The sequence below is a fragment of the Rhamphochromis longiceps genome, linkage group LG16 (genome assembly GCF_057381845.1).
Source record: "Rhamphochromis longiceps isolate RC_006_pf linkage group LG16, R_longiceps_female_GT1.1, whole genome shotgun sequence".
In the NCBI taxonomy this organism is placed as follows: domain Eukaryota; kingdom Metazoa; phylum Chordata; class Actinopteri; order Cichliformes; family Cichlidae; genus Rhamphochromis; species Rhamphochromis longiceps.
The window spans coordinates 18,077,840-18,366,197 of NC_140572.1; the positions used below are offsets into that span (position 1 = coordinate 18,077,840).

The window sequence follows — 288,358 nt, forward strand, 5'->3', positions numbered from 1 at the left end:
TTGCCCCTCAGAGCCCATCCCCTCTCTCCACACCACTTTCTCTGCCCTCAGATCACACCACTACTACTTTAAAGACTACCTCGCCTCCTTCTTTTGTGTGTGTGTGTGTGTTTCTGGCTTCCTGGCAGTCTGTCTCTCTTATTCTCCTTGCTCTGCCTTCTGCGAGCACTTGTGCTAGCACGGCAGTTTGGACGATGGTATAGCGGGTGTGTGTCAAACAGCACCTTCCCTCTGAGAAAAGAAGCAAAGGGAGGGCTGCAGGGAGGTGGTGTGTGTGTGTGTGTGTGGGGGGGGGTGTAGTGAAGGGGGCTGCACACACACTCATACACATAGCACAAACACACACACATACACTGCATGGTGATGTCATCTAAAATGACATCATCCCATGGAAGGGAGCCAAGGGACCTGATGGGTTAGCATCCTCCAGTGAGTTACAGGGAGAGAGCTAGAAAGAAACACACACGCACAAACACACACACACACAGACTTGTAAATAAAGAAAAAGAAAAACAGTAATGGGCGCTGCAATACACATTGTCACAGTGAGGTGAATTTCCATTCTTTGTCTGCAACAAGACTGCTTCTTGTTATTGTTCAGTCTTCATAGAGCCACGCGTCTCTCTTTTAGGAATATTTTCTTCATTTCCATTTGCAGGTGTTATCGTCCTGAGGGAAGTATGCATGAGCGCTGCTAAAGTGCAGCTTGAGTGCAAGTGAATCAATACCAGAGCGCTAACACAAACACACGTAAATACATAACACACACACAAGCCCGTGCATTGCAGAAGTGCATTTACAGTAAATCAACACGTGTTACATGCATGACAGTATGCTCACATGTGTACACACATACTCAGGCTCACAAATAAACACAGTCTTTTCACACATTGTGTTTCTTGGTAGGGACACCTGTGTCTCTGCGTGTTCCCATTGTCGTCCACTTGGCTGTGCTGTGCTCCACACTGTGCTCCCAGCATGTCCGCCATCTGAAACCAGACACCTATGGACCAGCATCCTGCTGGAGTGATACAACTCTCCATCTCTGGAGCCACCACCGATGCCAGGGATGTTCCACTGGGCACACACTGATGCTTTTCTAATCTATGACTTGCTGTTTGTTAGCAAAGTTGTCATTATCAGAACTTTGTTTCTGGTCAGTTCTTTTGGAGGTTTTAATGAACCATGCTGTGTTTACTTTTTAGGGAGTATCAAAAGATGAAAGCTTGAGTTTCTAAGACATGATGATTCAGTCTTCCTTATCACTCAGTCCTGTCAGAGGGAAACTGACTCAACAGTATAAATAGAGAGGCACGTAATGTGGAACAGAGAAGAGCAGGGATGAGAGATAGGAGGGAGGGCTCATCGTGATGTGAGGGTGTGAGTCCACACAATGGCAGAGAAAATTTGGTCAGGGATTATCAAACAAAATAACTGGCAAAGATGAAATTGTAAAATTCTCTTTTCCCCATGAAGAGCATCTATTCTTGGCAAGGTTATTACTCACAGCCATGTATCAATAAAGACCAGCAAATGCATTCAAGGGCAATGGGCTACACAGAATGGATGGTCTTGTGCTCTTTTTTTTCAACTTCAGCTTTAACTAACTTATTAAGATACACTTGGAACAGAGAAGAGGAAGCCGGCAAATTTAGTGATTACTTCCCCTTTAAGTTGTTGTGTGGTCTGTGGAATGACTGCTTGCATGCTAGGTATTATACTGTACTTAATGTATGAACAGCACTTAAATATAATTCTACTTTTGGGTGTCAATGACTTTATGAAAACGTAAATGTTTACTTCAATAGGCATGTTTTCCACTGCCATCCCACTCCACACACACAGCCTATTTTTGATCCTGTTCGGCGTGCCCTTACCCGGTCCAATCGCCATCCACTCTTTCCTACCTTCTTTCTTTTCTCCGCAGTATTGGTATGGCAACATTGGCAAAGACACACTCCTACTCTTTTCCGATCTTAGTCATAGGCCTCACTCATGAGGCACCAGCTGAAGTCCTCCAACAGTTGATATGTTTGGTCACTTCCGTATAGTTTCCCTCTGTGCCTTTATCAATCTTGCGCACACAAGCACTACTGTACAAATGCAAATGGCGCCTGAGTCCTGCTCCCGAGTGAGAATAAAGAGGAAACACGATTCGGTCTAGGGCAATTTGAGCCAGCTCAGAGGGTAAGTTACTTTTGCATGCATCTGTGTAATATTGGGTTCGCATACAATCCTGCAGTAACACATTTTTATGTTTCTCTGGGGTCTAAGTTATCTGTTGATTCAGAATGTTTTGACGGACTGAAGAGAGAATAGGACATGGAACTCAACACCCCACACCAACCCTCACTAACCCCGTACTCTGAATATGGGACACATTGAGGGTCTACATGTGTTCCACTTCCTGTCAGCTTGTGTCACATTATGCGTTTTTCTATTACATAACCCCCTTTGAAATATAAAACACATACGTAATAAGGAAATGCTGGAAATTTTGCAATGTACGCGTGATAGTTGCACTCACACTCGCACAGCTATAAAGTGGGTAATCCCATGCACCAATACCATACACAGCATATTGAAGTCTTTGTTTTCGGTACACATGTGTACACATAAATGATGACACATGGTCCTTTATATTGTATATCACACACATGTTTATTTGGCATTTGTTTCTGTAGCTCATACATTAACTTTTAACTTTCCTTTCTTAAATTCATCTTCTTTTGCATGAAGTTCTTGCTCCTGTGATGGAGTGTGTACCTGTGTGGGAGAGCCCCGCACAGCTGCGCTTCTGAATTAAACAGCACTACTAAATACAGGAAGTGCTGACTGGGTCATACCAAGTTTTGTTTGTCTCGTTTAATCCAAAAGTTGTTGTGGATTCGATTGCAGTTACGTTAAAGTAACATTGAAACTAAGCTTTGTTTGTTTGTAATTAGATGATCTGCTACTGTGTGTTATCTGTGTGTCTGGTTTGTAGGTGTGGCCAGCCAGTATTTAAGTTCCCCTTAGTCAGTCAGTTGATGAGTTGGTGAGCAGTTAGTCATGTTACTCTGATACCTTATGCTGGTGTCACATTGTAACACCAGTATAAGGTTAGTTTGTCCTCTTTTAAAGGCCCAGAACTGTGATTTGACTCTCAGCATTTTTGGGTCAAATAAAACCAGTTTGTTTTAACTACTACGCTGTGCTCCTTGTGCCAGCTCAACCCTTCGCAGTATGTAACAGTATTGAATTACACTTCATCTGTCCTTGAATTCAATTTCCTTCTCACAGCTATGATGAAGTTGTTTCAGTTAAAGCGTGAGCTACAAATAAACTCAGCTTCATGACCTTTTGTTTTAGCAATTCTTCAGGGACTGCATATAAGTTCTGATATTAAGATTTTATTGGTGGCTTTTAAAGTGCATTGACTTCAGTTGGAGGAGGGGGAGTTGGTTACAGGGCCAGATGTGCATGTAACTATTGTAAGATGGGTTTGTAAAAACTCCTCTTAAAGCAGCTGGAAACAGTGCAATCACTGTAACTTGCCTCTATATTATGCAAGACTTCTGCAAAAGGATACATTTTTACAGAACAATCTTTTAAAATTAGTTAGTAATCTTTTAAAATCACAGTTTATTATACTACATAGCACTTTGTTTTATCGAATCCTTGGATTTCATTTCATTGTGAGTTTATTCTATTTACTACATCAATTTATTTCATATAATGCTCATTTAGTTATGGATACAGCTGTAGAAAAACCTAAATCCAGTCGAATCATTAATGAGCGGGATGCTTAAATATTCAGATTCCGACCAACTGACAGTTACTGCATACAGGACATCTCTGGATGTAAGTTTCATTGGAGACAAAAAGATGGAGAAACCTTCAAACTTCCGCAATTTGCCAATATTTAAAAAAAAAAAAAAAAAAAACATAATTGGAGGGGTCCAGTGGAGGGCATGCTCTCGACTAAATGGCCAACGGTTTATTTAAGGGGACAAATAGGTCAAACACTCTCTAATTATCCCTCAATGGAAGGCAAGGATTTTCTCCTTTTTTCCCTCCTTTTCTTTCCTGTGTGTGAGAGCACAGCATCGTTCCAACTCACCAACCAGCGGTCTCTGTTGACCTAGTTCTGCTCTGGACACAGGGTGCTGTAGAAGGGCCAGGCCTCACCCTCTGTCTCCACTGTGGGCCGTAGACACACACACACAGCCTGGTACATAAACATAGTGAGAGATAGATGCTATATGCACTCCCATCCATAACCTCTCTGACATTTTATCCATCAGGTTAATTGAGTGAACATCATTGATGGATGTGTCCCCAGCTGACAAGGATACCATTGACAGAGTGACAGTAGTGTTTGCATGCTGGCAGTGCATTTTCAGTTTATATGAAATGAGTGGAGGGCATTTAAAGTGTTGACAGGTTCTTTGGTGTTTATTTATATTTTTTAAGAAAACCCCAGTTATTCTGAAGCCATCATACCAGCACTGTGACTAAACTGATGTCTAAATTTGAGTTGAGGCTAATATTGATCTCCTGGTTTGTTTACATGTGTAAACAGAGTGTTTAAGAGAGCTTTGAAATGTCCACTGGCTGCATAAGCAACTATCTAAAGACGTCTTCACAGTCTGAAAAGCTGCAGAAGCGCTGAGACGCTGATCTCGCTCCCAGACGCACACCACACAAACAAACACCCAAACACAGAAAAAGGCTCGTGTGTTTTTTCGTTTTGAGTCATATAGATTCCTCCCACACAATATGACCTTTCTGTTGCAGCTCATATTCTAAATATCTAAACTGAGTCAAACAAAAGGTGTGCTTTAACTGCCATGCTCTTGCGCAATTGAGCGCGCTCCTCTAATGCGCTTGGTCATGTTTTCCTGTTAAAAAAAATGCTTCAGATAAATAATAGATTGCAAAGTGAAAACGGGGACATTTTGAAAACAAGTGTTACAAAGTGCAAAACGAGGGAAAACTTGGACGCAGTGGGTTTAGCTTTGTTTGCTTTTCCACTTCTTTTTATAACCATTTTCCGGTTTTCAGTGAGTTAAGTAGCGTTTATGCTCCCTTTGTTTCTATTTTTAAAATCCAGAATTTAAATCTTAAAAGCAGGTATGTTACACCTCTCTTTGCCAGGCACTGAGGAGGGAGTTGTGAGTCCTAACGGGTTTTGATCGGCTTGGAGTTGATCACAACGCATCAAACGCGCCTTTTACGCGCACCTTTCTAAGCTTTATTTTCAGTGGGTCCGCGATCGAGTGTTAAAGAGGAAAGAAAAAAGAAAGAGAGATCACAAACCCACACAAACTGTCTCGAGCAACACGTGCGTTTGTTCAGAAGAACCAGTTGTTCGTTGATTCAAAAGTAAAAAGTGTGTAAATAAATAAATCTCTCCACAAATATCACAAATATTTTGGCGCTCTCTTTGCAGCCTTTTACTTCATCGATGACCTTTAAGAGGAACCGCAGCCTGTCAGATAATTGTGCATGATTACGGTTTCTTCTTTGCATTCTGACTCTGCATCAGCCCACACATCGGGCAAATATTCAAATACTGCTGTATAACTGTGAGCGTGACACTCCCAAACACACACGGACGCAGAGAAAGCGTTTTAACAATTCTTCACTATCAGCTAATCACTTCAATTTGCGCACAGAAAGCCGGAATCTAAAGTTCTACACTGTCAGTCTGTGTAAATTATAATGGAAGCAAGTATCAATTGTTTCATTTTTTGTGTACTGAGCACTCATCATTCTGTTTTTTTGTCTGCAAGGCAGTTCGCCTTTTAAAAGAATATACTGGCACCGTCAAGATCAGTAAATAGAGTCTGTATAGCATCTTTATGAGATTCTCCTGACTTCTTATTCATCTGAATATTTGCAATTTATCGAAACGTGGTAATGTAATTGATGAATGTTCAATTTAATTTTCCTTTTGCTAGAAGAAAAACGAGTCATCGCCTGTTTTAAGTATTCACAACCATACGAAACTATTCGGGTATTTCATTTGGTTAAACTCACTACATAAATGTTCATAGTTATCCCAGCACAGTAAATACTGTACAAGAGCTGCGCAAATGCTCATTAAGTCCAAAGGCAGAAAGAGAGAAACAACATGTTGTGGGTGTAAAGCAAGCAAATAAACCTTAATCTACACATTTTTTTCCTTTTGCTGTAGGTTTTTAATATTGTTTTCTAATAACACTATGAACTTACAGCCCATTTCTTAGGCAGTACAAGATGCCTTGCGGGGCGTGCGAGACGTCCACCTGTCAGACAGACAATAGGGATGACGCATTAAACAAGCAAAATCAAACGTTCTTCTTGCATTGCATTGCATTGTTTTAAACGTGTTAAGCTCACCTTTTCATTCTGGATGCTTGGCCCAGTGTTAATTGAATTGAATTAGTTCCTCTGCTATGCAACTGGACAACTTTTCGAATGCATACTTCTTATTTACTCTTGCTTCTGCTGCTCTAACAAAGTGGATGTTGGCTTTCCAACACATCTCTTTCCACGCAATGAAAGTAACATCTTATCCCACAAATAGGATTTCTTTCAAACTTCAGTTCTCGTATCATCATCATGAGCATTTTACCCACATCAAATCTTTCCAGTCGTGTTGTTTGTCTTTTGGACTAGTGCTTCTGATCCAAGTTAACCCACTCATGCAGTCTTCACAGTCTGTGAGGTCATGCGTTTATTGTTGTGTTGCTTTGGCAAATCATCTGTCACGGGCCTGCATTTTGATGCTATACTTGTTTACCAGCGAAAATTCAGTTTCAAGGGAGTTTTGTGAAACCATAAGAGCAGGCCTCACACTACAGGCCTGTTTTGCACTAGGAATATCTTTACCTGTTTAATAATGTTGTTTTGTTGTGAGAACTTTGTCGCACTCATCAGAGATGCGTTTTGTGATTCAGGGTTGTTGTTCTTTTTTTAAGAAAAAGAGAGAAGAAGAAGAAGAAGAAGAAGAAGAAGAAGAAGAAGAAGAAGAAGAAGAAGAAGAAGAAAAGAAAAAGAAAAAAAGAAATCATCCGCAACCTTTGAAATTTACTTCCTCTTCGCCGAACTCTGCAGCGTTTTACTTATATCGTGTTATCCACTTTATCAGAGCCTCTCACGTTGTCAGGTTAACGTATTTTCAAGGACATTGAGGATTTGAAGGCAGAAGTTGATTTGGGGTTTGACGCAAAAATGAACCAAGCGGACTGTCTCAAGCATATGCTGGTATGGTCGTCAAGCTGGAGGAAGAGAAGGGCGTCTTGATGGTGACTTCACTGACACCAACAACTTCCTGACGCAACGCTACTGTAACAGCAGCGGGGAAAACAGCTCACCTTTTCATCCGATGAACCAACATGATCCTATTTCTGCATAGTAAGCCGTCTCAGCTGCTTTTCTCCTCTCCGTTCCAGGAACAGCGGCGGGCTCGTTGCACCAAAGAATATGTTTATATTTTTCACATCATAGAAAGTGCCATCCGTTACGCCGTACTTGTTGCACAGCTTTGCGATCCCCTTTGTTGTTGGACAACGGGAAATCGGATTACCTGGGTTTCAAGTGTGCCCCAAAATTATTCTTCAATCTTTTCTGTTGGCGCGGAGAAAGTGAACTTTTCTACAAATCTATGACAGAAAATAACACATCGAGGGAGAGCAAATGGTGGATGGGATTATTGCTCAAATGCAGTCCAGCTTTTACGCTGAAGGAAAGCTGAATTCGTTTGACAGCACAGGGTTGTTGTTTTTTTCTTTCTTTCTTTGAGTGGTAGAAAACTGGAGGACTCCTACTCCTTGCTGTGGGGGGTAACGCGTTACTGAGCAACGCGTTACCGCCCTGCACTGTCCGGAAACTAGTTTGAAGTTGAAAAGGCGTGTAGGCTGCACGCGTTCTGCTTTTGAAGACCGTGGCTCGGCGAAGTAACAAAGAGAAAGCCCGTCTCTGCTGTGCGGCTCTGTGCAGGAACTCAATTTACCGAGACGCACTGTATGCAAATGCACCCGTTCCTCTACACGCGCACGGGCGCACAGACCTGTAGTAGCCTGATCTTGGACAGCCTATCGGACCCGGGCACCGTGTGCCTTGTAGCCTTGTCTGCTTCACTTTGAAGAGATGCTGGTCGTCCCGGACACGTGAGCTGAGCTGTTGAGAAGACTTTGTGGCGGATTTGGATGAGGGGTTTTTTTTTCTCTGTGCGTTAATGGCCAGGCGTGCGAACTAGGCTATAGTGCGCTCAGATGTGTGCGTATGTATGTGTGTGTGTGTGTGTGTGTGTGTGTGTTTTTTTTCTTTCTCTCCCTCGGTCGCTCTGTGTATCCACCGCTCCGCCTCCTCCCCCCTTTTCGCAACATTGACGCAACCAAAAATACTGGAACAAAAGAAACAACTTCCTTGAAGCTTTGCTGAAACTGCACTTAGTCGGTGAATAGAAGGTTGTTGTCAACTTGCCTGGATGAAAATGTCGATGTGAGGGTGTCACCAGTGGCCGGCTGGCAACGAGAGAGATGCAGTCGATTCCTCTGAAACGCGCCCAGGCTTATCCAGTAAGTGCTATTAAACATTCAGTAGAGTAATTTCAACTTTTGCTGTGTGACCTCTCGACTAGTTGAGTTTGCTGTACGCTGTCAGTCAACGCAAAAATAAAGAGTCGTTTTGGTCGATTCTCCGCGACGCCGGACACAAAGTAAAGTCTCTCTGAGGTAATGTTGGCGACCTGACGAGGTAGAGTATAAGTTATATATTGTGGCAGACGTCGTTGTGCACGAATGACAAGTTTATAGCCTTCTCCTTTTCAACAATCCGGCTCTTAGGAGCCAGTGACAACAAGGCTTTAACTACACTGCTGTCAATAAATAAATAAATAAATAAATAAATAAAAAAGATCCGTCAAATGTGAACGAGACATCAGTTTGTTTGAGGCAAATGTGACGGGGGCACTATTAGAAATAGGTTGTGCACTAGCAAGTCTTGAACACGGGCTACCAGTTTATTATTGTTATTCATGCAGCAGCCTTGAGCTGTCGCCGGTTGCACGAAGATCCCGGTGATCTTCAAACATGTCCACAACGGAGCAGCAATGCGAGTGTTTTTATTGATTCGATTTGCTGTCACCGTTTCAGATGATGTGTCTAACTTTGCTTTTAAAGCTTCGGTCCGCAGTTTGGGGCGGACGATCACTCCGCTTTGTCGCGTCGCTGTTTTTTACTGCATGAACAAAGGACTGGATGGAGTAGTCGGCTCGGCACAGAGCGTCGGTGGAGAGCAGGCGGGCTGTTTACAATAATAACACGATAGCGGTGACGTCACGCAGACTGACAGCAGCCTCGGCCAGTGCGGAGTTCGCGTAGCCATCAGCAACACGCTATATTTGGAAAGCGGTTACATCATCGGGATACAACAGTGGCCCGTGGGGGGAGGGACTTCCGCAGGAATTCTCGATTTGTAGTCCAGAAGCAAGACAATGAATAGGCCTACATCAGTTGTGTCTTTGCAGGGTGAAATCAAATTATTTCAGACCTTCTTTGGATTTCCATAATCTGCTCACACTCTCATATTTCTAAGATGGTGTGAGAAGTGCCTTAGACACTCTTTATGACTGTGGTACTACAATACCAGTAGGTTCAGGTAACATATAATTGAATCATAACATCTCAATGGAAAATGTAAGGAGACTATCTCCGATCGGCATTCTTCCAGTGTATCTGCTAAAATTGGGGGTTTGGGGAAGGCTTGCGAGGCCGAAGTTGACTTTGCATTGGTGAATAATATTTTCCAGCCTACTTAGTAATGTTTACTCCCCCAACATAGTAAGTAACGGTTCCCTAGTAGTAGTAGTAGTAGTAGTAGTAGTAGTAGTAGTAGTAGTATTGCTATGATACCTGCACCTCTTTTTAAGTCAACTTGAATATAAGGATTGCTCCTCTCACACAGCAGCAAAGTGACCACCAGACGTCAATAAGCAGATTAACTGCTGCCTGTCCTCAGTCTCCTCATCCATAGCTAAAGTGCCTGAGGTGAAATGAAAGAAATTTGTTCAAATTTTGTCAGATTTTATATACAGATCAGCATCGGTAAGCCTACTACATGCTACACAGTACTCAGAAAGCTGTGGACTCCAAATCGGCTGCATAGAGCAACTTTGTTGCAATAACACACAATCTGCTTTGTGGCAAGCAGCATCACTGGTTTCCACTTGCTATACTGTTGTACACAGTGGTAACCTTTGAGTATTTAATGTATTCAAATGTAATGTTAGATGAGTATTTTCTTTATTTCAGGCATCATTAGTACCAGTGATACGTTCTCTGATATCATTCAGTCAACCTGAAACCAACATTTAATTGAGTTACTCAAATCTAGACACTTTGTTTTTATAATAGCACAAAGTCATTTATTAGTAACTTGAATTAGATGTGATTGTATGTCCCTTTAATGTAAACAATGGCATCATGTTTAATGAATATTGCCCTTTCATCAGCTTACAGCAGTTAAGAAAACAAAAAAAAAATTATTAAAATCTGCACTAATCTAACTAAACTGACTTATTTTCAGAGCTAGAAAGCATTATGCTACCTAAGGACTGCCGTGACTTCAGTGTGTTTCCCATAAACCTACAGGCCTGTGTTTTGGCATCAAAGTATAGTACAGTATGTGAGTAGTGTAAATTCTCATTTTCTCGGGTATGGAAAGCAAGAACAGTATTTGGTAATGTTCCGAGCACATTGGGTACTTGAAGATTAAGTAATAAATAAATAAAGCACATTAAAAAACAGAATGTTCCACCACTGTGTGTATATCATTTTCAATATATTACTGTCATTCCAGTATTTACTTGTTTCACAAATATACATCATGTAAAATAACAGCTTTTTTCAAATGTGGTCTTGCATGCATCAAAAGTTAAAAATTTTCGTATAAATAGGCTTAATTGAAATCTTTCTGGACACAGGTAAAAAAGTGAGACAGACATAAAAGCAACATAATCTCAACGCCGTGACTTATACAGTGTGAGCGTAGGAATATTGCTCAGTGCCAGTAAATACAGTTTATGAAATCTGTCAGAGGCAGTAGTGGTTTTTAGATACATGCCATTACCTAAACACAGTTAAATGTCATAGATAGCATCTAGCAGAGAGCTCGCAATAGACTGTCAATAAAAGAAGGACTGGCCAGAGGGATGTTTTTATTATGTGAGTCTCCTTTAGTCTTTTGAATGCCACTAGAGTTCATAAATGATATTAGACACTCTATAGTCATTTTAAAACCGTCTGCTTGGCTTTGTGAAGCTTTCGCAGAGACTTTTTGGTGTATTTCTTGTTCTAGTGACTCTAACTGTTACAGGATTTTAATTTTAATGTGCTAATTTGATTAAGGGGCATGCAAATATGCATATAAAAATGATTTGTTTACATTGTTTTTGTATAGTTTGGGTCTTAGAAGACCTGTGTTGATCCTGCTGTTCAAACAGTACTTGGCTTTATCTTTTTTGTCATCCTCAAATTTAATGATAAAGAACATAAGCCCAAATATATCGGCAGTCATCAGCTTGAGGCAATGACCCAAAAAAAAAGAAGAAAACACACCTAGACAAAGTGCTCGTAACACCCAAGGTAACTCTACTGCCCTAAGATTAACTCTTGCTTCTGTTTAGACTTCTCTGTTATCCCTCTCACAAATCTGCCTTGAAAATAAATAAATAAATAAAAATAGGTGGTGTGGGGTGTGGACAGTTTAGTTGAGATTTTTTTAAAAACAAACTACAAGTTCAGGAAGCAGCATGAATAATGTTTTGTTGTCAGATTTATATTTAAACCTACCTTGAATGGAAAACGGCTCTCATTATGTTACACACCAACGAGGCCACTTTGACTCAGGATGCAATAACACATGTCAATGCGGTTATGCTCTATTTTTTTTATTTTTCATCCATCAGGCATGGGATCATTTGGCCTTTTGGCACATGACTTCACATTTAGTCTGGAAAACACAGTGTACTCATCATCAACTGGTATCAACAGAAAAAGTGTCCAAGAACACAATTTTAGGATGAAAATTAGGCGACTTGTGCTGGCTTTGTGACTGATGCTCGTTGTTTGCAGACTGCATGGAAGTCTTTGCTTATCCTTTGGCTAATATAGAGAATTTCTCTGCTTTAGCCTAGCCTTCTGTGAAATCCCTTTTTCTACTCTATCTGCATTACCACCAGGACAAGTATAGTTTGTCCCCATAATTGTCCTCTGTTAGTGATGTCGCTTTAGCCTGTCCAATGAATTGTGCCCACTTAATTTGATTGCTGTGAGAATGTGTGTAAGCTTATGGAGTGAACAAGTGAAAAGGGCTTCTTGTGCTGTAACATCTGAACTTGCTGGCCAAGCATGTGATAGTGTTTAGAAGAATTCTGGCTGTTAGAGTTCATCTTTTTCTCTTTTTTTAAAGTGAATTTTGCGTTCACCTGAGCAAGTTATCTGTCAAGTAACTTTATTGAGCGAAAGTTTGTCATAAAGCAAAATAAGAAACATTATTTACATGCAAACGAGTCGCATGCATGTGTGGAGTGCACGTGTGTGTGTGCCAAATTTTAAAGCACCCAAGGGCTAATGTGACCACCTTTCAGCCTTTGTGCTAAAAAAAAAAAAGGTCAGAGGTCTCTGTTGTGTTTTCAGGATGACCTGCTAGTGACTATTAGCCATTGACAAATGTGATGTCCCACAAGTGTGCGGGCCGGACCCCTCCAAAGGGGGAGGTGTCGTAACACGCCCCACGCTAACCTCCGAGCCAACCCCACCTCAACTAGTGCATACACACACGCTCTGCCCTGCTGACAGGAGCACAAGGGGGCAGCTGCTACAGATGTCTAGAGGGGGAGGGGAACCAAGGAGACATCAATGGAGAGTCTCTAGTATGGAGTTTTCTGTGGGGCTCATTGTGTTCTCTAAAGACCAAGACGAGGGCCATGTTAATATAGTATGCCTATGGTATCTTCAGCTTCGTTTCAGGCTGCGTTGGTCATAGGGCTGCCTCGTGCATATGCTGCTTTCAAAAGGCACTCTACGTTGATCCATGCTGCCAAATGTTCCTAAATGTTACACAGCTTGATATTTACCAAGAAGAGTGGCAGAATAAGCGGTTTCTCTCCTTAAAAGTACTGTTTAGTCTCGAGTCTAGGATGAGGTGATATTTCTTTGATTTTACAGTGTGAATGGATCAGACTGTAATTAAAAATTACGATTATCCAAATTACACCGATACAGTGGGAGAAGGGAAAAAAAGAAGAATTAATTTCACAACCTGCTCTGTTGTGTTGGTTGATTTAATCCAGCAGGCAGCAATGTGCCACAGAGAGCTGACAATGTGCGTACACTCTCCGATCTGCAAACACCTAATGCTCCTGAGCGACGTTAAATCGCCTGCAGTTGCCCAAAGTTGACAGAAATGCTGCAAACTTTGTGTTTTCTGTGCTACATAGGTGTTTATTCCTGATTTAATACCACCCTTGACCCTCACTCACCCCTTTTGGGTGCTATTAATGTGCTTTTTTTGTCTTTTGGGTTTATTTTTTTTTTAAATAAAGAACGATATATTCAGTCTGTTACTACTGCCTATTTCCCCACCTTTTCATATCACGCAGCCCCAAGTCTGGTGGTGGTGGTTTTGGGGGTGGGCCTGTTTTTGAAGCACATGAATCAAGTGAAAGAACCAAAATAATGTGTAAAAACCCCTCACTGAGTGGGTAGCGGTTGAGTGTAAAAGCCAACCATGCACACGAGTCATCTAAACTGAAATCAAATTATGCTGAACTAAAATTACCCCAGCGTAGCAACTTTGCAGCCAGGTTTGCCTGCAGTAGTCAAACACCATGATACGTGACACTGTGGCTCTTGTTCGGCGCGTCTACCAGAGGACAAGGGAGAGCTCCACTCTGTCTCAACCCTCAAATGAAGAGATGCATTATGATGTGGATTTCATTTAGGCCTGCAAAAAAAAGGGGGAAAGAAAAAAAAGAAAAAAAAGCTGCCGTAGATAACGGAGCAGTCTGAGTAGCATGGCTCATTTGTGTAGTGACATGTGACTTGTGTTTTCGTGAGTCATAAGGATCTCCTGCCTAATGGAAGGCAGTGTGTGCTCATGTGACGGTGACACAATGCAGGATGAACTGTATAGTGTTCACCAGAGCTCAGCTTGGCTACTGTTTTGGCACTGCTAATAGAGACCCATGAGGGTCTTGTTAATTTTTATCCTAGTGAAACCAAACAAACCACAGTGTCGGTCACTTTAGGGTTTGGGCGATGATGATTACGCTTTTTTGTTTGTTTGTACACTAAGGATCAAAGCTGGAAGCACTGCAGAAATGCATGCATGCACTCGTGTGTATGTTTGTGTGTGTGTGTTTGTAATGTCTATGAGTACTGCATCCTATTCTTCCCATGGTCATAGTGGTGTTTTTGCTGGCTCATCCCTGCCTCTCCACATGCCTGTTTAACAACACAGAGCTCCTCCTTACTGGCTTCCTGTCCAAACCAGTTTATCTGTAAACAAGTGTGTTTTTTTCCTCTCCACCCTATTGTCCACACTACACCAGAATGCATACACAATGGGCGCCCTCTCTCTCCTGGTCTGCTTTTGTACTCAAAAAGTAAAAGGCATTATGTTTTTACTACAATATACTGCAATGTAAAGAAATTATGTGCTTCCTGAAATGCTCTAAAGACATATTAAGTATTTAAAGGTCATTAGCACGAGTCAAAATGACTTAAGGCACAGTTAAAAACTAATAGCCGTTGCCGCTAATTCTTTTTTCCAGTGGAACCAACTGCTCACATAGCAGGTGAATGCTATGTGTTGTTATTATGTGTGCATTGGGATGAAATGGCTGTCTCTGTTTATCTTGCCTGAGGTACACTATGCTACAGTAGATGTGATAACAGTGGGGTTATTGTAGTAGAGCCCAACCCGTACGTGCTTTGGCTACCGCATGTATACTACAATGGTACGTGAAGTTATAGAGTGTTGCCAATCTAATCCTAAATTGAGAGAAAACGGTAATCCCATTACTTACTTATAGAAGGTGTTATTTTAACAGAAATGTCCAAGCCCACTTTAAAAGGCGTAGAAATAAATCAGTGAAAAGTTCAAAAGAAAAAAGTGTAGCCTCGCTAAAAAGGAAAGTTAATTAAAATTAGGCACAGCAATATGATGTCACAGCAATTTAAGATAAGAAAGCAATGTTTGAACTGTGGAAAATAAAACAAAGCCAACCTCAGAGTGTGATTGAAAAGAGTTAGGAAGGAGGACTTTAACTGCTGTCTGAGCCTGTGTTACCTTACTCAGTCAGTGCTTTTCTTTTTTGCTCATTGTTACATTAACATTATTTGGTTTGCATCTCCATAGCCTCGGGACTGTTACTTGTTGACCTATAACACAGATGTTAGACTTCTGTCTACAGTATGCTTAATTTGGCTATTCTTGTCTTTGATAGGTCTGTCACTCCAAGGCAAGCATTTTAGTGCTAACGGCAGATAACCACACCATCCTATAAATGACTAACCGAATTTGAATAGACATTCATAGTGCTTATATGAAAGATGGTAAGAGAAGCATGGGAGAAGAGAAGTAGAGAAGTATTTCAAATTCTTATGCATCCGTAGGAAGATGCTTTTACATGCTTTGCATGGGATCGATCCTCCTATATACAATATTCTATGGCAAGTATAATTAGAAAGATTGCTTATACACTGGCAAAAGCCTTAAGAAGAAATAATCAGTGAGTTGGAAAAGAGCAAACTATTGTAACTCCAAGCATAAGTGCAACATCCTTGCTATTTTGTTGTGGGTCACTATGGACTGAATTTGCTCAGTGTAGCCAGTACAAATGGATATAGTTGCAGGTGTAAATAACTGTAGCTCTCAGTAAATGTTTATTCCTGTACAATCGTGCCTGGTAGGACACATTATGCGTGTATTTCTAACGATATAGATTTTATTCTATGAATATAGGCCAGCTTGTATTCTGTTGATTTTTTTTTACACACAGTCTTTTATTCCCACTTTTACTATGTATTTAGACAGACTGCAATGTTTTGTAAATAGTGCGCAGTCTCTACTAAGAGTATTCGTGTCATATCAGAAATCCTCGTATGAACTAGTTTGAACGAAAAGGGTTTCCCGTTAGTTGATGCCGTAAAAGACACTGCGAGGCCTTGAAGAGTTAATTTGTTGATCGCTGCGGTGGGCTGCGAGATCATTCGAGAGTGCATTTTCAGCAGCCAATCAGCAGGCAGACTCGACACCGTATTTAGCCAATAGGGCGAATGGAAGGCTCTATCGAATTTGAATGAGACAAGTCTTTCGGCGCCATTTTCGAGTGAACAGCGATTGCCTCGACAGCTGCGGGTAGAGGATGCTGCGAATGTAGAAAGCTGTTCCGAGACGGGGGGGGAGAGAAACCAAGCGCTCAAAAACTGCGCTTTTAGAGAAGGAGTCGTGTTATTTCAACGGAAACACAGGTAATTGTAGCCTCAAAATATTTAAATTGATTTAACTGGAGTGCACGAACGGACTTAAGGCGAGGAGTACGTGGAAAAAAGACCGCGGAGGGGAGACGTTAGCCATTTGGCCAGCTTTGTCAGCTTGTACTTCTTTAGCAGCTAGCCTACTAGCTTAGCGTGCTAGCACGTAGAGAGGGATATCTGACTTTGCTGCACTGTAACGGTGAAAAAAAAACGAGAGCGGGTCGTTTTAGTCAGGAGATGAGGAGGAATTATTTGGGTGAAAAAAGACTTGATGGGAAATTATACCACACTGAAGACGCGCTTCAATCGATTGTTATTAATCAAAGTGAAACTATAATGGACTATTTATTTTGCACTGGAGCTCAGTTTTGAGCGGGAGGTGTAAAAGCTGCCAAGCTGGAACAGAGGCGAACTGCATTCGGCAGTGTCAACAAATGCACACGGCACCTACGCTGGCTTAGGAGGGAAAAAAACCCCGAAAGGAGACCGGAACAGACACAGTGCTTTTTGTAGGAACTTAATTTGACCAAGCTTTTTAAGTTAAGACAGGCGTTTTTTCCGAGCTGCTAAACTGCATGTGTGATGTTGGAAGTGTTTTGTGGATCGTTAGACAAAAAACACCTGGTAAGTTTATTATTATATCCCTGTATGACCTATATCCCTGTAATGCCCGCAATAATAATGACGGAGTTTTGTTTTATTTCCCTATCTCTGTCATGAAGTGGCTACTAGAGTTTTTTTTCTGTTTGTTTGTTTCTGGCCGTTACTAGTGACAGGTTGTGTTATAATGCAACTCCGATGACTAAAAATATGACTTTATCTTATCTAGAGTTGAGTACTTGCTTTAAATTTGTGCCTGTCAATATATTCTAATGCCTTAGATTAATGTAAGATGATCCGTGTGGCTCTTAGCCAAGGGACAACAATCATAACTCGCGACATGATGTTTCTACTTTAATAGCTGTGTTAAAGGTTTGACGAATGGCTGTCACAGCCACTAACGAAGCAATAAAGTTGAGGTAAGGTTAGATTTACAAAATAAAAACGAGGAATTGGTAGTTGTGGTGATTCCCGTGGCATGCTGTAATGTTAGGGTATTCGGTTCATTGTAGTTTGATGTAAAAGACTTGGAGCCACTGCTCGCTGCCTCCCTTTGCCCCTTCCTTTCTGCTCTTACTAGCGTCGCAGCAGTTTCTGTGTGCCATGGACCCTGATTTAATTCAAATAGAGTGAACCGGGGAGGGGAAACTGCGTGGTCTAACCTCTAACGAGTGACCGAAAAAATGGGCCCAATCATGACGGGTAGGGGCTATTTTGTGACCTTTTTTCAGTATTATATTTATTTAGTTTTTAAAAACGAACAGGACTACTCGAGAAATAAAGCATATTGAAGGAAAAGAGAGGCTCCATATAATTGCGCGTCTGAACCCGCCCTTCTGCTTCCTTCCAAGTCGAGATCGGTTTAATATGTTACATAATGTGAGGCCTTCGTATCTTTTGCAGTGTAGCCTTTATTCATACAACTACGTATTCACATTAGTAAACAGGTGATCTTGCTTAAGTTTATTTGGAAAAAAAAACTCTTTCAGATGAGGGATCTACAGAGTGTAGGCACCCCTTTCCATTTTTCTTGAAATGCATATTTTTTTCTAGGGCCATGTCTTACTAATAGCATTTTCCCTGGATTTTTATTTTGTCACACATATTCTGCAGCAGTAAGTAAAGAATTGTTTTAGGTTTGCATGACTTTGAATGAAAATGTAACTAAATGGTTGGAAACAACAAAGTTGTCTTCTGTGGAATTGCATATTACACCCATAGTATGATAATTATTGTAGAAGTGGGGCAGCATTTTTAAATGATTATTAATTTATTTATTTTTATAGTGAAACTTCTAAACCAAGATTTTGTATATTTTTAAGGGTAATTGGGTTGTGGAAATGAGGGAAAGCCCTTTCAAAGAGACATCAGAGCAAAGAAGTGAAGGAGGAGAAAATTACTGTACAGCATCATCTGGTGTGTCAGGCTTACAAGAATAGTAGAATTTGTGGGATTATGAAACTCTTTGAATAGTACGACTTAAAATGTGACAGGCATGTGATCACCCGTGTTGGGAATAATGCAGTACCACGTAGTGTACGAAAAACTGGAACTCTATATTTAAACCAAGTTCCCATTTCATTCTACTGTAACTGCCAGTTTGAAATTACAGGTTTTAAAAATGTTTCATTGATAATTAAACCATATGTTACTCCTACAGTGTCAAAAAGGCTAATTGGGTCACTACACTTGAGCAGAATTAAAGAATGGGTGTAAAGTAGAGCTTGGACAATGTAGGCATTTAGACACCTAATTGTAAATATTTAATGGGATTCTTAACATTTGTCTATCTGCTTATTTCGTACTAAAAGTTAAAACTGTCAGCCTGTCGTGGTGTCAGTTTAGCCAGAGAGGCAGTAAGTTTTTAAGCTATTTAGTCAAATGTTTGTAATACTTTAGGTGGATGAGGGTATTGCTGAGTACTTGGTTGTTAAAGTGTAATTATAAAACAAAGTCACACTGAAAATGTTTTGTTTCAAAAATCGAAAAGTGATAGTGATTATAAATGACACTTTGTTTCAGTGTAGCTTATTATGAAGTGTTTACAATATCTAATTTTGTCTAGTTTAGTTGAAGTGGGCTTTAATGTTACTATATTAGCTGCAGCATGAGTAGTTATTTGTGATATTAGTATTGAAGGGGGAAAGTGAGAAATTGCACCTCTAATGTCTAGAAGAGAGCAGGCAGCACCTTGTCAAAGTGAAATTTTATGATCAAAATATAGTATCAAAGTAATATTTGGACTCTTGCTTGCTGGTAACTAGGTTTTAAAATGTTTCTAATGTGCTCATATAGGTAAAGTGGGTGTAAATATTTACCTCATTCTTTTTCATTTTAGAGTTACAATGCAGCATTATTCTACCACCCCTCACAATCCCTTAAAAAAATATTAATGCAGTGCCTTCAGTTGATCTCTATTAAAAGCTACAGGTTTATGTTTCCTCCGTTCTGTGGTATTTGCCTTTTCACACTCTTTGCAGAGCACCGATGTGCTGTTTCAGACATTCTGTGACTCATCATTCTTCAGACCCCTCTGGCAAAATAGGCTCCCACCCCCCATTTCCTGATAAACTGTGACTCTCTACTTGTACTTGCTCACATGTGCTGTAGCCAGACTGCAGAGAACCCCCACCCTTCTCTCTCTCTTTTTTTTTTTTTTTTTTTTTTTTTTTTTTCTTTCTTGCAGTGCAAAGTTGATAGTATTCAAATTTGCTGTGATAGGGACAGCTTTCGATCTTTCTTTTTTTCTTTCTTTCTCTCTTTTTTTTTTTTTTTTTTTTTTTTTTTTTTTTTTTTTTTTTAAACACTTACTCGAGGAGTTGGCCTTGGCTTCAGCTCTGCACCATTAAATAGAAGCTGTCAAATGGTCAGTCACTTTTCTGGAACAGTTTTAAGCACTGGTCATTCTAGTTAAGCCTCAAGCTTAGATGTGATCTTTTGAGAATGTGTGCTGATTTGCATGATGATTTTTCTCTTTCTCTCTCGCTCTCTCTCTCTCTCTCTCTTCCATCCTCCAAAGCATATAGTTTAAGGCTGATGGTACTAGTTACAGCTGCTAATTGCCTTGCCACATCTTTAAATACTGCCCTTCTATTGGCTTTATTATTATTTTCTAAAAATGTATTTTTGCGTACACTAAGTGCTATAGTGCATATAGCCTTACATTTCTTTAACTAAAAAGTTGTAAGGTTAAGCAGTGTAAGGATTAATTAATCTGACTTTTTTTTAAAAATTGTCAGTTTTATGTATAATTGTTATCGTTTCATCACATTTTTTTTGTAAATCTGTTCAGTGGGGAAGTGCACTTTTGAGGTCATCCTAAAGTACGGTCATGTGTCTCGAACACTGAAGTGATTAGGCTGGTCTGTGTTCAGAATATTAGTCATTTTAAATGGTCCGGTACAGCTCTCTAAAACATGTATCTTTAAAATATATATATATATATATATACATTTATTTATTTTAAGTGAAGTTGTGCCTCAGACAGCACGTTTAGAAAGGTATCAGCTGTTACAATGCTAGGGAATAATCTACTTGATGATTACATTTTAGATTTTAGGTAAGTAATATGATAACCTGCTGCAGCACCACCAGTAAGATTAAACATGGCAAGAGTCTACCTCCTGGTTAGACACATGGTGTTTTCATTGGTGTTTTTCTGTGGCACAAACTTTTTTTTTTCTGTTTTTTTTTTTTTCTGTTTTTTTTTTTTCCCCACACAAGGGTTATAGAGTATCTCACGGTATTAACTAGTATGCCGTCAGATTGAAAAGATTTAATTATCCAAAAATATTCAAGGCATTTTTATGTTATTATTTTTATTTTATTGCTCTAACACAAATTACACCTCACCCACTACCCCCAGTAAGGGGATGTGTTTGTGTTCACATAGACCAGATATTTTCATACAGTGTGACAAACAGTGTCTTATTTAGTTAATGTTAAGTTTTAAAACTATTTTGGTTTATTTCCAACAGTAATATAAACCCATGTAATTTTGGGTTTACTGCTTTATCTTGTGTCGATTCACTGGTGTGTAACTGTCACTCTAGCTGTAAGCAGATAAGTCGAGCCTAATAAGGAACCTGGTGAAAACGACAATCATTCTTGTAATGTTTTGGGGTTTTTTGTTTTTTTAACAGACTTAAAACACACAATAATCATAATACACTGTTTGTGTATTTATTTTTTTTATTTGTGTTGTTTAAAGTCAGCCAACTGTAGCAAAACTTTACATTTTTTAAAAGCCTTATTTTTGGCAGATAAGACTTTTGCTTGTGTTGTGTGCTTAACTTTTTATTTTTTTTAAACACTGAACTAGGACAAGTTACTAAATTTCACCTAGACATTTGTGCTTTAATAAGTAAAACAACAAAAACAAGTATAGTCTGTTTGTGTAATTGCTGCATGAGTGTATGGGTGTGTGATTCAACTCTCTCTCACTTTGCCTTTCCTTCCTCTTTTTGCCCCTCTTGCATATGTAAGCATGCACATTCAACATACATGCTTACTTAGATCCTAATTTCAGTCTTACTCATCGATCTGTAAGTACTGCTTGAGTGTAATGAAAAAACTTCAAGCAGCCATTTTAAAGGTTGTGGTAGTTGGGATTTTTCTTTCATTTTTTTAGTATTATTTTTTTTCAGGGTAGTTGGAGCCCAAGGTTTTCTTAACTAACCTCATGCTGTTGGTCAACTATAAATCGGGTTCTCAGGTCGAACTTTTGATATTGCATCACAGTTTACAGCATTGTCTGCATCCTGTTTATGGCTGCTCTGTCTTTTGCGACAGGAGGAGCAAACTTGAGAGAGTTCAAGTATAGGAGTAAAAAACTGGAGAGACCAGAAATGTATTTGGGTAGTACTTAGTGGTACTCAGTTGAATTACTGTTTATATTGTAGTTCAGGTACAGCAGTTGTTTGGATTAAATATTTCACCACACATTGTGGACGTACTTGTATATTTAGATGACAGACACTGCTGTTTGGCATGGGGGAGTCTTACAGTGTGGTCCGTACTTTCTCTGGAAGTGGTTAAAAATGGCTTTAACTATAAAAAAAACACTTAAAAAAATAAATGAATGGAACAATGAGTCAAATTAAGCTTTGCATATTAGTTGATTGTTGTTTGCACCAAATTAGTTTGTTTGAAAAAATATTGCTGGAGCTTCTAGGGAATCCCAGTCACTGCTTTACATGTGTGAGTGGCCATGCAAATGTAACTGGCTTTTCTTGAATTAACACATACTGTCATTACAGTGCTTTTTTTTTTTTTTTTTTTTTTTTTTTTTTTTTTTTTTTTTTTTGTTTGTTTGTTTGTTTGTTTGTTTTTCTAGAAAGGAACAAAGCAGTTCTTTATTGGTCGCATCCTTGGACTACTGTGAACAGTAAAACTATTCATCACCTTCTGAGTTGCTCTTAAACAGCTCTTAAAGGTAATCTGCCTCTTTTTTTTTTTTTTTTTTAAATTATTTTTTAAATTATTTTTTTTTTCTTCCCCCCATGACAGTTGATACCTTTGTTATTTTGTGGACTGATCTATTTTGTGTGGAGATGATGAAAAGATCTCATGCTGTGTAAATATTGCCCAGTAGTTGGTGAAACATTTCATCATTAATTGTAAAGCTGTGGCACAGTGAACACAGTATATTTTTACCCTGTGCAGTTGTCTTGCCATATGCAGAACAACAATGATTTGGCTAGGCTAATCCCTGATGTTTATCTGGCTTACATGCTACATGAAACGGATTTGTAATTGGGTAAGGATATAGCTTGCTTGTAAAATGGAGAAGAAAATGTCTTAGTGTGGTTCCATGCACTGTAACTCTGGGATGGCCAAATAGTTTTAATCAGTGATATTTTTGCAAAGATGGATGGATGTGATTGCTGTTCCCTGTTTTTTCGCAGTTGATGATTTCAATGCGGATCTCCCTTTACTTTGTGCTTATACTTGCAGAATACTCTGTAAAACAGACCAGAAGAGGCTAACCCAGACCACTTGATCTGGGGAGGTGATGGGTTGTCATGTCCATGTCCCTTTTGCCCTACTGGGTGTAGGAGGTTACTTGACCTTTCAACCTTGGGGTCAGGTGACTCTTTAAGGTCATTGTATGGGTAGCAAGTGTCTGTAGGAATGGGTTAAAAAGGCTGAGCAGAGAAGATGACATGTCCGGGCATGCTTCCTTTAAAGGAGAGAGAGAAAAATAGGGAGAGGTTGGAGTCAGTGATGTGAACAGTTCCACCTGGACTTGGAAAGAAATGATCAGCTTATAAGGAAATTGCACAACTTACCTGGTTTGTTTCTTTGTGTGCTTTTTGTTAAGTATTTTAGGTTTGTTTGATTGCAACTTCAGTGTAGATCAGGCTGTTCTGCAAAAAAAAATGGTGTGTACAAACTAAATATGAGATGAGAAAATTATACATGATTATTCTGCAGGAAAGTAGATCCACTGTAACAATAGTGGGCTGTCATTGTTTTTATAACTAGCAAAACCTTTTTGTAAATCAGTGAATTTATTTTTCTCACAAATTTATTTATTTTTTATGATTTTAAAAACAATGTCTGATGTCATTTCTCACCTGCAGCTTTGCAGAGCACACTCATGTCTTCTGTCAATTTTTTTTATTTTATTTTATTTGAATGGCTATTGCAAGTTATTCCGTTTACAAAGCTTAAAAACGGCAAATCCCTGTGATCGGGAAGTAAGTGTGTGTAGCATTTCTGTTTGAAGACTAGTGTCTAATTTTTGTTGCACTCCTAACAGGCAGTGTGGACTTTATTAGCCTAGGACTAAAACAAGAATTTGCCCCACAAATCTGGCAATTGCACAGTCCTGGTTTGTAGTTTTAAATTAACAGCAGCTTCAAATGTCTTAAAACTCTGTTTTCTTGGTAACAATCTTATTTTTATTTATTTTTTATTTTTTTTTTGTCATTTAGGTGCAAATTTTTTTTTAGGTATGCATGATATCAACTGTAAAATTAGAATTGAGGAAGTGTTTAATTTCATACTGACTTGGCTTGTACTATGTTTTTTTTTTTTGTTTGTTTGTTTGTTTGTTTTTTTTCCCATGTGTTTTTTTTAATGTTAGGCAATAAGGGACATTATCTGTGAATTACAGGCTAGACTTCTACTTATAAACTGGGTAAGTAGAAGAGGAAAGTGGAAAGGGGGCAAAAAAAAATACACCACACTAAGTGGTCTTCACTGTTTTTCCACCCACCTGCCACTCTCAGGTAGGTCTGGCTGAGTTGTGCTGTTGCACCTGTGTTGACTACATTGGGTTATGCAATTGGGCTGTAATCATGAATGCCTCTCATTAATAAAGGTGTTTAATTTGCCTGAAGTCAGAATCACGCGATATCCTTTAGATATCAGAAACTTTGCGGTAATGGCACAGGAGGTAAAATCAACATTTCTTTGCAGGCTGGTATAACAAGTTTTAGTTTGCCAGTCATCATAGTTCAAGTTGCATCTGTTTAACACTTTATTGAGAAATACAACATGTTTGGGGATTTTTAAAGTCAAATTCAAATTAAAGACTTTTGTCTGTTACAGTATAACAGATGAAAGCAGTGCCTTTGTGCCACTATTGTTGTTATCCCTACTCACACCTTCATTATCACATGAAGAAAAATGTTTGTGGCTTTTCTTTTCTTTTTAGTCTTTCATGTGAACTAGACTGGAGTTTGTGTGAGAAAGAAAACAACTGCCGAACTTATCAGTGTCTTTTTGGAGAGGAAGTATGCAAGAGACTATCACATTCAGGCTATCATGTCCATTTCAGACTAAGGTCATAATTACAGGTCCATTGAGACCTCTAGTGGTAACAATTGTTGGCCTAAATCTCCCATGGGATTATTATCGGGATAATGTTTGTTTTAACACCTTCTACATGTTTTAAGATTTAAATGTTTTGTTGACATTTACTACAGCAGCCTAAAACTTTTTACATCAAGGGTGGCACATTCTTCAGTTGAAATAACTGGAAGATATTTTATTTGCTGAGCTGTTGTGGGCAAATTGCTTTTTTTTTTTTTTTTGCATTTTCATTTGCATTTGCTTTCATCTACATTTCAGATGACCTATTGTGTGCTGGCTCCTGAAAAGGCAAAATATCTGTTAGTATTCATGTGAATTTTATATTTGTGGTCTCTCCATATGACCCCTTTTCTTTGTTTGAATTTTAATTTTTTAAAGTAAGCTATTATTCTTATTCTTTTGATTTTTCCCAATTTTAAGATGAATTTTAAACCTAAGTTATTTTCAGTAGTTTCTATGGAGCATGAACAGTGAACTGCACTATATGCTAGCTTTACACTTGGATGTTTGAACATCTGCCAGTAGCACTAATGGGAGTGGAATGAAAATGCAACAATAGTTTTGCAAGTTTACATTAGGGAGAAATGATTTCTGACTTTTAGAAAAGTGCCTTGTCAAATAGTTTTACACTGCTGACATAAATCAGTCCACGCCTTATTTGCAAGGGTGTAAATAAATAATCATTTAATTTTGACTCCTACTTGTGTTTTTTAATAAAAGTAGATTAAAGATTTTGCAAACTTCAGATGTAACACTATAAGTACATTACGAAGTCTGTGGACATTGGTGCTCCTATAAGCTGCTTGGCTCAAAGTTGAGGGGAATCCTAATTGTAGAGCATACAATAATATTTCTGTATTTTAAATGTGGCAACAGTTTGGGGAATACGTCTTCTAGTTTCAACAGTGCTTCATGCATTGAGCAATATCTATAAAGAAATATATTTCCAAGTTTTGTGTGGAAGAACTCCACTGGCCTACACACAGCTCTGACCTCAATCCCTTTGAACAGCTTGTGGATGAACTGGAGGCCGACAGCTAGCCAAGGGTCCAGGCCTTATCATCCAGCATCATTGTCCGACCTTACATTGTGGTTAACTGGTGCAAATCTTGGCAGCCAGGCTTTGAAATTGTGATAAGTGATTTCCTGGAAGAGTGCAGCAGCTTAGTAATGCCCATACATTTTTGAGATGAGGCTTTCAACAAACGCAAGAGTGTGAAGCTCTCCTGTCCACATACTTTTCAGCACAAAGAACACTTTAATACTTAATGTTAATATTTTGAGAATGACTTCTGTATTATATTAAACCTTTTCTCTCTCTTTTTCTTTTTGTTTTGTGTGTTTCAGATGCCGAGTCTCCATGGCCACTTTAGGAGAAGACTGGAAACTTCAATCTGATTCTGGTGATCACCTGAATGTCTTTAGGTGGTTTAAATAATAGGTAATGGCTCTGTATCCATCCGTAAACATGTGCTAAGGATTAGAAGGCCAGAAGATGAAGACAGCGCAAATAACACAGAAGCAGAGACTGTTTTGAATGGAAGGACCGCAGCAGCAGTTCTGGTGATGTTGTAGCAGCACGGAATGGTTTGTGGGTTATACTGAGATGCAGGCCATACTGTGCTGCCGCACTAAAGCCTGAATATACTACATAGCTATTATCTCACAGTCTCTCCACCAAACATACTGTTGCAGTGAAAGCTTGAGGTAACAGGTAACGTACTGTCACTTTTGCATAAAACAGTAGTCTTTACTGACTTGAATTAATTTCTCATAGCCTTTCTTCTCCCTCCCCCCAGCTGTGATGAGAAAGTTGTTTGGGCTTCCCCATTCTCATTTTCTGGTCGCCTTACTGTAGCAGCACGTAAATATTGGAGTTAACACTCTAGCTGAAGTCTCCAGTATTGATCGTACTGCTGAAGCAAAGCGGGCCACTCACAATCACAGCAACTAACCACCACTGAGTGTACTCAGACCACTCAGGTGGTGGCAAACAGAGGCTGGCCTTTAGAAATGTTTACAGGTACAGGTTGACTCACTGATTCTTACTTAATGTCTATTCCATATTGTATTGACATGTAAAATATGTATACTACATTTTATTACACTTCACTATTATGTGTAAACCTTTTGAGAATAAAAACGTTTTAATTCTGTTTTGTCTCTGCAGTGTGTTTTCAAGTTGTTATGCTAAACTTTTGTCGGTGTGGTGTGTTTAGTAGTCTTTAGTTTAAGGGACAGGAAAGGCGTTTGTGTTCCTGATAGCGGAAACTATTAACGAGGCTTTAAGAAGCGCCGCCGTCCTTGGAGAAGAAATGCTCACAATGGCCTGCGTGGCCTTTCTGCAGCGCTGCTGGGATATTTGGGCCTATTCAGCAAAGCGCAGTGACAGATTTGCTTCGGATTCAAATCGTTACAATCATGCTTGGATTGTCGCCCAAACACCAGGAGTGCTTCTGAAAAATCAAGATGAATTCACTGTCTGTAGTGTGTTTAAAAAATTAAATAAACAAAAAGAAAAAGAAAATACGGTTTTAATACAATTTGGGCTCAGTTTATTCGATAGTTTTTTTTTTTTTTTTTTTAATAACTTGCTTATAGCGGTCAGAATTTACCTTATATTCTTTTGCATTATAACTGCCTTTATATTTTTAATCTATAGCGATATATTTTGTGCGCTAAATCTGCAGTTGTGCTCGGGCGGCGGGCTAAGCCCTCCATTTTAAGTCCTGCCAGGATGATGCTGACGATGATCCAGATTCAGACTCTCATAAATAAAAAGCGTTTAACTTCGATTTACAGGCCTTTGGTATAGGATCGTTTAAGCTGGTTAATATCTGTATTCTTTCAAAACATCACGTAGGCTTTATGTGAATGTATAAATTAGAAAAGATTAATAGAGAAGTTGAGTGCGTTGTTACACTCCTCTGTAAAGTTATACATACCGGACCTTTCCGTTTTTTTTAAAGTTTGTATGAAACACAAACTAAGTGCTTGCATTTTCTTTCTTTTTTCCTTGGGAACAGTGAATTCTGTCTAGTCCAATATTTCCCCTTTTACTGACGAAACGCAGCTGCAGCAGTTTCCTTCCATTTGGCCTTATGCGCCTTTTGTTGTTATTATTATTATTATTATTAAAAGTTCAGAAAATCACGTATTTATGAAACTAAGAGAAAAATTGAATTGGTGCATTTAACAAGGGTGATATTTATGAATTTTTAATAAAAGTTTCAGGGGTTTTATTATCCCTGATTTATTTCTTTGCAAGAACTTTTGAGTTTTACGAAATTATACAAACAATATAACCCTCCTACTTGTATATACACATTAAGCATATTTTATACCATTCATACGGATTTACTAAATTATCTATAATATCTTAATCTTTAATATTGCCAAGACTATACGGTGGACATAAAACAGCTGTGTGTGTGTGTGTGTGTGTGTGTGTGTGTGTGTGTGTGTATTGACAGGGTAGGTGGGAAAGGGGAAAAATGTTACTTATAATTTTGGAAATATTTATATCTTGTCTTTCTAAATGCTATGATTTAAATGCTCAGTGTTGCATTTAAATTCCATTATTTTGCGCATTGGAAAAGCAACAGACTCCGCACACATCAAAATGTGGAAGCAGCGATAATCGATGTGCAGTCTGAAATTCCCTATAGTGACTTAGAATTGTTTATATATGCATTTTTATCACTTCTGTTATTTTTAAAAAATGCATATTTACCTGCTTATACCTTTCGACGCATTTTATTACCTTTGCCTACATTAATATACGGCTGTACATTAGTTCCCATATCCACCCCCACACCAAGAGAAATTGGTTCCTGGGTAAAATTTGTACCCGCTAATGAGAAAAATAATGGGAAAACTCATTATTCAATAAACAGCAATTTAAAAAAATTACAATGGGGTTTAAAAACGTCCCAGAGTGCTGGAAATGCTCCAGAAATGTGATATTTGCTACACTGAAAAGATTATTCACAAATTATTTGAGTATTTAGTGACCGCCGATTGTCCAGATGAGAGCTTGGAGTTTTTTATTCTCACTTTTGGTATAAAGCGGCTGACCGTGCGCTGTCTTTATGGCCGTGTTAAAAAGTCAGTTATACAGCCGCCCAGTAGTTTTGTTTCATTTTTATCTAGTTAACATTTAACAGGCTGTGTTTATATTTGCGTGAGATTAAAATTAAATATTAATAGAGACTCCTACTTTTATACCCATGCTTTATTTGCCTGGCAACAGAAAGCTATATATATGTACATGCGTGCCATGACGTAGATCCTGAATTATGGTCAGTGCTGACATCACTGATTCGCTTTGTGGCGTGATCTTATGGAGTCTCCCTCTCCAAAATGCATATAGGGAATACATAAACAACAGGATAACTGATCTTTAGTCACAATCCACTGTCCTTTTACTCTGATCCATTAAAAAAAAAGAAAAAAAGCCAAGTATCTGATTTGAGTTAACCCAGATTAATTCAATTTAACCACGTGTTTTGAGTTTTAGGCCTCAAAGTTACTTTCATTTCTATTCAGACGCACAGCAGAAAACCAGAGAATATACACACTTCTATTAATTACCCACTCTGCAGGATTGACTTCACTGTCTGGACACAGTCATGCAATGAATGAGTCGCATAACAACAACAAAAAATAGTATGCACGACTGCCTGCAGATCTATGCTCTGACAGAGACCTATAAGGATGTAAGGTTTCATCCACACACGTCAACGAGCGCTGTGATCACCGGGAGCTGCGGTGTCTGCAGCCTGCTGAATTTTTCACACGGGCCCTGTTATGTAACGCTTATAACCTTGAAGAGGCTGCAGCATCACTATGGCGCAGAAGCCTCTGTGGGAGAGAGGCCGTGGATCACACTGCATTCTTTCATTACGCACTTGCTTACTTCATCGAATTGCATTTACATGTATACATTTGGAAAAAGCAGCCCGTTCTGAGCTGTCGCATTAAATAAAAACAGAGTTGACTCAAAATTCTCAGATTTATTTGTGAAAATCACGTTGAACAAATATGAAATGATTTTTTTTCTTTTTTAGGAAAAAAAAAAGGAATCGATTGCACATGGGAAAAAAAGTGAATTGGTGTTTACTTGATGAAAAGACTATAACCTCAGAGGATTAAGGGTTGATTCGTTTGATTCTATGGCTTCATCGAGGTTGCAGCTTGTTCAATAAGGCAAAAAACAAACAAACAAAAACAACTAATGTAAACAATTAGATGTTTTAAAGTACTCGCTAGAGTTTTACATCTCACTTGTCATGTGTAAATTATCTGACAGCTGTGAGTTAACGCTATCTAGTTAGTGGGTAATTTATAACTGTCAATAAAGCGGGCAGTAGAGTCGATTAACTGCATGATATATTTCTGACCTGCATCAACCACATCTATGTAAATGTCCTTGATTTCCTGGAGGCACGCACCGGTATGTGCAAAGAGAGAGAAAAGTGCAGCGAGAAGTGATTCAGCCTCCCTGGTCACATACGCTGTGAAGGTGTGCGGCAGCAGCAGAGACAGCACCACCGAGCTGATAAGTGTGAGGATAAGAATGCTGATCCATCTGGGCACTGCCATGCGTTTGTTCCCTATTCGGTAGGAGCCACTCTCGTGGGGGACCGACATCCTGTCCACTTCCCTGAGCCTCAATGAATCCCAGTTTTTAACGTCGAAATTACGCACAAGGGGACCGACGTCCATGTCTTTCCGAGACGGCAGTGGAGTATTGTTAAGCAGCTTTAACTTGTCCCGGAACTCTTGCATCTGCTGCAGAAAGCACAGGGTGTCGGAAACGCTCCCGAAAGACCCAGCGATGCTGAGCGCGCGTTTCTGCTCCTCCAGCGCTGCGCTCAGCTTGCTGATCTCCGGGTCGTATGCTTGCATCACCACCAGCTTTAGTGTTTCGAAGTCGGATAGGATCTCATTCTTTTTGCATTCAAGGGCACTGATGAGTTTCTCGAAATAGTTTTTTACCTTCTCTGCGTCCTTACTGACCGACAGAAGCGCCCTTTTCTTACTGGCTTGTAGTGTATCCAGGCAGGACAGGTAATCTGCGCTACGCCAGTTCTTCACCCCGCAAAGCAGCTCATCAAACGCCTTCTTTTCCCGTTCATACGCATCCTCCAAGGAGCAGAACTTGTGCCCTTCGTGGTCATTCGTCGCTGCGCAAAATCCACATATTAATTTCAAGTCGGTGGCGCAAAATATGTTAAGAGGCTGACCGAAGTGTTGTTTACATGCAGACATTTTGGGTATAACCTTTATTTTGCTGAACTTCTCAACTATCCCGCGCAGAGAGTAGTTGATCTGCAGGCTGTTTGCGCCGTTGTGGGGGGTCTCTTTGCGGCAGGTGGGGCATTTGAAAGGTGTCCTAAAAGCTGGACCTCGATTCCCCTCCAAGAGTCCCTCCAAGCATTTCTTGCAAAAGCTGTGTGAGCACAGCAAGACCCGCGGGTCCTCGAACAGACCGCAGCAGATTGGGCATGTAAGTTCCTCTTCTAGCTGCTCCATTGCACCCTGCAAACACATCATCCAGGCGTCAAATCGATACTCAATTTAGAAAACAAATGAAAAAACAAACCAACAACAAAACAAAAACCCAACAGCAAAAAAAGGACACGATAAAACGCACTACACAATACGCACCCACTAAGGGATGCCTCCCCATAAGGCAAAAGATGCAATATTTGAACACGAAAAACAATGATGCAGCATCGCAAAGGATACAGATTTGGCTGTCACGTTCCAAATGTGTGTGGAATATCCCCATCCCGAAAGTGAAACCGACTCGGATCCCTGTACGCGCGTAAAAGCTTGGATTGAGCTCTGCCAAAAGCTCCGTTTGAGCAATTTGGGTCATGCAACATCCTGATTTTTGATGTATCTCAGTTGCCAGTTGGCGTTGTAAGAAACTTTTAAAGAGAGAGAGAGAGATCTCTGCAGGTTGGATGCGAATCAGAATAATCAGTAACTTTATAGTTAACAGTAAATCATTATCTCCTAGCTGTGTATTGCAAAATAGGACGGTGGTTAGCTGAGCTGAGCTGAGCCCCTAAAATCCCCGTCGTCTAACCAATCCAGTGCGACAAATTATCGACAAACAGCGCTTGCGTTAGAGTCGATCCTGTTGGCAAGGTACTGAAGGAGGGCTGTGACAGATTTTGCAAGCGCATAGTAACATGCAACTACTGGACCAAAAGATTCACTCACCAGCTGCTGACTGCTGAGACGCACAGTGCAACGCAATCATGGCGCTTGTTGCTGTGCAGACTTCGCCCTTTTCCGGGTTTGGAGTTAACCATTTCAGTGGCGTGCCAAATATTTTCTGCAGCATAAAAACTCCTCTATAACAGCGCACTTATAATTCAAACTGCACATAAATCCATACCGAAATGAAAACTATTGGCGTTTTAAAGCGATTTGACAGGTTTCTCCTTGAAGATCGGGATGTTTACGTTTTTAGCCCTGCGGGTAATTTGCAGAGGATCCCTGCTTGTCTGTTGGGGGAGGGGCTGTTGCTATGCAAAACATTCCAGCGTGAAAAACTGTCAACTAGGTTTTAGTAGCAGCTTTGCCGTTGCACGTTTTTTTTCCTGCAGTGGACTACTTCTGTCCCTCGTGTTGGCACTTGTCAATATATACCTGCAAACGATTTACACGCTAAGAGGCGCACGTGTGGACCCCATCTGTATTAGCTTATATATATATATGTGTGTGTGTGTGTGTGTGTGTGTGTGTATATATATATATTACAAACTACATTTAAATGCTTTGTTATTATGGAGCCTCAAGTTTGAACCTAAACTGAAAAAATATTAACTTAAAGTACATCAGGTGCACTGTGCTGGGCGAAATCAGCACATTAGTAGGCTATGTATCCACCATTAAACCTTTGATGTTTTCCCTCCAAAATTCACTCTCTCTTCGTTTCGGGTTATGTAACATCGATATCCAATAGTTACTTAGTCACGTGTAGAAATGTTGACCTTGATTTTCTTCCCTTGTTTCCATGCCATCAGGAGCAACTGCCTATCTTAGGCGCTGTGATTGGATACAGCAGGGGTAGCAGGGGCTTATGCTGCACCGCCCTCTGCCGCTGGGTGTCGCCGTTGCGCAGCGGGACCTCTTGACGCTTTGACGTCCAGCGCTCTTTGGTTTCTGGTCTAAGTTTGTTTCCGGATGTTCGGCTGGTGTCGTGGAAAAAATAATAATGGCTGCGATGTTTACGTGTTGTCTAGGCTGCTGCGGAGATGGCGGATCGGGGCATATTCCCCTCAAAGAAATGCCCACAGTTCAGTTAGATACTCATCACATGGGTAAGTGAAGTTTGCGTGTAATTCTTGCTGCTCATATAGGAGCAGTTTATGTCTACACACGCCCAGCTGCCTCTCTCCGTGTATGTGTGTGGCAAGGTGGTTTGCTACTTCCGCTGCTACTTCTAGCTCGCTAGCCGATAGCTGCTAGTAAATTTTTCTGCGCTGCTAGGCTAAGTGTTTCTGTGTGTTGCAGTGAGCTGCCCTAAAACGTTCATTTGGTAAACTTTCAACAGGGCTTTCAGTTGTTGCTAACCGCAGCTTGACATGACACAAGACAAAGACAGCAACAACTGACCGGACAGAAAATTGAACCTGAGCTCTTTTACAACTGTTCATGGATGGAAGCTGTCAGAATCCCCCTCTTTGCGCCCCAAAGAGAATTTAAGACACACTAAATTACTGTGATTTTAAGCAGAAAGCTGTATTTACTTTGTATCTTTGGACAGAACGGATTAATCGGCTCGTTTCAATGTTCACTGATAAATGGAGAAATATACACATTTGTCCATTTTTATCTTGGCCACAACATGTTTCCCACAACATTGTAAAGTATGACTTACTGCTTCCTGAAGATCTACTTAAGTAGACTTCACAACCGGCTGTGACAGTAGAAATCACGATACGTGTGCTTTTGTATTTGAGGGGAAAAAAAACCATGTTCACCTGTCTCAGCCTCTGCACATTAAGATGGAAGAGAACTAGTAATTTTTAGAAGATACAATCATAATTTAAAAGTTATGATATTTTTTAAATGGTAGTTGTTACCGTAAAATTACATGCATGGCCTCGCCTGTATTCATCATAGGATTACAACTTAAAGGCTATTTTTATTAAAGTGGTGATGGTCTGGATCAGAATGATTACAATATTAATAATGTAAAAGTCTTTTCAGCTGTTTCACGGGTATCATGTGATCTAGAAAGTGCATATTATAAGTTGAAAGTAAAATCGAGCCTTGCTTTGTCTTGCAGGCACAGATGTTGTCATTGTAAAGAGCGGCCGAAGGATATGTGGAACCGGAGGCTGCCTGGCCAACGCTCCTTTGCACCAGAACAAAAGTTATTTTGAGTTTAAGATCCAGTCCACTGGTGAGCACTTGGTTTTTAAGCCTTTTAGTTATCGTCTTCTTTTCCTTCATGATTGCAATTTTCTGCGTTCCTGCTGGGAGTTATTGACACACTATTTTTAGATGCACACTGGTCTTGTGACTGCATGCTCACTGGTTCATGCTTACTTCTTCTTGCAATGACCATATTTGAAAGCACACATTATATTTTTGTACATGTAGTTTGTGGTAAAAGAGTGATTGAGATGACATTCTCAACAGTTTTAAAACAAACAATCGGATCTCAGTCCAGAAAAACATTGTAGTAAAGTTTGTAACATAGATTGGAGGTCATCAAATATCAGGATAGTTTGGAATACACGTTTTAAAATGAACATGTTATTGGTGTGTGTGCCCTTCACATCTTCGTACTTGAGTGGTGTGCTTTGTGTGTAGGTGTGTGGGGGGTAGGTGTGGCAACCCAGAAAGTGAATCTCAACCAAGTGCCTATGGGCAGAGACACAAACAGCCTAGTCCTGAGGCACGATGGCTCCATTTACCACAATAATGAAGAGAAGAATCGTCTACCCGCTAACAGCATTCCTCAGGAGGGGGATATTGTGGTAAGTCACAAAAATAATTGGGCTTAATTACGTATTTAATTTTGATGCCCTGATCTTTGAAATGTTTAAGTGTTATTAGTTGGGCTGTGAAGCTAAAAATGGAGAACTGTTTTTTGGGGAGAGGGTTTTCTCGGAATCTCGTGGAATCAATTAGAACTGGGGTGGGAACTAAAAACATTAACTTTTATCCTAAAGGCTGTTCCAGAGATAAAAAATATCTTCTGTTGTAAGTACCGAAACGATTCATTGCAGAGAACATACTCTACACAGCTGCTGATCATCCCTTTTTTATTACATATTATTGGAATTGTTCACAAAACTGTCAGGACTCTGAAATAAGTTTTAAAAAGATACAAGTTTAATGAGTTCAGACTTGAGGTTGGAACAAATTGATTTTTTAAAAGCAGATTGATGGTGTAGAAATTCCAACCATGCTCTTTATAGGGCAATGTTTGGTTCTGCCACTACTAGACAGTTTTACCATAATTTAAACTTTGGTCACCGTGGAAACCCTTCAAGTCTGTTAGTAATTAAAGGTTCAAGGTTCTTTATATGTCACATGCATAGTTATACAAGTATAACACACAGTGAAATGTAACCTGACACGCTCTCGACATGTGCAAAAAAGGGGGGGGGAGATAGAGGAAGAACAATAAATATATATATATATATATATATATATATATATATATATATATATATATATATATATATATATATATATATATATATACACATACACATACACATTGGGTGAGTGTGCAGTAGTAGCAGGAGGCAGGTGAATTCTGTACATTAATAAGAATGTAAAATAAATCAGTCAGATTTATTTTACAGAATAGACAATATAAACATATTTAAAATTAAAGGAATTTGAAATGTGTCTGGGTTTAGAGTGTCTGGAAGAGAGTCCTGTCTCAGTCAATTATAGATTATGTGAGTTTAGATGATGTGAGATGTGTGTGTTTAGGGCCCGGATGGCTTGGGGATAGAAGCTCCTCTTGAGTCTCTCTGTCCTTGCCTGGATGATGCAGAACCTTCTACCAGATTGCAGAAGTTGGAACAGTTTGTTGCCAGGATGGGACGGGTCCTTCAGTATCTGCGCTGCTCTAGTCCGGCATCTCCTGGTGTAGGTGTCCTGGAGCGGGGGGAGAGCAATCCTGCAGCAGCGTTCTGCTGTACGGATCACTCTCTGGAGAGCTTTTTAGTCCTTCACACAGCTGTTCCCGAACCACGATGTCATGTTCTGTGTGAGGATGCTCTCCACAGCGCCTGTATAGAAAATCCTGAGGATCTTTGGAGAGACCCTGAACTTCCTCAGTTGTCGTAGGTGATACAGAGTTTTTGGTCTGGACCTGAATGTGGGCAGCCCATGTCAGGTCTGAGGAGATGTGGACACCAAGATACTTGAAGGACTGCACCCTCTCCACTCCATTGATGATAATGGGCTTGTAGTCTCTGTGCTGACCCCTTCTTAATAGTAGTACGAGTGCACCAAAGTCACCTGCCTTAAAAGAAAGCAAGAAGCTATTTCTACAGATTAACTTGACATACTGGAACTACGTAAATGCAAAGGAAGAAACTTGTGCAAAGAGAATTATGAACTCTTTCCCCCATAAAGACATTTGATGACCTCCCCTGTACCCTTTAATGGCGATTTTTGACACCTCAGACACTCCTTTTGATTCTTTTCCCCATAAAGACACGGTTTGATGACCATTAGAGTAGTTTCCGTATTTTTCCAAGGATAGCTGCATAGGCTGAGACCACCCTCGTAATTTCTGATGTGAACCCAGTTATTTGGTTTTATAAGCAGGCCTAAACTTTGACAGAAACCACTCAGATCCCAGTAGACTTTTAGTAGGCTTTAAAGGGGTAAAGAGTAAATCTATAAGTGATTATCATTAATTTTATTATGACACAAAGTATTTTAATTTTCATCAAATTCAGATCAGTCACTCACTCTGCACTGTGTTTCAGATTTAGCTGTTTGAATCTTGTCTGACACACACGGAGCGATCCATCTCTGCAAATATTTTTGCTAGAGAAACCAACTTGTATGAAAGTTGTGATTGATCGCTGAGTTGCTATACTGAGATTGTTTGACGTGTGTGACTGTGAACGTGCTCACCATACACACAATTCAAGATGAGCTTATATTTTTCAAAAAGCAATAGGATTTATCAGATCCAGCATTTGATCTGTGGTGTTTGTTCTATCCTATATGATGGTATTCTGCAGCCCATGTGCGATGAGTCTGCACATTTAATATCCTTTATTTATATCAAATAATCATAAAGACAGATGCAGTCACAAAGTTAAAAAGAATATAAGTGCACGGCCTCTCTCAGGGACAGTAACCGGACAGCTCATTAGCAGTCGATGCTTTTCGACAGTTGTTTCTATGTAAGTAAGTTGAACTTTACACAGCTTGTAACTAACTAGCTTATAAGGTTGTGGTGGAGCACACATGTACGTTATCATCTGTTCTCTTTATCACTTCTTACTGGAACACTAGGCAGCTAAACAAACTGACATTGGCCCTCACTAGTGTTTCTTGAGTGATTCAGGCTACTTAGGCATACTTCTAAACTCTTAAGCCTTTGATTACAAAGGCTAAAATTTAATTTACGGGTTCAATCGGCTAAGTGCTGATGATTATTGCCTCTTTTCCGCTGATGCAGTGCAGTTTTGAGTCAGTTCTCGCTCGGCGCCTTTTGAGTACAAGCCCACATTTTGACAGGTTTGAAAACCAGCTGTGTGTGGAAGAAGTTGGGGTGATTTCTGTGGGAAGAATGTCATGAACACATTCAGTATGCGGGCTATAAATCATCTTTTTTGGGGGTAGCCCCTCCCATTGATGTCAGTGGTTTCAGCTTTGGGAGCAGCAGTTTTGTGCTACAGTGTTGGTGGGTTTGTTTGTTTTTGCTTTAAATGCGTAGAACCGGTTTTGTATTAGACACTAACACTGTGTTGGTGGCAGAGATTTAGCATGTCTTCATCAAAAAATGCTTTGGCATGTTTTTTAAATCCAACTTTGTCAGTCCCATTTTCATTTGCCATAAGAGGAGAAAGCAAAGAAGTCTGTGAGATGGGAACCTTAGTGTCTTGTATTGTCTTCTTGTCTTTGTTTATTTGATAAAAGTTCTGTTTAAAAGAGAAAAAAACAACTTTTCCTGCTTCTTTTAAAATATAGGAAAGATTTTAAACATGGCACAGATGTAAGCTGTGACCTCCTGAGATAAGATACTTCAACAAGAGTTTCATGCTTTTCTCAGCTTGTGTATTTGTGTTCCTCAGGGAATCACATATGACCACGTGGAGCTGAATTTATATCTGAACGGAAAGAACATGCATTGTCCTGCCTCAGGGATCCGAGGCACTGTATACCCTGTTGTTTATGGTAAGTTGATTTCATATGTTCACTAGTTACCAATGATTGCTAACTATATGATCATTGTTGCCTTACTTGAATATAACAAAAAAAAAAATGTATGGATCTTTTTGTATTCGTTACAGCAGTTACAACTTGATTCCACTAGAGGGCTGTATTGCACATCTTTGCACAGCTGTTCTACAGACAGGCTGACAGTTTTAGTTGAATTGAGTTTAATAGAGTTTTTAATGTGAATATTTCGCCACACACAGGAAAGAGTGTTCTATTTGAACTGATCAAACACAGCTTTCATCGGAAGGCAGTGGCCTTGCCACGGAGAATCAAGACATGCATAATTTCGTCCAGTAAAAAGTTACTGCAATGATTTCAGTGACTTGATTCAGTTCTCCATCTGATGTGTGGAGCTTGTCCAGATAATCAGCTGGCGGTTTTATGTTGGACAGCACACATGTAAGATGTTTGCTCTTGACCTGAACTCTCTAACTAAAGCCGTGATCAGAATGCAATCGCAAGTGTCCCAAATTGCATTTAACATCCGGGGGGGTGTCATCACCTGGAACCTGATCACATCACCTTTAATTTGGACTGATTCCATGTGTACTTGTAAATCAGATCTTGGTGTAATATTGTGGCATAAACAGCCAAATCAGAATTAATTCGCTAGCATTTCCCGAGTGTCTGAGAGTTGTAGGTAAAAGTTGATGAAATCCGTTTCATTTATGCCCCCAATCCCAACCACTGTAATTCTGCATACGCAAACACATGTATAATGTGCTGTTTTCATCCCTGTGTTTGGTAACATTCTCAGACAACACACGTACACAGGCTCAGGTTGAGGTTTTGAGAGTTTATCTTATAAACAGAAGAAAACCTAAAGCTGTTTTCACAGAGTATATACTTTCAGGGTCTTTAAAGGTGAAATTCAACTATAGAAAAGTTAAGACGTGAACAAGAATACAGTGTCTGAACTTATGATTGATCGTGTCTTTATCTTCTGTTCTAGTGGATGACAGTGCCATCTTAGACTGCCAGTTTAATGACTTCTATCACACTCCTCCACAAGGATTTGAGAAGATCCTCTTTGAACAACAAATCTTCTAAAGGAGCACTTCGGCCTCAGCCCCTCTATATGTTGTCGCCCTCCTCTATATCTCTTAGCAACCTCTGTATCACTACAGTTTGACCTTAACTGGTAGTATCATTATGCGTGGCTTGGAGGCATCTTGTTTCGTTCCCCCTGTTTACTCTCTCTCTACTGCTGCTCTGGATTGACTTTAGAGTACCCATGAAGAAGTGGGGATTTCTCTTCCTTGTTCGACTACAATCGGCTGTCACAGTCCATGATGATGGAAAGCTGTAAAATCACAAACTTATGTAAATAATAATCGATCTGTATTAATTGAAAACCTTTCAGTTGCTGCTTTAATCCACAATACATGTGTGTAGATAACAGACAATGGATGTAATGGTATGTTCACTGTTTTTGAGGATGAGAAGCCATGTGTTATTGACATTGCTTTATATATATATATATATATATATATATATATATATGTATATATATATATCATCCAAAATATCATACTAACATCTCAGCATACACCCTGTATTTATTTGTATTTATTTGGTTTCCAGATCAAAGTTTGGCATCTTATTTTTTTGATATAATATGTATTTTGTTTTGGCCAGCAGAAGTTAGTGACCCAATGAAGGGTCAGCTATAATTCTAATACATTAACTATTGCGCTGCCTTTTTGAATTATCACGCAATGAAAACATGGAAGTACCGCAACACTTTTATGATTAATGTCACTGCATTATTTAGAGTTGATAGGGAGATTAATACAAACAATAAATCGGTGCACATTCCAGGAGGTGATGGTGCTGGAGACTGACATATTTCTGAAATTGGAAACACTAATATATATAAATCACTTCTTTGAGCAGCCTTTTTTTCACCCTAAAAAATATAGATTGTGTGTATTCTAAGTATCTGAATATTTCCAGAGCTGGTGTTGGTCGTCTCTGATTAGAGATACATCAGAAACGTGGAGTTGTCGTTATGTACAGATATCGCATATCCGCTGCTGAAGTGTGACGAATAAATATTTCAAATGCTTGTCCTTGTTTGCACTAATGATGTTATTGTATGAAACCAAATATTGTTGATTCATTAAAGTTTTGTGTCTGGCGGCATCATTCTGGACCACTGTCATGTCTTGAGATTGTAGATCATGAAGCTGAGTGTTTTTCATTTGCCTCGCTGTTAACGTAGCGGTTTCGCAGCTTTTTTACGTCCGAAAGTCGTCGTCGTGCGCAGTAAATCGCAGGTGAATTTATTGTCACTGCATCGAGGAAAGCCGTGGAAACCAGGGCAGCCCAGACAGGAGGTATGCAATAACTCCTCCCCTCGCTCTGCGATCTGTTACGTACTCCTCCCTCTCTTCGGAGCCAGCAGCGGCGCAGGAGCTGCCGTGCCTCGTCTTTCACGGAGGAGATCCCGAAAGCCGGAGTAACAGCTAAACCCCATACAGCCATGGCAGAAAACGCCGGCTTAGAAAACCACCGCATCAAGAGCTTTAAAAACAAGGGGCGTGATGTCGAGGTGAGCTGACATATAAACGCTAGTCTTCGTAACACGACTCGAATTAGATTTATGTAGAAAACGACAGTCTTTGGGCCTCCGTGGGGAGCCTGGCCCCGGCAAAGCTCCCTGCCAGCCAGCCAGCCTGCTAGTTAGCAAGCTAGCTGGCTAATGCGAGCTATCGTGAGGAGTTCGCCATCAAAGGTGCTATCTTGCTACCGGTAAAATTCCTCGTAATGAACCAAAGGTGGTGATAGCTATCAAGTGCATACCAGTGGCTTGCAAATATTGTAATGTTTGTGAACGACAAACTGTGTTCTATTTGAATCGTTGGAACTGGGGGAATTAAAGGCAGACGATGTAGCTGTCAGTGCCAGCTAGCGTTGACTAGCTACTTGCAGAGACACCGGTCACAAGCAAGGCTGGGCCCTCCCGGCTCCGTAATCCTGATGTTCGCTCTGTTTTACAGCCAGCTGAACTCAAATGACACCCGTTTTAACTCGCGGCTGTCTCACACAATTGCCATATTAAGCAAAAAGAAAGTGCGTGTGTAATTAAATGTCTGTTCCATATCCACCCTAACCAAATATTGCCCCTCCTTGTTAGCTTGCTAATGTCAAGCAAATGACTAGCATGCGATGCCAGGTGAGGCGGCTGAAGAGGGCTGCTAACTAAGCCACTAAATGGTTAGCTGAAAGGTAGTGATGCGGTGACCTTAGCTTTACGGTACATTTTCAATCAGAAAAGCAAACTACACTGAAATTGCTACAACACCACGATGAAGTGAGGAGAGTCACTTTAGGCACAACATTAAGCTTGCATTGCTGTTAATAATAACTTTTTCTGACACTGCGGGTTTTTTATGAAATTTCTTAAGTTAATCTTAGATATATTTCCTAATAAACAGTGCTGTTACAGAATAAATGGTGAGGACATTCATATCAGATTCGCTGCTAAGACTCATTCTAGAAAGCGCCATCAGTAGTCTGTGTGCACAGCTGGCAAATCTACGCTGGGCATTTTGCAGCATCATTCATCTAACGAGTCTAATTATAAATTTCTCTGACAGCATTTGACTGCAATGCTCATTGACATGATTACCAAACCATTTGGGTAAAGGCTGGGTTCAGAGAAGTCAAGATAAAGGAAGCTGGGACCAAAGGCTGTAATGAAGTACCAGATATCTAGCTTTTTTTTTTTTCTTCTTTTTTTTTTTTAAAGATTACATATGTTATTTTTTTGGGTTTCATCAGAAAACAACGCTCAGCCATGGCATTCACCAACAAAGACACACTTGTGCTGGGTTGTTCTGATCTATTGGTAATCCTATGATAATCCTCAAACAAAGGTATGTCTGGAAATGGCCTTTCAAAAGCCACCAGTTTCCAGAAAAACTCCAGTTTCTAAAAACACAGATTGAAGACCTTTGGGTGGTTGTTTTGAAACTCAGAGTCACTTTGACAAGCACATGGCTACTATGACAGGCAGATTTGTGCCAAGTGAATTCCGGATGCTATTTTTGACAAATTGTTTGACCTGGGTCCTCTTAAGAGTCTCGGCGTGAATTTGAGTTTTTGTAAACGGATGACTCAGACTACAGCAGAGGGGGGGGGGAAGCCAGTTTGGGGTTTTATTTATTTAGGTCAGGCATAACAGATTGCTCTTCATGTCTGACACCATTTGGAACAGCAATGAATTGCAAAGCAGTAAAGTCTCGCTGCTACAGGCCATAAAACCCTCCTTTTGTTTTACTGCACATCATACACAGTGTGGCTATTGGACAGGTTGTTTTTTGTTTTGTTTTTTTGACTCCCAGTAACAAATCTGAAAAGAGTTGTTTTTTTTCCTCCTCTTTTGGTGTGTCTGGTAGCACCTGTGTGCCCTCATCAATTTTAATTTTATTTAAACATAATTGTTGTACCAGTATTGTAGGAACTTTTAAATCTTTTAGGTCCATCAAACAATCAGAATTTCAGCAATGAATCAGTTTAAATGTTTTGGTCTAGTTTAATTTCTCTTGATAGTCAGGCTGGGCGGCTACTTTTCATCTCGGCAAAGGAAAACATTTTTCAGCGTACGCGTCGTTATTGTTGTTTTGCCACGGTTGGGAGACACCTCTGCTCTGCAGCCTCCCAAGTTATGACTTTCCCAAATTACGTAAGAGGCTATTTAGGAAAGCAACATGAACCTCTTCAAATAGTCACAAGATCTGAGACCATCTCAAACTGTTCTGGATGAATTGGAAACCCAGCAGACGCACAAATACAGCAATTAGTTACTCTCTTTCTGAGTTGTTTTATTATGACTTTCAGTTGGATTGGTGATGGTTGCCTTTTGTGAGATACAGAATCTTGGTTTTTCATCAATTTTGTGTCACCTGTTTTTGACTAGTGTTGTTGTTTTTTGTTTTTTTGTTTTTTTTATTAAATATATATCCATTAAATCACTTGGCGTAAAAGGCTACAGTTTCTATTTTCTAACCACAATAAATGACATGATTTCTCAAAAAAAGTGGGGGGGAAAATTTCTCATTTCCTGTTGTGTTTGTTTTCATTGCAGACTATGAGAAGACATCGAAATGAAGTGACAGTTGAGTTGAGAAAGGTGAGAAACAATGCCCCATTCATCTACACACACAAGTATTGCAAACCTATTTCTGTTTTTCAACCAATGGATTTGGGCGTATTGGGCTTTAACATGCTTCATATGGATGTTTCACATTAAGAGTTTCTACAAACGCTTGGGACATTTGGGAAGAAATCTGCCTTTGCAACCTGAAATTGCATAGACTGAGGGTTTAGCTTTAGCAGTGCTTTAACCAAAAAGTAGCAGCAGATTCTCTGCGCCATCTGTCTGCCTAAGAAGCATTCAGGCACATGATTGAGCTATAGCATGCTTGCCCTTGTCCAGTACACAATCACTGTGGTTAGATGCACATCCGGGTGTGTAGACTGAGTAAATTACAAGCCATTATGCCGTTAATTAACGCAGCTGGATTGATTAAAATAGGATTCTGTGTGTTCTGTCAGAGATGTGAGACGGGCAACTGAAAAACAGAGCTGAATAGCTGTATTAATAAATGTAGCTTATGAAACTTCTATATTTATATTTTGTAGAGCACAGTGAACATCCTGATGCTGTTAATAGAAGATGATCTGCACTGTAGGTCTGCTTCAGGTGGTTCTGCCAAGAGATTTGCATACTCAAAAAGGACTGGGATTACTTCTGATAATTGTTATGCCATCTGCAAATGTATTTTTGTAGTAAAATAGGATCTTAATTGAATGCAGTGTGCGCCAGTGCAACAAAAGTACCAGAGGCTTCAGAATATATTCAATTTCTACTTTGTGTTGCTAAATTATGTAAAACGGCAACAACAAATGGTTCTGGATTAAAGTTTATTTGATCAACTTAAATACGGAGATTACATTGAAAGGGCAAAAATAACCTTAATTGTTTTTTCTTCCTTTCCTGTCTGCATTGAGTGTTAGCTTAACATATGAAGGGGAGGTAGATCCCCTCTACCTTAGAGCTGGGCGATAGAACGATAACGATATGTATCGCGATATAACTTTTACTCGATAGAGAAATTAAGCTATCGCGATAGACCTCGCCGCTCTTGTCCTCTTAAAAAAAAAAAAAAAAAAAGTCAGCCAATCCAAATTAAGTAGCGCAGAGCCGAACCAATCACAGCCGCAGCGTCACGTCGCGTGACTTGTTACGTACAGCACAAGTGCCAAGCCGCACGTGTGTTTGTTTGGGAAGCAGCCAGCGGGTAATGGAGCCAGCGCGTAATGGAGGAAATGAGTGTGCCGACTAGAAAAATCAACTGAGCGTGACCGAAGAGAAAACAGATGATGGTTCCAATGCCGGAGAGATTGTCGAACGGAAGAGCCATAGAAGTTCCGTAGTGTGAAGGTATTTCGGCTATTTCAAGTCTGACAAAAAAAACAGAGTAGCGTGCACTGTAAATTGTGCCGAAAGCAAGTCTGGAAATACAATAAACTGGTGCATGCGTCACACTGTGCGCCACGTTATTGTTTCGGTGAAATGAATTTCTACAATACTGTTAATTCTACTCTCTGCAGTGTTTAAATGCTTACATATACACACAGTTACTGTCCCTCCACACATACGACTCGGTTCTGCTTCTATGCCCCAGCTTTGTTTACTTTTTCCCACTGAGGCTTCTAGACTTCTGATTGGCCAACATTTCTGCACGGTTAGGAATCTAGCGCCACCTGCTGCTTTGGCATGTTCATAGCAGCGTTTTCCTTCATTTCTGCCTTTATGTGTGGACGGGATTATTTTTTAAAACGAAAACGGAAAATCTCAGTTTTCAAAAATACCCGTGTACGTGTGGACGTAGCCTCAGTCTCTGACTGGAAGCGCTAATTCGTCATTCGGCTTTTGTCAGACTAAAGTAACTGTTAAAACTGTTTGAAAAGCTAAGCTATACAACAAGGAGAGATTGAGAATTTCCTTTTAGTTCTCAGTTTATTTGATATTGACAAAAGTTAGTCAGTTTTGTCTGTTCTTCTGTAAAACAAACTAAGATTTATTTTTAGAATTAATATTTTGTTTCTAAGTGGAATTGACAATTTAGTCTGTTTTGTTTGTTCTATTTTGAAACTTAAACGCTTTAGCGGCTGCCTTTTGTGTAGTTTGCAATATTTGCCTTTATTTATCTGAAAAAGTCTCATGTTCCTTAAGTACATCTACCCTGTTGAACTTATTATGAGAAATAAATATTTAAATCAAAACAAGCTGCTGATTATTTCACATTTTACTTGTGAGCAACGGCACATTTAAATCTTACAAATATAGTTATTTGGCTTATATCGTGATAGATATCGTTATCGACTGAAATGAAAAAAAAACATATCGTGATATGAAAAAATCTCATATCGCCCAGCTCTACTCTACCTCCGTTCATAAGGTGTCATTTGGGTATTTATTTTGTCCTGCACCACAAAAGGAAATCAGTATGATGCTATTAAAATGCAAACACTGATTTTTTTTTTTTTTTTTTTTTTTTAAATCCACTTTACCGAATCAGTTTATTCATTGCTAGTATGTTTAGTTTTGAATCCATATTTTTGGGGGTATTTCAAGGATTGGCCCAATCGTTAACCTCTAGGTATAGCATCACTTTTGCTGGGTAATATTTTCAACTAATTGTGCTGCTTCTTTAGGGTGTGGAGTCATTAAGAGATGTGATTCAGTTAACTGATCTTAACTGAAAAGAAGTATTGCATTCATTCTGCTCTCTGTTGTGGCTTCATCAGTGAACACATATAAATGAGTTCACTGAAAAGTCTGCGTGTCTCAACAATACCTTTTCTACCCGATCACAAGTGATGTGCTGCAGCTTGTATCATGTTTTTCTGTATGTGATTCTATTGGCATTGCTCTAGTATGGGTGTTTTCTATTGCTTTGTTTTGTTTTTTGTGTTGTTGTTTTTTTTGGGGGGGCGGGCGGTCTTTAGACAACTCCCTGGCTGTTCTATATACAAGAACTAGAATCCATTTAGGTTATGTTGTTGAAGCCATTCCGACAGTGGGCTCCTAATCTGTTAATTTGAGTTATTAAGTAATCCCAAGTTTGCATCTGATTTTTTTTTATTTTTTTTTTTATTTTTTAAACTTTTTAACATGTTTGAGAAGAATCATTGTTTTTGTTGCACAAGTTGTTAGTCTTATGTAGATTTCTACAAATGTAGCCTTTGTGGACACTTTAAAGTGCCAGATAGATATTCCTTACAGAATTAACACCATGAGGACAAAGTCATTTGTAGATATTTTATGATTTTAAATGACTGGAAGCCGGTCCTCAAGAAGCTTTAGATCAGAAACAAGATCTGTATGATCTGCATTGAGACTTTGAAATTTGTCTTTAATTGAAATTGTGGCTCTTAAAGATTTGAGCTGTTTACCAACAGTTCAGTCTTTACAGCAGGGAAACCAAATCCCAAGTGAAACCACTTCTTAGAAACTTTCTTTTAAGCTTACTGATGTGTCAGAGCCTGTTCTCACTTTTATGTAGTTGGAAGCTGATTTCAATTTATTGCCACTGCTAGCTTGGTGAGGAATATAGCAGGTTTTAATGGTCGACTTGCTAGGAAAATGGGAAGTAGGTGGAGTAATTTATTGAAACTTGTGCAAATATGCATGGAAACATACAGAATATGAGTGAAATTCTAATGACCTTGGAAGTCAATATTTTGTATGACCACCATTTAAAGCTCGTTGGATGTTGCCTGCTTTTATTTATTTATTTATTTAAATGATCCCACACAGTTTCAATACTGTTGCTTTGAAAGAGTCATTTTTGTATTTTTGTTGTTGTTTTTATGTGTATGTTTGTTTCCCCACCCTCCACCCAGGTGTGCTTTTTGCAGCGTGTTTGGGTTTGTCATGCAGACTCTCTCCAGATGGTTTTACATGGTGGATTAAAATTTTATGGTACTTTTCTCTGTTCATAATTCCACCAATTTTGCAAACACCTCCAACACCACTGGCTAAGATGGAGCCCCAAACCATGATGGTGGCTGCACCGTGGTTTTCAAATGCCTTAAATTGACAGTCATTTGAACTATAAATTTCAAATTTGGATTAATTTCTCTAACTGAGCACTAACTTTCAGTCTAGTTGATGATCAATTGAAGGGTCAGATGCATCTCTCAGTTCTGTGGGAGGATCCCCCCCCCTGACGATACTTCTTAAGGACATGACTTTCAGATGCTATAGAAGATGGCCTGGCTGCTTTCTTTCCTTTTGTAAAGCTCAAGACTCTTGTGCAGGACTGTATATTTCATGTTAAAAAAGCAAAACAAAAAACTAAAGCTTTAAGATAAATGTAGTGGAGTAAATGCTGTGCCGCTCTTTAGAATCACCTGCATGTTGCAAGAGGGAGGCTGGCTGCTCTCAGCTTGAGCAAAGTGTACAGGAAGTCTGCCATATTTAAAGCTCCAAATTAATGTCTGCAAATAGAGATAACTTTATTTTATTTTTTTCTTTATTTAGTTTAGCTGTGTTTGTCGTTGTGTAAAACAAACCAGAAGTGGGTGGGTGGAGCTAGAAACATTTTCTTCACATTTAAACTTTGCATATGTGGTTTGATAGAGGACCTTTATTGGTATTTTAATGTGAAAATATTGACTGCTTATTTATTTTTAAACTGACCCTAGGCCAGTTGGTTAGGGCAAATGGGGTTCTGTAGAACCTGCAAGAAATCCAGAAGCATGTTTTTGTTCATGTTCATGTCATGTTCATTTTAACCACGTGTGTGAAATTGACACACTGTCCCTGTGTTTTTGTAGTTCCCAGTCTCCCCATATTGGAGGGGTATCTGGTTAGTGGAAGGTGAAAGTGACTCTACTCTAATTTAGTGTAAAGTGAGAGAAATTTATATTGACTGTTTCCAAGTAACATTTCTATAAAAATCTGTTCTTAGCAACACAGCATTGAACAACTGAACACTATTAAGACAGTTGCCATATATAATCACCACACTTAGAAAAAGAAGCGTATAAGATGTATAAGACCTAAACTTGAAATTCAAATTAACACGTGGTAAACTGTGGCATTGTGCTTTCAGGGAGAGTCGGAGAATGTTGGTAAACCAATGCATAAAGCAGCACAGCCTTCAGTAGCTGGGGGTGTTGAAACATAAAATATTACTGCTGAGGTGGTCTCAAGTCTGGTACATTCCATTTGGATCAGAGGAACAAGAAGCACTGCACTAGCTGATTAGTCATCAGTGACGCACATCGGCACTCTGAGCTGGAATGTAGGGCAAGGGAATCTCCTCCTACCACTGACTCGCATGTCCTGTAGATTGATACCAAATGAAAACGTTTGATGGGGACGCCGAGGGTTAAAGGGTAAAGGTTCAGCGTCTGTTTGCTTTGTGGGTTCTCCTGCAGGCATTCTTTTCTGGATTAACCCCTATGATACGAGATTCTTTTCATCTGGCATGCTGGATATCCTGCAGAAAATGAAAAAGTTTGGCAAAGAGAAAAACGCTCTGCCTAGACTCACTGTTGGTTTAAGAATTCATGAATGCATTAATGAATGCTTTCATCTCCTCCTCTCATTGGTCTTCTTGTCTTTTTCCTCTTGTCAGAACAAACGAGACGAACATTTACTGAAGAAGAGAAATGTCCCGCAGGAGGAGAGTCTGGAGGACTCTGATGTCGACTCAGACTTCAAAGGGGTAAGTGTGGGTGTGTGGTGGGTTTGATTTGAGTGAGCGAGATGTAGCGAAACCGGACTATATGGATATCAGGTCAGAAGGGTTAAAAAGGTGGGCAATGTACCGCGTATGGGATGTGTCAATAGGATTCCAGTTAAAAAAAAAAAAAATCACTTTAATCTCTCATCTTTTTAGATGACGAGGTTGTTAATTAGTATGCCAGGTGATACTGAGAGGAACCCCCACTTAATTTTTTTTTTAATTATTATTATTCAGCCTGCATAGTTCTCATACAACCAGGGGAGGATGAAAAATAAAAAGCATGACATTGTGTAATATCTTGCCAGAAGCCTGAACACTAGGTGTCAAAAGCAGGGAGGGTTCATCACACTGTTAAGACTTAACAGTGACTAATGCCATAGAAGATCCCAGTCTTATAAAATCTCAGTACAGACTTTGACTCACTGTAATTGCAAGAATTTTGCAACATTGTTTAGAGTCTTGTAGTTGGGTATAAAACATTTCATTCACCCCATACCAAAGCCCAGAAGAACCGTTTACCCCTTTGGATTGTCAGAAACAAAGGTAGTCTGATATAAAGGTCGAATGTGCAGCTTTCTGCTTTTTTTTTTTTTTGTTTTGTTTTCATCAGTATTATCTGAAAGCAACCAGGAATTTCACATATGTGCACTAGAGGTGCTCCCTAATGAACTAGCAGGTGCATATTTACAATACCAGTTTATTATTTGACTTGTGAGGCAGAGAAAGAATGTGTTGCAGTAACAAGAAATACAAAATTGTAATGCACTACTTTGTAAAATGTAAATCTTACAACCAAGCCAACTGTTTAACAATACGAGCAAAATCTGTAGTGATTCTGAATGTGTCACAACAAAACAGCAAGTAGGCTATGCAGCGTTAATGCAAATGGCTAAGTTTTGTCTTCACATGATGAGCCATCTTTGCAGTTGGTCTGCAATGTTCTTCATCTTTTTGGAGTCTTTCCTCTCAAAATGATCCCACACTTTGGATTTCCTGTCCAGTCTAGTAAATTTAATGAAGTTAGTTAGTTTGTTATATTAACCCCGAATAACGAATAAAATGCACCATAGTGACAATGTGTAGCGTTAGCTCTTCACTTGCTATTGATTGCATGTTCTTAGCAAATTACGACATTGCTAATATTCTTCATTTTCTCTTTGCTTAGCAAAATGTTACGCTCGATGCCATTCTACAGGTACGTTTATCTCGTTCACGCCTTTTAACAAATATTGAATCCTTTCCCAAATGTACCAGCAGTGCTACCTTAACTTTTGGCTAGTTATGCTGATGTCAGTTATGGCTCTTGTTCACTGCAGAACGCTACCAGCGATAATGCGGTTGTACAGCTCAGTGCTGTACAGGCAGCCAGGTGAGTAGCTGATGAAACACTTTTGTATAAATACCAGTTCTTCCTTGTGTTTTCTGGTGTTAACTTTTTTGCATTCGATTTTTTTAGAAAACTGCTCTCAAGTGACCGAAATCCTCCCATTGATGATTTGATAAAATCTGGGATCCTGCCTATTTTAGTCAAATGCCTGGAAAGGGATGATAAGTAAGTGTGCTTCCTAAGTAGTACTTTTTTATTAAAGTTTTTTAAAATTATTATTTTGTTTAGCTTTTTGTTAATGTAATAACTTTTATTACTGATCCTGCTGCATCATTTCTCTGCTGCAGTAGAATCATTGTGTGCATGAGAGTGTTTCCCACTGTGTCCACACGTTAGAGTGTGTGGAGGCATGCAGGGCAGCTGGCTCATCCTCTCAGTACAAACCAAGCCAAATATATCAACATTCCTGTCTCTCGGAGTTCCCCAATTCCCAGGACCTTGTGTTCACTGAGGGGGGGGCAGGAATGAAAAACTCGAGTGAAAGAGCTTGTAAGGAAGTAATTGTAAAGATTTTACCATGACAACTAACAGCTGATAGCATCATGTTGACATTATTAGATATTTGTACATCAGGACTGGACTATTAAACTAGTTGATAGGGGGGCTTTGGGTTTTTTTACCCCTCTCCACTCCTCCCCACGCCAGCGATCATCACACTTCACTTCACCTAATTGTTGCCAATGCTGTGGCTATATTTAGCAGCTTTAAACACCCCTTTTTTTCTTTTTCCTTTTTTTTCCCCCTCTTCCCCAAAAGTGCCAAACAAGTAATTAGGGAATAAACGCTCAATAGTGCTGCACTACAATGACAAGCTTTTGCTCTCGGATGGCAGACACAGCACTGCTTTGTGTATGTTGTTTTCAGTGAGTGGCACTAGCAGCAGTACCCTTAAAATATTCACTGCTGATTACTATTGAAGCTCCTGAACCCAAAAATCGTATTCAGGGCAGCCCTTAATATGTTGCCATAGCGCTGTGGCAGAAACCCAAGCCAGCTCAGCTTGATGTAAAGCCTCACAATAGAATTTACAGCATGAAAACCTCTGCCAATTAAAAATGGACAACCTATCCTTTGGAGGTCTATAAATTATCTGTGAATGCCTGGCAGGGCAGGAAATAAAGCGGGTCTCTTCACAACTGGATACCTCCCAAAAAGAAGCTGTTTTATTCTTTTAAATCCCAGAAGGTGAAACTTAGAAACTTCAGATCATGGCAGGTTGTCTGATGAAACATTTCTTTGGGAAGACGGAATTACCATCCTTTGTTACAATTAGCTAGCATTTGGCTGGTGGGTGGCGTGAGAATCACTTTTATGTGTGTGATTTTTATTTTGTGTTGCATCAGTTTTCCTAAACTCATTTTAATGATGGTTCTCCATTTTGAGTGCAGTTAAACTGAATGACACAGTTTCTAGACCTTTCTGGTGTCAGATTTGTTATCTGTCACAAGATCTTGGACTACCTGTATTAATTCTGCTGTTGTAGTTATCTTTTTCTTGAAAAGCCAGCCGTTGAAAACTCTGTTCTCTAAATGAGCACCACAGTTTGGTTAAAGCATGTTTTGCTCTAATTAGTTCAAGAAGGCCCAAGAATTTGAAATGGCAAGTGGGGGGGGGTTGCACATGGATATTATTAATCCCTGCTCCTTCCATTCTGTCTTGTCTACTGCAGAATAAATTAGCTTACTTTGTTTTCTAACTGGTTTTGTTTTCCCTCTGTCTTACAGCCCGTCGCTTCAGTTTGAGGCAGCTTGGGCTCTGACCAACATTGCCTCTGGGACGTCAGCACAGACCCAGGCTGTGGTTAAATCCAGTAAGCTGACCCCACGGTTCATGTTCCCCTGTGTTACCCCTTCAGTCTGTGTTTATATTCTGTCTGCAATTTGCCAAGCAAGCATATTTATTTATTTTTTCACCCAGTAAGGCTTAGTTAGTTCTTGGGATAATGCTTTTTTTTTTCTGCCTCAAAGTAAAACATGGTTATCTAATAAAACTAACATGACTCTATAGCTAAAACCATGTTTAATATTCAAAAGATAAGATGGCTGTTAGAGATGTGGAACAACTTAGTTTGAAATTATGGAAAGCCCCATATTAAACACATGCATGTTTGCTGAGAGTTATAATGAGGGGTAATTTATGCTTAGACGTCTACATGGCACATTTAATCATGTTGGCATTTAAAAAAAAAAAAAAAAGAAAAAAGACACAGCATCCCTTTCTGTTGCTGGGAAAGCTTTGTGCTCACTTGCTATCGGTCTAACATATTTTAATGATAAATTTGTAAATTTTGAAGACCATGAACAAATTGGTTTAGACAAAAGGTTTCTTTATGGTCCAGCCAGTGCATCGAATGAATCAAACTATAATGGTTGTAGCGTATGTATATATTTGCATTGCACTTCCATTTTCTCTATATGAGTGGGCCAATCTTGACAAAATTTGCATAAACACTGCCAAGGCATTTTGAGTGCCAACATCTATATGACACACATTTTATACAGATCCCACAATCATCTTTTTTTTTTTTTTTTTTTTTTTTTTTTTTTTTTTGTACATTTGAGAGTTCAGTTAAGCACCAAATGGAGTGTTGGATTGGAATAGTGTGTCACACAATATAATGTACACTATTGCCAGAAGTATTCACTCAGTCATTCAATTCAGGTGTGCCAATTGCATCAATGTTAATGTGTATAAAATCAAGCACCTAGGCATGCAGGCTGCTTCTACAAACATTTGTGAAAGAATGGGTTGCTCTCAAGAGCTCAGTAAATTCCAGTTTGGTACCATAATAGGATGTACCCAGTGCAGCAAGTCCACTTGTGAAATTTTCTTGCTATTAAATATTCCACAGTTGACTGTTAGTGGCATTATAACAAAGTGGAAGCTACTGGGAATGACAGAAACAACAGCAACTCGGCCAAAAAGTGGTAGACACATGATGGTCTGCACAGAGGTCGCCAACTTTCTGCAGTCAGTTACTACAGACCTCTAAACTTTACATCACCTTTAGCTCAAGAACAGTGTGTAGAAAGAGCTTCATGGAATGTGTTTCCCTGGCCTACCAGTTGCATCCAAGCCTTACATTACCAATTGCAAAGCAAAGATTTGGATGCAGTGGTGTAAAGCACACCACCCTTGACTCTAGAACAGTGGAGACGTGTTCTCTGGAGCAATAAATCACTGTTCTCCATTTGGTATCCGATGAGTCTGGGTTTGCCAGTTGCCAGGAGAACCGTACTTGTGTGACTGCACTGTGTCAATGGTAAAGTGTAGTGGGTTAGTGGATTATTGTGTGGGGCTGTGTTTTAGGATTTGTTATAGCGAAAGGCACTTTTAATGCGTCAGCATTCCAAGACAATTTGGACAATTTCATGCTTCCAACTCTGTGGGAACAGTTTGGGAGCAGCCTCTTCCTGTTCCGAAACGACTGCGCATGAGTGCGCAAAGAACGGTCCATAAAGACATGGATGAGCAAGTTTGTCATGGAAGAGCTGCACAGTGTCTTGATCTCAGCCTGACACAACACCTTTCGGTTGAATCGCAGTGGAGACTGAGCCAGGCCTTCTCATCTAGCATCGGTGTCTGACCTCACAAATGTGTTTCTGGAAGAATGATAAAAAAAAATTCCATAAACACACTCCTAAACCTTGTGAAAAGCCTTCCCAGAAGAGTTGAAGCTGTTATTGCTGCAAAGGCTGGGCTAACATCATTTTAAACCCTATGTATCAGGAATGATATGTCACTCGTGTTCATATGCATGTGAAGGCAGATGAGGAAATACGTTTGACACAATGTAGTGTGTCATAGCATCATACTGTAATGATTGTAACACATGCATGTTTATGTTCCCGTAGTAAGTTGAATCAAATGTCTGGATTTCACATCACCAAGTTGTGATTGTGACCATAAAGAAACAGAAGTGAGTGTAGGTCCTCAGCATTTTGAGAGTGAGTGCGTAGAGCCAGTAACCAAACCATTTCATTAATAGCCATAACACATTACACCATGTGTTACAGCTATTTTTATTTTTTATTTTTTTATTTTTATAGTCATTTAACACCTGAGCCATTACGGTGCCCCTGTAGAAAGCTGTATCGATTAGCATAGAAGCCTATTGTCTAGAAGATGTAGTACTTGGAGTATAGCTGAAAGCTTTCTTCATAATACAGAACCATCTCTAAAGTGGAGAGGACCTGCTTGTATGAGGGGTGTACGTGAAAAATGACCATTCATCTCACCCCTCCATAATAACTGTTAGTCCTAAACAAATCAGGTGTCTGTGTCAGTTTCATCTGTTAGTCTCTATAGAAATACAAGTGTCTTAACCCATTGTGGTCCAGCATGGTTGGAGCAGATGTAATGATAGTTCAACACATTACTGTGCGTAAGGCAAAAGTCTGTTGGCTCATTCTGCAAGACAAGTGGTGGACATTTGGACTCATGTTTTGTTTGTTTGGTTTTATCCCCCTTGCTAGATTCTGATCATTTAAGGTGGCAAAATAAACAGTCCATCACCCTGGGCACATCTGATAGTTTAATCTTTGTGCTTGCAGATGCAGTGCCCTTGTTCTTGCGACTGCTACAATCTCCTCACCAGAACGTATGTGAACAGGCTGTGTGGGCTTTAGGAAACATTATAGGTGAGTGTCCCTCTATGATAGATGTGCTTGTTTTTTATTTTGTTTTTATTTATTTTAATACTGCTTGGAAGCAACCATCCAGAGTTCTGTTGACCTCTGCCCCCTTGCACAATCAGGTGATGGGCCACAGTGCAGGGATTATGTCATCTCTCTGGGTGTGGTCAAGCCCCTGCTTTCTTTCATCAATCCATCAATCCCCATCACCTTCCTCCGTAATGTTACCTGGGTCATTGTTAACCTCTGCCGCAACAAGGATCCACCACCACCCATGGAGACTGTGCAAGAGGTGGGTGTGACTGCATGTGTATGTGTGCGCGTGCGTGCGTGTGTGTACCAGCTCTCATGTGCCATACAGATGGTTGAGTTTCTTTGCATTTGACTCTGTCACAGCAGGCTGAGTCACGCTGAGCTTTTACAGCACATTTTCAGTAGCCAAATCAGCCTCTTCACCCCGGGGAACTTCTGACTAGAAAGCTTTTGCTGACAATTGAAGTCTGGTTTTGACAGCTGTTCCTCTTGTGATGTTTTTTTTCTCCTGTTTTTACCTTCATCTATTCCTTTGCCTACTTCCAACCCACTCACAACCTACTTCTTTCCCCACAGATATTGCCTGCCCTCTGTGTGCTAATATATCACACCGACATAAATGTAAGTATCAGGCTGTGCTGTGATTACTCAAGTTATCGGTTTACTAATGTACATAAATTATAAAGACAAAATTTAGTGCTTAGTTTTTTCAGTTCTAGCAGTATAGTAACTGTCTCAATTCTTACGTGTTCTGACTCTGTGTATAGATCCTAGTAGACACAGTGTGGGCTTTGTCCTATCTGACGGACGGAGGCAACGAGCAGATTCAGATGGTCATTGATTCTGGAGTTGTTCCATTTCTTGTGCCTCTCCTCAGCCATCAGGAGGTGAAAGTTCAGGTAAGACTAATTCAGTCCTCCCACCCGGTCCACACTCTGAAGCCAATTTTTATTTGAAGTTGTATTCCTCTTTTGTTCACAAACTACAGACGGCAGCTCTGAGGGCAGTGGGAAACATTGTGACGGGGACAGATGAGCAGACACAGGTGGTTCTCAACTGTGATGTTCTGTCACACTTCCCCAACCTGCTCACACATCCTAAAGAAAAAATTAATAAGGTATGAGATCCTCAGCCTTTAAGCTCATTATGCTTTTTCTTCTAGTTTCTTATAGCTTTACATTAAAGTAAATGGAGAGTAAAGTAGTATTTATTGTACAGATAATGTAACGGGAGCAAGTTTTTTGTTGTATGTAGTTATTTTATTTAATTACACTCAAAGCTTGAGAGTTGTAAGTTAAACTGGTACTAATCTGTACTTAAAATCCATTATTTAGGTGAAATGTTAAAATATTTTTTATTGAAGCAGATTCATTCTATATAATACACTGAATGCAGTCTTTTTTTTGACCATTTGTGATTGGTCTGTTTGCAGGAAGCAGTCTGGTTCCTGTCCAACATTACAGCTGGGAACCAGCAGCAAGTCCAAGCTGTGATTGATGCTGGTCTGATTCCTATGATCATTCACCAACTGGCTAAGGTTTGTGTGTGGTTAGAAATTGGAGGAAGGGGGGGGGAAGCTCAAGATTTTCTCTAGTTTCTGTTCAGTTCTGTCCCCGCATGGTACCAGACACACGATGTGTAAATTCATCTTGGCATTTAGTTGCACTGACACCTTTTTATATTTTCTAGCCAGAAAGCAGAACAGTTTCTGATAGAAGACATGGAGACTGAATGCATATTTGGCCTACATATTGTGTGTATTTTGGCAATTTGCTGTGTAGTACATTTTGGTGACAGCCTGGCTCTCTACAGGGTGATTTTGGCACTCAGAAGGAGGCAGCATGGGCCATCAGCAACCTCACCATCAGTGGGAGGAAAGACCAGGTGAGCTTGGCTTGTGGACCAGACAAGATTTTTTTTTTTGTACTTGGTTTAAAAAGATTTGCTACAGTGAAATGGGTATATGTTGTTTTAATGAAAAAAACAAACTGCATTTCTTCACTGCAGTAGGAAATGTTTGCCTCATTGTTTCTTTCAAGAAGCAGAAAAATAATAATTGTAGGCTGAAGCTACACAACATTGACTTAAGTTATGAAGGTCACTGTGAGTGCACTTTCCACACTTGTAACCATGTACCTATGTTGTAATCAAGTATGGATGTGGTGTATGTGTGGGTTTGTGTAGGTGGAGTTCTTAGTGGAGCAGAATGTCATCCCTCCGTTCTGTAACCTGCTGTCCGTGAAGGACTCCCAGGTGGTGCAAGTCGTCCTGGATGGCCTGAAAAATATTCTCATCATGGCAGGAGATGAAGCCAGTACTATTGCTGAGATCATAGAGGAGTGTGGAGGTCTGTGTTTGATGGTTTCCTTGTACCCTCTTAGAAACTTGGTGTAATTGGATTGTTTATCTTACTGAAGTTTTTTATAATGTTTGTTTCTAAAACTGTTGTTTTGTCTTTTTCAGGTTTGGAGAAGATAGAAAATTTGCAGCAGCATGAGAATGAGGATATCTACAAACTAGCCTTTGAGATTATTGATCAGTACTTTTCAGGAGACGATGTGAGTTAACCGCCACCATGCGTCTCACTTTCTGTTATTTTGGATTTGTTTTCCTTTTTGGGCAATGTCTTACTCTAGCATTCGATCTTACAATGTTTGTTCTTTTTTTTTCAGATTGATGAAGATCCTAGCTTGATTCCTGAAACTACTCAAGGAGGAACCTTCAATTTTGATCCAGCTTCCAACATGCAAACAAAGGAGTTTAATTTCTAAAAACCAGGATGTTTGGTTCAACCAGTTGCACGGGTACTCTGTAATCACCCCAGACATTCATCCATCTCTCCTCCAATCTGGCAACCTGGTACAGAAGGATATACTTAGCATCACGTCAACATGGAAACTCACCACTGAAGGGTTTACCCACCCCCATCTCTGCACTATGGGGTGTTTTTTTTCTTTTCTTCTTTTAAATGGTCATCGTTCACAGAACACTGCAACCCTTCATAGGAGTCCTTGTTATCCAACAGGCATATTCACCATCTGGCAACCTGCATCAGGAAGATTGTCAGTATTTTCTGCCAGTGCTTCTAAAATGTCACACAGAAAGGAAACCAGAAGGAAGGAAAAGCCTTCACGGAAAGATTCAATTACCAAATGTCAAGTTCTCACAAAGACGGAAAAATATAAGCACATTTTCAGACACATGAACACGCATGCATATACACGCACTTTTTTTTTTTTGACACTTAGAAGAATTTGTGTGCATACTTCAGTTAGAAGCCATCATATCACTCATGGGGAAGAAATACTGCTGTTTGTTTGTGCTTTATTTTGTGCTTTCCCCTTCCCTGGATTGTCCTCTAGTGTTACTTCACCCATGCACACTGACATACTACAAGTACATACATTAATACATTTCGTGACACTGATTCCTGATAGCCAGGGCACACCAATATCCTCTCTCTCGCCCAGTTTAAAGAGTTAATCCCAGAGCTAAGCCATGATTAACCACGGACTCCCACTGCCCTCCCAGGAGAGTCCTTGGGCAGGTGGAGGGGCGAAAGGGCTCTAAGGCAACAAGAGGACTCCGTGGCAAACTGACTGACGGGACTTCTGACTCAATGGCGTCACTTTTTTAATGTGACCTCTGTTGAATTATCAAACTTACTGTTCGTTTTAAAAAAAATCATCAAAAATGTGAAGAAAATGCCATAATTCTTTTTTTTTTTTTTTTTTCCCCCAATACAACTGTTAAGACCTGCTAATTGCCTGCTACTGATTAAGCAAAGCGGCAAAAGTTTTATTTTAACGGATGTGAATACCTGTCACGGGAGGAATCACCTTTGAGTGAAGGCACAGAGACTTAAGAGGAACACGTCAGCTGTAGCGTTTATCTCCCCCCGCCACCCACAGGACATCCTCCTTCTGAGCTCAGCCACGTCCTGGGATTCAGTAAACTATTTGCTCGGGATTCCCCTGTAATGTGAAACTCTGAATGGAGGGAGGGGGTTTAACGAAAAGAAAGAAAACAACTTAAAGCTAAAATCATCCTAATTGCAATATGACCTTTTTTTTTTTTTTTTTTTTTTTTTTTTTTTAAATTTCGCTACAGACAAATTGGTTTCATGTTTCCGCTTCTACTGGTTGGGTCTGTGGAGCTTCCTTTGTATTACTATTTTATTTTTTAGGTTTTCTTCAGTCCTTATGCACACGTCTGAGAGGCATAACGATGTCTGACTGCAGAAACGACAAAAAGGACCTACACTCACTGAAGACTAGACTTGTACAACGAGTGCAGGTCCTGATCTTTACATTACTTAACTACTTTCGATAAAGAGGTCACATGTCATCACTCAATTTGAATAACTGTACAAAAACATGATGTGTATCTCTCCTTGCCGTCTAATGAATATATATTTACATAAAGCCTGTACAAAGCTGCTGCAGCTGACAGTCATTGGATGGACGATAACTGTCAAAGATGGCTGGGGAGGGTCTCTATTTTTTTTTTTTCTCCTTTTTGAAGCAATATTTCTTTTATTGTTTTTACTTTCGACTTGCATATGTATTGTGATGACATGCTGATAAATTGGAACAGGCTGGTTTTGTTTTGTTTTTTCCTCCTCTCTGTAGTGGTGACGGGCTGTTTAAAATGTACCATCCCGTGTCCTGGTTAATGTGCAGGCTTGGGGTAAATGTGTCAAACTTTAATCCCAATCATAGCCCTGGTCTGGAAGACTTAATGATCCCACCCCCCCGGTTGGCTGCTAACTACTTAGAGGGGTTCAGAGCTGGGGTTTGGGGTGGGGATTGGGGGGGTGGGGCTGGGGGTCACACTGGGGCTTTAAATACTGAGTGGGCTTGTTATGAGCAGCCCAGGCTTTTTTGTTTGTTTGTTTTTTGGTTTTTTTGGGACTAGCTGTTTATTACTGAACAAAACTATAGAGAGGGTGTACAGTCATGAACTAGCAGACTAGACCGAGCCACTTTAAAGATTTACAATTTCGTTGCCTTGTATCCGCATTGGATACAAGCTTATGTTTGTTGCAAGATTTTTACTTGCTAATGAAAAGTTGTTTTAAATAAAATAATAGGAGAAAAGCAACAGACAGCGTTTTGGCCTCTGATTGTTTGTATCTTTTTATAAATTTTAGATTGAATTCTTCTCTTTAAGGTGGCTCACTGATGCTTTCAACTCTTGTGCATATTAAAGACGAGAATGAGTTGAAAATCATTGTGCCTTTTGTTTTTCATTTCAACTACAGCTAGGTTTTATCGAATAGAAACGAGACTGAGTGACTGGAGAATCTCTAAATAGGGGACGTGGCTTTAGTAACGCGTAGTCTCCTTGTTGTTGGAGTTTGCCAGTAGAAATGGTCAATGCTGCTCCCTGCTGTTGGAGAGTAACTTGCTTCCCTTCTAATGTCATTCACTGAACATTGTATGACACCATGCATCCCGACCATTTACACCCCCCCCCCCCCCCCCCCCCCCCCCCCCCCCTTGGAAAAACCACAAGCCATCATTGCCATTTTTCAGTTGGGGGGGATTCTGATATCTCCTCTTCATCTTTGACCCTCAGGACATGATCTGTGTTTCTGATCCTAACCAAAATAAACTTGCTGTTTAGCCGTTGGATCTTTCGTGCTTTTGTGACTCACACATATGGTAGCTGTTTTAAGTTGTATGGGTGCGAGTTGCTTTCTGCAGGGATTCATTTGATCTAAGTGTTTGTGAGGAAGATTGAACTCCCTTTGAGCTCAGTTTTTACGTGCTCTGAATATATTTTAAAGATGAGCATCGCTTCCTTTATGTGACTTTAGCAGGCTGACCACCTTGTTATGAAAAAGCAAATGTAAAGTACTCTTTCTCCTTTCTTTGGCTTGTCCTTTTTATAGGTCAGACATTTCAGCAGCTAATTGGATGATATTTATTTGTGGTTCATGGCTGTCTTTCAAGTAATTTTTAGACTTTACTCTGCCACCCTAATGTAGACTATACCAGACTTTTGGCTCTGCTGTACATATTCACAACTGAAAACTAGATTAGAGGAATAAATGCCTCATTTGTGCTGTGAATGTTTCCGTTAGCCGAATCCTTACGTGAGTGTTGATGAACACACTGGCTCACTCAATGATTAACTTGGACAGCAAACACTGAATCTGGATTTCCTGTGGAGTACAAAAAGAAGCAAAATAAGATAAGAGGCCTCCAAATGGAATGTTAATCCTGCTTGACCCAGATCCAAATGCACCAAGTTAACCGCGTGGGGAATTGTTTTGTTTTTTTAGTAAAGTACAAGTATTTTACATAACATGGTGCATTTTGGAAGAATATGTAATCAATAACTCTAAAGAGGCACACAGCAAATCTGAGAATGGATCATCTCTTGAGTGAGGATGCTAACTTCTTTCTTGACCTTTGGAAGAGCAGGCGACTAAAATGTCCACTTAGATCTGAAGGTTTTGGTTGCATTACAAAAGCTTCCTTTGCAGATCCGGGCACTCAGTTGTCTTGAAACTTTAAAAAAAACCTGACAAAAAAGAGGGAGAGACACTCAAAAGTATATTTCAATGATGAGAAAATGCAATCAGAGAAACAACGACCTTTTATTATAGAGAGGTAAGGCAAACTTTATTTTCAGAAGATGTTTTTCCTGCTGATTCTGATACCTCTGGGTAAAATCTGATTTTTATTTATGTAGTCTGACATAAGCAATGTACATAACTGATGTTTAAGACATTAAAGAATACAGTACTTTAAACTGTGCGTCAGGATTGTTCTTTACACTTCCAAATAACAGACACAAACGCACTACTAGTCTCCCCACCGCATCAAAAAAAAACAAAAAAAAAAAACTCCCTGAGTATAAAAATATTAATTCTGAAATTTGGGCTTCAAAAGACCAGATGTCTCCAACTTCAAATCCTAGGTGTTTATTAAGTTCTGGTTATATCCATGTTGCATTTTGGATACGGCATAAAAGAATAACTATCTAACAAAAGTCTTATTTTTCTTAAACCTGACCAAATATTCCTCTATATTCCTCTTCGGCGAATGAATGTGAAATCTAGTGTACTACTTGGCGGTTAACTGCATACTAATCTAGCTGAAAACCACAGCTAGATTTGGTAGGAAAATGCGAGGTGGGGATAGAGGCGAAAGGGAAATATTGGTGAAATCTGCAATCGACTGTGCTGGTCTTAGAATCACGTGACATTATTTTTCTCCTCACTTCCGCAAATAAACGCACTTGAGCACGGCGGCCACGGCAGAAAGTGAAAACGGACTGTCAGCCGTTATGTGCCATGGTGAGGCGGCCAGGAGCAAGCGCCAACGGCCGTAGAAGCGGACCTGCCTAACGGGTGAGTCAACGAGAACGTATTAATGTTGTAGCTTTAAAAAAAACAAACAAACAATCGAACTGAAATGTGGTTTGTTTGTTTTTTAAAAAAATCTTAAACGCTAGCTGTAGCCAATTAAAAGATAAGTTAGTACCGATTTTCCCGGCGGGTGCGTCAAGTACTAGCTGCATTCACGGTGTGTTATGATGCGTCAGCTGGACTCACTGTGCTGAGTAATCCCTTTGTTAACAATAGCAAACATTAAACAGCAAGCTGTGGTCATGTAACAGTAACTACGAGTGGTTTTAATCATTACACATGATGCAGGTGGGAGGGGGTGGGTATTTACGGGATGACGCCTGTGTTGTGTCAAAAAGGGATTTCCGGCATTTGTCAAAAATAAACAAATAAATAGTCCGTCTTTAAAGTGTTGTAAATTACTTGTCAAGCGTATCTCTTCTGAATGATACCAAGTTAGTTTTAGTCAGAAAGAACATTCATGTCATAAGGTAGACGCTTTTAACAGGGGAAAAAGGCTCTTATATATCCTTTACTTATCCAGGGAGAAAGTCTAACTGACATTTAAAATAGCTTTTTCAAGAAAAAGCTAGCCAAGAGGGCAGCAAAAAAAAAAAATAGAACATCACAGTTCTTTTGGGATATTTAAAGTCACCTTAAAGGTGCGGAGCAATTGTAATGTGGGTGCATAACACAGAGTCATAAAGATTATTGCAACAAAGGTCATTTCTTTATTTTATATATGACCCCTTTATAAATCCTGTTGATTACAGTCTACCAAAATAAGCAAAGATATTACACTTAAAGTTTTAGTTAGTGTTTAGCACAACACTTATTTAACTGTGTTGTTACCAAACAAAGAACCTCTGTGACCCGGCTTACTACGCTTTTAACACCCATTTTATCAGAAAACCTTAAGACCTTGAGGATCATAAGCTGTGTTTACCCATAACCATATAAGTGAGAGTCAAAACAGCATGTGTGTGTGTGATGTCTGTGATGAATATAAAGTAGAAGATTCTCCAAAGCAGAATTATACTTTTTAAAACTGAGTTAGAGTAAGCTACGGGGAAAATAAAAGTAAGGATGCAACGTTACATTTGCCCAGCTCGCAGTGTCATCTGATATCGGTTGTGAAGAGCAAAATGATAATTTTTGTAGCACTTGCTTGAATCTGAGCAAGAAGTAAAGGCTGTACACGTCATAATTCACCTTGCTGCTTCTGTGAGCAGTCACATCACCAATGAACGGTAGTGGCCTAGCTCCACTGGCATCCATATAAACTTAAACAAACAAAGCAATTATACAGAGCACAACATGTAGTGAAATGCTTGTGTCCGAGCTGCGGACAGGCTGTAGACGTAGCCACGCCACTTACATTGATCAGAAAGTTTGTTAACTTGTTGCCTTAGGTCCCAAGACTCGTATGCTCTAAAGATTTCCACTGAACTTAGAGAAAGAGCATTAAACTTTGCAGCTCCTTACTCCTAGAATCAGATGCAGGCCTTTTGGTCTTGCTGAGGTTCCTGGTGCACTGATTCTTTTAAAGAATGTAGCAGATTGTTGATTAGACTCCACCTAAAGTTTTTTTTTTCTTTTAAATCTCTGATATGTTTTATTTTGTTTTTTCCACCTAATGATGACCTCCTCCACTTGCACTGATGTCTCTTTGGACCTCATATTTAAAATTACAATAAAAAGCAATAAAATGTAAATTAAACACTTTGTCATGAAATAACAAGTGAATAGCCTTTATCTGGCCATAAAACTTCTGAATATGTATGAAAATGGCTGTACTTCCAAAACAGCCATTGACTCTTTTTTTTTTTTTTTTAAACAAGCCAAAAACCCTTGACTTAAACCTGAAGCCCTTTGAATTAAAGCTACACTGAACTAACAATATATTGTGAAAAGATGATTATCTGGAAGACATTACAATTTTGCTTGTGTTTGTGTCCAGTGACTGCAGCGCTGGCAGCCTTGCCTCTTCAGACCTTCCCCCTCTCCCTGTCCCGTGTCCCACCTGTGGATTGAAGTTCATCCTTCTAGCCTGCCGCCCTTGCCACATACTGTGAGGACACCATGGTGGATGTAACCAAGTGGCCCATTTTCAGCCTGATGGGGCCTCAGGAGCTCGCTTCCATACGGAAAGCATGCGTGTTTGGATCATCTGCTAATGAGGCCATCTACATTACCAATGATGATGAGGTGAGGGGTCAGAGGGAAAACGGGGTTGTGGTTGTGTGTTAATCAAGAGCAAGATGACTGAAAGCTTTGAAGCTTGCTTCATGTTGCATAATTGATAGTCAGATGACCTGTTGTTTTTCCACGTTTTTAGCCTTTAAGCTACATTTCATGTTTACATTATTATAATTTCATTCAGCCTAGTGTGGATTGTTTGAGTGTCCTACCTTGAAAACAGCTGTTGGGTTCAGTTTATAGCGCATTCAACTTTAATCAGTGGTAGAAGAAAACATGCTTACAGTAGGTAATCCACCACAGAGCATGCTTACACTGCATTGCATTTTTTTATGTCAGTGTTATTGTAGCATGATAAACAGAGACTGCCTCTCAGTAGCTGTGTGTTTTAAGCTGTAGTACTCAATATTTCTGACAATAGCTCCAGGGAAAGAACCAGATTTTTCTTCTGGAGACCATAAAGAGAACCAAAAGTTAAAGAATAAATAACAATAATAACAATTTTAAATGTTGTATTGTAACAGCCTGATGTGTAAAGATTGCAGTTGAATGCTAGTGTTGAAAATCAGTTATTTGCCATTTTAAAAAAGCTCAAAACTGTTAAGACTTGCTGAAAAGTATTTATTCACATGATGTAACACAGAACAGCAACAGGTGCCTCAAGGCGCTTCACCTTATATTGTAAGGTAATAAAGACCCTACAATAACTCAGAGAAAACAAAGAAACCCCCAACAATCAGATGACCCCTTTTAGCAAAGGCTTTGTTAAAAAAAAAAAAAAAAAAAAGTTTCGGAAAGAAAAGAAGGCAGGCTTTACAGGGATATTCAGTGTATCACGGTTCACAAAGCATTCCCAAGTTCTGCTGTCTGAACACTGAAAAGATGCTCCTGAAAGATGAGAATTATCTTGTAATTTTACAGCCAAAATTACAAAATAAGCTTAAAGGGTTCAAGACAGTTGTTTAAAAGGATGGATCTCTGGTCCTTTCATCCTTTTTTAATTAGTACTAAAACTTGCAGTAGCTACCTAGATGATTTGAATTACTTTGATGTTGTTGGTGTTTTAGCTCAGTGGTTCTCCAGGATTCTGCAACCCAGCTAAGGGGTTTTAAATTTTTTAAAATAAAATTTATATACACAGTTTATACCGTGTTGTGTGTCGTTACCTCTTAAGATGTTGATTCCACTCTTGTGAAAGTGTTCGATTATGGTGATGCAAGGGGATCTTCACTGTGCTTACATATGCTGGATTCTGTCTATCATGGAGCACTGAGATTTATTACAAACCTTAAAGCTTTTAAGAGTCACATGCTGTACATTGCCTGCTTAGGTCGGGTGATCTGCTTTGTCATTTTGAAGACTCAACCACCGATATAGTCTTATTGATAATATCTTGGTCTGTTCCCATCTTACTGACTTACATTGATCAGAAAGTTTGTTAACTTGTTGCCTTAGGTCCCAAGACTCGTATCTTCTCTGTGCTCTAAAGATTTCCACTGAACTTAGAGAAAGAGCATTAAACTTTGCAGCTCCTTACTCCTAGAATCAGATGCAAAATGAACTACATTTAAGGAACTGGTCTCACTAAATGAACTTAAAGAGACTGCAGTTCCTTCAGCCTGAAAATGTTTTGCCTGAATATTATTACCCTCGTTACTGACACTGACTTATTATAAAGACTGTTGAGGTTTCAGGCTTTATTGATGCTGAAGTTGTAGTTTTACATTTTGGTTAGTTTCGTTTTTTTAATAAGCTGTATTTTAGTGTAGTTAATTTGTGTGTGTGTGTGTGTGTGGGGGGGGGGGGGGGGGTTCTGTGTGTATTTGTCTGTGTTGCATAAAACGTAGTTGCATAACACACACACCTCTGTTGTTTGTATTGCTGTCTTTCTTGGCAAGGATGTGGTTGTGAGTCATATTCTCCTGGTTAAATAAAGGTTAGCTAACTAACCAACTAAATAAATAAATGAATAAGAAAAAATGTTATTGTTTGGCCAGAAGAAATTCTATGTTAGTTTGTTTGTAAGGCTGCAAAAAATCACTCCTTTTGGTTTGTATCTTGGCACATTATCTAGCTCATAAGCATTAACAAATATTTGAGTCAGTCTACATTATCAGGTGATGCGAAACCCAAGCCAGCTAAATCAATGTTAAGATTTTAGGAGAAAGGGGGGTCCTTTCCCTGGCTCCTAGAAATGTGAGCACCTCTGCTTTAACACATGCTAAGTGGCTAAATCGTGGTACCACTGTGATAAGAAAAACACTTTTTAGAGGTTTGTGAATGGGAACTTTGTCAAGTGTAAAAAGATTTTTCATACCATTGTAATGAATTTAAGTCAGGAAAGAAAATGCAACTTTCTTTTAAAATGATCTTTTATATTTGTGTTATTGCACAATTAACACACATCTTCCTCTCAGTGTTGCCTGCTGGTGTTGATGTTTCTGTGTTTGTACTCTGACCCGTTCCCTACTCAGCTGACTGGCGCTGTCTGTTTAGCACTCCTTATCACCAATCAACACTGAATTCTTTTTTTCTTTTTTCCTCTCCCCCGACCTCCACACTCAGGTGTTTGTGTTTGGGCTGAACTGCAGTAACTGCCTGGGAACAGGGGACAGCCTGAGCACAATTGTACCCAAAAAACTGGACTTCCTGAGTGGCAGAAAGGTGGTTAGCCTGACTTACGGTAGTGGACCCCACATCCTGCTGACCACAGAGGGTAGCTTAACAAAAGATGTAATCCTCCTCTTTACAGTTGGATTAAAAAGTGCAGGAGAATGACTAAACTCTTTGTATTTCAGATGGAGAGCTATTTGCCTGGGGCCATAATGGCTACAGCCAACTGGGAAATGGGACAACCAACCAAGGAGTAGCTCCAGTGCTCGTGTCTGCCAACCTGCTCAATAAGAAGGTCACAGAGGTGGCCTGTGGCTCTCACCACTCACTGGCTCTAACTGATACAGGAGAAGTGAGTTTGTAGGAGTTAAAGAAGAGAGACAAAAATAATTCACTTTTACAGCAGATTTACAGAGAGGGAAATACAGACGCCTGTTTGAAACTTTTCTAGTTACACAGGTGACTCTGCTCTGACTAAAGCTGTTACCTAGTTAATGGACCCTAACACTTACCCGTATTCCAGTCACAGCTACATTTGAGCCCCCTGAGTTAAGAACCTAGAAAAATAAGCCCAGCCACAAGGAATGTATTGTGCTTCGAGTTGCTTCACACAGTTAGTGAGCTCCGTTAGATCCTGGCCTGGCTGGTCAAACTTTTTTTTCCCCTGTTTTTAATATGAGGGATGCAGCTATCCTGGTAGCTAGAGAGTCTGTGTATTTTTCTTGTTATACAGCTGATACAATAATCACATTTGGATCTTAATAAATCCATCATTCACTGCTGTGAACATGGCTGACATGTTCTTGCAAATCTTACAAAAAAATTAAACAAACAAAAAAACAGTAATAACCATAAAACATGAGCCAAGTCAGCTCACTCTTTGTACAGTATTTACATTTAAGGGGATATTTTTATATTATTTAGTGTAATATATTTACATGTCATTTTGTTTTACACATACTTTCATAAATGATGTTATTAAAAATAAAATATAAATGCATACGTTTGTAGTACACTAAAAATGAGATAAGGGTAGCATGACATGTTTGCTTTGATTTCAAACATTATGGAGGAGTAGGTAAAAGATTATAGGTATTGATTTGTAAATGACTTAAATAACGCGAATAACTTGAGCTTAATAGAATAGCTTTTTATTGTCACTGTTACAAGAACAATGAAAGGCAGTTTGGCATTTCTCCATGTGTGTGAAGTACACATTAGCGTAAGTATTTACACAATAACAGACAAATTTACATTTACACAAGAAAGATATGTACAAGTTATACATACATGCACATACATACATATATGTATATATACATGTATGCATCCGTACATACATACACACACATATTTCCACACATATATAATAGTATACCTCATCTCTGACAGTAACCATGCAGCTCATTCTTTCTCTCTACAGTACTTTCTTTAAAGATGTAACACATTATGGGGTCGGCTTAAAAAAAGATGTGAAATATAAAAGTGAGGTCAGAGGTCAAATGTGACATGATATTTAGATGCAAACCATAATGTGATATTTATAATTCCCATATATCATTCCTTGTGTGCCTTTATGTTGTCAGTACAAACAATGTAAGCAGTAAGAACTATCATTTTAAGTAGCTTTATATTACATTGTCACTTTGACCTTAAGATAAATCTGTTGACTCGAAGGAGAAGTGAGAGGGGGTAATAACCTTTTCAAATTATTTTTAAAGTATCTGGCTTTCATAGAGAATTTCATCCTGTTCTTATTCTTAACTTTATCTTTTTGCCCGGCAGGTGTATGCATGGGGTTACAATAACTGTGGTCAAGTGGGCTCAGGCTCCACAGCGAACCAGCCCACACCCCGCAGGGTGTCCAGCTGCCTGCAGAACAAGGTGGCTGTGAGTATCGTCTGTGGTCAGACCTCATCCCTGGCAGTAGTGGACAATGGAGAGGTGATTTTTTTTTTTAACTTATCCTGGAGCTTTATGAAACAGTATTGGCTTACTCTCACTGAAGCAGCACTCATGTTCTCTTTTTGTCTCTCTAGGTGTACGGTTGGGGCTATAACGGCAACGGACAACTTGGACTTGGAAACAATGGGAACCAGCTGACCCCCTGTCGACTTGTTGGTCTGCAGGGTTTATGTGTGCAACAGGTGTGAGATTACACACGTCAGGTTACTGTGAAACAATTTGTATGAAGTTTTAAAAAAAAAAAGACATATATTCTAATGTTTTTATATGCCTCAACTACAGCTAGATCCTGATGTTTTTGGGTTGGGCAACTCTTAGGAATGCCTTGAGGGAATTTGGCAAAAACAAGGACTCAGGAATGAACTGATTATAATCACTAGACTTGTTTGTGTCAGAAACTCAATAATCCGTATGCTAATCATAGAAAACAAAAATCCACACATACCAGTATCTAAAATGATATATAATAACATCTCTATCCAAAATATCAAAGATTAGACATTTTCTTATTGTTTTTTTAAATGCAGAAAAGTACTTTCATAAATAAATTAGTAAATTTTACTATTCCTCCCAAACTGCAGTGAGTTGTTTCTTTCGCTGAAACAAATGAAAATGAATTGCTGTCATATTATCGTGGTGTACAAAAGCAGTTACTACAAAATTCTATAACAAACCAAATGTCAGGAACTTACATCATTTACTAATATATTTCTTCAAATACAGTGGGGCAAAAAAGTATTTAGTCAGCCACCGATTGTGCAAGTTCCCCCACCTAAAATGATGACAGAGGTCAGTAATTTGCACCAGAGGTACACTTCAACTGTGAGAGACAGAATGTGAAAAAAAAATCCATGAATCCACATGGTAGGATTTGTAAAGAATTTATTCGTAAATCAGGGTGGAAAATAAGTATTTGGTCAATAACAAAAATACAGCTCAATACTTTGTAACATAACCTTTGTTGGCAATAACAGAGGTCAAACGTTTACTATAGGTCTTTACCAGGTTTGCACACACAGTAGCTGGTATTTTGGCCCATTCCTCCATGCAGATCTTCTCGAGAGCAGTGATGTTTTGGGGCTGTCGCCGAGCAACACGGACTTTCAACTCCCGCCACAGATTTTCTATGGGGTTGAGGTCTGGAGACTGGCTAGGCCACTCCAGGACTTTCAAATGCTTCTTACGGAGCCACTCCTTTGTTGCCCGGGCGGTGTGTTTTGGATGATTGTCATGTTGGAAGACCCAGCCTCGTTTCATCTTCAAAGTTCTCACTGATGGAAGGAGGTTTTGGCTCAAAATCTCACGATACATGGCCCCATTCATTCTGTCCTTAACACGGATCAGTCGTCCTGTCCCCTTGGCAGAAAAACAGCCCCATAGCATGATGTTTCCACCCCCATGCTTCACAGTAGGTATGGTGTTCTTGGGATGCAACTCAGTATTCTTCTTCCTCCAAACACGACGAGTTGAGTTTATACCAAAAAGTTCTACTTTGGTTTCATCTGACCACATGACATTCTCCCAATCCTCTGCTGTATCATCCATGTGCTCTCTGGCAAACTTCAGACGGGCCTGGACATGCACTGGCTTCAGCAGCGGAACACGTCTGGCACTGCGGGATTTGATTCCCTGCCGTTGTAGTGTGTTACTGATGGTGACCTTTGTTACTTTGGTCCCAGCTCTCTGCAGGTCATTCACCAGGTCCCCCCGTGTGGTTCTGGGATCTTTGCTCACCGTTCTCATGATCATTTTGACCCCACGGGATGAGATCTTGCGTGGAGCCCCAGATCGAGGGAGATTATCAGTGGTCTTGTATGTCTTCCATTTTCTGATGATTGCTCCCACAGTTGATTTTTTCACACCAAGCTGCTTGCCTATTGTAGATTCACTCTTCCCAGTCTGGTGCAGGTCTACAATACTTTTCCTGGTGTCCTTCGAAAGCTCTTTGGTCTTGGCCATGGCGGAGTTTGGAGTCTGACTGTTTGAGGCTGTGGACAGGTGTCTTTTATACAGATGATGAGTTCAAACAGGTGCCATTCATACAGGTAACGAGTGGGGGACAGAAAAGCTTCTTACAGAAGACGTTACAGGTCTGTGAGAGCCAGAGATTTTCCTTGTTTGAGGTGACCAAATACTTATTTTCCACCCTGATTTACGAATAAATTCTTTACAAATCCTACCATGTGGATTCATGGATTTTTTTTTCACATTCTGTCTCTCACAGTTGAAGTGTACCTCTGGTGCAAATTACTGACCTCAGTCATCATTTTAAGTGGGGGAACTTGCACAATCGGTGGCTGACTAAATACTTTTTTGCCCCACTGTATATACTTAACTAAACTTCAACAGAAAGCAGGATATTGACCTGTTTCTGTTATTTCGCTTGTCTCCAAAATTGTCCTTGTAACTGTTTCAGTCCTTTGACTGTTCATACCGAGGCTGCTGGATTATAGCAGGCTTGGAGCTCTGGATAGTTTTAGCTTTAGCTTCATTTTATTGGTCTTCCACCGTTGTGTCTTCCTCACTCACAGTGAAGAACTCGTCATGCATGAGTTCTGTACGAACGACTGTTTGTTGCACATGTATGAAAGACTGTACATTTTGGATTACAGTTTATATGTGCTTTTATATTATATATATTCTTTTGTGCAGAATAAATGGCATAAGTAGCTCTATGTTAGATATGGACATTTATGCAGGGCCTGTGACTTTATTTATTTAAATTGTAGTTGGGTTTATATTCACTTGTTTTTATGTTTTGTTTTTTTTTCCCTTAAATGAGCATTCTTTACAGTAATGATTTAAAATCTTAGCACTCCTGTAAAACTACTGCCAGAGTAATTATAAAACACCAGAATTTGAGTGTGATGCTGTATGTTGTCCAAAAAGGAGTGAAGTTCCCAAAATACACACAGGAATCTTTGTATTATTATAGGGTCTACCTTACAATATAAAGCGCCTCGAGGCAACTATTGTTTTGATTTGGTGCTGTATAAATAAAATTGAATTGAAACCACAATTAAGAGGCTGTAATAAGCACATCTGTAGTATAGAATGTATAAAAAATGTTGCTAATAATTTGGAATTATTTTATTTATTGTAGACAAGAGTTTCAAATACTACGTTATATTGAAAATTGTTTGATTTTTTTTTTTCCCCTCTCTAGATCGTGTCAGGATATGCACACTCCATGGCACTAACGGATGAAGGGTTGCTTTACGCTTGGGGTGCCAACACATATGGACAACTGGGCACTGGCAACAAGAGCAACCAGCTGAGCCCAGTTCAGATTCTGACTGAGAAAGAGAGGTGAGGTAAAGCATCACACATCTAACTCATCCTGTCCCTGCACCACCATCCACTGACTTCTCTGCTCCTTTAACAGAATTGTAGAGATTGCTTCCTGTCACTCCACACACACGTCAGCTGCTAAAACCCAGAGCGGTCAGGTGTACATGTGGGGCCAGTGCAGGGGCCAGTCCATAGTGCTCCCTCACCTGACACACTTTGCCTGCACCGATGATGTCTTTGCCTGCTTTGCCACCCCCTCAGTAATGTGGAGGCTTCTTTCAGTGGGTAAGAGAATGATCTGAAAGAGTCCAAGGATAGCACTAATTATGTAGTATTACTAATTTTTGGATTTCATTCCATTAACCACAAATGTATGGCTATTGATCACTGTTTGTTTTATGAAGCTCTTTTTATTTGATGTGCAATTATAAAATGTATTGACTCCATCCATAAAAGATAAAAACCTTCCCTTATTTGTCCACTGTTCTCTTCAATGTCATCTTCTTGTGCACCTCTCCTTGGAAGTCTTACATGCCAACTTGTGTCAAACTGACCTTCACTGAAAAGTGAAAGTTGGTTCTTTGGCTATAACGTGGAGACCAAAGAGCAGTTTTCATTTGGAAAGTCCAATCTTGACGTCAACGCATCTCTGGCTTGTATTACGAAACAAGTTCAGCTCACCCAGGCTTTCATTCCATTATCTGGCTTTCCTTATCCCAACACTTGGAATCAGGCTAAGCGGTCACACAAAGGTGGTTCACAACTAGGTAAAGATGTAATGTAAAAACATTTTAGTTAACAAAAAATACAAATAAAATATAGACTTTTGGAAAAAATGAAATGATGTTGTGAACTTTGAAAACTAAATTTTTAAAGAAAGACTAAAACTGCGACTGGCCCTGCGACAGACTGGCGACCTGTCCAGGGTGTACCCTGCCTTTCGCCCTATGACAGCTGGGATAGGCTCCAGCGCCCCCCGCGACCCTGAAAAGGATAAGCGGAAGCGAATGGATGGATGGATGGACTAAAACTAACACTCAAACTAATAAAAACTAAAGTAAACATTTTTAGCTTTCTAAAGTGAAACAGGAAAACTTACTGTGTAGCAGGTTATCTCTACAGTGTAAGCTGGCAATGTATCCTGGAAAGAAGTAAACTGCCTTACATAATACGGAGAACCCAGAGTTAACCCTGAGGTTAGCTGGATAAGACCAAATCCAAATCGCTGTTAAAATTTTTTTTTATTTTATTTAACTAGAGAACACCTTACAACGTTTTTTGTTGTCCTTGTCCATTTTTTAAAAGTGTAATGCTGGCCTCGAACTAAAAATGAGCATATATTTATCAAAAAGTAATAAAAGTTTCAGTTTCAACATGTGTAATGCTGTCTTTGTCTTGTCTTTGTCTACCAAATATAGGGTTTAAAGGTTCTGAAAATCTTTCAGTGTTTTCTACACAGCTTCCCACCTTTTTGGAAGTGGGATTGGTCTCATTGCTATAGTTGTTATCTTTCTGTTGCCAGAGCTTGAGTGTTGTGGGACCTGTATGTGTGCTGTTTTTTCCCCCTCCAGAACACGATGACTTCTTGACTGTGGCTCAGTCTCTGAAAAAGGAGTTTGACAACCCAGAGACAGCGGATCTCAAGTTCTGTGTTGATGGAAAATACATCTATGTCCACAAAGCAGTTCTCAAGATCAGGTTTGAATTTAACAGCCAAGCTGGTTTATCGGGTTATGGGAGTTATAAACCGTTTAAAAAGAAAACACATTATTGGGGGAAGAAATGGTTCTTGTAACACCTGTGTCTGTATCGTTTGCTGTGCAGGTGTGAACATTTCAGATCAATGTTCCAGTCTCACTGGAACGAAGACATGAAGGAGGTGATTGAAATAGACCAGTTCTCGTACCCTGTGTACCGCTCGTTTCTGGAGTTCCTCTACACAGACAGTGTGGAGTTGCCTCCCGAGGATGCTATTGGTCAGTCTCACATACACTTCACCACATGATCTCTGAGTGATTTCAGTACTACCCATTGACCTAGTATCAGTGATATTAGTAACAACGATATCTATTTGTCATGAGTTTATTACTTTTTTGTATTTTTATTTATTTCTGTGAAAGGGACTTCAACTAAAAGTTCTTGAATATAATCATAATTCCAGTCCTGTGTGGTTCTGTGTGCGCTCAGGGCTCCTGGATCTGGCCACCTCCTACTGTGAGAACCGCCTAAAACGCCTGTGTCAGCACATTATCAAGAGGGGAATCATCGTCGAAAATGCTTTTTCTCTGCTGTCTGCCGCTGTGCGCTATGATGCAGAGGTTAGTCTACCAACTATCAGCTGCATGTGTGATAATATGCAAATGTCCTTGAAAGCTCTTTTTACTTTAACACATGTAAAATTGATATTTTAGATTAAATCATAGAATGCTGGCTCCCTTAGTTCTGTTTTGTGAAAATCTTTGTTTTCTAAATAAGCTTATTCACTCCTACTGAGAATGCAGTAAGAAGGTTGATTTCACTCACAGGTCTGTACAGCCAGTATGATGCTACAGCCAGCAGCCTGTTTTGCATAAATAATGCAAACAAGAGGGAAACTATTAGCCTGTCTGCACAGAGGTAATAGAACGTATTTGTTAGCATAGGTTTCAATTTCAAAGCCAGACATGGCCGTCTGGAACTTTTAATAGGACCTACCAATAAAGTCTGAAATTCATTTTATTATGACTTGTGTGCTGTTAATTACATTTACATTAGCATTAATATGAAATCCTGAAAATGCTCCCACACTTCTTTAATCAGTTAGGCTACAAATTAGACAGAACATAAATGCTAAAGCATCTGGTTTTCCAACAGTAGCTGTCACCGTCACTGTGAGTCACACATATGTGAACCTGACAGACACCACAGGCAGGTGAACCTTATGTGCAGGAAAATGACTCAAATCAGGCAGTGATTCACATTAGGTAGTGATGCTAGCAAGCTTAAACAATGGGGGGGAAAAGTGGTGGATAAATATAGACAATGAATGTATTTGGGCTGGTATTTAAAGCACTTTCTTAGGCTTACTGACCTCTCAAAAGAATTTTATACTACAAGCCACATTATTAACCATTCACACACACATTGTTATCAAGCTAATTCTTTATATACATTGCTTTGTTGCAATTTGCAGTATGTTGTCCAAGGAAAAGTCAGTGGGAATTGAACTACCCACTTTTTCTTCCCCCAATAATGTGTTTTGTTGTTGTTGTTGTTGTTGTTGTTTTAAAAACAAAATTCTTCAACACAAAAAAAAACCAAATCCAAAAAAGAAAAGAAAATTGTCTCAAAGTTGTGTTTAATCCATCGATGTAACAAATTAATAACGCTGCATAGTTAAATGCAGTGTTAGTAATGATTAATGATGAATTATTCTTAAGTATAGTTAAACTATTAAACTATTACAACCAAAGTTTTTCAAAAAGTTGAAAAACGAGTCTCCAGAGCCTTTTATTGTGCTTTAGTGCTCATCCCAAAAGTTTAATCTTTCTGTACTGCCAGTCACAGTGAAACTGCCTCTGCTTGTAGTGCATGTTTGGTATAATTTTACTATACACTTTTCATAGTTTATACTATTCTGCTATTCAACTGTCGTTTTATTTTACCAATATAAATGTCATAAAGCCTGTTCTTCCTTACCAACTTACAGAAAAAATATGTATCAAAATTTTCAGGCCTGTGTAACCTTATAACAATGCAGCCGAGTCTAACTTATTATTTTTATAAATCACTGTTCAAACTTTCAAGAGAAGTGTAGAGGAAAATAAAATACCTGGAAGTTAGACAAAGTTAGGCCACTCAGTAATATGACCCTCACCCTGAAAAGTACAGTGTACTTACTGTTCCTTTGTTTCCAGTAAAAACCTAAATTGCTATCCCCTTAATCATTTGTCCTGTCTTTTAAGTATTTGTGGTTAAATAAATTTTTTTAATTTCAAATAAAATCCACTAAAATTTTGATTCATTTTTTTTTTCAGCAAGCGTTTGTTGAGCCTAGAGAGTCAATTGTGCTTTTGTGTTTTTGCAAAAATACTAAGCTGCAATATTAAAATGAAGAATTTTTGATTTCATACCTCAGTTCTTCATGTTCTTATGAAGGACTTCATAACTGCATGCATGAATGATTGAAATCTTTCATTCTTGAAGCCCTTTAAAGTAGATTTTGCTCTTGCTGGGGTGAAAAACTTTTTGTTTTTTTGTTTGTTTTTTCAGAACAGAACAGATAAAGTAACTTTGTTAAAACATTGACCTTCAAAAAAAAAAAACAGCTAATGAAAACACCCACCAGTCCTGATTGGTGGATGACCAGCTCCACCTGCTGATCCGCAGCTGCCTCCTTAGCCATTTTCACACATGCACTGCAGCCCTGCTTTGATCTTTTATCCAACAGAAGTGAGAATGCATGACACAGTCAGACTCAACATTAATCTGCTTTTAACCCACCAGCTCAGCAATACAAAGACTATTTGATGTCATATTGTACCGACATGTCAGCAGGGCTACTAATAGTCTGATGCATCCACCACTACAGAGTGGGCATCATGTGTGCTGCCTCCTTCCTCCTGCACCCTTCATGCATCCACTCCGTCTCCCTCACCTAACAACACTAAGTTACATGTAGTGAATAAAACACATCTGATGCAGATTGTTGGCAGCTGTGTGCTACATGAGAAAAAAGCAAACCATGTGTGAGCAACTGGGGCTTAGAACAGTGGAACTGGGAGGATCACCAGGATGCAGGAAGCTGGGTCAGCACTACGAGACACTCAGACTGTCTGTTGTTGGAGCGTTTGACCAAGTTGAAGAACAGTTTATTTATTTGTTCTCTTCTCTGTCACTCAGGACCTTGAAGAATTCTGCTTCAAATTCTGCGTAAATCACCTGACTGAGGTGACTCAGACTGCTGCTTTCTGGCAAATTGACGGTAATCTGCTCAAAGATTTCATTTGTCGAGCCAGTCGCTGCGGAGCCTTCAAAAATTGACCACGTCTCAAGGTACAGATTTGGGCTGATGCAAAACACACGGCTGGACTCCAGGAAGGATTTTGCCTAATACATCGTTACCATCAGATGGAGATTTGCACATAATTTCAGTAGAAATCCTTAGATTTACCATCACTGTTAGATTTGTGGTTCATCTTCTTCCAGATTACTTAAATTACTAAAATCAGAGCTGTAAGGTTGCAGCATTGTTCCATAATGCTGTTACAGTAGCTGTTTCCAACAGTGCCTGACTTTTAACTTACACATTGTGTAAAGTAGGAGCTCAGATTAATGGAGAGACATGACAATGCTTGAACTTATTTGTTTTGAACTAAAACTATTCTTGCCAGTTGCCTGTGACGGCTTTACTATTTCTAGTATTCTGTTTAAGTGACCAAGTTACTTGTAGATTTTGCATGTGTACTTTCAGGATGAGTTTACTTCTCTTTACTATAAGAGGTCATCATAGTTTGGATGTCATTTAGATTGAATGGTTTGAAGTATGAGAATCTAAACTTTTTTTTTTTTAATCCTTACAGTATTTAAAGACAGGACACTGAGCCTTAAGCCTTAAAGGCTTGATTAGATCTGTGTAGGTCAACTTCAAGGCTTCCAGTTTTCTGTTTAGATTGTAAGATGGGAACTTGGGTTTAATCTTTACAATTTTTTGCATTTCATTCTTGATTATCAGATTCCATATGTTAGATTGAATTATTATAAGCAGCTAAAGCACCATAATTTATATTTACAGGCAGTTAAACATGCCTGGTTGTCAGTTCACACAAACCAGAAACGTATGAATCCGGTTTAAGGCATGTGACCTTTCTTAGATTTCAGTCTGTATGTTGAAAAGAGAATTTTACAGTATAAGCATTTATAAAGTGGTTTTTGTAACTTCTGCACTACTGCTGTGAATATTTTTGAAAGATATTTGAAACTGAGGGTTATAAAGTGCCAGTTAAATTATCTAACCTATGCAAATAAATAAAAAAACACCTTGATCATCTTATCTGTAAACTTCTCAATGAGACAAAATGGAGAAAGAAAACTGTTTTGTTTTTTTTTGTTTTTTTAAATCATAGTAAAGTCAGAAAAACAGCACATCAGGTTTTTCTTTGGGGTGCCAGTAAACTAGAACATGTTAACACTTTCTGCAAAAATGAAAAATATAAAATGATCAGAGTATGGGAAAAAAAATATAAAACTGCTCAAGTAACTTAACTTCAAGTGATTAATCCAACACATCTCTGGCATACTGTCATTACCGTCTTAAAACATTTTACTTTTTAAAACTCCTCTTTGATAAATAACATAAGAAAAAACAGACACTATGAACATAGAAATTCCTTAAACATATGGTAAACCTTTTTCAGTGTTTTTTTTTTTTACAGTTTAAGAATCTTGTGGGATATAGTTTGATATAAATCTTTGTATTGTACAATAATATAGAAAAAAAAGAACAGTCTTGAATTACAAAAAAACACATTTTTAGTAACTCAAATACAGCAAAACAAACAAAAAAAAACTTGAATCATTTCAGTTAATCACTCAGCTAAAATATCATTCATATTAAGGCCTACTCCATATAAAAGTATAAATTTTTTTTATAAAATGTAATCACAGACAAAAGAACCTAGCTTTAATAGCTAACACTCAGTAGCTGCTCATCAGCTCATTTTCTCAGTGCTGAGACGACATCTTTCATCGCTGCCGCTGCCTTCTGCAGTTCCATTTGTTTTTTCTGTAGCTCTGTAACCACAGTGAACTGTCATTTAGTGATTACAATAAAAAAGGAGAAACATCTTTTAAAAATAAAACAACAAAAAGTAAAACGACTTAATAGCAATTATTTCTACAGTATGTTTTTTTCCCCCAAACTTCTGAAATAGTTCCCAAAGAGCTTTTAGCTGGAAAATTGGCATTTCAGTAATGCTGTGCACTGTGTCCTTAATAGATTTGCAGAAACGTGACTAGTGGAGGACAAAAACTGTTGCAGGCTTTAAGGGGAAAAAAACAACCTGCAGAAGATGAACAGTATCTGAAAGTCACATCATTAAGAAAAAAAACCCAATCAAAGACCTGGCAAAGGACTTGAGAGGTGCATCTGGTCCTGCCATATATCTCTGCAAAGTGTCCAGGAGCTCAGTGACACAAACCCCAGTGTCTAATAATCGTGCCCAGATGTCAGATGGTGTCTAATCAGCCACATTAGGACAGAAGTTGGATCAGCCTGTCATTGCAATTTTTAACTTTATTAACTTGATATTTGAATTATGCCCTTATATGGTTGTAGATTTTGGTTTCCACTGACCACTGCTGTTTCATTTTTTTCTCATTGAATTACAGAATATATCAATACACACAGTTTCCATGGTATTGTAAATGCTATGAGTATCTATAGGTCATCTGTTGAAACCTCTTGAAATGCTATCAATGAAGCAGACATTAACTTCTGTTAATCGGCCAACTAATACCACACCCCTAGAGCAGTACTGTGTACTTTACCTTCTTGCTGCTTAGCCACAAATTCTGACAATTTTCCAGAAGCTGCCATCACCGACAGTGCAAGATCATATTCTGTGGAGAAAAAAATAAAATTTTCACAATCCCCAGTTTAAAACATTAAAAAAGGTCAGACAGAGTCTCATAAGTGTCATGCACCCTTACCCTCCTGGCTGGCCTGATCTGACTGGATTTTGCTGGAGATATTTTTCATCCCATCAAGGAAGTCAGTGAAGATGGCCTCTGTACATCCTGCTGCATTACAGCTTTTCCAGAAGCTGCTGGAGTCAATTTTGGGCTCTGGACTTGAGGGAAGTGCCACAGGAGAGGAAGAGGAGGAGTTAATGGATACACTGGCGCATTCAGGCGGAGCCAGGGCTGTGGCCGAGCTAGTGCAGGGAGGTGAAGTATGAGACTTCAGGGAGGTGAAGTATGGAGGGGGAGATTTGGACTGGCCAGGAGAGGGAGGGGGTGAGACAGAGGATCCACCGGTGAGTTGACCCGGGGTTTGGACAGCGTTCTGCTTGGGACTGGACCCTAAGAAGAGAGTTAGTTCTATAAGTAATCCCAGCTTTTTATCATTTCAAAACCCTTACTCCTGTCTGATTCTTAAAAAATCTACACATTTCATGCAACAGCAACTTCCTAAGCTTTCTAGATAAGTGTTTGACATGGCACATTTCTTCTTTCTACGTTTTTCAGTGAATGTGTCTTAATAATTTCATTGTGTGCTTTTTCAAACAAAGCTTGCACATAACCTTCACTTTGCGTTTTATAAATGTGAAATACTCTCGTAGCGCGACTTCTTTCTCATTCATAAAAATCATAAAGATTAATCAGCCACAAGATTAAAATCACCTGCCTTAATATTAGATCTGCTTTGTGCCACAGTAACACCTTTGAGCTGTCAAGGCAGGGATTCCACAAGCCCTCAGCAGGTTTCCTGAGGTATCAAGAACTAATATGACAGTAGCAGCTCGTTTAAGCTGCAAGGCAGGGCCTCATGGATGGGTCTCATTTTGTCAGCAGATCCCATAGATGTGCAATTGTGTTAAACTACTTGCTGAGATCATAAACTCACCAAGAAGTGCTTAAAGTTCTAGAAAACAAATTTTATATTCCTCTTTTTTTGCAATCAGGATAGTCCTTTTTACACCACAAAGCTACTTCCTTCTTTTATATATAGCCTATGGCTGTTGTAACTGCAATTCATAGCCATCAAGTCCTTAAACGTCCCATTTTTCAAATTCAAATGCATCAACTTTCAGAGGCAATTCTTGTTCCCTATAGTAGCCCACCCAGACTATACTACGGAAGAGGATTAGGGACACTGGAAAAAAAAAATCTGGGGAAAAAAAAATCTGAGAAAAAAGTCAGACTTTTTCATCAAAATGATGTTTTTTTTCAGAATTCTGAGAAAAAAGTCAGAATTCAGACTTTTTTCTCAGAATTCAGGAAAAGAAGAAAAAAGAAAAAAAAGACGTGCCCATTTCCCCCCCCCCCCCCCCAGTGGCCCTAATCCTCTTCCGTACTATGCAGGTGTCTTTATAGTCAGATAAAAGTTTTGCCTAACTGCTGTGTAATCATTATCAAAGCTCTTTGTTCTTATAAAACATTTGATCAGTCCCAGGAGGAGAAACCTTACCCTCGTGTTCATCTACGACCGGCTCTACATCTGCATTAACCAGAACATCTTCAGGTGGAGCAGATTCAGTCTGAGGTGAGAGTTCACCAGCTGACATTGTAAGTGACTGGGTCTGTATGCAGATCTTTACGGGAAGCAGCAGACTCTCTGACTCAGCATCCTCAGAAGACAAAGAAAACACATCTCATCACACCTCATATGAATCCCATGCAAAAAGAGGGATTTCCTTTAGTGACAAAATCTATATATATTTCTCTATATCTATATCTATCCATAGATAGAGAGAGAGATAAATAAAGAGAGAGAGAGATATAGAGATATATATAGAAGACCAAATCTTCATAGTTCTAAATTACCAAACATTAAATGTATAACAAAAAAAAGACCATTTATAGCTGCTAAAGACAACGATTAACACAATATCAGAGAACTCACTGATTCTATGATTGTGTCGTCTTCATCATTAAATTCATCCTCAATGCGATTTCCTAAAAGAACCAGACAAGAGGAGTTTGAAAAAATAAATATTTATATCTTTAAAAAAATATTTAGCAAACTATACACACTGAATCAACAACTGCTTACCTGATAAAGACACAGCAGGACTCTTGGTGTCTCTTCTGTAAAGTGGAGAATATAATTTCAAAAAACAACCCTCTGCTGACATTTTTTACAGACCAAGAAAAGAAAAAGTATGTATGCAAAAGCCCTTTGGGGAAAAACTAAGCTTTCATAGGGGATAATTGCATTCATAACACATGTTTGTGCCTTTTGGTGGTGCTTTGATAGGCTGCAGTTTACTGAAACTTGCAGGTAATTAGCTTTACTGGTTAACGCTGGACAACTTTTCATAATTTTATATACATATAATTTAGAATTACAAATATTAGTGAGACCCCCCCCCCCCTGCAGAAACCCCTCCAAAACTAGCAAAACCTACCTGATAACCTCAGGCACAGTCTGCCATCACGAGAAGAGAAATCAACACGTGACAGGACAAAGATGAGACTTCAAATTATTAGACATATTCAGCATACAGTGATGTTATTGAAGAATTGATGAATGATTAGGCGTACTTCGAGCTCTGGGACGGAGTTTGCATTTTCATCTATATCAGACTCTAATGGGGCGTATATATCCATTGGAGTGTTATTGTCATTGTCAACTATATATATAAGATAAAAGAAAGGGGTTTGTTAGCTAGAGTGATAAGCCCACAGAGGTTACATTTTCTTCCCTTGCAACGGGGTTGACCTGAATTTGAAGAATCGGAGAGTCTCCTCTTCCGGCGAAGCTTAGGTTTCAAGAGGGTCTCCTCCCGCCTGTAACAAAGGTAAGGAATCATCACAGCTGTTTGCAAGGTTTGCACCATTTTTATTGTAACCAACAGGACACAATTTGCTCTTCTCATTTCTTTATATTGTCAAGCAGAAATGTTATTTTGTTGTTTGTTGTTATTTTTTTTAAAGTGATCTTGAGCAATAGCTCTCCAGGCTTTCTGAAGTCTTTCAAAGTTTTGGTTGCTTTATCGCTCGTTTCCAGTCCAGTCCTTAAACCTGGGCATTTTCAGATGAATATTTCTTTTGTTTGTTAAACCCCTTAACACTGATCTATGAATCATTCAAGCTTAAAAAGTGCACTTACCTTAAGGGATAAACCAGTGAACCCATTTGAAATTGTATTTTCAGGCACTTTGTTACTAGCTGCCTGTTGCAAACATCTCACGTCACATCAAGACCTGAGAGATGCATCTGGTCCAGATGATCCATCTATTGTTCACTAAAGCGTCATCAGAAATGGTTTCAGTGTGGCTATCAAAAAGCCATTATTAATGATGCGAAACAGGAAGGAAATTAACAGGTCTTATGGAGTAATGAATTCAAATTGGTAAAATGTTGTCCAGTATGTTTGGAGGAGGTCAGGAGAGAGGGGCAGTCTACACTGATCTGGTGTAGGTCGGTCATAATTTGTGGCTGCATTTCAGCCAGTGGCGTTGGGGATTTTGCCAAAAACGATGGAACATAAATCTAGAAAAGGCAGATTTTCATCCACCATACAATACCACCTGGAAGGTTTCTGATTGGCAAGAAGCCTGGAGAATTATTCCTGTAGAATACATTGACATTTCCAGCTATTCATTCTCTTTTCCTTATCCAATATTGCGGGTCTAAAATGGGCCTATTTCCCATTTCCTAGCAAAATATAAAGAAATGAGCAATGACTTAAGACTATATAGACCCACTTGAGTTCCTGACTTGTTTTGTGGGTGAAAAAAAACAACAACTGGGGTTTTAAGTGTGAAGTTGTTTAAAGTAAGAACGAACGATGGATCGAACTGTACAGACTTTTAAAATGAGCATTTAAGCTACCATATTAGATATAAGGGTGATATTCTAGCCAAAATTCTGAACGTAAAATTATTGTTCAAGACATAGCGAGCATCCCATACTTACTTGTCACAGTCACTCAACTGTCTCTGTTTAAAAAGCAAAGACAAAAAACTGTAAAAATAACAAGCAAACTTGAAAATAGAACTAAAAAACTTTAAGTGACTGTGAACAACACCTTGGAAGAACTACACATTGTACTGTTAGATGAGCTGGAGTCATAGCTGTGTACAGAGGATCCAGCTGCAGTACCTTCTCCTGCCAATTACAAAGCAATTTAGTATTTGGCACAATGGAAAAAATAACGACTTCATAGTAAATGTCAATCTCTCTGAGCAACACTTACCGTCGGTGTTCTTCTTAAGTGACGCAGGAGCATGTTTGTCACAATATGACCTAAAAACACACATCTGCTAATTACAATGTGATACATAAAAATAAAAAAACAGAAAAATTAAACCACAGACAAATAAGTCAAAAAAGGGGGGAAAAGATGTTTGTAAATACTCACATAACAATGCTATTAGACAAACTTTCCAAGCTGATATTACCTTCTCTCTTCTCACAGGTTAGGCAACATACCTCATGAAAACAAAACGGATTGGTTATTTATAACAGAGGAGAACGCACACACAAATGCACCACATAGCTCGCAGGTTAATGATGATAATCTCTGGCTCCATTCCACTGGTGGAGGTTTCTTCCTGTTAAAAGGGAGTTTTTCCTTCTCACCGTCACCAAATGCTTGCTTATGTGTTACTGTACACACTTTTACCTTACAATATAAAATACTCTAAAGTGAACGTTGTTGTCCTTTGGTGATACACAAATAAGGCTGAATTGATGATTGATTTTGTAATGGTATCATCAGACTTGTGGTCATGTCTTTGACTGAGTCTGACTCGAGTATGTTCAGCACCCCAACTGCTGATGTAGGACATGCATGTGTAAAGTCTGCGCTTACACTGTTATTTTGCTTAATTCCTCATGGGATCTACTAATTTTGACCCATTTGGTTAACTACAGAAATTAACTGTTCGAGTCTGTGTTTATCAGTTAGTGCATTGTTAGCAAATCTTAGTCAATCAACTACCATCTGTGCATTCTTGCGATCCATGCTACATTGCTTCACATAGCAAAATTTGGCCTTTTGTTGAAATTACTAAAAAAAAAAAAAAAACACACACACAAAAACAACAACAAACCCAAAACTGCAGGATCAAGCTGCTAGAGAGAGATGGGGGGCCTCTCCCCCCCAAAAGTCTGTTTTAGTAAATCCATAAATCTAACCTTAGATGGTCCGGGTGCGTTGGGGTTTGGGGAGTTTTTGAGTTTTTTGGAGGTTCTGGGCTTTTTGGTGGAAGAGGCAAACTCATTTGTGGAAGCGCTTTTTTCTGGTCATGAGAAATAAAAATGAAAATCAAAGTCTGTCATACACTGAATAAATAAAGGATAAAAATTCAAAACTTACGTGTTTGCTGCTCAGAGTGAGATGAGCAGTATATCCTGTTAGAAAAACACATAAAACACATTTTTAGACAACTACAATTGTCCCAAGCAGTGCACAGCAGGAGTTTTTATTTTTAGGATAACTGAATATCTTTTTCGACAGGCAATTAAGCAGATCTGTTAAACTGACACATAGCGCCCATGGTCATCATCTTCAATAGTCGTCGCTCCCTCTTTAAGAGCACACGGGTAATGGTAGGACTTTTTGCAGCGTTTGACTTCACACCCAGCAGTGGCTCCCCTTTTCTTACAGTGGTTACAGGTCTAAAGCAAACAAAGGAGTAAGACATTTAAACATTGCTCCCAGTGCGCGCTATACTTTAAATCACACAATTTCTAATATATATTTACCAGCTTGCTTCCTCGTTTCACCTCATTCAGCACATCCCCCACCGAGAAGCCAAACAGGTCATCGAACTGTGGTGAATCCCGGCAAAAGATGCCAGCAGAAAATAACTGGAAATAACAAACAACACGAAATTCACGTGAAGGACATAAATGAGCATGAAGTAGAAAAACGGTAAATGGACTGGTTCTTATAGAGGGCTTTTCTACTCCACCTTACCACTCAAAGCACTTTATGCAGCATGACTCATTCGCCCAAGCACTTTTCTTCTATGCTTAAGTACTTTCTATCCAACATTGACACTTCAGGGGACACATTGAAGCAATTGGGCCCTGGACTTGGACTGGAGGAACCGCGATTGAACCCAGGGATTGAACCACCAACCTTCAGATTAGTAGATGGCCTGCTCTACCTCCTGAGCTACATCTACCCTAAACTTGTGAGTTCATAAATATGGCATTTGTCCTAAAGCAACTCAAAAGAGGTTAAGGTAATCCAGGTAAGTATGTGTAAATGCATGTGCTTGTGCACGTGTCCCCTCTTGAAGTGTATTTTTTTTTTTTTTTTTAAAGTAATAAAAACATGGCTGTACACTTAGATATAATCAGTTAAAATAATAGATTTGGTTTATTAGACTAAGTAAGCCAATACTTAAAATTCATAAACTAGCCACCAAATGTCATGTTTCCTCGGTTAAGATCCTCTGCTAAGCCTTGAGTGCAGACACCTTGTGCGTGGCTGTGTCTTCAGTAAATAAAAAAGCATTAGGCTGAGATCAGGTGACTGACTTGACACTAAGTATACTGCTTTGGCAGAACACTTTGGGTCATTATTCATTCACTCTGAGAAGGGCTGTACAATCACTTTGGCAGCATTTGGCTGAATCTGAGCTGAGACTGTAGCTCTGTACTCTTCACCGTTTATCCTGCCGCGTCTATCGGCAACAGTGGCGTGTCTAGAAAATTTTTGTTGGGGGGGCCAGGTAGGGGCACAGATTTGGAGAAGGGTGGCAGATTTAATTGGCAGATAATGTTTAAAAAAAAAAATTCTACCAACCCTTAACCATAATTCAATAATCCTATAAACCTAATAACCAAATGCACTTTTAACTCTTATTAGAATGAGATTTTAACCACTACGGTGCAAAGTTTTTAGATACTGCGTTGATAAAGTACAAGAGATACAATCAGTGCTTTGTCAGTGTTTACTCAGCATTCAAGGACATCAATATTTGCATAGTATTTTTACTGACATATAGTGCACATATGTTTTGGGCAAAAACATTTTTGAAAATTAAAATACGAACATTTGTAACAAACAATTGACAAATTAGCCAATGCCAATGCAAAACTTTATCTGCCTGTTAAAAAAAGAAGATAATCTTCTCACAAACTGGTGTTTGATTTTGAAACAGGAAAAAAGTGGGGAAACAACTGAAAAGACTAACATTTGAATGAAACCTGAAAGCAAGTAAATACTTTCTATGCTGCCTTATCGTAAACTTTGGTAATATTGATAAAGAACAACACTGGCTGATGATAAAATAGTCAGCTGGCATGGTGACACTGCCAGTATTAACCTGCAGGGCTGGACTGGGACAAAAAAATTGGGCATTTTTACTACAGACCGACCCACCAGGTAGTAAAGCCATAAAGACTTTGACTGAAAACAAACCCTGTTGTGACAGTGATGTACAGTCTTGTTGGTATATGTATGATTTCTATACATTTTACGTCAGATAAAAACTTTGGTTGTAAGATTTAGATAATTATTTAATAAAAACTAGGTATTTTAAATGAGAATAAGAAAGAAAAGTATTTCTTTGTGCCCACCTTTCCCTGTTAATGCCCTACCTGGCCCCCTGGCAAAACTTTGCTAGACCCGCCCCTGCACAGTTACCAGCTGTCAGCTACATAAAAAAGGATCCTGGGGTTATTTGTCTCTCAGAAACAGTTCATAACTTCCCTTCAACTCATTCATGTCACCTAAAAGGTAAACCTGTTTCTCCATCACCTGTTCAGCTCTGATGGTTCAGTAAGGACATCTCCTGGTTTCATCTTCATGTTTCCCTCTCACCACATATCTAAACAGACATCATGACCAGCAGCTTTACAGCTGTGGCTCCAGCAAACATCAGCTGATACTAGAAATTAATATTAAATACATTCTAACAACAGCTGATCAAGCTTAAACGTGCTGCTGTTGTTTAGCGCAATATCTGCTGGTTTCCTCTTTCTGGCGCAAAGTGGGCGATAAACAAGAGAGAAAAGCCGATCAGCTGATCATTGATCAGTTTCATGATTGAAGTAGCAACAGGAGAGGGAGGGGGAGAATGAGAGAAGAAGAGGCAGCTGTGCAGCATAAAGACAGAATAAATCTAGCTTTGTGTCTTTTTTCCATTCTAGCTAAAGTCCGGGACAAACTGCGTCTCTTCTCAGCTCAATACGAAACGTGTAATATTTTCTCTGAATGAGGGACCATTCCATTTTTTTAAGGAGCCGTTGGCAACTCTACTAACCTTATGAATAAAATAAAGTTCACTATCAGTACCATCATAGCACCCACCCAGCTGTATAAAAACTCCGTCAAACTGGCTAGAACGCAGTATGAGTTATTGCAACTGACAGTAAAAAGTCAGAAACATGAAAATAAACTCCACCTAAACTTGGTTTATATCTGACCCAGATAGACTGCAGGTCATAACTTCTTACCTGAAGTTCAGTTCACCTGACACTCGGACTGGTGGCTGCCTCGGGTCTCTCCTCCTGCCTCCCCTTCCCTCATCCACCTGCTGCCTCTGTGGAAGCCCCGTCATAGCCACCACCAAACAACGGAGTTATTTCTACACATCGACCTGCATCTGGCCAATCCACCACCTCTCATTGTTCATGCCGTTACAAAAAAAATAAAAAATAAGTCACTGGGGATATGCCCGGTATGCCCGATGGCCAGTCCAGCTATGTTAACCTGCAACCAAATCTGCAGCTCCATACAGCAATGTTACGACTTAGATTATATCTTATAACTCATAACTCTTATGTTAGCTGCCCTCAGTAGCATACTGTCTGAAATATTCCACAGCTGCAATAATTCTTTAAGTGTTATTTTTTTCCTTGGTATTCTAATTTCACCGAAGTTTACTAAACTCAACAAACTTGATATTACTTACCGGGACATTTATTCTGTCCTCATTTTCTTTCACCGAAAAATTGTTTCCTGCAGTGCCATCTTTCGCGCTTGGCTCTCCTACCTTTGCTAACGTGATGCACATAGCGCAGAAGCGATGCTGCATTCACTTACACTCGGATATTTGAGCGTCACCGTGAAAACATAATCGGACATTTGATATTTGATTGAATTTTATTGTTTTGCCTTTGGGGTGGCACCTGGGGTGGCCAGTCTGGTTTGGGGGGTGGCCTGTGCCCCCCCAGGCCACCCCGCTGGACACGCCATTGATCGGCAATCCCATCATCAGTAAACACTAGTGCTGGCCATGCTCACAACAAAACATAGATAATGTAGTATGCTTCAGCTCACGATGTGAAGGCTCTTTTGCTGACTTTTTTCTGGCAAAGTCTAATCTGACCTTCATGTTCTTGAGTGTAAACCGCGGTGTGCACCTCGTAAACCGTCTGCATCTCCATTCATGAAGGAGTCTCTAGACAATACTTCGCCAACTTACTTGTTTACATGTTATCAAGTTGTTTTTTTTCTCTCAACCAAAGAAAGAATTTGTGTGATCACACACTTTAGTTGTCTTCTGTGGTCTTTCAGGCCTTTTGATGCTGCTGGGCCAAAAAGCGATTGCCTACCAAAAACAGATTTCCAGTATTTGCCAAAAAAAAAAATGTATCCCTCATGAATAATATAAAGTCATCTTGAGCCACAAGGTAGAAGCTGCAATCAGTTTTTGGCAAAATGACTTTTCTATATCTTTTATTTGTCCACATAAAAAGTCTCAGTGACACTGACAAAAATAGCTTTAAGAGGATCCAGGAGGACAGCAGAACTACATGGAACCCTTGGAAATCAGTTATGGCAGTGTTTTCCTGCTTTTTAAGAACGTACCACCTTCATCTGTATCCACTGTGATGCCATTAGAAGCATATACGGCACAAACTGTGCCGATTAGTGTTAATCGTCGCATTTTAATGTTACAGCAATTGCAACAGAACTCATCTTTAAACTGCTGGAAAGTTTATATGCATGAATCAATTTGTACGTTTATCAAAGGTGGTAGCCTATAAGGAAATTAAAGGCGTCAGGAAAAATTACTCGTGTGCGTTATTTTTATAACTTTTCCACACGTCTTGTCCACAGTTACGTTGTGGACTTAACCGCTGCACTGAGCGGTGAATCAAGTCCTCGTCGTTACACACGAAATAAAGACGAAGAACAAAAGAAGCGTGCTTGTATTTACCAGGCAGTTCTGGTGAGCCGTGACTTCATCTTTAGTCGACAAGGTTCCGGTAATCTTCGTCTCTTTGGATCGCTGACAAAGTATGCAGGCCACTCTGCTATTGCTCATTTTTTACCGACAAACACACCGCTTCCACTTTTTCTATCAGGCTTGCTCGCATGCGTCCATGTTGAATCAGCGCTGCTGTTCAAAAACGATTTCTTATCTACTTCGCCGCCCATTTCTTTGGGGTTGCCAGGTTCTATCAGAAACATCCTCCTTTCAGTCACCACCGCATGGAAACGCATTTCAATCGACGGAGAGAGAAACTGATGCGAAATTGCGACTAATATCCATCTTCTTTGGATAACTATTTTTAGGTTACCTTCACTTTAATACCCGACAAGAAAAAAAACTAACCTTTGGCTGCTCACCAAATAAGATTCATTATCGGCTTATTATTTCCGGTGAATATAGAGCTATGATGTGTGTATACACACACACACACACACACACACACACACACACACACACACACACACACACACACGTAGGAAAATATTTAGTATACACATCCAGAAATGCATACACTATTATATATTGTACATATATTTATTAGTTTCAGGTTGGCCATTCTTGTATTTTGCTCGTTTGTGTTGTTGTGTTTGCACATCTCTGTTGCTTGTGGGGCTCGCACACAAGAATTTCACTCGCATGTGCTGTGCCAGTGTGCCTGCACATGTGATGTGACAATAAAAGTGATTTGATTTTGATTTGATTTGATTTTGATATTAATCGATAATAATACAATATTTTGTATTTTTTAAAGTTTTTTAAAAAAAAAAATTAGTAATAAAAATGTTCTCTGGCTGGGGAAAAAAAGTGGAGGCAAAAGCAACCTACATTGCAACCTATATTAGTTCACGGTTCAACCCATTGTCTAAGGAAATGATCCTTAATACTATTTTAGAAAAGTTTCTTATGGTGTTCCAAAGCCGTAAATAGTGTGTGTGTGTGTGTGTGTGTGTGTGTGTGTGTGTGTGTGTGTGTGTGTGTCAGTCAAATACCACAGACAGAGTACCGGGCTGTGGTCGACTCCTTTGTCACGTGGTGTGAGCAGAATCATCTGCAGCTCAACGTGGCAAAGACCAAGGAACTGATCGTGGACTTCAGGAAGACCAGGAAACACTTGACCCCTGTTTCAATCCAGGGGGTCAGTGTTGACATTGTGGAGGACTATAAATACCTTGGAGTACACATTGACAATAAACTGGACTGGGCTAAAAACATCACAGCACTTTACAGGAAGGGCCAGAGTCGTCTCTATTTTTTGAGGCGACTGAGGTCCTTCAACATCTGCCAGAAAATGCTGAGGATTTTCTATGAGTCTGTTGTGGCCAGTGCGATCCTCTATGCTGTTGCATGCTGGGGGAGCAGGCTGAGGGTCGCAGATGCCAACAGACTTAATAAACTGATCCGTAAGGCCAGCAATGTTGTGGGGATGGAGCTGGACTCCCTCAAGGTGGTGTCGGAGAGGCGGATGCTGTCCAAGATAAAGACAATGTTGGATAACACCTCCCACCCACTCCATGACATGTTGGTCAGTCACAGGAGCTCGTTCAGTGAGAGACTGAGATTACCGAAAAGCACCACTGAACGACACAGGAAATCATTCCTGCCTGTGGCCATCTCCCTGTACAACGCATCCACTTAACACACTGTTTGCTGCTACAGCTACACAGGTTTCTTTTCCAACTATTTATTTATAAGTGACTTATGTATGTATATATAATAATATATATATATATATATATATATATATATATATATATATATATATATATATATATATATATATATATATATATATATATATATATATATATATATATAACTATTCTTAGTTAGCGTATTGTCTGTCTTGTCTTAATGTTGGTTTAAAATGGAGCACTGTAACAAAAAATAATTTCCCCCAGGGATCAATAAAGTATTCTGATTCTGATTCTGATTTCAATGAAAGGGGTATGTTAGTTCCTTACTACGATTTTTTTGTTTGTTTGTTTGTTTGATTTCTTTATTTATTGGGGGGAAAGCTATGAAAATACCTGGCAACCCGTTAATTTGTTTCAGTTTCGTTTCTCGCTTTTTGTTGTTAGCCTACGACCACAACTCTTTGAGAAACAGCTGGTTACAGAAATGTTTCAGGATGACTCAGAAATCAAAAACAGAAGGCTTCAGATTACATCTCAGCACCGAGAGAGAGAGAGAGACAGTAAGTGAATTGTCACAAGTCATTTATGTAAAAAAACAAAACAAAACAAAACTGGACAAGTCACAAAGCAGTGACATCACCATACTTAATGTACAATATAGCATCTCCTTTAACAAACATGACAGACACATATTAATAAACAATATCTACATTCCAAACATTTTCCCTCTGCTGGGAATAAGTTAGCCTATACAGTGATCTCCCATTATTCACATGGATACATTTGTAAAACTGTAGCATATATGAAAATGCACAAAGAGTTTGACCAGGCTATCAGAGACAAAAGCAAAAGGACAAAAGCTCACACACACAAACTCTGGAGAGCTGGTGACAGAACAGGTTTCTAATGACAGACTGACAGCAGACAGGAGGAGAGTTTACAGACAACAATAAAATTAAAGAGTGGATGAATATCTGTGGGTGCTTCATACAAATAAATAAACTTTTTTTTTTTTAAAGTGGACAGAGAGTTGGCTCTCAGGAAAAATTCATTCAAGCTAAAGAAAGTGGACATTGCCCTCTTTCTCATTCAGAGTTAAAATATGAACTCCTGAAGAAATTAGTGCATGTGAACACAAAGACAGCTGTTGTCCACTAACCTCTCCCCGCTTTTAGTGTGAGCATAAATAGATGCATTTGCTGAGATCAGTCCTGCTGGCCCATTCATACATCTATTACATTATCAGCACGTGGATCTTCTGTCTCCATGACAGATCTATACAGTGAAATTACCATATGCATGTGTTTTGTTCCTTCACAGTAAATGTATAACATTCTGAATGTGCAGTGTATGTGAGAGGTTAGAAAAATTAAATAAAAATGCAGTTTTGTTTCATTAACTCATGACTGCCAATGGCAGGAAAACACAGCAAATATGTCTCCTCATATGCCACACAGGGTGAGATCCTATATGCTAAAATGTGATGGAAATACCCCCTGGTAGCCCAGCCCCGTTGATTTTCATGCTGTCAGCCCGGTGTTTTTTCTTGGTTAATTGTTCTTTAGGTTGATAATTAATGATCTATAATCTATGTTCAGGAGGTAAGCATCCCTTGGAGTAAGGGGTAGGAGGTTGTCATTCAGACTGTCATTGTCAGAGTGCAGTCTTTGCCCTCTTAAAGGTGTGGCTGGTTTGTATTTGCTATTGGCAACTCAGAAGAAGAGCTTTTTGGAAGAGCTGAAGCTCTGCTGGTCTTTTCCTATTATGGCAGGTGTGCTAGGACCTTGAACATTGGGACATGGGGGGCACTGCAACATGGGACCTGTCTTTGATTTCTTATAATGAAAAGAACAAGAGAAAAGATGTGTTCATACTGGGGCATTCCCACTGAGCTGTAAACATGATGAAACAGGCATATGGAATAGCAGATGTGCCTGCATTCTTCAGGTGTCGTCTGTCACTCAACCAGGGGTGCGGCCACCTCCTGGAGAGCAATGTGGGGTGTCCCATCTGTGTAATCTGTGCAGCGGCATCTTGGGGAACACCCTGTACATTTGTGAGGTTCTGTCAGCCTGTGGATTCACGTTACCAGCCACTGGTTGACTAGAAGTTGTCTGTTCCTCTTGATGCTGCTTTAAGTCATCCACTTTGTTTACTGCCACTGGCAGTAAGGAAGAAGTTGGATGACTGTGGTTCTGTGAAACCCAAGATGATTGCCAGTCATGCTGGTCACTTGGAAAATTTCAGCATGAGAAGTTTCATAGAGCTCATATGTAGCCTACCAAGTTATTTATAGTGCATATGCACAGGTAGCCTACACATCATGCATATGATTTTGTTTATATAAGATTTCAACACGTGCAGACTATGAGGAGACATTTTGTTTACTGCCACCGGCAGTGATCCTAGAATTCATAAAACTATAGTTACCTTTGTAACTTCTGTTTTCTGTGGAAAATTGACAAAATTCATGATTACATATGCTGGCAAAACGGTACAGATAGCCACATGATGTAGGAATGATGGCAGTTTGATGATGAAGAAAGTGCAGAGTATTTTCAGGGTTTGATATCAGAGAAGCTTGTGTAGGTCTCACTGCAGCTAGATGATGTGCTGAGGTTCCCAGAGCCACTGCCTTCTGTTTGAAACACAGCCACATTGAGGAGTTAATGCATGTGTAACAAATGCATGTTGGATTTTGACATGATTTATTTGGGACTGTTTCTTAGAATACCTGAGCTGGTGAGAGACTGACAAGACTTTGATTTTCCAATGAGGTTGATAAGATTAGCAGCAGGAATCCAACCCTCCTTAGATGTGTTTAAGTTACGCACAAGCCTAGACACAAAAGTATAGTTAAACCAATGCTTCTAAATTATAGATTTTTTTATTAGTTCACATAGATAATATAAGGTTGTAACCTCACCACTGTCCATCGTCCCCCTCCTTGACCAGCTGCACTACATCTCCGCTCTTCACAGAGAGCTCTTGAGCGCCACCGATCTCATACTCAGCCGTGACGGTGTATTTTCCAGCACACTGTTCATAGTCAAGATAAGAGACGGATTCAAGAGAAATTCAGCAATCTTTCCAGATCATGAGTAACACGTTAAGATAATTCCATAAATGGATTTCCATTAATGTCACACAATACAAAAAACAATTGCATGCCTTCAGTTACCATAGGCTCTTCCAAACCTCCAAAATCATGTTTCATGCGTGTTGAATTGTCTCTTCTTCACTTTACACTACAGTTTTAGATCTATTAGAAAGTAATGGCTTTATGACAGTTCTGAAGTCATTCTGTGACAGCTCAGATTAATAAGACTCAGCAGTAATTGATATCAGAGTTTTGACAAAAGGTTAGCAAGAGTTGAAATCAGCTTTAAGCTTTCAGCTGTTTGTGGAAGTCTTTCTTCTGAATTTATCAGTATTGGAAAGCAGCAGCATCCTCCTACGAGCACAACAGTGGCAACTTTATCAAGTACTTATAAAGTTACAGTTTTAAACTGTTACTATTAACTAAAGTGTACAGCAATACTTTTCTACAATGGCAGAAAGACTTGCACACATTATATGGTAAATGGCCTGTATTTATATAGCGCTTTTAATAGTCCCTAAGGACCCCAAAGCGCTCTACATATGCAGTCATCCACCCATTCACACACACATTCACACACTGGTGATGGCAAGCTACATTGTAGCCACAGCCACCCTGGGCGCACTGACAGAGGCGAGGCTACCGGACACTGGCGCCACTGGGCCCTCTGACCACCACCAGTAGGCAACGGGTGAAGTGTCTTGCCCAAGGACACAACGACCGAGACTGTCCAAGCCGGGGCTCGAACCGGCAACCTTCTGATTACAAGGCCTATATAATACAGGGAGTGCAGAATTATTAGGCAAATGAGTATTTTGTCCACATCATCCTCTTCATGCATGTTGTCTTACTCCAAGCTGTATAGGCTCGAAAGCCTACTACCAATTAAGCATATTAGGTGATGTGCATCTCTGTAATGAGAAGGGGTGTGGTCTAATGACATCAACACCCTATATCAGGTGTGCATAATCATTAGGCAACTTCCTTTCCTTTGGCAAAATGGGTCAAAAGAAGGACTTGACAGGCTCAGAAAAGTCAAAAATAGTGAGATATCTTGCAGAGGGATGCAGCAGTCTCAAAATTGCAAAGCTTCTGAAGCGTGATCATCGAACAATCAAGCGTTTCATTCAAAATAGTCAACAGGGTCGCAAGAAGCGTGTGGAAAAACCAAGGCGCAAAATAACTGCCCATGAACTGAGAAAAGTCAAGCGTGCAGCTGCCAAGATGCCACTTGCCACCAGTTTGGCCATATTTCAGAGCTGCAACATCACTGGAGTGCCCAAAAGCACAAGGTGTGCAATACTCAGAGACATGGCCAAGGTAAGAAAGGCTGAAAGACGACCACCACTGAACAAGACACACAAGCTGAAACGTCAAGACTGGGCCAAGAAATATCTCAAGACGGATTTTTCTAAGGTTTTATGGACTGATGAAATGAGGGTGAGTCTTGATGGGCCAGATGGATGGGCCCGTGGCTGGATTGGTAAAGGGCAGAGAGCTCCAGTCCGACTCAGACGCCAGCAAGGTGGAGGTGGAGTACTGGTTTGGGCTGGTATCATCAGAGATGAGCTTGTGGGGCCTTTTCGGGTTGAGGATGGAGTCAAGCTCAACTCCCAGTCCTACTGCCAGTTTCTGGAAGACACCTTCTTCAAGCAGTGGTACAGGAAGAAGTTTGCATCCTTCAAGAAAAACATGATTTTCATGCAGGACAATGCTCCATCACACGCGTCCAAGTACTCCACAGCGTGGCTGGCAAGAAAGGGTATAAAAGAAGAAAAACTAATGACATGGCCTCCTTGTTCACCTGATCTGAACCCCATTGAGAACCTGTGGTCCATCATCAAATGTGAGATTTACAAGGAGGGAAAACAGTACACCTCTCTGAACAGTGTCTGGGAGGCTGTGGTTGCTGCTGCACGCAATGTTGATGGTGAACAGATCAAAACACTGACAGAATCCATGGATGGCAGGCTTTTGAGTGTCCTTGCAAAGAAAGGTGGCTATATTGGTCGCTGATTTGTTTTTGTTTTTGAATGTCAGAAATGTATATTTGTGAATGTGGAGATGTTATATTGGTGTCACTGGTAAAAATAAATAATTGAAATGGGTATATATTTTTTTTTTGTTAAGTTGCCTAATAATTATGCACAGTAATAGTCACCTGAACACACAGATATCCCCCTAAAATAGCTAAAACTAAAAACAAACTAAAAACTACTTCCAAAAACATTCAGCTTTGATATTAATGAGTTTTTTGGGTTCATTGAGAACATGGTTGTTGTTCAATAATAAAATTATTCCTCAAAAATACAACTTGCCTAATAATTCTGCACTCCCTATATAGCACGAATACTGGGAATCGTTCCATCACTGTTGTCTGAAGCTATGAGCAACACTGACATAAAAGTGTATTCTATTTCTGCTGGCAGTGTTATGGTACCAACAATGATATCAAATGTCTGAAAACTTTGAATGTAACCTTAGATATAAATACTGGATACCATAGCACCAACACTGTGATTACAAGCCTGCTATCTGTTAGTCATACACAGTGACTCACCAGCTTCTTGCCATTTTCATCTTCTGGGTCAGAGTTAAGAGGATCTTCAGCGCTGGAGTAGCCGTCATGTTCCCCTGAGGCATCGAGTGACAGGGAGGCTTTATTCCAGCCTGAACAGAAGAGGCAAAAAACAAAACAAAACAGGTGCTTAGTTTGCAGCAACATTCAGCCTCAGCTACTGTCAAACATGTACGTGACCTGAAGGGAGAGTGATGAGTATGGAAGAACCACGATAAGGTCCCCATTGTTAGAACAAAAGTGGCTAAAATCAGGAATCCCAGATTACACAATCAGATCCACAACTATGCACTACAGAAAAACTCCAAGATGGTGGAGACTGGCATGCAACTTCATATTTTAAACTTTCTTCAAACAGAGGTATAAAGTGGGCAGGCAAACATGCCTCTGTGTCAGAGGGTATTCTATGATTTTCTCTGCACTTGAAGGGGATGTGGAAAAGACAAACGCGCTGCCTTTAAAAGGTTCATAGCAGTGAAACACCCTGACACAGCCAGCTGTGGCAGGTTAGTGCCAATATACCTCTCCACTTTGTCTGTAAGAGACTAGAGGTGCTGAACCACCTGGCTCTGGTCAGGTGGAGGGCTGGAGGACCTGCATCTGAGGGACAGGAGGCAATGGAAACACAGCTAGTCACTTTTCCTGCTGTAGCTGCAGCCAACCAAACCTGTGTAAGACCTTGGATGTATTCAAGCATTATGGAAAACAACTAACCCAGCAAGGAGGCTATGCAGTGGCTGAACATTACCTTTAAAGCCAAATGGTGTGGGATCACTCTGGCGTTTCGTCTTGTGATCTGGGCTGGTGGGAGATCCTGGGGAAAAAAAGTAAAAAGAAGAGATGAGGTTGAAAGTTAAATCAAGAAAGACATAATTATCAAAAAGTAATATTCAACAGGCCTATTTTCATGAAAGGAATGAAGGAAAGGTATAAAGGAGGCATAGAAAACAGCACTTTCTCAGCTCAGACTAATAAAACAAACAAAAGTCAACTAATACAGAGGTAGAAAAGTAACTCTAACTAAAACAGCACCTGCAAAAAGTAGCTGAACTCTGCAAGATTTCAGAATAGAAGCTGCTGCCATAGAAAAAGTGCTTCAGCAACACAGAGGCCGCTCACGGGAGACATTTTGACATGTTACAGTATGCAGGTGTAAGGTTTTTGCACTTCTGTGGTTCTGATATTCTGCATGCTGATTTATTCTGTTTACCCTGACATAACTTTCAACACCTGCTCAGATTCACATGCTTTTCTTAACAAAGTCAAAATGTCAACTGTGCAAATGCCATTACATTGGATGAAATAAAACTGGGGTCTAGAGCTGTGCGATACCTGATGATGGGAAGACTGTCATGGGCAATGTAAAACTTTTGTCATCAGTACTTGAGGGCTCTGTGGAGGGAAGCATGCAGCATTTCTGACTAAAAGGCTTTAATAAAATCCCCCAGATACTTTCTCCAGACTGAGCAACAGTCACACACTCATGTCTTTGTGGTAAAAGTGAAAAGAGTGCTGTCAGAAGTTAGCTTTACCCAGAAGTTGTGACAAAGTCAGGAAATAGGTTAAAAACATAATTGTATATGATCTATGATGATTTATAGCAATAACTTCCTGCAAACTCACTTGAGCCTGATTATTTCTTGTCCTAAAGACATGAGAGTGATCCAGCTTCTAACTGATGTAATATTAGTGTCTTAAGATGATTAAACAAAAATGTATTGCGTCACACTAAATGGAAAAATCCTTTTTTTGTTTCACAGATGCAGAAGATGACATATCAGGTGGATAATGGAAAATCTCTGGCTTGCAGTTACCTTTCTGAGCTTTGAGGTTACTGAAGCCCTGTAAAGTAAAGCGCTTTTTAGCCACAGCAGCTCTGTCTGAGGTCGGGCTTGTCACACCCTCATCTGACTCAGACGGAAAGCAAGGAGACAAGACAGACGGACAAAAAGAATTAAGGAAGAAGGTAAGTTGGGTTAAGAGGGAATCAATACGGAGGGAAAATGGAACTTGATTCATTGGGAAATGAGAAGTTAAGACACGAACCAATCATAAGAAGTGGGAAAGCACAGAGGTAGGGTAAAACAGAGTTGATGCAACACATGCATTGCAAATGTTACAGTTAAAATTTAACAAGAAACAAGGCGGGTATCCCTCGTGCGCTCTTCACTCACCTTTCCCTGCAGCCTTTACAGAAGAGGAGGAATTGACATCAGGACTGCAGGACTCAGCTTTCTTCTCTTCTCCCTTTTTAATGCTCTTCTGGCCTGTCTTGAATGGGCTGCAAGTGGAGAAGAGAGCAACATGAGAAGCTTCAACAATTTCTGAAAGAACTGGCCCAGATTATTAAAAGTTTACAAAGGGCAATCACATGGAAAATGTTCGTAACACCAGTGAGAGAAAGTAAATGAGGTGGGGAGTTCGGACTTACCTGAGACTTACGGTTCCAGTGGGAACAGGTGGAGCATGGGTGGCCTGATCTGGTGCCCTCTGCTGGCTTGCTTCTGAATGACACAAATGAGAGAAAAACAGCGATGCTGGAACATCACTTCAGCTAAGGCATAAGTTATAGAAAAACTTTCATAATGGCTTTCATAATACATGAATGTACCTCTGCATTCCTCCAGCTGGGTCGTCAGGACCTTCCTGATCTCATTTACCCAAGTGGTTTTGACTTCAGCCGTTGGTGCCTGAGACAAAAAGGATGTACACCCCTCAAAATCTAACCATTATCAGAGTATTTGCTCAGTAGTTGTTCTTTATTAGTCTTTGTTTATTTACCTGAACAATATAGACTTCTTCTCTGGAGTTGCACCAAATTTCAAACTTTTTGTTGTCTCCTTTTGCATTCTCAGTGATGCCCACGGCTCTCATCTGTTCAATAAACAGTGAAGAGAAATATGCATCTTTGTTACCACATCAGTAAAAAAAGAATCAAATGCAATTTGCAACCTTAGATGGGCTCACATTCAAGGACTGCTTGAAGCTGTATGAAGGAGCTTTCTCATAACCTTCCCCGTTCTCCTCTCTCCTCTTGCAGAAGAGCAGGGCCTTCTCATGGAGGAAGAGGTGTCTCTGCATGGGCTTGAAACGGGCCAGATCCTTAACCTTGGCATGGCCTTTCTTGTGCTCGGTCCACACACTGAATGACCCTTGCATAAGCAGTTTACCCAGCTCACTCAGATTACCCTGAGAAATGAATGGGTTGAAGGGAAGAGATACTTTAATTTAAAAACAAAAACACGCTGGATATGCTCTAAAATAGTTTACAGATGCCCAAGTTTGACTTTCACACACCTCAGTCTTTATGCCAAATGTAGCTCTCTTTTGTGCTGTATGCCAGAGTTATCTGAAGTGTCACGATTATGACAAATATATCTTTCTAAATAATTTATATATACACTTGTAAGTGGCTGCCAAGTTTTAACAGGCGCAAGAGCAGAACACTTGTCTAATTTATCCTAATTTCAAAGCTCTCACGTCACTTATCATCATGTTTCCATCTGCTAGATGAAAGTAACAGTGGAATTCAAAAGGAGTTTCACCTTTCTGGACCTTTATATCTCAAATGATCTGTTAACACTTGATCCTTTGACATCAAGGAAGTCGAAGGATCATGTCAGCTCTTTTCTCCCAACAGTTTTCACAGTTTGCACATTATTTTTGAGTGTTACAGATTTGCATATCTGGGCCACAGATATGTTGTTGCAGTGCAATTCTTTAATGTTTTAAATATCACAAAATATGTAGACTTTCTTACTCGAGTCTTTGTTTGAACTGATTTTACATTTTGATTTAAAAAAAGAGCTTTCAGTTTTGCTTCATGGATTGTAAAAAGCTCTATTATATCATTTAAAAGAACAATTTCACCTCAGAACCTATCTGACGTCCATGACATGTCAGTGACATACACTAAAGTATTGGCTGGCAACTGTTATTCCTTGAATTCAGGTGTTAACAGTCCCATTGCCACAGGTGTAGCCTATAAAATCAAGCACCTAGCCATGCAGTCTCAGTCTACCTTCACAGATATTTGGGCACCTTTGCAGCAGGCCAGTTTGTGAAATTTCTTCCCTTCTAGATATTTAACTATAAACTGTAGGTTATGGTGGCTCTGAGAGTCCATGTAGTGGATGCCAAGCATCTGTTAGGTGACTGATAAACTCTGCGCCTGTTTAATGTCTCACCTCAAATCCTGTAATGGCGATAAGGTGCATGGAGTCATTGACAGCCTTGAGGATCCCCACGATGGAGGTCAGCGCATCCTGCAGGTCATCAGCCCCTTCACAGCCCTTACTGTACTTCAGCATTTCCTGAAGTTAGAAAAAACCGAAGAAACAGCTCATAGCAACCACACGAAAACAGAAAAAAACAGTTGTAGAGTCTGTTTGATTTGTGGCCAACAGATAGATTCACACCTTCAGTAGCAGCTGGTACTTGGTAATCCTCTGAACCGGCTTCAGGAGATATGAATCTAAACCCAGTTTATGCTCCAGCTTTTTCTGGCATTCCTGATGTAATAAAAAGAAAATGATGTCAAATAAAACATTAACACCTTTTTACTCTGCCCACCTGAGCGTAAATCTCTTTTGAGCTACTGTATCTCACTGAAAAATGTGTTTAACTTGGTAACTTGAGTTGTTATATAATGCTGTGTTTTTCAAATATTATAGCTTTTAATTTCCCACTGGATGCTGGAAAAATCAGTTTGCAATTTTTGGTAACTAGGCAACTGAATTTAAGTATTTATACAAATGAGTTTTTAAAAATATTTTTTGGGAGGTTGTTATTTCCCCAAGCAATGAAATGTTAAATGGGTTAGGCTAACACAAATGTGCTGACGGCTGATTTGTTCACCTGGAAGAAGGCGCAGTCTGAGCACTGCCTCCACAGGCTCTCAGAGCGAGGTTTGTTGTGACAGTACTTCTCATAGATCTGCAGGTCTGTCATCTGAGGGGAAAGCAATGAAAAAGATTTGTACAGCACAGTCCCTTCCTTCAGTAAAATTTGTTGTGTGCCTCTCGGCTATCTCACCCTTTACTCACCCTCTCTAAGAAGCATCTACCAACCAACTCTGGGCAGTCTGTGTACTGCTCCAACTCCCTCAGAAAAGTTCTGGTAAAACAAAAAAAAAAAAATAAAAAAGATTTTGAATGTGTTTATTGGCCTTTATGTCCAACACAGGACAGATATGATCAGTGACCACCAGATGGCGCTCCGTTACCTTTTGTGAAAGTGGTAAATTTCCGGCATGTTGCCAAACAAAACCTCCTTTTTGTTCTGCAAAGGCGCAGGGATAAGGTGAGACATTGCTGGATTATCCATCTCAGAGGCGTATCCCTGAAACAAACCAACAAAAGCACAATATGAAATACCCAGAGCAGGAAAAACAGAGAGCGCAGAAAACCTTCTGTGGAGTGATTCTACACCTGTAAGACACAGAGCAGCTCCTCCACGTAAGCCCTCTCAGTTTCCAGCAGCTCGTTCATAACATGTCTGCAGAAAGGCAAAGGCAGAGAGATCAAGTAAGGGGTTTGGTGTACTCAGATAGCTGCACGGAGCTTTAGATCCCCAGATAACCCTTTTCACACAGCCCATCTGCTGTGTAATTTGATTACAGATGAAAGAGTTAGTGTTGATCCCTCACCGCCTGAGCACTGCCAGGTTCTCCTCCTCCTCTGACAGAGAGGTATGTCTGCTGCTACTGTATTCGTTCTTCAGTTGGCCATTTCCCTAAAAAAAAAAAAGGGGGGAACATTGGATATGGAACAGACTCCAAAGTCTTCAGAAAACACTTGTACAACAGTTTACAAACAGAATCTTGAGTCTCACTTTTTCACAGTTGCCGGAGTCTGTCTCTGAGCATTTCTTCTCCAGCTTTGCTCTGCGTGCTGGGGATGTGAAAATACAGGGATGATTTTCAACTTATTAAACTATGTAATAACTATTAATAACTTTGATCGTTTTAGCTGGTCATGAGGAATGTGGCATGATATTAGAAAAGCTGCATTCAAGGTTTCCAAATACTTTATTATTGTAAGTAGCTGGTTTCAGCTCAGTAATGCTTGCAGCTTGAAACATCCTTTTTGCAACATGTATATTATACATTGTGTGGCAATTTTGTACAATTAATACAAAGAGGTTATGTGGTTTCTATTACTGTCAATGCTTCAATATACTGACTAATAGAATAGCTGTGAAAAACTATAAATTAACTGGAGAGTGTGTAAAGGCCCTTGTATGTAAATGTGTAGGATGCAGGATAAATAAAGAAAATGTATACATTTTTTTTGTCGTGAAAATAGTGATTTCAAGCTAAAAATATAAGATTTTTTTTATTTCCTTCTACAAGGTTGTTCTGCAATAAGTTATGTATCCTTATTGTGTTTGAACAGTGGAAAATGGACTGTTAATGCATGGTCTCAGGTATTGCACACATAAGAGCTAGAGACAGCATCAACAGGCTTCAAGTAATGCTAAGACTGAAGAGCACAAAAACCTGAGAAAGTCTGAAAAGGCTCTGCACTGCATGACGAGTGTAATGTACGGCCGTGTGAAGACTGACCAGGTGAGCTGAGAGGGGATTTGATGAAGGCTTCGGGTCTCGGGGCTACTGGCTGCACAGGCCTGGTTTGTTTAGCTGCTAGCTTCTTGAGGCTGACTCTCCTCTTGTCAAACATCTCCTGCATGGACGCCTGCTTCTGGAAAACTTTCTCCACTTGGTCCTGATGCACAGGAAGCCACCGGAAAAGTGTCACCATTAAATGTGTTATTGATGTATGCCAACATCAGTAAAGTCGTAACACAATAATCTGAGATGAGATATTATGCAATGTTAGACATTAGCACTAATGTGGTCATTTTTGTTGGCGAAAACCTCAGCGATGTGACGTTTGAATGCAACACGTGTGTTCTCCTCTCATGTCAGTCCTCTTACCCTAAACTGCTGGTTCAGCACGGCCTCGTAGTCTTTCCAGATGGTGCTGAGGTCTGTCAGCTGATTCTCGCCTGCATTATCCAGGTAACGTTCCAGCTCCTGCAGGGCCAACTCTGCGCCCTCATGTGACTGACATTTATCAACCGGCTGAGAAGCCAGCAGGTATATGCCATCATCAACCCACTTTGATGCCTGCAGAGGAGAGCAGAGGAGGATGAAAGTGGAAAAACCAGAAACAACACAAGACAAAGGGACTAATGGGGGCATGTATGCAGTTGTCTTCTCACCCGCTCCAGCCGGTGGTGTAGCTCCCTGGCTTTGAGGAGATGGTCCTTCTTGGCTCTCAGATTGTTGTTCACAGTTTCACTGATTGTTCTAAGCTCACTGCATTTGGGCTGAATGGAGTCCTCAGCGTAGTGGGACTTCTGGATCAGTTCATCACCCTCCTGGGACAAGGCTGCAGTTCTGACCAGAACCTCCTGAGGACCAGTGTAGTGCAACAGTTCAGTTCTGACCTCAGCTCAGCGGACAGTTTGTTCCAAAGAACAGGACCACAGTTATTGAAAGCACACTGAGATGACCTGAGAGGTCCAGTTGGGTTATAGACACTGAGTGAGTCAAAAATATATGGGGTTGTTGTGCACACAGGTATTGTGCTTTGAATGCACTGTGCAGCTGTGACACGAATTTTAGGAAATATAAGCCTAAAAGCTCATATTTAAGAGTTCCTGCAGAGTGTAATGGGATTTTGTCCAGATGAAGCTGCTGATGTAGTTTTGGTTCTTGATTTAAAGCTGATTGCACTACTTTTTTATTTAGGTCTTTCTTGCTTAGTATGTGGTTCTGTTGGTCAGTGCATAGCATGTTTCAATTTGAATTACTTACGCTTTTACTTTAAATTTGTTTAATTTTTTGTGTAGATTGTTGTATTTTTAGACACAACCTTGTTCTTTTTCCACCCTTGATGTCATCTGAGTTCCCTTGCTCCTTGCTAACCTTCCTTAAGCTTTGGTTTTCCTTATTATCTTTATGGACTTTAATTATTCTCACAGTTTGGGAGAAACTCATCTAGTTTGATGTCCTTAAGTTGGACTTTTTTAGTGATCCCTGCGTCCTCTGTGCAGTACTTTATTAGATAAACGCACATTATGAAATAAGAAAACTTGAGAAAATTGCTGCACTTTAGACATTTTACACATGAATATAAAATATAAAGATGTTTAATCACATTTCATGATGATGATGATCACTATTATCTGTTCTATCAACCTTACTACATAAAATCGCAAACAAATTAGTCATTTTGAACAAAATGAAGCACATCTCCGTTTTTTTAATTTTCTTACATGAAAGTTTATTTAAATATCATTTAATTTCAATCATCTGCTAAAACACAGCCGGTGATTTGTTTTTGGAGTGTAATGTAATTTCGAAATGACAAAAAAGAAAGCAGAACACCTCCCCTCCACCCCCATCCATATTATAAAGCATCTTATTCAGCTGTTTGGGTCATGATTACACAAAGCTTTAATTGTGATGATTCAGGTGTGACTTACACAGACTTTCTCCTCGTAGGTCGTGAGCTCAATGAAGATGTGGTCAGCATGGGCTGGACTGATCCCAACCTCAGAGAAGGTTGCAAGTTTCTCAGACACCTGATCCAGCAGAGCCCTCACCTGCACCAGAAACACAAGTTTTGAAGAGATCCAGTATGCGGGATTTCAATATATAAAAAAAGTCCTGCTCACCTCTCGGTAGTTATGCTCAAAGTGGCGCAGTTGAAGACACTGCTCTAGTTTGGTTTGATGTCTCACCCAGAACTCATCAAAAGCTCGTTCTGTCTCGTCCAGCTGAGACAGCAATCTGCCAGGCAAGGCGAGAAAGACGGAGAGGAAAGAGCCAGCGTTAAATCGAGCTAAAGCCGTAGGGGGAAAATTAATGAAGCAGAGAATGCTGACTGAGGTTTTCAGATCCTCTTGGTTTATTGTGTTTGCATGTTTTTATGCTATTTAGTGGCAATAACTATTATGATTATTGTGGAGATCGGTTCTCTCAATGTGCCTTAAAATACCGTGTGACCTCAAAGCATACTGACTTGAAACAATATTCCTAAAATAGCGAAAAGAGATGAAACAGGCCAGGAAAAAATATCTTGCATTTTAAAAAAGGCTTTAATTTTTGTTACGTAAATACATCAGGATGTGAAATGCCTTTATAATTCAGTGCTGGCCTGATATGCTTAGCTCTTAATTTTAACTTAGTTCAAAGCATGTCCGAAAAAATCTAGGGAATCATTATTTATGAATTTCAAACAAATATTCATCCCACAAAAAGTTAAAAGTTCTGTCTCAATCAGCAAAGAAAAAAGTGCTCCTCTAATATCTCCTAATGTGCCATGACTGGAAGTTTTTTAGTTTTCAGTCACCGTCCCGCAGCTGTGCCACTGGCGTAACTGGTTCCAACCTTTGAACTGTAGCCAGATTCTCCAGTTCATCCTGGTTCATGTTGTGGTCGGGGTCTCGCACTACAGGCTCATTGATGCTCTCCAACAGCCTGCTGCCCTGACCCAGAGCCACCAGTAAATCCTCCTAGAAATACAGAGACAGATGGGGCAAGCATGCATTATCTGAACAGACCAATGAAGCAATTAATGCATATCATATTACTCTTGTAATTTCAAAGAATGCATTTTTATATTTGAAGGTATTACCTTCATTCTTTCTTTCTTGCTGGTGTGTGTGCTCAGAAGGATGGTTGTGGCCTGTATTTCATTTGGGAGTTCAGTTTCTGCCAGCTCAGTCCCAAATGACTGCAGAGTCTGTGCCGTTTTCTTTACCATCAGTGCAAAGCCTTCAATAGCCTGAGTCACGGGAGACACAACAGAGATTTTCATCGAGAAAATGCCAAATTTTCATTCTCAGGTGATGCTGATAAAATGCACTGGGTTCTTGTAACATGTAAAACAAATCATAAAGTGCACTTTTGAGGGGATTGGCTAGTTCCGAATTGCAGTCTGTAAGTAGAATACTTTATGACAATATCGTCAGTACTCAATTTGCAAATATCACTTTACATTTTGATCTTACTGTATAGGCGGAGGTTAAAGTAGACTGGATGGATCCAGTTCTGGCACTTTTAGCTAATAAGTGATCAAATCTTATCAGCAGTTTAATATCTAATAGAACCGAAAAATTTATTTTTCATGTGCTGCAGCCAACTTACAAGCCAGCTTCCACGTTAAACACAAGTAAGGTGTTCATGGATAAACAGAGTAACACTTATAACCTTCAGGTAATTTCAAATGCTTCAAAAAGTTTAGCAAATATCAGCAAATACAAACTATTTCTGTACTGTTTGGACCACAGTGTGGCTGCGAGCCAATTGTGTGTGGTATAGCAAGTTCCCTCAAAGAGATGGAGAAAGGTATAAGACAAAGAGGACAGGAGAGGAAGATGAGAAATTATTTTCAAAGGCATCTGATAAACTGGAAATTTAAAGCTTATGTAACCATGCTTATTCTTTGGTCATCAGATGTTGGACCTGTACATGGTACATACTGTATATATGTGCTGGATGAAAATGCTGGGGATTTTAGTGCAGGCTGTAGTGGTTAGTTTACAGCACTGTGGCACACAGACTAAGCAGTGCAGGTTGTGGTGTTCATTATAAGTGGTTATGTCAAGGGTAGCACATTTCAGTTTAAATTAGATCTTAAAGTATTATTTTTAAATGATCCCGCCCCTAATCCTTACAGCTGCATTGAATACTAGAGTTCTCCCTTCTACCAAAACCCACTTTAACCCTTGCTTACAGGCATGCAGAAAAAGTTTTTTTTTTTAAATTGTCTTATAATCAATGGATAGTACTGAACAGTACATACTGTGCGGTGAGAGATCCACTTCTCATGGCAGTACTCCTGTGTTCCCCCGAGCTCCTGGGTCAGTTGGGTGCGATCAATATAAGAGTGCAGCTCAGTTATAGAGCTCAACATAATCACCTGAGAGAGACAAACATCAACATCTTTGAGCAACTATATTTCTTCTTCATTTTTTTTCCTATTTGAGAGGAGAACACAAGTCACTCATGGAATAGACACAAGTGTGTTTTTGCACAGGAGACCCAAAGCGCACGCACCGGCACCTTCATCTTGAACTCATCCTTGTTGAACTTGAAGAGGATGTCGGAGAGTGTGCGTTGCAGAAGGGTAGTGGGCCTCAGAACCAGAACCAGCTGGAGGTTCCCTGGGAAGGAGCCCTGACATAGGAAAGGAGACCGAGTATGTAGTAAGGCAAGCAAGTCATCACACTTCAGTTGTACATGTTCTGTTTTTTTCTTCTTTTGTTTTCCTGCTGACAGCATGGACTTCTCATATATTACTCTCCCCCTTTGTCTCTCCTTCCATCTCCCACGTGATAACACCGATGTGAAGAAGCTAGTAGACTACCAGAGAATGAAGAAAATGTGGAGGGTGCAGGGCGCCATCGCATGCCAGGGACATTAATCTTCATGTCTCTGAGATGCTTCTGCATGAATAATGAGGCAGACGGCGTATTCACACATGTGTGGAGGCACATTCAATCAGGGTTTCCCCTTACTCAGTTGACATTGTCAAGCTGAACTGGCATAGTTTTGAGTTGTTTGGTGACAAGGAAGTTATCAATTTCTCCTTTTTAGACACATCTATTTCACATCTTATCCCTGTATCTGAGGAGTATTTTTTTAGCCCTTTTCACAGCTTGGCTGCACAGTATAAACACTAGGGGACACGTCTATAATTAACTTGATTATTTCTTTGCAAAAAGAAAACAAAGACAGTTGCTTCAAACAACATACTCAGCACAAAAACAGATTTCACTAAGCAAAACAGTTTTGCTTCATGTGTTCAGAACATCCACATAAATCCTTTTCATATGTATCTTTCTGTCCATCTACCACACACTCTCAGCCAACAGACCCAATAAAAGCTAATTAAAATGTCATGATTGACACCCACTGACAGCATGGAGGGCACAAGCTGATCTCCCTTCTTCAGGCAATACAATAGATAATGCAGCTTTAATTAGCTAATGACCTAAATGGATGGTTTGTCTGATTGGCCATCCTCCTCGAGTGAGTTGGGGAATGCTGGTCCAAGCAGAAGTGAGAGCGAATACATTGTTCATAAAAGAAATCCTCTTGGGAGCAGCATTATTAATGGGATTAATAAATCAATCCATTGTTTGTCCTTACTGACCCGCTGGAAGAAGGAAGATAACTGGTTAAAATGGTCATTCACCATCTGCAGAGATGAATCATGCAATCTGCAGAACATATGGCTCTGTTTGTTAGTGGTAGGTGTTATCACAAAACAGGCCTGTTATTAATTATTTTATGATTAATGGATCTGGCAGTCTTGTGCAGAAACAAATCTGAAACGAGTAAATGGTAAATCTGGTAAGATTCTATATTTTATCACCATCAAAAAAACAAAATCCTAAGAAATATATATGCAAATTAATATCTGAGCCTGTGTGTAGCAAAGCCTGATATATCCGATTCCTGGTAAGAATCCAGAATAGCTGTTAGGAACTTTAATGTAATGTATTGTTAAACCTTCAGAGAATACATTGAACAAAGGCACTGCTGTGAGTCCTAGTGCACTAGCTAAATATAGTCCAACTAACACAGTGTGTTTTCTAAAACAGTCGCAGGAATTAAAAATATATATTTTTAGAAATATAACTATATATTCATGTGCAGCAGGTTATCTTCTTTAAATTAAAGTTCTCATAGGCTAAAGGCTACAGACAGTTTTGGGAGCTGACACTATATTATATATCCAGTCTTAGCTTCCAAGCATTCATCCATGTTGCTTGGATCTGTTGTCTCTGGCAGTCATGCACTACTTGCTCTTTGACAATGGCTGACACACACACGCCTCAGGAGGAGCCTGATAAATGACAAGCTTTAGGTAGTGACAGACTTAATTAAGACCAGTCTACAAACACTTTCTCTCATAAGACTCAGCTCAGCTGTCCTCAAAAACACACTGACCCACATTCAGGCCCACAAGCCCACATATGCACGAGTACACACATCTACATAGACATGCACATGCACAGCAAAAGACAAAGAGCATCACTCCTCAGCCGCCTTATTTTCTCACAGACACAGACCAACACACAGACGGAAGAACCTCCACTCTACAGATAGCGCCACTTTTCATCACCACGTATTTAACAGCCTGGTGGAATCACTTCAAGCAGAGTATTAGTACAGGGCTGACTGAATGGCCCCTTATTACCAGCCTGTCAACCTGTAAAAGTCTGCCTTGTGGGATTAATAAAGCTTGATTTAATTTGAAATGACTGAGTGGGTCTCCCATATCTCTGGAGACAGTGGGTGGTAATAGCCATCATTTGCTCTCCCACTCAGGCATTTCATCTTTTTATACATCTGCCTCCTTCAGTGTTTTCAATAGACACGTGAGGATCTGCTTCACACAAAAAATGCTGTTCTATGTAGATTTCCTTAAGGAAAACTGTCCTACACACCATCTTTGTCATCTGCCGTGTCTGAAAAATCCTGAGATTCTTTTGATTCCAGTGGAGCAATTCTATGATACTGGAGATCAACACAGTAGCTCATTTTTGTTACATAAAGAAGCTACTAAGCCAAAGAAAAGTGGCCTTCTTTCATTAGTATATGAATCATGGTGCTTGTCAGCAGTCCATTGGTTTAGCTCCAGTTAAACAATACTGAGAGATTGTGTAAGAGGGTGATTCCCACCCCCATCTATATACACTATGGAGCGCTGCCAGTGCTTCATCAACTCCCTACAGAAAGCCTGAAACATGGATGATCATATAGACACTCTGGCTCACTGTACACAAGTAAAGCCTGGGACAAATGAAACATGCTCCAAAATAACATTCTCCTTATTCTGTTAGTGTCAGTTTTCCATCTAAAAAGAAGCAGGATTAATGAGCAATGGAAGAGATTATATCAGAAGTTCCCTCTATCCTGATGTATCATGCAGCAGCTGAAAAACATACAAAAGGCTACTTTGCTTAGTAGGTTGTGCAGGAGTCCTTTAAGCCACTGTGAGCAGCATTTAAGTGACTCATTTATACTAATTTACTCAATTGTTTATAATAGAGGCCCAAATATCAATCAATGTAAAGCCAAGATGATGAGTGAAAGATTTAAACGAATGTGTGAACAAAACAAACACATTCTGCTGTATTTTCAGCTTATTTTTCCCCATAGCTGTGAAAACACTGGCTGTGATGGTAATGGTCGAGAGCTTATGGCTGTGCTTTCTCATATATTAGTGGTGGAGCTGTTAAGTAGAGGAAGTTACAACATCTCTCTGAGGCCTAATAAGCTTCATCCTTCCATGGGTGATGGTGTACGGACAGTTCCTGTCAAACCTCGGTCCCCTCACTCTCACAGCTGATGAAATATCTGTTTCTGTCCCAGTGAGACTCATGCAGAAGGCAAGTGCATGCTCAGATCTGCAGAGGCAAAGACAAACTTACTGCAATACGAAGCAGGGTCCCCTTTACAGCTGCCCATCGGTCTTGCCGGCGATCAATCACCAGGATGAACCCCACGCCTGTTGACGACAAGCTGGAACACACAAGGAGGAAACATTTTCAGCACAAACTAAACAGATCTGTTGTGACCAGCTTGATGGTTCAAGGGTGAGAAAGTTAGCAGCACAGTGAATGTGGAGGATGTCATATCAGTTTGTTTGTTTGTTTTACATGGAAACAGCCTGTACTACAACCAAACGACAGACAAGTAGGGAATTCTTTAAACACAAGAGCTTTAAGAGGTGGGAAAAAATCCTCTATGGCACAGAAGTGAAGCCAAGTGCCTGTTCACAGATTTCAGTTTTGTTGTGCTGCTCTTTATCTTCTTAGACAGCTGGCGCCATCAATAAAAGGAGATACTGTGAAGCGCCTCCAGATTTCTTGGCCACCAGCCCCCAGCCCTCACTTCCCCCATTCCCCTGCTCTCCTTTGTGGTCCCAGTAGAAATGGGGAGGGGATGGGTAAACACTGACAACAACTACTGACGGCCGCACGTGCAGTTTACCAGCAGAATCCTATCTACACTACCTGAAACATGTGCATCCTGTTTCAGGTAGAGGTAAAGCACCGTCATTACCTTTCAAGCAGAAATATTCCAGTAAGCTTCAAGTATTTGTTTTCACATCTTTCATTCTGCAACTATTGACTGCGTAGACAAGGTGGCAGCAGTTAAAAAAAAGAGCGGTCCGTGTAACAATGAAGGCAAAATGAAAACACAGTAGATGCAGATCCCAGTGTGTTGTGCTGTTTGAAGCAGAGGCAGCCAAATGTTTAAGACCATTCCAGGATCCAGACTCTGCACCCCCTTCACTGCATCTGTGCGCTAACCAATGAGAGCTGAGAGCTGCTGGAATAAGAGCCAACCAAACCAAGGGTGCATAGCAATGGGCAGCTTTATTAGCCAATCAACGGATCAAAACAGATGTGAGTGAGGTTCTGAAGAGCATTTACAGTGTGCACCCAAAGCTTGCAGTATTAGTAAATCTATTCATGTCTGCCTCTCTAGTTAATGCTGTTACTTACTGTATCATTTACATTAAATTACTCATGACACTTCCTTCCCCTTTCATCTTTTCCTTTTTCTCCTCCTCTATCATCCTCACTTTTCACCCCTGCAGTTTCACACAGTCATTGCTTTACAACTCATGTGCAGAGGTAAAGTGAGACAAGAGCTTTTCATCCTTTCAGACATTTATGACTCCTAAAATAAGAGGGTGGTTTATGCTGAACATCCACTGCCAGGGGATGGGAAATTTAATCATTTGGCCTATCAAGTAGTAGCACAACTTTAAAGTAAAGTATTAGCAGAAATTTGAAGGTAAATGTGAATAAGTGGATGTACAGTTTTTTGTGTAGCTATAAATTTTTTTTGCAAACACACAATTTCCCAACTACTGCAAAAACTACTCATTTAAATATTCATAGATATTTTCTGGTGCTTTGGGGGCTGCGCATCCATGAGTGTCCTTCTAATAATTGGATTTCTAATGTCAAAGGGTACAGAAGCACCTCGAGCTGTGAGTCGAGCTGTGAAAAAGCTTTTGCCCAAAGCCACTGCAGTGATGGGATGAGTCTCCTGGTTTAGTGGATATGCAACACATAACACGCATGGTACAGCTCCGGCCTCCTCTTGTCTTTTAACAGGGCAAAGAAATGTGCATCTGTGTTATATAATAAATAAGAAGCAAACCAATTGTTAATTTGTGAATCTATAAGAAACAAAATAAATTAAAATAAACTTTAATTTGGATTATGCTTATGAAAACAAAACCATTCGCCTGACTTCTAAGGGGGATTTTCTCGCAGTGATTGTATCCATGTTAATTTAATGTATTATGAAGTTGAAATGATTTTCTCTAGCAAAGACCAAATTAATATAGACTTAGATCAGAGATGGTATGATTTCAGAGAAGTCATTTGGGCCTCTCTTTCTTTCTTTGGTCTTTCGTTATCAACAAAAAGCTTACAATTTGATTGTACACACTAACAATTGTAGTTGTGTCTTTGTTGAAATATCACACAATCTGTGTATGTTCAGACAAAACCAATCACACCAATTTTGAGACCTACTGCCAAAACATAGCTGACCTGCTTATAGGCACCTGGCTAATGTGTCTGAGGGAGCATTCCATTAGTATTGTCACAAAAATTGATATCCGGATGCTAATCGCTACTAAAAATGACTACAAAATTAGATACTCAATCAAAATATTACCAAAACCAACAGTGCGATCTTTGGGTCCACCAGTTGTGGATAGAGCAGGCACAGAGCCCCTCCCCTCACTAGCAGCTGAACACATGAGTGGTAATTGACATTTAAAACAGTGAACAACATTTTATGAGGAATTTCAAGAGGTCAGTAAAGCTCCTGTTTCAAGAAAATTGAAGTATTGAACATTCTCACATGTGACGTTAGACATTTAACTATTTGAATGGTCACATTAGAGTGAAACTGTCTGTGGAAGTACTGAGGTTTCATTTTATTTTCGGCATCAGTCTGCAAAGTGTGATATGAGGAAGATATTAAAAGTCATATATAATTACTTCCGTACTTACTATAGTAATATAACGAATGTAGAATGTTCTGTTCACTGATTATCTCATTCTAAAGGTGAGAGTTCAATTTCCTCAGGCCAGTTCTCAAGGTCCTTGCATGGTTTTTGAAGAATTACAAACTATAATTATTTGATGCTTTATACTGGTTTATTTAACACGATGCAAAACAATAACTTGTATTCAAATTGTCTGTGTCAACATAGTGTAACGAGATCTGGCTGAAGGACTGATGAAGTTATGTGATGGCAACGTATCTGTTCATCCATCCCTCTATAAGGCACAAGAACTGCTGTTCTACTTAGAAATATTAGCAGATTTCAGTGAAAGCTGGACATGGTGTTTATTTACTGGGTTTAAACCCAAAATGAGCTTAAATCCAAGATCATATTTGCTGTTATATAGGCATTTTTTTCATTTTGGCAAGCATTGGTAGGTCCCCTAGAGTAGTGGAACCACTGCAGACACTGGATGTGCCATATTAGAAATTCATACAAGTGAGGAAAAACAAGGTCCAAATGTAAGTGACCTCATTTATATCTGGACCTTGCTGCGGACCTTCTGATGGAGATTGGCATTCCCAGTTGTGCTTTGGTAAAAAAACGTAGTTATGCTTGTGTTGTGATGTGCATGTAGTAAATGTTATATGCTGTAAACTGGATTTCCTCCATGCAGTCGTTATTTATAAAGTACTCTGCAAACCCTAACATTACGGCTAACAAGTGGATTCTCCTGTTTCGGTGCAGCTAGCCAACGATAAAGAATCAGTTAGTGAAAAAGACGCAGAAAGTGAAAAAGACAGTAAAAATAAAGTAGCCACCATAAACTGCTTTTTAGTTTTAGCTTCCTTGCTTTCCACTGAGTTATCGCTTCTTTCACTAGTTATTTTACATAAACTAATCTAAGTCTATTAGCAGCAACCAACCCACCAACCCTGTGACATCACATTCTGTACTGGCACAAGATGTTGCAATGCATTTGCTAAAGCCTGTAGCTTTAAACACTTCAGTCACAGACTGTTAAATCTATCACAATTCTTTTAAGAGTAGAGCTCCATGGTCTTAACCTTCATACGTAGTGTTTCATGTCCACTTTAAGAGTGCACCAGCTTAATGCCCCTCCCCCCACAGTCTGTCTGCTGACTGTATTCCCCAAGATACACAAACCATTTACGGGTTCATTTACTGAGTGTTGGTGGATGCAAAGAATAGAGTCAATTAATTAGATTCCTTCATTCACAAGACAAGACCCAAATTAGTTTAGTAGTCAACACATCCCAGCAACCAGCCAGTCAAGCATGCACACGTACGTATGTATGAGAGTATCAACATAAGAAATTATGTCTACAATTAATATCGATCCTGTGGTATTAATTTCAAACAAGCAGCAGCTGTCCAAGGTCAGAACAGACATTTGTCCCTGGATTCTGTGTGCCTCATTCGTGGTGTCAGTCCCTCAGGTATCTCCAGCCATCTGTCTGTGCATTCAGAACAGCTTGAGGCTGGCTCAGCACCATCTCACCCTGTGGCTGACCCTCACTCACTTGACAGAGTGACCAACAAGTAAGTGCATTACCTAAATTGTATCCAGTTAGGAAAATTAAGCCCATACTGAAATAAAGTTAGCCAAACATTGGCCAACTAACTCTGTATTTACTTCAAGTGATTAAAGCTCTACTGTTAACGGAAGAAAAGCTGTGCTGTGACTAAAGGCCATTGCAGACACATGGATACAGAGACATGCCTCAGTGAGCAAGTGGCCATGTCACTCACACACACACACACACACACACACACACACACACACACACACACACACACACACACACACACACCCCTCTGGTTAGCTGTATGCATTATTCAGGTTCAACCCGCTAGAATCACTGCTGGTTTCTATTTATACACAATGAGAAATTTCAGGCAGAATGAAGGGAAAGCAGGACATACAAGATGATAAGCTAAATCAAAAAACATAAAAAAAATATCATGATTTAAAGAGCCAGGTATTGATTATAAAAGAAATTTGGAGAAACGGTTGCTCCTGCAAATTTTTTTCTCTTCTCTCGACATCTGCTCTGCCCATGTGGACAAAGACTGAACTGAAGAACACTTATAAAATAAAGTGTCCGCAGGAATCCCAACTGGCCCTCTTCTTTTATACAAAGCTATGAGGTAATTGAGTCTTCCTCTTTGAGCAATTCTAGAGTGAGGCTGTAATAAGTTAACTACTGCCATCTACTGGCAGACTTCATACACTCCTTCCAGTACATCACTATCCTTCCTCTAGTTTCAGTTCAGGTGATCAGCATGAAAACTTCCCTAGTTTGAGCCACTTTCAAAGCCTTTCTATTTTATTACATAATATTTGATACTGTCTGGGCCACATGGTTTATCCATAAACCTGGATATGTTCATCAGCAGTACTTTGTTGCAATGACCGTAGAGAAACCAAGGGAAAGGTGACACAGGGTGAGCGAGATGAGACTTTAATTAGAGGTGAAAAAGTTCAGACTTTACCTTGGGACGCTTGTCAGGTAGGTCAACACGTTGTGAAACTCCTTGTCTGTGATCTCCCCAAATGCAGGGAATTCTGGGAACACAATGATGGGGCTGCCATTATCTCCTCTTCCTCCTAAGAAAAGGAAAACAAGATACACTGAAACTTTCCAGATAAAATAGGGGGTTCTGTAAGAATGCTTTATGTTTAATAGGACATAAGAATAGAACGAAAAATGCAGTCACAAGGGGGCACTGATGTGAAGACTAGATTGTGATACTGGAGACTGGACAGAAAAAAATACTATATATTCACATAAAAAATATAGTCTTGTAGGCTCTCGTTCTCTTCAACAGACAATCGGCAAAAAGCCACTGGTTTCATGTAAATACATGTTTTCTCCAATACTGATCTCCAGCACATGATTTAAATGTTGCCTCAGGTTTGAGACTTTGAGACTCAGAGATCATTTACATGAAATAATGACAAAAAAGAAATATTTGAGTGTTCTCACTCTCAATAAGATGATGACAAAAGATTATATAACAATTAAAGATGGAAGGATAGTAAAATAATAAAATGATATGAGACAGAGGGATGCTTCAGTGTTTGCACACAGTGAATAACGTTGACAACAACAGTCTCACCACGCGCACGCACGCACGCGCATGCCTGTCCCTGTGTGAAACAGCTGCTCTGTCAGCACTCATGACTAGAATATAAATCTCTGCCTTTTCCTTCCCTCATCACTATAGCAACAGCAAGTGCATGGTCATGGTTTCAACGTCTGCTTAGATCTTTGTCCGCAAAATGTTTTCTCAATTCTGCCACAGCCACAAGGTCGCCTCTTGGACAGGATTTTTGTCACTGTAGGACTTGCTGTAGCTTGAAATGTCTTTAAAATGATGCTAAAAATACACTTTTTTGGAGGTGAAAACATCTAACATGCAGAGGCGGTAAGTCCAAAAATTCCAGGTAACAGTATCAATGAAGCATGGGCCGTAACGTGATAAACCGTGAAGAGGAAACCGATAGAGGGGAAATTTGAATGGCAAATTAAAGCTGTCCTGTTCAGCTGAATTATGAAAAATTTAAGAGGAGTGCTGATCATTGAAAAATAGCAAACAAAATGACAAAGAACCCAGATCCGGTGAAGCAGACAGACAAAACAAAAAGGAAGACAAAAAAAAAGACATGGCAATTTGACCTGAAAGGAAGGCAAACTTCTTTTGCAGGTCAGGAGTGATGTCAGCAGCGCGGAGAGGACAGCTGTCCAGCTGCATGATCTCATCTGGAGAAAAAAAAGTTACAAAATTATAAGTAGCAATACATCTGAACCGAATACACAAAGTTTAGCAAAGTCTGACAGATTAATTTGAGGATTGTTTAGACTGTCATGGTTCTAAAAATATGTCTACCATCTCTACACATAATTCATTAATAAAACAGTATATTGTGGTGCATTTTCATATATACTTCATTTCACCAAAACGCAGGTTACTTTTGCTGTAAACAAACAGTACTGATATGTTAACAGGCTTTGTCAACAGTTCTTGATCTGCCCATGTGCTCGCCTCATACAGATTAAATTAATCAGATTAAAGGTCATTCCCCCAGTTGGAGATAGAGATTGTAATTATACTGGGGATCAAACTAGAGGTTAGGGAGCCTTGTAGGCTAGACAAGCTGTAACATAATATGCAGAAGTGGAAGGAGATTTTAATCACGCAACAGACAACTTTCCAAAATAATCTTCACCACAAAGCACAGAGAAACAGATTAAATACATATTGAAAAAGCTTTACAGATTCCAGTTTCTGAGCTTTTAACCCTCATGAATATGTATTAAAAGGGACTAAAAACATACTTTGTCCTCGGTTGGCCTCTCACTACAGTTTGAGTAATCAACTCTTAAATTAACATGTTACTTTCTGCTGAACTATTCTGGTTGCATCACATAAGAGTTTCGGTGTTCTTTTCAACACTTCTCAATGATTTGAAGCAGAAGGGGCTCAACAGGGAAACTTACTTTGATGCACCAGTTAGGACTGGGCAATCATGAATTAAGACTCTGGCTGAAGTGGCAGGGTCGCTTACTGATGTTGGCACAGGCTGCTGTGATGAAGAGGGCAAAACTCTAGCAACACTCACAGCTGATTTGGACTGCGGTGAACGCTGTAGGGGTCATGACTGCCTGGTATTTTATATGCAATGGAAACTATACAATAACAACTGCCCAGAGCTCAACTTGAAACTGATAGTCATACATTATATACATACAATAAAAAAAATGAACATCACTCACTCCCACTGTTAAGACATGTAAACTAAGCCACCTCCACAGCATCCATAAAAAAGCAGTACTCTACTGTAATCCATACATATCATTCACATGTTTCTATATCAAAGATCTAAACAAGCTCTGAGCTTTGTTGTGTTTTATTTAAAAAAGTTTTTTATTGGTTTTGAGCAGGGAAAACAAGCAGAGAAAATGTGGCACTGCTGTAATGAACTCTGTGCCATTTGCTATTACAGTTTGGTATTTAATTATTTATGCTGAGATGTGTTTTATGTGACGAGCTCAATAATATAAGTGTTACACTTGCCCCAGTGTACCAGTACATCTGTCATCCTGTCATTAACTTTCTACAGTTACATTTAAGCTTCAGATTTATTCCTAGTGCTGATTGGCTGCAGAAGTTTCACCTTCGCTCATATAAAACCCAAGAAGCTGGAGCTTCTGCTCCCTCACCTCCATCAGCACAGGCATTATTCCTGTGTTACTTTTGCAGTTGTGTTTATTATTTATTAATTATGAGTTGAGTAGTGTAGAATAAGGAGGGGATGTTTTTCTCATTATCATTTAATATTTTAATATGGCATTATTAGTTCATTAGAAGTATATAACCAGCTTTGCATTAAGCATAAATTGAAGTTTTTGACCTTACATTATTCTTTGCATTACAGTGATGGTGATAACTTTAGTTTGATCTTTTCTTACAGGTACCAGAATAATAACATGATTTTCCATTGCAGATGTAACCATGATCATTCCATACACATTGCAGTTTGTTGCTTATTCTAGAGTTGTGCTCAAGGTAATTAAAGGTTAAAAGCTACAGCCAGCGCGAGTCTGGCTGATCTATGGAGGGCAAAGGCTTTGAGCTTGGAAGGCCGCACGCGCTTACACAGCACTTATAAGATGTTATTCTTGGTGATTTTGTGCTTAGTCATGTTTTAATATGTTTTAAGTAGAAGTAGCTGATCCAGCAATATTCATTTAATATTACCGTATTTCCCGGACTACAAAGCGCACCTGAATATTAGCCGCACAAGCTAAAATCAGGGGAAAATCCTGTTTTGTACATACATTAGCCGCACCTGACCAAAAGCCGCAGGTGTTTCAATGTTGACTTATCATATGTAAGAGAATATGCACAAAGGGAATTGTCAGGAAAGAGATGGCTGTTTGGAAACACACCCCTTTTATTAATATTTTGAAAAACAAGTTATGGGTACATATTTGCACATGTAGTACATAACAGTAACCTACAGCACACCAGAAAAATAGATTCGGACTACCTTTTAGGCTCAGGTGCAGTGACACGGCTTTAACAAGAAGAAAAGTCAGTCATTCACCATCTTTCTCTTCTTCCTGCGCTCTAAAACCACCAAAGTCCTCTTCTCCAATGTCGGAAACGAACAGGCTCAGGATGGCTTCGTCATCCACTCTCCGCTTCTCTCCTTCGTTGTCACTTTCAAAACCAAAGAAATCCTCGTTGTCAGTGTCAGAGTCGAACACCCTCAGAAGGGCCGTGGCGGTGTCCTCCTCTCCATCATGCAGCAGTCCAGCCCTTCGAAATCCGTTGGTGATCGTGGATGTTTTCACACTTTTCCACGCTGTCAGAATCCACCGGTGGAGTTGGGCATAACTTGCTTTTCGCAAGTTTATCGCCGCTCGTCATCCACGCCTCCCGCTGAATGCGTAGCGCTACTTTGAAGTTTGTTTTTCGCGCTACTTCGTACGGCACTACGTTGCCTGGCGGACGGACATGTGACTAACATACCACTCTTGAACCCCGATCCTTCCGCCAGGCAACGTAGTGCCGTACAACAGCGGAACAAACAAAACAAATCGTCTTACGATATCACAAAAATCATGGAAAATCCATAGAAAAGCCGCACCTGACTAAAAGCCGCAGGGTTCAAAGCTTGTGCAAAAAGTAGCGGCTTATAGCCCGACAATTACGGTATATACTTGATTTAGAGCAATACACACTGATGGTCTTAACAAATGAAAGAGTCCTTGTAGCTGCCATGTTGTGTCTTAGCAGGGTACAGACGGTTCCAGGAGACGGGGGCAGTCAGCGTCTGCCCTCGGGAAGGAGACAATGTTATTCTTTGTGTTAAATAAACTTGTCAACATTGATTGTATTACACCTGTCACTACGCATGAGGGGGCGTTCTAATACCCTGATTTCATAAAACTATGGTGATGTGTTTTTTGAGATGAGATCTGAGACTGTCTGCATACAGTGTCCATCTCCCACGTGTGTGATCATTAAATCATCGTTTGACTCAACCCGACCGGACCAGTGTTGTTATTGTGGGTTTTTCCTCTGGTGTCCATCCCCAATATTTTGAACCTTAACATTTTGGGGGCTCGTCCTGTGGTATTGGGGTGGAAGTGTGAGGTGTGGACGGTCTGAGGTTGTCGAGCGGACAGGCACGGACCAGGGATCTGATGTGAGTGGCTCCGCGGGTGCATCTAAAGGTAAGGCACTGCCTGTTGAGTAGTGATGGGTCGTTCGCGAACGAAATGGCTCTTAGAGCCGGCTCTTTGACGTGAACGACGCGAGCCGGCTCCTTATCGCGAGCCGTCACGTGGTTGTTTTTTTTTTTTTTTCTTTCTCTCAGCCTCTCTCTCGCACTTTTTTTCCGCTTCACTCTGCACGCGAGCCTTGTGCTTTACGCTGGGCAGAGGGGGGAGGGGCGGTAGTTACACTCAGTAGCACAGGAACAGAGCCAGAGAGAGAGAAAGAGAGGCAGGGACAACAACATTAGAAAGGTATAGTAATCATCCACAACTATTTTCGGTTGCAGATGATAAAGGATTGAGAAAGTTTATTCATGCAGGTCCATATGACAGAGAATATGCATGTTCTTTTAGTTTTCATATTATAATTTATATTTAATTGTGTTGTGGTTTGCAGTGTTTTGTGTTCTTTTCACTTTAAATTTGTGAAAGGAAAAAGCTGAAAATGTAAATAGTTAAAACTTGAAATGTGAATAGTTGATTTTTGTATTAGATGATTTATTTATTACATTTTATGTGGAGTGAATAAATAAAAGTATATTTACGGTGGCCCCTAGAGACAAAGCACATACAAACTTCAAATCACGTACGAACTCTGAAGCATGTACAAACTCCAAAACACGTAAAAACACGTACAAACTCCAAAACACGTAAAAACACGTACAAACTCCGAAGCACGTAAAAACTCAGAAGCATATAAAAACTCAGAAGCACATAAAAACTCAAAACACGTACAAAAGAACAACAGAAGTGCTCCAGGATGCTGGGCGCAGTGTTGAGCCTTTGTTATCTTGTGGCTACACAAGCCAGCAAGTACCAATGACCGGATTTGGTGTGTGGTAATAACAGGTAAATTAACTTTTTTTTAAAATTATTTGAATATATATATGAGTGCCTGTGTATAAATACACAAACAATACACACATGCTTTCAATTGTGTAATTTAAGTGATCTAGTAGCTCTGCTTTGGAAGTTCAGTTCATGCTAGAAATGTGTTTTGGAGTTTGTACGTGTTTTGTCTCTAGGGGCCACCGCATATATTTATATATAAACATATATAAATAAAACCACTTGTTTTTACGTTAGTAATTCCTTTTGTGCATAATTTTATATTATTGTTAATAATAAATTAATTAAAGCAACAAAACAACCTGAAGAGCCGGTTCGGAGCCGAAAGAGCCGGCTCTTTTTAGTGAGCCGAACCGAAAGAGCCGGATCTCTAAAAAGAGCCGGAAATCCCATCACTACTGTTGAGTTGTTTCCCAAACTGTGCCAAATTGGGCTGCATTAAATTAAAAGCCTACTCACTGACGTTGCTGGTGAGTGTCTGTTTTGATTTTGATGAGAATCACCGTGTGTTATGCAGTTAAAGTTGTTTAAGAGTATTTAATGAAGTTGAAGAAATATGAAACTGTTCCCAGAAGTAACAGAGAATGTTGGGTTTGAGTCCCTGGATATTGAGCTGAAGGCTCAGGTAGTTTGGTAGGGAAATTAGGACAGAAACTGTTCTGGAGGAAACAGAGACTGGTTAATAGTTTTACAAATTAGGTCAGAAACTGTTCTGGAGGTAACAGATACTGTTTAATTGATATGTTAAAATTTGTCAAAATTGTTTAGGTGAAAATTGTTATAGGACGGCACTGGAAGATGCTAAGAAGCACATAGCCCGGAGGTTACGCTCCCTCCTGGCCGTGGACGCGCGGTCTTGACCTGTCGGCGAACAGGGTTAGTTCAGTTTGGCTTAACTGTGGGGTACAGGGCATCCTGAAATAAGCTAGGAGTTAGAATCTCCTCACCGTTTTAAATGGTGTGATGTGCTTTTTTGGACACAGTTAAATTGAGTTAGGGATTTTAGAAATCAGGCCATAGGCTGTTCTGGAGGAAACAGATACTGGTTAATTGATTACAGAAAAGTTATCTTTCTTCGGTGAGATGGTAAAATTTGTCAAAATTGTTTAGGTTCTTTAGAAATCAGGCCATAGGCTGTTCTGGAGGAAACAGATACTGGTTAATTGATTACAAAAAAGTGAGACTTTCTTCGGTGAGACCCGTTATTTTAAATTTGTCGAAATTTGTTAGGTGCTGAATCTGTCAGGCCTGTCAGTGGTTGTAAATATAAGACGTCTTTGTAATATAAAATAGAGTTTTGTCTGAGCTTTGTGTGAGACTCTGTGTGACGCGCAGCTGCTGCGCTGCGAGCTATTTTTAGACGGTGTGAACATGCAAATGAGCTGCATTTGCAAGGGAGGAGAACGGAGCTTTTCACTTCCTGCCCAGAGTGTGTGTGAGCCTTATAAGCAGAAGGCTTTTTATTGCTGAAAGTTTGTAAATATGCTGCTGGTTTTGATGTTATAACAATATAAATGGCTTCTAATTGAAAAAGAGTGGTTTTAATAATTTTCAGACATACCTTGCAACTGTGCTTATAATGAGTTGGCACTCGGCCTTTGAAGGTCAGAAGCTTCATTCGGCGTGACTGTCCGGATTGATAAAGTGTAGTAAATGCCTTGAGTGCAGAGGGTTAAATGCAAACAAGCTTACACACACATAGGTTATGATCAGAATAGGTCCCTAGAAGGCTTTTGAATGTTTTAAACCAAGTGTGAATCACTAGAAGGTTATTAGTTAATCACAGTTGATTTATGTAATGTAAAAAGCATTTAAGACGGAGTAACTTCAGTTTTTGAGGAGGATAAGAGAGCGTTCCTAGATCAGAGTAAGCTGCTGTAAGTCAATTGAAAACAATTTAATTAAATCTTAAATATTTTATACTGATAACACAACTGATTTTAAGTCATACCTTTAAATAAGTAAAGTTCATGAAGTTTTCTGAGCTGCCATGACACAGAGAAAGTGGAGTGTTTCACCCTGAAAGGATGAAATGATGCTCTGCCTTTGTTGTCAAGTTCAAACATAGGCCGTAAATAAATATGAGCCACTAATAAGCGTGACATAATTAATAATTTCAAACAATAAAGCACATTGGGTGAGTGACCCAGATAACAATAATTTATGAGCACGCAATAAAGTGGACCTGTTAGAACCCCTTTGACATTTGTCCCTTCAACAATAAATGATTATATTGTGTCCCATGCACTAAACAGTCCCATCTAATACTGTTAAATCGTTGTTAAATAGAATACAAGCAAACATGCCTGTGCTCTATTTTGCAACCTGTAACATACAAATTGCAGAGGAAGAGGGTCGGCTGGAGGTGACCTGTAAATGTCACATAGTGACTGAGGAAGGTGTTTCACCTTATGAGATGACAGTGTGGTCTGAGATTGAGATGCATGAATTAAATGCCTATGTGCAACGTTGTCTTCTCCTATTTCGAGGCTTAAAGGAGATAACTGAGAATGAAAATGATCCAAATTGGGTGCCTACAGACGCGGCTCATTTTGCCTATGCTACGGTAGAACACGGTGAATTTGTCACTTTGTGAGCAAACATGATATTGCTTTGGGGCAATTTTCTGTGAAAAAATTTAAGGCTGTGTGAATGAATTCGAGCTGTGTTATTGTTTTGTGCCCCAAAGTTAACATGCAGTGTGTATGAGTTTATAACATTTATGTTACAGAGTAAAAAGTAGTCATTAAAAGTGAATATTGAAAGAGGCTTGGTTAAGTCTTGACACACTGCGTTGGCTGTGTGTCCTACCAAGCAGATCACAAGGAGACAGTGACCCTTGGAGGAGTGAAAGTAATTCTGAAAGCTAACAGGCAGACATTGCGGAGTGATCCAGAAGGAGGAGCCGTATAACGTCACAAAAAGGGAGGTAAGCCTGTGTTCTATGACAAAATAGCCCTAAGTCTTGTGCTCAAAATAGAAGGAGAGAGATGTGAGCAGCAATTGGAACAACTGCAAACCGAGGCAGAGAAACGTTCAATTAACTGGAGAATTAACCAACAAATCAAGAAACTACAGCAAACTCATGCAAAGTGTTGCAAGTGGATGTTCTTGTGGAACGGAGCATCTTCCTGGATGGAGGAGGATGACACAGCTGAAACAGAAGATATGGAAAGCATAATGGAGGCTTTGAAACAACTGAAAGAGCAAAATAAGAAGCTGGAAGACCAAATGAAGAACTGGATTCCAAAACCAGGAGATGCTAACAAGTATCACACAGCAGAGATTCTTCCTTGGGCCACATTAACATCTAATGCCGTAGGACGACAACATGTCATGCCTGTAATGACCCTCAGAGGAGGACAAGTTCAGGGCCCAGATGGACAGACGGCAGCGGTTGTAGGAGGAGTAGCTGATGTTGAATACACCAGAGCACCACTGGTGTTTCATAATGAAGGGCCTATGACAGTTAAATGTCAGTCCCTGAGTGGGGAAGGGAAAGTGATAACATCAGCCGCAGAGGAAGGCTTGCCTTCGCCTTCTTGTTCACATGAGAGAGGAGACAGGCCAGAAGCCGAAGCATCAAGAGAGAGCCTGCCAGACCAGACTGGAGAAGCGGATTGGACCCCAACAAACGAGGAAATGATTTCACCGGTGGAAAGGATGGCACAACCGGCTTTCATCGGGCTGCCAACACCAGCAAGAGAAGAGCAGGCCCAAACCAGGTCAAAACATTCCAAAGCAATGGCCAAGTCAGACACATGGGCAGGAGAAGTATTCGGACGAATGCTTGAAGCCCCGCAAGGGCTATTGGAAGTATTAAATACGCTGAAGACCGTAAAGGACAAAATGACCAAAAGCATGGCAGAAGAGGAGAGCGACAATGACTCATCTACCTCAGAGGAGGAAGATGATGACGAAGATAACGACAGAGGAGGAGTCGCGTCAGAACCAAGTATAGCCAGGAATCTTAGGTCAAGACAGGTGAAAAAAGAGCAGGGACAGAGGAGGCCTATTTTTAAGAGTTCAAAAGGCAAGGGAAAATTGGGACAGTGTAAAACTGTGACCAAAGCAGAAAAAGCTGCGGGCACTTATTATAATTTGCCTTTAGTGGCTGGTGCAAAAAACGAACCAGTGTACCGCGCATACAAAGTAAGAGATTTGGAGGCATTTGTTAAACAGCTTCCACCTATAACTGGAGGAGGAGCAAGGTGGTTGCGTGAATTAGGCAGACTAACAGAAGGAGAGGAGCTTGCGATTGGTGATTTTCGCGCCATTTCTGCGCGGTGTATGCTCGGTGGTGGGCTAGCAGATGTAGAGGCCATAGCTCGCACAACTCGCTATGCAAATGATTTGCCTTATCATGAAGTGCAATGTGCTTTGTCTGACGCAGTCCGTGAAAAGTACCCAACCCCTAACACAGGAGCCATACCTAAAATAATTTGGGACCCCCAAAACACACCTAGAGAGTTTTTAGAAAAAGCCAGAGATCAGTGGTTGTTAGAAACAGGTACCCATCCGGGTAGAGAAGGTGAGCATCGGGCGTGGTTTCGCTCAGCGGTGCTGGCAGGGCTGCCAAACCAGGTCACAGAAGATCTACAGAAAAACCCAGATTTTGCCGTAGCAGATTCGGTGCATTGGGAAAGACATGTCTCGCATCGTTTGCAGCTGGAGCAGGACAGGGCGAACAAGCAGAAAAAAGAGTTGGAGGAGGCACAAGCGTCTCTGCTCAAACTACAGTTGGCGGAGGCCAGAAACAAAGCCTGCGAAAAGAAAAAAGAGGAAAAAGAAAAAACAGAAAAAATGATGGTAGTTGCGACCCAGCCTGGTCCTGGGCCTGAATGGCCAGATAGTGGCCTGGGTCCCTGCACTAATGACGGATGGCCCGCCAATGCACCAAGGCAGAACCAACCCACAGGGAATTGGGGAACCGGTGGATCGTACAGAGGGCGTGGTGGCTCAGCGGGGGGAGTACAAAGAGCTCGTAACACGGGGAATCTCAGCAGTGTGCCTTGGAATGTCTGTTGGAGGTGTGGAGCAGAGGGTCATTGGAGCAAATATTGCCCAGAACGTCGTCAGAACAATCAAAGAAGAGGCTACCAATCCCAGGCACGTGGAGCTCCGAGAGCAAGAGATGGCTATAGGGGAGCATATCAGGCCCCAAACCCGAGTGCAGCACCAGCCGCGCAGTATCCAGTGGCTGACTGGAGGGAGGACCAGTACTGAAGGGACCCGGAGGGACCAAACAGCATGGGGATGGCAGATCCCATGCTGTCAATGACTGTAGAAGGGACAGAATTGCCCTTCTTAGTAGACACTGGAGCAACATATTCAACCTTGAGAGCAGCACCAGACAGTGCAACGTTGTCCTGCCACACAGTGAACGTGGTGGGTTTTTCCGGGATCCCGACAACTCTGCCAGTGACTGACCCAGCTTTGACAAAGCTGGGCAAGCAGACTTTGAAACACAACTATGTGGTGTCATCGCAAGCGCCAGTAAATCTCATGGGCAGGGACCTGCTCGTGAAGTTGGGCGCCACAATCACATGTTCAGCAGATGGATTATCTGTGACTCTGCCAGGGGGCCAGCATTTTCCGTGCCTGGGAACAAATTCAAAGACTCAATATCTGCTTCAAGACTGTGAAAGAGCAAAAGCCGATATCTACTGGGGGAGACTAGTGAAAGAGGATGTTCTGAGGCAATTTCAGCTGTGGAGACCCTGGATAATGAGCTTGGCAGTTTACTCCCTTCCGCGCGACCCTTACCACGTTACCCTGTTTTATGATAAAGAGAATGACGACACTTATCGTGAATTATTTCAATCTGATCTTGAGGGTCAGACGTGGAATGTGCAAACACATGACATCTACATTGGACCAGAAGGTGTAGCCGCGGCTGTGAAATTAACTGATGAACAACTGCCTTGGTACAATGTGGAAGAAAATTCAACCCCTCACATTACATTGGCGGTCCACCAAGGTCATGGTGCAGGTGATCTAGGTCCAATGGTCAGGCGAGCACTGGACGACACAGGGTGGCAAAGAACCCAAATTCCTAACTTATCTTATGCTCCAAATTGTAAAACCTATCGCATAACTTGTGCCTGTGAGGATACAGTGATTTTGGAACATAAAGAAATTTCAAAAACACATGGTGAGGAGTGTGTAGATCATCCTCACGCAGTTGCTGGACTGTCAAATCTGCCCGACAGTCTATGGTCAAAAGGGCCCACGGATGTTGGCCTAGCTCCTGTCTTGTTCCAGCTCAAGTCACACACACACCAATCAATAGACCACAGTATAAACACAAACCTGAAGCAGAGGCAGGAATTACAGAAACAATAGAAGGCCTGTTAAGGGCCGGGGTGTTAGGGCCCTCTCACTCACTGTGGAACACACCAATTCTACCAGTGGAGAAACATGGAACAGGAAAATACCGCATGGCACATGACTTGAGAGCCATTAATGAAATATTACTCTCTAGCACTGCACCGGTACCAAATCCGTACACAGCTTTATCAGCTATCACATGTGACCAAAAGTGGTTCACGTGTATTGACCTGGCAAATGCATTCTTTTGTCTTCCTCTGCATGAGTCACTCAGAGACATTTTTTCATTCACATACAGAGGCCAACAACTCAGATACACACGTTTGCCACAAGGCTTTGCACTTTCTCCAGGTATTTTCAATCAGGTGCTTAAAGAAGCCCTGTCGTCATGTAATTTGCCTAATGATTGTACATTAATACAATATGTTGATGATCTTCTCATTGCAGCCCCGTCAGCAGCGGATTGTACAGCGGCATCGTTCGTTGTGTTGAATAGGTTGGCGGAATGTGGCTTTAAAGTAAGTAAAGACAAGCTGCAGTTAGTTTGCCCTGAAGTGACCTTTTTGGGCCGGGTAATCGCACACAAATCAGTGGGTTTGATGAACACACACAGAGACCAAATTTTGACACACCCAAAACCGCGAACTGTGAGAGAAATGCTTTCTTTTCTTGGTTTAACAGGTTACAGCAGGCAGTTCATTCCGGATTATGCAGGCAAAACTGCCCCTTTAAGGGGCCTAATGAAGCAAGTTGGCGTTCGAAACTTTAAGGCTGAGTTGCCTTGGACGCCTGAAGCTGAAGCCGCATTTATTAGGGTGAAACAGGATTTGTCAAGGGCCTCAGATTTAGCCACACCCAATTATGATGAGCCATTCTATTTGGATGTTTCTGAAACAAACTCAGTTGTAAATGGAGTGTTGTTTCAGAAAAAAGGGGGGGGGGGGGGGTAGAGATGTGCTCATGTATGTTAGTGTAAAACTACATCCAACAGAAGCAAAGCATCCTACATGCACACAACATGCAGCAGGGGTCGCTAGAATTATCCAAAAAACAGCACATGTAGTGAGAGAACACCCACTAAAAATACTCACTACACATAGCATAGTGGCATACGTGAATTCACAAGCATTTTGTATGTCACCACGGGCACAACAGAGACTGAGCAAAGTCTTAGAGGCCCCAAATTTGACATTCACACATGAAGGAATTAACATGGCAGATTTAATGGGTGTAGGGGAACCACATGACTGCGCCAAAAGAGCACAGATTGAGGAAAAGATTAGAGAGGACCTGAAGGCTGAACCCATACCGGGAGCTGAGGACTGGTTCACCGATGGATGTTGCCACCGAGACGAAGGAGGACTGAAAGCAGGGTATGCGGTGGTTTGCAGAGTAGAAGGAGATTATCAGGTCAGAGAGTCAGGAAGGATTGAGGGAAAGCAGTCGGCCCAGAGAGCTGAAGTGATAGCCTTAGCTCGAGCTTTGAGACTAGCCAAGAACAGGAGAGTGAACATCTACACCGATTCGGCATATGCGTTTGGAGCAGCGCATGTGGAGCTGCCTCAGTGGAAAAGAGCAGGATTCAGAACAGCAACCAATGCACCTATTTCCCACAAACATGAAATGGAGGAACTGGAAAAGGCCTTGGCTGACCCAGAGGAGGTGAGCATTATAAAATGCAAAGCTCACTCCCAAGGAACCAGCATGGTGGAAAAAGGAAACCAGAGAGCAGACGAAGCCGCAAAGGAGGCCGCAGGCTACAAAGGACGGAGACAAATGATACAGGTAACTCCAGAAGAGGAGATATCTGTTGACCTGATTGAGGAAGTCAAACAGGCCCAGGAGGAGGCATCCCCAGAGGAAAAGGGGGTGTGGAAAAACAAAGGAGCCTGGCAGGATGGACATTTGTGGAGGGGGCCAGATGGGCGCCCCGTGCTGACAGCCAAAATGGCAGAACAGAAGGTGGATGAGGCCCACGGACTTGCCCACGTGGGGAGAGCCCAGATGGAAAGAAATTTGTGTCATTGGTGGCATCCTGAGCTGCGAGGAATGATAAGGGAGAAGGCCAGGATGTGCTTAATCTGTGGGGCACACAATCCTAAGCCAGCAGTAAAACCGGAAGTGGGTAAGTTTCGGCCCCCTGAGAGGCCGGGAGAGGAGATTGTTATTGATTTCACTGATATGATTGATTCCGGGCCTGGCGGTGTAAGATATTTGTTAGTGTGTGTTGACGCTCTGACCGGCTGGCCAGAGGCCTGGGCTACAAAAAAGGAGGATGCTAAGACTGTCGTTAAGTGTTTAATCAATCATTACATTCCCCGTCATGGGTTCCCGAAAAGAATTAGATCAGATAATGGAACCCATTTTAAAAATCAAGATTTGGAAAAAGTAGAAAAAATGTTGGGCGTCCAGCATAAATTTGGAACGGTCTATCATCCTCAGTCTCAGGGGAAAGTAGAAAGAATGAACCTAAATTTGAAAAACAAATTGGCAAAAATCTGCGCGCAAACAGGGCTAAATTGGGTCGCAGCCCTGCCGGTTGCGTTGATGACCATAAGATGTTCTGTTAATCAATCCACAGGTTTTACACCATACGAGCTGCAAACCGGGAGACAGTTTCCGGCACCTTGGACGGTGGGCTCGGTTGAACGGGACAAAGGGGAACCGGTCCCACGCAGACTACTGGAACGAGCTAAAGGCGCTAGTGTCCAGTTTCACGAAACAGGCGGCTTGTAAAGGGCCCACAGGAGAAGGAGAGGTCCCGGACGCGAAAACAGTGTGGCTGAGAGTCATCAAACGAAAGTGGAAGGAGCCCCGCTGGACTGGTCCATATGAGGTATCGGCTCGGACGGCGACAGCGGTCCAACTGAAGGGGAAAGGCGACACCTGGTATCACTGGACGCAGTGCGCGGCCGCGCACGAGGGCTTGGTGGGGAAGGATCAATCTCCACCCAACACAGGTGAAATTGAGCGGCAGAATAAACCCTCACACCTGTGCAACGGGCCGACCGGTGCTCTACCCGGAAGGTCGAAGAAAGAAGAGCAGTCAAGGAGGAGATCGCCGCGCCAACGAAAAGGAGCGGTACCACACTGAACACCTAAAACAAGAGAGAGGCTCTGATAAAGGGCTTTGAACTTTTTACTACACCATAACATTCACATACCACCATGCCATCACAACAATTAGACACTGGTGATGAAAGAAGAGTTTCAAAAGCCATCACAATGTTCAAAATTATTATGAGTTTGATGTTAACTATGTTGCTAATCATGGCTATTTGTTTTTTGATTTGTTTGTTGCAGACCGACCCGGGACACCAGTCTGAGCACGGAGGCCATGCCAGTCCGGCGTTGTTTGGTACACCAATTACATCACGCGTGATCTATAGTGATTTAAAGCTGCGGGCAAGAGTGAAGCGCGAGGTCTCTGGTAAAAAGGATGAGTGTCTCAGCACATATGGTGGTTTAGAATTAGATTATGTTATTGGCTCCACAACTTCCTTTACGTTTGATCTGTGTGATGTTGTTAATTGCAGGGACGTCGGCAGTGCTTGGAGGGGATACAATGTGTGGGTCTGTTGGGATTATTCAGTGAGTACGCACTGCGAGAGGGGAAATCGTCCTTATGACAGCTGGTGCCGTAATTGGGACCAGGTAAGGGGTTACACTGGGCAAAATTGGGAACCGTTAGAATCAGGATCAGAAAACGGGCTTAAACTACAGAGGGATTTTAGCCCCTCTGGAAACGCGTTAACTTTATCATTGGGGAATTGGCATCGCAAACAATCTATGTATTTAATTTTGGGGGTGGAAACAGCGGGGGTTGATCCAAAAGGGTTAATTAAAGTTAATTTCCTAGAAAAAACTAATCGCGTACCGTCAGGTAGAGAAGAAATGACAACTCGTGTGATTTCTACTCCCACCAGCTCTGTTGCATCTTTTACAGGGCAGGAGGGGAGCGGGTCGTCGGAAGCTACACCAGAGGAGCACGAACCAAGGGAGAGGCGAGTAGTGTCGGTGGACTACACCACCCTGAAACCTCAGGATTTGATTGAACGCGCTACCGGGTTCAGTGACAGTAACATCTGGCTGGACTGGATAGCCCAAAATGCTAGAGAACAAAAAGTGGCTAATTGTGTAGCTTGCGCTTCTGCAAGGCCGCATTTATTTATAGAGCCTGCACCTCTGCATCCAGAGGATCAGTGGGGCTATGATTGTATGCTGCGGATGACTAGAGGAGCTGTGAATACGGGGAACTGCACTGTGTTGTCCAGTCTATTTCCCCCTATTGGCAAGCTCACGCAAGTAGGGCCGTTTATGCCCCGGAAAGATAATTATACGTGCTTTAAGTTAAGTTTAAGTTTCTGAAACTATGCATGATCACTCCGGTGTTGGTAATCCGTTAGAAGGCTGGCTGACCTCAGTGTTCGGACGGTGGAAGGGGGTTATCGCTTCGGTCATGTTTTCTTTGTCTGTTGTGGTGGGTATTATGGTTATTTGTTGTTGTCTCATCCCTTGTGCCAGAAGAATGTTCAAAAGTATGTCTGTGAGGGCAGTGGACCCTGGAGTCATTACTCCAATGTCCATGATGCCAATGATGCATGTGGAACTGAATGTGTAGGCCAAGGAGGGACACAACTGTTTGTGACCTCTGGATTCTCCAGAGGTCAACAGAGGGAATTGTAGAATAAGGAGGGGATGTTTTTCTCATTATCATTTAATATTTTAATATGGCATTATTAGTTCATTAGAAGTATATAACCAGCTTTGCATTAAGCATAAATTGAAGTTTTTGACCTTACATTATTCTTTGCATTACAGTGATGGTGATAACTTTAGTTTGATCTTTTCTTACAGGTACCAGAATAATAACATGATTTTCCATTGCAGATGTAACCATGATCATTCCATACACATTGCAGTTTGTTGCTTATTCTAGAGTTGTGCTCAAGGTAATTAAAGGTTAAAAGCTACAGCCAGCGCGAGTCTGGCTGATCTATGGAGGGCAAAGGCTTTGAGCTTGGAAGGCCGCACGCGCTTACACAGCACTTATAAGATGTTATTCTTGGTGATTTTGTGCTTAGTCATGTTTTAATATGTTTTAAGTAGAAGTAGCTGATCCAGCAATATTCATTTAATATTATATACTTGATTTAGAGCAATACACACTGATGGTCTTAACAAATGAAAGAGTCCTTGTAGCTGCCATGTTGTGTCTTAGCAGGGTACAGACGGTTCCAGGAGACGGGGGCAGTCAGCGTCTGCCCTCGGGAAGGAGACAATGTTATTCTTTGTGTTAAATAAACTTGTCAACATTGATTGTATTACACCTGTCACTACGCATGAGGGGGCGTTCTAATACCCTGATTTCATAAAACTATGGTGATGTGTTTTTTGAGATGAGATCTGAGACTGTCTGCATACAGTGTCCATCTCCCACGTGTGTGATCATTAAATCATCGTTTGACTCAACCCGACCGGACCAGTGTTGTTATTGTGGGTTTTTCCTCTGGTGTCCATCCCCAATATTTTGAACCTTAACAGTAGAAAGTTAGTGGCAATCCTTTTTTCAGTTGTGGTTCGATTAATTTGGGGAAGAAGCTTGAATCAGATGTGTGGTTGTTTCTGGGTTTTCTTTCTCTTGCAGCAGCGTTCTGGCATCTTTTACATCAGGTTCTTTTGAGCCATGGATTTAAGGTCCATAATGAGACCTAATAATTTAATTTAAAAACAGAACATGGGCAAATCTGAAGCACCACTCTATTTAGTTCCTACAGAAACATTCATGTTCACTAAGCTATCCAGGAACAGAAATCTGTATTATATTGAGCCAAAAGAGAGAAAGAACATTTATTTGTGCCATCAAGTTTCTAGGAGGGGAGTTTCCTGTAAATATGGATGTGAACACAGACATACTGCTTAAGATAAGACTGAAGAGCAATATTGACTTTTGGTATCAGTCTGACTTTGTTTGCTTCATTTTCCTAAAGCACATAATTCACACTGGATTCACATGTTATTGTTTCACTGTATCAAAAGTATTATTTTATTCCCTCATCATTATGATCTTTTCTTTGAAAAGGACATTAGTGGGGCCTCTGTGGATCGGGCTTGCTCTGGCACACCTCCTGGTTGCTTGACTGCGTTGGGATCTGTAAAGTCTGCAAGCCCAGGCTCTTCTTTATTTTGTGATGTGGCAGTGTCCTGACTGGAGACTGCCACTAGTCTGATGCGCTATATCTGCAATCGATCATTGGTTTTAATGTTGTGGCTATACTTCAAGCTGTTATGCTTCTTTTGATATCTATAGCAAGAGTCCATCCATAAACATACATAAGGAAGGGGGTGCCTAAAAAATATACGCATGGAAATTATTAGAACTTAAGAGAGACAACATAACGGTAAATTAAATGGTTTGTTAAGCTCATCCTAGCAAACTCAAGACTTGGTAAGCTGACAAACATTAGACTCTAGACTCTACATGCACACACGAAACATTCAGAAGAAACCCAATGTATAGAGAAATATACAGAAAAGTCAGACGAATAGAGTCTGTCCCCAGAACCATACCTGTGTCCATGATATTCGCCAGAACAAAGCATAGACAAGATATGACCTGGTGCTTTCAGTCCATCATACAGTAATCCTCATTGTTAACCATAGTGTTCCCTTCTTTGCTGTGCATTTTAGGTGACTAACACCCTCCCTTTATGCAAACACTTGTCTTAGTGTAGCTTAAACAAACCAAAGTCTTAGTGTCACTCTTTGTTTGACAACAGGTCATATCAGGTTACTTGGCCTTTGGGTATTACCACCATCATTATCAGAGAGTTAGTGTAGTGGGAAACAAAAACATGTCACTCTCTTCCCTTTTCAAACAAAGCAACACACACATATACACTGTTTAGTGATAAGACTCATTTAAATGTGCAGTCTTCGTCTGTCCTTTGAATCCGTTTTGCTCCCAGCTGTTGGCAGGGAAGCCCGAGGACTATTGTAACATTTATTGAGAAAAGGAACATATATATGTACACTAACTAGCAGTACAATAGGTGTTTCCTTTTTTACTAATAAGGACAAGACTGCAATATTCTTTTTAATCCAGGAAGTCAGACTGTTATACTGGCAACCTTGCTTCTGTCAGTCTGCCCCAGGGCAGCTGTAGCTTGCCTCCACCAGTGTGTGAATGAATAGTGGAATTGTAAAGCGCTATATAAATGCAATCCATTATTATTATATAAAAAGTCATCATGCCACTATATCTCAAAAAGAAGCAATCTTTCAGGTAATCACATTGCTGCAATTGTATCTAATGATATAGCTTAAATACTTTAAAATTTGTTTAAATGTTGGGTACTGCAGGATGTGCCAAAGCCTACAAAGACTTGAAAAACCTGGAAGCTATTCTAGTGGTAATTCGATTTTAAGTCAACATACTAAATACAAGTACAGGTGACTTAAATGTATGATAATGCTTTGATGAAACAAGTTTCTAACGTATTTCATGTTAGTATTGACAACAGATATGGCAGATGGCATAACAGATCTTGATAAAATAACATAATAAGATCATGTAAACATGTTGATATATTAGTTTAAAAGCACCCGAAATAAATGGATGACATGTATTTATTTATTTCTCACATGCTTCACCTGTATATGTCATGAATATACCTGCAAACTGTTGCTTTCTTTTTCTCCTGTCCATATGTAAGCTAATATTGTTTTAACACATTAAACCCCCCCCCCCCCCACTATTTTACACAAAATATGCTTTTTTATAGTGTAGTGGAATATGTCCTTTTAAAGAAAACAATAATAACAATAAACTGTTACAATTGCCCCCAATAGATTGTCACAGCCAGGGGGAGCCGACGGCGTGTAGCGTGAAAAAGAGACGAAACTGCATTTCAAACAAAAAGCGAGCCGTTTATTCAGGCTGATTAAACCTGAATACAAAAGGCAAATAAGGGCAAAAACTGAACTAAAACCTAAACTCGGGAAACTACACTGTGGTTATTATGATTAAACTATAATAACTATGACTACAGACAGGAACATGACTCTGAGCAGGAACATGCAAATAACTATGATGAAAAAACATGAACTGAGCAGAATCATGAAAAACTCTTAACCTGACGTGACGCAGAAGGAATTAACACAGACGACTTGACGCTGAACAAAGAAAGACAGTGGACTTAAATACATCCAGGAGGTGATCAGGGGAAGTGGAAACACATGGGGAAACAGCTGACACAAATGAACATAGTGACGTTACAGGGAGGAGTAAAATTAAACACACTGAACAAAGAAACACAAGACAAACAGGAAAAAACAAAACGTGAAACATGTGACATAACACCGGCTAGACAACATGAAGCACACAGACAAGAAATTCATGAGAGTAACACAGAAGACTTAGGAGAAACATAAACGAAACGAAACTCAAGGCAAACACATGATAATCCTAGATCTTAACATCCTTTCAATATAACATAATAAATCACAAATGCAAAAATAAGCACAAAATTCTGGGTCACAGACACAGCCACAACAGTACATTAAAATCCTGGGTTCTAGTTACGAACACCTATGTTATAATGGGCTGTTGATGTAAATTTTTAACACAGGGATAGAACTGATGTGTCACTGTGACCCACTAAAGGGTCACAGTGCATGCATCTTTTTAAAGTTCTGTGTATAAACTAAAAATGCAAGGCACATGCAAGCCAAGAAAAGAACACGTGGTCAGTTTAAAACAGCCCAACAATGAAAGATAATGTGACATTTCAAACACCAAGAACTGCTCTTCACCAGATTTTCAAAATGTTTTGTACTATGAATGATTGCGTAGAGTGATATTGGCTTAATCATATTGTGTTTGACTATAACTGTGATCTAGCAAAAAGTAAACATATCAATGCCGTCAGTAATTTTCAGATGTTAAGATTTTTGATACACACTGGCCTTCTTCCAAGCTGTTAAGAGGAGTTAGGAGAAAGCAGCATTAAACAAACTCGAAAAAAAGTCATTTAAGAAATCAATCAGTAACAAAGCGGCCAAGAAAATAGGCTTTCAGCATTGTTTTTATAGCCACCTTATGTGTAAGAAACCAAATTAGCAATAAAGGGAGTGCACCTCAATGGCATGACCTCTGTGAAGCCTATCACACGTGGTCCTGTACAGCCTCTGTTTACTGTAGCAGGTGGTTTTAAATCTTGCATGACAGCTGGAGACCTCTGAGGTGGACTCCAAGATTACACTAATCTGCCACATCCAGACTGACGCATGTGTCCGAAGTTCAGTAAAGTGTACATTTCAAAAGCAAAAACCTGACCCAGTCCCCATCATCAGTCAAATAATCGGACTCATAATCTCCTTCACTACATGTTTCTGTAGCACTAAGCTTGGACAAATTTATTGTACATTACCCTCCTAAATGTAGGTGTGCAGACCATACTGATCACATACTGACTGATTGAACCTCAGTTTGTTTTAGTAAAAATCCTCTTTTCTTTGAACTGACTTAGTTTTGTCCCTTCAACGCTTTTAAGGCCAAGCGATAATAAAGGTTCTCTACTGACTGACCCCTACAGATGTTAATCGGAACAAAAACTCTTTTCCTCTTTTCTCTCAAATTAACCTCAAGCAAGGGTGTCGCCCACAAATGGCTTTTTAATAAAAGAAACCAAGCAAGTGGATATAGGCTCAGATAAATGACCATATCTGATGTTCGTAACTTGGTAAAGCAGTGTTGTTACGTCGATAATGGCCAGCAGTGCCTGAGGTCATTGGACACAAAGCTGCATGAGGCTAGCCATCTGGAAAGCTCTCACAGGTGCTCGCAAGCTTCTAATGTGCTCAAGTTCACACAGAAACCTCCAAGAGTTTCCACTTTCTGACCTGCCCAACCACACCTTGCACCCAGAATCTCCCACGCAGATCAAATCAAACGCCGGCCCCGACCCAGGCCAGCAATAGCTGCACTGTTTAGAGAAAGGGGCTATTCGGTTACCGAAAAGTCTCCCCCTGAATATCCGATCTGGCTCCTTTTTAACAGCTTTTTTGTTTTGATTTGTTAACATAACCTTATGCATGGTTACTTTCTATTATGCATTATTATTATTACACATTATTTTTATTAGAGTCTTCACACCAATTGTATCTCCTATAGCCCTTACTCTACAAATCGTAATTTTCTCACATGCTTGCATAAACTATTGCCACATGCACAATGCTAAAAGCCCCTCTGGCTGTGAATTGAAACAGTATCAGATACTACAAGACACTGAAACTATGACGTTTTTTTTTTTCCAGTCTGTCTTTCTTTGTATTTTCTCTCCTCAGAGTATCTGTGGTGTCAAAACAACCTAAAGCGAGACAAAGATGTACGTGTAAAAGAGCACTCTTTACATTAAGATGACCGAGATGCTATTATTAGAGCATTCTGATCTTTAGTGATACAGTAACTATGTCTGTTACAAAAAATATTCCCTCTAAATAATTTTCAAGCAATTTCAACATTCCCTGTATACTCACATACAGACACACAATCACATACCACCTGCTGGGTGAGGCGCTAATGTTCTTTAGAAAGCTTAACGACTGGGATTAGCGACCACTCACGTACACGTTTGTGGGCAACTGGTCAAACTTTAGTGGGTCACAGTGACACACCTGGACTGCCTGCCACTACTGACACAGATTAAGCAGGAGTAGACGAGAGGAAAGAAATCCTGGATTGACAGGCCCACGTGACTGACACACACACGCACATGCAACAAAACAAACTGCCTATTTTCTTGTTAATTTATATGGTTAAGAAATTGCTTCATTCACCAGAGCTGTTTACTTGACCCACTCCCTCAATGTGATCTTATAGTAATGTACTCAAAAAATATAACATTTAAATAATTAACAGTTGGGATCAGGAAGGGGCAGGAAGCGGAGCAGTGGGGGTCTGGGTGGGCAACAAGAGGGAATAAGGTGCTTAAGGGGTCATGAAGGAGGAGGAGTAGCAGAGATAAAGCAAATGGTTGGAGGAATGCAAGGGGTGATATTTACCCCTGGAAAAAGAACAAAACAAAAAAACCCTATCTTATCTCATTGTGACTTACAGTGAAGGGACTTGATGGTTTTTTGGAACATTTTGCTGTTATAGTTTTGCTGATATAGGCTCACTTGTCCCCACTGGAGAAATGTTTGCTGCAATTCACTGCAAACTGAGACTTCATGTTAGAATGAAGCATTTCCATCCTACTGGGTTTGGGTTCCTATACAGCATTCCCATTAATAAGATACAAGAGGTCACTAAGTTTATTAGTATAAAAAAGCAAATAAATTGCTCTTTGAGTATATCGGATTTTGTTCATAAGCAAGGAAAGAGTGGAACAGGAGACTGACAGATGGATTGGTGCAGCGTCTGCAGTGATGCAGACGCTGCACCGGTCTGATGTGGAGAAGAGAGACCTGAATGTGAAAGCTACGCTGTCAATCTACTGGTCGATCTATGTTCCTACCCTCGCCCTTGGCTATGTAGGTAGTGAACAAAAGAAAATGATAGTAGCAACAGAGCTTCAGCTGAAGGTCTTAGAAAAAGGATGAAAAGCTGTCGTTCCTCCACTTCAAAAGCAGCCAGGTGATGTGATTTGGGCTCCCGTTTACTCCAAAGTGACTTTTTTTGTGGGCATATGCAAACTGGTTAGTTTGAAGTGGTGTCTGGACATAAATGGCAGAAAGCTGGATGCATAGAAAATTGAATAGTAGTATGGTTCAATCCCTTCAGAAGATTTACAGAATCTTCAAATATCTCTGTCAGCTTGCACTGTTGCTGCTTGTGGTGGCTCAGCACCTAATCGCGATTTCTTTGGTCAAATGATTTACTGGGTTTACATTGTGATGTCAGTCATTTCTGGCCCTTGTCCAAATTCAGTGCTGTCATGCTCTCTGAACCTCTGGTATTTTTTTTTTTTTTTAGAGAGAACTAAATATTAGCCTTTCTTTTCTTATCAAAGGTGACACTCCAGAAGAAAAAGAAGGGAGAGGAACTACTTTCTCAGACCATGGATGAACTGAGGCCTGCACAAACACACAGTATAAGAAAAATAAGAATTATTTGAAAGTTCAAGAATGAAAATATCATGTCTTAATGATTACAAGATACCCCCTTGAAGATATGAGAGCCATTACTTAAACTGCTGTTAATGTAATACAACAATAAAAAAGAAAGAGGATGAAGAATGAATAGGTATAACTTACCACATAACCAGTTGCAACGGCAAGAAAATCTGTAGTAACTTTCCACCTCCTCAATAGTGAGCCGGACATGAACCCCAATTTCCTCCCTTGGCCCCAAAAATGCATCCAATACTTCCTCTACCATTTCCTCTTTGCTCCTCTGATCTTCCATATCTATGTTTGCATTTTCATCAGTCTCTCCAATCTCCTTTGACGTGTAATACGCCTCAATCTCAGCTGCCCTTCCCTCTTTCATGTCTTCAACCACAACCAGAGAATCTGTGTGTCCTTTAATTACACACCAGTCCACTTCCTCACTGTCAGAGCACTCCTGTGAGCCTGGACTCACCTGTCCAGCTAGAGTCACCTCTGAGTCCATTTCCAAGCAAAACCCAGGATCTAGCTCAACCTCGATGTCTGCATCCATCAAGGAGCCCAAATCTGCTATCTCCTCTCTTCCCATCTTCCTGTCCCAGTCTATGTCTCCTTCACTTCTTTTCTCCAGCATTTCTTCCATGTAACTTCACAAACAATATCACAACAACAATTTCCCTCTCATCCTGACTCTACCTTTTGCCAGACACTACATTTAACCTCTTGGTCAGGCTGCAGGTGCTCTACAGCCCACAGACGCAGTAACTGAGAGGACTTCCTATTGCAACCTCAGGTTACCTTCCCTGTATACAAAAGCTACAGTGTACTGCTAGACCCCACCCTCTCTCCTGGTCCAACTACCTTTATACCTCCCCCAAGAGGACAGTTATCTAACTAGCTAAAAAGCCTCCAACTTTACATAGCTGACAGTCTGACCAATAAAAAGGAAGTAGTCATGCCTCTTCATGACTAATCAAGAATAGGGAAATAGGTTCTACATTAAGCTGCTGTGCGTCACTTTGGTTATTAAAGGTACTGCAGCTTCCACTGCTCATTTACCTATGGCAACAAAACTCGCGATCCGCGTCTGCCTTATCTCAGGAAATGTGGACTAAAAATACAAAGCCTCCATTCTGACCAACCCATTCAAAGACATCCCCATTTAACCATTCACTGACTCGATCCATTCAAAGCCTCTATTCTTGTTTACTCCGCTCAAAAGACCCCATTCTTACAAACTTACTGAAAGACTTAATTCTAAGGAGACCTCTCAAAGAAAGACGCTGTCTCTTAATACAAAGTGGCAATTTAGATTCCATTACAGTGAGTTGTTCAAAAGATACATTTCAGTTAAAAAAAGGCTAATAGACTTGATTCTTTGTCTCCTAATTCAGCCAATATCTATTAAACGAAGATGCAGTGGTGCTAAATGGCTTGGGGAACATATACCTGTGTAAAGTGTGTGCAGCTTGCCTCTGCATCGGTGTGTTTGTGTGTTTAACGTGGGCATTTGCTTTATGACCAAGGGCATGCAGGTTATCAGTGCCATAAACTTTATAAGTTCAAAGCTAAAGCCACTAGACTGGAAAACTATGCAGCTTAAAGTGAGCAAGATAGTCAAACAAGGCACAGTCCATCAAATCAGCTTACAGAGTCAGTCGAATAAATGAAAACACGCTGCATAAAACTGTTAACACACACACACACACACACACACAACCCCCATTTTGGGTAAATCTTTGTTTCCACCACATCACACAGGTGTTCTACTGGGCTGAGATCTGGTGACTGTGGATACCCCTTGAGTAAACTGAACTCACTGTCATGTTCAAGGAAGCAGTTTGAGATGATTTGTGAGATAGTAGGTTAACCTTCTGGGAGCAGCCATCAGAAGATGTGGCCCTTTGCATGTCCTTCCTTGCTCTCTCTCCCCTCCTTTCTGCTCGAAAAAGGCTCAACTTTTTGTGAGCCCATGCAGACTGTAACCTCGGCTTCCTGTTCTTAGCTGAGAGGAATAGCCCCTAGCGTGGTCTTCTGTTGTAGTCCATCTGCATTAAGGTTTGACATGTTCAGAGATGCTCTTCTGAGATCAACACAGCATTTTCACACAGAGAACTGCTGCTCTCTGCATATTTCCTTTCTTTTGGATCATTCCCTAGAGATGATTTTATGGAAGAATCCCAGTAAATCAGTAGTTTCTGAAACACTTGGACCAGCCTTTTTGGCTACTTTCTTCCTTATTTTTTGCACAAGGCAAATTTCTTTAAACGTTTCACATCTGTATATTTAGAACAGGGCAATTTAATGCCTGTGTGATGGATGCATGCAACCACACAACTGAGATACTTAGGTAATATTCATTTGGTCTTTTGTCTTATGTTTACGTTATGCTCTAAAGTTTCTGTGATCATAAGTTAACTAATTTGATATTTTGAGTTTACCTGTAATGCATGACAGCACTAAGCTATAGCCCAAATGTTGGCATAGACTTTGCTTTGCATTGTTTGTTATTTTATATAGGTATGTTATATTGATTATATTTCTACTCTTTCTGAGTTACCTGACCTCTGCTCCAGTCCTTCCTGGTTTGGCTGAAAGAGGAGGCTGAGGGTGGAGCTGGTTTAAATGCAGAAGCCAATAAAGTGGACTGGACCATCTATTGTGATCATGCAGGGGGAATGGGGTTCTTCTTGAATGATGGTTATCTGTTATCTCTTTAGTTTTCACCTTTGGTGTATATAATGGTTTATTCATTTGCTATATAACTGGAGCTGTTTCTCATTTGGGCAGGTCAGTTTGTTGAGTTATGTTTTTGTTAAGTGATTTTTGAGTAGCAGTCTGTTAAGTTAACCTCTTTTATGGGCCCACTTGGTTCTTAAAAACGTTATTTTTTGTTATTTTGAATTTTTGTAATCATCTTGTCCTTTTTGGGGGTATAATAAACCCATTTTTTGAAGATTATATTTGTGCCTGTGTGTTCCTGGCTGCTTGGATCATGACAGCCTGGAATAATGATTTACTCTGGTTTTCTGCTCCATTGTTAATATTCTGTAAAGTTTTACCAATAATAATGTATATGGACTCATTTCTCTTATATTATTATGTGCACATATCCTAGATTATATTTTATACCTTTAGATTAATTTATTATTGAGATTGTGCAATGTGATGGCGAGTAAATGCATTGAAATTTCATTCTGATGTAAACTAACTGGTGTATGTATTCTAATGCTCAGTTTGAATTTTAGCAGGTCATCTTGACCAAGTCTACATGTCTAAATGCTGCCAACTCTGCACATGTAGGCACATAGATTAAATATTTGCATCAAAGAGCAGTTCTTATAAAGTGGCCGATTAGCATACTTCTTTATACAGTTTCACTGTCTACAAATGTTATTATAAAGGCTGCGACAACTGTGCAAAAATCACTTTGATCAACAAGAAGAGCGTAGAACTGGAAGACTATGAGTTACTTGCAAATGCAAGAAATCACACAAAACTACTACACCAAAATATTTGCTAATCTTTTCTCCTGAGAATTTTCCATGGTGTCAGAATTAATAGTCTCAGTCTACAAAACATAACATCTAAAAAACAGAAATCCCTCTCTCAAATTCTCCTCATGGCTAATGACTTAAACAGAGCTGGGAGGACAGGAAATGAAAACCTTCCTCCGAAATCTCATAGCTTCAGGTACAGACAAAAATGCACATACTGTGTGTTCAGATCATGCACATTGTGCATAAAGTATATGCACAAATTGTATATGTAGAACTAAAACCTACAGCAAGCACTGCATGAATATCTAACAAAATCACAAAGAGAAACATGAGAAACAAGAATATGAAGACTACAAAAGGTTTTAAAATATTTATATAGACAGTCAGCAGGAGAATCGCTGAAAACAGCTGCTTTCTATATGTCCCAGATAAAGAAAAACGCTGAAAAAAGACCCCTGACTCACATGGCTTAAGCGGGACCATTGGCATCCCACTATCCCACTGAGAAACACTCTTCTTGGTTTTCTTCACCATTTCTTTTCTTGCTGTGTGTTAGTAAAAGTGGCAACAATCTGGCTGAGACGACACCAAACTGTTAGCTCAGCAGCTTTAATCAGCATTCCTTTGCACCAGCTCTTCTGCTGCTCTGTGCTGCAGTTTCTGCATCTGCTGAAGAATTTTTCACTGCTTCTATGGAAAAATGTCAGTGCAGCTGCCGAGATGTGCATGTTGGATACTGAAGCAGCTGATTAAGCTGCGCAGTCATGCACTCACACACAAAATGTTATACACATCAAGACACAGAAACAGCCCAGCAGAGGGGGTGGGGGCAAGGGAAGCCCACAGGAAACACTGTATGTGAGTCTCTGGGCGCGATGCCCTACATACTCTAGCCAGAGCTTCAATGAAAAATATATTATGCGCAAATACACACACAGGCACAAAAAGTTGCGAGTATACGTGCACACATGCACACTCACTCTCACACAGAATACACTCTTTTTTCTCAGTCCTACCATCCCAGGCTCTCCAGGAGTTCTTGCGGCTGGCAGGGCTGAAAGGGAAAGCCGAGCCCAGTCCAGAGAATTCCAAGTTCTGCATAAGATGACTGAGGCGGTTCATGATCCGGAACGATGCCTCACCGCCCTCCCGAAGAAACTCATGGAGAGACATTAGAGCTGGCTGCTGGTCTCACCCCTCTAAAACAAACTTTGTCATCCAGAGAGAGAGATCCCTCGCTGCACTTTTTAAAGCTTTGACAGACTCCAAAGCATAATTCCCAAATGCTGACATGGGAAGGATCCTTCTTTTAATGTGCCAGGTTACTCAGGATTACAAAGAGATGCTCTCACACGTGTTCCTGTGCGTAGATGTTTGCAGTGGCTACATATAAGATAAGCCTACTGTCCTCTGCAGAGCCACATTGAGGACTCAAGGCAAGCGCACAGTGCAAAGCTTGCAGAATCACAAACAGCTGAGTCACTGTCTGCATAAACTCTGAAACAAACGCTGCTCACACTAGAGGTGAGAACAAGCCCAGGTCCCTTCACACACATTCGCACACAGACCCCTAGTACACACACACATCGTCAGTGGAACTATTGACAACTGAGAGAAGCAATGCTTTCCAAGGAAGGACAAGAGGGGAGGAGGGTGGAAGGCAGCAGAAGCAGAGGGCAGCCGGCAGAGCATAAATCCCCTTCTGCTGTTTAGGCTAATTATACTCCTCTGCTCCTGAACTAATCTACCCTTTCTTTCCCTCTATCTCACAGGATTCCTCCATGCATTAAATTCACAGTGCAAAAAACTACTGCGCTAAAGCCAATCACCTGTAAGACTTAAAAAACAAAAAACCCAGCAAAAAAACCAAGAAAAAACCCCATAAACTTTATGGCAACAGTTAAAAAGTTTCTTGTTACTATGTTGCCTGAAACCGAGGAGGAGCAAACCCAGTGGAGAGGAGGTTGCTTATTGGCAGGCTTGGGTTTATTTGTGGGTTTTGTGTGAGTGTTTGGCTGGCAAGCAAAAAGGCAGCTTGCACTTTATAGGCTTAGAATAGAGATGAGAGGGGAGATGCACTCTCTCACATACCAATGAGGCACCTACAGCGGATGGGACACACAACTTCAGCTTGCTATTCGGTGACATTGTGATGGACCGAGTTGAAAAACAGGAGTCGTCCCAGGAATTATTAAAAAAATATGGTTTTCATTTATTTAACCCCCCAAAATTATATTTACAAAAGTAATAAATGTTGAGCTCATAAAAGAGGTCAAAGAAACAAAACTGAACTCAGGCAACGACTGCAAACAACAAACCAAATGACTGAGGGGGTAACAAACAAACACAATCATAAATCACAACACAATGCAGTACAATCTAGTTTGTTAATAAACTAAACACTAAAGAAGAAAATCAAAACCATTAAACCCTAAACTCAAATATTTAATTTAATACAAATACTTTGTTTTTAAATGAAAGAAAACACACATTCTCCCCTTCAGTAGGAAGTGGCGGTGTGGTCCAATTATCCCTTTTTGCATTTAGTGGTTTCAAACCCTGGCTACCATCTTTTGTCCAGGAACTCCCAGGGATGATGGCAGGTAAGAAATAAAAAGAAAAAGGTTAGTCAAAAATCAAAGTAATGAAGTGATATGAATACATAAGTAAACTAAATGTGCGCGCTCACAAATAGAACAGATGTATCCAAACCAATCAATAAAGTTATTGGAAACTAAAGTGTGTTACTATGTTCAAATGAAGAAATGAAAATACAAGAGTTACTGACTTCAGAGTGTGGACAAGGGTTTGGCCATCACAGACATTCAGCCCTAATCTCCACCTCATCCCTCCATCCCTGTCTTCTTATTAATCATGTCTTATCCCCCATTTATGACATATTCCACCTCCTATACTTAACTTTCTATTACCCTTTTGGTGTTTGGGCACATACTTACATACAGTGCTGTGAAAACTTATTTTCTCTCTCTCTTCCTGTTTTTTTATTTTTTTATTTCTCACACACTGAAAAAAATGTTTTGTTCAATTTACTCAATTTTTTTATGACAAGTGGTTGCACGAAATAAATTTGTTTGAATCCAGAAATATTTTTTAAGTACACTGAATTTAATTTAAGCGAGTAAAACCAACATATATTTTTAAGCTACTTTAACTTAACTGTTGTGGATACGTCTTAGTCAAATATTATTAGTAAGTCCAACTAAGGTCGTGTTAAATGTACCAGAATAATTTGTTTCCTTTACACTTATGTCCCAAACTTATATTCAAATCAATCAAATTGTTAATTTCTCTCTATTTCAATTAAGTTAAGTTTACTTAAAAAAACATTGCTTACCCTGATTTGTAGTTTTTAAAAACGTCAATAATGAAAACTACAACATTCTTTCACATCATTTATTAATGCAAAATTTGTTGCAAACAGAATAAGAATCCACATCTCTAAGGGAAATTGCTGCAATTTGTATAATACAAATTACAAAACTTTTGCCTATGAACTAGTAGCTTTAAAAAGCTGTATTCAAACAAAACAGAAACAACAGACAAGAGAAATGTTAACCAATGTTTCTCTTCCTCTAAAAAAGAAAAAAAACAAACAAACTCCTTACATAAAAGAATAAAACACTACCAGCAGTATAATGTATCACAATTAGAAACTGATGCATCCACAAACTAACCAGTTTCAGACTTGCTGTTCTGCGATCCATATTTAGAAATTGCATTTTAATAAGGTAATTAGACTTAAAATTAAACTTGTGTTTTCCTTACTGCTTATTGACCACTGTCTTTCCATTCTAGTCCTTCCTTGAAGATTCTGAATGTTTTACATATTTTCTGACCTAACATACTCGCTTCAAAACAATTAAGTCTTTAAAGTGTTACCAGTGTGCTGCAGTGTGGTAATCATGAATGGTTTTTTTTGTTTTTTTTATCCGGTTGAGTTAACACTGATTATACGCAGGGCAGCAGCTATAACTGAATAATTACAAAGTTGCTCTTCAAGCTACTCAAATGTACCACACGTGAAACATTCATTATTGAAAGTTAAAATGTTCAATCGAAACATAACACAGAACAAATGATGGTTGTACAAGAGTTTCACTCCTATTCACAAGAGCACCAGTCATTGGTAATTTACATAACAGCATTCTCTTGATGTGTTATTTTAGAAATCTTCCTATCCAGTAGCAATTTTGTTCTTCAGCCCAAAGACTTTGGGGGAGAGCTTTTCACCATCGAATCCCATCAACACTTTCTAAATGAATTCATAATAGTCCTTCAATTCCTTGGGGAAGGCTAGGTTTAGTGCATAGATTACTCCAAGCATCAATGCACAAGCTTGGGCCAGAGATCCAATGTTGTCCATGACTATCTCCCCTTCAACAAATATTCCAATGTCATCATAATGTCCATTTTGTCCATCCTCCCTGTTGATGACATAAATGCCCATGGTGTGCTTCTTCAGGTCTCTCTGGATATCATCTCCTTCAATGTCCTAAACATTTAATAAAAAGGTAAAAGAAAAAACAATTAACTCTACAATTAAATTCCAATCTAGTCGTTTGTGTGTGTGTGTGTGTGTGTGTGTGTGTAATACACACACACACAGATATCTATCTAAAAAGTGTGTGTATAGATGACTTGCTTACAATGACTTAAATGACTTACAAAGAACTCCCGAATAAGGCTTCCGTCCTCTTCACCAAGGTAGAGGCAAAGTGCCCTGAGAACTGCTTCCCTTTTCACTTTAACATCACTTTCAGTCTGTTTAAAGAGAGTTGCTGATTAAACCAATTTGGAAAAAAGAACAATGTCTGACATTCGCAATAAGTAAATTTTATCATATGTCAGTTCAAACATAGTAAATAAAATTTATATATGAAATTTCAAAATTTAGATTGCTTGGCTGGTCACCTAAAACGGCTTATTGGACTCACCAGTGACCTGCCACTTAAGACAAAAGAAATCCAAATAGAATTTGCAATATTCAGATTTACCTCTTGCATGATCTGCAAGTGGTGGGCAAGTTTCTGCCCAGAAACACCGCCCTTCTTCTGGAAAACTGTCATCAACTGAGGTGTAATTCTGTCTAACTGTGCCGCGAAGGTCATCTCCAGTTGAAGTGTTGTAATACACTGGAATTCAGCATTTACCTGTATCACACACACACACACACACACACACACACACACACACACACACACACACACACACACACACACACACACACAAAAAAAAGAAGACTGGTGCTTAATCATTGGTATGATTATTTTGTTATTTCTTCATTAAATGCTACAATGCAATTGCCATCACTTCATAAAGCATGATTATCATATGGGTTAGTATACAGTGCATGAAGGATGTTACTACTGTTAATCAAAGAAGAAATGAATGGCATCAGTCCATTTAACGGGTTTAAAGGGTTTTAAAAAGCAGATATTTGTCTGTTTCAGGTGGTTGGCAACACATTTTCCTGTGCTCTTTGTCCACTGGTGGGAGTGTCTCACCTGTGAGGTCAGCGGGGCAGAACTCTGCCATCAGCAACAGAGAGCAGAGAAAATTTAGATGTGCAACTAAAAACATGCTTGCCATGTAAGCCCCAAACACCTCTGAAATTGCTCTGCAAACTTCAGAGTACTTATACTTCAGGAGTCCTGTGGGTACCGTAAAGACTCATGTATGCAAACAAACCACATTTTTTTTTGCAATCTGATCCTTTTTCTCTTGGCTGTTTCCTTCAGGGATCACCACAGTGAATGATCCACCTCCATCTAACCCTATGCTCTGCATCCTCTTAACTCACAAGAACTAAATTCCTGTTTTTCATTTCACTTTCGCAAGTTTTTTTTTTCCTTTTGTCCTGGATAAAAGAAATTTAATCATATATATTAATTGATATTAATTAATATCAATATTAATAATCACAAGAACCCTTAAGATGAGATAGATAAACTTGTCCCTGCAATACTGTGACAAATACTGTTGTGATAAATATGTAAGGAATTTGCATGTACTTACCAAAATAACACCATCTTCTTGAATAAACAGTAACACATAAGGGGAAGAAAATCTGCCAGAAAAGGAAGACAAATAAAAAAAATAAACTTTAGAAAGACAAACAATTACCGTTTCCAAGCCATTAGTGCATTACTTCATGATACTCCCTTGTAACAAAACAAATCTTACTTGTGCCTCTGTGCAAACTACAGATGGCACGATACCACTTTTTTATGTCCGATACCGATATCATAAATTTGATTATCTGCCGATGCCGATATGAATCCGATATAGTGTATTTTATAATAAATAAAACTGTTTTTATAAATATTTTGCTGCATTTTGTATAAGTTCATACTCAGTTTTAAAAACAAAACATTAAAGCTATTCTGTTATACCTGTATGCAAAAAATACACTGCACCCAAAATATTTTATACTTCAGCAATACTGATCAACCTAAAAAACTTACACCATCCTCCTTATTCAGGTATTCTAAACAGTACATAGAAATATTAAACTAACTAATAGGACTGCCAACTCCCAGCAAAAATATTAGGAAACCACCCCGCACCCTTCGCCTGATAATGCTTAATTGACGTAATCTACTTTAATGCACAGAAATCAATTATTTTTCTATAATAATTTGATTCAACATTTTTCTTCAATACAGTTGCAGACAGCGCAGACAGCGTACCTTCCCAAAGGAAAAAGTGCTATATGTACTACTATTACTAGGGCATATATTAGACTTAATATTTACTACATACAATAATGGATCTCTATACATTTAACCAGATCACCACTTTGGTAGTAAGATTTAGAATAATTATTTATTAAAAGCTAGACATTTTAAATGAGAATAAGAAAGAAATTATGTCTTTGTGTCTCCCTTTCCCTGTTAATGCCCTACCTGGCCCCCTGGCAAAACTTTGCTAGATACGCCCCTGCACAGTTACCAGATGTCAGCTACATAGAAAAGGATCCTGGTGTTATTTGTCTCTCATAAACAGTTCATAACTTCCCTTCAACTCATTCATGTGACCTAAAATGTAAACCTGTTTCTTCATTACCTGTTCAGCTCTAATGATTCAGTAAAAACTTCTCCTGGTTTCACCTTCATGTTTCCTTCTCACCACATATCCAAACTATCATGACCAGCAGCTATTACGGCTGTGGCTCCAGAAAACATCAGCGGATACTAGAAGTAATATTAAAAAAAATTCTAGCAACAGCTTATCAAGCTTAAACGTGCTGCTGTTGTTTATCTGCCGTTTTCCTCTTTCTAGCGCAAACTGGGTGACTAACAAATGAGAGAGACTAGCGACAGAAAAGCCGATCACCTGATAATCAATCAGTTTCATGATTGAAGTAGCAACAGGAGAGGGAGGGGGGAGAATGAGGGAAGAAGTTTTAGCTGTTCAGCATGAAGACACCGAATAACTCCAGCTTTGTGTCTTTTTTCATTCTAGCTGAAGTAGGGCTGGGCCATATTATACCGTTCACGGTAATACCGGTATAATGTTAGGCAACGATAGGAAAATGAAATATCGCGATAGAATATGAGTAAAACGCGCATGCGCAGTGCCTTTGTTTTCATACGCACATGGCCGATTGTTGAGTGAAACAGATGAACCAGAATTGGTTTGTAAAAATGGTGCAACTTCAGTGATGTGGAACTGGTTTGGTGTTTGTCCGTCAGATACACGACAAAGCACATTTTTTTTGCAGAACATGCAAGCGGCCGTTGTTATTGTCGTATCTGTCGGACTAAGATGCTCTTAAATCTGGGAGTAATCTGGGTCCTAAACTCAGTATCCTTCAGGTCAAACGAACACTGCAGCATCACTAAGAGTTAAAAACTGTCTAAATTCTTTCATCTTTAATAAAACGATCAGCATTGCTGCTTTACCAGGTGTAACTATGAAGTTTAACTTCCAGGCATCCATGAAAACAAAATGTATTACATTTAACGGAGTTAGAAGCTAGCAGGAAGCTAGCGGAAGTTAGCTCGCTAGTTTCGCTAGTTACCTAAGCATGATATAGCATGTTCTGACTGAGAGATTTCTGAAAAAAATCAAACGTACAGCTCTGCTATCACTTCCAACATAAATGAAGACAGGAAACTAAACAGCAGTGACGTTTGTAGGGTTACTGAAGTTGGGCTAGCTGGTATATAATTATGTGCTACGTGATCGCTAGCAACACAGCTATGTTAGCATAACATACACAGTGAAGCTGGAGGACAAACACTAACACTTTTCCACTTATAAAAGTTAACGTTAAGGTTCCTCATGGTTAGAGACAAATGCAATCGCATGGCAGGATGCTGTAAAAGGACCAAACTTCAGTCAGGAGAACAACTGAGATAATCCATCCACAATACGAGGTTAGTCATTAATATACTGCAACAACATGGGAATAGAGCAGCTGCCAGAGAATTCAACATTAATGAATTAATGGTACAGAAGTGGAGGAAGCAAGAAGAATGAGTTTAATAAAGTTTGATTTATCTGACTGCTTTGTTTCGCTTAATGTGCCTTATAATCCCGTGCACCTTATGGTCCGAAAAATACGTACTGCACACTGCAGTTTAATGTTGCAAAGCACCTCTTTTTAACTTCAGTGGATATTATACATGGTTATGCTCAGGATATGTCAGCCCATTTCTACTGGAAATGCCTTTTGGTTAAACTTTCAGCAAGGAATTTGCATTTGCACTGTTACATTTTTATAAAGCTTTAATGTACATAAAAACCAGCTTCTTGTTTAATTTTTAAGTGAAAATAAATGATAGGTTGTCTTTTTGCGCTAGTAATGTTGTGGAGTTGTATTTTGTCTCGCATCAATTATATCGTCAGTTATATCGTTATCGCAAATTTTCAAATATATATCGTGATAAATATTTTTGGCCATATCGCCCTGCTCTAAGCTGAAGTATAAAACAAATCGCTTCCTTTCCCCCTCAATACAAAACTCCGACAGCCAGTCCAGCTGTGGCTCCATACATCGGTTGTTAAGCTCAACATGAAAATACTATGCAAACATAAAGAGATGAACTTACACACTTGCTTTACTTCTCTGTGTTAGTTTTCTCTGAGATTAAATGCAGCGGTTTGGAAGCACGTAGCGAGGCTTCAAATGCTAAACCAGACCGCTGACAGGTCTCGCACTCAACAGCTCTATCAAGTGAAGCAACTTCTTTTCTGAGTTAATTTCAGTTCTGACAAACATCACTCTCAGTGCCTTTTGATCTCACATTTTTGGCAACCACTGAGTTATTCTCCTCCACAGTTTACAACCATTATTTTTTTCTGCACAAAAGACGTTGTGCAATGCCAATCCTACTTATTTCCTACTGCACCCCTGACTGTGCAGGTGCGTTCAGAAGCCCCCTCCCCCGCCCGACTATTCCTTAATGCCAATGTTGTGGCGGGAGGGACGATTTCTCAACTTAAAACTGCAGGCGACTGTACAGTGAACTTTACAGCTAACTACAGAGAAATTGCCTCGTTCCATAATTTGTTAGTACAAAGTGTGCCACAAGAACTAAGCTAAAAACATATGACATTTTAACGCATCAATACAATTACTCTTTTAATAGAGCAGTAGCTAATAGAGCACATAGCTAGCTTAAGTCAAATTCATGACAAAGTTCAGAGGTGTACAACTACTTAGACTTCTTTCTCCATGTGCACACGTCTTAAAGAGTCAACATGCTTTGACTGAGGTAAAAAAATAAAACAAAAACGACCGTAAAAGGTTTACTTACCGAAGCTAGACCACCTTTATATGAAGTTGTGCGATTAACTTGAGCCCGCTTGCAGCACACAAAGAGTCCGCTTCTTCAGTCCGCGTGCAAAATGGTGGCCTGTCCTAACGCATGCGCAAAATGGCCCAGCAGGAGGCTATGAAAAACATACTTAAGCATTTTGAGCTACATTTAATTAACTAAAATTAATTGGATTAAAACGCAGGGAATGTATTCTGGAGTTACTCGAATTATATATGTAGACAGGAATTACTCATTTGAATTGAAAAGATATACCAAAATATAATATGCTATATTTAAAAGTAGGGCTGAACGATATATCGCATTTGCGATAATATCGCGACATGATCAAGTGCAATTTTCTAACCGCAAAGGCTGCGATTATACTGCGATTATAAGGCTGTCCAAATTACTACCATATCCCAGAATTCATAGCGCGGCCCAGCCAAACTCCAGTTTCCAGCAATGGCGGCCGCTACTAAGTTTTAAAATTACTCATACTAATCTTTCTGGGTCACAAAATAAACTTTTAACATATTTTCAGGCGAGAAAGTAGTTGTGTAAACATCAAATATCTGCTCGGTTTATCAAGATATCCCATATTTGCAAAAGTGCTTCGACGTTTTCAGAGGCGTCTGCTACCCACCAGCTCGACAGCTAGCCGGGAGCTCGAGGATTACTGATGCGGCCGAGAACGGCACAACTCCCGGCACATCATTTTCAGATCACCGCGGAGTTTCGCTGCTCGGGTTAAACGTAATATATAAGTCACTTAGACAACCTAAAAATGTTATTGTTGGGCTTTTTTCAGTGTTTTGTTTGTTCGTGAGTAAATCGGTTTGGCTGAGATTAAAGTTATTAGATTAGATAAAATAAAACTTTATTAATCCCCCGGGTGGGTTCCTCCTTGGTTTTCACACAGCTGACTAAACGTCAAACAGAAAACTTATTAAACAGAAGTATGAGACAGTCGAGAATTTACACCAGTGTCTGGTTATATTTTAGATAGCAAGAAGCAGACGGCCGAGTTTATTAAACTCCACCGAGACAGCGGTGACGCTAATCAGAACTAGCCTTCTGATTAGCTAATCAGAAGGCTAGACCGTCCAATTTCACGCCTTTAAACTTTAAAGGCGTGTTTGTGTGTGTGTTTATACAATTGCTATTATGTTTGCACTTTATGTGTAATGTTACTGACTGCAGAGATCAGTAAGATGTGTGTATTTTTTATTTATTAGTTTTATTTATTTAATATTATTTTTTAATTGAATGACTGTCTAGTAGTTCACAGATGTCGAAAAACTGAGTGTGGTAAAGCCACTGATTTTTTTTTATGTATATTTCTGCAATCTGCACATTGTACTGACTTTCATTTTAATGTTTACACCAGGGTTCCTTGTCAGCACTTTATGCTCAGATGTTTGTAAGCTAAAAATAAACTATTGTGTATGTTCAAATATACTGTTGTGATTGAAGAAGTTAAATAAAAATGTCAGTCATCAATTCATGCATCACCTCATGTCATCATAACAGAGGTCTGTCTTCCAGGAAAGAACAGTTTAAAATTAATGTAATATAGTATTGGCCATACTATATGATGTATTGCTTGTCTTTGTTTAATAATACAGAAGACAAAGACCTTAAAAAATAATCGCATATCGCATCGCAATATTGGGGCAAAAAATCGCAATTAGATTATTTTCCATAATCGTTCAGCCCTATTTAAAAGGAGACAATATCACTTCTTTCAGTGCAGTTAACATATTTTAGATTAAATACATTTTAATATCAGACAAAGATAACCCAAGTGTGCTTGAGCTTCAGGGAATGAACTGATGAACTGACAACTTAAATTTCCTCTCCTTCATACAGACCAAAGCAATAACCCAATGTGGTAAAACCTGCAAAGAGCACAAATAAGTAAAGAGTCTACAGTCATGAAAAAAACTCCAAAAGTTGTCAGGGCATTTAACTAAAAACCACAAATGCACACTTATTAATAATGGTGCTTTCTTCTGTGCTCCACACACTTTGACCGGGGATCACCAAAGCCATTAGGATTCATCGTCTGGGGACCTCAAATCGAGCATTGCATTTTCTCAAAGTCAAGCTCAGCTGCAGTCCAAGCTGATCAGCTGATGGCTTAGCTGATACCCTTCTACACAAATGACAAATCCTATATAGGGCCTACTTTTTAAGTCTGACTGCAGTTGCAGCATATCACCATCTTCACCTCAGGTCCACCTTTCATGATTTCTTCTCTATTTAATCAAAGTTATACTGATGCTCTATTCTTTGTCAAGGTCTTACTGCTTCTGTCCCTGCCTCTGGGGTTTCATGTACATTAGAGGAAGGTCACAGGACACAGCCACACTGCTAAATATAAACCACTGCAGATTGAAATCTTCTCTACACTACAGTCGTCCAGACTGAAACTTTTGTTCAAAATGGTCTCATTTAGTAAATGTTTCAGTGTATCCCAAAGTGGTGGATATATATATATATATATATATATATATATATATATATATATATATATATATATATATATATATATATATATATATATATATAATTTTTTTTTTTGGCCTGTCCCGTTTGGCTCTTTTGCCCTCAGAATTGTTGTCTAAAGGCAAAGAAAGATGCCCAACGGATTTACTTTACCAAACTGACCATCCCAGCCTTGCCGTAATGGTCCATTTGATTCACCTTTTATTGTTTATTTTATTTTCACTTACTGAATACAGGACAGACTTGACTGAGGGAAAGAAGGGGAGAAAGAAAGAGGGAAAGAGAAACAGCTGAGAAGAGGGACGGGGGAGAAGGACAAAAGACAAAAACCAAGAGAACGGGCAGAGGAAAAAAAATGCATATATCAATCACCTGGGTCACCTGCTGAGAAAGAAAAAAGAAAGCAAGCAGAAGAGAACAAGAGTAATAGAATAAACAACATCACAATGATATATGGGAATATGACAGTAAATACTAAATGTTAAACATTATTGTGCAGCACATAAGATCAACAGAACACAGTGTGCTTTGAGGTAGGAGCCAAAAAGGGTGTAGTTTGTGGGTGTGATCACCCGTGTGTACACCTGTGAGCATGGACGCGCTTGTTTTTTGTTTTTTAAAAGGTTCCTTCATGTAATGATCTGCTAGAGGGTGTGGGGGGGCCACAGCCCCGTCCTCCAGGGCATGAAGCAGGTGTGGAGGAGATCAAAACTCCAGACATCCAGAGGCCCCCAGAACACAAGAGACCAAGGAAGACCAACAGAGGGGCAGCTGCGCCACTGTCCCGGAAAGAGCTGAGGAGAGTCCCAGATGAGGGGTCACTCAGCAGCCGCGGAGCAGAAGCCAGGGGGAGTTGCAGTGACGCGCCCGTGAGCTCCGCCGGCAGCCAGCTGCGCCTGATTGACCGAGCCCCAGGCCGAGAGGCCGGGGGCACCCCACCTCCGAAGTGGCCCGAGTGAGCCCCAGGCTCCAGGCCCCGATAAGCGGCCGCCAAGGAGTGAGCCGGTGTGTACCTGGACGCCCACCCCCGGACACAAAGAACCACCAACGCACCGATGTCTGAGGGGGTCCGCCACTGGCAGGGGAAGTGGTGGTAGGGGGAGATAGGCCTCCAAACCTTGGAGGTCCTGAGATGTCCCCAGAGAGGTGGCGCCTGACACCCAACCTGACATATAGACACAGACATACAGGCACACACAGATACAAACATCCATTCCCACCCTCATGCTCTCATATGCACTTACTCCACACTCAACCAACGTGGAGACAGACATAAAGAGACGTTGTACACACGATCACACTCCCCAAGCGTACTCTACAAACCGGGTCTAGGTGCCCCCGCCTCTGGAGGGGGGAACTGCACCCAGACCCAGGTGGTGTTTCCCTTTTCCCTGCGGTGGGGGGAGGCAGACCGCCCCGACTCCGCAGCAGCAGGAAGGCTCCACACTCCAGACCGCAGTCGGACGGCCAACTCCTCCTCCTAGCCCCCCTGCTCCAGCAGGTCGCAGAGAATGGGGGTGAGAGAAGACTCCAAACCTCCCTCCAGCCGCTCATTGTAGTGTTGATGCATGTGTGTTTTAAGGTGCATTTAAAACCCAGGAGGGCTTGGAGCTACCTGCCAGAGAGCAGCAGGTAAGCGCATGGTCCCTCCTGCTAGCCCTCAATGTCTACGTGTATTTAAAATTGAGAGGTGGGCAACGATGCCAGGGGTGGGGTGTACACCCTGATGGTACTTTGGACTCCGTGTATCGTGCCCACCCCCAAGATCCTATATGTATGTGTAATGAGAGTGTGAGTAATGTGAATGTCTAAGTTGTGGGATAAAATTGAGGCAGAGGCAGCCAGAAGGGGACAGAGGGGGGGGTAGCCTCCTCTGCACCCTGGTGACATACCCCTACTCCAAGGCCCTGCATGTGTGGGTGGTTGTGGTGGAGCGGGAAGAGGGAGGCAGCTGGAGATGGGGAGGGAAGGAAGGGAGGGGCAAGTGACCCCTCCCTGGGGCCAGCTCCCCCGCTGACCCCAGTAGGCACCCCCACACTCCGCGACCCGCCAGGGAAAGGGGGCCCAGGCCCATCCAGACCGGGGCCCAGTGCAGCAGCGCCGCCCGGCCCCACAGAGCCCGGGACAGTCCACCCAACCCCACCACAGAGAAAACTGCACCCACCCCACCATCCACTCATCTTCCAGACTACATAAGACAATAAACACCCAGGCTGAGATCTTCCTCCACCTCTCCTGTATCTCCCCCTCCTGCAGAGGGAGCTCCTGAGGAGAGGAAAGCTCCTGCAAGATGTGACAATCTCCCCCACCAGTTGAAGAGCCCCCCAGGTGGCTCGATGCACCGGCGGCACCCTGCTCCAGGGCTGGGCCCCCATGCACCCACCCGCCCACAACCCCGGCAACACACCAACCAGGACCCAAGCCCCCGAGGCCCGGTCCGGGTCCCAGCCCAGAGACGGAGCGCCCCCAGAACCTCACGCCCATCCCGGACCCACCCAGGGGCAGCCAGGCTACCAGGTCAGTAACCCACGTCCGTCAGCACAGACCCTCCCCTAGCCCCGCTGCACGCAGCCGCGAGGAAACAGTCACCTGAGAGCCAACAGAGCCCCTAACCGGACATGACCGCTACCCCGGGTTGAGTCCCCCAAGGAAGATGCCTCCGGGGAACCCCCCGACGCCCTAAGCCTGTCCCTACCCCCACACCAATCACAACAGTGAAGGCGGGACCAAACTATGACCCCCCACCCCCACTAGGTGATGGAGCTGATCAAAGGAGCCCAGAGCAATTGATCTGATGTGGTGGCAGAGGCTGTATCAAGACTAATGTAATAAAAGTGGTGGATATATATAGTGATACATTAGATTTTGTTTTACATGAAACAGTAATTGTAACTAGCAAAAGACAAATTTAGAATGCTTTTACTACCACTCTTGCTATCCCTAGGTACTATATCTCTCTGAGCATGGCTGGCTAGCTGGAAGCTGATAGTTGCCTGCTGGATCCATCTGGTTATACACCTGCTCTGCCTTTAAGGATGAACAGCATAGCCCACTTAGGGCAGAATGAACCATTGACCTTTAGCTTAAAAAGGAACCTGACACAATATAGTATTTGATTTATACACCTCCTTGTTGAGTTAATGTTCCATCAATGAAACAGTGAAAAATCTGCTCAGTTACAAATGACCATTATCAAAATGTAACCATACTCATGGGATAGATGGACTGCTTTCAAGCAAAGGTTCATGAGAGTCAGCTCCTTCCAAGCCATAAACTCCCCCACGCAATATATAATAAGCCTCTTCCACTTGGCTTGCATGCGTGTGCTGCACGATAAATAAAAAATAAAGAAACAGCCCCCCTAAGCTTCACCAGCTGCAGAAGAACACATTCCTGCTGGAAAAGCCGACACCTGTGACTCAGTGAACTAGATGTGTCCTTTTAAATCAGCTGGAAGTAGGTCAAATGCCCAGTTAGAAAGTCAGAAAGAGGTTTCCAGTGATTATGGCTCTAAGTATTATATTCGTAGTTAACCTACTGTTTTCCTTTCAGTTAACTGACTAATGGTTCTGCCAATTAAATTACTGAGCATGGTGCTGTGGATTGGTTCATCAGTGTTATTGTACTAGAAAACCTCCACAATTGTTAAAAGGACTGCCATGAAATTTCATGGTTTACACATGACGCTAGTGATCCCATGACTTCCTGTACGAAAACAACAGGTGTCTTTAATTGTGATTTTGTGAGTGAACATCTAAGTATTTAATAAACTGCCATAAAGGCTCACACACCTACACAAAGACCCACGCACACGTCCCTTAGAATGATTACCGTGGTGATCCTTTAACCTGTATTCTAGCACCATCATCAGGTCAAAGTTTTGATGTGTCTAATATTTTGGTTTATTACCTGTATAAGTGTAATTCGCAACAATCTGATCAAAATCCGTTAGCTTTATTTAATTGCATTTAGGAAAAGCTACCATTTACCCAATATTTTATTTTCTCTCTCCCTTGAATAAGCTGTAAAAAACGACTCTTGTCCACCCACAGCTTACTACATTGACGAATGAACTGGATCACCCATCATCTTTACCAAAAAAGGAAAATGCACTCAGCTACAGGTTATGATCCAAATAGATGTTTTTGGTTTATATCACGTTGTGTTGCACTCATGCTAATGGCGCTGCAAAGACAGCCAGCAGCCAGAAGTTGAAACAGACAGGAGTGCAGTATTCCCCAAGGGACAAAAAAAAAGCAATTAATACTTCAGCTTTCTACAGTGTACAATGCAACATCCATCAGAGAATGGATCAGAGAAAAACAAGAAGAAAAAAACAGTTCTTCAAGTTAGATGATGCTAAATCCTATGCATCCTTAGCTGACTCAATTCCCCGAATCTCCCTTTTCCTCACTCTCCCTTCCTCTCTGCTGTCTTCTGTGATCAGCGTTACTCTCCTCTCTGAGCCGATTGCTGCTCTCATTCTCCTGCCACAGCGAATTCCTGTCACACTTCTTTATAAACAGCTACCAGGGACTGGATTAATGTACAGTTTTAGGATAGTATTGCAAACTTAAAAAACCCCAGGAACAATATGACCTTATTTTCATTTTGATTTTAGCTAAGTAGAGTGATGCAATTCTTGATTTGCCTTTAGAGTCTTTGCATTTTCATTCCTCTAGCCTGGGCATAGCCAAGTCCCCCCTCCTTAGTCAAGTCCACCCACTCACTACTGCCATGCTTTCATCATCTTAAAAATGAAACCATGCAAAGGGGAAACCAGTAAATGCACTTAGTAAAACATTATTTCCTCTCACTTTAGCTTGACATGTACAGGTGCAAAATGAAATGAGGGTCTGAAAGCTATAACTCTTTAGGGTAGGCTTTTCTAAGTAAGGTTTTACAAACATTAAATAAAATATTAACACACCCAAGTGTTTGGCAGGTTGTCTGTGCAGGCTGTGCAGGCTGTGCATGTGTGCGTTCATGCTTATTAGAGTGGTTGTGTGCTGGCAGTGATTGGATTAGGGGAGATCTCTATAAATGGATCAAAAGGGACCAGAAGCAAAGATCACAAATCACATCAGTGGCATTAATTTAGCACAGGAGAAACGTCTGTCCTTGATTTGGTGGCGATAAATCAAGAAGCTGCAAAAGCAGGAGAACGTCATATATAGAGTAGAAAAAAAGCCGTCTAACCACAAAAACACCATGAGGGGAGCTCAGGAAGGCAGACCTAACAGCAAAATCAGTAAAAGAAACCGTGCGAATATTCGGAAATGAAAAGGTTATGTTAAATAATCATTCTACGGTTACAGAGGAAGGTCATTGTGTCTCATTTTTTAAAAACACTTTTGCTAATCAGACATATTCCACACACTATAGTTTTCTAGGGTGGAGTACTACAATTGGGGTTAGTGAGGTAGTGTATCACAACACAAACCACCCTGTGTACAGCCTGCGTTTCTGTAAAAAAATGAGACAGCTTTTCATGCAATAGTATTTCTGTTTATCCGCATTGTAAATACTTTAATATCTCTTTAATGTCAGCATGAACCAGATTTTATTTCAGAGGATAAAATCGTATTCCGACTAAGCACCTGCATGTCTTGAGGCAGAATGATCATGAACAGCAGCACATTCAAGCTTGTGTGGTTTCCTGTACAACACGCTTCGACATTGTGATCCTGCATTGGCTTTGTAAACTGCTTTTGTTTTGATGTCCATTTGGACTTGATTCCATCAAGGCAAAGGAATAATATGTCTCTTACTGTGTCTGCATTTTAGTAATAGTATTTTCACCTATGTCTATGTTTAAGATCAACATGCAACATCCTCAGCAAGCAAAAAATACAATGACCAGAGACAAGAGCTGCTTCCGATTGTGTCGTTGCCACCCACCTATGCTTTGGGTGACGGTCCTCAGTCTCACTAGCAGCTCACCGAGGGCCATCTCCTCTGTCTTCATCCACAGGATCATCCTCCAGAGGGACAGTGGAAGACCAGCTGTCCAGCTAAGAGACGCTTTTGTAGGAAGAAGAGACAGCTTGCCTGCTTTTTGCTGAGCGGTGCTATGGAAGAGTGGATGGTGGTGAGGGAGACTGTTGAGTTGAGCAGAAGGGAAGAGGGAGATGCGACAGGGTAAACAAACCTAGGATGTGAGTTAAAAATCTAGAGGAAAGAGAGGTAAAAGGGGGTGTGCGCTTGTGAAAAATGAATGCTCTCCAGGATGGAGTGGATGCTGCTGAGACAGATGAGGAAATGATGCTGATGCTGAAGCTGTTATGGCTGTGACAGCCTCAGCCACAGTGACGAGTCTCCTGCAGGAAAATGCAGCGCAAAGGATGGTGAAGGAGGGAGACGGGGAGGAGGTGGAGCAGCAGACAGCCTCATTCACACATGCATGCTTCTGCCTCAGCACACATGATGGTGCAGACCTGGCAGGCAGATTGGGGGAGGGGATGTGAAGGTCAGCATAACAGTTTTGCACAAACAGCTGATCCAATAGTGACATCCAGCGTAAAGGAAAGGGACAACAGCTTTGTCATGAAACATTCTTATCTGCAGAAACAGAGACGGCAATGGTACCAATGCCGGCCATGCATCATTGATTATGCTGCATTGCCACCATGTGACGGCACATGGTTATGACAAAATACAGTAGGATCATCTTCGGTAACCCTCTTTGCAAATTCCATGTGTAAACAAACTTCACAGACTGCATATATAAGAGCTTTAATTACATGCATCCTTGACACAGCTAGGTAAGACGCTCAATAAAATGAGGGATGAATTTCATAAATCTGTATTCATTGTGGGTGCTGGTTGCTGCTTATCTAGTTTCTAATGTTTTAGCGATGTCTTGTGTAGACTCAAAAGCTGAAAATACAAGATAATCCAGGGAAATTCAAAGAAAATGTCACTCAGACAATAGCAATACAGCATTTAATCCATAAGTTAGCAGACAGACCTCTTAAGTGAGGACCATCATTATTGTGTACTTTTCCATTCAGGTGACACTAGGTCTCTTCTGGGGACTCTGACCCCAGTGACCTTATATTTTTTAGCACTAATGTAGAACAAGAGGTTTATTGTTGTTTACACGCACACTGTGTCTGAGGAGGATGTGCGGAAGTGCTTCAGGAAGGTGAACGCACGCAAAGCTACTGGTCCGGACGGGATTCCCGGCCGCGTCCTCAGGTCATGCGCGGCTCAGCTGGCTGGAGTGTTCACGCACATCTTCAACCTTTCCCTCTCTCTGTCTGTAGTCCCAGCCTGCTTCAAAATGGCCACCATCATCCCTGTACCCAAATCCTCCACCATCTCCTCATTGAACGACTGGCGACCTGTAGCCCTGACCCCCATCGTAAGCAAATGCTTCGAGAAGCTGGTCAGGGACTTCATCTGCTCTGCACTACCCGACTCACTGGACCCTCTACAGTTTGCATACCGCCACAACAGGTCCACTGATGATGCCATAGCCCTGACACTACACACTGCCCTGTCACACCTGGAGAAGAGAGACACGTATGTGAGGATGCTGTTTGTAGATTACAGCTCAGCATTCAATACCATCGTTCCCTCGAAGCTGGACAGGAAACTGCAGGATCTAGGACTGAGCAGCTCCCTCTGCAGCTGGATCCTTAGCTTCCTGTCTGACAGACGCCAGGTGGTCAGACTGGGCAGCATCACCTCATCCCCCATCACACTGAACACTGGTGCTCCACAGGGGTGTGTACTGAGCCCTCTCCTGTACTCACTCTACACCTACGACTGCACAGCCACTAACAGCTCCAACATCATTGTGAAGTTTGCGGACGACACTACAGTGGTGGGTCTTATCACCAACGGTGATGAGACGGCTTACAGGGAGGAGGTCAGCGCCCTGACCCACTGGTGTCAAGACAACCATCTCACCCTCAACGTCGCAAAGACAAAGGAGTTGATAGTGGACTTCCGGAGGTGCAGAGAAGTACACACCCCCATCACCATCAACGGCGCTGCTGTGGAGAGAGTGAGCAGCTTCCGGTTCCTTGGTGTACATCTGGCTGAGGATCTTACGTGGTCAGTACACACAAACAAAACAGTGAAGAAGGCGCAGCAGCGCCTCTTCTTTCTCAGGAGACTGAAAAGATTCGGCATGAGCCCCCGCATCCTCAGGACCTTCTATCACTGTGCCATTGAGAGCATCCTCACTGGATGCATCACCACCTGGTATGGCAACAGCACCGCCTACAACTGCAAAGCTCTCCAGCGAGTAGTGCGATGCTCTGAACGGATAATTGGAGGTGAGCTTCCCTCCCTCCAAGACATCTACAGGAAGCGCTGCCTGAGGAAAGCGGGGAGGATCATCAAGGACTCCAGTCACCCCAGCCATAAACTGTTCAGACTGCTTCCATCAGGAAGGAGGTTCTGCAGCATCCGGTCCCGTACCAGCAGACTGAGAGACAGCTTTTTCCATCAGGCCATCAGACTGCTGAACACGTCATAGACACCTCAGCTTCACTACTGGAACTTCAACATTATGCACTCCACACTGTATATAAATGCCACTTGTTTTGCACATATTCAACTCTGTATATTTTATATATTTTATTATTATTATTATTATTATTATTTTTTTTTTACTATTTAATTTGTAAAAATGTGTATACACACACACACACACACACACACACACACACACACACACACACACACACACACACACGTAGGAAAATATTTAGTATACACATCCAGAAATGCATACACTATTATATATTGTACATATATTTATTAGTTTCAGGTTGGCCATTCTTGTATTTTGCTCGTTTGTGTTGTTGTGTTTGCACATCTCTGTTGCTTGTGGGGCTCGCACACAAGAATTTCACTCGCATGTGCTGTGCCAGTGTGCCTGCACATGTGATGTGACAATAAAAGTGATTTGATTTGATTTGATTTGATTTATCTGTCATTGCTCTACTCCAGTTATGTCAGATGTTCACTCATTTTCTTACACTGCCATAGTTGTACGGCAGGGATGTTCTTGCCATCTGTAGAGGCTGAAGCCACTGAGGTGTTCGTTGACGAGGGTGACGCGATGTCAGTCGAATAACTCCAGCCTTACTTATTGACAATAAGATGGGCACATTCTGGCTTGACTGGTTGACACCTCAAGATAGAAGTGGTATTGTCAGTTAGTCTAGAGAGAAATCTGTGACATTGCATGATGAACTTTCTTCTCGTTTATATCATGAGGACTAACCCTAACTGCCCTAACCCAGAACTGCAAACATTTATGATAACTGGCAAGTCTGGCGAGTCTTTCAAATTGTTGTGGAAGAATTTTGCCCCACTCTTCTTTACAGAATTTGCAAATTGCATTGCAGTTTTCAAGCATAAATGGCTTGTTTAACTTCATGCCAAAACATGTCAATTGGACTCAGTTCAGACTTTTTTCACTCCAAAACCTACCGTTTGTTTTGTGAGCCATTCAGAGATGGACTTGCCTGTATGTTTCGGATCATTGTCCCACTGCATAAACCAAGTGAGCTTGAGCTTTAGGACACAAACTGGTGGAAATCCTCTTTTAGGATTTTCTGGTAGAAAACAGAACATTCATCAATTACGGCAAATTGTCCAGGTCCTGAAGTGGCAAAGCAGCCTCTGACCATCACACTATCACCAACATGTTTGATTGTTGCTTTAATGCTCTTTCTATGAAATGCTGTGTTAGTTTTATGTAAAATGTAACAGAACTTAAACTTTCCAAAAAGTCCAACTTTAGTCTTGTAGTCCACAGAATTTTTACCTAAAAGACTCTGTGTGTTTTTTTTGGTCAGGAGTGGTTTTTGCCAAGTCTCCAATGGATGCCATTTTTGCCCAGTTGCTTTCTTATTGTTGAATCATGAACTCCGACTTTTAACTGAAATAAGTGAGGCCTGCAGTTCTTTTGATGTTTTTCTGGTTTCTTTTGTGGCCTCCTGGATGACTTGTGAGTGTACTTCTGGAGTGATTTTGGCAAGCTGGCCACTCTTGGGAAGGTTCACCACTGTTCCAAATTGTCTCTATTAGTGAATAATGGCTCTCACTGTGATTCACTGGAGTCCCAAAGCCTGGGAAATGGTTTTTAACCATTTCCAGACTGGTAGATGACTTTGTTTCTCATCTGTTCTTGAGTTGCTATGTGTGTGGCCAAATACAAAGTTCTACAGGCAGGATGGAGATGCAGCCCAGTGACTGCGTAGAGCTAGCGCCAACTTGTGGGTGGAGCATTTTAGTGAAGTTTTGATGAACTGTGACATACTATATTGCTGAAAATATTCACTCACCCACTGAAGTCAAGTCATTGAATTCAATCACTTCCATGGCTATGTGTGCAACTTGTCTGCTAGCTAGCTAATGTCCAGCTAACTTCACTCAGAGATGGAGAAAGAAAGACAGGTCAGGACAGGAATACCTAGTTAAAGGTAAGGACTGCTCAGTGGTATTTAATAAACTGGAAATATATGCAAGTTCTCAATTGTTAAATCAGATTTTGGATATGTATTTGATGTGAATTTATGTTATTCTAAATTGAGAGACATCCTGTAAAACAAACTACAGTGTGCTAACTCTACGGGAGGGGATTAGGGCCACTGGGGGGGGAAAAAGGATTCTGAGATTGATGTCAGAATTCTAACTAGTCAGAATTCTAACTAGTTAGAATTCTGACTAGTTAGAATTCTGAGAGAAAAGTCAAAATTCTGAGATTAAAATAAGCATTCTGACATTTTCTCAGAATTCTGAGTCAGATTTCTAAAAAAATTTTCAGAATTCTCTTTCTCAGAATTCTGACTTTTTTCTCAGAATTCTGAATCATAATTCTAACTTTAATCTCAGAATTCTGAGTCGGAATTCTGAGAAAATGTCAGAATGCTTATTTTAATCTCAGAATTCTGAATCAGAATTCTAACTTTAATTTCTGAGAAAAAAGTCAGAATGCTTATTTTAATCTCAGAATTCTGAGTGTGAATTCTAATTTTAATCTCAGAATTCTGAGTCAGAATTCTGACTTTTTTTTTCTTCAGAATTCTAACTTTAATCTCGGAATTTTGAGTCAGAATTCTGACTTTTTCTCAGAATTCTGGCTATAATCTCAGAATTCTAACTTTAATCTCGGAATTCTGAGTTAGAATTATAACTTTAATCTCAGAAATCTGAGTCAGAATGCTGACTTTAATCTCAGGATTCTGAGAAAAATGTCAGAATTCTTACTATAATCTCAGAATTCTGAGAAAAACGTGAGCATTCTGACTTTAATCTCAGAATTCTGACTCTGGATTCTGACTTCTTTTTTTTTTTTTTTTTTAGAATTCTGAGTTGGAATTCTGGCCTTAATATCAGAATCCTGAGTGAGAATTCTAACTTTAATCTCAGAATTCTGAGTCAGAAGTCTGAGTGTAATTTCAGAATTCTGAGTGAGAAATCTAACTCAGGATTCTGAGAAAAATGTCAGAATTCTTACTATAATCTCAGAACTCTGAGAAAAACGTGAGAATTCTGACTTTAGTCTCAGAATTCTGACTCTGGATTCTGACTTGTTTTTTTTTTTTTAGAATTCTGAGTCGGAATTCAGACCTTAATCTCAGAATTCTGAGTCAGAAGTCTGAGTGAGAAATCTAACTTTAATCTCAGAATTCTGAGTGAGAATTCTGACTTTTTTCTCAGAAATCTGACTATAATCTCAGAATTCTAATTTTAATCTCAGAATTCTGAGTCAGAATTCTGACTTTTTTTTTCTTCAGAATTATAACTTTAATCTGAGAATACTGAGTCTGAATTCTAACGTTAATCTCGGAATTTTGAGTCAGAATTCTGACTTTTTTCTCAATTCTGGCTATAATCTCAGAATTCTAACTTTAATCTCGGAATTCTGAGTTAGAATTATAACTTTTTTCTCAATTCTGGCTATAATCTCAGAATTCTAACTTTAATCTCGGAATTCTGAGTTAGAATTATAACTTTAATCTCAGAATTCTGAGTCAGAATGCTGACTTTAATCCCAGAATCCTGAGAAAAAAGTCAGAATTCTGACTAAAATCTCAGAATTCTGTGAAAAAAGTCAGAATTCTGACATTTTTCTCAGGATTCCGACTTTATTCTCAGAATACTGGATTCTGAGATACGATAGGGCCACTGGGGGAAAAAAAAGAATTCTGAGATTAAATTCAGAATTCTTACTAGTTAGTTAGTTTGCTGAAGTGTGATGGACAGTGTGCTGGGTGGAGCTGGGTTACATAAAGGATAGCAGAGATAAAAATGAATTTAGCTGAGTGGTATTCACTGAAATTAACCTTCATAGCTACTTTATACCATCTAGTATAAACAAAATATTGTCAGTGTATAAGATGGAAATCAGCCAAGACCATTCATGAAACATCTGCTTACATCTAGTTGAATTCAGTCGTGCAAATCCACACAGAGCAGTAAACCTAATAGTAGCAGCAGTAGGCCAGATCGGCTGATCACAGCCTATACACTAAGAAACCCCACTGGAGCTCACAATAAAAATTTTCAGCTGTGATTCTTTACCCAATGCTGTGCTACTACGACCAATTTTAGGGTTCCCCCACCTGCCAAGTTTCACTTTAACACTCCCCTTTTTTCCATAACTGATTCAAGCAGTGTAGATTCATAAGGACTCATTAGACTGAAATAAAGTTTGCATTCCCATTTGTATTCCCACACTATGTTAATGTGATTTTAATTACATGAATATAACATAAGGTTCAACTAGCTTTCCACAGAAATAGCTGGTAGAAACATCTTCAAAAGAGCTACTTTGAGTACGTTTCAGAGCCCGTACTTTTTCACTTTTACTTGAGTAATGAAGTTGAATCAATACTTTAACTTTCATAAAATTTCTGTACTTTTGCTTCCTCTACAAAGCAGCTGCCATCCAAGCATTACATCAGCAAGTGCAACGCACTGAATGCAGTGGTGTAAAGCACACCACTACTGGACTCTAGAGGAGCGGAAACATGTCCTTTGGAGTGATGAATCACACTTCTCTGTCCGGCAATTCCCAGAACAGTGCTTGTGTGACTGCATTGTACCAAGTGTAAGTTGGGACAACTCCTCCCCCCCAAAAGTTAGGTGGAGGGGGAATTATGCTACAGGGCTGTTTTTCAGGAGTCGGGCTCGGCTCTTGCAGAAAGCCTTCCCAGATGAGTTGACGCTGTTGTAGCTACAAAGGTTGGGCCGACATGTTCAATCCTATCGATCAAGAATGAAATGTTACTCAGTTGCATCTACGTGTGATGGCAGATGAGCAAATACTTTTGGCGATATAGTTTATAACACAAACCATGGCAGGACAAGTGTTTTCACTCTTTATTACAAGCAGAATGACAATACAGTGCTTTGCCCTCATTTGCTACAGACAGGCTGGCAAAAAGTCAACAGGTGAACTTTTAAAATCTTTTATCCAAAACGGAAAAAAAGTAATTTCTCAAAACCTGTTTAGTAATACAAACAGTGCCGTACTAAAAAGGTATGATATGAAGTGTGCTGCTCAGAGCACAGAAGTCGACATATCAGACCTTTGCCAAGCTCAGGAGTGACAAGATGAGCACCTGCTGTTGTGCTGATGGACATAGAAAAAAGCAGTTTGACATTCTGATCAGCAGTAGAAGGCTGGTGTGATAAATCCATTGCGACAGAGCTGACACATACAGACAGTTCATTCCTAGTCAAGTTATTTGGTCACTTCTTTTTTTCCCCTCCCCTTCTCACCCAATACAATCTTGTTAGAAAAATAACTTGTGAGGAAGAGTGAACCATAAACCCCAGCTGACAAGACAAGACCTGGTTTTGAATGGTCAAACAGATCTGTTGTAAAACAAAGTGCACTGTGTATAACTATTGGTAAATCTAATGAATCTTAGTTTTTTCCTCTCGTTTTGGTTACAAACTCGACCACATACTCTAGCATAGAGTTAAAATATAGTCTTCTCTCTGAGATACAAAAGTAGCAAAAAAAAATATACACAATGGACAACACAAAAATTGACTAAGTGGTGAAAATTTGAAATGTGGCGGAATATCCTACTAAACATGTCTGAATTACAACAAATGCTTCCCCGTCATATCACAAAAGTTACATTATTATTGTAGAATATGACATTTAGACTATGTCTCGATACGGTATGGCAACGGCACAGTGAGGTGGGACACTGTGTTACAAGCACCAAGTACGTTCCTTTTATCGCTGAGGTCGGGATGTTGAGCCCCTCCACACCTGTGGAGGCTTGTGGAGTGAAAACTGAAAGGAAGAGTCCAGATTAATGATTTTATACATATTGGCAAATGGTGATGTGTATGAAACTGTATAAATGTATAAAAAAAAAAAAAAGAAGAAGAAAATCTCACATTCATGACTTCCAGAGTCAGTAACTTGCTATGTAACCCAACAAAATTCAGATTTTTAGAAATGCAGAAAAAGAGGTTCACCGAAAATGAGCTACAATCTTCAGCTGGAGGACGTGATGGACAAATCACTTCAACATTCTCATTGATTTGATTGTGACATCGCCGATTCAAGTCTCCCACCTTCTTACAAGAAATGAAATCTATCCAACACCCCTTCTCACCACAATATAGATCAATATTGTTTTTTTAAATTTACATCCACACATCAATAGTGACTGACATCAATAATTTTCGAACAGTACAAAAAAAAAAAAAAAAAAAAAAAAAAGCCTCATGGAATTATGTGACACAGAGACAGCCCCTTATAACGTGACAACATTAGCATTCTTACGTTAACTTTTGCATAACACGGAGCACAGCAGCAAACACACGAGCACAATGCAACAGGGAGGAGTAGCAAGTCATTTAGGACATCCACAAACAAACACGCAAACAAGTCCCAGGCTGCTGCTGTTACCCTGCACAACCACGTGGTGGCAGGAGAGGGTGCAGTTTTGCTAACTGTTCAGGGAAAAGGAAAAAAAAAAAACACAAGTGCCATGAAAGGTTTGGTGATGAATGATGTCTGGGACAAAGAGGGATGTGGAACAACTGAGAGAAGAATAAATCAGCATGCAGAGAGAGATCTGACATGCTACGCTGACAGATAAGGGAAACAAAGCTCGACACAATTGTGAGGGTAAAAGAAAGTAGGAGGAATAATAGACTCATTGTACTGTATATATTTATATCTATGCTCTTTGAACCTCCTTGTACTCTCACAAATGTGTTTAAAGTGACCACATATAATCAGTTTAAAAGGGAAAAAAAGGGCATCTATGAATTAAGGCAGGGTGGCTAAAATACTGCACATCCCTCTTCAGATTTCCCCCGCCTCTCTCCTTCAGCTGATGGTTGTGTGTAAGGCTTTGTAAAAACATCACTTATGCTTCTTTTTTTCCAGTTTTTCTAAATCTAAACACCTTTCTCCTTTGGCTCCTAGCCTGCTGCTGTGTTGTTACCTGTAAGGCAAAGGTGTGTCACATACAAACATACAATAAACAGGCAAAATTCATGCGTACTCACGCTCATGCACACGCACGCACACCTAAAGGGCTGAGCTTGAAGGCTATCCCCCTTACTTGGCCAGACCACAAAATGTACATAAATGTTTCCGACAAACATTTACAAAGAAGCGAAAAAAGGGGACGCAAAAGTGGAGGACCAGGCAAGAGTGTCAGACTGAAAATGAGACGAGGAAATACAAAAAGGTTCAACAGTTCAAACGGCACAGCTCCACAGTGCGAGAAGCATTTTCGCACATGGTTCTCCTTTTGCTCATAAACTTTTTCAAGTAAGAGTCTGAGCAGGGAATTTGCTGAATCAAACCAAAAAAAAAAAAGAAAAAAAAAATGAGACAAGTATGTGAATTAGGAGTAAGGGCAATACTATCTAAAGGGTTTTTCACTCAGGTGTAGCCCAAAAATGCACATGGTGAACTTAGCATGGAGTGTCCATGCTTCAGATGTGTTTGAACATGTCTGCGTTGTGTAATTCACGGATCTCTGAGATGCAGAAGCTTCAGAGTCTGCATCTGTGTTCACACTGAGGTTTCCGGCCCAGGAGCGTAGTAGGCGAACCCTGCCCCAGAGAGACGGAGCATGTAAGGGCTGAGAGGACACAATTCTGTCCCTCGGCTCTCTGCCAAATGGGCCAGGAGTTTCTGGGGTAGAGGGTCAGACCTGCAGAGCGACAGTGACTCTGCGGTGCCAAGGTGGAGGTGAGAGGAGTCCGCGCTCGTGCCTTTGCAGGATCGACAGAAGGACAGTGGAGTCACGGCCGCCACGCTACCCGGCAACAGCTTCTGATGATCCTGCACAAAAACAGAGAATCCACCGTCATAAGACATTTCAAGCGATAGAAGAGGAAACTGGAGGAAAAGAAACATGCAGGTGAAATTATAGAATTTGCGAGAAAATCTGACACATGCACACGAAAGGCAGAATTATTTTCAGAAGGTTTAACATAGTTATTTGGTGGTCTGCATATTTATTTATTTATTTTTTAAATGTGAAAAGTAACCTTGACTCTACTTTAAATGCTGAAAAGAACATACTCAATAACAATAAACCTTCTGAAAACAACCCATCATGATTAGCAATCATGTTCGATTAAGCATGCTTGTGTAATGAAGACAAAACTCACTTGCAATTCTATGTTTCAGCACCAGATAGCGCCAGTGTACACTTATTACAGACACTGATGCACAACCTGGTTTGCCAAATTGCCAGAGACAAACTAAATGTCACCCCTGAGTTTAATTTGTAAACATGAGTGCTGGAAGTAACCTACTTGGGGCCTTTCCTAATAAAATATAGCCTTAGTTACAGACTGCACTTATCAAATCTGTATTAAACCTGTAGCCTCTCTGGGTGAAACTAGCGCTGCTGACTTAATTGGGGATTGTGATTCCTGAAAGTAGCTTTGGCAGAAGGAAATTCTTCATGAAGCAGCACTGCACCCCCGTCACTCTGAGCCACAGCACAATTGCATGCCGCATGCAGTGCAAAGCAGCAGGAAGCATCATGGCATCAGCATTAAGAGCCCAACACCCCACTATCCACGCCCTTTGTGTGCCGTTACCATGGTGACCCTAGCCCCCTTGTTGTGGGTACTCTAGGGTTTGCTGAGTAGGGTGCTGTGACTATGTGGTACCAAGGAGTCAGAGCTTCTAGCAGCTTTTTTTCCACTGTCTCCTTCACAGGTCCTCTCAGGGTGGAGTGGGTCCCTTTCACGGCCTCCACCTCCACCAGCAGAGCCAGGAGCTACGCTGTCCTCCAGAACCTGCACAGAACTTACCCTCTGTGGATGATGTTAAAGGACAGGGGTTGATGAAGGAATCTGCTCAACCTTTCGTCTTTTGTCTAGTAATGCTTCAATACTTTAAGCTGATTTAAAAGAAATATGGATATTTAATTTTGGGGTGAACGGTCCCTTTAACAGCTGTCCAATTCCCAGACGTGGTCTGGGATTGCAAATATTTTCCATAAATCAGATTTGTGCTATCATGTAAGGCTGCTATGGTTTGGTGATGTTTGAAAAACTCCAGGACTATTTGTCATTAAATATACAGCTACTCTTGGCTGCTCCCTTATTCACAAGGGGTGAACCACAGTGGATGGCTTTGCATATTTGATATGCAGATTTTTACACTGCATGCCCTTCCAGACCCCCCCCAAACGGATTTGTGGATTTGTGTCTCCTCCTGGGATTGACCTGGGGATTTTTAGCTTGTTAGGCAAATGTATAAACTGCTACACTATTTGTCATTAAATTCAATTTTAGAATTGTTGGCCAAGGCAACAAACATCTAAAAATGGATCAAAAACAATTAAAAAAAACCCAAGAATACTTGCTTAAAGTGACATGAAAGTTACTCATACTGGAGCAGCTAGAACCAAAGGTCGTTTTGAATTTTTAAACCGAACAGCTAATAATTGATTCACTTTTTGACTAATAAACCAGCTACAAATAAATAAGGAAAGCTAAACTGGTATTTTCTAGAGGAAACAGTGTGCAAATTTCTGTAAAATTCAACTGTTTCAGGTAAAACCTAATATGACAAAAGTCCTACCAACAACGACACATCATCATTTTAACAACATATAGATGAGACTGGCTGGAACAGTGACAACAAAATACATGTCAAACATACCAAGGGAAACTAAACGCAATGAAATATGTAATGAAAATGGCAGCAAAAGGATACTACAAATGCAACCTTACAAACCGGGTGCTGTGTCGTCATTAGCAGCTAGTAGTTAGTTTCACATTAGTAGAGATGGTGCTTTGTGGTTTATACAGGGACATGCCACCATGCAAACAGAGATGAGGGCTTAAAAGAGAGGGTCACCTCCTCTTCCCGCTCCTCTCTCGTCTCTCTGGCCCAATCAGAAACTCATTCTGCTGGAGGACTGTGAAAGCATGAAGATGGTGGACGGTTCCACAGTAAGGCACGGGCGGGTGGACTGTAGTTACCATGAAAGAGCGCGTGAGTGAGTGGGGGGACAAAACAAAGGAGGGCGAGAGAGGAGACATTAATGAGGAGGGAGGAAGAAAAAAAGAATAAAGAGGAGGATGGAAGTAGTGAAGATAAGGCATAACAAGGCAAAAAGAAAGGAAAGGAGAGAAAGGCTCAATGAGAGGTGGTGTGGATTTTGATTACGGTGATCCATTAGGGTGCAGTGAGAAAGAAGAGAAGAGGAGGGGGAAAAAAGCACAAGAGGAAGAAATCTGTCAGACCTTTCACTCGCTTTTCCACTCACGGTGAAGCTTGTTTCACGGCAACGTAAGGCTAAGCCACAGGGAACGGGAAGTCAGTAAATCCAGCTGATATTCAAATAAACTAAGGATCTGAATGGCCTCCTTTCATAATACAGTCAACAGATTTATGGCACACCACTAGGGTACTGAGATGTGTAGTATGAGCTCAGATTTTGAGTAGTGAAAAGGGGGAAAGCGTTAATTAGTCACTGGTTAGCATTTAGTGAACACTATCAGAAATCACTACAGTGAAAAAATATCTACAGCCTAATTTCAGACACGAGACAATTCAAACCTCCAGCTTCATGTGGAGGTGGTGCCAACATTGTACCTGTGCGCGTTCAGTGGCTGTGGGACACATGGCCCTGCAGAGGACCTTCTTGATGACATCTGGCAGCAAGCTGACTGTAATGAGGAGGATGATGCTGAGCCAGGCCGGACCGCTGGACAGCATCTGCATGAACACGTAGTACATCCTCTGGTAGTTCAGGAAGGGCCTGAGCAGCGAAATAAAAGGCAGAAAGAAAAAAAAAAATCAATGACTTTCCTGAAATACACTGATCAGCATAAACTTTACTGATTCAAGTAAAATCATAGCACATCTTACCAAATGATCCCACCCCAGAGAAGAGAGAAGATAACATAGAAAAGTAGCGACCCCCAAATGACAAAGTGATTAATCCAGGTCCAGTGGTGCGTGTCCAAGGCAAGCTGAAACAAACAGAACATAGACATAGTGAAAAGGAGCTAGCTGGGTACAAACTAAGATATCATTTATGTAAAGGTAGTTGATATTAGCTTTACTTAAATATTTTCCCCTCAGTGGATTTCCAAACACACCTTTAGTGTTACAGTGAACACCAGAACAGTAAAGATGAGAGTCCCAAACGTCCAGTTCCCAAACATCTGCAGGGATAAGAGAGGAAGAAGAGAGTTAGAGGCAACATCAATCGCACAAGCTGTTCTCCCTGCATCCACGGATTACTTAACACCCTACGATACCCGCCCGCCCCTCCAGCAAGTAAACCGAGGAGGGAACAGACACTCTTACATCATATCTGCTGTGATAAAAGGTGAGAGAAAGGGATATTGTGGGCACTGAACTGGAGGCTTTTTCACTTCATATCTCAGTGTGCAAATATTTCTACCTGATGAAATCCTAGAAAGGTTTAAGGAGACATCGGGGGTGAACAGATGGGATGAGAAGATGAAAGAGGGAGGATCGTGACAGGATAGGAAGATCAAGGCAAAGAAACCAGCTGTCTGTTGATACCAGTGTCCATTACTTCTTTCCTTTATAAACTGCAGAAATAGTACGGTCCCCCCCCCCCCCTTTATAAACCTCCCACATCAGTGAAATTACATGGACGTACAAATACACACAAATGCACAAACAAGGTCGACAGAAAACAAACAAAACAAACAGATGTTGGATCTCGAACCACAGCGATACTAGTATTCATTTGTTTACTACCAGAAGGAAACACAAGGATAATGTGAGGAAGCATCTAAGATTTCTACCATGTCAGTTAAGATCAGGATACTGTGCAAGGATTCAGGGCTTTACATAGATTAGGGGAATAATGGAGCGCTAGAAAACTACACATTCAAACGGAAGTGCATGGATGGCGGTGACGTGAGAAAGGATGGAGCGGTATGAGACGGTCAAACTGAAGGCGTAAACAATACGACAGGAACGAAAAAGGGTATGAGAGACAGAGAGAGCTGACAGGGAGGGAGACAGGCTTACCATCTGTGTGTTGGTGGTCATAAGCTGAAGGAGGAGAGGGAGAAGAAGAAGAAGAAGAAGAAAGAGGAGCAAAATAAAGAGAGAGGAAGCAGGGAGAAGGAGGGGGAGGGGAGAAAAGAGAAAAGAATCAGGACAAAGGGCAAAATGAATTTCAGGATGTCTCAACTTAAAAAACAGGACCGATCAAAAACAGTTGACATGATACAAATTAACAATACAGAGAAAGATGCTATTGTCAATATGAATGGAGATCCAATGTAGCTGACCTATGGGGACCCAGGACAGACACGTTACTACTACAGATCCACAATGCCAGGACCGCAAAGTCAAACCGCTACACCTAAGCTCCTCTTTAACGAGACCCCATCGAGTGAGCGTTTATAATGAGAGCACTTACTTTACATCCATTTATTCCCTCTAATCCCCTAAAAGATGCCTCAAACACCACAAACACCCCTTAAGTCTTCAGTTTCCGCTCTGTTCGCGTACTGGCCGTTATCACCGCCTTTTGCCGACAGGGAGACAGAGGCTTACCTGGCCGTTGCTGGTGAAGGTGGTGTTGTCAAACAGGAAGTAGGCACCGAAGAAGAAGACAACAGCATCAAACACACCCAGGCATGTCCAGTAGAGAAAGACAGGCCAGCGGAGGAGGGAGTTCTTCGCAATGTCCCTGAGAAAAACACAGAGTGACAACGTACATTAGGAACAACAGCTATTACATGCACAAAGAGAATATTTGGGGATCGGATTTCTTCTGAGCTCACCTGTACAAGGAGGGCTCTCTCTTCAATGTGTCCATGCTGACGTGCTGCTCAACCAGGCTGTACAGCAGAATGGGGAGGGAGGTGAAGCTGATGTTGTAAAGCGTCAAATACGCCGTGTCGTACAGAGGCTGCAGAGGAAACAGACGGCATCAGTGATCTGAAACCATTTACATACTGACATATTTGACTTATTAGAGCTAGGAACGTTACTGTGGTTCTCTTAACGGTGTCCGTTGAAACACTTTAGGTGCACAAACAACTTTTACACCAACAAAACAAGCACAATGGCTAATGTGTGATGGCTTTTGATGAAGCGACATGAAACAACCCCTTCCCTCCTCACTCTGATGCTCAGTTTGAGTTCTTACAAGTCATCTTGAATACGCCTACATGCCTCAACGAACTGGGCTGCTGCCATGTTAACTGCATTAACAAGCTGTTAAACATGTGTACCTAATGAACTGGCCTGTGAGTGTATGTCTAATTTATTCTATCGGTTTTAAATTGGTCTCAACTGCTATATGCTTCGCTAAGTTTGCCAGACGATTAGTGACTTCATCTGCCATATAAATACTGTTGTGCATGTAATGTTGTTTTCTGTTACTATGGTTGATAGATCCCCAGAGCTGGAGAGAACACAGAACTGAGAGAAAATGTGGCGTCTATGGGTGCTTTTCATTATAATAACTTGTGAACTATCACTTCCTCTCCCCTCCATCTATAAATTATTCCTTGTCCAGCATTGCTGAAGTTCTTATAATCACTTAAATTCACTTCAAGACACCTCAAGAGAACCTTTTGGATAAGGATTAGGTCATGTCTCCTCTCTTGCCCCTCTCTCCTACATCAGTGGGAGGAGTTAAGAATCAAAGAAGAGATACAAGTGAGGGAAGAAGGATGACATGCCAGCACACGGCTTGAGCAAAACCTCTCTCATCATCAGTGATAGATACAGAAATAGTTACTATTTGAAGCTCCTGTGAGAATATGTGACCAATGCAAATATGACTGCGTGCTTCTCAATGATAACTCTGACACCGTATAAAGTACTTACCTGCTGGGAGAATCCACAGAAGAATTGATAGAGGAACTGAGGGAAGATGAAGCATACATTCTGGAAAGATTTAAGGGGGGGGGGGGGAGAAGAAAAAAAACAACACAACAAGCAAAGAAAGTGATAAGCTTGTGACAAGTACGAATGAAAAAAATTAAAGACTCTAAAAATGCTACTATCTACACATTTCTGTTTATGCAGAAATTGTGTGATATAAGCTCACTGAGTGGGCCGTAAGCAGCTGGCCTGCCAAAAAGGGAAAAAAAATGAATCAGTTGGCAGGGCACTGTTTGCTGTGGAAGCCGCCCACACTGATCATCATGGGCATGAATCCGGGAATAGGTTGCACCACGGATTCATGAATCCAGTAATCTGTCAGAGTAGCTGCAAAATCTGGTTCATTGTGGCTGTGTTTCACTGGGAATTACGATAAAGTGATTAAAACGTATGAGCCACTTGAGCGCATGAGGCGCCCGTCTAGTACCTTGTAGAAGAAGTACTGAACGAGCTCAGCAATTCGGATGTAGTAGTAATGGCCATGGACCAGAAGCATCTTCTTCAGGTGTTTGAACTTCGGGATGGCGTAGTCACTATTTCTTGCTGCTTGTCTACCTTCTTTACCCATGATGCCTAAAGAAATGAAAAGAGGGTTAAATGCAGCCTGATCACGAGTCTAATCGCATGTTTATTGCTGCAGTTACTGCCTTTAGCATTTTACTTGCAAATATCCTGCAATTACTACAATTATGCCACATGTGATCACCTAAATTGATAGATTATTGTCAAAAACAAAGGTTTACTTTAGGTTAACCTAAAGCTCTGCTATCAAATATCATGATCAGCATTGGGTTAAATATTAAATGGATGATTTAGCAAATTAGCTGATAATTATGGTGCTTAAATGCACTCACCAATTCCCACATGTGCTTCCAAGATCATGCTGACATCGTTGGCTCCATCGCCAATAGCGAGGGTTATGGGGTGCTCCTTGGAGGCTTTAATCAGCTTCACAATCTGCGAAAAGCCCATCCCATTCCAATCAGTACCACTGTGAATGTGCCACTTTGGAGGTGGCATATTTACTTCACGCATACTTCCTTTACCTGTGCTTTTTGCAGAGGTGCCATGCGACAGCAGAGTACGGCGCTACAGTTACGACAGATCTCTAGAAAGATCTCTCTGTAGTTGCCGTGGCCTGCACCCTCCTGGTTGGGCTTCAATACTGCAGAAAGAGTAGCCCCGTCGATAATGAGGCCAAAGTCGAGGCAGTCTACGGACAAGCTGAGAAAAAAAAAAAAAAACCAATGCGTCACAGACTAATCAACAGGGAAATCCATGTACACATCAGAAGGACTAAAAGATCTACTGATTTGACCAAGAGGCAGTTGCACACATAACGCAGATTGCCCACATGAGCATATACCCAGAGATGGAGCGCTGTCTGAGAACAGTCCTGTTGAGTTCAAACAACACATCGTGAAGGCTCTGCTCTTCCGTGCGTTTCTTGGTGAGCTCCAGGATTTGGGTGGTGCGACGGAACAGCTTGCTGGCGTAGCAAGTAGCCGCCGCCGTCTCCATCTTGTCCCCGGTCAGGACCCAAACTTTCATCCCAGCCTTGTGCAGTGACTCAATAGTGTCTGCTGCTTTCTCCTGGAGCCTGCGCATCGATAAGTCAATAAGTGATGCAGCCTCCACTCAGCTATGCAGAACTAAAGCATTCATCAAAGCTTCAATCAATCCATTACAGACTGGTGATAACTTATCAATGCATGGCCACCCCTGTCCCTGCCCATCAGCAGCTTATCTGTTAGGAAATTAAACTGTCATGCTTGCGATCAATCAAGTTGGGGTCAATGCTGTGGTCTGCTATTTCCGAGCGTAAAAACATCTTGCATATTTATTCTCTCAGTGGAAAAGAAACAGCAGTATTAATAGTAAGTCACCTATCAGAGCTCTGACACAATATTCTTCTTGCACTCATGAGTCATGAGAACGCTCTGAAGACAATCCTTTAAGGGCGGCTTAATGATTCATTAATCTTCCCTTCTGTCCTTCTGCCCCCCCGCTGCTGCACTGTTTTTAAATCTCTCCATTCCCCTCTTTCTGACCAACCTGTCCTCCACTGCTGTGGCACCCAGAAGAACAAAGTCTCTCTCGATGATGTCATAGGCCTGAGCCAGCCTCTGCTCCCTGTCCTGCAGGGCAAGTTTGGCTTCCATCAGGTGATGACACGCCTCCTGGTATTCAGACTGTGAGAGCCTTCGATAGGCGACGCACAGAGTTCGCAGCCCTTCCTGGTGTTACAGCGAAGTGAGCGATGGAGAAAAATGAACAAATTCAAATGCTGATCGCAAGTGTTCCAATCTCATCCACATTAGAGCCATACGTGCTTTAGAATAAAATGTGTTTTCATTCACATCTAGCAGAGTTATAAGTGCACTAGCATTTATTTGTAGTTACATTTGTATCTGTCATTTCAAGGTAGGTGCAATCTTCACTTTTTAGCTGGGCTCCAAAAACCCCCCCTGAGGGAAATATATGGCTCTTTAACTGCTACACGCTCAACTATCAAGTCTAAGTAGTTGCTAACTTTGTCTTCTAATAATTTGAGTGCTGGATCGGTACCATTTAGAGATTTTTTTGTTGGCTGGAACAGTGGACTGCTTTAGCTAAAAGTAAGACTCATTAAGGTGCAAGGCGTCAAAGAAGGGCAGTAAAAAAACAACAACAACAACAACAACAAAAAACACACACACAAAAAACTAGTATGCTAAAAGATGAAAAAATAAAAATGCCACACAGAGGTACTCTTTTCATGTTTTTAAAGGAAATATTAATTTTCTTTAAACCTCTTGTTCAAATGTAACATTAAAATTTAAGTTTATAGCATGAAGCTATGAAAGATTTCTGAATGATATCTAAAACTGACCTGATGCAGTGTATCATCAATCCCCTTATATAACCAGTGCTGGTTAAACTGTCCACTTACCACTGCATTTTGTTCCACCCGGGCTTTAACTTGTTCCACCTTTCCCGAGACCACTCGTGGAAAAATGGATGAGTCAGCACCCTTACAGAACAGCAGGTAGTCTCCTGGGAGCACGCAAAACAAATATCCGTAAAGCCAACTGCAAGAACTGCATCCGATAAACAGCCCCGTGTTAGACGATATCTTACCTGAGCTCGACTTGACTATAACGCTCATTCGCCTCCTGACAGAGTCAAAGTTCAGCACATGGAGCAATTCAAACCTGATGGAGAGACGGCATTGGCAAAGACGCAGTTATTGTTTTGTTAATTTTCTTATTTGCAAAGATATTTGTTTGTGGCTTTTTTTTTCCCCAGAGTGCTGCATATTATCTACAAATTGTCCAACACTCAACAGTTCTGATAAGTGCACACACTCATTTTTGCATTTTTTTCCTCCATTCAATTTAGTTTCCAATAATTTGTAAGATAAACAACTCACATTATCCCCTCTTACAGTTTCATTACATCCTTTAACTTCCTGATTAGCAAGCTGTAAAACAGACCACAATGCAGATTGATGGCCGAGGCTTAAATTAATTCTATTTTTGGCTCGAGTGGTCTTGGATCCCTTAAAAAGGGTAAAAGCACAAAATGCAAGAAAGCTGTAAAACCTTTTGCTTTCACATTGCCGCTAAAGTCTTCACCGCTGCCCACTGCACCACCCTCCCTTCCTGAGCTCCCCTGCTTCCTTAAAATAGCTCACTATTGACAGGCCACTGCAGAGAGTGATAGCGAGGGAAAGTGGTTACACAAACACATCCCACGGATCAAAACATTAAACACTTGCCACAAAACCACTCTCTAATGGAAACTCGTTCGGCTTCTGTTTTTTCTGATCAGCTGGAACGTTTTGATTCGATTGAGTAGTTCCGTAAAAAGCAACCCTCTGCCTGCTCTTTGGTGGTTGTAGTTTTTTTGTAACCTCGGGTGAACATGAGACACAAGCTGAGGGCTGTTGTATGACGGCTTATGTGTGACCACAACTCCATCAAGTGAATTAATCTCATTTTATCTCCTGTGGAGTAACCGCACCAGTCTCTTAGCACACCGACCTTTCAATCTCGTCATCTTTGTTGAGGATCTCCATGTAGTTGTCCTTCAGTCTTAGATATGTGTAACCGAGCCTAGCAACAAGAGTGAAAGGAAAAAGATGCATTAAAGCCCAACAAAAAGCAACCATGTACACCAATACTCGCTTATGCCCCACTTGGAAAGGCTAAAGGTGCTCTGATGCATTCTGCGTAACCTGAGCTCACACATACGCCGAAGACAGAGCACATCTGTGAAAGCTATATAAGACAGCAGCATTCCCTGATGGTGCATGGTTGACGTGTCCTACACTATACTATTAAAATAGCACACACACAAAAAATGAAAAGGTTCTCTGTGTTGGCGTGGACTTGGTGCTTCTTGGGGTCCAGTTTGAGTAATTCAACAGTAATCAGACAGTAAAACACAGCACAAGTTAATCAAGGATAATACAAGTCTGAAAACTTCACAGCAGCCTGTCTGCATCATCCTCTGTGCCATCAAGGCTTTAAATTGTTCTTGACCGACCAACAATTTGCACTGCCAGATAGTACTTCAGGAAAAATTGAGCCAAGACCATTTTGTTGGAGGGGGTGACCCTGCACCCTCCCTCTGCCAACATAGTGGACTCACTGCAAGTGGTAAGGAGGATATGTCTTTGAAAACAAGCTGTTACTACAATCAACTGTACAGGAAGTTATCACAGTTATAATATTTTTCAGACAATTTTATTAAAATGTCCCAAAAGCTGCCACAAACATAATCTAGAGGAGCTCAGAGTCATAACTTAACAGAAGGGACAGCGAGCAGACTGTATCAGCACCTACGTGTCACACATTACTTTAAATTATAATACAAATTAAATGTGTCAGTTTAATAAGCATTCACACCTAAGCAGCTATCATGAAGGAGGCAATTCACCATGAAAACCTAAACTGTTTATTTGGGCTCTAACAGGGAGACAGCCTCAAGTGGTCATTTGTGGAACTGCAGTTTTTGGTACTTGCGGTACAAAGAAGGTCAAATATTTAAAAAAAAGAACATTGATCTCCTTTACTTTACTTCAGTGAAACACAGTAATGAAAGAAAAGATGACTAAAAAGGTGTGAAGGAGAATTTCCAAAGACTGATTATACTTACATTAGACTAGTAACTGTCTGCCATACTGAAACTACAAAATCCAGAGGATGGATTCCAAAATGCACCAATGTGTTCTCACCATGTCGTTTCATACAGGCCAGATTAAATAAAAATAAAATACTGGTGCAACATATTCATTAAAAGGTTGAGATTTTAAATAATACAAACAGCCTATAAAATAAAACAAACTGTAATATCTTATTTTATCCTGTGTATCCTCTGCTACAGGAGGTAACAAAGGAACCAAGGAAGCACTTTCCCTTAATATTTAGAGAATTGAACCAGCTCCTGTTATGGCTACCACACAGACACTTCCAGGTCAGGTTTCCCTTACTGAAGCCTTTCTAGATAAAACTGATGAATCGGCCAAACCCCTAATCCGTTGTGAAATAAACAGCAGATTCCTGTTTACTGGCTGAGTCCGTGTTGGAAGAGCAGCCTGAAGGCAAAAGTAAAAGTTCTGGACGGTAATTGACCGAAATACATTTTCAACCAAAATATAAAATACGCACTAATAAAGTTTAATGTAACTTGAACCTATAAAGATTTTAGGGGACTTTGTGTGGTTTTAGCGCATTTACCTTTTCATTCCCTCGACCAAAGCTACCTCATCTGGTGAGGAAGAGATGTAGAAGGAGGTGGGCCTGCCCTGGTGGATGCCCCTCTTGATGCCATCCACCGTCTCCTCCTCCTTCACCTGCACCGTGTGGCACAGACACAGCGCCCGAAAAAACAAATCCTCGTATTCCTGCAGCGACAGACAAAAGGCACAGCTACATATCGTAATCATTTCTTATGGAGGCAACAGGCCGAGTTAGAAGGTGCATAATTACAACAAGAGTGAAGAACGAATCCTCTTTTTGTTTTTTACACAATCGATTCTGTTTAGTCGATAGCGTGACATTTCTGTGCTATATATCAAAAAAACAACCCCCCCCCCCTCCCCCAGCAATAAAGCAGGAAATCTTTTCAGCACTTTTTGGCAGTGAGCACCCTTCGTCCTCTCTCTCGCGCGCTCTAGTCATCTGTGGCAGCTACTGCTGCTCATGCTGACTACACAAGTTTTCTTTTATTAAATCTAAACTAATCTTTGTTGCCACTACCATAAGTGCAATGCTCATCACTTTTCCGTGTACCAGAGGACTTTTTTTTCCACCCCCAATATAAGACAAAGTATACACTATACAACGAAAGTGTTAAAATTTATATGTATTGGGTATAGGATATATCAAAATCCTCCAGCCTTATAACTGAGGTTAGCTTCCCCTTGTTTGTTTAGCAAAACACACTTACTCTCCTGTAGCCACCAGGTGAGGAATCAATCATGTCTATACTTGACGCAGCGCTGAGGATTTGGCCGTTGCAGATCGCGTGTGGGATATAGACGTTCCCATCAACGCAGCATTCGATAAACTCCATGTTGTTCTCAGTTAGAGTGCCCGTCTTATCAGTAAACACATATTCCACCTAGGAGGGAGAAAGGAGAAGGGTACAGTAGAGGCATGCCTCAACAGAGTTTAGATTGCATCCGACAGTCCGCATCTGGGCGTGCGCGTGTACCTGTCCCAGCTCTTCATTCAGGTCCGAGGTGTTCACCTGAGCGCCTTCTCCCAGCTCCTCGTCAAACATCTCCTCGTCCCAGCTGATGAAATAGGAGCCAAGAAATTTCTGCATCTCCACCGTTACATACATGGACACGGGGATGATGTAATTAAACAAAACCATGAAGGCCAGGAAGTCTGTGAAGGCTCGGATCACCTGAGTTGGGGGAGGGAGACAAACAGCTATGAAGTTTTAAGTGACACCAGACGCTTGGTTTAAGTGGTTACTTTTAAAAACGTAGAGGACTTATGAACGGACCACATGGCGCTGACGCTCGTGCTCAGTCCTGTGGTTGTACCAGGGCTCATCCCGATCGGGCGACCACTGCCAAGCGTACTTCAGAACAGTGTTGATCACCGCTTTACTGATCAAGATGCACAAGTACACTATGAGGAAGGCATTCATCGACCTGCAGAAGGAGAAGGAGAGAGAGTATGCATAAAGAAGGGTGCATTTCAATTAACCAGTTCAAAGAACGACTTTCAATCATGCAGTGAAATGAGCTGGGAGATTCATCATACTTTTCCACAGCAGAGCGCTTCTGAGATTTAGACTGGTAATTAAGTGCCATCTTGGTCTCCATGCCAGTGTAGACTGCAACAGCTGAAGGTACAGACAACAGTGAGTTACAAATGCAGAAATGATACCAGCATTTCTTCAACTGTTGTAAAACATTCAGGAGTCATTAAGCAAAGTGAATCCACATCAATACCGTAAATATGCTGTGTGTTCTTCAGCGTGGCTCCTCTAAGGAGCAAATTCTCAGCTCCAAGTGGTCTGAAACAATACAATTAAGATGCTGGTGTTATTACAGAGAAAACAATTGAAGGCCGTTGGCATTAAACCCTTGAAACACACTCACACACTCACACAGTGAACACAAACCTCGCCACAGGCTCTTCTTTGTCCTTGTAAATATTGATACGTCCCACAAATCTGTAAAGAAGTCAGTGCGATGTCAAAACAAGACCCACACAGTGACGAGGACGTATCTTGTAACAGGTTTGCATATAAAGATACATCAGTGAGCATGCTTCCCACTCACTTGTAGAGGTCAGGCTGCGGTTGTTCACATTCAATAGTGGCATGTAGCGAATCCACCTCCTGCTCTGTTCTAAAGGCCATGGTATCTGGTATAGCATAATAGGTCTGAGACAGAAAAGGTGCCGGAGAGGGGGATGAAGAAGACAGCAAGAGGAAAATGTCACCCACAGTCGCTAATGAGAAGAGCCTCAGCCGGTTCACTAAATGACTGAGGGGGAAAAAAAAAAAAAAGGCAGCAAGATGAGTCGGGCGCTCTTGGGGTCACCAGGGGACAGCATGCTGGGATGGTGAACACATCAGAGGGCTGCCCCGAGGGCATGTATGAGGAAGATGAGTTCAGTAGTCTGTTCTATACTGTGGGTAATACGTGTGTGTGTGTGTTTGTGTATGCATATGATCATCCATGCATAAGATCATGTGAGTGACACCAGTGATCACCTATGCAGGTGGGCCAGTGTGTCACCTCGATCATTATGAATTTATGAGTAGGTGCATGCTGCCTGAAAAGTGCAGGGCTGCAGCCAGTTAATGTTCTGATTATTGAGTAAATCTGCTGATTATCTTTTGTGAATAATCACTGACAGAAAACATGAGAAAGTAGAATAAATGGAAACCTCACACTCCCGTTAAACCTTAAGGGTGCCTTCTTAAACTGCTCCGTTTTTCAGACCAACCAAAAAGATATTTGTCCTATTATTATTCGTTGCTATTATTAGCAACAAATATGTACATTAGACAACTGGATTTTTACCCTAAAGTGGCACGTGAATCAATTAAATTCATCGTTACATGGTCGCTACTTGCAGAATGTATGAAATGACAATAAATCATTAATACAATCATACTTCATTCATCTGAATGTTCGCTGCTGTGTTCCAGTGGCAGTGTCATCCAATGAAAGGTCATTATGGCATTTCTGTTTTTCCTTCGTTTACACTGGCGTTCATAATAAACACGGGCATAATTTTATCCCTGTGAGCCAAAACCTCAGACTTGGGACTGCTCCAAACACTTCAACCTTTTCTTTTTTAAACGTTTAGATCTTCATGATGTCAAAAAGAGAAGATATCCTTAATATGTTCCTCTCGGCCACACAGCTCTGCCTGTGAGCATAGCAGGCCCGCCCACCTGTTGTTCAAATCTTCTATTTGTGGGGTCAGAGGAAAGTTAAAAGTTTAACTCCCCCTAAGTTAAGAGAAGGGAGCCAAATGATTGGCACAGTTTAAAATAAATGAATCTTTTAAATACTGGCAGAGTCAGGGAGCTGGAAAATAGCGTAATAAATATGTAATAAATTAACCTTTAGTCAAACAGCCGAAAAGCAGGGTTGTAAAGCAGCTTGCACGAGCCCAGCAACTGTGAGCAGGGTCAAGCAGCTTAAATAGTGCACTGCAGCAGATAACTAGTAATAATTACAGGCAATATTCACACAATTTAAAATCTGTAACACATAAGACTTTTCATACTCCAGGTAATTAAAAACTCCCAAATTATAAACCATAAGGTTTATAGATTTACAGTAAAACACTGCAGAATAGTGTTGAGATTACATATTTACTAGAATGATGAACATGGTTGCGTTAGCTTCCTGCATTTTTTCTTAATCAATATTATAATAATCAATAGTCCTGACAATGCAAACTCATGGATGTGAGATTTTTTTTTTCATTAAACATACAATAATCTTTTCTCCGTATGCCTGGAAACAATGATGCTTTCATTTTTTGTTAGGGAGACTAAAACAGTTTAGGGAGAGAATAATAGCATTGGATAATACTACACTGTTACATAACAACTGTTGTTCTTTGTGAGCAGACAGGCATTGTTTGATTTCATAAAAGACTTATATTTGTGGTGATTTGGTGCTTCAGAAGGCCTTAACTCTGATTAATTTAAGGACCTTAATAAACTTCTTTTTTGACAGGAAATATAAAGACAATCAGCCGGAAAAGGGTGGAGTGCCCACTCCGGGTCGGGGATGAGCTCCTGCCCCAAGTGGAGGAGTTCAAGTATCTCGGGGTCTTGTTCGCGAGTGATGGGAGAAGGGAGATCGACAGACGGATTGGTGCGGTGGCTGCAGTGATGCGGACGCTGCACTGGTCCGTCGTGGTGAAGAGAGAGCTGAGTGTAAAAGTGAAGCTCTCAATTTACCGGTCGATCTACGTCCCTACCCTCACCTATGGCCCCGAGCTGTGGGTAGTGACTGAAAGAACGTGATTGCGGATACAAGCAGCAGAAATGAGCTTCCTCCGAAGGGTGGCTGGCCTCTCCCTTAGAGATAGGGTGAGAAATTCGGCCATCAGGGAGGGGCTCAGAGTAGAGCCGCTGCTCCTTCACATCGAAAGGAGCCAGCTGAGGTGGTTCGGGCATCTGACAAGGATGCCTCCTGGGCGCCTCCTTGGCGCCTCCTGGGGTTGGTGTTCCGGGCACGTCCCACCAGGAGGAGGCCCCGGGGCAGACCCAGGACACGCTGGAGAGATTATATCTCTCGGCTGGCCTGGGAACGCCTTGGTGTTCCCCCGAATAAACTGGAGGAGGTGGCTGGGAAGAGGGAGGTCTGGGCTTCTCTGCTTAAGCTGCTGCCCCCGCGACCCGGCCCCAGATAAAGCGGATGAAGATGGATGGATGGCTATAAAGACAAGTTGAGAACAGACTGATTCAAACAGTTTCACTAGTTGTGGCACCTTGTGACTAGACTCCCCGTCCAAGCTGGTGGTGGTGACGTAGCAGGTCCCATCAGAGCGACTAGAGGAGAGAAGAATGAGGTCACAGGGGAACGTCTCATCTTCCTTCACCACAACGATGTCCCCCACCTGGAAGAGGACAAAAAGTGGTTTCGATATCATTAATAATAAATACATAAACACAGAATTAGTGACAGGGACTGACAAACCTGTTAGAAATCCTTTACCATCTCTCTTTAAAAAAATTAAAAAAATAAAATCAGAAATTGCATAACGGATTATGCGAGCAGAGCAGCTTAAACTCTGATAAATCCCATCTCCACGGTGACCATACACATGACACACGCTCTCTGATTTTGCATGATTAATGTATTCATCATTATTCCTGCTCCCAATTCACACTTTAATCCTCTCTGATCTATGGAAGGAAGAAACCTTAGCACTAAAGAAAAAACAATCCCCAGAAGACAGACACAGACAGCTAGAGAGAGGCAGAAAGACAGGAAAGAGACAGTGACAGATAAAGCCAGGCAGGAAACATAAAAAAAAGAAAAGAAAAAAAAAAGTATATTTGTGCATTTGGGCTTTCACTTGGTAGATTTGTGCAAACTATATACTGAGGTTCCCACATAGTCTGCATTAACTCTACTTTAAGAGCAGCAGACACGACATGTAACCAGCACCAAGTACATATTATGAAAAAACAATGCTTCAAAACGAGAATGAATGTGTCGTTATTTATGAGTCCATAATAAATTCGCAATGCAGTTTAAAAATGATCTCATTTTATTGTCTCAACAAGTTGTCGATTGCTCATTTATGTTCTACCCTACTCAGATCAGCTGGTTGCTGTGTATGTGGCGGTCCAAACACATAAACAGTAATGGAAAAAGGACTGGTTCTTATACAGGGATTTTCTACTTGAGCAGGCAAAGCACTTTATACAACATGCCACATTCACCCATTCATACAAACACTGTTTTTATGCTTCTTCTAAGTGTTTTCTATATTCTGATGAACGCTTTAGAGAGCAACTGGTGGTTCAGCATCTCACTGATGGAGACTGGAGCAGCCTGTCTACCTCGTGACCTACAGGCACTCCTGTGTCGCCAACAGGTACGTTTTAGAGTTGTAACACCCATTACACGGTTGAAGCGTGTTTCTCTGCTCTCTTCTTTCCTGTTTTTCTAGCAGATAAATTAAAAATTTATCGGCTGCTATAACTGCCAATGCAGATTCATCAGCAGACTGATATTAGCACACACATAATATCGGTCAGGCTCTATTCTATGCATCTACATTTTAGGTGATGGGCTAGTATTAAGCAGTCTGATGTTTTCATTCATACTTGGATGATACAGGCCAGATTACTGCAGAGCAGCATGCCAGCTGAGTGACACTAGTTTATATTTTTCACAGAAATATTGGCATTCGCCCCTGCATTTGGTACCACGAGCAGCACTGCTGTAAATAAAGCCACACTAATAAATGCAAATTAATGAGCCTTATTTCCAGTGTGTTTTCATACAGAAAGAGGTGTAATGGCTCTATAAAAAGAAGAAGAGTTCACTTGTGCATTAAAGTGAACAGAATCGGATAGTGGGCTGAGAAGATAATACTGGAATAACGTGAAATCCTACGTGAGCTGAGATGGAAAAGATGGAAAAAAAAAACTACCAGTTCGATCAAAGATGGGATGTGAAATTATGAAAATCATTTGCAATCATGGCAAACTGAATTACACCACCAAACAGAGATTTACTGTTGCATCAGAATGACAGAAGAGAACATCAGAGGATGATGACAGGAATATCCTAAATCGTGAAATACATCAGTCGTCTTCGTCCTCCGAGGGACTCGCATGCTACACCGGGGGACAATCTATCACAGCTTCGGGGAAATTAATTGGTGGGAAAGTGAAGAGAGAGCAAAAGCAGCAGTAAAGAAAGTTCGAGAGGACTGCAGAGAGGAAGAGAAAGGGGTGGGCTGGTGAGAGCGACAGTTACAGGGGAAAAAAAAGTGAGCTATGCAGCAGAACAGCAGTGTTGCTTTGTGGCCTCAGGTGCTATGCTGCTCTAATGAGGCCATTCTTACCCGTAGCTTGTGACTCTGTGTCCTCACCACCTTCCCCTGCTGCACCACGTCCACCGGACACTCGTTTATAGAGCAGTCAGCTTTGTGTCTGAGCCAATCCTCGTAGCCCTGAGAGAGATGCAGCAAGTGGGTTGCAGCAAGGGATAGAAAACGAGATTGTAAGGGGAGGTGGAAAAAAAAAGGAGGAAATAAATATGTGTGTGTGTGTGTGTGTGTGTGTGTGTGTGTGTGTGTGTGTGTGTGTGTGTGTGTGTGTGTGTGTGTTGGCAGTGGGGAAACAAAGAATATAGACTGTTGTACAAGCAGAATCGGGGCCAGCACCAGATCAAGAGAGAGGAGAGCACGAGGTCAAAGTCATACATAGTAATTAATTAGCATCGCACTTTCTGAGCTTGGTGACCCGTTTCCTGGATTTGTAGCCAATGTGTCATGTTTTAGATTTATGTCCTAGTAAAGCTCTGGCTTCCTGAGCGAGAATAGCTCTATCACTGATAGTACCCCATCCCTCAGTACTGGGGCGGAACGGAGAGGATGCATCGCCCAGAGTCACGGGATCCTCAGCTCGAGTGATTAACAGAGGAGACCATTCATGATCATATTTCTCACATCAGCAGACAGATTCAATGGCATGCCCCTTTGCTGGGAGTGGAATGTGTATATACAGATAATAGAGCAACGGAGAACGGAGAGTGCGTGGGTATTTGAGGCCAGCAGTTGATGCGTATAGAGGATAATCACGGGCAATTTTTCTTGGACATATAAGCATATTTGTGTGCATCCTACCTGTTTGATGGCGGTGACCGTGATAACAAAGAAGAGGGGCAGGCCACTAGTGACTGGGCTGGTGGGGGTGTCGATGATGAGCTGCAAGGGAAAGAAACAGGAGGAGGAAGACGTAGAGTGGGGGGGGGGGGGGGGGGGGGGGGTGAAGAAGTGGCCACAAATAGAAGATAGGATGTCAAGTAAACAGCACTGTTCAATGTGCATCAGTGAAGAGCTTTTAAAACTTCAAGCTTGGGATCAAATTTGATCTTTTCCTTTAGGATTAACCTCCTGGGATAGCATATACACCCCTACAGTTTCAGAGACACATTAAATGCAGCAAGCAATGTCATTATTTCAGTTTAAAAAAATGTTATAAATTACAAACACATCCTCAGCACGCCCCATCATCAATAAATGCATGCACCCAGTCTGTGGCCATGTTTCAAACTCCTCTATCAAGGCAACTGCTGGAAGAGAAATTGCCTTAATAGACCGGAACTATTAACTATCTGACTATTATCACTAGTCCATCCTTGCATTGTTATTCAGCCACTATATTTGATACAATGTGGCAGTTCAGAAGAAGAAGAAAAGCTTCTGAGGTACAGAGAGAGCACTACAACAATCCATTCGAGAATGTTGACTTTGCAAATTTGCATTAGCCTCAGATGAGTGAGTGCTCTTATTTTGAAATATGTGAACGATAAGGGAGTGTCTAAACAGCTTTCAGCACTCATATGATTAAACAGTGCACACAGCCACATAATGAGACAGCACCACTGTGACTTCTGGCAATTATGAATCAATTCCAGACAAATGTAAAATCAGCAGATTCTAAAACAACCAGAGATCCATATTAAGGGTGGAAATCAAAGAGTGACACAGAACACTATTACTGTTTCCAAAGAACTTGTGAAGCTGTGTTTAAAAAAAAAAGAAACCAACCCCCCCTCCAAAAAAAAATAAAAATTGGAAAAAAATGATTTGCTAATTCTACAAGGACAGAAATCTGGCATAAACATACAGTATCTTCTACAGAGAGTGCACAAACATGCAGTGCCTGCAGTGCTCGCACAGTAGGCAGATTAAAGAGAAAAATAATTGTCATTAATAAAGCCGAAATCTCACCTGAACCAAAAATATGACCAAAAAGTAAAAGTTAGCGATTCTTCTGAACTGCTCAAACAGGTTCTTGGGAATGAAGTTCCAGAAGGTGTACTGTGGAAGAGAGTAACAGCAAACATTTAGAAGAAAGGCATTTAGAAGAAAAGAAAAGCAAACATCATAACAGTTCCTGTGCCAAAAAACAATGATAAAGACAAAAAAAGTAAAGCATCCTTTAAAAATAAAAGAAACACAGCTACAAAACAGGATTACTTGGTTGCCTGAGTATAAAACTAACATCGCGTGATGATAAAAAGTGTTACAGCAGTGACTTGTGGGCTGAGGACCGCTCACCTTGGAGGACACAATGCGGTTGTCGGGATAACGCTGAGGGATGTACGCCTCAGCTCCTGGAGGGGGTTCTTTATGCCCGATATACACCGTCCGACTGTCCACCCAGATCTCCTCCCCGACACACTGCAGAAGAAAGAAATAACATGCAGATATAAATAGCAATAGAAGGTAGGGACAAGAAACTGGGTTATAGGGCTGTGCGATATGACCAAAATCTCATATCCCGATATTAAGACATCTATTGTCCGATAACGATATAAATCACAAAAATTTAACATTTTCTATAAATTCTGTAAATCTCGGGCAGTTCGACTTGCGTGAAGTGTTTCCAGCTGGGCGTCGTGTACCTGGAGTTGAGTGTTTTAACTGATGCATGAAACTATACATTTTTAGACATAAGTTGTAACGGCGCCGTTTTCTTTGTAAGTATTTATTACACGGCGTGCTGCGGGGAAAAGCCTATTCTAACGTTTGAGTCTAAAGTTTATTTTTTTTAGCACCTGGCGGCTCTTTTTTTACTTCTCATCCGTAAATAATCTGCTCTTTCACGTGATTCAGTTTATTTTGAAAAGTCTCAACAGGCTCTTGAGCTTTATTGTGAAAGGTTTATGTGGAACAAGCGGACACGCGGTGGTTTTACCATCGTTGTTGCTAAGGACAACACATAAAAACAAACGCTTGTCTGTCTGTAGTGTGGTTCTATTAAATATAAGAGAAAGTGAGAACTTTAAGAAATTAATATAGCCACTACAGTGACCATCAAAATAATGAAAAAAATATTGCCGTAAACAGTTTATTTTGCAACACCACGAAGCAAACGATAGCGTAAAATGAAACAATAGATGCTTTTATATCTTCATCCGATATATATCGTTATATCGAACAGCCCTACTGGGTTATATCACAAAGTGTCCGATTACAATTAATGACCTCCTTGCTATTATCTGGCTTACATCAATTGAAACGATGCAGCTGAATAACACCAACATTTTACCAGCACCTCCTTAAAACATGACTTCACAGCGTGGAAGCATAGTTTACCGGTATATGAGCAGCCAGTATACATTATTGTAGATAATATACTTGCAAACAGTATTTATACATTTTTTTGATTAGAATCAAGAAAAACAGAGTCCTAGATGAAAAACTGCAACAGAATGTTACACAAGACTGTGTTACACGACTTCTGTGACTTCTTTTAACAAACAACTTTACAGACAAGACAAGCCAAATTGAAGGATGTGTTAATGTTTGTGATGCGTGTAGGTGGGTTCGGCTCTGAGTCACGGTAGAGTGGATTTATCATTTATCTTTTTCTTCCTGCAGAACAGTCAGGATATTCTGCAGTCAGCCCTCTGCTCTCTTCCATCTGCACAGGTCCAAAACACAGCTATGTTGTTGCTCTTACAATTTTCAACTGATTCAGTGGCTTGACTTTAAAAAATTAAATACACATCAGTTCCCGTGCATGCAAACCATCCCCAGGGCTTAACAGAATGCACTGTGGGACTTCACCGCAGCACATTTTTTCTCAGAGATGTCCCACATTAAAAGCTACTGCAGTAACAGAGCTCTCCGAGACAAAACAAGAATCACGAGACCAGGATTTGGCTGTTTGTGTCTACACGAGTCCTAATGTTTTGGCCTGAGTGGGCACCGTTAGTGTAGACTTTGGCAAAGCGGCCGACCTGACACAGCTCAAAGCAGAAGTGTTGACCATTAGCAGAAAAGTTCTGGAACAAGCACTTTAGAGGAAGTAGCGCTTCACTGCTTCAAACGTCCTCAACATTTTGGCAGAGACGTAGCTCATTATTGTCAGTGAGAAAAAAAAAACCCCCAACTTCTAATACATTTGTGCTCAGTCCACAGCACGTACATGTCCCAAATGTGTTTCCTGTCAACTTAATCCACAAGTTTTAACAAGTTTAAGATCAAATGAAGGTTAATGCAGCATCACAGTGAATTCAACGCAAGATGAGACACCCAAATAGCTAACTGCAAAACTTAAAAGCAAAGAGACCCAGATCCTGGCATCAGACGCTTGGCAGTGAGATAAAAATAGACACAGATCCAACAGTGTCAGCCGACTGGAGACCCCTCCAAACTATTACGGGGTGGGGGAGCAGCATGACCCAGACAAACACTGAAAATGGAAAGAAACCGAAAGAAACTCAAAGTAAGGCAGAAACCGAAAGCAGCAAAAGCAGAGAACAGGAAGAAATCAGCAACAACAGATTTCTACAGAAGAAAAAGGGTAACAAGGACAAAGAAAAGGATGTATAGGGAGAGTAACGGGGAGAGAAGGTGGGGCTGAGGGCAAAAATAGAAGCAGTTGTCACTGACATGATGCAGCATGTGCGAGTAATCTTTCATTTATTTATTTTTTGTAAAGGGAACTGACCAAATCAAACAGCTGTCCTGGTAATATTAAGCCACCTAACCTTGAGCCTTAGTTGTTTACTTTAAACGTCTTATATATACCCGACATAACCACGATGTGCAAAGGAATTTCATGTTCATGTTAATACCAAAACAACAACAACAACAACAACAACAACAACAAAAAAAAAAAACTTGGTTACAATCAAACTCTCTGACCATACAGTACATTTGATGGTTTAATATTAAGAGCAGTGTATTGGACCAAGGACGGCTTTGTACAATTTGTTATAGTGCTTGCATCAAATCAAGCTAAGGATGTGATCCATTCAAAGGACAAACCGGGGATCTAAATGGGAGGCTGGAGAATAGAAAGCACTGTCAACTAAAAGGGCAAATTCCAAATACTTCTAATTTGGCATTGCAGGTTTTTCCTGCTATAGAAAGGGCCTTTGGTGGGAGGTTCACTTTATTTGACAAGAGGAAGCTACTTTCAGCTGGTCCCTTGTCACATGGGGTAGTTCCACATATTTGATTTGACAGAGTTTGGCTTTTTGAACCAGTGACCTTTCAGTGGCCAAGTAAATGCATAAACCATATGTATTTTTCACCTTAATTGACAGCAATAAAGACACCAAGCAGGACAAAACATAAACTACAGGAGTAGATAAAAGTCTGAGCCTGGGTCACCTGATCCAGCCCCAACTATAGGTTTGATCGAAAAGGAAGTCTAATCATGTATGAGGGTGGTTATCTTCCAAATCTAAACTGAGAGCTGATAACACACATGAGAGGAGGCTGATAGTTGAAGGTTCTGGCTCCCCTTCTACTTTTGGTAACTCACAAAGTGCTCAGTTGTGGATAATATGGTGATATGAAATCTTTACGACGTGACTGACCCTGATCGCTCAGGCCTTTAAATGTGAGGAGAAGGACTTTAAATTCAATTCTGGATTTAACAAAGAACCAGCGAAGAGAAGTCAGTAAGAGAGAAATGTGATCTGTCTTCCTGTTAGTGCTCTTGCAGCAGCATTTTGGTTCAACTGGAGACTTTCCATAAAGCTATCAGGAAAACCCGACTATAAGGAATTACAATAATCTAGCCTCAGATTCGTTATGCATTAGTGGGAGTTCAGGTTAAAGTTTTGCACTGTAATCAGGACAAATGTGGAAAATGGTCATTGCTATTTCAATGAAATTGCTCGCTTACATCTTAAACATTCTAAATATTTACTTCTGTCTATTTCTACATTAGTTCAACCATTCTTCAAATCCACAGCTCTCTGAATTCACCATCCATCTCCCCCATATTTCTATCTGCAGTGTTTTCTCCCTTTGTTCCTATCATCTCCTGGCAGCGAGTGTCACATTATGACAGCGTGACTGTGGGAGAGGGATGGAGGAAGACGCAGAGAGATTGCATTGTGGTGTGCAGTTATCTGATCATTAATCCTCACTGATCCGTATCAACCCGTGTCCCACAGCTCCCTCTTCACTCTGCTGCTCCAACAGACAAAGTGGCTTGGTGGCTGGTAGCAGGACATGGAGGCTTTGTCTTTATTAACAACCCCAACCAGCAGAGCGACGGGTCTTACATCACCATCAATCATCAACAATGACAGGATATACTTTATTACAGCAAAGAATAAAAAATTAAATTAAAGAAACCACCACTACAACTTTCCCTTTTATGTTTCTGCACTGTGTGAAGCACTCCTATTAGGTAGGTGCTTTGCCATTTGTTTATAATTCGAAATGCTGCTTTAGAAAGCCATGAGAGTATTTCCAGATCTAGCATTGTGTAATAATGTGCCTACCATTCACACAGGCTTTGCTCCATAAGCACTTAATGGCACCATGAATGCATACATTTTCATTACGAAAACGCCAACTCGACCCCAGCAGTGCCATCTATGCCACCTCTGTGATGCGGTGCCTTTCTACTAGAGAGGGGCAATAAAAGACATACGCCATTAACTGGCTTGATTATATGGTCATGTCTCATACTTCCTCCACTGCCGAGTCATGCTGTGCTGCACGCAGCATGTTTAGCAGTGATCCTTCATTAACCGACAGATCAAATTCCTCTGAGCGAGCCTTACCTTAATGAACTCCTCATGCTAACATAGAATGGACAACGTACACAACTCCAGAGCAGGACGTGATGCTGTTTAGCTTTATTCAAAACAGAAGCTAGCGACCATATTATTAAGCAATTTTAGCTCGTTTTAAAATATATATTGCTACAGAGCCTCAGAAATGTTATCTTTGAGTATTAGGTGGATGCTACAGTGACTCCATGCATAACTGTCTCTCATCACCTGGTGCATTTCTTTAGTTTAATTGGCACGATTCAACTTTTAATTTTACTGCTGCTGTAACCCATCGATATTAGCCATCTAATGGACTCTGTTGCACTCTAATGAGCAAAGCAAGTAATTCTGTGTAAATTTGGGGTGGTAACACTAAAACAAATGCAATAACCTATTAACAGAGGCTTTGAAGTCTGTTGTCGCACTGAACATGGATAAGAAAAAGGAGCCTGAGGATCTTGATCAAAAAAAAAAAGACACTCATTAGTCACTGATCGCCACAGCAATACAGTACGCAGAGACTTCTACAGCATGTCTGCAGGTTCATTAGGCAAAGAGACAGATCACAGAGGCTTCATTATAATGGCTGCTGATCGAACATGTAAGATTTTTTCCTCAATTTAATGCTCTGATACAACATTAGTCAAGTGATTATGAGACTGGATTAGTGTCCCAGAAAATATCCACAGTATCCTCTTGGTGTTTTTTTATTTGGTTTAATGAGACTTATTAGACTCTGTTGTTTATCAAATTTATTTTTGGGGGGTATAAAGTGAAATGAAAAAGGAAGTGGTAAAATAGGGAGAGAACATGGCTCCTAAGGACAATATGGGCATTTAGGGATTCTAATCATTCATTAAAAATTGTGTTTGGGACAAATAATTATACAGGCGCAAACAAACAAGCAAAAAAGGGAATGGTGACCCTTCAGCCCGCGCACAGCATTTCAAAAGCATTAAAGAGCCACCGGATACCTCATAACACAAACACCGGCAACATTATCAAAGGATAAATATGAGCTGATTACTTTAACATGACAACATTTGTATTCCGCTGTTGTCCCAGCTTCCTCTCCCACTTCAGCTCGCTGTGATCCAACAGTTACATAAGTCTTTAATCCAGCTGTGCTACTTCTCCTCTCCCTCTCCTCTCTCCTTTTCCTCCTGCCACCCTAATCTGCATCCCAAAAAAAAAACAAAAAAAAAAAAAACCCTCTCATTTTGTCTGCGTTTAACACTGAGACGATAATACAGGCTGGAAATGGTGTGTCATAAAGAAAACGTTGTCTTCGGGTCATGCTGCGAGAATCAAAAATTTAAAAAAAAAAAAAAAAATCAGTCTTATTTGCCAGCACAAAAGATGTGTGACTGCTTCCTCTGATATGCACACAGATCAGCGGGCAACGCTCAACCCCAAACACAAATCCTGTGTGTTTTTGTCACCTACAGCTGCCATTGCTCCACCAGTGCCCCGTCTCCAAAGGGTGCAGCAGACAGGAATAGACTGCCCTTAACTGTTTGTAGCAGTGATGTGGCAAACAGTAATCTAGCAGGCTGTGTTCTGCCTTTCAACACCAGTCAGGACTCAAAGGGCTGTAAAGTTGCTTGAAACCCTTCTTAAGCCCTTCAGCGCGCACGGTGCTGCTGGCACCTTTTTAATCAAAAGGGAAACATCGCTGGCCTTTCTCTTTTTATCTGCTGATTTTGTGAGAGGTCTCAGCATGAATAACAGTTTACATTTAGAGATAAGATAGAAGAGGGTTAGGATAGCAGGGGGGCAAGGGTAAATTACAGCTATATACAGCACAGTGGCAATAAAGCAGATACGGTTTCAAATATTGAGACCCTGATAGATTGTTGTGGAAGTTAAAAGCATGAGGACATAATTATGCTATTACATGGCATCAGCTATTTCTAATAAGTCCAGCCCCATACACACAAGCACTATCTTATACAGATTATGACCTCATGCAGTTCTCACAGTTTGCAACAGTCTAAGGCATCACTCCATCTCTATTATTACCAGATGAGAAAAGGGCGCTGAAGAGGAAGGGGAGCGGAGATCGAGAACACACATAACACACACACTCAGAGCACAGGTGGTCCTTTTACAGATAAATTTAATTATAATAAAATCTCTTCCTGCAACGACTGCTAACATACCAGAAGAAGTCTGTGTGCACACTCATGCACCTATCAGCCTCTATATCTCAATGCATGAGGGCTCAGCCATTCTTTTATGCAAAAAAAAAAAAAAAAGTTTAACAGACTTAAGTTGTTACGCAACAAAAATGTCCCAATTAAACGTCACGCACCACAAAATCTCATGACACCACAGTTTTCTTTCCCGATATTGTTTGCCATGGTGCACAGGCTCAATTCATCCGCAATTTTTCAGCCAGGGAAGAGGTGAACGAGCATGGCTGAATGCAGTGCATTCCGAGTTTTCATCTAATTATAAAGGCGTATGCAACAGATCTGAACTATTAAAGCAATGAGCAATATTGTTTTGAGGCATCTACAATACTTTGTAGCGTCACTGACCAACTGCCAACATGTTTCAGTGATTTTATAGTTTTTAATGAATCTCTGTTGAAACAAAGACACCTGAAACAACAATGAAAATTTGTATTTATTTATTTTTAATCTCTAACAAAACTAGGTTACACATATATGGCATTGCAATGCTGTCCAGAAAAACCAGGAAGCTCAAAGAGCAGAGTAGCAGAAATGCTTCAAGCAAGAAATCCTGAATTGATGACAGTAAAAATAAGGAAACTAGTTGCAAAAGCAATGGCTCAAAAACCTGCCCTGTGGATTAAAGTGGGCTAAATCAAATCTGCATCCTCTAACGGCCAAAGAACATGCACAGTCTTTCTTTAAACAACACTGATAAATAATTAGAGGGCCGGCTACATTTGGGCAGCAACCTCAACTTGGGTGTACTTGGCTCCATCTGGACTAAATAAAAAAGGTTTGGACCCTGTCCTCATCTCATGTAAGGATGTAAGGTTTGTTCTACTACGCACCCTCATTACCCGAGCATCTGTTATAATACGGCAGGGTTAATAGAAGGTGATACACAACTAATAGGTGCCAAGGCAGTCATCATCCATCCCTCCAGTTGCAAATCAATATGCAGAGGATTTAATTTGTGATTAATTGCGTGTCTATTTAATATTGCAGGATGCAATTGGAAAAAAGAGCGAGGGATCGTAATGATGATGACCTCCCTCCCAGATCTGATTTCCCCTGATATTAGCCCTGCTGAAACATCAGTCAAGCTCCACGCACACTGTCGCTGGCCTGCTTCGCGCACATGTGCACACACATAGACACCAAGGGGTACGAAACAGGTTTGAATGATGAGAAAGATAACTCGATACACGTCACTGCACCTGAGCCAGATTTAAGGTCACGGGAAAGGGCCACAGACGGTAGCAGATTTACCAATGCTCTATACGTACACAGTCTGATGAGCATCACTGGGCCTGTCAAAGCAGGTTCCTAATAGTCATTTTTTTTCTCCTCTAATTCAGGCTCCCACCGACCAGCTGCCTCATGTCCGGATAGATAATCAGTGGCTGTTGATGACAGAGACTGAGACCAGGCTAACCAGTAATATTATTACAGCTTGCAATCATTACTGTGTGGATATTTCCTGCTCACAAGCAGACCTGATTGCTCATTAGAGATAAATGTTGAAGCTTTGATGGCCTCGCCTTTCTTAGAACCTCATTAACTTAACCTGAGCAACTTCTATCAAGCTAGAGGTGTAAGGCACGGCCTCTCACTTCTTTTGAGTCCCAGCCACGAGGAAGTTTAGTATGCATGCATGCATTTTTTTTCTTTAATTCTACACATTCACCAGTCATCACTGCATCTGTAGCTACTGGAACATTCTCCATTCAGCTCCACAAAAACATCGCAAAGCCCACAGCCACCGGCCTGTGCCAAAAAAACAAAACAAAATAAAACAGCTAGAGTCAAATGTGTATTATTGCAGGAAGTTATTTATCACTCTCACACAAACCCTCTGAGCAAATGTACAAGCAACACGGTTTTAGGTGCAAAAACCAAAGCCATGAAAACGTGTATCAGAGCACTTCCAGTCACCGAGCTACACTTGTGTGACAGTGTTGACAGACACACTGGGGGCCTTACGTATCTGCTGATGATATTCCGGAGCAGGCTGAAATCCATCCTTTACACGGCTACACTGCGCGACAGAGACGTTCAGCTCTCCCTGGATGGATCTTCGTAAGCGCTACCTCGTGTAGATCTTTCCACGAGGATCCATCGCTCACCTCCTCCACCGTCGCCGCCGGGTGTCTGCGATAACGAGGAGCAGCGGTCTCTCAGTCACTCGGCTGCTCTGATTTTCATGGCATCCCTGGGAAGAGCCATGCAGCCCCCGAGAAATTACAACGACCCCTCACCAGCGCTGCTGGCTACATTTTACACTGAATCTTCAGCGCTTGCAAACCTCCAAACCCGCGGGTGTTCTTGCAGGGTGCTCTCCGTGTGACGAGTTCTTTTATTCTTGCAGGAGACGGTCCCTCGTGGAGTCTGTGTCCTGCTCTGTGTTCCCAGCGGTGGCCCTCGATGTAGCGGTGCTGCGAAACGTCCAAAGCGCTCATCTGTCAGATGACTACGCTGCGCGTGCGCAATGGCATGTCTGGCGTCTCCCGGGATGTTATATTGAATGCTGCACCGAACGAGCGATATCCACATGCAGAAGCACGAGAGGGAAGAAAACGAGCACAGGTCCAACATCATAAACCCCACGTCCTGAGATCACAGCACGATTAAGCCTGTTAGACCTGGACAACTTTAGGTCAGTCTGTTTTAAAGATGGACCATTCAGGTGGAAAGAAATGCTTACTTAAATAAATAAGTAAATAGGCATAATCAAAATTAGAAAATATTCTACTAAAATTCATACATTCAAACTGCAATCACGTAAAAATGTACATATAAAATAAGCAGCTGCTCCTCTCCATTAGTAGACTGTTATGCAGGAAAATGGAATTTACTTATGGCATATTTCAAGTGCTTATTACAGAGTGCTGTGCAAACTTTTTGACATGCACAAATGTGCAAACATTAATGGAAATGTAGTATATAAGGCAATAACAGATTTTGTACAAATGTAATGAGCTTGAAGGTCAGTATTTTGTATCACCATCGTAATTCTTTAACACAGCCTGAAATCTTAGACAGGCTTTCTTGTAATTTCTCAAAGTAGTCTTCTGGAATAGTTGACATGAACGACATTCAAAGCCCTTCTTTGGACACTGCCTTTTGTTCTGTTCTCTTGACAGAGAACAGAACAAAATTCTTCAATACTGTTAAAGTGCAGGCTCTGGGGAGCATAATCAGTGACTGATAGTGTTGCATTGTATGATTTGTCTGTCTGGGTATGCTTTTACTGCTCTGGCAGCATACACTTTCCAGATGTTATATCACAGTGGATCAAAATCTGGTGGTACTTTTCCATCAGGCTTGACAAGATACCCAACACTAATGGCTGCAACGCCTCTCCAAACCAGGACAGAGCCTCCACTGTGTTCTACAGATGGGTGTAGATGGTCACAGCTGTACCTCTCCAGACCTCCTCTGCACATATTTACAATGATTTGAATTAAAAATTTGGATACATCACTCCATAAGACCTGTTGCCACTGTCAGCATATCTCCATTCCACAGCTTTTTTTAACGATAGATATGCCAGGTTGTCAGATGATAGCTTTTTGGGAATCACCTTGTTGCTGCAGTATTTTATGCCTCTCAAACTATGTTAACTTTAGATTCATCAAAAAATGGGAACAATTATGTGTTTTTGCAATAGGCTGCTGGTAACAAAGTTCGTAAACATACCATTTAAAATTGGTTCTTTGCTAGGTTGTCTGTTATGTGTAGAGCATTCATCTGAAAATGCTCAGGTACAAGGACTAGACAGAAAATGAATGAAAAAGCAGCCAATGCCCATAGAAAAAGTTGGCTGACTATTGCTTTTAAAATTTGAATCTGCAATTATCTCAGATTTACAGCTATTTCAAGTACAGCAATTAAGCTTAAGTTCAGAAAAAGACCATTTAATTCAGATGTGCCAAACATACAGCAAAGCCAGGTCTGCGAAATTATCCAGTCCTGAACACTGGATACAGAAATTAAACGTTTCAGAGAAGCATTTTTTTTCACTGTTTTTCTTTGCGAATGGATCATGTCATACAAGCTCAATTTCATCCAGTATCGTCACTTTTACCATCCTCTTATTGACAACAGTAAGACATTGCTCATTGACCAGCCATTCCACACAAAGGTAAGATGGATGAGTTGTAAGTGGAGTTGTGACCACTTACTTTTTTATCTGTTCACAAGAGGATGTGTTTATATGTATGGACAGAAAATCTTCAGAAAAATGAGTCATGAAGGAAGAAGACCCAAATGTTGTCCAGAATCCAAATCTTTCCTCCAGAAGGATACCATTCAGTGGGGCAAACAATCTAATTGAGGAGTAGGCAAACAACACAAAACAAGTCCACAAATCAGTCCAGAGGCCACACACAAGAACAAACGAGAGGAACCCTGGAAAGCAGGTAAGAAAACTGCAGGTATACAGACGAGGCTGATGACTGCTGTGGCAGACAAAACACAAGCGACACTAACAAGGGTGATCTGAACAATCACACAAGGAAAATGAACAAAAACAGCAAATAAAACTCACAGGAATGCCCAAAGACCAGCGATAACAAAATAAATCAGGAAACGACTCGATGGGAGAACAACCTTGTTATGTTTATGCAATGGTTTTACTGGTCGAGCCGGTGGTCTGAGCCACACGTGGCCTGTGATCTAAAAGGATGTCAGCAACCCTGACCTAACTTTCCAGAAATAATTGCTCAAATGTGCCAGAGGGAACAGTGTTCATACTTCATGTTTTTAATAGCTCAATAACAAATAAATCAGAAGTACACTAGAACACACACAAATACAAAGTCTGCAGACAACCCAGCAGAAATCAGCCAGCTCTAAAGCACACAAACCTACAGGTGTATGCAGAAATAATATGATGAAGTAGAAACCTAAAATCTAAAATTAACTCCACATCCAGCTGAGGGCATAAATCTGGCAGCAGGGCAGAAACACATGATGTCTTCCCCAGATGCTTTTATTTGTGGAATTATGACTTTCAATTAGCACTGACGCTATTAATAATGCAGGGATCCAGCACTTTCATGTCTGACCTGCTAATGTTTAATGTGGCTGTTTATGTCCCTCAGGGCACTTAATGGCTGATGACGAGCCCACCTCGGCATGCAAATTACACAGTCTTCTGTCTTTATCGGCTGTGACAATTATATGCATGTGTAACGCCATTGTTATGTGATTGAAGTATTCCTTCTTGCCTCTTTTCACCTTTGTTTTCCCACAAAAACCTCATTGATAACAAGGGTTTAAGCTAGCTTATGAATGTCCCCACGGGAGGTATAAAATACTGTAGTGTATGCACTGTAATGTGTGCTATAAGGCTAACAGAGGGATTCCTGACTGATAAAACAATGTTTTCATGTTCACACACTATACCCTTGTTATAACAGGAGGAATGAATGAAAACCAAAAATCATTCTCCGAATAGCACATCTGGCTGGATCTGCTGTTTTTGTTTGTAACTGGCCTTAATTTCTAAAGTAAATGGGCCAAAAAATGTACCAAAATTAGCAGCATATGATAATATTTCTGCTGTTGTTGCTGATATCATCACATAGTTCACTGGCTGTAACTGTTCCATCTGAGAGGAAGAACTAGGTCATTGTTCATTTCTTCCTTCTGTCTTCTGTGTGGGTGAAAGACAGCAGCATATGGGGCAGTGGGTTACTTCTCTGTTGCCATCAGGCTGTTGTGGGCAGAAACTCTTTAACAATTAACTTTCCCTACAGGCTCAAGAGCTCAGATTGCTCAGTATAAGGCATGCTTGTATCATATAGCAATCTTTACACTATAGTACATTCAGTAGTTGCCATATCAGTATCTTTTTATCATGTTCTAATACTAATTAATCATGAAGTATGATGATATGATCCATAGTCACATTGATTGATTCATTTGAATTACAGCAGGTTTGCCAGGAATCTTTTTCTGCTAAAGTAAAAATATTTGTTGGTCTTGTAATAGCAGCTAATCTTGTGAGTCCTTCTAGCAGAAGGTTCTAGTATCAGTATCAGTAGTTCATGAAGTGATAACTGTTTACTGTTTTCAAATTACAGAGGATCTAATTATTCCAGTACACGAGCTCTGGTCGAATTCTTGTTGTCTGATCTCATTACAAAGTTTCAGTGTGTACTTTCGTGTTTTTAATCGCCATAATAACAAAGTTATTATGTATTGACATATAGACCATATGGACAAAATTACTGGCAGCCTACATTATACACCTATGAGCTGCTCAGCCACTGAAACCATGCCAGAAGCTCCCAGTACACTGTTTGTGTGCTGATGTTAATGCAATAGGAGGTTTTGGAGTGCTGGAGTTATTGAGGCGACTTTTACACACTTTGTGTGATCTACCACTTTGTGACTGAGTTGCTGTGGTTTCCTTACATTCACCTTGCATGAAAACTGCTTCCAGTTGATCGTGTAGTATGTAAGAAGGAAAACATTTTATCGTATTATAGTAAGAAGTCTAAATCAAGCCAAAATTTGGTGAGCTCTTTAGTGCAACCGATTTTTTCACAAATATTTGTAAATGTTAAATGCATGACTAGGTGCTTGATTTTACACACGTGGCATTGGGAGTGCAAACACCTGAATTCAAAGATAAAGAAATGTGGCCCAGTACTTTTGTACACGTAGTGCATCGTTTACAAAGTTGATAAATGCTATGAAAACACTAAGATGGGTGTGATTAAAGGCTTTGTGGTTTAAAGGTGTTTCATAAGTGCTTCTAACTGAAGATAGCTGGCTAAATATTCAAAAAATACTGTAAGTCATCGAGTTTCCATATGCTGACATGCAGTAGGGTAGCCAAACTACTAAAATATTTATAGAAAACATTTTTACATAACTTTTTTATGTGTGTTGTTTGATCATTGGTGCTCTTGTTACATTACAAGCAGCTGACAATGCACTGTTGTCAGCACTGGATACTATTATGCTGTAGATGTGAATTTGTTCTATTGGTTTGCTGACACTGGACATTAAACAATCTGTGAGAAATGGCTGGATCTTGTCTGAGACATAAGTCTCTTCTCAAAAGCGATGCAAGGATAAGTATTTTAATTAGAACAACAATAATACATTATTTTAGGTATGCAGGCCTTAAACTTATAATGTTGATTGCAATTCTGTGATTCGTTTAAATAAATATAAAAAGTGTTTGTAAAGCTTCAGTTGTAAGTATCTAATTTGTTTTCAACACAAAATATGACATTCATAAGGGAATGAAGACTGGATTAAGATCAGTTTATGTCGGTGCATTATGAGCTTTGACAGTGAATGTTTACCACAGATCCACTATGGTTATTTGGGAAAATCAAACGCTTAATAGATGGCTGGTGAAGGTTAGCTGGAGAGCTTCAGCATGAGCACTCAGGAAACGCTGGTATATGGTGCCATCTAGGGGTCACCGTGCAAAAGCACATTAGATGCCTCAACGTGCAACACGCTTATATCTGCCCCACGGCGCTGCTGGTGCAGATTCAGGTAATTTGGTAGCTAATTAATTGCTTTGATTAGCTGTAATTGGAGGGCCGTTGAAGCACGAGTTAACCCTGTATCATGGGAGAGCAAATTAACAGAAGGTAACAATTAGGTCTATAGTCTTTTGTCAGCCGTTCGTTCATTCATGAAGCTTCCACGGTGTCAGCAACATCAGGCTGATGTGCATTGACTTGACTGAATGAGTTTTAGAGTGTGTTTGGTGTGCGAGTGATTGCTCGGGTGAGTCGGTAAATGAAGAAGTGAATCAGCTTTCGGGTTTCTGTGTGACCTCTCGACTCGTGTCAGAGGTTAATGAATGTGGTTAATGCGGCTTGCGACACTGAGATCGTGTCAGTGCGCACGGTGCGCGCCGCAGGACGCCAGTGCCCCTCTGAGCAAAACAAAATAATAGGTGTGTTTGTGTCTCTGGCGGTGCTGATGCGCGTCACATGCCTTCTCTCCATGCCCGGTCTGGGTGCCAAGAGAGGGGCTTAAACCTGCGTCTGGAGATGGGAGCTGTGAGATCCCAGGGAACGGATGCTTGGCACCGTGAAATAGGATTTGGGAAGGACCGAAGCAATGAAGCGAGAGGGAGAAAAGCCACTGCCAAGTCCTCTCTACGGAATTGGTGCCCCCCTCCTCACCCCTTAAACACATTTAGTTTGCGCGCGCGCGCGCGCGCGCGCGCGCACACACACACACACACACGTGGATATATGAAGAGCAGAAAGAGGGGGTTGTGAATGGAAAGAGAAGAAAATAGAGAGTTTAAGAAGACGAACAGCGTTTGGAGCAATATCATACAGTCAGTGAGACATTGACCTCAACATGTGTTCCTCATCGTAACCAACTCTTACAACTCTCTAATCCTGCCACGGTGTTGCCAGGTGCTTCCTGTTTGCTTATTCGTGGGTGTAAATGTCCGCAGAGGCATATGGCATAGGTGTGTGCGTAGACTATTCCCTATAAGAGGCTGACAAGACACGGAGAAAAATGGGAGGGAGGGATAGCAACATAAGGGGGTGGGGCTCCCCACTTGGCTGTCAAATACTGTGATTGATTTCCCACCCCGTGTTATCAAGGCCAGCAGCCACAAGGATCCTAATACACACAAGCTATGAGCAGCCTCAATGCACTGAAAATAGGTCTATCAAGTCTCTCGCTCGCTCCCGCTCACGTGGTCATAACAAATATCTAATCAGCATAATTGGCTCTGCGTGCATCGAGCAAAGAGAGCAGAAGAAAGAGAAAACATAGTTTGCTCAGAGTGTCTCCAGTCTTGACAGCGTACGAGACAGAGAGAGAGAGAAAAAAATCAGTTAGGAACCTGAGCACAGACGACTGAGGATGTGTGGAGTCACATTTCTACTTCATCTCACACGTTTATTTATCTCACTCGGCGTGATCAGATCTGATCTGAGGAAAGCAGCTGAACTCGATAAGCCTCGCAGTCTAAGACAGACGGATGTTGTTCAAAGTGGGGACATCAGTAAAGAGTGAAAGAAAACTGGAGGCAAAAAAAGTTAAACCCCTGTCTTCGTCACACTTTCTTATTCTCTTTCTGCTTCCACCTGTCTTTCCTTTTCTTACTTCTTGCCCCCCCCCCCCCCCATGATTTCTCTCTCATTCTTCCCCCCACACCTCCAATTTTCTACAAAAGGACTTGTGCAATTTTGCCATTACTCATATTATTGCTGGTGGCTGCAAACCGAGTCTTGGCTCCATTCCTCAGGGGTAATTGGAAACTGCAGGTGTGAGAGGGCACATTAGCATACACAAGCCTTGCACAGCATACTGCTTCAACCCTAATGGCAGCATGAAAAATACATCTATCACGCTAATGCCGAAGAGACGGATGTGTTCTGTAGTTACACCACTGAGACCAGTCATAAAAATGCGATATCCTGTGGCGTTAGAGAGCCGGTGCACACTTTTTCCCAAAGTGCGTCTGTTTGTGCTTTTACCCGCCACGCAAAGATAGAAAGAGGAGAAGGGGAGCGCGCAACTTGTAGTATGTTAATTTAAAGACATTGACAGGTGTATTTTTCAAATATCTTAAATATGTCACAAGTTATATGAACTGTGGCTGAAAACATGCTGCTTTATGCAGCAAAAAAGGGGCTACTCTACGCACGGTGCCAAAATATGTCTCAGTATGCTGGCACAGGGGGCTTCAACCAGCAAACAAACAGCATTTACTGAACAATAAGTAACATTTAATGTGCAAAGTGTCAGTTGAACAGCAGCTACGGGTTCCAGATGATTGAGGTGACAAGAAGAAGAATACCAGCCAGTGAAAATGATCAACCTTAAACTGAGCTGGTATTTAATGAAACAGGCAATAACCCAAAAAGGCTGTTTGGAAATTTCAGCATTTTAGAGACAATGTGATTGAAAAAGAAGCAGCTGAATACCTTACAGGCCATTCACTGAGCATAAACTATGAAACTTTGTCAACAATAAAAGCCTTTCTTGAAGCTGAGAAATGGTAGTATCATCTTAAATCAATCAGAGTGGCCAAATAACATCTCTTCAGATCTAATTTTGCCTTGAATATAAACAACAAAAATGCATTAAAAAATTGCAACAATCTTTTCTCTTGAAGGTGTTTCACGAAATGACAGTAAGAGGGGAGAAGACTGCAGTTTTGCAAATGTATTTCTGCTATAGTTTAGCATTCAAAAATCCAACTTAAATTTATTAACTATATATCAAAATCACCTTAATCACAATTTAGTTGCAAGAGCATGTGCCAAAACCTTATTTCTAGCCAGGTGAAACTTAAAGGGGACCTTTAAGTGTCATTTCTAGCTCACTAACAGTAACATATACATGACAGAGAATGGCTAAAAGCATAATAGGTGTAATTAAGAGTCATTTTCTGTGGTAAAAGCTCCCCAAAGCCTGCGTGACATGGCAACAGTTTGATCAGTAAAATGAGCTGTAACATCTGGTAAGGCTATATGATTACATGAAACATGTAATCTGTGTGTTTATGTTTTTTTTACTGGTGACATATGCTTGGCTGGATTGTTGTCCTTGTTCATCAGTGCCTCCTTCAAATCATTATTACCAAGTGTTATTTAGGCCAAAAGCTTTCTTGCCACTTTGGCATTATTGGTGCCATCTGTTGCTCAGTTACATGATTTGTAAAAAAAAAAATGTAATAAATAAATAAATGAGGGCTTTGGCATTATATACAATCATAATCATGACTCGTTTTTAAATCAGTTCTTCAAATAACATAAAAAAAATAGAATACATGTTGATCACTTCGGTTAATAGTCAATGTTTTGAGATGAGACCTGCGGTGAAAACTGGCAAAGGAAAAAAAAATCTGTTTCAGACAGTGATGGCAACCCTTCTGGATATAATTAAATGTGAGTTCTTTGAGTAATATTTGTTCAGAAATTATGATCTGGTGGATTATTGAGAAGCAGAGCTGACTCTAAACTAATCACTAATTCCGCTTTTGAATCGGGAGACATTTGTTTGATTGTCATGAACTAAATGAGGAGAAAAAGTACAAGGAGAAAAACAGTAAGGACTCACACCATTGTAGGACATATTTTGCATATTTCTGCCATCAATCAGCTTTACTGCCGAATCTGTTTGTGTAATAACTTGTTGAAACCTTAAAAGAAACCTTGTACTTACAAGAAGCTGTTAAATTAATTTTAAAAACTTATGGAAATCATGCCCACATGGTTGTCAGCAATAAAAGAATTTAAAATTCACTAGAAATCCATATTGTCAAATGTAATTGTAGGATATTTTCTATATCTGGATGTCCAGTGAGTCACCGAGGTACACCTTGCCATCAAAAAGGAGAAATTTAAAGCAGAACAACCAATTTCTTCTAAGGATGTGAAATAATGACCCATTTGGACCCCCTGCTGTGTGTGCATAGGGTGTGTGCCCATTCAACTTGCTATGTTAGCAAATTAAAGGGGACACACAAGTCTGTATGTGTTATTACCATAACCGCACACACATACGCTGACTTGCAGAGACTTTCTTTGTCCTGTCTTCAGTTTTTCCTGTCTATAGGACAGTGCTGTAACAGCTTGTTAAACAGTGACATGCATTGACTTCCAGACGCCCTGCTGTGCACATCTCACTGCAGTCAGGGCTTCAAGAACACGAATAAGCCATCACTCCACTTCTTCAAGGCTGTGGTTACTTCACAGTGACTGACTTGAGCAACCTCACAGAACATGCATGTACTCTGTGACTATACAGAGGGAATATACAGAAAAACACAGGAAACCTGCCAAAAATGCAAAAAGAAGAACAGGAGAGATAGGGAGGTAGGACGGAGACGAGGCAATGAAAAATTTCAGAGCTGATCCTTCATGTATTCAAATTTTAATATTTCGTGTCAGCTCTGAAAAAATGTTTCTTTGGTTTAAAACATCATCTTTTCATCCTTTGCGTCACAAAAAAATGCAGCACAAAAATAAAAAAAGTATTTAGTCAGCCACCGATTGCGCAAGTTCCCCCACTTAAAATGATGACAGGGGTCAGTAATTTGCACCAGAGGTACACTTCAACTGTGAGAGACAGAATGTGAAAAAAAAATCCATGAATCCACATGGTAGGATTTGTAAAGAATTTATTCGTAAATCAGGGTGGAAAATAAGTATTTGGTCACCTCAAACAAGGAAAATCTCTGGCTCTCACAGACCTGTAACGTCTTCTGTAAGAAGCTTTTCTGTCCCCCACTCGTTACCTGTATGAATGGCACCTGTTTGAACTCATCATCTGTATAAAAGACACCTGTCCACAGCCTCAAACAGTCAGACTCCAAACTCCGCCATGGCCAAGACCAAAGAGCTTTCGAAGGACACCAGGAAAAGTATTGTAGACCTGCACCAGACTGGGAAGAGTGAATCTACAATAGGCAAGCAGCTTGGTGTGAAAAAATCAACTGTGGGAGCAATCATCAGAAAATGGAAGACATACAAGACCACTGATAATCTCCCTCGATCTGGGGCTCCACGCAAGATCTCATCCCGTGGGGTCAAAATGATCATGAGAACGGTGAGCAAAGATCCCAGAACCACACGGGGGGACCTGGTGAATGACCTTCAGAGAGCTGGGACCAAAGTAACAAAGGTCACCATCAGTAACACACTACAACGGCAGGGAATCAAATCCCGCAGTGCCAGACGTGTTCCGCTGCTGAAGCCAGTGCATGTCCAGGCCCGTCTGAAGTTTGCCAGAGAGCACATGGATGATACAGCAGAGGATTGGGAGAATGTCATGTGGTCAGATGAAACCAAAGTAGAACTTTTTGGTATAAACTCAACTCGTCGTGTTTGGAGGAAGACGAATACTGAGTTGCATCCCAAGAACACCATACCTACTGTGAAGCATGGGGGTGGAAACATCATGCTATGGGGCTGTTTTTCTGCCAAGGGGACAGGACGACTGATCCGTGTTAAGGACAGAATGAATGGGGCCATGTATCGTGAGATTTTGAGCCAAAACCTCCTTCCATCAGTGAGAACTTTGAAGATGAAACGAGGCTGGGTCTCCCAACATGACAATGATCCAAAACACACCGCCCGGGCAACAAAGGAGTGGCTCCGTAAGAAGCATTTGAAAGTCCTGGAGTGGCCTAGCCAGTCTCCAGACCTCAACCCCATAGAAAATCTGTGGCGGGAGTTGAAAGTCCATGTTGCTCGGCGACATCCCCAAAACATCACTGCTCTCGAGAAGATCTGCATGGAGGAATGGGCCAAAATACCAGCTACTGTGTGTGCAAACCTGGTAAAGACCTATAGTAAACGTTTGACCTCTGTTATTGCCAACAAAGGTTATGTTACAATGTATTGAGTTGTATTTTTGTTATTGACCAAATACTTATTTTCCACCCTGATTTACGAATAAATTCTTTACAAATCCTACCATGTGGATTCATGGATTTTTTTTTTCACCTTCTGTCTCTCACAGTTGAAGTGTACCTCTGGTGCAAATTACTGACCTCTGTCATCATTTTCGGTGGGGGAACTTGCACAATCGGTGGCTGACTAAATACTTTTTTGCCCCACTGTATTTGTCGCTTTGGTGGCAGCCTTATAACAGCTAGGTGATCTCAACAAGAAAACACACGAAGCTATACCAGTTATTATGATAATTAATGTTTGTCACACAATTTAAAACATCGAAGCACACAGAAAGTTCAAAGGTAGCCTATTCCTGCCTTTTTAAGCCTTTATTTTACCAGTTCATTACCCCAAGTGTGCCAGGATCACACAAGGCTGATAGGCCTTCTGTAGTTAGTCGTTTAATTTACATATATGTTGAAATTACACAGATCAGTTTTAAAGGGGAGTTTAAGAGGGCAGTGCGTGAAATCTTGAACGGACACATAGGAAATGACTTAATCTAAAAAACAGAATAGATAAAAGAAAGAGCTAAGTGAGCTCAGTGGACTGGTTACAGGCAGGATCTCACATGTTTTGGGATGTCAGTACTTTCCCGTATCATCTGATGCTGTTGCGGTCAGGTTCTGCTGGTCCACACATTAGCAGTTATGAGTTATGGATGCATTGTAAATATATGCAAAATGACTTACAAATAACTTTGACCGGCATAGCTATCTGTGCAAAAGAAAACTGAGACCTTTCTCTATGGAGTTTCTCCCTGTGCATGTGTTAGTTCCCTCTGGGTATTGTGCTTTCTGCTCCAAAGATGTGGTGACTTTAAATTTGTAACGGGTATGAGGTAGATAAAGTGCTTGAAGTGTGTAGAATACAACACTATATGAATATATTGTTAAAATCTGACTTGGTAAGTGGACTGGTTCTTATGTAGCACTTTTCTAGTCTACTTGAGCGCTCAAAGTGCTTCACACAACATGGCTCATTCATACAAGCACTTTTTTCCTTACACCTAAGTACTTTCTATCTAAAGCTCAGATGAATGAATCAACTTGGGGTTCAGCATCTTGCCCCAGGATACTTCAGCATGCAAACAGAAGCCAGGGATTGAACCACTAACCTTCTGATTAGTACATGACCAGCTCTACCTCCTGAGCTACACCCACCCCAAGAAGCTTGCAGCAAGTACTACCTAAGGCCAACCTTACTTAGCTTCAAGGACCAGACTATTTTGAGAAGTGCTCAGGGTGGTATGGCCATAAGCTAGTAAACTTGGTTTTTTAAGCACTTTGAGTTGCCTGTAAGAATAGAAAAGCTAGTGATACACTAGAATCACTTACCAAACGGTCAGCTGTTAAGTTTGATAGCGTGTAATGTAAGCTGCCAGATTTTGATAAGGAATAACTCTGGTTCTGCTTTTGATACTGAAAACAAAAGTTTGTTTTAATCTGTGAAAATGTGCAGCTATTACCAGGCTGTAGCTATGTTCTACGTAAACTGTGCAGCAGTGTATCTGACTTCTTTTCAAACCTCACAGCAAATACAAATAATAGATTCTGTATTTCACAATGGGACGCAGCAGGTGAATGTCTGTTTCAAAGATGGGTCATAGCCTAGCCTAACGTATAGTGCTCGTATTAGTGCCCACATGGGATTTTAGCCAAAAACGCTATGAGAAAAAAAGAGCAGTGAGGTGTTGTATCTGCGGCTTGTGGCAGATGGAGTTCATCAGTGAAACTGCAAATATTACAAAATAATGTCGCCGGGAGTTCATGTAGGTCTATTGTTTTCATTAAAATCTGTAAGTGTTGCTGGATGTGTGTGCCTGTGCTCTCCTTGCAGGAGGTCAGTATACTCCTGCGCTGACTGACTGAGGAGGATTATTATGGGATTAGGGGTGTCTCGGTTACCGGGGTGAGATGATAATCACAGTGGCTGTCCTCTGATCTCGACGGGGATAGGAGTGTCAATCAAACTGGAAACACTCAGAGATGAGAGGTACCACTGCTGTGAGCGTGAACACGTGCGCAATGTGCTCTCTGAGCTGGGTGTTACATGTTTGATCACATGTGTGAATGTTTTGTGTGAATCAGCTGTCAGGTAAAGGGAAGTGGGGAAAAGAGGAGTTAGTGTTTTTTTTTCTTTTTTTTTTCATCTCGCTAGAAGATGAGTGAATTTATGTTTTATGGAAATAAAATATGGCCCACACCTCCCTCCCTGCCTCCAGATGGTCCCTGTGGAGAGAGGGTGATTATCTGGCCCATCTGAGCAAGGGAACCTGAGAGTGTTGATGTTGGGTGGGCAGTGCGGTGCCACGCCAAGCCTCCTGTCCCCAGGAGCCTGAATACGATCCCCTTTACCTGCCCCTTGTCTCTGGTCCTCTCCCTCCCTCCTCCACCCCATCACCGGCTAGGCTTACTGCAACTCCCCCACCTCCTCCTATCCTCCCGCTGTCTACGCCCCAGGATAGACTTTCTTCCACCTGACAAGGCTTGGCCTGGATTACTGGAATACCTGGACAGGTAAGTCAACTGATGAAGGTGTCAAGTGCATCTATGTGTTTTTATGTTAGTTTGTAATGCTTAGCAACCCATCAGGAACAAAGCAGTAAACATCCACAAAAGAGGGTTGCTAAGAACTCTGCAGAGCACTTTGTTCCAAAGTCCACTTTAGTAATCCTATGAATAAATAACCAAGGGCCACCAGCTCGGTTAATAAACTCTTCCTCATTTTGATTTTCAACCTTTTACTCCCTCCTTTCTCTCCCTCTCCTCTCTCCATCCTACTCGTCCTGCCTGCTAATTAGGCCAGGTCTTCGGTTTCCCTGCCATGGGTGATATGAGTTTATCAGAGCTGCCTGTCAGGCTGCAGGGGTCAGAGAACGGTGTTGTTGGACCAGACTGCAGCTTGAGCCGTGGCACTAGCTCAGCCATGAGACAGAGAAAAGAAGCTAACGGATCAGAACTAAAAGAGATCCTATCTGATGCATTTTGTTTTCAAGCTCAGAGATCCCGCTAAAGGCCTCAGCAGAAGACAAAAAAATCATGATGGGACTTCTAAATGATATCGCAGCTACTGCCTGTATGTAACTGTTTCCTTATTATCACTGATATAACACTGAACTATAAGCACTAGACCAAACTTAACTAAATAAACCTACAGGTCATCTCATGCTTCATTAATGTGTGTAAATAAAAACACAGGTGTACATAGAGGTGTTTTGAGCACTTTTTGAGCTCGAGCACCAGTTTTCAAAAGCTAAGAGCTGTTTTTCCTCTTAGCTGATTCTCATACATCCTATAAAAAAACTATGATTTTTTTTTGCAACACTTACTATTAAATTTGGCGTATGATTTGCAACAAACAGTGATTAAAGTCTTGATATGTCTTTTGCTGGTATTAAAGCAAGATAAGACAAAGATGAAAGGCTGATTAGCACTTCAGCTTCACTTTCTTTCTCCTTTGGTTAGTAATTAGTAGGTTTAATTTGACAGTTTTAGAAAGACTTTTATAAATAGATACTTGAGAGGTTGGCCTCTCTCACTGAACTCAAAACACAAGATCTTCTTAACCATTTTCTTCTTTCTTAATGTGATAGTACATTTTTAAGCACTTATTATTTGAGTAATGCAAACATTTAATCATCCATAGTCCTAATATATTAAAAGTGGACTGAGTTGACATCAGTATAATCACTGATATTATTACACAAGAGTTTTTGCTGTTTTATTAAATAAAGATGTGCATAAGAAAAAAAACATTAAAATTAATGAGATATGTTTTAATTCATGAGATTCATTATGTTACATTTGTTATGGGTTTGTTAACGTATTAGAAAAAGAAACAGGTAATCCATTACTTTTGACTTGACATGAGATTGTGCTGTAGGTGAGAAGTTTAACAAAACAAATAATGATATATTACTTACCGATTTAGTCACCTTGTATCAGGCTGTGCCACATGTGCTGTTGTTGAACTATTAATTATACATCTGTATTTCTTTATCTTTCCCTCCTGCTGCAGATTACGAGGGTACACTGCAGTGCATTCAAAAGAGGGCAGTGTAACCACACATGCAGGGCTTCCTTGACGCTTGCCCCTATTTCCGCATCTCTCATATAAACAATATTAAAGCTTTAGAATACACCTGTACATGTAGTATTTTATATAAACGTTTGCATCTTTGCAAATAAAACCTTTCCAACAGCAACTTGGTTTTTTTTTGTTTCAGTTTAATAGCCTATTTGTCAGGGGCACAACGTGGGGAGAGAGAGAGAGAGAGAGAGAGAGAGAGAGCGAGAGAGAGAGAGAGAGAGAGAGAGAGAAAATGAAGTATGACTAATGTAATTTGAACAGACATTTCAACAGTCAGAGTGAAAAACCCAGTGGTCAAGCTGTGAGGAAAAAGCTGCACCTGGTAATTGCTGCAACACCCACTGACCCCTGTGTAATGTGCATCAGCATAACCCTTCACAACATGTAAGAAAATTGCTTCATAGTTAGTGCATTATTGTTTCAGTGATGACAGAGAGGTTGCTTTGCTTGGCCCTGGGTGGCATCATTAACACAGGCTGGAGCAACGCGTTTAAATCAGATGGCATTGTCACAGGTGTAACTACTGCTGTTCATGCATGTGATTAATGTCCCCTTTTTTGATTAATTTCCTACGTTGGCTGAGAAGCCCTCGCATTTGTGATTAATGAACCTGCAGCCTAATATAATGTAATAGTGGCTTATTTTTTATTTTTTTTGTATGTGCATATGCATGTGTGCTCTCACTGGTTCCTGTGTGTGGTATCCCAGTTCAGTCAATAGTGGCAAGCGAAAGGTCGGGGTGGAAGAAATCATGCACAAAACCTGAAATTTTCTTAACAGAAGAGTCTGTCTCACTTGGAGCTGTGATAAGGGTAATATGCCAGGGTGCTACAATAAATCAGTTTTAAAAAGACAAGGGGAAAGATATAGAGAGCCTAGCATACAGCTAGATGAAAAGTTAGTGGGAGGCTGATACATAAATCCGCATACAATGATGCAACTCTGGTCTTAAGCTTCTGTGTCTGCCTGAGGGCTATGATGGGTGTGACCAAGATGCTGCAAACCAGATCCTCACACTCTTCTCTTTTCAAGAGGAAAAAAAACAATATACTGCTTGGTTATCCTCACTGTTGACCTTTTGATGTCTAAGTCAATATTGTGTCTTTTTTTTTTCACCACCACTCTCAGGCTTCTTCCCTCTCCTGCCCACCTTCCCCATATCCCCGGTGGTGACAGAGACGGAGGACACAGGGGTCTGTAATTAGTTGGTTGACCCCGGGGTTGGGTTGTGTGACCCCGGCAGCCGTGAAGCGCAGATCCAGCCTGATCAGATGAGTAGTTCTGAGGGATCAGTGGTTGAAAGACAGCCGCCTCCGTACCTCGGCCAACCCAGTCACACTAGCCAGCGCAGCAGCGTCGGGCACAGTTACAGGAGCCCGGCCAACGAGCCCAAACAGAGTCACAAACACCTGTATGGGGTAGACTACAAACATACAGACACATGCTTTTCAACATCCACAGACACCGATGGGGCTGCAAAACAGACTACCTGCCACCATTCAAGGAAAGGAAGGGAGGAGGGGGGCTGACGGGTAACCCGACCCAGGTAGGGGAAGGATAGGGAGGGAGGGGACGGGAGGTGAGGGAGGAGTAGTGCTGGCCCTTGGTCAAGTGCCTTGTATTCCACAAACAGGCCGCATCCAGTTACACTTTACCTGAGAAGCTGAGCCTGAGGAGAGGATTCAAAGAAAAGCTTGTGGACCTCCCTCTCTTTGGTGTACTTTCTTTGGCGAAGAACTACATTCTGATTTCTTCTGAGTGTAAAACCAGGGATTTAGTGAAAACAAAGGCCAGTTCACATGTGTAAGTGCTGCACAAACATTATAATAGCTGCGTTACTGTACGTACGAGCAAGACTGAGGATTGGTAAATGTGGCTCAGCTGCCTGCACTGCCTCCGCAGCTCACCACACTAATTAGAAGCGGCGAGATGGGAGAAAGGGAGAGAGTGTCATCAAGGACACACTGGGAGACGTTCACCTGAGACAGCTCAGTCACTGATGCTCCGGGCAAATCAGTATGACCTGAACACCGGCACTGTTTGAAGTTGTGACAGAGAGAACGAGAGACAAAAGCGTCTGGATCTAACTGTAGGCCTTGGGGGAATAAAGAGATGGGAAGAAACAGAGAGGAGGGAACACAGAGTGAGGAGAAGGAAATTCGTTGGAGAAAAATAGGCAAAGAGGACAGGGAAGAAAAGCAAAGGGAGAGCACTTCCCCACTTTCCTGTGTGAAAATTGAGGCCTGCTCTTTAGGACACTTATTATTTAGTCTCACTTTCTGTTACTTATCCCTCATTTGTTTCTACCTCTTTACCTCTCTCAAGTCATCATGTTTACACAAGCTGTTACTGCCATTTCCCCGTTGTCTAACCCTCTGCTGTTTTTCCTCTTTTTTTTCTCTCCCCCCTCTTTCTTTGTCTTTTCACTACTGGTTGGAAATCTGGAAGGCTTGCTCATCGGCGCCAGCCTCTGTTAATCCCCTCCCAAAGCACCTTAGCAACGCTAGGAATTTAGAGATGCTAAAAAAAAACCACACGACGACAACGACAACAACTGTTCTTAACACTGGGCTCATATTGGCAAGAGTGGCCACATCTTGAGATGTGTGTGTGTTTTCCATAAGTAGTTCAGAACAATCTGGATGGGTGTGATAACCAAGGATCTCTCAAGAGTGTGTGTTTGTGTGTGTGCAAGTGCAGAACGTGTGGGTCTGAACGTGTGCACAGAGTGGGACTGCGTGTCTATGTAATATAGTTCCTATATAACAACCAGCAACCTGGTAATCACAGCATGTAGTCACCTGAGATACTTATTATCTAGTCTCTTTACATGTTCCCTCTTTGTCTGTACCACGGCACAAGCTGCACGCTGCTGGATGAGCGTTTGTCTTTGTGTGGCGGGCTGCACACACCTGAACAAGTCAATGAGAGGCTGAAAACGAGTGAAAGAAATATATAAATTATTACAGACTGCAGTGAACAATTTATGTTATTATGGGCCCAACTTTGATGCTAGCAAAATGCATTGATGAAAAAAAATCAATAAAGCAAGGTTACAACACTCACAGCAATTACGACGTCAGTTATTTTTCATTTATTGGCTTTGTGATTTTCACACATCAACACAGATCACCCCAGCACCTTTCGCTTTCTCTACCCAAAATCAATTACTTAGGGGCAATGGTAAAATAATTGAGGGCGCATTTAGGCCTTGAAATTAATACATAGTTTAAATGTTAAAACTTTTCTGTAACTCCTCACTTTGAAGTATTAATTTACCTCTCAAATTGAATATGAAAATAAATGACGGAAAGCACAGTATTTTTTTTATTCTCAGGCTGTAATAAGATGCAAGAGTTTATTTGGTATGTACTCTTTATTCCCCCCCCCCCCCCCCCCCCCCTCCCCAGCCATGGGTGGCTGTGTAAGCTAACAGAAAAAACAAACTGCAAAATGCAAGTGCATAGCACACGTCTATCTCATAAGATGACTTTTAATCCATCAAAAGACAAAACAAAACACACGGAAAAACCTGATAATAATAATAACAGTAGTTACTTTTCTAAAGCAAAAAATATGTATATTACATGGCGTATACACTCATGCACAAGAAAGATGTTAATAAGAAATTAACAGCATATCCAAACAATACATGTTTATTATAGGGGATTGTGTTCAAATGAAAATGACCTGTTTCATCTGATCCTCTGTTCCTACAGTGGCAGATCTTTACAAGGTTTCTTTTGGGCTGGTCAAACAGCACGTTAAATACACTTGAGGCTGTAGAAAGATTCATTACAGGCATTTTGACGGATTTTACAAATCTGAAAATGCAGCGGGTTCTTGGACAACATGCCAGCTGAGGGACTAAGAGTATTAAGACAGTGAAACTGGCTCCAGTGAAAACCACGAGGGAAGGAGAGCTGCTGCAGTCAATGCAGTTTCCTTTTGTGTGTGTGAGTGTGCATGTGTGTGTTTGTTTTTGCTCAGATGGGCAAAAATATGGGGCTAGGATTGTTTTGTTATCCACAATTTTAAGCTAAAAAAAAGCCACACGATCTGAAGTCATACACTTTACTTGGATACAAAACATTGGGTGACAGGAGAAAGGGGTTATGTAATTAAGGGGTTTCAAGAAGGTAGCATCACAGAGGAAAGAACGAGTTAATGGAAGAAATTTGGGGTTCTGACAGTTGCTGACATTTTCTGAGAGGTCTTTTCGCCCGCACCACCTATCTCCCAGTGCTCATGGTAAAGATGGCCTGCCAGTAAAAGGGATGAGAAGCTATCTGTAAATCACAGTCTCCCCACAGTGATCCAGTTCAGCTGGTCATAGACTTGATGGCCATTGTCCTGGAAGACAGATAGAAGCACAAAAACAACAGATATATGTTACTAATTTGTAGAGGATATCAAAAGTCAGTAAAAGTAAAGTTATTAGCAAAAACACATAAGTATGTGTATGTATATATATATATATATATATATATATATATATATATATATATATATATATATATATATATATATATATATATATATTATAAGCAGACAGAAACACATAGAGTACATGTACATTGTCTAATCTGAGGAATGGTTAAATGCATAGAATATATATTTGCAGAGAAATTAATCAAATTTATCCCACACCTTAAACAGTCTGATGGGTGACAACAATCTAATGGCTGCGGAAACAAATTGAATAGGGTTATAACCATTAGGAGCAATTTATCTGTACCTCTCTGACATTTTCCGGTGACATACACATCCTTCACTTGTTCCAATCTGACCTATCTAAACGACCCAGTGTTTTGATCACTTGACCCAGCAGAGTTCAAAGGGCAGCCGGTTCAAACGGCTATCAGTGCGCTGCAGGTTGCAGTGAGCATCATAAAACTGCTGTTTCTTATCTGAACTCTTTGACCCCTCATTAACCTCTCTCTACTGCTTTGAGAATTATCGCCTGCTGCACATTTGTCGAGGCGGTGAGAGTCACTGAGAGTTTGTGAAACACCGAGCTAGTTGTAACATTTATAAGAGCAAGCATCTTTAGCTTCACTTTGGCAACGCAAGGGTTTTACCGAAATGGAAACAATAGCGTTGTAAGATGCTCGCGGCGCTAACATATCTATGCTGCACTGAGGTCATGTGGGAAGGGAAAAAAAAAGATTTCCTTAATACCAACTTGTGAGTTTTGACATCTTCAAGAAAGCTGTGCGAATAATAAAATACTGTGAAGTGAAGAAATATGACAAAGTTTTGATGTGCGGCAACCTTATTTGCATGATTTAAAGGATCATATTAAAGTTAAACAGCGGAACTTTCCCTGTTATAATTCAAGCCTGGATATTCACAGGCACCCAGAAACTTTTAGTGACAACGCATGAATGTGGCATAATGTAAGCGGTGGTAATACTCACTGACTTCAGAATCACAGTTTCAGCTGAGGCTGATGGGAATGCCGTTATTTAGCGTTAAATACATAATTTGGTCTGTTAATGGCACATGATGAAAAGGGAGGGGATTATTTGATTTATTTGATGGGAAATATTGCATATGAGCCACATGACTTATCAGCCTCACTGAAGGAAAACTCAGTACATCAACAAAGTCCTCAAGATACACTGGACTACATGGGCAACCTACAGATTATACCTACAGCAACTACTAAGCCATGGAAACCCATGTCACAAAGCTCCCTGTGCACAGTTTTTGTGCTGATGTTAATGTCAGAGGAGGGTTGGAGCGCTGCAGTTATCGAGTCAGTAGAGCACTGGTGATTTTTATGCACTATACGCCTTAGCACTCAGCAACTCCGCTCTGTGGTCTGCCACTTCATGGCTGAGTTGCTGTGGTTTCTAAATGCTTCCACTTTGCCATAATACCACTTACAGTTGATTGTGGAGTATCTAGGAGGGAAGAAATTTCACAAACTGACTTGTCGCAATGGCGGCATTCATTTACAGCACCAAGCTTGAATTCAGTGAGCACTTTAAAAGGACCCATTTTTTCCACAAATGTTTGTAAAGGTTGACTGCATGGCAAGGGGCTCGATTTTATATTCCTATGGCAATGGAACTAAAAACACCGGAACAGAGATGTGGCACAATACTTTTGTCTATATAGCATACATTGTCTGAGAACCATGCATCATGGCATTTTGTTTTGCAGATGAAAATATGTTATTGGACAGCTAAAGTCTCTGACCTGCTGGTGCACTAGAGGAAAAGTCAGCAGAAAGCAACAAAAAGACTACGGAGAACATGAATTTTTTCTCAAAATTTCACCTCACTGCTTTTGTTAGACGGTGTCTGAACACCACCTGACATCGTCTACTATGTAAAGAGCATTGAGCATAGAGCATCTCTATGTGTGTCCAAAGCTTCAAAGTTTGTCTCATTGCTTTGTGGGGACCAGCTGGGAAAGAAGAAGCAGTGCTTCTGCATGTACATGCTTTTATTTTTAAATAAGACTTCAATCAACCTCCTGAAATTATAAGGGTCTGTTTAAAAAGAAAAAAAGGTGTTCAAATGGGAGAGAAGAAAAAACAAGATAATAAGTAGGCTAGAAAGAAAACAATATTATTGTACTCAAAAGTACCATTACTTTTGTATTAAAAAAGAACTTATTAGAGTCAAAATGCTTTCGAGAGTTTTATAGTTTCCAAATGCTCTCTTAGTTTATTCCCCCACCCCCCAAAAAGACTCAAGGTTATTGCATATATTTAGTGAGGGACAGGAAGCCACTTACCGTGCTTTTATTAACATTCATTCTAAAATCCCCTTTTCTCTCTGGAGCACATGTAATAGTCTGACTGTTGCTGCCAAACAACACTAAGTTTGCTTGTCTTGAAGAGTCCATGAAAGAAAATCTTTGTGGAAGCACTTCTGCTGAGAGAGGGGGAAAAAAAATCTAACAGTAAACGATTCTTCCTTCAAGAGCGCAAACAGGAGTATTTCAGAGGACACTTAAAACTTATCATGTGGCCTTTCCTTGTTGTTGTGTTTGGAACAAATAGGTACTGAGGTATTTTCTTATTTGAGCAAAGCAACACAATGCTTTTGCCTGAGAAAATGAGATTAACTTTTAAAATATCTGGGGGTTTTTTCATTTAAAGAACAAGATTATTTATTTTTAGCAGCAAATAGCTGATTTTATTCATGTTAAGGAACAATTTCTTCATTTCAGAGCCTTAAAAACTTCCCTCTACATCTGTTCACCCATTGATGGATTATGGATTTATGTCAGGTAACAAGGAAGTCTCCAAGAGAAATAATTTCCTTGCACGGTCATAGTAAGTATGACAGGACCAATATGGCAAATGGGTAAAGTTGGGCTTAAATTCTTAAAGGGCTGTACTTTAATACAAATGATATTTTCTTAAACCCAAACAAGTTGTTTTATTATCTAAACCTAACCGAAGTGCTAGAAAACACGAACTAATGAGGAAAAAAGATATTGTTGTTATTGAACTGCAAAGTCCACATAGGGTGGAGGTCAGGGTTAGTGGATGGGTCAACAAAACACTTTTTTATTTCAAAATGCTCTTGTTTTTTTAACTATGTTCCTTAATCTTAACATGTTTAATATAATAAGCTTGATGAACAAGGTCCTCTGCATTACCATAATCCTAACTAAGTTGTTTCGTGTCTCGGCCTTTGCAAACATAGGCAGAAAACAGATGAACCATATTGCGCTCTAATGGGTTGTGTTCAAAGGGGTTAAGCTGGAGGACCTGTCACTGTGCTCGCCAAAGTAATTGCTTACATCTCCTTATGCTGCTGTAATCACTAAACAACTCTGACAGGGCAAGAGTCAAACAGTCAGGGAGACTGTAGAGCAAGCCAGCTCTTACTTTTATCCATTTTAGTTGTGGTAAAAGTCACAAAGTCACATCTGTGAGGTGAGAAAAAATTAAAGAAATATCGCTCTGTATAATGCAATTTAATTAAACAGAGACACAGTGTGAATGATTAAAAATGACCATACAGTTGAATTGACACTTCTTTAAAAGAGTTAAAAAAAAATTATATGAACACTATATTCTTCAAGAAGATGGGAATTTATTGACTGTATCTGACTTTTTAAGCAAAGTCGAAAGAATAAAATGCCTCCTGAAAGGACAATCTGATGAATGCCTGTAAAGGTTATACAAGTTTTTCTTTGGTCTTTATTTTTGTCCTAATATAGCTTCAACCTAGGGGGTTTACTTAGAAGTTGTCTGTTGTCTGGCAGATTTTGTTTGGGCCTGACTTTTGTGCCACTTTATGATCGTTCGGCAGTTATTTGATTAATTATCAGAGCACTGCATGCACAGGTGCTTGTGAACTAGGCCTTTACCCCAACGCTGAAATCTAACATAAAAGATAGGATAATTAATTTTTAAACTCTAAACCAATCACATTACTTCACTCCTACCACTAAAAAAGTTGTGCCAGTCAGAGTGGCTCGCCACATTAAAAGATTCCTTTTAAGTGCTGTGTGCACGGTGGAGAACTTCGAGCCCAGAAAGCATGGCACAACAAATCTACAGTCAAAGTGTTTGTGGAAAAGGTGAAAGCTCAGTCATGTCATGTTATTTAAGTATGTTGACACTTATTCTTTGCAACACAGTAATCCAAAAATATACAGAACAGTCAGTATACTGTATGTAGTTTTGAATTTGTTGCAGGTATTAGTAACATGACATCAATCCAATATTTCTAGAAATAATTCTGCATCATATTTTAGCGTGATTAAAATTGTATTTAATAATAAAGCATGAAACACTGCTTTTGCCAGAAAAGTTGAAAAAAGGGTTATGATGCACAGGATTAATGATCTCTGAGTCCCCCTTCACAAACTGGCAGGTTACTGAATATTAATCCAACAGTATGATGTGTTTGAAGCTTCAGTCTGGTCTCATTTCCAAGTTTGTTTAATTAAAGGTAAACACAGTAGATCATTGTGAATGATGACAGTTCTCAAACCAGAAGCTGTATGTTTATCATTGATGATAATTCCCTGCTGCCATCAGAGGGCAACAGGACAGGTCGTTTATTATATTATTTAAGTAACCCAAGGCGGTTTTTCACAAGTACTGACTGCTCTACCGTACTTCTGCAATGCATATTTAAATTTTACACAGTAGGAATGTTTTTTTATGTGTCTTGCATTTCTTATTTTGGACTTCCTATTTTGCTTGCCCCTGTTTAAAGAACCTGCTGAGAAACCCGGTTTCTACCAAAAATATCAGTGAATAGCTTCGCTTCATTTAGATGTAATGCCCACTTGTTTGCAAGTCTCCCACCTGCATGCCATGTACCAACTCTGAATTTAACAGAAACAGATGGAAAAAGCAGGTGTTATGTTAGTTCTGCTGCTAAAATAAAGTGCCAGTACCTGTGCAACCTAAATTAAATACAGCAACTGCCTGTGTCCTTGGATTTAAACTTATTCCTAACGACTTTAATACAGTTTGCTCCTGAATTTCTGCCATTAGGATTTTTTTTCCAGTGCGCGAAGTATCAAATTTCTACATGGCAGATAAGTCTCAGGTAGGATGATGGGGTGGCTGGTTTGGTCTTTAATATAAAAGCCTTTGACACACAGAATCTATAAATCATTTAACTCTATTATGGGAAACTGTTGTTAATTACACATCTCTTACTAATTGTATATGTTGGTATCTTTTACCCATTGCTATGAATCTTTGCCAGTCTTGACTAAATCATGCTAGCCACCTATACTGTGGCCACAGTGGAACATGATGGAAACACAATATCAATATTGAAATGTTGATATGGTGAACAATAGGAAAATGAAATTCACTGGTTGACAGTTTGGTCTGCTGCTGTCGTGGTGACAGAAACTGTTGACAAAAATGTAAGTCATTAAGACATTATTTTTTGTAGAAAGTGATCAAATGTATTGGTGTGATTAAAGAAATTTTTAACACAAGACATTTCAAGAGTTTTTTTTCCACAGGCAAGGCTGGAGGAGGCTGAGATTGTGTCTTTTGTAACATTTTGTAACATTCTTTCAAAGTTGGATTCATGAAACTTTTTTCAGATGGCATTGGTGAAGATGTAAAATTAAAAAAAAAAAAAAAAAAAGAATACGCAGAAGAGGTAACGGTGTAGCCCAGATGGGAGGGTCGAATAAGCTTTAAAGATTTTAACTTAAAATTTGCAGTAGTTTCATAAATGTCACTCCGTGTTAGACTATTTTTATTAAACGAGAAGGGATAAGTCCAGATTGGTAAAGGGAGACTGCAGACTTGTGACTTTTGTAAAAATCCAGGCTACCATCTTGACTAGGAATCCTTAAACACTTTCATTCAGTGATGGACAGTGAGACCACTCAGTATGCTGCACCCCACCCCCTTAACTTGCATCTTCTACAGACTTATTCTTCCCTTTCTCCTCCTTCCTCCCCCCCAAAATCCCCGGTTCCTGTGGAGTGGCAGGTTTTGTGTGGTCCCCAGCACTGTCCCGTTTTTATCTGTCCTCTGACGGGTTACCCCGGTCCCCCTCGCACCTGCGCCGCTCCCAGGTCCCTACAGGAATGCGCTGGGGCTTGTAATCGCTTTTGTGGGGGCCATTGAGTTGTACGGCTGACTGAAACTTCCCAACCTCACAGCGCGCTGGCCGCTGAATGGGACACAGCGTGGGGCGGCTCTCCAAACCGCGGACCCTGCCAAATTCCTACAGTGGCGCTCCACAATCACTCCCACACAGGCCCCGATATACCGCCAGGCAGGAGGGACGGGGAGGGGTCGGGATGTGGTGGTGGTGATTGTGTGTGTTGGATAGACACATGGAAAAGTCTACATTTAGCTCCAGACAAGACGGACACTTTCTGCGTCGCCACTCCGGATGCACATGGCGCCCCCCCCCCCTTTTTTTTGTTATTGTTATTGTAATTATTATTATTATTATTATCATCATCATCATTATTGTCACTTTGTGAAGCTGTTACAGTAAAGCAATGATTTGGGGTAACAATAAATGAAGAAGATGTATTTTAATATCTCACCTCTTAAAAAAAAAGTTCCAGTGCAGATGCTATTCCAGCAACGGTGAAATCTGGAAAAAAAAAAAAGCAAATAAAAAAAATGCGTTTGGTGGATGTTGTGAACAAAGTTTCAAAATAAAGCAATTTCTCATAACTTTTAGTACATTTGTGCCGCGTTTCGGTGCATTAGGTTTGTGTGCCGGCATATAGCGTGGTAGCTGTGGGTAGATAGAGCAGCACTGCAGGATTAAGAGGCAGCAAGATTGTTAAACATGTCAACGTGTAATTGCACGATAAGGCCCTTCCGAGGAATTCATTGGCCCAGTTGCTTTCTCTATTCCGCGCTAATCTCGCCCGGCACATTCGCTCTGTGCAATCTGTCTCCATAATCTTCTGTGACAGAGCGGGCGACGAGAGCAGGCTGCTTGGTAATTTTTTTTAGGGAAGGGGGGAGACGCAGAGAAAATATGCAGAGGCGTGATAAAGTGACGCTAATTATCCCCATTTAGGACAGGGAGTGCAAGGGATCGGGGCTTTACGAACAACCGAGTGTGCGCTGGAGCTGATGGCCTCCTAGCACGGAATATATCGGTGGCTACAAGATAAGGGTATCGCACGGTGGAGAGATTTATTGGCCAGCCAGCTGTACGTGCGCGCACTCACACAAACACACATATACTCTTTCTCCCACACGCGCGCGCGAGCGCACGCAGCAGTAGCAGCAGCAAGCGCCACATAGCCTGTATACTTTGCACCCTACACTTACCCCCTCTTCCACCTCAAGGTGTAATTTATTCGGGTTAAATTTGCCAGAACGCTCCTCTTTTTAGCCTGGCTATGCGCCGTGACGCGCTCCGCCTCTCCGGGCTTTCAGTGTTAATCCGCATCTCTTCACATCAACAGATAAGATAGAAACAGATGCAAAAACACACGAGGAGGCCATCCCCTGCCATACGGTGCACGCTGTATTGCGGAGATGTCTCCATAGATGCAATTGCTTTCGGGTTTTGGAATTTCAACTAATTTCCAGACATTGTTCCTCTGATTTTTTGCCCCCTAAAAGATTAATGCGCAGCCAGACGTTACATGCTTTACTATGAGGCCTAACAGGTTTAATTGACATACCATGCAAGTCTTCATCAGTGTGAAATAGGCCCTTTAACTATGTATTTGAGATTAATTGATTTTTTTTATGCCTAAGCAGGCATAAATTCCCCTCATTTGCATGTGTATGACTATTAGGGTATCATATGAGGCCTACAGGCGATAAAAACGGAAAATCTCAAAAACATCTGTGGCCTGTCTTCAGCCTAATATATACATATATTTCTTTTAGATTAATGATAATTATAAAAATGACTCGGGCATCTTATTCAAAATGCAGGTGTTTTTGTCAAAGGTACCAAAACCGGTCCAAAATCAAAACACTACATCTGTGAAATTCTGATGAGTCATCACCAACTCAACAAGCTACTTGTCTGTAGAGCTGTGACGAGTGGAAGTCAAAATTCAGTCCGAGCAACAGTTTGGACACTGTCAGGTTTGTGCGTCTGTTTTTCATTTAAACAGAGATTTTTCTCCTTTAATTACAATCACGGGTCGTTGGTTCACTCTCAAGTTTCAGTGGTTTTTATCGAACGTGAAATTATTGTTCGAATCCCAGTTTGTGCCTCACGCACTTTGCCCACACCCCCTTTCACTTTCCTGCTATTTTGCTCGAGAGTAAAAGGAGCAAACAAGTCCCCCACCACCTTGCTGCTTCTCACATTATGGGAGTAAATAATTAGAATAAAAGCCAAGTAACATAGATTGCATTTATTTGTTAGACGAGTGATCAAGCCTCTTTAAGTGCCGGTTCTTTGATTAGCAAGCTGATGAAAATGCAGCTAAAGAAATTAGGATTCTTGTGAATCCCACCTTTTTTTTCTTTTTACCCTCTGTCGCATTCTAGCTTATAACGTAGAAATCAATATATATAATCTAATAATTCACATATATTATCTGACATCACCATAAAAATAAAGCTAATAAGAGAAGTGAATGCAAGATGAACTGATGGTGCAGTTCGGGTGAAAGATTACTGACAACCCAGACTTCGATTTTTATCCCCTTATTTAAAGAAACAAATAATTTTATCTTTAAAATCTTTTTCTTTCTTTAAGAAATTTTTAGATAGCTGTTCTTTGCTATCCCTGCCTTATTCTTTTTTTATAGTGTGTTCAGAACAGAAGCTGTAAAATTGGAATTTTAAAAAAATGCATCTCAGGAGATCAAACACATGTTAAAAGTGATTAAATAAAAAAAGAAATAGCTTAATATTTTCCTTTAAAAAATGAAATACACAGTGGAGAAGTTGTTCAGTTTTTAAGAGCAGTTTATACTAAAAAAAAAAATCTGCTTTCATCGGAAAAGAAATGAAATTCTGGCGCAAGTTTCCGTAAAAAAAATTGCAATTAGACACACTGATTAATATAATAGTAGAATAGATAATGAACTAGTTTCATTTAGAAATATATATATATATTTTAAAAAGATTTAAGCTGCTCTTGCTAATAAAGGATTAAAGGATTCACATCTCATACGATTTTGAAAGGGGAAAATGACATGTGCTTATTACAAATATAATCAAATTTCTATTCATAAACGAGAAGGCTTCGTTCATAACACTAACAGGTGGCTGTCATGCTAAATGTTCTTCTTGTGCGTTATGTCATCATAAGTTTTCAAAATATTCAAAATCAAGCTTGTCCTTTTATATTTATATTAAAGGAGAACGCGGGCCACAATCTGGGCCTGCATTGAATATTTAAAAAAATGTTTTCATAGTATTGGAGCCTGCGTGCTATTGAAATAGAGAAAAGCAAACTTTTTAAAAACAATTTATGGACACGTTTCTAAACATGAAACTTCAGCTTCTAAAACAGCATCCTGTTAGTGAAATGGTTCCCTCACAGCCCTACAGGCTGTAGCTTTTACGCGTAATTACGCACAAACAATTGGACCATTTAAAAGCTCGAGGGATCTGTCCACCAGCGTCAAAATTTAAATAGAAGATTTTGTTTTTTGTTTTTCGTGAAGACTTCTGATTCTTGTTACCTAAAACAAAACAAAACACTTCTGTAAGACCACTGTGAAAAATAATCAATCTAAGACGTTCTCTTAAGAATCAAAGCAACATCTTGTGAAATTTATTCAATTATTCTTCATTGCAATATCAGAGCTTTTCGCTCGCGGAAAAGCACTTAAATTACAACAGCGGTTGCCCGTCATCCTTTCAAATATTAAAATTATTCACAATTTACAAGAATTAGAGTGTTACAATAAAAAGAGATGATTTCCAAGAATTATGACACAGGCTTCTGCAAATGAACACAAATGTTTAAAGAAGCTGATTTTCCCATATCTTTTAAAGCACTTTCTTATGATTATGACACTTATCTCATTTTCAAATAACTTACAATAAACTCCCCCCCTCCCCACCCCCGACCCCCAAAAATGATGAGACAATTGAAGCAAATCTCCCCAATGTGAAAACCTGGCGTAACCCTCAGCTAAGACTGTGAAATAAAGGACAAAAAAAATAAATAAATGATAGCACAATAACCAATATCTCAGCATCATATTTGTTATATAATTCCACTGGTGGCTATTCCAAAAAAAGCCGAGATGAATATGCTATTTACCCTTCATTTACAATATCATAAACATTCTGTACAAAATGCAGGTAGTTCTCAGGACCGGGGTTATTTTAGAAAAGAGGTAAATATTTGGTTATGGTTCGTTTGCAGTTTTCAATTATTCTATGAGTTCTAAATGTGTGTTAGCGGGACGGTCCCGTTCACTCCAGCCGTGGCGCTCTGGTAATGCTGCGGCAAGGCATGGAGTCTAGTTTGCATTGAGGGGTCCCCCGGCTCTCCGGTAGGTAAATACATGCTTATCATCTCTCTCAAGTCTCCGGGGCAAGGACCCCGTGAGTGTGTGCTGCTGACGGGAGGGCTTACACTCGGCTCCGACTTCACCAGCGACCCTAATGTCCCCATGGCAGCTGAGGAAGAGACGCCGGAGCTCTGGTGCTGCGTGTAGGTGATCCCGCCGTAGCCGGATGGGGAAGCGTTCATGTAGCTCTGAGAGTTCGAGATGGGGCTGTACTGCAGGGCTGTCATGTCATAGCGGTGCATGGGCTGGGGGTTGTGTGAATGATGGTGGTGTGAGTGGTGGTGGTGGTGCGCTCCGCTCCCCGGGTGCTGGCTGTAGGCTAGCTGAGCCTCCTGCATCATCGCTGCGGCCGCCGCGGCAGCAGCCACCTGCCCCGAGTACGCACCGTTCGCCCAGCCGTTCATGTGCGCGTAGCCGGAGCTGGCGGAACCTCCGTGACCTCCGGGGCTCTCCAACCTCTGCCCGACCCCGGATGAACCCATGCCAACCCCTAAACCAACTCCACCGCCACCGCTCGGCCCAGAAAGAAGTCCACCAGCAAGGGAATATTTGTCCTTTTTCAGCAATGTCTTGGTCTTCCGTCTTGGTCGGTACTTGTAATCCGGATGCTCCTTCATGTGCATGGCTCGCAACCGTTTAGCCTCGTCGATGAATGGACGCTTTTCAGCCTCGGACATCAGCTTCCACTCGGCGCCCAGCCGCTTGCTAATTTCAGAGTTGTGCATTTTGGGGTTCTCCTGCGCCATCTTTCTCCGCTGCCCACGGGACCACACCATGAACGCGTTCATAGGTCTCTTCACCCGCTCCTGATTCGCTTTCGACCCGCTATTCGGCCCCGTTTGCCCCGTCGTCGTGTTCGTTTGGGGGCCGGGGGAATGAAGGTCAGTTTCCATCATCATGCTATACATTCACCTGGTTTTTAAACTTCGCCACCAACAGAGAAAAAACAAGTCACTTTCACAACAGGTCAGGCGCACACAGGTACGGGTGCGCTCGAGATAACTGGGCTACAAAATTAATATTCTACCCCAAATTGAAATAAACACGTGATGAAAATTAATCCGAAAAGGCATATAAAATGTTCTCCAACCAGCAGTTCGCCCTGTTTTCGCCTGGGCTGGTTCACATCCACTGTGATAGAATGCGCATTTGAGCCACTTTTCCTGTCGGAGTTGAGAAGTTGGTTAAAGCGGCGGCCATATGATGAGCACTGACAGCGGTTAAATGAGCCACAAGCGGCCAATGAGGCTCTAGCAGCGGAATGATTTGCATGGCGTTTGGTCAGGTGACTAGAGGACCATAGAGGAAGAACACACCGGAGGAGGAGGAGGAGGAGAATGAGGAGGGAGAAAGGAGGGTCAATCCCACAAATAGCACGAGGCATTTGAAATTTCCAAACACGCTCTCGGAGACTTCATCCACAAAAATAACGAAGATTTGTTAGCACTGATGTAGCGGCCAAACAGTGGGTGCAGTCTGTGATTAGGATGAGTCAAACATCTCAATTTATTTATATTTAAAAAAAATAGGTTAGACTATGGCTGCTGATTTTTTTTTTAAAGAAGGAAGAAATCAGACAGCTTATAAATTAGGAAGCATAAAAGTGTGGGTAAAATTCTTTTTTACCTTCAACTTTCTTCCCAGATTTGACATTGAAAAGACACTTCCTCTCCTATTTAACAAGTTATTCTCACATTCGCAACGCGCACTAGAAGCCTGGGCCTCACTATATTTATGCACAGGATTTGCAATACACTCTGCCCCCAAACTAGTCTCAGACGACTTGATGCTGAGCAAGCGCCTCAGATATCAAATTTTAAACCATCTCTCTCTCTCTCCCTCGCCTGTGCCCCCTTACCCCCACCCCCTCCTCCTTCCAGGTATGTAATTAAGGTTTGAAGTAATAGCAGGTGTCAGATAGAGAAATTAAGCGCATTTATAGCTGAAAACTATTTGAAAGAGATTTGGTTAAAAGAAAACTCTTGGTCTGAGAGACGAAGCCCAAGAGGATGGATAGTCGTATAATGACGTGAAATTGCCGGGGCAAAGAGCCATTATCGCCGTCTGCTGGTGATGGTGAATGAGTCCTGGCCACGCGCCCGCGTGCAGCTATAGATGAAAAGAAATACTACACGTAAACTGTCATTTTTAGTGGATATGTTGTGGGTCTGTTAACGCCTCTTATTTAACATCCAGTCAGGTATTCCGTTTGTTAAAAAAAAAAATACACGAGAGGGGAAAGCGGTCTGTGTCTTCGAGTCCGCGCATATATAATCCAGATTTCACAGCTGACCTCCCCTGAAAAGCCCAATCAACCTCTAATTGAAAGGGAAAACGAAATACCACTTCCCGCGGCGAGACTAACGATTTAATCATTCTATCGTTCTTTTGCTGTTTTTATTTTAATTGGAGCTTAGCTTGATATGGTTCTCTGTTTAGGACCAGAGGGAGCGAGATCACTCGGACGGATCCGGGCGTTTTTGGTGATAGGGTTAACTTGATGTCACGGTGGTCAATAAACGGTTACAGCGGTCCAGGCAAACGTGGCTTAAGGCCCGAGGGAGATGGCAATGTAATGATGACACCCGGAGAGCTTTGGGGAGATGAGTGCGAGTGAAGCGATCACACACACGCACTCATAAAAAGAAAAAGAAAATAAGAAACCAATTCTTGTCTCATTATACAGATACAGCGATTTGTCAGTATCTGCTCAATATTAAAAGTCTAATTCATAAAAACATTTAACCTTCTTTTTTCTTTTTATTTAAACATATTTTTAACTAAATAGTGTAAGCACACATATAACACCGCTAATATTAAACCGGCCTATTAATAAATGTATTAAATACATTTTCATGCTTTTCAGATTTCTTAAACCTGCCTGGACCCTGCCCTGACACGACTCTGCTTTAATTCACACCAGTGCTGCAATGCATCAATGCATCTCCAGCAGTTATTTTAAAAAAGTCGACATCCTGATGAAAAGATTAGAATTGTTATCGTTAGCTTTCTTAAATAGCCAATAGTAAGAGAAAATATGACTTCTACTATTACTGTCACTCTTGTTAGAATCATACTATTATTGTCGTTATTTATTCTCCGTGCTGAGTGTCTTTAGGCTTGTACGCACAGGATTAGCCTTTACAGTGACATTGGGACCCTGGTGGCCCCTGTTTACTTTCTCTGTCATTCCCCGTCAGTCACTCCTCTTTTAACAAACCTCCTTTCAAACCTCCTCGCTCCTTTTGTGCGCGGCCTTTGTGACGGGTTGTGTGCGCACTGTGATGATGGTGCGCGACTGGGGCCAAGGGTCAAAGCGGTTATCCAACCCTCCCACCCTCCATGGCCACAAGAAAATAAAAAAAATATATAAATAAGTGAACAATTTTAAATAAATACACACAGCTTGCGTGCCGACTCCTCGAGCGCAGCGGCCAGCGGGTGCTATTATGCTTTTTATTTTATTTTTTTTATTTTACTCTGCGTCCAGGAATCAGTCCCACGCAAAGGAACCCCTTAATTAAACAAAAAAATAAATAAATAAATCTTTTGACCGATTATATCTGGCTTCCTCCCTTTCATCATCATCTTCTTCTTCTTTTTTTCTTTTTTTACCCCTTGATGCAGTTAACCTGAGCGGGGACAGCGTTTTTACACGGCTGTGGCTGTGCCCGAGCAGTGCACAAGAGCCGGCGCTCGTGTAACTGGGTGGCGTTAGTTTTAAGGAAGTAAAAGGAGTCCTGAACACCAAGGACACAAAACGTGGAGCTAATTATTCAAACGAGTTTAAGAGACAAAGCATCTGCTCCTTAGCCTTAAATTACACATCCTAAATCTAAAGATGTGACGGTCAGCCCCCCCGCCCCCGCCCTCCCCACAACCTACGGAAAAGTAGAAACACCAAGACAAACATAGAGTCCTGAGTGAAAACAGGCTGCCCCTGGATAGTCTAATGCGTCCCCTCGTATTTTACACCATCAAACAGTTATTCTTGTTTACGGCGAAACAAATGTAGGCGCCAGCGAACCTCATCCGATCTTCTTCCCTCGGAAAAATCTAACTGAGCTGGTTGAAGAGCAACTTGTAGGATCATGAAGCCACAGTGTGAGCTTTGCGCAGCCCCTTGTGGAGCTCACTTGTTCCAAAATAAAACGACAGCCTGCAGCTGGAAACACATATTATCTGCACTGCACTGAACACAAACGCTCCGAAATAAAGGCTGTCAACAAGACATTTATTTCAGCAAGCGGAAACGCCGAATTCAGAAAGCGTTCAAATTCGCTTCACTCTGTTAATATTATAACAATTTTGAGAATTAATTCCACCACGCGTTAAAAAGGCGATTTTACGCACAACAGACAGTTTAACTACAGATTAGATGTATATAAAAATGACTTTCTTGCGTAAGGAATTGTAATATGCAAACTTACGCATGTCCCCCTCGTTCCCTCTACTCCAGACAAAGTGGGAAGAATTCTCCCTCCATGCTCCTAAAGCCGTCCTAAACCCCTCCAAAGCTTCATGTAAGACCGCTACTCCCACTACAATCTGGCCGCTCGAGTGCCAAGGCCATCCGTGCCCGGTGCCCAAACCCACCACTCAACACACACTGAGGGGCAGAGACAAGAAGAAATGACATTTATTATACACTCTAAAAAAGACAATTCCAAGTTATTGTTTCTCTCTGCAAAAAGGGGGCTTGCTTCTAACATAATGAAGCGTCTTTTGTGTGGCACAGAACAATACAAAACAAGTATTCTAATAAATAGCCACTTTTTTGTGTGTGTGATGGTGAGGGGAGAGGAGTGTGTGTGTGTGTGTGTGTGTGTGTGTGTGTGTGTGTGTGTGTGTGTGTGTGTGTGTGTGTGTGTGTGTGTGTGTGTGGAGGGGGGAGGGGGGTGCTCTCCAGGATGAATGGGCTGGAGCGGCGGGGTTCTGAAAGGCAGCTGTGCCGCATTCGGAGAGGAGGGGCGAGGACTTGGCGAGGAGCCCCCGCACCCCCTTCGCCTCCTCCTGGATACTGACTCCCATTACTGATCCTGGAACAGAAAAGGACGCAAAGGTGGGGGGGAGGAAAAGGGGTGGGGAGGGGTCGGTATTGACTTTGGAGGCTGTTTTTACTCAGGACATACACTGTTTCCTACAATATGATCTTGGAGTCATCAAATATTGTCTCATGCTGTGATGTCCACAGAATCCAATTAGATGTAACCTGCACAGCTTGTAAGCATGTGGTTTTGACAGCTTCTAGGTGGGGAAGGATTTAGCCTACACACACTCACTCATACACACACACACATATAGCATACAAAAAACATGCAACAGCCACACAGCTGGGCTGATTAAAGCTTTCCTATCTACACACAGGTTTACCGTTTTGAGATGCAGCATGTGTTTCACACACATGGTTCGGTCTCCTCCTCTGAACTCACCGTTGATTGCTTCACAGATTAATTTCTTCCCCGGCCTAACCCTCACATGTCCCATTTGTTTTGCAAACACAGGACCAGAGCCCATTTGAGCAGCTCCTTCATTGTTAATGGATTCAGCAGTGCTTCTGCTGCTGCTCCTCCTGTTGCTGCTCCTCTCTCCCTCCAATGCCTGTTGCAGCATCCCTGCTCCAGGGCTGCCAGAACTCACAGACTCCCTGACTTGTAGCTGACGGGTGTCTTTGCTGCAGGCATCCATCTGCCTACTGGGGGAACCAAGGTGGAAAAACTCCTAATAAAAGTAATTTCATGCTTTTTCATTCTTTGCCAATAAAAATGCTCTAGGAATGCTTTCTTACAAACGTTCATTATTGTTTAGTAACCTAATCAGTTTAGAAGGGCACACAGCGCTTATGTTATTATCCCTCAAAATGTTTTTCTTTTCAATTTGTTTTAAAGCGAAAATACATTTCATAGATGCCTAAACATAGATATATAGATGCCAAGATTTCTTCCTGGTGTGCAACATCAAGGTGTGAGATAACCCACTGGCTTATTGCATTAAACCACTGGTGGTTAACCAACATTTCCTTTTTTCTAAATCTACTTTCTTCCCAGGACAAAGAGAAGCCACATTGCAGATTAAAACAACTTCTCCACGCTGTCAGGTTTTACCGATTCGCCGGTGAATAATATGCGAGATGTGTTGCATCAAATAAGCACTACAAATAAACCACATAAGTGGGAGATTGACACAGAGTGGCAAGCTAAGTAAAAGTGGCTGGGTGAGAGAGGGGGTGGGGTGGGGTGCAGGGTGAGGTTGGGTGAGACAGCCCGAGAGGGAGATAAGATCAAGTTCAGACCTAAAAGCGTTGAGGGAAAAAAGTGAGCCAATTGGCTAAAAGCAGAGGTCTTAGTTCAGTTCATTCTGTCTATCTCGAATCGCAATCATATGGCACTTAAAAATATGAAGACCTCAGTCAGCGATGTAATATGATGTATCATCTGTTGCATGGGTGGAGAGGCGGTGTTTAGAATAGTTAACCTGGTTTATATGTAGGATTTCAAAATGTATTTCAGTAAATAGCTTAATGTCTTTATTGAGTCTCAAGCAGGATGGTAACCCCAAACTGCCAAAGTGAAAGTGTGTATTTTTTCTTTTTTCCCCCCTGTTTTTTTGACAAAGAGAACATAACATGTCATTCAAATCTGGGGCACTCTTGTCTACAAGCAATTTGTTCTTTTGTTGCTCCATGTGCTCTATTTTCATCTTCTTCTCTTGTTAGAACCGTGAGAGAAGAGCATATAAGGGTTTGATGGAGTGGTGAGTCAGAGACAGGATGACATAAAGAGAGAGAAAAGTGAGAAAAAGAGTGAGTAAAAAGAGCGAGAGAGAGGAGAAGAGAGGGGAGAGAGAAAGAGCAAGCGAGAGAGAGAGACCAAGAAGGCCAATGTCAATCCCACAGCAAACAGCAGCGGATAATCATGGGCTTTAGGAAAACACTGTGTCCATAATGCTATTACCCAGGATTACCTACTCCAGCAGAGAAGGCGAGACTCTCTTCACAATGTGCCACAGACCTTTCAGATAATCATCTTATCACAGATGACAAACCCAGAAGAAACATCCCATTATTCAAGAAAGAGGGGGGGAATCTACAGCATGTTTGGATGAAGACATATTGTAAGCCTAAATTATTCAAGTGAAAAAATATCAGATTTTGAAATTAGTACGCCAGCCGCTTCCTCACTTCCTCTCTTTCATTCGCTCACTGTCTCTTTCTCAGGGTGCTTTCTCCTTTTCCCGCAGGGCAATTAGAGACAAGATTTTATGCATTGTTCAGCTTATCAATTAGCCATAACACCTTCCCCTCTGATTGGTCTGTAATGAACATAATGGTTTTAACAGTCAGGAGTTGCAACTCTTAGAGGTGCTGTGCTAATGGTGTCGCCACGGCGATGGAGTCACAGTAACAGCTTTGCGGAAAAGCAGAAGGAGGAGGAGGAGGAGGGGGTAAGTCAGCTCTCCCTAACACATCTCTAATTAGAGCTCACAGTCAGTCATTACTGATGTAATAGGGTGTAACACTAATGGCTATCAGGCAAGCCTCCACAAACAACAGAGGGGGGCTCTTGTAAGGTGACAGGAGCAGAAAATTTACGGAGGAGGGGGGAAAAAATGGGAGATTATGGTGAGGAGACAGGTGAAATGGAAAGTTGGGGTGTGGAGTGGTTGGGTGTGGGGGTGTGGGTCAAGGAGTGATTCAGGGAGAGTGTGCCTTGCAGCAGAGAAGGTTTTTAAGTACAGTAGTCAGACAAGGTCAGGGCCCATTAATGGAAAATCTTTCTTTGATGATAGTGAAATCTGTCACGCTAGACTTTGGGCAATATATAGAGACTGACAAGACTGAAAATGGTGAAAATTAAGGAGACATGAGGCTGGTTCAGGGAATGTAGATGACTGAGAGCGAGCCGGCGTGGCTGTGAGGGAGGACGGCGGTGAAGGCAGACTCCTAGTTAACCACTTTGGCACTTATACCTTGTTAGCACTGATGTACTCCGCAGTCCCATTCAGCCATTGATGCATGTTTTTACACTTTTCAGCACAAATTGCTCTGGCTGTAGCAAAACAGAGTGACAGAGGTAAAGATAAGGAAGATGGTTGACAGGAAACCAATGTTGGGAGAAATGAAAAGTGAGAGATGTGAAAAGAAAGCCGCAAGCGCTGCTCACTGCATCTATCCAAAGAGAGAAACCAAATTATGAGTAACTTTAAAAAAAAAAAAAAAGATCTTTACACTAATTTGTAGTTTATTTCAATATTTATATACAGTGCTATCTATATGATGCACCACACAGGATGATACACATAGTTTTCAGTATTATCCTGAACTAATGACACACATTTTCTGTTTTCAAGCTTGGTAACTTTCTTGGTAATCATGAAAATAGGCCACGCTAACTGGAATAAAGGTTTTCTTCTGTGCTTGCTTCACCCAGGATCAAAAGTTGCAAAGACCAGCCTCTGTAGGTTAACACTGATATTCGACCACTTTATTTGCACACACTGGTGTTAATTGGCATTTGAGGTCATCACTGATAGTGTAAATGGTGGTGAAAATTGGTGGATTAGTCTTTGCATCGGTACAACTGGTAAGACAGAGGCAAGACATTCTGTTCTTGTAATCCACCCATTAGTTCGCTGACTGTCTGTGACTTGAACGCCTCCAAAAAATTTTGGTTATTGTGAAACTGTGTGTGAAACAAGCTTCAGGGTTTACAAGTTTATGGTCAAAGTCCCAAACTTCAAGTCTTCTTTAACACAACATGGCATTCATTTTCGTAACCGTAATGGTGTGGCTGATGAGTTTTTACCTTATGGGTGTCCACAGCATTCTCAACCAGGTTCCAGCCCGAATTCAAGTTTACGAAAAATACCCAAACAAGCACTAAAGCTAGATGAGCAATTGCCTAAATGCCAACGACAGGCTTCAAAACAGGTGCGCACAAACCAGTAGATCTACGTTACAGTGACTAGTCCCACCTTTTACACAGTTTATCTCTATTATTTCTTATCTGCTGGTAGGTCACTGGAAAGGACTTAAGCAAACCCTTGGAATGCTTCCTCTCTGCTCCCTCCTTCACACTCACAAATCCCATGATGTCTTCTAATCCATCTGAGCCATTGGTAACCAGTTTTGTAGATGTAAAACATCACTGACAATGTATTGTGTCATTTTCTTGTTTGTTTTTTTTCACTGCTAATTAGCTGTTTTACAAGGTTTGAAGCTTGAAGATTGTTTGTAGATCTGTGCTCCAAATCTACACATAATCTCAGCCTTGCTGAAGGTGGTTTAGCACTTACTTGCTAAAGTAAGAAAGACTGTCTAGTTGGTACAATACTCCCCGCTGGCAGCAGCCTCCCCCAGCAGGACAATACATCATCAAAACTGTTCAGTAACAGTACAAAAAATCACAAATATCCAAATGAGCCTGATCTACAGAGCTGTATGCTGACAACACATTTTCCTCTTTAACCAAGAGGATGCAGTATCCATAATTTCCCAAAAGATTTTCGGATTTTGATCGATCAGATCACAGGACAGATTTCCACTTTGCCTCAGTCCATCTTATTTGCTTGGGCCCAGAGAAGGCTGCAGTGCTTCTGGATCCAGCAACCATTTGTGCCAATGACAATGAGACTTCCTGCATCCACGCATTGATTTCCACTACACCATCAAGTCTGTTTTTAATGCTGTGCTGCCCAAGGGATGGAGGATTACTGCGGTTAAATATTGTTTTTTTGACTTTTACCATTTGTCCAGAGATTTCTTTTAATAATATTATATACCGTACATAAGAAACACCCCAAGTTTTGGCAACCATACATGGAGAACTATGCTTCTTCAGTTGTTGAAGTATTTGCCTGGGCAGTTTCACACAGTAGTAAACCTCTTCTCATCTTTACTTCTGAGAAACAAGCTTCCTTTTATACACATCCTTGTTACTGACTTTTTGCTAATTCAGTTTAATGTGACTGCCACTTAAATATGGATTTCAAATGATTTGCAAACATAGCCTTTCTGATTCTGATTCTTTTTCTATTTACACATCCTACATCACAACTTTTTTCTTTGCTTTTCTTTTCTTTTTGGAAACTGAGCAGTGAGGAGACTTTAGTGTCTTTGTTGTCACTAGGATGTGAAGTTGAACCTTGAAGGAGTATTGTATGTGTAACCTATTGTGTAGCTTTACTAACGACGGCAGCAGCAGCTTGGCCTTTGAGGAGCTGCAGGACTTCAGGGGGGCTCTCTATTTCCGAACTCAGCCTTGAAAGTGTGTTTGATTGTGTTTGTGTGTGTGTGTGTCTGAGACAGAGGGGGGGCTCCTCAGTTGCCGAACTATAGTCCCTCACCCAGAATTTGAAATAAGGTCATCGTCCCCGGGAGGCCCCAAGTCAAAGCCTTCCTTCTTCACCTGCCCTTTAACTCTCCTCATCGCCCTCATTTCTTAATTTAACTCTTCACCTGAGTCCCATGTTTCTTTACTCCCCTAACAGCCCTTCCCCTTTTTTTGTTTTGCATTGTTTATACTTTAACACTTAGCCCTCTAATACATTCTGTAGATAAACTCCAACCAAAGGAAGCATAGACACGAAAGACCAGCATCACAATGACTCTGCCACTTCAACTAATATGGAATATTATGCTTTACCTCAAAAGTTTGAACTTGTTCTTTTTGTTTGTTTATTTTTTGTCTTGTCTTGTGCACAAAAATTGAAGCTCCCAATTATGTCATTGGGCCTTAAAACTGTAATTTGATTGGAGAAATGAATTTTATGGATTAGCGAGACAATAAAAACAAAAATGGCATTGTTCGTAGATAAGACAGGTAATAAGTGTATTAAAGCTTGTGGTCTGTGTGTGTGTCTGGAGCAACACAGATGCATATCCAATAGGATGCAGAGTGAGCAGGACAATAACGCACCATTCTTATGCTAATCAAGGAGGCCATTAATGTTTACATTCAAAATCAGGCCTTGCAAAGAAATGCATTCACTCCCTGCTAAACTGGGATAATTAGTTCCCTCTTAAACCCATATTCCATTAACTCAGGTGAATCCATCTGAGTTTCATCAAATTTCTGCCTCATTTTGCATAATAATACAATTTAATAGATAATGACATATTCAGACTACTCTGGGAAAACAAGCACCTATAAGAGAATATTATATGTGTAAAAAAAAAAAGGCATTTTGCTCTATTTTATATGTATCTGAAAATATTTAAAAGCATTTCCTATAAGTCAGCAGGACTGATTTGTGCATAAATTAAATCTCTAACTGTAAACGGCTTATTAGAGATTAGTGACTGATGCATTTAATGCTCTCTGCAGAGTTTCTGCTCACTTTGTGTATACGACACATCATATTACACTGTTATTGGAGTGCGTTTATGTCTACAGAGAATCCCTGGAATCATCAGTGACATAACAGGCATTGCATTTAACTGGAATGTAGTTTGATACATATTTGTGTGTGTGTGTGTGTGTGTGTGTGTGTGTGTGTGTGTGTGTGTGTGTGTGTGTGTGTGTGTGTGTGTGTGTGTGTGTGTGTGTGTGCGTGCGTGCGTGCGTTTCCTTGTGTTTGTGTCACTGAAAGAAGTTTTTTTAATACATTCACACATGCATGCTTGGGCGTATAAAGCTAAGCAGTTCCCATCAATATTCAGACTTTATCCCACCAACAGTTTTATAGAGCCAGTCACTTTTCCCATGGTGTGTGTGTGTGTGTGTACGAGTGGGTGTGAGTGTGCATACGAAGAAGCAAGTGCAGTCTTATTCAATATAAACCTTTAAATAATTTTTAAATAAAGTATTTTTTCTTCTTCTCATATTTTAGCCTTTATGTAATATGTATGTTTTTCATATCCTCATTTGGAACACAGACATTTAGTATGCTGAAAACACTTATGATTTATATAGGTGAGTAGCTTCACATGTCTCTCTTTCACTCACTCACACATACACGCGTACACACACACACACACATGCGCACACACTGTAATGGATAGGAGCTGGCTGAGGGCGTCTGTCAGGGGCGACTGTTCTAATCAGAGCAGTGGGGAGAGAGATAAAGGAGAAAATAATGAGTGTGGCATCAGGCCTTTCATAGCGCAACAAAAGGCCACGGGATCAGATAGACACACACAATGTGGAGAGGAGAGGAAGGGAGGAGAGGAAGAGAGGGAAAAGAGAGAGGGAGGGATGGGAGAAGGCAGCGCGGTGAAAGAGAACAAGGGATGGACGGGGGAATGGGTTTGCAAATATGCTTTCTTGCAAGCGTAGGTGATGTAGGCAACATTATGAAATGCAAGCTTATGTCTGGCTTCACTCGAAGGATGCCGTCAAATGGAGTGGATGGATGTTTCTATGACAACATCAATCATTTTAGCACAGAGTAGTCTTTCAGCAAGTACTGACTATAAATGCATTTGCCAGCACACATCCCTCCTTTTTTCCGTCTCAAAGACTTTGCTGGCCTCGTGCCCTCTTTCTTACTGCAGATTAGTGCTGCTTCATTTACTGCGTGTGATAATTTCCAGTCATCCTTTGATTTTTAATGCTTAATTTATCCAGATTACACTCCTTTGATTATTAATGCCTAATTTAGCCTGATGACACCAATCATTAGATGGTACCCAAACTGAAAGCAAACAACCTTAGTGGTCTTCCAATGTACCGATACAGCCTCTTCTACAGATAATGATACCGTTCAGAGAGCCCTGTGAGTGTTAAGTCAATGCCCACATTTTTACCCAAACTCCCATCAAACTTTAAAGAGAAGAGAAATACTAATTAGAAACTGCAAGCTAGGAGAAATGAGCAGGCAGACTCAGAACAGAAAATCCTATTCAGGGACTTAATGAGCTTGTCGAAGCTGAATAATTGATTTCTAATTCTAGCCTGCAGCTGTTGACCCAACCAGGGAGTGTTTTGAATGGAACTGAAATATGTTGCGCTCTGACTTGGCACTGTTGGCTTTCTGGTAACAAAACCATTATCAGATACTCTCATGTCTACCTCACACTTTCAGGTTTTGTTTAAACCCAGATGTAAAGTTTCTTATTCAATTACTCGGCTGCCGTGTACCAACAAATATACCCAGGCTCGCCCTTTGTACTCTCTTGACACCTTAATCCTGCCACAAATCTTGTTTAATATTTCAGACTTGCAGATAATTTAGTAAAAGGCTGTTTGATTTGTACCCCCCCCCCCCCCTTTCCCAAAAAAGCCCAGTAAGGTAAACTCTCCCAGCGTTTTAAGCGTTGAGAACCACAGTCCATATCAGATTGTAGGTGTTTTATGTTTCGCTCATTTGCTGCGGAGTGATTCTTTGTTGCCCTGTGTGGACGATCATATCCTGGGGGCTCTGGGGCAGGAATAGCATAGAGCACCCTGTGTGTGAACCACAGCCGCCCAGCGTCCCTGTAAGATGACCTCACGGAAAATAGGCCTAATTATTACCGTGACAGCCCATGCTATCATATTCTGCCAGATCAGTCACTACAAGGGAGAGAGGGGAGGGGGGGGAGGAGCGGGGGAGAAGAAAAATTAACAGAAATATATACCACTGTGCCACCAACCCCACCCCCCCACCCCAAAAGTGCGCATTTATTTTTAATACCCTAATCAGCAAGTCCCAAAGGTGGTTTGGCTCTCACTCACCTGCACAGACAGACGTAGCCGAGCACAGGTAAGGCAGCAGTGAGAGAGCAGGAGGAGGTGAATTGGGAGCAGAGCCAGAATGAGGCCAGTTTTTATCGTGAGAGGCAGCGGCTCGTGCTGCGGTTCTGATCGAGAAATGAAAAATTAGCGTGCTCATATTGCATCCTCTCATGTTCTAGCAAAATAATTGCCTCAAAAGTTGCCAACACACAACCCCAATTTCTTTCTTTCCCTTTAAGAGGAAATTTCATTCTGTACAGCAGATAGTAGATGGAAGGATGAAGTGGTGGGGGAGCGCAGAAGTAACACAGGGGGGCCCAGGAGGACACGGTAATTACAAGATACAGAGGTGAAGGTAGACAGCAGCGATTAACTGAAGGACTGTCCTACTCCTGAAGCCATAGTCATTAGGGCTGGATCATTATATGATAGATTTCAGGGCTATTTGCCTGGTTTTGTTCCCAGAGACAGTATTCCGAGAGACACCCTGGGAATGGGACATACTACACCAATAGCTACCTCCGTGAGAAAAAAACATGGCAAATATCAATGCTCTGTGCTGATGTGTGGTAGATGCTAATGATTATACTTGGATGCTTTCATACCAGACTGCTGGAGGTCACAACAATGGGTTACACAGTAAAAGAAAATTTTACACAGTGAGTTTTGACAATGACACAAAAAGCAGTTTGTACATTGTGCGTGGAATTATTTGGCTTCTTTTAACTTAAATGGAACTTTTATTGGACTTTCTTGCACTTTTGAAAATGAAAATTCCAGTCTTTTGTAACTTGGGTCTCATATTTGCAGGTTTTGTTTTAGTTACAGTGACATCGCATTCAGCAGTTTGCACAAAAGCCAGCAGTTCAAACACATCGAACTTCTTTATTTAGAAGTACAAAAGTGAGTGCACAGAAATGTCAGTAGTAATGTGTTTTTTTTTTTTTTATCTTGGATTTATGACGTATAAGAAGAAATTTCTCCTACCAAGTCAGTTCTACTTAGCCTTTGTTAGCAGAACTGGCTTTTTTGTCTGTATGATGATGTTCCTTTGAAGAAATCCTGCAAATTGTAGCATGTGTTACAAAATTAGTCATTAATCATTGTTTCCTGGAATGACTCAGGGTGCTATGATGTCCCCATAAATTGAAATTTATCTGTGGTTTCCAATCATTTCCAAATCACAGTCAAACACTGTAGTTAACATTTGATATTTGTACCCACAAGCTGGGTTAGGTACAGGGAGAGATCATGCATGACCCATCCATCCACCCCAAACTTTGTTCCTCTACTAAAAATGCCTCTTTTCTTTTGACTTTATTACCAACACTGCAGGCTGGTTTCTTACCTTGCTGATCTTTTTTTAGTGATGTGGCCATAGTTATCACTGTACAATAAATAAATACACCAAAGGTTTATGTTTGACATTACACCTTATTCAGGATTTTACGGTAAGGAAATTCTAACAGCTTGAAACAACTTTAGATGCTCGCTTCATATCTTCTACATTGCTGTGTTAGCAGGAAAAATATGTTCCCTGCTAACACTTACAAACATAACGTTTAGAAATAGAGACACACAGGCCACTTACATGATAAAATAATCTTAGTCAACATATTCTAATGATCAACAAAACAGAAAAAGCTATGTAGACAGATCAAAACTGGGAGAGGGGGAGCGTTACTAAGCAGATGAAGCTTCTGTGGAAGTGAGTGCCATCCAAAAATCTTACACCACAGAATAACTAGTGGCAGCTCTTGGTTTTCTCCTGTGAGCTCACTGACTTTGGGGGAAAGGAAAGTATTTCTTTTCTGTGAGAGCTCAGAAAATGTCTTAGGAGTGGCTTGTTTAACAGAACTTGATGCAGTATTTGTATGTGTTATGAGAGGCTTTTGAGGGGCTTGCTTACTTTGAGATGCAAAAATTGTAGCAAGTAAAGAGTTAATGTTATTGTCTTGCTTGAAATATGTTTTTGAGCTTTTTTATATTAAAAATGTTTAGTTCTGTTAAATAAGTTGTTTGATCTTTATTTTCTTTTATATTTGTGATATACAGTGATTAGTAGCCACTCCTGATAGTGTTTCTTATTGTGTTTTTGTGTTTGGAACATTTTAGTTGGACCGCCCAGCCTTGTATGACCTATAGCCAAAAAGACTTTTGTCACTTCACTAAGGCAGACTATAACAAAAAACGATCTCCACCTTAACAAGTCTTAAAATTAAGTTAATACAATGTGAGTTGAACAAAACCTGACGTATGACACTGTGGCAATATTTATCCAACCAAATTCATCAAAAATGTAGAACCACTGTGTGAGAAACTAAAGACACACTCATTCCAAAGCTTGTTGAACCACTTTTAACAGGAATAACTTGAAGTAATAATTTTCTGTGTGACTTTATCAGTCTCTCACATAGTTGTAAAGACCTATTTGGACTTTGATTCGACCTTTGCAACACCTTGATTATTTTCTTTTTCAGCCATTCTGTTATAGATTTGCTGCAGTGTTTGGGATCGTTGTCGTGTTGCATGGCCCAATTTCAGACCAGGTTTATCTGTCAGACAGAAGGCTTCACATTTGACAATACTTCGGTATACAGAGGAGTTCATGTTTGACTCAGTGACTGCAAGGTGCCCAGGTCCTGTGGTTGCAAAACTGGCCCAAATCATCACCCTTCCACCACCGCGCTTCACAGTTGGTATGAGGTGTTTGTGCTAATATGCATCCCCGCTTTGGTCTTGCTTGTCCAGAGGACATTATTCCAAATGTCACACATAAGCCCATAAGTATTTACATTTGAACACGTAAGTATTCAAATGTGTTCATTTAAGCCATACCTTTTCTAACTGGGTTGTCATAAACTTTAATACTTTATATCATAACTAAGGCCAAAAGAATCTGAGAGGTAGTTCTACAGTTTCTCTGAATGTTTGGGTATCTAACCTTTGGGTGAATTTGCTAGGACATCCACTCCTAGGGAGAATGACGACTGTTTTCCACTTGTGGAAAATCTTTCTCACTCTGGAAGGATGGACTTCAAATTATCTGGGAATGACCTTATAACCTCCCACATATTGTTGGGCAGCAACTGTTGCTTCTCTAAGATCATTGTTAATGTCTTTCCAAACTTTAACTTTTATAAAGATGGCTACATTTGCTGATGATCAGTTAAAAAACTGCATTTGATTAGCAGCACCACTTGGCTGTTACTTACCCTCTTAATACCAATGTAAGGGAGTACTTCATTTTTCACATACTGCTTTTTTTTTTGGCTTCATTTTTGGCTAAATAGATAATGACATTTTGGAATATGTCATGTTTTATTGTTAATTCAAGGTTGCATTTACCAAATATTAACACCTGCTAACACCAGATGATTTTTATTATGTCCTAATACCCCTCAACGAAAAATCTAAACATTTCATACTTTTGTTGTACTTTGACTGTGAGCACCTTTTTGGGTAGGGTTAGAGGACCCTTGCACAGTTTGTCATATGTTGCGTTCTGTATGTAATAAATACTGTCTCGTGTAAATTTGCATTAGCATGGTCCTTCGCAGGCAGAAATTTCACAGTAGACACATGTGCCGTCCAAGCTCGTACAGATGAATAAACAAATGGATAAGGCTAAACGTGTGATATGTTGGCTGTAACAAAAAGCTTAAATTTCTGCTTTTCTACAAAAATGGACCCATGCAGGACTCCCGTGCTGGTTGCTGCAAATGGAGGTAATGCAGGCTATGTGTTTATTTGCATACAGAGCAGGAAAATCAGATTTAACTACAAATCATCGCAGGGGACACATGTGGAGACAAATTTTAATTCCAGGTGTAAACGCATGCTGATTTAACAGCAAAGGGTGATCACACCACGTGGTGATTTGATTTGGTTTTGTTTTCTGCTCTTTGCATGATGTTAATTAATAAATTAAGAAAGTAAAACATGTCAACAGTGCTACAAATCACACACACACACACACACATACAGAACACACAATCAGGCAACAGTAATAAGCTAATAATGAGATTAATTCCACTGATTACAAAATCAGCCTTCATTTGAGACCACTGTATTTTCATTTGTGAGTTTTTGATTGTTTGTGTTGGTGTGTGTTGGTGCATGTTGGGCGGGTGGCGGGGGGTACTATTTCGCTTGGGTTTGTTTTTTTTCCTGGAAAAGAAAAGCAGACTGTAGAAACCCTTGTAACCCAGCCCTGCCCTCCACCCCCAGACCCTCTCGCTGTCACCGGCCATGTGTAGTGTGTAACAGGCACTGACAGTTGCTGTGCAGGTCAGTAACCCTGTGGCCTTGTCTAATTGAGGCTAAGGATCCCGGCTTGTCCTGCCATCTATAATTAACTACATCATCTGCAGCCGTATGAAAGATTCAGCTGGACTGGGAGTGGCCGACACATGATCCCGCTGTTAGTGTTTACTGCTAGTGTGTATAAATGTGTGTGTGTTAGTGAATACATCATAGTCACGGTGACTTTCAGAATCTTCTGATTTACCCAATAGGTGGAATATGAATTTTTAATGCAAAAAAAATGTAATTTACTCTATCTGATTAGATTTGGATGAATACATTTAGCCCTATAACTGTAATGTTGCAGACAGTCCGTCATGTTATTACAAATAAAAGCTTGCAAAATTTGCAGTAAATCCAAGGTATCCTTGTTACCTTCTCTTTAATTCCTGCTCCTTCCTCCCAAGCTTGAGCTTTGCCATGACAGAAACTTGAAGTGCACTCTACACCTTCAAACACCTTGGCTCTGCCTTCCCCTGCCCTTCTCTGCCTCCTCCACCTCTTCCATCCTCCTCCCGTTCGCTCAGCTCTCCCGGCTTACCCTGCCCCACTCAACTCCTCTCTCTGTCCTGTCGATGCCTTTGAAATAGGGCTTTCAAAAATGCTGCTTTTTGAATTAATGAATCATTTTTCGCCAGGTGTCGTCGCGAGAGGAGGAGGAGGGGGGAAGAGGTGGGGTGGGGGATGAGGGGACTAAAGAGGAGGGAGTGGGGGCTAATAAATACAGAGTGGAGAGAGTCTCACCACTAGCAATCCCTCTCCTCCCTTTGCCCGACGTCCCCCCACGCCGCTCCACCTCTCCTCACCCAACACAGACACACACACACACATTCACACACACGCCTTTGCTTTCCTCCCACGCCCCTCCACCCCCAGCCCTAGATGAAAGGCCTAGCTCGTTCCTGTACCTTTAATTTAAAGCTGAAAAGGAAAACGAGAGCGGGGGTGCGAAACACGCTTATGAATATGGAGAAAATTGAATGAGAACCGTCCCTTTGAATAAATCAGTATGAATATCCCTTGGCCTTGTTGGGAGGAAGGTCACAGGAGACCCTTGGATATACAGATGGAGAGCAGTTTGATGGACCAGTATGTGTGTATGTGCATGTATCTGTGGTCTTGTTACATGTATGCATTTGTTTTGAGAAGTTTAGACTCTTTATTATGTTTTTGATAGTTTAGTACAAGGCAATTAAAGACAATCATTTGCTGATTAAATGGGATAGTGATTACTACTAGATGGACTCCGTTAGATAGATGATTTGAATGACTGATTCAACAGTTGTTATAGCCTGTAACGTCTGTGTCCATAAGCAGATACCTACTGCAGAGGTGCGTTCACCTTGAATGGCACGTGGCCCTGCAAAGCTTGAAAAGGAGAAAGCGCTAAAAAGCGTGCGTATAACCATGGCAGTATGGACCATTCCACATGAAGACTCTCGAGTTGTTATTTACTTGCAGAAGATTGCAGCAACGTTGCTGCAGACCAAGTTTGAGTATTATATAGTGTTCAAGGCTGCAAACAAGCAGTAAAGAAACTGTGGACTATGTGGGAGTTAACCCGCAAATTAAACGTATTGTGGAAGACATTCAACAACATCATCCCTCACATGAAAACAGTGTGGCAACAACGACAACTATATATATTTAATAACAATATAGCAATATGAGGAAAAGCAGCAGCACACTGTCCAGTCACTCACAATCAGAAGACATGAGGAGAACCAAAGCAACACATTTATTAACACAATATTAATGTTGGCAGTTTAGTTTGATCTTGATCATCAATTAGCCAGATTACAGAGCAAGAATCCTGAACATTGTGATGAAAGTTTCTTTCTTTTGTTACATTATATGGAAGAGAAAGCACATTCTGAAGATAAAACTTGTGATATTTCCCGACGTCACATATGTGCATGTATGTGGGGTTGATGACGGTGGAGCAGATATTTAGCTGAACCAAAATAAATCTCTGTATGTTCAAAACTGTGAACACATATACTTGAAGTATGATCCATCCCAGCAACCTAAACTTAACAGAATCTATTGTTTTCCACAGGAAGCTATTAAATCAGCAGGTAGTATAGGTAAGTTTTATTCTAAGTTGTTCTTCATTTTGTGATGAAATAAACAGCAGGGCAACACGTCCACAGCCCTGCAGGTTCATGGCTGCCTTTGCTGCTTATAGTTCTGTTATTGTGCGCTTTTCTGCACAATGTGATGCAGGGGAATTGAAAAAGAATCCTTCAATTTGACTGAGAACATGATGCTTAGACTGTGACAAATCAGAGGGCACAGTGGTAATAGTATATATATGTGTGGTGACAGTTGAAAAGATCCTTTGTTACACGTTTTCTCCTTGTACTTCCTGTCTCTATCTACCGTCAACTCATCAATAATGCTAAAATATAGAAACTTTTTTTAAATAAATGTAAAATCAGAATAAAAATCGTCACACAATAAAATCACAAGTTTGCAAAGAGTATGTTCTGCTGCCTGCACGAGTTGTTATTTCTAAATATTTGAAAAAGAAAAAGTTATGAACTTATTTTTGAGACGCTAGCTAAAAATGACTCAAAAAATGGAAAATCTATAGACAGAAATTTTAAGCACTACATCAAAAGAGTAAAAAGATAAATTTTATATGATGTAATCAATGTTTTTTTTTTAAATCTGCATTTGGTTTATAAAGACAGAATTTTTCCCAGTGCTTAAAGGAACATCTTAAAATGTCTTTCTGCAACCCCAAAATATTTAGTTTGTACATAACAGGCTCAAACTAGAGACTTTGTTAGCCGTAAAATGTCCTATTAAAAATGTAATCTGTGAGCATAATAATAATCTATGATCGACTAATTCTTTCAGAATTACCACTTAATTTGTTTATAATTCACCAAAACTTGGGTTAACGGTGAATACTTGTCGAGTCCATGACACAATCTGTCAGCAGGGTTCTCACTGAATCACTGATGTGCGTTCTTCTGTTCTTCCTGCTGCTCATTTTCAGGCGTAGGTTTTCATGTTTAAAATGACAAAAAAGAAGAAGGAGACACTCTGTAACATTGTTGAAGATTCGGAAATTGAATTTGTAAGATCTGCTTCAACAGCCCAATGAAGACATGAATGAGTGGAAACGGAGAGCACGGAAAAGACAAAAAAACAAAACACTGGAGGACAGAGGAAGACTGGAGGAGCAGATGATTGCAAGGACTCTGTATCATTTTGAGGTTGTCTTTAACCCAGTCCACTGCCTATTGTGAGAGAGTGGCAGGGAGAAATTGAATTCCCAGTTATTTTGGTGAACAAGGAAACACTGACTGAGTCTCATGAGTTAAATACTAATTGAAGACGACAGAGATTTGGATGAAAGTCGTGAGAGCTCAGCCTGAATGGCACATGGTCTTGGACTCAGAGCACCACAATAGAAGAAGCTAGAAGTGGTGTGTGTATTCTTGTTACTAGTGAATGTGGGTTTAAGGACACTCTTTCTTTCTTTCTTTTTGGTTGACACGTGGATTCCATTCGATCGCACACATAAAAACAGAGACGTAAACCGTGTTAATATCAGTAAACCAATCACAGCAGGTTATTAAGAATCTAATAAGCTTAAGCATAGAAATCAATATATGTATATATTTTTTATTTGGTCTGGTAGTGTGAGGACGACAGAAAAGGATTAGGGCCACTGGGGGAAAAAGTGGGCAAGTCTTTTTTTTCTTCTTCTTCAGAAGTCTGAGAAAAAGTCAGAATTCCGAGATTAAATTTTGACTTTAATATCAGAATTCTGTTTTTTTTTTCTCAGAATTCTGGAGAAAAAGAAAAAAAGTCACTTTTTTTTCCAGTGGCCCTAATCCTCTTTTGTAGAGAACATCTACAAAGCAGGTGGAAGTGAATTCTTTGTCTCACAGAACATTTTCGGTCTTGTTTGGACTGAGCCAAGTAACATTTTAATGCCTTTGTGTTTTACATTAATGTTTCACATATCAATAGAAAGAGGAGAGAAATTTTAATGACATGTCATCTCATTGTCGTTGTTTTCTCTGTATTATTGTAGGTTCTTTACCTTAAAATATAAAGCACCTTGAAGCAACTGTCATTGTGTATTGCTGCTAAATAAATAAAATTGAATTGAATTGAATTTTGCTGTGTGCCGAGCATGACAAAAGTAAACACGGGAAGAAGGTGCCATGTTCTAGACTAGTTGCATGGAGAATTAACATTGATTTTATGGCTCGTTGCTAGTTTGTGAACTCTGCACATCTGTGGTACTCAGAATTCAAAGCATACCTGGCTACAGGAAGGCATTTAGCTCAAACTTGAGGTATACACCTGGTAGCTGGGTTGGATAGAAGTTGGATAACAATCTCATCATAAAGTAAACTATTGTGGCGTTCATTTGGAGAGACCAAGACCGCCTCATCCAACATGTCTTGGTGCATTTGTTTTGTCCTGTACCCGAGTTTGATTACTGTCTTCACATGTGCACAAAGGAATCGCTTCGAGGGGGAAATGAATCAGAGCTCAATTTAAATGGACTGAATAGCTAACAGCGCAGGTGTGAAAACACCTCTAGAAACCGAGCATACGGCACACTCATACAGTAGCTACATGTCAGTGACAAGGTAGTCGCATCATTTTCTGCTTCATTGTCTATTTTATTCAAAAAATTACCCTTATTCACAAAATCAACATCATGCCTGATAAGAGTCAAAAATAGCAATTCACACTAATCATGAAAGTGTTTACAGGATTGTTTACATAATATCTATACAACCTGACTTGCTTTTTTTGAGTTGTCCCCACTGCTGGCCATTTGGAGTAAGTCCTTTCTGCACACGTTTCATAACAAGTGGTTAGAAATTGGTCCCCAAAGAATGGAAGTACTAAACTAACTTTAGTACTATTGCTTTATGCCCATAGTATACATTAATTGACCTTGAAAAGAGTTGATTGCTTACAAAACAGTCTGGGAAAAACTGGGAATCTTGTAGGGTCACTATTTGAAAGATTATAGCTTTCACTTTGAGATAATTTCCCATCTTGTTTGTTTATTTGTACAAAGTGTGCTTCTTGGTGTTTCTGAAAGTTTGAGAAAAGAATAAATAAATGAATAAATTGTCTTTTATTATGTAATGTGGCTATTGGTGTCAATAAGGTGCTATGCAGCATTTCCATAAAAGTGAATTGAAATGTGCTAAAATGTAATATTGCGCAAACATGACATGTGTCAAGACATGCAAAAATACTGTGTCTGAAGTCCCCAACTGTTAAAATGTTTTTTTGTCCATAATTGGAAAACTGAGGTTAATATGCAAACATTTCCTACTTTTTAAATAACTAAGACACTTTTTAATTCATTAAAATGTTTATTTTCAGTTTATGTGGATACTAACTCACAATCATTAAAATGATTGGTGCCCTAGGGGTTTTTAAATTTCTACTGTATGTCATTCAGACACCGCGAAAAGGTTTGATGCCAACCTGAAAGTCACGGCTGTGACACATTATTCTTTCAACGTACATAAAACATATTTGAGTTAAAATAACAGAGACACAGAAACCTGCAGATACAACCAGAATAAAGAAATAGGAGCAAATACTCAAAGGTCCATAAAGACACATAGGGAGGTAAGCTACAGGAAGCTCAGAGACAAATGGTTGGAATTATACTAAAAAGAAAAAAACAGCTTTAACTTACTATTTCAATTAAGCGGCACTTCATTGGAATGACAGTCTCTAAAAACAACATTGCAAATGCATGAAATACAATTCAGTGACGCAAAAACAGAACAATTTCTTCTATCTGATATCTTATCTTGCAAACAACTTATCTCAATTTTTGAACAATAGCACCTTTCCAGACTTGTCCCTTAGAGAAAGTTTTCCATCTTGCATGATATTAAATTTCTGATTGCTGAAATTTAGTTTAATATTGTTTCGAAATAGTTACTTTAAGATTCTGTTTTCAACTCAAGTGTGTCATTAATTTAGTTGTGACGCAATCATTATACAATATGCCTGTCAGTTATGTGGTATGAAAAAAAAATTAGATGGAACAAAAATACCCATAATTGTGTTGTTTTGGAAAAAACAACACAATTATCACAAATTCGTTTACGATGATGAAATATGTACTGTGCAAAAGCTGTCCGTCTGTTCTTTATATTTTTCTAGGAAAGTGGCAAGTGGAAAAAAGTATACAAGGCAGTTTGTTCAGTTCTAATGTATGACCACCTGTATCCTTCAACAGAGCCTGAACTCTTAGGCAAACTTTCTTTAACTAGTCCTCAGGAATAGTTCTCCAGGCTTCTTGAAGGACATTCAAGGCTCTTATTTGGATGTTGACTACCTTTTGTTCAGCTCTGTGAAAAGACGATCCCACACAGCTTCAATAATGTTGAGGTCCGGGCCCTGGGGAGGTCAGTCCATGACTGATAGTGTACCAGTGTGTGTTTTTCTGTCCAGGTTTGCTTTTACTGAACTGGGGCCATTTCTGATGAGGCTTCAGCTGACAGCAGATGGATCGAATGAAAGGCCAAATGAGTCTCTCGGGTCCCGTGTGAGGTCCTGACTCGACTTTTTTTTTTCCATTTCTTGAGTACATCACTTTCAGATATTGTTAATCTGCTGTAGATCGTTTTATAGGCCTGTCATCTCTTCTTTTGTCCTCTTCTTGTCCAGTTTCCTCAAAGTTTTCAGTTAATAGCACTTCGGGAATCACCTCATTAGTGCAAAAATACTACCTTATGGCTGTTGAACTGTTCAGATTCAGATAAAGAATTTTTTTAAATTGTGTAACTAGGCTGCTAATAATTAAAAGCCTAAAGACAAAATTTAGAATTAGAATTAGTTATTTGATAAATTGTCTGTGACGTGTAGACACAACACTGGTTTGTTAGGTTCTTCTTTATGCTTGATTGACTCATAGGTCAGCGTTAACTGAGTTAACAAAAAAAAGAAAAAGAAAAAACATTCCTCTGAAAAGCCAGGAACAAAGACTGGACTAAATGTATGGAAAAAGCCTGGAAAACTATAGCTCAAGACCACTTTAAAAATAATAACTCTGGATTTCTCGGTAGCAAAATAAAAATGAATAAGGGGTAGTGTCAGACTTTTGCACAGTACTGCACAATGTAAATCCACTCACATGCAGACATAAGGCACATGGTCCTCTCAGCTGCAAATGGAGACTGCTTTTATTCAAGTATATCTCTTTTTGTGTTTGATGAAGAAATGCAAACAAACCAGACACAACCCGAGTCTTACTACTCTCTCAATAACAGACTCGTACTGAAAAGATTTCCTTATCCTTGGTTTCACCTCACCTGTCCTTTACAGGAATGCGAGCCTATCTTTAGCAGGCCTTCTTCTCCAGACTAAGAGAGTGATATTTTTCACTTTTTACCCAGCACATTTCCATGGGATCTCAGGGGCAGCAAATGCCAGCTCACAATAACATGCGGCCTTAACCGTATGTATACAGTAAAAAAAAACAAAAACAAACAGATGATGTAATAAAAAACATCAAAGATGTCTCAAGTGAAAGGTAACATCTGAAGTTTACAAATGATATCAGGTTTATGCCATTCGCTGCGACTCGTGGAATAAAATGTAAAAAATATTTTCCACAATATGAGACGCCACTTAAAGCTCATTCTACCTTAGCTGGTGTAAAGGTTGTATATTTATCACCTGCCAAAGATACCGTTGAGATGCATGAAATGGAGAAAGTGGTTGGAGTATTTTTTTGTTTATACATTCATCGTCCGTCTGCCATTCACAATAAATAAGTTCCAGCTGAAACTGAAGTGATGCATCTCATTTTGTCGTGCAGTTGATAGCACTCAGCTTTGATCTTTTAAATGTCAAATTTTGCCTTTGAGAGCAAAGTCTTTGAGGCAGCAGACATATCTGCAGTGTTTGTTTTGTTTGGCCTAATGGTACTGATCACACAAATCATTTTGTGTTTCCATGTGGAAGCATGCAATGAAGTGACAACACATTGAGCAACACACACACACATGGTGCTCAGCCTGTATGTGGAAAGAAGGTTGGGGTCAAGTGCTGTGAGGCTAATTAGTTTTTCCAGAGGAATACAAGTAAAACCATCCAACGGCACAGTGTTTCTAGCTGCAGGTCAGGGTGATGACCTCGTGTTAAGAGACACAGATCTTTTCTTCCACCTCCACCTCGCTCCACCTTCACTTTTACATTGCAAAAAAAAAGAAGAAGAAAAAATTCAACTGACTTTTCCTCTCTTCTTCCTTCTGCTTCTTGGTCAAAACTCTCAAACGCAGGACATGAAAGGGGACGCTCCTGTATGTACACTCACCCATATTCACTTAAAGGTTACAAGGACTCGAGACAACTGAGACCAGTTTCCCGTCAGTGTTGTCACAAATTTTAGACAAACAATCTCTCAGATTCGTTCGAATTAAATTCTGTGCAGAAATTACTTCATCTTGAGCTCTTGCACCACACTTGCAAGTTATGCATACACTCTGAGGCTACATGTTACTTATAGGAATAAAACTAGATGTTGAGCTTCGATTTTCTTGATTTAAAAATGAACAGAAAATGCTCGCTTGTATTTTTTTCTCCCTTTTTTAAATTGAAAAGCTTGTCTCAGGGCTGTGCATCTCTTGTCGCTCTGCTAATTACAACCTTATTAGCCAGGAAGGACTCAGGTGCTGCAGAATCCTTCAGTGAGGGACATCTGTGGCTGACAGTGCCAGGAAGGCTGTGTCATCCAGTCTTAATAGCTAATGAACAAACACAAGGATTTTCTCTCAGATTCATTATCGTCACAATGAATGAATTCAAGGTCCTTTTGGTTGTCGTTCTCAGCATATTATCTTCCCATCAGCCCATCAATCATCTTAGCCGGCAAACAAGTCCCTCTCTGCCAACTCAAATATAGACGCACACACTGCGAGAACGCACACAAACATAGATACACCCAAGCAGACACTCACCCACGCACAAAATCAGATCAGCTAATCAAGATGTGGTGGCTGAGTGGGAAGAAAAGTCAAACAGGGCCGGACAGATGTCTCACTCTGGTGACTTCAAAAGGGAACTAAAGAACACAAGGCCATGTAATGTGATTTAGATATAATGCTTCCAGGTCAGGGGTGATGGCTAGACTGCTGGGCAGTGGGAGAGCAGCTGACAAGCGTGTAACTAACCATGACGGATGGGAATTCAATGGACTGCCTACTCTGAACACTTTGAGCTAGACGGGAACAAATTACAGAGCTGACCACCTTGTCAGCTAGAGCAGAAGAGGAAATTCATTTGTTCCCAGAATATTTTCTGACATGTGTATGCACTATAATCAAGTCAGGCACAACTGTATTGTGAGGGAAATCCTTCTCGCTGACCCTGCAATAGTAATGTCCAGTCACCACAGAATGACGTGATGATTAATAAGGGGGGGAAAGCCATTCTTACGTGGCAATGATGAGGCAGGTTTCAGTGGCTGTGGTGAGCTGAAAGCAGAACGCACTAGGTATTTAATGCTTAAAGGGTAACACTGATGATTTTTTTTACAGCTTTCCTACGGTCAACTGATTGATATTGCTAACAACAAAAATTGGCTGCCTATCTAAGACATGTATCCAGTTCATGTGCCATAAAAATCCATTGCTGTCCAGAAACTATTAATGAGGCACAGACACACTGGGTCATGTGTCTTCATTTAGAAAAACATGAGCCATATAATTTAGAAACAGCTACACATGAGGCAGAAATCTCTGTAACATATTAAAGTCATCTTTTTATCTCTTGCTGTACGGGCCAAAGTCTTTGCTCAAAGGGGATCATATGATTATATAGATAATGACAAAAAAAATCCATCAGTTTGTGTTGCAGTTGCAGAGATATAACGCTTTCACAATTGCATGAGTATTGGGCCATGTTGTGGCCAAACTTTAGCCTTTTTTCCTTTTTTATTATTGAGAAACCCCAACCGGTCGCAGCAGATGGCCGCCCCTCCCTGAGCCTGGTTCTGCTGGAGGTTTCTTCCTGTTAAAAGGGAGTTTTTCCTTCCCACTGTCGGCAAAGTGCTTGCTCATAGGGGGTCATATGATTGTTGGGGTTTTCTCTGTGTGTATTATTGTGAGGTCAACCTTACAATATAAAGCCCCTCGAGGCAACGGTTGTTGTGATTTGGCGCTGTATATATGAATTTGAACTGAATAGAACTTAACCAAAAAATTAAAAAGTGCAGTGTTGAGATGGTTAGCACTCACAGCAAGAAGGTCCTTAGTTCAAACACACCATTCGCCCGGGGTTTTACATGAGGGGTTTGCATGTTCTCTCTCTGTGTACAGCTCCCACAGTCCAAAGACATGCGGTTAGGAGGGGTTACATTAGGGTAAGGTTGGCTGTCTTTCTGAATTGGATAAGCGGAAGGGAAATTAATGGATGGCATCCACAGTATCAATCCTTGGACCCACCATTATACCACCAGCAGGACCAATCTATGTGCTAGTATTTCTACTAAGCTAATGGCTACTGTCAGCAGATTGGGTTTCTATCTATAATGGTACAGGGTTTTTAACTTTTTAATATAAAGTAACTCTAGACTATTGTTATTATTTTGTACTATATAAATATAATTAAATCAAAAGGTACATAACTTCTCTTTAATTGGAGCTTTGTAAACCTTTTCAGGTGTCATCACCACCAATGGTCTCAATTATCACACACCGTAGACCCCACCGTAGATCCTTCATGCAATGAAGGACCTTGCATAGCATCAGTGTTTTGCAGGGAAAGAACTGCAGGTTTTGCATATATGATTGTTTGGTTTTCAGATTGCATTTACGACAGCTTTCACAAAAAGAATTTTGAAATGTGAACACCATTTACATATCTAAAACTCATTATTATTAAATTACTCCAATGTGACATGAATGTGTCACAACTTCAATGACGCCTCCCGGATGTCAATCCTTTCAAAAAGAACTTACATTGTTAGTGATGCATAACAGATGCTATATCAGCTCTTTGAAACAGGGTGAAATGTCTTGTATTAGACTAAAAGCAACAAGGCTATGACCTGCCACATTCACTAGTGCACCATAGTAGGTGATGGTATGTCTCCTTGTTTTTTTCAGATGTCACTCAACCACCCACAAATACATTCCCACAATTATGTATAAATTTTTCTCCTTTGCTATTTTGAAAGATGGAAAATTGAGAATAGCGAGAGCTTCATGGCTCTTTATTTTCTTTTAAAAAATATGAAGGGCCTTACATTTTAATTGTCTGCCGTGATGATAAAGAATAAATGAATTTACTTGCTGTATATCCCACTATTAGACTGCAATTGCCATTTATTATAAACCAACAGGCTATGTGACAAAACATTCAGAGAAAAAAGTTTCAGAAAAAAGCTAATAACTCTGATATTTTTGAAGCTCAAGAAAAATCAGAGGTGATGACTTAATGTTGAGAAGCGCAGATGAGCTATTATGCAGAGAGCACAGACATCAGTAAAGAGGAGGTAAAGGAAGAAATTAAGACACTGAAGGGTTAAAGCATTTCGCCAATTATGCTCCCACTCTTTCCTATACTCTGAGAAATTAATCGGAGAAATTAGCAAAGCAATTACCACTTTTAATTGGACTAATTCTTATGGTCCTGTCACAGCTGCATCCGGAGGTACAGCTTTAAACCTTGAACATGTCTTTTCACAAACGTTATTATTAATTTCTGTGACCCTCTTTTAGCCTTTGACATCTGAACCATTGAGGGTGAACTGCTGTCAGCTTCCCCTAGATTATTATCCTCTGTTAGCATCTCTATTTTTTTCCATCTCTTACTCCCAAGGAAAGAAGACAGCGGTGCTGTCATCTGTGACAGAGAAAAATGGAAGTAATTAAAAACTGAGCTTTAAAGGTGTACAACTTTAAAGAGGCTGTGCAAAGTGTAAATAAAAACAGAATGCAATCATGGACAGATCATTAAAAACTCATATTTTAACTGAAAACAGTGCAACATATAAAATACTTCACTGAGAAATTTTTATTATTTTTGTAACATATATGCTCATTTTAAAATATCATGGCACATTATAGCTCACGTTATATTTTACAAGAATTAAAGAAATTTGAATATTTTTAGGTAAAAAAAACAAGAGTGAAACTTTCTGGGCAAACAAGAAAATAAAACATTCTCTAAAATGCAAAATCCACAGCTTCCTTCTCTTGACCAGGATTGGAGCGAGTTTGAAAAAAAGGAAAATGATGGATGCCATGATCCTCTGGGCTGAAGAGGAGAGAGAGTGTGTTGCTTGTTTTCAGAACAGTGCAAAATCCAGCAAAATCCAGTGTGTGCAATAGTGCACATGGTATAGGAAACTCGCACATCTGTGAAGATGTCCTAGATGAGTGACTAAACATACACAGTGTTTGATACAACATATAGTACTGTCCAGACAGCATCTTCAGGGAAGGCCTTGTTAGTTTCAGCAAGACAGTTTCAGTCACAAGCAAAAGAGAAATCTTGTGCACAAACAACCTGTATAACCTTTTTGCCTCTTGTTTGCAACCTTACAAGCTTTATTTAATTTGCTAATGCCATCTGAACACCAAGAGCTTTTCATTAGTTAAATGTATTATCAATACAAGAGACTTTTTTTTTTGAGAAGCACATATTGTGCCAAAATATTTATCTATATTTTGCTGATCAAACACATTTGCACTCCTCAGAGTTAAAATCCATATTAAGCTTCCGATCTGTTATGGAAGTTGCTGTGCTTAGTAAAAAAAAATGTTTTTGGCTGACTCACTCTTTTCAACAGGGAATCTAATTATGCTCATGAGGACATAATTAGATACCATGAAAATGTTATTGTGAAAATTCAAACTAAAAATGGCCATGTGAGGCTAATTAGGTCATCACAACTAAGCAAAGAAAGCACAGCTTAGCCTATTCTTTATTGGACCTACAACAGACTTATCCAATGTGCCCAGCTGTAAAACCTTTGCATAATTGTTTGAACTGCAATTTCTATGCTGGATTTTTAAAATAAGATGGCTGGAAGGAGGCAGGCAGAAATATATATACTCTTTAAAGTTTTATTTTTACTTGTTCTTTGTCGAGAGACAGCTATCTTAGCTATGTCCATAATTCCTAGGGTATGCCACTGGCTGCACTGTAGGTGACACGCAGCCTAATTAAAAAATCGAGCTGAATGCACCTGGGGACTACAAATAGCTGTGACTGGTCTGTACGGGTTATTGTATTTTGTCTTTTAAGTTTTCAAATGCTGTGGAATCTTCAGCTTGACTACAGCACAAAGCAATTCACCATTCAATTAACCCCGCGCTTTAGGGTTAAACAGGAAAGATCTAGCCAAGGATATGAAAAAATGCCAATACGTTCACTGTTTCGTTTCACACACAAAAAATGGCCATAGGAAAGAAAAGAACACCCCTTCTGTTTACTGTTGCTCAACACTGCTGTCTTAAAACTCAATTGATCCAACTCGACGCCAAGTAGTTCACTTGAGATAGAGTCAGAGTATATTTTACACCGAAGAGGAAGAGACAGAAGCATCTGTTGCCCCTGATAGCTTTGACTTATTTGACTTTTCCTGACACAGAAAGATTGGTGCCTGCTTTGAACCTTCTCAGATATGTTAGCTACAATACATTAACCCCGGCCGGTAGCAGTGATTCCCACTGGGGCCACTCACAGAATGTCTTGCCCTGATGGGCTGATGGGAATCAGAAGAAATCAATAAGCAATGATAGACTTCTGCTGTCCACTCAGCTAATCCCGTTAGTGATAGCTGTGGATTTAATCGAATGATTGCACACACTACAGACACGGAGACAAGCGTACGTGCACACAGATACAGTATACGCGCACACACACCTCCAAGTACACTTAACCCCATAACATTCGTATGGATAAGATCTGTAGATCTTCCACAGACACTCTCCGCTGTCATTTTGTTGAGACAAGCAGCAATTTGAGAGACAATTCCTTCGAGCGCGAAGAGGAGAATCAATTTAATAAATCCTTTGCTCATAGTCCAAGTTGGACCAGATTGCAGGAACATTTTCATTTGAGCAGAAGACGCGGAATAAAGACACATTTTGTCCTTATGATCACTCGATAAAGGATCTCTTTTTGATATGGAGATCAGTACAATGCATGGCAGTGTATGGGAAACTGAGCAGAAATGGACTTCCTTTGACAAAGACGATTTCTCACATGCTGTATACATATCAAAGTGACATAAACCCTGATAACTACTATCAATACATGAGCCACACATCTGTTGCAAAGTATTTTTGGGTTAATACTTCAACCCCCCTCACCCCACCCCACCCCACCCCACCCCGTCCCACCCCTTCACATGTGTGAATAGACATTATAAAAGCAGGCCCCAGTGGCACATGTTTAAAGGTACATTAAGAGAGCACATCAATTGTAGATGACATAATCCCCAGTCCTCTTTTCAGTCGCTCTCTCACTTCCTTAATCTCTCCGTTCTTTAACCCTCATCTTCTAAGAGGCTGAAAGCTCCCTTCATCTTCTCCTCAAGCTAGCAGAGAAACCGCGAGCTGCCTGGGGAGAGAGGGAAAAGAAGAGGTATTACTGAAGTCTGATTAAATTAACACTGTGATGCAGATTTCTTGCCTTTTCCTCCCTCTTGTCATCTTATCTGACTGTGTGTTGTGAAAATTAGATGAACTTGTTACATGAGGGTCCACGTATGTGCAATGTGTGCGCGTGCGGGCACACGCACCTCTGCTTTTTAATTAATTACTCTTGTTGGTGTCATTAGCAGGCTCCATAACTCCTGATTTGCATTGGTGTCTATGATAAATAAATAAATATTAGATAACGCAAGCTAATAAAAGACTGGAGTGTTCCATTCTTCACACACACCCCACCCCTCTAACCTATTGTAACCCCCCAGCCTTGCCCACCTCCCCCCAAGGCAGAAGCAGAGCAATCCCCTGTAGAAGTACTATAATTACAACGTTTCCACATCCAAATAACTATAGTGGTTTACATAAGTCCCGCACGAGCTGCTCACTGTTCAGAAACTATTCTTGCTATATCCCGGTCTCCCCCCTCTAATACAAATGCTGCTGAACAATGTGTGACCTCCCACAATGCACATGATGTAAGTTAAAGTAAAAATGAAAAGTTCACTTTGTGCAAGCTTACATCCAATTTACCTCCTTAAATGTGGACTGAATTCCAGCTCAGGCACTGATTAAATTCCATCTATTTGAGGCTAATTAATCACTTCCATTGTGTCCAATATTGTCATAAGAAAGGTGCTTAGTTGACACTCTAATTCATGAAATGTGGCACCTCTCGTCTAATGCGATCAGTACAATACGCCAACAGTAGCAAGAAATAGACACTAGTTCAGTGGAGATTATTAATTATACTCAATATAGATATTGACAGAGACAAAGTATATGAAGATGATCATATATATGGAAGCTAACTGGAAATATAACAAATTTGCAGTTAAAAATCATGGTCTGAAGCCCTTTTTGGGGGAGGGGGATCACATGTCCATAACTTTAAAACATAGTTTACAAAACAGTTTCTTGTATGTACTCAAGAGGCAGGTATCCAAATGTTCTTTCCTCCACTGAATTTTGCAGCATCCCCTCATATCACATTTGATCCTAATTTATCCCCCCAAAAAAGGACATCGTATGGAAATTGTGCAATTTTATTACTTCTGCCCGTTCAGTGCCTGAACCAATGCCATTGTCCTGCTTCTTCTTCCATTGACCCCATCCTGCCTCCACCCATCTGCTCCAACAAGGTGATGTTTATCTCCAGCAGGAGGAAATTAAAGCCTTGCTTCATGAGCAGCAGATATGCAAATCTTATACAGTGCAAATAGATTGCGAAGCTCACACAACGGACAGTGGTGTATTGGGACACCCATTGAGCCCCAGTGATTTGAAATCCAAATCAAGACATGCGGAATTACAAGACACACATGGGCTTTCTGGGAAAAAAAAAATCTGCACGTTGAGATATTAAGGGAAATAAATAGACGAGAAGATGAAGAATTAATGTTGGAGTGAAAATTAAAAAAAAAAAAAAAGCCAGATTATTTATTCAGCTGCTCCGTCAGTGTAGATATGTTTTAATAACTTTTGTTCAACCACAGGTGAACGCTTATCAGAAGACATGACACACACACACACACACACACACACACACACACACACACACACACACACACACACACACACACACACACACACACACACACACACACAAGAGAGTGAGAGAGAGTGAGAAAGAGAGAGAGAGCATGGAAATACACTCCTCTGATATCACCATTACATGGGATATGTATTTTCTTGAACTCACAAAATTGGAAAGTAATAGTGGCCATGCAAAATGCCTTGCAGTTGTGGAGTATGTAATTTTGATATGCATTAGTGTTATTGTCAGGCAGGGTGTATGGGCTGTTTCCTTGTGTGATTGCAGGTCTGGCTTGTATTGTGGGAGGGAAGCAGACAGGAGAAGATAGTATTAAACCTGTCCTTGCCATTCCAATCTGTCTGCATGTTTCTCTTTATCATTCTGCAGTTTCTATCCACTTACGCTATAATTAAGTTTCCTGACCCCTGCCTTGCAGCCTTAACTAGGCATTGGGAAATATACAGCCACTGCAGATCTCATGCCTGATGTGCTCTCTCTCTCTCTTTCTTTTCCCTCCCGCCTCCCTCTCTCGTCTCCTTCCCTGTTTCAGAAAATCTCTCTCCCACCGTCTCCCTCATTCTCTCTCTGAGTCTCCATGGCACTATAATGGAATAAGAATTATTAATCGAGTAATTGTGTGGAACACATTAGTTTGCACTGAATTTCTCTCATTTTCGATGCTTGATTATCAGGCTGTTGGACAGACTCTACCCTCTCCCTTCACGTCTATACCCACCACTCTCTAAACACATAAGAAATGCCCCCCCCCCCCCCCCCCCCCCCCCCCCACACACACACACACACACACACACACACGCACACCGACTGGGCTGGACCACACTTTTCAAACCGTATAATCTCTCCCTCTTTATAATGCACATACTTGGACACACACACACATACACAGTGGACTGAAGTATCACACCTGATGCTTAATGTTTGTGAGGTGGAGAAGCGAAAGCCTTCTGGTGATGGGAGAGTCTTGTAATGTCCCTTTAACCTTCAATCTGTCTCATAAAAAAGTCAAACGTGCAGAAAACAACCTCTAGCATATGTACAACCATAAATTACAAAAACAGAAGGGGGGGGGGGATGCCTAAAAGCCAGACACAGACGTGTTGGCAGTAACACCCATCATAAAAACCCCACTTCAATCATAATTAGTCTAATTAATTTAAATCAGTGTTGGATGCCTATCTAAATACAGTGACAACATAAAATGAACATCCACCCTGCAGCACATAGCCTCAGCCTATACGTTCCCATAGTGAAACACACCCTCGTAGGATTAGAGCAGAAGAATAGGGGGATTATTATTTCATGACCTTTCAATCCGCTGCCTGTCAGGTTGAACTAAAGCCATATATGCTGCTGGAGGACTAATCTCCTTCTCCCTTTGTGTCCGCAAGGGATGTGTCATTTCTTTATCCCCTCTATCCAGATTTAGTCCATAAAATAAACTTCCTAGCCTGATCTGATAAGAAGCCATCTCCTTACCGGGATAAGGCTGTGGTGCCTCGTCTCCCTGCTTCCCCATAGCCGTATTTTTGGGTGTCAGATAACTCAGACGGGGATGGGAACAGTCAGGAAATGCCACTTTGTCTGTCTGGGAGCAGGTGACAACAAAAACGACAGTGACTCTGATTAGAAAACACCCCACACCCCACCCACCCATCACCCCGGCACAACCACCACTCTCCATTTTCCTTTCTCTCTTTCTAAAACTACTAAAAATCACATATTATCAACACTTTCTAGGCAGTGCGTTAAACACAAATAAATTGATGTTTGCAGGCACACGGACACAGACATGACACGCCAGACTCGCTGCACAGACATGCACTCGTGATTATTTTGTTATCACTTCATCTTAATTTGGTAAGTCATCACTGATTCAGCTGTCAGCCTGGACCAAGATCTGCTGATCTGACCATTGCTGCCTGTCCCCATTCTGTCTCCTTTTTCCTTCCTCCCTGTGCTATTTTTCTTAATTATTTAATGGGCATAAATCATGTTTCACCAGCTTCCTTAAAGCCACCACACTATTTGACTGGATATTATTCTTCATGCTTGCAGTTCTTTTATGAGGCACACACTCTCCCCGAAGGTCACAACCTACAGGTGGCACAAATGAGCAATAGGGATTTTTTTGGGGGGGGAAGAGGTTTGATGCATCCAGTAAAGCAGTAAAGCACATGTATGTTAAAAAAAAATGCTGTAAAATTGCTTTAGAAGTGTTTTTGATGCTGCATCTGAAAATAAGGAATCAATTTTGTCATTTAAAAAAAAAGTTTTCTTTTAAATTACAACTAAGAGGTACGAGGTGGCCATGTCTAATCACAGACTAAACAAAGGCATTATTAGTCCACACTGCACAGGCTTTAAGATTAAAATTCTCCTGAAAACAGCAGAAGGAAACACATGAACCAGAAATAAAATAAATGCTTGGTAGTGGAGGTGGCGGGGTCCCGCTGTGCAACAATCAGCAGCAGAGTCGATTTTCAGCAATTAAATATCAGCAAACATAGGCAAAGATTTGGACTTGAAGCAACAATTTATACTTGACTGGATATTTTTAAAGTGTGTGTGTGTGGGGGGGGGGGGGGGGGGGTGAAGGAAAGACTCTATTAGAGTCTATTAGAAATAAATAAATATTTTTATGCTGTCTGATTGTGTAAATATTTCAAGGTCTCCATCTTGTTTTTATTCCCCTTCAAGGTTTTTGTTTTTTTGCCTGAAAAAAATATTCGACAGAGTTTGTTTCTTCCGTTAAAAAGACTGTTAGGATCCATCCAAGTGACCAGTCCCCCCATCATCACCAACACCACCAAAGTGTAAGTGTTGCAATTCATTGTGAACCATGCCCACGCTGAAATGCCCTTCTGCTATGGACCTCTCGCGGTGGCCGGAGCACCTGTTCCCCGGCGCCTGTTGATTTCAGGACACTGTTCCTATACACGGCATTATGGCTCTGATTGTTACGGAGGAACGTTTGTGCTTGTCCACAAAACGGGATCTCCAGCACGGGCTACAATGTCGCCTCCAATTCGACACCACCGGAGGAAAAAATAGGGGGAAAAAAACAGGTGCATTTACGAAAAGCAGTGGCTATTTATGCGCACTGTGGCACCAATTTGCTTAAAATAAGCGGACACGAATGAAGAGGGGAAGAAAAAAATACTCAATGCTATCATAAAAGAGACAAAAATGTCTCTTTTAAAATGTCACAGTTGTGGTGATAAGAATCTGAGGATGCAGGGAGGACTTTGGTGAGAAGTGACTAATTACCCTGTGGACCGTCCTGATAGTGGAGAATAATTAGAATCACACAAAAGACCCCAAAGCAGCATCTGAATAACAAGAGCAACATTTTCAATAGAAAATTTAATTTGATTTTGTTGCGAGCTCCCTCCGTGCACTCGAAAGGGAAACTGAGAGAAAGCATATAAGAGGAGAAAGGAAAAATACACACGCACACACACGCGAGATACAGAGAAAAACGTCTTCCCGGGACGTTTTTTTTTTTGTTTTTTGTTTTTTTTTTTTAAGAAGAAAAAAAAAGCTGACAAAACCCACGGAAGGCAGAAAAAAAAACAAGTGCACGGCCTACACGGTGGCTTATATATTCACAATTAGAGCGATTAGATAGGAAGCATTCATTAAACACGGATTAAATAAAATAACCCGGTTTATTATGAAAGCAGCAGCTAAAAGTTTTGTTATCATTTGGCCCCGTTTGATAAGAAAATTAATCAAATATTACAAATTATGTAAATAAAAATGTTATCTGTTGCAGAATTCTTTATATCATAATGACAGCCTTAAATGCAGAATTTAAGGCTGTCATTGTGGAGAATTTTAACCCGTTTTGTTTTTTGTTTTTTTAAACTGCCAGACTCAGGAGTGAAATAATAAATAGCATATATTGGAGAATTTAAGGATTTGAAGGCCAAACACAGGAGCACGTTAATTGCTTCTTAAATTTTGTTATGTGAATATAAAAATATAGCTGTTAAAAAGCAGCTGCACCTAAAAGAATTAACACACAGCATCATAAGTACAATTTGCAGTCTGGATGGAGAAATAGAAATGAAGCAGAAACTGGTGAAATCGATGAAAGATCGCACAAAAAAACCTGTTCTCCAATCATTTTCCAAAGCCTTTTCTGCATGGCCTATATAAATGGGCATATGCTAACTATTATGTAGGCCATATTACATGCAAATGGTGTAAGAGTGCTTTAGAAGATTAGAAGATAGACACCCGGCCCACAGTGGGCTGAGAGGAGTGGGCTCTCCTCCAAGACTGTGTCCTATCGCCTCAGGACTGAAAAAAGCATCCTAATCCTTTACCTTTCATAGTGATCTAAAGCCGATTTAAAACTGTCACTACCCTAGTTTGTGTTTATTTCATGTTCATCTGCAGCTCAAGGCGATACTCTGCACACCCACTTATGACATGAGCAAAAAGATGTGTGCATATGTGTGTGTGTGTCTCAGAGGAGAAGAGAGAGCAAGACTGCAAAACATAACGAGAAACTCAGAGAGCGAGAGAGAGAGAGAGGGGAAGGGTGTGTAGAGCTAACTGACCAGTGGATGAAGAAGTGGCCATTGTGTGCGTGTGATCCGACTGCACTAATTATTTTCCTTTTCAGGTGCTCAGAATTTGTCCTTTGAGGCTCAGACATCCACCTCTTATTTCATGCGTTGTCTAACAAAACCAAGCAACTCAGCTTGAATTCGCTTCCAAAAATACACTCTCCCACACAAACAGATAGTCCAGAAGACGGATGCGTAAACACAGTCTCTCTCTGTCTCACACCCACACACACACAGACACGCACACAAGCACAGGTATGCACACTCAATAACACAAACCATTGACCGCTGAGCCGGCAGGCCTACAGGCATACCGCCTTCCTCTTCTCTCCCTCCTGCTCCTCAAGGCCTTACTGTATTATTCTGTAAGCAGCAAGAGCCCAGCATTGACAGAGCTAATCACTGGAGGCAAGAGCTCTCTCTCTCTTTCTCACACACACACACACACACACACACACACACACACACACACACACACACACACACACACACAGAATGATTGACACACAATGGCAGCGAATCTATGCAGTGCCCCCCTGTCTTGCTTTTTGCTTTCTCTCTCAGCTGAAAAGACAAGGGGGGAGGTGAGTATGATGTGTGTGTCTATGCTGTGCATGTGTGTGTGTTAGTGGTGGTGCTGAGGTGGGGGGTGTTACAAGCAGTGATGTCCAACAAACTGAAACACAGCCAGAAGAGAAGTGAAGACGGCAAAAGATGAGCCTGTGACTAATGCTGTTGCTATCCCTACTCCTAATCCGCCCCACTCCGTTAGGTGCAGTCTGGAGAGAGTCTCAACCCCTCTCATATGAATATGATCCCTGTGCTGGCTGAAGCCCAGCGAACCACTGATCCTGTTATCATCTCGCTGGTGAGAAAAAGAGAAGAAAGGGAGAGACAGAGAAAAAGAGCTTTGTTTGTTATTTACGCAGGCCTCCCGTGTCACATACTCCCAACTCTATATTTCTCTATAATTTTGAGCCTTAAAAATCCTCGACCAATAATATGGTATTTACATAAGAGGTAATAGAGCCGGGCTGCACGGTAATTGTAAGGTTTGCGGTCCAACCCTCCTGGCTTTCGCACATAAAAGAGTGAGAAATTGAATATATGAACACTGTACTTTTTTCAAATGTGTTGACAGAAAGTTGAAGAGAAAGTTGCTATTCTGCCGTTTTACTGCAGAATCAGTCCTGTCCACGGTGACTTGGTGGCAAAACAGAAATCCACTGGGCAACATTTTTAAGATATGAGTAAATCAGCAGTGAGCAGCGTCTCTCTTTGTCAGGCATATGTAGCTGGACAATGACACAGAAAGCAAATATGGGAGTTTGGGAAATCCTCCTTCAGAGGAATTTGACATCTTCTCTTCCTGTCAGAGATTTAGTTTTAGAAAAATTTGATCCAAAGAAATGTTCACATATTTTTTCACCCTAAAGCCTCAAATGCTGTATACAGCTATTAGAATGTATGCTGTTTGCTTTTTTCTCTAGGAGTGTATTGTCAGTCACATTACATATGTAAGACCAGGACTATTAATGACTGCTGAATGTATTTTTAGTGTGTTTGTGTTTTCTGTATTCTTGTTGCTTGCAGAAAGATAAAGATTCAAAGTGAACTAAACCCAAAATTTCCCGAATTCTGTTGTTGTACAGTTAAAATACCCTGACAAAGTTATTTTCTGAAGTTGAGAGCAAATTCTTGATGTTCAATTGAATTATGCCCAGAAACTTATCATTAAAACTATTAAAGTTGCCGTTGAGATTGTAATTTCACAACTATGAGTAATTTACAATATAAAGTATTTACCATCAGATTGTTTGTGCTACTACTAAATTTAGACACGTCCATTGCAAAGATGCAGATCACTTATGTAAAAATATCTTCGTTAACATCGTGACAATAAGGTTTTTGCCAAACACAAGCAAATCCCACAATTGATGTAACAAGATCCTGATTTATTTAGTGTTGTTTTGACAATGTGCGGCCAGTTGTTATCTGGCTGACATGTGCTGGTTGCCCAAGGTGACAGGAAGTGGTGTAGTTAATTAAAGAGTGGACAGCACTCCAGACTCCACTCACACACTCCTGGTATTGTCATAAGCACCACTCCTACCACACACTCCCTCAAGAGTCATTTTCCTCTGTTTCTTAGGACATAGAGGGCCGTGCCATGCCCTCCAGGGCACTGAAGCACTCTCTGGTGAGTCTCTTATGGACTTGTGAATGCACAGATGCGTGCGCAGTCTGCAGTCGCCATCTCTGCATAGACTCATCCAGATAGCCAGCAGATAACACTTTCAATTCAGTTTGATATTATCGTTTTTCTTTTCTTAGAGAAATATGAACCTGTCACATGGGGCGCCTTACAGATTTGTTACATAGTTCCACAGTAGATAAATCCAACAATAGAGGCCAAGGCCTTGCCCCCTCTGCATGGACTGTTAGCAAAGTTGCAGTGCTAATCAGTAGGAGAGGATCACATCTGGTCTGACAGCAGCTGCATCACTGTTTAGAGGAGCTGCCAGTGTGAGAAACACACCGGTCGATTCTCTTTTCTCCCTGGACAGAGTGGGTGTTCTTCTCATTCATTTCTTCTTTCTCAGTCCTTTTCTTTGAGCTAGCCAATTAACCTGGGAGCAGTGCACTAATGAGTTCCCTCTGGTGGCTCCGCGCCACTCTATGGAAAAGAGGGAAGAGCAGGGTGAGCAGAGAGGGGAAAGAAGAGAGGGGTCAGCGAGGGAAAGCTTGGGACTGCATGGGGGAGTGGGGGTTACAGACATGGCAGAGGCAGAGGGGGGTAAGAGTTTTGAGAAAAGGGTGAAGAAGGGCTGATAAAAGGGTGAGGAGAGGGGAGGGGCGAGAACAGAAAGGTTCAGGGCAAGGAAAATATGGGATGGGTTGATGCAGGAGGAGAAGGGACAGAACACCATCCAGTTGGCCACTACGGGCCTATCACCAAGACATTGTCAGCCAGACAATGGGCTTATCAGCCTCCTTTTCACACCAGTCTGATTAACTGGGAGGAATGGGAGGAAGAGGAGGGGAAGGGAAAGGGTACGTCCTTGTACCAGCCCAGTAAATGTCAGAGAATGGGCCAGACCCCGGGACTAGCCTCATGGATTGAGTATACATCACTGAGAAAATAGGAACAGTTTAAAACCCACTGTAAAACCCACATCTTCCCCATATGTGTGTTAACTGCGGAGGGAGATGCGTCTGTAATAAATCTACAACCTTTGTAAATGCATCTCGCCAGCCAGATTAGCAAGGAAGCGATAAGCACCTTGGAGCACCATTAGCTAAATCAGTGTGTGTGTGTGTGTGTGTGTGTGTGTGTGTGTGTGTGTGTGTGTGTGTGTGTGTGTGTGTGTGTGTGTGTGTGTGTGTGTGTCATTAGTCACACAAGCACCATAAAGCAGAGAAAGGTGCAAGATTAGTAGATGCTAAGTTTAGAGAGAGTGGAAATATAAAATATTAAAAAATAGCACGCGATGTGCAAAAATTTAAAAGATGAATTGTTGCTCAAACGAATCAGCGACGCACACATTCAGATGACTGATCTGAAATAAAATTGGTGCATACTGCAAAACTTTACAATGCACACCAAATCACAAAGGCCTAAACATTAAGAGAAAGCACGTCTTCTCAAATATGATCATCTGTTTGCAACCTCTGGATTATTGTGAGTACATATTTGGGAGTGGCCCTAACACATATTTGATCACACTGCCTTGCCTGCCAGCTGTACTTCTGAAGCTTGGTGAGAGCCATGTGAAACAAATGACTGAGAGCAGGCTGGAGCAAAATTGTTTGTGACATTGTTCAATTAGTCTCCTGGGATATTGATCCCAGCTTGTTTGTTTACTTGCTTACTGCTTCCCATTTGTATGGCCTCAAGAACCATCTGTCACAGAGAAAGCAAGTGACTGAGTGAGATAAGGCGGGTAGAAGGTGACGGCGAGGCAGGAAGAATGATTTGCAACATGACAGCAGAGATGGCAAAACTTCTGAGCGCAGGCTTAATATTATATAGGAGGAAATAAGTATGGCAGAGAGATCCTTTACAGCACATTGCTTGAAATGTTTTCCAAAGTAAAGTCTTTATAGAAATTTTAAAAAAGAAAAGAAATCCTAAACCAAATGATACCATTTTAGTGGGGAGTGTTATAAAACCAATGCTTGGAGCAACAAGTGGTCGCAGTCTTCTTGTTCTTCATTTCCTTCTTTTTTTTCCCTCCTCCAGTTCTTTCTTTTTTTTTTCAAAAGAAAGGATGCAGTAATTAGAGGGTAGACCAGGTGGAAGTACACAACTCAAGAGCCCCAGCGCTTGCTCGCCCTCTCCTTCACAGGAAGATAGGGAGAGGGGATGTGGAGATGTGGAGGAGGGTAGAAGAGGGTGAACGTGACTGGAGAGGAAAAAGTGGCAGAAGAATACAGCTAGGTAAAATTAAAAAAAAAACGGGAAGAGGGGGAGCAACAGCCGGGCTTGGGAGCATATTGGGTCAAAGAAAATAAAACGTGTCATTTAGCCAAAGAAAGAAGATGAGAGCAGTGTGCACGACGAGGGGTGGGGGCGAGAGCTGGGATAGCTGGGTGAGGTGAAGGGGGAGGTAGAGGCGAGGTTAGCTGTTAAATAAGGTGGGGGTCATAAGAGAGGGGGTGGATGCCCACTGTGATACAAATGAGGGACTGCAGGCAGGGGGGGCCACCCACAGTACAACTTGGCCAACAAAGGTGCTTCTGTCTTGGCCTCCATCCTCCACAGACCTCCTTGAGAGGACAGGATTCCATTAGCAAGCTGCAGAACCTGGGGTCTATTCAACCGCCCGTCCAGGCCTGACTGTGGACGAACATACAGACACACGCGCACATGCACGCATGCACAATGACCCACACACGTGCTCATGGAGCACACATGCATGCACTCATTCACAGTCACTCACTAACGCACATCCACAACACCGCTAATTAATCCTCAGATTACCCAGCCAATTATTACCACACTTGTACTAATTAGAAATTATTTAAAGCATTTCCCAATTAGGGTTTACATGCTCAGTTGGGAAGGAGTCTGCCTCAATAAACCAACTGGTTTTAGTGTGGGGCGGAATGGTAAGCTCATTCATATACACATGTATTTTGGTGTGCACTCTCTCTCAAACACACACACGCACGCACAAATACATGCATTTCAGGATCTGACTGTGGTAATCAGGCCTTCTCAACGAGCCCCTCTGTTAGGACGAGGGGGATGAGGACAGACAAGAGGAAGAAAGAGAAAGAAATAAAACAACAAAAGACATGCTCCTTCAGTGCTGCTGCAATACTGTAGGCCGCTCTTGTTAGGGCTGGGGACAGTGATTAGGAGAGGCCACAATAAGACCCGCCAGGAAACACATGCCAATTAGGTTACCAGGAGAACCACGGGCCCACATCACTATGGGAAACCCACTAGTCTCCACACTGCAAGGCCCAGAGGCACACATATGCACACTCACAGGCACCTATGGCACATCTCCTACTATTTTGATTACATTATGACTTGAATAAGAAGAAGGTGAGGGGAAAACATGAAGGTGCAAAAGAAGACAAGACAAAATGACGGTGTTAAGGTAAAAGGAAAAGCAGCTGTTTGATTAAAGGAATAAACTTTGAAAGTTGAAAGGGTTTTTTAGTTATTCTCTAGTTTGTCTCCTTGTGTTTCTCAGTATTTCCTCTTGTCTGCTGCATCTTCTTATTTGTGTCTCTAATTCCTCTTTTCCACTTGGACCTTCTCAGCTCTACTCAACTGCTCGGTTTCAGTCGTTTTACATTACAACTGAGTACCACCCGAATGTGGTTGGGGACACTAAAGCAATGCGGTCGAAAGTCCTATGATGTCATTTGTATGCGACCAAACAAAACAGAAAAATAGAAGACAGTGGATGACTAACCCTAACCCTGCTGCTAAACTGATGGCAAGCATCTGGACCTGGTTGTGGAGATTTTTCCTTCATTGCTGGGTTTCAAAAACGACGTTTTTGATTTTTGGGAAGGAGTTGCTCTCCCGACTCACTGAGTGACGCCACCGATCGGCCAATTAGTGGCATGCAGTCTGATGACGTCACATTTTTTGGTTCGACTCAGATTGTTTGGCACCCCGGCCCACAGAACTACCACCTAATGGAAAACTTGAAAACCCCCAAACTAAAAACTGTAGTCAAGTTGAACTGATAGGCCAAACTGAGTAGGTTTTAGCAGTAAAGGCCTATCAGGTTATTTTGTCATTTCCTGTTTTATTTTGATAGTCACTTGCCTTCTGTTTCATTTGATTTGATGCCCGTTTCCCAAATTTATGATGTCTTCCCTTCTAAGATTAATTTCATGTTTTCTTAGCTCCTCTTATAAATTGCCTTGTGTATTTGTTCCCACCTCTCTACGTCCTCACCTTTTTGTTCAGTTAAAAGTTGTCCTGTTTAACCTCACCTGCCATCCAGCATTCTTTGGGTCCTAATCTCAACATGGCTGCGCTTTTACATTCTTGCTGTTGATTAAAAGTTTACCTTCGAGTCAGCGTGCAGCTTTCAGCGAGGCAAAGATGAAGGCAGTACAAACAAGGGAGTGAGAAAGAGAAGAAAAAAACACCCGGGCTCCAGTGGGATAGCAGGAGTGCGACTTCAGGGAGAATTATTACCAGATCGAATTACAAGCTCATCCATGAGTGACATGTAAGCCTCAGATACAGACTCAAATGTTTACAGCACCGATATTTGCTCAAGCACGATGTTATCAGGCCTCGATGTAATACTCAAGGCTTTTGTTCTGACTTGCGTGGCAACATTCACCATGTCTGCAGATGCAATAACCAAGAAGAAGATAGCAGCGGCACAATGTTTGCCAGCAGTGTTGTCCCGAGGAGCTGTGACATGACCCAGGCAGAACAGAGAGAAAACTCTCTCTGGAGTCTTTGCGCTGATGTGATGATGGCTGAGATGTTGATTAATGCGCGCAGTCCCTGTTATTAAATAAACAGGGTGAATACACAAAATATATTGAATAAATTAGAGCGTGAACTGATCTCCACTGCGACATCCAGCTCATTAGAATGCATGAGCAAACGATGTTCTGATTGCGACAAGAGTCACTTATTAAGCCATGTTTGTCGCCCGCCAGAGCACCACTTCCTGCACTCCCCCATCCCTCCCCCTTTCTCCCTCCAAAACACCTTACCCCCTCTTGCCCACCACACAATCCACACCAAATCCCTAACTCTCCCGCTAAACGCTCCCCGACTTAACTTCCCCTTCCCAATGGACATCGCCAACAAACCACTAACCCTCTCCTCTCTTTACCTCACCTCCCTCCCACCCCCCCCCCCCCCTTTCCGCCCTTAATTTTCCTCCACCTCCTCCCCCTTCTACTTCTCCTCCGCTGGGATCTGTGTCATCATTTTAATTAATTTCTAATCAGGCGAGAGTAAACTAATCAGGGAAGGCGTTAAACAATGACAGCTCTGCCTGCTCAGCCTCACACTGGGGGCTGCCATTACTGTTCAGCTTTGCTAAGAAGAACTGCACACTGATAAACAACTCAGTGTAGATGTGGCTATCTGCGCTCATCTTCTCTCTCGCTCACATGTTAATAAGCGGTACACTGCATCGTATACATGGCCTGCTTCTAGACTTGGACATGAGTTGACGACTTGATTGGTGCAAGATTAAATTACGGTTCACTTTTGTACGATTACTTTCATATTCATCTTTGTGCATAGATTAGTGATTGAATAAACATATCAGTTCAAGGACACGTGATGGAAATGCATGTAAATGATCAGAATGGACAAATAAATAACCTAACCCTGTCTGAATGGAACAGTATGTATCTGCTTAGAATGGTTTGCACAAAGACTGCAGTTATCTGTAGGCGGCCAGATCCCACCAAGGCTGAGCCATTCTGAAAAACAGACAGACAGAGGCAGAGAGAGGGAGAGGGAGCACTTCTGGGCAATACATTAAGTGAGACAATGTAACAAGAGAGCCTTGATTAACCTCTTCTGGGCTAACCTTGTGCCTAAAATACCTTAAACCAACATAAGCGGGCCGTAATTGGCAAATTCTAACTGTATGATTGCATGACAAAGAATGTGATGGCAGATGATGACAAAAAATTAGTTAATGACCACCATCACATGGAAGTGAACATTTTCTAGGTGCTTTCTGAATCTGGAATCTGAGTGAGCCATCAGTCACGCTTTAGGCTAGGCTACGTGTCTGCAAACTGAGGCTGGCCTCACCGCGGGCGCTGACGGGTGAAACTGAGTTACAACTCTAGGTGTTATGAAGAAAGAGGTTTTTATGTCTCTCTCATCAAAGCGTTGTAACAGGACCTGATTTCTCCTCCTGCAAGTGCCATGGCAACTAATGACCATCGACCTAAGAAACAAAGACCATTGGCATAGTTACGTGACACACAAGCAAACACGAGTGCGCTCACAGAAATGCATGCGCACGCACACACAGACACAACACTGGGGTAATAATTCCTTGTAAACTTTGTGTAAAGTCACACAACATCACAAAATCAAAGGAAGAAGAATATGAAGAGGATATTTCAGGAAGAAAAACTACACAGAGTGTGTTAAAAACGATTTTTTTTTAAGTTACCCCACCTCCCCTCCATCCTTGCCCTCTTTGCCAAGTATTAGATTCCCATGCCAACCGCTTCCCTGGGATAGAATAAGGATTGCGGAGGTGGGAAGCTGAAACCCTTCCATAACATGTCAAACAACGATGGAATCCAAAGCGCAAGAGGGAGAGAAAAAGGGTAGATTTTCTACGGGGAGAAAGAAACTGTCACATCATCAGATTGGTTATTCTAAGTGGAGGGATGTGGGTATGGGGGCGGGGAGGGAAGGAGGGACGGGGTGGCAGAGGCTTGGGCTGGCAGAATCTGGCAGCGATACACGATGGCGGTATTTCCACTAAAATAATCAGCCCCCAGGCAACGGAAGGGGGTGGGGAGGGTTTTTTTGGGAGGGGGAGCAGGGAAGAGCGACACAGAGAGGTTAGGGATTGTAGGGTTAGGAGAAGGAGTTGGGGTGGGTGATGGAGAGGGAGGATACAAGGGAGGGAAATAGCGAGATTGAGAGAAAGAAAAACTGGGAAGCCAACCAAGGAAATCCTGCTTCTCAGATATGCAGCTGTGGAATTAAAATTGGTATAAAAACACGAGAACAAAAATATACTTCACACTTCACAAGCCTATTGAAGGGTAGAGCGGTGGGAGGGGGAAGATGTGCCACTCTAAACTGGCACTGATACCTCAGGCACAAGGGGGTAAACAGCTATTCTCACTTTGTCTGCTGCAGTGGTTTCAGGGGGTGAGTGAGTGAGTAAGTGAGGTGCCTGCAGGGGTCTCATCAGGCTACGGGGCGAGCTCAAGAGAGAAGACAAGAGCTCCTCGAAGATGAAGAAACGCAAAAATGCCCCCATGAAACAATTTCTACACTTCTGCGTCCCCTTGAGCACATCGTAACGTAACAGCGAGGCATTGATTTATGATCAAACGACCGTGATCGTCACTCAAATTCAATAATAACAACCTTCACAATCAAAGGCTCTCTAAATATACTGTACCTCCACTTGAGGCCAGGATTAGGCCTTTCTGCGCGCACATTTATGTTGATGTGCTACATTACTGAACAAAGAACTATCAGAATCGGAAACAACCGTGCAAACACACAGATGAACGACAAATCAATTAATTTGAAACACGGAAAAATAAACTGCACAAACCCACATCGTGTTCGATTGCTAAAATACAAACGGCCCCTATTAAGAAATTTCACATAGGCGAGCGAGACAAAACGAGTATGGCATAAACACACAAACCTGGAGGTGCGGCACATACATCAATTCCAACTTAAAGGAATTGAAAGTTGCATTTCTCATAGAAGCAGAAAAAAACACAGCTTTTTCATGATATAAAGATGAAAAAAACTAATTAATGACTGAGAGCTCTGAAAGTCGTGTTATCAAAACCAGCCTACTGGAGTGTGACGCCACTAAAATAATACAATCATCAAGCATAATGAGTGAGTTAAGAAGTTTCTCTTATTGCATGTATTAGAGTCAATGGTTGCAGCTGAGCATTGTGTTATTTCATCACTGTAGAGACTTGATCTTAATACGAATCTCTATGTAACACAGGCCCATTCATGCAGCCTGCCTTTCCCCCTCTGATTCAATTATCATGTGCTCTTTTTGAGAGATATTCAATTAAAATGGCTCCCCCCTTTTAATTTATCTGAAAATAATTTGGCAAATATAAATAATAATTTCAAAAGGCTGCACATATGTAACCATGTGCACAGGCTTAACTTGGCCAAACTAAGTAGAGCAAGCGGGCGAATAACATTCATCTTGTTTAACAGGACATATACGATTACTGATTCCATATTTTTGCATTTATTGGGCCACAGTTTTTTCTTAAAGTTTTCTTTTTAAGATGGCTAATGAGAGAAAAAAAAACTCTTAGTTACATGATGAGAGCAGAACGCTGGAAAAGGAAGGACAATTGCGTGACCATGAAATCGTGAAAGGGAAAGAAAAAGACAGAGAGAACAGCAAAACTACCTTATTCAAAAGGCAGCCTTTTTGTTGGGAGTATTCTCTACTGAATCTGCCGGCTTTCATTTCATTTCTCTGACATTCTCTCTGTCTGACCATCCAAGTCCTCTCCTGAGACAGATGAGTGGAAGCAGAGTTCCAGAGAGAGCTATCAGGATTAGGATAATTAATATCATCTCATTTCACTGTGATCCTCTCCGCGGCCCACTGCACACACAAGGACAGGATGCAGCGAATATTATGGCAAGAGTATCCAGTCGGCTGTCAATCTAGGCCGCGGAGCACCCCCCCTCCACCCCTCAAATACACACACATACACACAACCCAACTCGCTCACATACAAATGCACCCTCCTCAGTGGCTAAATTGCAGTTTGAGAGACGACAGGGGAGAGGCAGCGGTGGCAGCGGTGGTGGGGGGGCCGCCGGGGCCCGAGGGACGCCATACAATGGAGCGTGCGGCTGACCAGCGTTCAGGTGAAATTGAATTGGAAATCTTCCATGGCTGGTTAGCATAACAAAGGGCCTCGTGGCTTTAGACAAAGGCTGCTTCTCTAATGCACAAAATCAATCTCTCTACGGGCTTGGTGCATTGTTCCCTCCCGCCATACAGGTGTTCCTTCAATGGTCCTTAATCAAAAGTGTCAAAACAAAGTTAAGAGTTATCTCTGCTCCTCCGCATCTGCTTCTGCAGAGCAGAAAGAGGAAAAGAGACCAGACACTCAGGAAGGCAAACAGCTGAGTGAATATGTGTGCATGCCTGTGTGTGTGTGTGTGTGTGTGTGTGTGTGTGTGTGTGTGTGTGTGTGTGTGTGTGTGTGTGTGTGTGTGTGTGTGTGTGTGTGTGTGTGTGTATACAGGATGCTGAATGCACTACATCCTACACCACAGTCTGTTGGTGTTAAAGTTGTGTCGCCAAAGAAGCCTAATCACATTTTTCTCCTCAGCCTTGTCCGCATGTGAGCAACTGGTACTCTGTGATGTGATCACTGAGCAAATCCAGGCATGAAAAGAAAGCAGAAGTTTGTCCCGCATGCTTATTTCACAGGAAAAGAGGGTGGCAGCAGCGAGGAATCATTTTTGAAAGATCTCTTCTTTTACAAATGCACCCTGCGCATCATTTCTCATCTCTATCTTCAATCTGAAGGCCTGATTGCTAATATTGGTAGTGGTTGCCTTTCTCTCTGAAGGTTGTTTAACAATGAAAAACACAATTACACCTCTTATGCACCCCCCCACCCCCCGCCATCCCCAACTCCCTTCTGCTTCACTATAACACTCGTCCCGCTCACTCCATTTCTCAGACCTTGACTTGTTCAGACTGGATTGAATCAAAGAAGAATAGTTAAAACACTAAATAGAGACCTTAGTCCATGGCCTTTTTCTCTTTCAGTCTGTAGGCTAGCAGATTCATCCACTATGAGAAGGTAAGAGTTATAGTTCTCCCTGGCTTTATGTACTCACTTCTGCTCCAGGGCATGCAACATGATATTTATACACCTGAACTTTAAGTGGCCTATATGACACTGTAGTTTTTACCAGCACCAAAAAAAAAGTCTTTAATGACTGTCAAAGATCTTTCATCTTGTGTTTTTCCAGTGGGCTGAACACATTAAATTCATACATTCTTTATGGAGAGTGTATGTATTGTATGGGTATTTTGATAAGGTGAGAAACTTAGTCGCCGTGCTGTCGATGGATTACTATATGTATACTAATGTACATAATATGTAGACTAATCCCATCTCCTAATAAGTAGCATCACAGGCTCAACGCCTCCAGTTTGACAGCCGCCAGACGACAATCTAACCACTACACATCCCTCTTGAACATTAGATACCATGTGGTTTAAAATGTCAGATAAGTGGCAAAGAAATCTCTGCATAATACACTTTAAACCGGCATTTTCAGATTACAGCAAAAGGGGCAGCAATATGATACAAGCTGTTTCCAAACATTACTAAGCTTTGTTTTTTTCTTGCAGTAACTTATTAATATGACTTAAATTTCGCTGCCCAATGTGGTAGCAATAAAAATCACAATGTGATTTGCATTTAGATCGTTTCTTTATAAGTCTTTTCTTTACCAAAGTGCTTGAAGACATGAGGCCATCTATCTAAAAGCCGAGTTTGAACCAGAAATAGACCTTTTAAAGGTATAATGATCCTAAGCACACAATCTGCCAAGAGCTCGCTCCAGAAAAAAAAGTAAAACATCATTATTGAAAAGTTTTAAAATTTGTGGCACTTTAAACTTTAAAAAGAAATACTCAAATTATCTTGCAGCTCAATTGAGTTTGCACTGAGGAGTGGTCAGATTTTTCAGCAAACTAATGGGACAAACCACTACACAATTATGCAAAAAGAAGAAAAAAATGCATTTTGGCATATAATTGACATCTGTACAAAGTCAGAGTCAAGCTTGTTCATCAGCCATGAGAAAGCTTTCAACACTAAAATGCTCCATGTGAAACCAGGAGAGACATCCTGCTGGACATTTCTGCTGGACTGCTTAGTAATGTGTCAGTAAAGCACATGGTTACTTCATGCACTGCATTTTTATTGACTAGTAATTAGTTACCTATTACATTTCAAAAGAAAACTTTCCAACACTGTACATTACTGTGCAAAAGTCTTGAGCCACCCCTCTTTTCTTTGCTATATTACTTCTCGTGAGCCAGATTTTCCCGCAGTTTTTAACAATAGCTCTCCAGGCTTTCTGAAGGTCTTTCAAAGAATTTCTTTGAACATTGGCTGCTTTTTCACTTATTTTCTGTCCAGTCCTTGCACCTGATCATTTTGAGAGGAATTTTCTTTTGTTTTTTTAAGCAATTTAACACTGACCTATGAATCATTCATTCAAGTAAACAAAAGGCATGTAATTCAAGGTTGTGTAACCAGTGTTGTCTCTACAAATAACAGACAGCTTGACAAAGAACCAGTTTTAAATCATATCTTAAGGCACTTTGGTATTAGCAGCCTGTCACAATCCAAATAATTTGTTCCCATTCTTTTTTAGTTGAATCTACAAATAATGGAAAAGATAAGACAGTTTGACAGGCCTAAAATAGTATTTTTGCACCAATAAGATTCCTGGAGAGCTATTTGCCAAAAACTTGGCTTATCTCAGCATGGCGTGCAAAGCGTTCTTAAAAAAAACTGAAGGAATTGGACAAGTGGAGGACAAAAGAAGAAGTAGGAGGCCTAAAGCACTATCAACAGCAGATGATCTGTATGTGAAAGTCACGTACTCAAGAAATAGGAAAAAATCTGACATAGACCTGAGAGATGCATCTGGTCCTTCATTTGATCTATCGACTGTTCACTGAAGCCTCATCAGCAATGGTCTGAGAGTAAGGGTGGCTGTCAATAAGCTATTCTTGAGGAAGAGAAACAGGGAAGAAAGGCTAAGTTAAGCCAAATTACATAATAACTGTATTGAACATCAGTGACAGCAGGTATTATGGAGGACAATTCCAAAATCTTTAGTTCAAATCATAAAAAATATACAGAGGAAGTCAGGAGAGTGGTACACAGTAAATGTTTACAGCCACTGTCATGGTTTGGTGCTGCATTTAAGCTATGGTTGTTGGAGATGTTTTCAAAATTGATTACTTATGAACACAGAAAAGTACCATCAGATTTAGATCAACCATGCAATACCATCTGGAAAGTACTTGATTAGAAGCTCCTTTAGTTTTCAGCATGACAATGATCCCAAACACACTGCCAATGGAGTTAAATCATACAGTGGGGCAAAAAAGTATTTAGTCAGCCACCGATTGTGCAAGTTCCCCCACTTAAAATGATGACAGAGGTCAGTAATTTGCACCAGAGGTACACTTCAACTGTGAGAGACAGAATGTGAAAAAAAAAATCCATGAATTCACATGGTAGGATTTGTAAAGAATTTATTCGTAAATTAGGGTGGAAAATAAGTATTTGGTCACCTCAAACAAGGAAAATCTCTGGCTCTCACAGACCTGTAACGTCTTCTGTAAGAAGATTTCTGTCCCCCACTCGTTACCTGTATGAATGGCACCTGTTTGAACTCATCATCTGTATAAAAGACACCTGTCCACAGCCTCAAACAGTCAGACTCCAAACTCCGCCATGGCCAAGACCAAAGAGCTTTCGAAGGACACCAGGAAAAGTATTGTAGACCTGCACCAGACTGGGAAGAGTGAATCTACAATAGGCAAGCAGCTTGGTGTGAAAAAATCAACTGTGGGAGCAATCATCAGAAAATGGAAGACATACAAGACCACTGATAATCTCCCTCGATCTGGGGCTCCACGCAAGATCTCATCCCGTGGGGTCAAAATGATCATGAGAACGGTGAGCAAAGATCCCAGAACCACACGGGGGGACCTGGTGAATGACCTGCAGAGAGCTGGGACCAAAGTAACAAAGGTCACCATCAGTAACACACTACAACGGCAGGGAATCAAATCCCGCAGTGCCAGACGTGTACCGCTGCTGAAGCCAGTGCATGTCCAGGCCCGTCTGAAGTTTGCCAGAGAGCACATGGATGATACAGCAGAGGATTGGGAGAATGTCATGTGGTCAGATGAAACCAAAGTAGAACTTTTTGGTATAAACTCAACTCGTCGTGATTGGAGGAAGAAGAATACTGAGTTGCATCCCAAGAACACCATACCTACTGTGAAGCATGGGGGTGGAAACATCATGCTATGGGGCTGTTTTTCTGCCAAGGGGACAGGACGACTGATCCGTGTTAAGGACAGAATGAATGGGGCCATGTATCGTGAGATTTTGAGCCAAAACCTTCTTCCATCAGTGAGAACTTTGAAGATGAAACGAGGCTGGGTCTTCCAACATGACAATGATCCAAAACACACCGCCCGGGCAACAAAGGAGTGGCTCCGTAAGAAGCATTTGAAAGTCCTGGAGTGGCCTAGCCAGTCTCCAGACCTCAACCCCATAGGAAATCTGTGGCGGGAGTTGAAAGTCCGTGTTGCTCGGCGACAGCCCCAAAACATCACTGCTCTCGAGAAGATCTGCATGGAGGAATGGGCCAAAATACCAGCTACTGTGTGTGCAAACCTGGTAAAGACCTATAGTAAACGTTTGACCTCTGTTATTGCCAACAAAGGTTATGTTACAAAGTATTGAGCTGTATTTTTGTTATTGACCAAATACTTATTTTCCACCCTGATTTACGAATAAATTCTTTACAAATCCTACCATGTGAATTCATGGATTTTTTTTTTCACATTCTGTCTCTCACAGTTGAAGTGTACCTCTGGTGCAAATTACTGACCTCTGTCATCATTTTAGGTGGGGGAACTTGCACAATCGGTGGCTGACTAAATACTTTTTTGCCCCACTGTAACTGGGTAGAAAAAGAGACAGTGGAACACTATCAGTCACGGACTGACCTCCCCAGAACCCAG

At 40.8% G+C, this 288,358-nt stretch overlaps 9 protein-coding genes and 2 long non-coding RNA genes across 24 annotated transcripts; 4 read left to right on the plus strand and 7 right to left on the minus strand.

Moving 5' to 3' along the window:
- Window positions 1–16,079: 16,079 nt before the first annotated feature.
- On the plus strand, window positions 16,080–27,091 carry LOC146650897 (uncharacterized). Its single transcript, XR_014907865.1, has 2 exons — window positions 16,080–16,508; window positions 26,283–27,091. It is a non-coding gene; the product is annotated as an uncharacterized LOC146650897 (long non-coding RNA).
- LOC146650898 (uncharacterized) lies at window positions 22,617–26,134 on the minus strand. Its single transcript, XR_014907866.1, has 3 exons — window positions 25,929–26,134; window positions 23,405–23,482; window positions 22,617–23,295 (listed from the first exon to the last, which is right to left on the minus strand). It is a non-coding gene; the product is annotated as an uncharacterized LOC146650898 (long non-coding RNA).
- A 121-nt stretch (window positions 27,092–27,212) lies between the features above and the next one.
- trim13 (tripartite motif containing 13) lies at window positions 27,213–32,304 on the minus strand. Of its 2 annotated transcripts, none has more exons than XM_085384000.1 (2): window positions 32,172–32,304; window positions 27,213–31,478 (listed from the first exon to the last, which is right to left on the minus strand). In XM_085384000.1, the coding sequence occupies exon 2, from the start codon at window positions 31,470–31,472 to the stop codon at window positions 30,264–30,266; it is 1,209 nt and encodes a 402-aa protein (XP_085240126.1). In that variant the 5' UTR covers window positions 31,473–31,478; window positions 32,172–32,304; the 3' UTR covers window positions 27,213–30,263. The 2 variants fall into 2 exon arrangements, with proteins under 2 accessions (XP_085240126.1, XP_085240127.1); XM_085384001.1 differs by lacking the exon at window positions 32,172–32,304 and adding an exon at window positions 31,608–32,147.
- An 815-nt stretch (window positions 32,305–33,119) lies between these two features.
- Window positions 33,120–40,541, plus strand: spryd7b (SPRY domain containing 7b). The gene is made up of 5 exons (XM_085384002.1): window positions 33,120–33,277; window positions 34,249–34,365; window positions 34,779–34,945; window positions 38,246–38,348; window positions 39,346–40,541. The coding sequence occupies exons 1-5, from the start codon at window positions 33,172–33,174 to the stop codon at window positions 39,441–39,443; spliced, it is 591 nt and encodes a 196-aa protein (XP_085240128.1). The 5' UTR covers window positions 33,120–33,171; the 3' UTR covers window positions 39,444–40,541.
- Window positions 40,542–40,768: 227 nt separating this feature from the next.
- Window positions 40,769–59,312, plus strand: kpna3 (karyopherin alpha 3 (importin alpha 4)). Its single transcript, XM_085383701.1, has 17 exons — window positions 40,769–40,947; window positions 43,486–43,530; window positions 49,055–49,144; window positions 50,331–50,360; window positions 50,482–50,534; window positions 50,622–50,717; window positions 52,277–52,362; window positions 55,106–55,192; window positions 55,309–55,478; window positions 55,796–55,840; window positions 55,987–56,118; window positions 56,208–56,336; window positions 56,652–56,756; window positions 57,032–57,103; window positions 57,404–57,566; window positions 57,683–57,777; window positions 57,892–59,312. The coding sequence occupies exons 1-17, from the start codon at window positions 40,879–40,881 to the stop codon at window positions 57,988–57,990; spliced, it is 1,566 nt and encodes a 521-aa protein (XP_085239827.1). The 5' UTR covers window positions 40,769–40,878; the 3' UTR covers window positions 57,991–59,312.
- A 3,143-nt stretch (window positions 59,313–62,455) lies between these two features.
- LOC146650902 (RCC1 and BTB domain-containing protein 1-like) lies at window positions 62,456–79,214 on the plus strand. Of its 2 annotated transcripts, none has more exons than XM_085384004.1 (12): window positions 62,456–62,582; window positions 64,540–64,787; window positions 67,344–67,494; window positions 67,577–67,743; window positions 69,177–69,335; window positions 69,431–69,538; window positions 72,523–72,665; window positions 72,742–72,932; window positions 74,219–74,345; window positions 74,472–74,623; window positions 74,835–74,965; window positions 77,529–79,214. In XM_085384004.1, the coding sequence occupies exons 2-12, from the start codon at window positions 64,662–64,664 to the stop codon at window positions 77,667–77,669; spliced, it is 1,596 nt and encodes a 531-aa protein (XP_085240130.1). In that variant the 5' UTR covers window positions 62,456–62,582; window positions 64,540–64,661; the 3' UTR covers window positions 77,670–79,214. The 2 variants fall into 2 exon arrangements, with proteins under 2 accessions (XP_085240130.1, XP_085240131.1); XM_085384005.1 differs by lacking the exon at window positions 77,529–79,214 and adding an exon at window positions 75,173–75,848.
- phf11 (PHD finger protein 11) lies at window positions 78,719–90,705 on the minus strand. The gene is made up of 18 exons (XM_085384003.1): window positions 90,479–90,705; window positions 86,064–86,168; window positions 85,843–85,976; window positions 85,675–85,709; window positions 85,494–85,597; window positions 84,715–84,785; window positions 84,550–84,599; window positions 84,382–84,461; window positions 84,270–84,292; window positions 83,071–83,138; window positions 82,893–82,981; window positions 82,757–82,776; window positions 82,402–82,436; window positions 82,252–82,304; window positions 81,817–81,976; window positions 80,337–80,708; window positions 80,175–80,246; window positions 78,719–79,418 (listed from the first exon to the last, which is right to left on the minus strand). The coding sequence occupies exons 1-18, from the start codon at window positions 90,584–90,586 to the stop codon at window positions 79,342–79,344; spliced, it is 1,656 nt and encodes a 551-aa protein (XP_085240129.1). The 5' UTR covers window positions 90,587–90,705; the 3' UTR covers window positions 78,719–79,341.
- Window positions 90,706–92,734: 2,029 nt separating this feature from the next.
- Window positions 92,735–146,564, minus strand: mcf2lb (mcf.2 cell line derived transforming sequence-like b). Of its 6 annotated transcripts, XM_085384363.1 has the most exons (34): window positions 141,664–142,278; window positions 118,618–118,701; window positions 117,431–117,545; window positions 112,305–112,395; window positions 108,919–109,038; window positions 108,665–108,781; window positions 107,495–107,644; window positions 107,248–107,372; window positions 106,533–106,647; window positions 106,341–106,460; window positions 105,072–105,263; window positions 104,785–104,976; window positions 104,413–104,572; window positions 103,680–103,738; window positions 103,495–103,580; window positions 103,277–103,343; window positions 103,072–103,187; window positions 102,893–102,962; window positions 102,705–102,797; window positions 102,266–102,358; window positions 102,035–102,160; window positions 100,815–101,036; window positions 100,629–100,721; window positions 100,459–100,537; window positions 100,279–100,351; window positions 100,022–100,128; window positions 99,662–99,754; window positions 99,180–99,239; window positions 98,596–98,661; window positions 98,370–98,447; window positions 97,830–97,939; window positions 95,096–95,208; window positions 94,904–95,007; window positions 92,735–94,807 (listed from the first exon to the last, which is right to left on the minus strand). In XM_085384363.1, the coding sequence occupies exons 1-34, from the start codon at window positions 142,157–142,159 to the stop codon at window positions 94,728–94,730; spliced, it is 4,065 nt and encodes a 1,354-aa protein (XP_085240489.1). In that variant the 5' UTR covers window positions 142,160–142,278; the 3' UTR covers window positions 92,735–94,727. The 6 variants fall into 6 exon arrangements, with proteins under 6 accessions (XP_085240489.1, XP_085240490.1, XP_085240487.1 ...); XM_085384364.1 differs by lacking the exon at window positions 98,370–98,447 and having other exon boundaries at window positions 141,664–142,277; XM_085384361.1 differs by lacking the exons at window positions 99,180–99,239; window positions 99,662–99,754; window positions 141,664–142,278 and adding an exon at window positions 146,033–146,564.
- A 1,833-nt stretch (window positions 146,565–148,397) lies between these two features.
- Window positions 148,398–155,033, minus strand: LOC146650905 (uncharacterized). Its single transcript, XM_085385094.1, has 5 exons — window positions 154,802–155,033; window positions 151,053–151,104; window positions 150,032–150,187; window positions 149,703–149,798; window positions 148,398–149,529 (listed from the first exon to the last, which is right to left on the minus strand). Exons 3-5 carry the CDS (start codon window positions 150,143–150,145, stop codon window positions 149,290–149,292), a joined length of 450 nt encoding a protein of 149 aa, XP_085241220.1. The 5' UTR covers window positions 150,146–150,187; window positions 151,053–151,104; window positions 154,802–155,033; the 3' UTR covers window positions 148,398–149,289.
- Window positions 155,034–170,648: 15,615 nt separating this feature from the next.
- LOC146650906 (phospholipid-transporting ATPase IH-like) lies at window positions 170,649–203,585 on the minus strand. 6 transcript variants are annotated; one of them, XM_085384093.1, is made up of 31 exons: window positions 203,437–203,585; window positions 203,115–203,343; window positions 194,480–194,602; window positions 194,150–194,239; window positions 193,040–193,120; window positions 192,257–192,364; window positions 190,163–190,291; window positions 187,480–187,583; window positions 187,320–187,370; window positions 187,147–187,211; window positions 186,956–187,037; window positions 186,693–186,843; window positions 186,393–186,590; window positions 186,126–186,299; window positions 185,414–185,580; window positions 183,716–183,787; window positions 182,811–182,884; window positions 182,623–182,726; window positions 181,746–181,927; window positions 181,057–181,290; window positions 180,737–180,914; window positions 180,545–180,647; window positions 180,118–180,263; window positions 179,634–179,693; window positions 178,580–178,707; window positions 178,350–178,485; window positions 177,816–177,839; window positions 176,906–176,971; window positions 176,673–176,776; window positions 176,397–176,562; window positions 170,649–173,615 (listed from the first exon to the last, which is right to left on the minus strand). In XM_085384093.1, the coding sequence occupies exons 2-31, from the start codon at window positions 203,151–203,153 to the stop codon at window positions 173,343–173,345; spliced, it is 3,612 nt and encodes a 1,203-aa protein (XP_085240219.1). In that variant the 5' UTR covers window positions 203,154–203,343; window positions 203,437–203,585; the 3' UTR covers window positions 170,649–173,342. The 6 variants fall into 6 exon arrangements, with proteins under 6 accessions (XP_085240219.1, XP_085240218.1, XP_085240220.1 ...); XM_085384095.1 differs by adding an exon at window positions 174,386–174,604 and having other exon boundaries at window positions 173,478–173,615; window positions 203,115–203,585; XM_085384096.1 differs by adding an exon at window positions 175,656–175,770 and having other exon boundaries at window positions 173,484–173,615; window positions 203,115–203,585.
- An 18,473-nt stretch (window positions 203,586–222,058) lies between these two features.
- On the minus strand, window positions 222,059–234,957 carry sox1a (SRY-box transcription factor 1a). 2 transcript variants are annotated; one of them, XM_085384559.1, is made up of 3 exons: window positions 233,632–234,957; window positions 229,652–229,701; window positions 222,059–222,988 (listed from the first exon to the last, which is right to left on the minus strand). In XM_085384559.1, the coding sequence occupies exons 1-2, from the start codon at window positions 234,472–234,474 to the stop codon at window positions 229,681–229,683; spliced, it is 864 nt and encodes a 287-aa protein (XP_085240685.1). In that variant the 5' UTR covers window positions 234,475–234,957; the 3' UTR covers window positions 222,059–222,988; window positions 229,652–229,680. The 2 variants fall into 2 exon arrangements, with proteins under 2 accessions (XP_085240685.1, XP_085240684.1); XM_085384558.1 differs by lacking the exons at window positions 222,059–222,988; window positions 229,652–229,701 and having other exon boundaries at window positions 232,785–234,938.
- Between the last annotated feature and the right edge of the window lie 53,401 nt (window positions 234,958–288,358).

Bases quoted from the DNA above. Each gene is read 5' to 3' on its own strand.
- trim13 (XM_085384000.1), bottom strand. From the start codon at position 31,472: ATGGAGCAGCTAGAAGAGGAACTTACATGCCCAATCTGCTGCGGTCTG.
- spryd7b (XM_085384002.1), top strand. From the start codon at position 33,172: ATGGCTGCGATGTTTACGTGTTGTCTAGGCTGCTGCGGAGATGGCGGA. The intron at 34,366-34,778 runs GTGAGCACTTGG...CTTTGTGTGTAG, and splicing joins GTTTAAGATCCAGTCCACTG to GTGTGTGGGGGGTAGGTGTG. The intron at 38,349-39,345 runs GTAAGTTGATTT...CTTCTGTTCTAG, and splicing joins TGTATACCCTGTTGTTTATG to TGGATGACAGTGCCATCTTA.
- kpna3 (XM_085383701.1), top strand. From the start codon at position 40,879: ATGGCAGAAAACGCCGGCTTAGAAAACCACCGCATCAAGAGCTTTAAA. The intron at 40,948-43,485 runs GTGAGCTGACAT...TTTTCATTGCAG, and splicing joins ACAAGGGGCGTGATGTCGAG to ACTATGAGAAGACATCGAAA. The intron at 57,567-57,682 runs GTCTGTGTTTGA...TGTCTTTTTCAG, and splicing joins GATCATAGAGGAGTGTGGAG to GTTTGGAGAAGATAGAAAAT.
- LOC146650902 (XM_085384004.1), top strand. From the start codon at position 64,662: ATGGTGGATGTAACCAAGTGGCCCATTTTCAGCCTGATGGGGCCTCAG. The intron at 67,495-67,576 runs GTAGCTTAACAA...TTTGTATTTCAG, and splicing joins CATCCTGCTGACCACAGAGG to ATGGAGAGCTATTTGCCTGG. The intron at 72,666-72,741 runs GTGAGGTAAAGC...CTCCTTTAACAG, and splicing joins ATTCTGACTGAGAAAGAGAG to AATTGTAGAGATTGCTTCCT.
- phf11 (XM_085384003.1), bottom strand. From the start codon at position 90,586: ATGAGCAATAGCAGAGTGGCCTGCATACTTTGTCAGCGATCCAAAGAG. The intron at 82,437-82,756 runs GTAGGTTTTGCT...TCCACTTTACAG, and splicing joins ACTGTGCCTGAGGTTATCAG to AAGAGACACCAAGAGTCCTG. The intron at 80,709-81,816 runs GTAAGGTTTCTC...CTCTCTTCTTAG, and splicing joins GGTCGTAGATGAACACGAGG to GGTCCAGTCCCAAGCAGAAC.
- mcf2lb (XM_085384363.1), bottom strand. From the start codon at position 142,159: ATGGAAGAAATGCTGGAGAAAAGAAGTGAAGGAGACATAGACTGGGAC. The intron at 112,396-117,430 runs GTAAAGTCTGAA...TGTGTGTTCCAG, and splicing joins TACCTGACAAGCGTCCCAAG to CTTGTCGTCAACAGGCGTGG. The intron at 95,209-97,829 runs GTGAGTCACTGT...GACTATGAACAG, and splicing joins ATGAAAATGGCAAGAAGCTG to TGTGCTGGAAAATACACCGT.
- LOC146650905 (XM_085385094.1), bottom strand. From the start codon at position 150,145: ATGACCTTCGCGGCACAGTTAGACAGAATTACACCTCAGTTGATGACA. The intron at 149,799-150,031 runs GTAAATCTGAAT...CTCTTTAAACAG, and splicing joins ACTTGCAGATCATGCAAGAG to ACTGAAAGTGATGTTAAAGT. The intron at 149,530-149,702 runs GTAAGTCATTTA...TTAAATGTTTAG, and splicing joins GCCTTATTCGGGAGTTCTTT to GACATTGAAGGAGATGATAT.
- LOC146650906 (XM_085384093.1), bottom strand. From the start codon at position 203,153: ATGGATTTCAGCCTGCTCCGGAATATCATCAGCAGATAC. The intron at 194,240-194,479 runs GTGAGCGGTCCT...TCTCTTCCACAG, and splicing joins ACCGCATTGTGTCCTCCAAG to TACACCTTCTGGAACTTCAT. The intron at 180,648-180,736 runs GTAAAGGAAGTA...GGCTTTTCGCAG, and splicing joins CACCTCTGCAAAAAGCACAG to ATTGTGAAGCTGATTAAAGC.
- sox1a (XM_085384558.1), bottom strand. From the start codon at position 234,474: ATGTATAGCATGATGATGGAAACTGACCTTCATTCCCCCGGCCCCCAA.